The sequence below is a fragment of the Corvus cornix genome, chromosome 7 (assembly GCF_000738735.6).
Source record: "Corvus cornix cornix isolate S_Up_H32 chromosome 7, ASM73873v5, whole genome shotgun sequence".
Lineage (NCBI taxonomy): Eukaryota > Metazoa > Chordata > Aves > Passeriformes > Corvidae > Corvus > Corvus cornix.
The window spans coordinates 21,323,689-21,573,520 of record NC_046337.1 but is presented as its reverse complement, the minus strand read 5'-3'; the positions used below and the strand labels follow the sequence as shown (position 1 = coordinate 21,573,520).

Genomic DNA, 249,832 nt, shown 5'->3' with positions numbered 1-249,832 from the left:
ACCTGTTTTGTCACTACTGATTTTTCTGGCAGTGAATGATTTGTGGCTAATCTTGGTTGCCATTGCCAAACCTGCTTTGCTCTTTTTGCTTGGGTAGTACGGGGAAGCTGTTCCCACTGGTCTTGCTTGCACCCTTTGTGCCTGGTTGGAATTCTGTGGGTAGCTCACCTGCTCCAGGCCACCAGCTGCCCTGGTGAGAAGGGGACAGTGTTTTCCAGCCCCTGGGTGGTGAGCTGGAGCCATCAATTGGGGCATTTCATGTTTGGCTTCCTTAGAGAACTTAAAGGAATTTTGATACTTGTATTTCAAATGGAAGGAAACAGGACACATAGGAACCAAGTTTTCTCTAATTAATACCACAAGACCCATTTATTTTGGTGGGAGAGACTGTAGTAAATTGTAAATACCATTATAAATGTTTTTGGAAATGATGGTTTACTTTTGCAAGCCTCTCCAGATCTTTAAGCTTTCCATCTGTTATCCAAAATGAAACACTAATGGATATAATTTTACAGAGTATGTTAAAAAAAAAAAGTAATGCTAAAATCATTGACATACTTGGTTAGTGTTTTGTGACTAACATTTTGCCCCCTTTGAAATCAATAAAGCACTTTGTGGACTAAGTTACTGTGCCACTACTATCAAATAAGGTAGGAAATATTTTATAACATTTTGATTCCTGTTTTTACCCCAACTTACATTATGGCATATTAAAGATTTCCATTGTTCAAATTGGTGAACTGAGGTTTAACTTTAAATGTTTTTATACTTTTGGTTTTCATCATGTATTTGACATAACTCAAATGTAACTAATTAGTACTGGAGTACAACTTTTCTTTTATCATGTTTTTGCAGATATATATTTAAAACACTTATTCTGATTACTTGTTTATTATGATATGCTGCTTCGAATTAAAATGTTGGCTTGTTTTTATAAGAACTCCAAAATCTGTTCGTGCATCCTTCATGTGAAAGGCCTAACAAGAATTCTGTTAGTCCCATAACATAGTGGTATTGCTGTAAACATTACAAAGGGTTTATGTTTTTACCATTTTAAAAAAAGATGTTCAGTACTAATACTTATTCCTCAACTTCAGTATCTCTTTGAAACCACTATCCTGAAAAGTAGATAATGTTTGAAAGAAGGCAAATTATTAATGCACAGCAGCATAGTCATCAATAGGCTACAAAATACACTTTAAAAATCATGCTTTTACAAATATGGCACAAACTCTGCTGTAGCACTGTATGCTCTAAAAGCTGCAGATATATTTTAGAAAACACTGATGAAGCCATTACTGCTTCATGCATTTGTTCATAGTATATATCATTATTCAAGAAATTTAAGAACCATAATGATGGAAAATCACACAGAAAGAAAAGGAACATGGACTTTATCAGAAACAAGGGCTACATTTTTATTCAAGAGGCCCATAATGATGGAAAATCACAGTGAAAGGCAGAGACGAAACAGGGATCCCATAAAGGGACTGACACACCACAGCGGCACAAGTAGTAGAACCGTCATAGCAAGTGGATAAAAATAAAGAAAACAAAGTTAACTAGAGAAGAGCTGGATTCAGAAATGAAGCAGAAAACAGAAACAAATCACAGTAAATGCTGGAGATTAATTTCAAAGAATCTGCTGAGAATGAGTGCAGAGACGAGTTCCATCAATATTAATGAAACTGAAATAGAACTCCAAACGACCATGAGTACAAAATGGCACACAAAGCATTTTCTTTTAAATAGGTTGGAGATTAGATCATAAGACCTTCCCAAAAAGGAGCAGAATACACAAAAGATGTTATTGTGGGAAAAATGATAAACAATCACAACGTAATTAATATTTCTGTAGTTCTTTTTTAAGATTTATCAGCACGCGCATTTATTATAAAAGGATTCGTAGAAGAGATATTTAGGAAAATAAGCAGAGAGGAGTATTTTCTCATGTCCAATGTCCTACACATATCTTAAAGGGATCTTGTATAACTTCAAGTAGCAGTCTTTGACTCTTTTTTTAAAGCAGTCTAAAAAAGATAGACACCTCAAATCCTTAATAATATGTTCCACTTTAAATTTATATAATGCGCAAGGAAATATTACTGCCCGCCTTGAAGTGAAAAAAGAATAACTGTTATAGGTAACTTGACAGTCAAAGCTCTGTGCATTCAGGAAATAAACTTTTCTTCCTAAATTACTTAAGCTGCCCACTCGTATTGGACAGCCATGAGCACAGGCCATGGGGCTTTCAGAGATTCTCATATTCTTGACATTAAAAATTTTTGCCCCACCAGCTGACAACTGTATTCACTTCTCATCAGATAGCCTATGGTTAGAAACAAGGGGCACACTTTAAAAACCTGATTTCTAAAAAAGACCAACACAAATGTGTAATTTCTCAGATGATGTTGTCAGGAGTCCTGTAAATTGTGACTGGCATGTCAAATACTGTAAAATCTTTAGCACAAGAGCAGAGCAAGTGAGTACCTTTTCTGATAAAGATTGCTCTTCCCTATGAATGTTCATTGTGACAGGCAAAATTTCAGTGTCACAAAGAGAGAGATACAATCAATCTGTTTCACTTACGTCAAAAATTAAACTATTAAAGGTTTTTTCATCTGTCACAAGAGTTGCCACATCTTTCTTCTCAGAGCAGGTCACTGATGTTATTTCAGTGCCTTCCCACAGCTGGTCAGCAGTAGTTCTTCCCCACTTCAGGGTTCTCAATGCACTTGCCAATGCGCAAAGCTTTCTTTTACATTGTAGTACAGATATGATGATCTAAATAAAGCTATTGAGAGGAATAAAAATACTTTGTAAGGCAAAGTTTTGGTTTAAAAGAGAGACTGGGATAAAAATACTGGAATAAGTGTAAAAAAAGATGTAGATTAGGTTTGGCAGAAAAATAGTTATTTGTGGTAGGCCATGCTCTTGTGTTTCTTCAGTGGGGCAGGAATTACATAGTGGCAGCCAGCAGTTAAACTCTGGCTAAAAATCCCTCTCCGGAATTTATTTGGGTTCTGAAATCCCTAGTGAAATCTGTGTCCAAGCATTCATGCTTAATTCAACCTTTGGTTGCACCCACAAAAGTATTACAACTGTGAGGCAACAGAATTTCTATGATCATGTGTTATTTCTTAACACGGTGATAGTAATTTTACAATTTGATAAGTAATTTTGTAGTGTTTGGAGTAGGATTTCATTGTTTTTCCAGAACTCCTCTGCAGAGGTGTTCTCAAGCTTTGGCTGCTCACCAAGCACTTCTGGCATGCCCAGTCCTGTCCTGCTGTGTGCATCCTCCAGACCAGCAACTAGCAGGGCAGGAGAGTGATCTCTTCCTGATACTGATGTGAATGTAACATCATCACATCCTTTTGGACAACAGGGCGTGGGATACACTGGGAAGCTGACTGCTAAACAGGTTTATATCAGGAGCATTGGCACCTGAAGAGTTGTTGCCAGATGACGGTGGGTGACAAGGCACCTTTAGAGATGACGACTGCCAGGGTCTCTGCAATTGTTGTGGATTCTTGGTTTATGCTGGCACCACCAAGAGTGTGCATATACAAGTTGTTTCCTAAGTTAAAATATGGCAAATCCCACATTTACAGATGAGAGTACTGCACAGTTGAGAATAGAAGGGTAGGAACAACTTTGCAAGTAAATTATGGGGAAAACACTGGCATTGAGTGAAGCTTTGCTGAGCTTCTAAGTTCTTCCGAATAGAGAATTATGAAATTACAAAGTAGCTAAGAGGTCCTCTCCTGAATGCACAAGTGAGGGATAATTGCATTGTGACCTTTTTCTTATAAATAAGAACACTACCACGAAATTAAAGAAAAATAATATGTATGTGATCTGAGTTTTAAATTGATTTCTATTGGATTTTTGTAATGTAGTAGCTGAGTTATGAGGAAGAAATTACTGGATTCTTATTATAACCAGAAGAATGCCATATCAGCAGTATGCCATTAGTATTTACATGTAAACTGAAGCATTGTACAGAATAAATCTCCATTGTACTTACAGAGGTCACTGCAATCCTAATGTAGAACAGAAACTGTCACCCCACCTTCTCTGGGGGTGCAATGTTTCTGAATTGGACTGAGGTATACGCTCATCTGTTCATGCTGAACAGTGTACCTTCATGAGGAAAAACTAGCTGACTGCAGTGGTAAACTCTTGAAATTTTCCTATGCAAACCCATCTTGAAGGTGTAGTCTATATTCCTGTTACCATCTCTCTGTGTGCATAGGGGTGATGCGCTTTGGGGCTTTCATTCACAAGCCCAGAGGAACGTGTCCCACCCCCTTTCTGTGCTCCAGGCTCCACATCCAGCAATACGTGCAATTTTTGTGAGCACTTTGGGTGACCTCCTAAAGGCTGCAGATTTTCCAGAGTGTAAAGAATTCTTTGATATTTTGCAAATAGTGTCCTAACTGTTTCCCATAAGTAACTCTTTTTCTAGGCCTCTAGAAATGTAAATGACTACTATTAATCCCTTTTATCGGAACTTTTCAGGTTATAAAATACTTTACAATCTGAGTTAAGAAGTAGAATAAATATAATATGGTAAAAATTTAAAAGACTTCCAGAATTGCTGCATGATGTCCTTCAATATTTTGTTTGGTTTTCATTTTACAGTAATTTTGCAAATCTGTAGTGTATAAAATGTATCATTATCACCTAACTAACATAGTTTATTAGGTATCTCATTTTTTTCTTCCATCAAAACAGAATGTATCTTATCAGGCTAAAGTATAACTGCTCAATCTGCATTAGATCCAGGATGAGGTGTGTGGCTTTTTTCCTGAGATCATGTTTTTAACTTGAACTATCCAGATCTCTCTATACATTTTTCTACTGTGTTCAACATATGAAGTCATTTTATCTATCCTAAGAAGTTACATCACAAACATTTTTGTGCCCTAGAAGAGAAAGATGAAATGTCTTTGAAATCTAGCAAGAGTCTACTATTCCTGCATAGACATTTAACAGCACACAGTTAAAAATCTAGACTAAATGCCAAAACTTACATTATTTTATCCTTTGATGTTGTAGCTCCAAACTTGTACCTCACAAGTAGAGTTTAGAGACATTTATAGAAAAGTAATCTCGTTTTCCCTAAGGTTTCTTTCTTGCTGGTGTCTCCCAGGCTGCTGAACATAGCTCAAAGATTGCAAAAAACTGATTCAAGAATAAGTCCTACTGTGGGTTTATTCCTAGTCAGCATTCTTGCAGGGTGGGCTGGTTTGGATTTTTTGTTTGCTTTCTTTTTTTAAAGTATACAGGTATAGTCCAAATTCAGAGACAGAAGTCTCCCTACTTGTAAATTAGAGGATCTTTCATGTTCAGTAATACCCTTTAAGGCACTAGAAGTATTTAATACTTATGTTCCTCTTTCATAGTTTCCTGTTCAGCTGTCAAGCATCTTGATTAAGACACAATTCAGTGCTACCATCTACAACGCTAAATAAAGTGAAATCAACATCTTTTCTTAGACCACTACCATTCCTTTTCTTTTAACAGTTCTTTCATGTCATATGGTTTATTTGTTGAAAAAAGAAATGGTCGTGCTAGAATGGTCCTAGCCTTTGGAGGCCTAGAAAAAGCCTAGTATTGCTCACCTCATGATCAGTCCCTCTTTAATGTTTTTTCTCTGTTTTTATTAGTATAAATAATAAAAATATTTTTATTTTATAGTGATACTCTCATTTTGCTAAGGTACTGAAATGTTCAAAGTAGACCTTGAACTGAACTGAAATTGAACTGAAATTTTATTAGTTCACTGGTAATTTGTCCTACTATAGAACCTCTCTCTTCTTGGCTTTCTCTCTTCTTGTGAGCAAATCTCTTTCACTATTCTCACTATGAAGATTTCAGTATGCATTATGCCTGTTAGTGGCATTGTCCATGTGTAGTGGTTTGGTCCAAAATACTCATTACTGTTTATCTGCTGTGAGATAAGAATTAGGAGAAATGCAAAGCAGGCACCAAACTTGAAAGAATATAAAGAAGTTTATTAACAGACCTAAAAGAAGAAAAAAAAATTATACCACCTTCAGAACTCTCCTCCTCCTCCCACCTTCCTCCCTTCTCCCACTGACAATGTGAAAAGACAACCCTTCAGATGTTCAGTCTGTTTACCACTTCCATAATAACCTTGTTCAGTCCATTTAGAAAGAGAAGTCTCTTCTTGCTCATGCTATGAAAACATTATCACAACGAGACAGCCGCCCACTTCCAAATATTGTTCAGTCCATTTAGGAAGAGGAGTCTCTCTGCCTGCGTGTGAGTCCTTTCCCCCGACTTGCAGCTTTTCCCGCAACTGCTTTCGAGGGTCCACTCTTGAAGTTTTTTGGGGTACAATTTTAAGGTTGAGCCGTTCAGAAACAAAAACAGAGGCCCTTCTCCTTCCCTGGGAGCAAAGGGTCTTCATCATCTTCATCTTTAGGACTATCTCTGGGAGCATCTCTAGGAACTGAGGTTTTCTCCTTTCCCATTTGGAGCAAAAGTCCTCATCTGGTTCATCTCTCCCTGTCCAAACTTCTCATGAAATTACAGCTGTGTCAGCATCTGCCTATCTCAGTGCAGGTGCTTCTGCTCACGAGTTGAACACTCCACCCCCCATATCTTCATGAAATTACAACAGGATACTCTGATATATCATAGCTTCACAAGAGAATTTCAGCTTTAAGCATCTCCTCTCTCTCTTCCCTCAGGTTTTCAGCTCTTCACAGCAATAAAAAGGGTTAATCTCACCTCAGCCTTGCAGCTTTGCAGCTGGAATGTTGAATTTTTCTTATGGCAGTGGAGAGGGGGGAGAGCCGAGCCGCTCCGGCTGCCCACGGCAAGGCAGTGGGGGGGGTTCCATGGCTGGAACAGGTCCATGGCTTCAGGATGGCCGTGGCCTGGCCCGGCCTGGCCCAAGCAGGGCCTGGCCGGGCCCACTGGGCCCTGCTCGGGCCCCGCAGCCACCTGTGCCAGCGCCGGAAACGAGAGAGAGCTTGGAGGGGGAGTTTGTCTATTCTTAAATGTGGATCACAGAGGTGATCACAACTTTAAGTGGCTTAGAGAATTGTCCATATCCAAACTGGCCAGCTGATAGGTTCTATCAGTTCCCAGAGGAAACTGTAAGCACCCCTTAGCAAGGACGTCCCTTCCGGGACTATGCTTGCTAACCTATGACACCATGTTAAAGCTATGAAATTCAGCTGATATATCCAGAGTTATGATGTAGAAATATTAGTAATATGTGGCAGATCAGACTGTTCTGCACTAGAACTACATGCTTCTAGACTGACAAAGTCTGGGATACCACAGAAAGGGGTGAGAGAGATGCTCTATGCCACCACACCAATCCTGACCATCTTTGGAGCTGCACTGGTATACCACCATTAACAATCTGATACCATTAAAACAAGGACAGTTATCACAATACAGAAGAATGAAAATGCGTAAATATAAAATGCAAGGGGGAGTATGAATATAGGTGTATAAAGAATGGAGCAAGGTTAGATTGTCTATGAAATCAGCTGAATCCACAGCTAAAAGAACAAACACTATTGAACCCTACCAAATATGATGTTTAAAAATATTGTATTCAAGCACAGTTCAGCTGTGTGATGACTACCTTTAAACTTCACAGAACTCGATGAACACCATTTAGTTTAGACCATGCCCTTGAGTAGTGTTTCTTTTTAGTACTGAGTGTATGTATTACTAGGAGTCATCTGGCTCCCTTCAAGTGGCAGGGACCCAGGTAATTCCGAGCTGGGGTGTGCAAAAGCAGCTGTGTTCTTCTCACCCCCTGGGCTGCACTGAATATTACCTGGTCACAGCAAGGATCAGGGGCTCTGTCTTTATTCTTTCAGTTCTACAAAACCACTTATTTTTGCAGTTAACAGTGACTTTGCTGTAAATATATGTTCTGGGCAGCAGAAAGCAAAGACTATGTTGGTGGCAGAAACAACAAACTGATTGTTTTATTACTGTCCTTTAAACATTGTTTTTAATCAGGTAGAGTTGCTCCAGGGCTGTTTGGCTTCAGCACGTGATCCAGCTGTACAATAAGCTGTATTTGTGCAGTACTTCAGTGTTAGAGAGTTGACATGGAGATGATTGCTTTCTAGATGTTTGTGTTTTTTTCTGTTAAACTTATAAAACACATTTTGTATGTAATATGGTCAAGATGATTACGGTTTAAACTATGTATGCCAGTTTAAAATGAGGCTTTCACCATTATGACGGATTTGGATAGAAACATTCAGCCAAATAAGGCAAACCTTGACTTTAAAAGCAACTTGAAATCAAAAGCATATAAGATGAAGTGTTACATGGCCGTGAGTCGATTTCTAGCTGAAGGGATCAAATGCTTTGAAGTCCTGTATCTGCATTTAGTGAAGTGGCCATGCTAACAGTAAATTAGATATAGGGACTATGGAGGGGGTGGGAGGGAAGGGGAGAAGGGGGCCATTATTACAGTATGTTGAATGAAGAGCATAAATTAAAAACTTATATTCAAACTTGCACACTTTCGTACACACATCACTGACTTTGTTACCATATGTAGTCACACTGAAGTACAGCAACAAAAGTAGGCAGGGATTTTAATTTCTTTTTCTCTTCCAGTTCAGCTGTTTTCCCCAACAGCTAAAACGAAAATTACACCTACAGCAGGCTTTATTATTTGTGTATATATATATACACAAACACACTTATACACTCCTTTACTTCATGTATCAAACTGCTTATGCCTTATACATATATTGTGCTTATAACTGGTAAGTTAAATATTTTTATTTTAAGAAGACAGTCAAGAAGTTTATCTACTGAGAGCTATTGTGCCTCAGATTGGACAACAAAATCGTCTGACAAAATGTTTGGATTGTGGGAAAATTTAATAAGCAGAAAAGCTCTCCAAAAGTAGTCTTTCAGAAAGTTTGTGGCCTTATTAATAGAGCTAGGCAAATCCATCCTGTGCTGTTGCTGTGAAGTAGTCTTGCAAATCACTACTTTCAGGACAAGTAAAGTGTCTCGAGCTTTAGAAGGGTGGAAAACTATGGTGTTTTTATTTTGTTCCTGAAAAGGAAACTAAATTTGGTTACTGAAGTTTGTAATTTATGGATGTGAAGGATTGAGGGTCTGTGCTGAATTTATTTATAAATGATTTCTGTTAATTTCAATATTACTGAATGTTTGGTGTAGTAATACATTAGCTTTATTCAACAGCTAAGTAACTGTATCTTAATCTGAATTAGATATACTTTTTTCCCCTCTTAAGTGTATAGTGATAGATTTTAAGACAGTAGAAAGACCACGTAAATATATTACTATCAAGAGCTGTTATTATCACTATACTAATAGAAAAACTCTGAAATGATACAGCATTCTCTTCCTCAATATTATTGTTGCAAAAATCTCATGTCACTGAAATACAAAAGTTTTAACAGACATTTTTTATGTATAATTTCAAATTAGGCTTAATAGAAGTGTCCTTTCTTTAAAAAAAAATTAAAAATATGTTCAGTATTATATTCCTTTTACTGTGATAGAGATGATATAGATCTGATGATACTCTCACCTTGACTCCTTCACTCTGGTGTTTTTCAAGTTTTGAGAATTTTATCTTATGGACTTAAAATAGGGCATGCCATAAGAATAGTTTTTACTGCCTTCTCTCCTCCAATTTTCTTAGCAGGCAACACTTGATGGTGCCTGTCTTTAATGGTTCAGAGAAGCAGAGCCTGAGTTAAAGAAAATGTCTAATTTTTTTGAAGAGTCCTGCTCTGACTTCTGTAACATTCTGCAATTTTTTATAGATTCTAAATGTTTCATCTTTTCTTCATGACCTCACTATTTTATTCCTAGATTATTTTATTAATTTTCTATGTAAATTATTATAAATAAATCACAACATATTTGCAAGGGCCTCCTCCTGACCACACACCTCTTTATCTAGATAAGCATGAACAAAAGTCTAGTGGTGTGCCTAAGCATCAGTGCTCCTTAGAATTCAAAAAGCACATGGCACTTCTCTGGGCATTGGGTGTTTCACCTTTCCAGTGCTTCCTGCGCTGGTGCAGGATTGATGGGTGGGCAAACAGAAGACCAGGACCTTAGCCTGGAGGAGGCTCAGGGGTGATCTTATCACTCTCTACAACTCCCAGGAAGGAGGTTGTAGCTTGGTGGGAGTCAGCCTCTTCTCACAGGCGCCCAGTGACAGGATTAGAAGACATGGTCTTCTTCAGCTGTGCCAGAGGAGGTTTAGGCTGGACATTAGGAGGGATTTATTCACAGAAAGGGCGATTAGATATTGGAATGGGCTGCCCAGGAGGTGGTGGAGTCACCGTCCCCTGAGGTGTTTAAGGAAAGACTGGATGCGGCACTCAGTACCATGGTCTAGTTTACAAGGTGCTTGGTCATAGGTTGGACGCGATGATCTCAGAGGTCTTTTCCAAGCTCACTGATTCTGTGATTTGTGCGCAGCGTTCCTGCGGCTGCCCGGCCGTTCCGCCGTGGCCACCGCCGCTGCCACCCGGGGCCGTGCCGGGCTCGGGCCGCGCTGGCACTGCCGGGGGGCGGGCCGGGGGTTCCCCCGCCCTCCCGGCGCGACCTTTTCCCCGCGGCGCCCCCGCCAATGGCCGCGCCTGGCCCCGCCCCTTCCGCCGGCGCATCCGCGTGCGAGGGGCCGCTCGCGCTTGTTGCTCCGAGGCGGCTCCGCGCCGAGGTGAGCTGGGGCCTCGGCCACAGCCGGGACCGCCCGCCCCGGCCGCGGGGAGCCCCGCACCATCCCCGGCCGCCGCCGCGGCCCCGGCGGCCGCCGCCGCGCGGGTGTCTCTCCTCGGCCTTCTGGAGGCGGAGGCCCCGGCTGGGCCGCTGCGCCGTGCCGGGAGGGGACGGGCGTGGAGGGTGCGCGAGGGTGTCGCGGGGAGCTCAGTGTGCCCTCCTCTGTGCTTGCAGATGCCCCCGAAAAAGGGAGGCGACGGGGTTAAGTCGCACCCGATTATCGGAAGGTTCGGGACGTCCCTGAAGATCGGGATCGTCGGGCTGCCGAACGTGGGGTAGGTGTTCGGGGACGGGCAGGGAGGCTCCTCGCTCTCCCCGAGTTCGCCCCTGCGCCGGGCAGGGACCCGAGGCGCTGTCTGGGCGCAGAAAGGTGCGGATGCGAGCTCGGGGACACAAGTCTTACTGCTCAGTGATGGACTTCTGTCTTTAGCTGGAACTACTTGCAGGTGGAGCGACGCAAAACTGGCAGCGATAGGCAGGTGTGTGCGAGTCTGGACAAGATTATAGGGGAGGGATCAGAGAAAGGAAAAGTCTTAATAATTGCTGAGTTTCATAAAACACCATGTCCTTTGTATTTCCTTATTTCCACTGTTGTGTTTGTGTAATGCATGTTTTTATGCAAATACTTAGGCACCCGTGCACAACAAATTCCTTTAATATTTTGGGATGATGTGCACAGGAAGGGGTTAATTATTCCGTGTCATTGGCAGTGAAGAGGACTTTCTTGAAACTTCTTCAGAGTTTGTAGTGAGACAAGCCTAAGTGACAGTTTGGAAGAGATGCTGAAACGTTAATCATTGATTTCTGTCATGCTTGTCATCTGTAGTTATGGCTCCTCACAGGAGCTGTTCTTGAAAAGGAGGATGAATTGATTGCCTGGAAGATACACATGTGAAACCTTTTGGTATTAATTCGTGTATCCTGTTTACTAAGAAAAGGTCTCAGCATTCTCAAACTTTAAATCTTTAACAAATCAGAGGACAAACCTTTGTGCACGTCTTAAAGCTGGAAGCATTGCTTTCTTATATTTTCATTATAATTTATTTTATTTTTCAGGGTATAGCTAAGACGTACTCCATAAAGGAAATAATTAGCTGTAGCGTTGTATGGCATGTCAATGGGGATAAATAGCATTTTCAGATATGTTGTGATGTAACTTTCAAATAAAACTGTTAGTGACTTTTGAGCATGTTGGCTGTATGCAGAGCAGCTCTGAAAAACACAACAACCTGAATATTTATGGTAGAAGATTTGGGAGTTAATAAATCAAGAATTGCTCTTTTGGTTTAATAAATGCCAGCTACCAAAGTGATCTGCCTTTTGGTTTAAGGGAAAGTGTTCTTTTTTTTCCCTGATAGTGTACTTTTTTCCACTGATATTTAACAAGGATGAAAATAGTTTGGTAAGGTTCAACTGTATCTTCATATGAACAAAAGATTACTTTTAATTGATTAACTGATGTGGTTTGCTTTCTGTGCCGCTTTTTTTCTCTTTTTATTGTTGACTTTTATTGCTTAGATACTGAAATTGTACAATGTAAATAAATCTGAAGGAACAATACCCTTGTGGAAAGGGTGAGTCATGGCAAAACTAGTTCAAAGAAAAGTTTCAAGCATCCTTATGGGTGTCTCACTGTTCTTGAGGAAAATGAGAAATGGCCAGTAGGGCTGTGCATTGCTTTTGACTTAATTTTTTTTTGCTGACATGTGTGTGCAATATATGTACTTAGGGGAATTTTAAAGGGTAGGGGAGAGAGGTAACATCATTGGGTTTCAGTGGGGCATTACAGGTGCGTGTGTCCTCTGCTGTAATCGGGGGAATGGTCACTGCTGTTGAAGTAAAGAAAAAGCTCAGTATCACTTTGGGTTAGAATAAGATCTGGTTTTACCCAGTACTTTTAAATGCTTCTGAATTGAACTACTTTAAGAATGTGTGTATTTCGTTGATAGGAAATCAACGTTTTTCAATGTGTTAACGAAGAGTCAAGCGGCAGCGGAAAATTTTCCTTTCTGTACTATCGATCCAAATGAGAGTCGAGTACCTGTGCCAGATGACAGATTTGACTTCCTGTGCCAGTATCACAAACCTCCGAGGTAACTCAGATTCTTAATATTTTTCTTCAGTTAGGCAGCTGAAGCAGTGTTAGTGAACCAAAACTTTTCATAAAAGTTTAATGCAAATGTAATGTCTACAAGTTTGTTATTGACATCTGTTTTAGAATATGAAATTATATGTCCACCTGGATTATACCTTTCCCATACCCCCAGTATGACCTTTATTGTATGAGAATGATAAATGTAGGAGCTGTCAGTCATTGCTCAGCACCATTTGGTGACTGGCGTTCCTGTCTTTGAAGATGGTTGCTCCCAGGTGACTGGGAGGATCTTCTGAAGAGGTTTGAAAAGTGAACAGTAGTGGACATACCTAACATGTCTAAGGTTGCTAATTTGTAAGATTTCCACCCTATACTTTGTATCATTCAGAATATTGTATGCGCTGTAGGGAGCTAAACAAATATCTGTCATTATCCCTGCATCCTCAGTTATTTGGCAGTAAGTTTTATGGGCAGTCTTTTTTGTCCCCGATTTTCTCTCCTTTTAATAGGCTCTGCTACTTGTTCTGTGGTATATTCAAGGATATTCCTACACTACATCTCTCCCGATTCTTTCATTATTCTAGGAGTGTATTAATTTTGTCACATCAATTTTTTTGCTGTTGACTCTGTCTGTAATCTGCTCTGTATGTTCAATGTGGGAACTTTTTTTTGCTTGAACAGCAAAATTTAAGGTGCTTCCAGAAAACAGAAACTTATATAGGAACTTGTGACTCATTAATTTCAGTTTGCAGTTACTTGCAGAGGTATCTTGAATCAAGTGAGTGTATATAAATCCTAGGGCAAACTAGCGTGCACATGTGCTTTTTTTAGACTCTTGGGCCTGAGTTTTAGAGCCAGATCTCACCCACAGTTAAAAAAGATTTATTAGTCACTAATCAAAAAAATCCATTTTCTGACTTGATTTTCAGGTCTAAACAAGCTGTTTCCGTCTGTAACTATTGTGCAGTTTTTAAATACTGCATTATTATGAAGCTATTTGTTTAGGTGGATTGTTATAACGTTACCTTGTTTTTCCTGCTCAAGTCCGTGTTAAGTATGATGGTTATGGCATGGATCTTAAAAACTAAACTGAATTAGAGACAAAGTTTTGAGGCTGTTGACCAGAGATAATGGTGTGGCTTTGAAGTTTTGTTGGAAATTTTCTTCTAAATTGTATTATTAGTGCTGCTTTGGCCATGTCAAAAATCCCCTTTTCTTCTCACTTGGCTATGAATAGCTACTCCCAAATTAATAGTTGAAGTGACAAAGAGATTATTACCTCTCCCCTCACCCTGCCTTTGGCCATCTATCGTTACAAGGAGTGCTAAGATCGTAAATACCTCTGTGTGTTCTCTGACTAGCAAATTCTCCTTCCCTCCCTCCCCCCTTATCACTCTAAAAATATTAATGAAAATAGTATATTTTCTGAATCTGTATTCAGTAAATATACTGAGTTTGATAATAAGCTGGATAATCAGCTTTTATTTGAATGGTCTTTTGACTTTCTACAGACATTTGTTACTTAAAGTCAATGGATGTGGGCATTAGTGGATAGTTATATCTCCTGAGTTCACTTACGCTGCTTATATGATCTTTGTATTTCACTGTAATAGTAATAAAGCAGAGATAATTAATGATAATCCAGTAGGACAGTAGACGGAAGTAACTTATTGGGCTGTTTGTGCTTGTCTGCCTGAGACTAACTTAGGAAAAGAAGGCTGTAGTCACAAAGATACGCTACTGAATTGTAATTTAAATGTCTTAATTTCTCTGTATAGTCTTGATTTTGTTCTTCATCTTTATGTAATACGTTCTGTGGTAATTTTCTACTTGTTTGGTTTAGTAGACGTAATCCATCTGTGCATGCAGAATGTTTTATAAACAGTGAATTCTCTTTAAATTGGACTCTCGTCTAGCCTCAAGATTTTGTCTTTCAAAATCTAAAACATTTGGGGTTTTTTTTCCCGTATGTTACACTTAGTCTTCACATAACTGCAGTCATTCTTGGGAGATAGGGGAAAAGAAACAAGGGGTGACTTTGTCTTAACTGAAATAAAGTATGACAGTACAAAGTGATCTTGCCTTGGTGCCTGCTGTGAACCAGGGCAGGGGAGAGGGACAGGGCTGGCAGTTGCTGTCGGTCCCACTGAGCTGGGATTGCTCTGCTGCAGCTAGACTGACTATTGCCAGGGACATCGCTGGTATGAGTTTGTGGCTGCTCTGCCATTGGAGGAGGAGTTGGGATCTTCAGGTACTGTTTGTTGCTTGAAGATCCATTCCTCTCTCGAAAAGAGGAGAGCCTCAGCTTCCTTGGGACTGGTGTGCTGTTACTTGTTAGGCCGTGCTGAAAGCTGACTGGTATTAATTGGAAATGTAAATGTTTGTAAATTAAATCACATAGCCAACAATTTAGAGACTATTACCTACAGGTAAATCTGTACTTAATAGATTAAGGTACACTGGCAGAACTTGTAACCTGTGCTTTTTTTCTTTCTGCAGCAGTGGGATGTATGTGACTGTTGACAATAAATAAGTTGAGTGATATAGACTGTACACAGAAGGTGGGCTCTAAGAACTTACGGTTAAAACTGCTATGTTGTTGCCAAATGATATAGATTATTTCTTTGAGCTTTAGTGTTACTACTGCTTGCTTTTTGCTGTGAATGAAACTGAATACTAAAAAAAAAGAAGAAATCTTAATATATTAAACACAATTCTGAATGCTTGTTATTTTAAGGTATTTGTTTATATTATGTTACTAACTTCATGTATGTATTTAAATGATTTATTTGTTTGTTATAAATTTCATACAATATTCAGTGAAAACTCACTTGTTACATTGTGCCCATGTGTAGCTTCTTCAGAAAGGAGAGGGTTTATTTTTTTATTTTGTTGTCCTCCTACCCCTGTTCCCCCAGTATAGGTACTTTCAGGCAAGGTTTTACAGACTAATGATTGGATTAGTTCCAGTTTAGTTTTGGAAAGAGAGTATTTTCTGTAGACTGATTCACTTCAGCAGGAACTAAAGCAGAAAGGTGTATTTCCCCCCCACCTAATTTATGAATCCTAAGTAGGTAGCAGAGGATGAGGTTTGCTAATTTCGTAATGGAAAAGAGATGTTTTTCATCTCAACAAGTAGCTCCTGACATGACAACTACGACACGGAAGCCAGAAACAGTTGCTCTGTTAACTGAGTTAATATTTTATGGGACGTCGTGTGTTTAGGAGTGATGGGTATCTCACAAAAAAAAGAGCTGTGTATATAGTGCAACTGAAGAAATTTTAGTAACTTAATAAAAGCTTTGATGAAGCTATTTTCTTGTGTATTTTTGTTCTAAATTTAATTAAAATGCTGCTTAATCACCTTAAACTTAAAAATATTTTTTTTAGTGTAAGTATGTCAAACTCATGTAATTTGAACAGTGATTTGTGTCCTAACTCACAAATAGCTTGAAAGCCTCTGGGTGCATGTACCCACCACTCTTAGCTCATATGTCCTCCTGCCTATTGCCACAGCTGTAGTGTGCTGTGCCTGACCAGGAGATGTGCCTCAGGTGACTCTGGAGTCCAGCCTCACAATGAGTTTCACTGAGGTGGTGGAGGAAACTGCAATTTCCTCTTTATTTGATTTATTTTGTGCCCCAATAATCTCCTCACTGCAATTATTTGCATTTTTTCTACTTTACTCCAAGCTACATGAGTAAAAGAAGTGCTCAGGAAGAAGCACAGTAAGCCTAAGGTAATTAACCTACAGCCTAACTGTAAGTAATTACACCCAAAGACTGCATTGGCTGATCGAAATCAATCTGTCTGAAAATATTAATAAAAAAAGTGATGTTAAAGTGTGGTGTTTCTGGTTCCTCCCTTGCTTAAAGTCAAATGAGGTTATAAGCAGGAGTGAGTCAAGAGAGGATGAATCAAACTACTTAAAAAGTTGTCAGTATTTGTTTCATTCCTTGTTTTCACCTGTGAGTTGCCTTGCACACATGCATTCACAAACACAAAGCTTATTGCAACCACAAACATTTCTATTTCACCTAGACTATTTCTAATCTATCTTGGATGTCCTTTTCAAACTTAAAATATAAAGCAATTTTGGTTATCTCCAAGGAGGATAATATCTAAATTGCAACTACCCCTCTTCAAGTCTAGCACTGTCCATTATAGTTGAGGATCTCGATCCTTTTTGTCAGCAGATTGCTTTGATTTGTTTTTTTGCATTGCAGACAATAAAATTCATTCATTCTGATCTTTAGTGCTCAAATGATGGTTACTGTACTAAATCTGAGTTAGTCCCATTGCTGTCTAGATCATGAAAGTCTGCAATATTAAATGAAAGTTCCCTTGAACTCATTGTAGGATAGCGTACTCAGGTACGTGATAAAGTTTTAAAGTCAAAATTATGTAATCAGTTGCTGGAAAGCATTTTGTAGAATCCAGATCAGCAGTGGGACTTTCTGAGGGACATCATGTGGGACTTAATCTATGTTTAAGAGGAACATTTACATAAATGGAAACCACCTGTAGTTTCAGAGTGAGAGATCAATAACTTAGCAGGATGTAAATCTAACATATCATCATCTGTAAAAGAATTCCATTTCTTTACAGAAAATGACTGAAAATTGGTAACTATATCCTGTTGTTAATGTTATTTTTCCTTAGGTGTTACTAAGTTTGCCTGTTCTTCAGTTTGTTCTGAGCCTGCTTAAATCAGCTGGGCTGTGATGCATGTTCTAGCACTGCATATTTGCCAGCAGTGAATGAAAAACATTAAGTAATGGTGACTTGAGCCATCTTTTCTGCCTGATGGGAGAAGGCAAAATTTAATTAGTTGTATTTTGTTGGTGTGATAACTTACTGAATAGTTTGAGAATGCAGGTGTTTGGTATGTACAGGACATGGAGTATGTGTTGTAATCCACATTGAATCTCTTACCTTGTTATAATTCATATAAGGGCAATTTAATTAGCAGATATTTCACTTCTGGTTCATGTGCTGTTAGGTTCAAGTCTTGTTTGTCAGTACCGTGGATAAAATGCTATTAATGAAATCATTCTTGTATAGAAATGGCCAGGGTTCATCTGCAGTACCTAGTTCATTGGAAGCAGATTCTTTTAACTGTCCAGTGAGGGATTTTGCTTACATTGGTCAAAACTGCTTGCAAGATTGATTGCAGGAGTTGTAATAGGGAGTACAGTCTCCTGGAAGAGGGAAGGACTGAACTGTTTGGAAATGAGCCAAAAATAGCAGTGAGGACAGAGTTGAATGGCTCTTAAAGAGGTTGTCACAATATACATGTTCTCTTTCTATGTTGCTACATTTACTTCAGGTCATTTGTGAATGCTAACAGATGACTCTGACTGAAGTTGTATGAATTTTCGGGAAGGAGGAAGAATTTCTCTTTTCTAACAGACTTAACATAGCTGCTTTTAAAGGCAGAAGAGCCTGTGCGGGAAGCAGGAGATGAGTAATACATTTGGCTTTACCGAAGAGAAAGGGGAGCTGGACATTTTACCTTCATACTGAAGAATCTGGCCTTCTTGGTTGTGGGACCTAGGATCAGGTAGAGTTTGAGTTGAGAGAAATTTCTTGAACTATTGAAGAAATGAGTAAAAAGCGAGTGTGTTATGAGTATTATCATCAAGGCTTGCTGGAAAACTACTGCGTTTGAATTTAGTTGAAGCTTTAGTTGAATGAAGTTGTCATGTGGCTTTCCAGGGTTTCCTGGTGGAGGTGAAATTTAAGTAAACTGTATTAAATGCTGCAGAGAAACTAATGGGATTTTGGTTTCATTGAAGAAGAGAGACTGTGGAAACCTAGAAGAGTGAAAATCCAGGGAGAGAAACAGCATTTCAGTTATCATGTTTCAGTTGAAGTCACAGCTTCAGGTGTGTGCTGACTGTGAGTTTTTTCAACAAAGCAATTATTTGTGGAAACTCAAGAAATAAATGTATGCCTCTTCCCCTCAAATTTTGGAAAAAAAATTATGCACAACAAATTCCAGATACTGTATGTATATACATTTTAGAAGCAAGAAAGTAACTGGTTGCATTAATCCATTCACAACTGCTGTACTGGACAAAGAGATCAGGTAAAGAAACTCCTCCTGTTTAAGTAACTGGTTTGGACTGAAATTTGAAACAATGAATTTGAAACTAAGTTTGTGAAAAAACTAAGTTAGTGAAAAAAAAGCTTCACCCCCTGCACAATATGTAACCCTATGGATACATAAGCCTCTTACTCCTGAAGTGCCCTAACCACCAGACTGCAAAACTGTACTTTGTCTGGCCCAGTGAGTCTTGTGCTCTTTACTGCATGGTTGCTCATACAGTGAAGGTAGCACACTAACACAAACGCAGTGCTGCTGTTTTTCAAAGTGGGATAAAAACCCCCTGCCCAAGGATTATACCTGTGGTTAAAATATAGAGATACTTCTGGACTTGGTGTTCTGTTTCATATTATAAATCCTTGTGACGTGCTTTATGGTAGCTTGGTGTTGCACTGATTTGTACAAATGATCAGTTGATGCCACCTGTTCCTGATGATCGTTTGAGGCTCAGTGACATTATGCTAATGCTGACTAATGAATCCTAGGAAATGGAAATTAATTTGTTTAGAGGAGGAGAAAAAAGAAAAGCAAAATGCAGTTAAGTCTTCAATAAACCATATTCAAGATACACGGTGCTTTCCCCCCATTCTGTGCAGTGTTCTCTGTTTATTTCGTTTCATAATGTTTACTCTTTGTCCTTCAGAGTACAGGCAAGTGTGACTAGCTTGTGCCTTTTTCTGCTTTTCTGTGTATTCATCTTTCTATGATGAAACAAATTTAGACCTGGGAAGGTGTCTGCCAGTGGGGATTCTTTTAATTTGCTTGGAACGTGAGCTTTGTGATACCCGAAGTGAAGGTGAGAAAGCACCCTGGAAGCCCACATACTTCAAAGGACTCTTGCTTGTATTACTCAACTGTGAAAGAAATGTGCGGGGGTTTTCTTTCCATTGTGTAGCAAATGAGGTTGATTCTGGTGATAGAGTGACCATTTGCATATGAAGGTATCTGTCTTGCTCTAATGTGGCATCTTTGTAGTGAAAGTGTGAATTGTTCTGATGGCTGGCCAGGAAGTTAATCCTACCAGAAAGGTGAGAGGGGAGCATAGAACCTTCCTTACACCACCTTTGTTTTCCTTAAAACACAGTTTAAAATTACAATGGAGAAGGGCTTTACAGAGTGGCATTTTTCTGTCTTGCTTTTGAGTGAGCATCAAAAACCAAAGACTGGGAAGTTGCTGAGGTTTCTTTTGAAGTATGTTGGTTCTCTTTGTGACAGGCAAAAGGATTAATGCACTAATAGGTACTCGCTTCTGTCTTCAGACTGCGAGTTACTATTGCTAGTGCCTTAAATAAGGATTTGCTGTTTCTGAGTTTGTGTAAAAAAAAAAAAAAAAAAAAAAAAATAGTGGGACAGTCATGTTCTTTTGACTGCATTCCACGGCATTAACTTGCAGCACACAGTATCTGTCTTCCTAAGGATGAGCCCTTCTTTTCATGGGCCTAGTGAAGTTTAAAGTCAACATAACTGTGTACCTGAGTTAAAGTAACTTATTGTATCATGTTACATAATTGCTTCTTTCTAAGTACGTCACAAAGATATTAATTATATGAAACATGTCATTAAGTTCCTAATTTATTACACCTGACAGGTTTAGTGACACTTTGAACTTCCCCTTGGTAAACAAAAAGATTTTGTCCAGATCTTGTATTGTGAAATTATTTTACTTGAAAGAAATAATTTTTCTTTGGAAATGTTAGAGCAAGATTGAAAACAAAACCTTTAGGTCAACCACTTTTCCAGAAATAATTGATGTTCCATACTCAGACAGATTCTAGTGAATCATCTCTTCCCAAATTAGGGAGTTGATTTGAAGTGAGGAAGGACATCTGCTGATATGTTACTTACAGTCAAAGGGAAGTGGGGTAGCACCAAAGAAAAAAAGTTGAAATTGTGTTTTGTTCTACCTAAGTCAGTTGCTCTGAGCAGAGACAATGATCCATAGATTTCTGTAACTACTTTTTTTTCTGTCTGGACTATAGCTGCCATACCAGGCACTGGCATAAGGAGAGAAGGGTGATTTTCCTGCTGGTGGAGTTTCCTGCTGTTACAGATTTGACAGCAGTCTTGTCATATATTTCAGTATTTGAAAAAACATATTTATCAGCATGTTGTGACACTGATAAAAATAAAGCTCATTGTGGGCTGTGGACAGTAAAGATTTCAGAAGTGTAATAGTGCTCAGAGAGGGTTTCTGTAAGGGCTGGCTGGGTCATTCCTAGCCCTCATTCCCACCTTTGTGGTTGTTTCTGTCTGTGAGCAGCACTGCAGTGGTAGGTCTTTGGAAAAGGCATCTTAAGGTAGACCACAGAATTTATATCTTTGGATTTAAATCTGGTGTTGAAGAACACTCACCGCAGAACAGAACACTCCGCTTTCCAACTCAGCTCTATCCGCTCATGCCGGCTCTAGGGTGTGTCTCACCCCTCTTGGTGGGGCTGTGCAAGCCGTGGGTTTGGGTGTTTGCCGCTATACTTACTGCCAGTGAAACAAACAGTGAGCTGTTGTGGTAGTCCTAGCACAGTGCTAATGAAATGTGATGGTGATCAAGTGTTTGATGGGAATGAACTGCTGTTCCAGCTACTTATTTTGAAGCCATCAAGCTGGAGATCGTGAGGCTGTGGTTTGTGGTTTCTGGTCTTTCACAAGTGAGGGATTTGCAGCATTTCAGTGTGGTTCTCTCTGCCACTGTTCATGATGATGATATCATTTGCATAGAACATATGAAGGTGCTTTTAGTCAATGCCATATCACAAGGTTTTAGTGGTTTCTTGGGTTTTTTTCCAACTCACCTGGATTTTGAGAAGTAATTTGGTTTAGGGTGTACATGTAAAGTTTAATGCCACTAAGTTATTTGTTCATTTAAAAACAAGCTGAGGATTTCTGGAGGATAGAAGGTTTGACGTTTATAAATTTTTTTCTGTTTTTTTCTGGTTTTTTTCTGTTTTTCTCAGCTAATTTGAACTTAATGTCTATTCTGTTGCTATATAAAATGTCATATGAACATGTCTGCTTAACCATTTGCTGTTCAGTCTGGTGGAAAACATCACAGCTGTTTACATTATAATACCACCTTAACTTATCTGCCTTTTTTCCAAATTGTTTGCATAACCCTGATCACTGCTAGTTTAATCACCAGTGTATTAAAAAAACCCCTGCTCTTGTCTTCTGAGAAAGTTGCATAACTTGCTGAACTAAATGGTAACCTTAGAGGTGTGCAATAGCAGAGCACAATGGCCTTTTGTGTCTTACCCTTTGGTCCTGGGAAAGCTGTGCACTACACATGATATATCTATGCCTCAGTCTTCCAGGCCTGCTCGATTATTGTATAGTTGTCTGTATGATTCCACATTTCAAAACTAGTTTACTTAATTTTGCATAAATATTTACAGAGAACTTAGAGAATGGGTGTTTTACATACAATGGGAGGAATTTTGTCTTACACATTCCATACTGTGATGTTTAACTTGTTCCAAAAAAAAGAAGTGTTGGATTTTCATGTTCTGAATTTATTTCTGTGCCCAAAATTTTGGCTAATATGCTTTAGTAAGGAAACATTTGACTTTTATATTTCAGCAAAATTCCAGCTTTTCTGAATGTGGTGGATATTGCTGGCCTTGTGAAAGGAGCCCACACTGGACAAGGCTTAGGAAATTCCTTCTTGTCTCACATAAACGCCTGTGATGGGATCTTTCATCTGATGCGTATGTAAACTTATTTATCTGTTTTTTCTAGCTTAAGGACAGCATTGTTGTACTGTAATTAATAACTGTGGAGCAAATATCTGTTACAGTTTTAACCTTTACCATTCAATTCAAAGCCATCAGGTCTGTCTTAGGTTTTCCAGCCAAGCCTCATCCTCTGCTATCTAACAGGTACACCTTTCTTCATTAGCATTGTGCTGAAGACTTAAACTGGGAAATCTGCAGTAATGATGTGTTGTTTTCTTTTGCCAGCAGTGCATGGCAGTTTATTTAATTTCATGAAGAAAGAGGAATGGAATATGTTAGTAAAAGACAGAAATGGAAGTAGAAATCTGCTGCTTTTGTGAATCCTTAAACTTTCCAGTTCCTGAGAGAATGAAGTTTGTTGCTTTTACCAGGGTTTGGTCCAAGTTCCTGATGGACTGTGTATCTTTGGGAACCAGTGCCCTGAAACCAGCTGTCAGTTTTCAGCCTGATGGGTGGGCACTGAACACTGAATCTCTGCAGTCACAGTAGAAAGTGGCTTAAAAAGAACTCAGGCTAGCTGCTGCTATTCAAGGGCAAGAGGTAGGGTGTGGATACAAAAATGCTGCTAGCAAGGATTTTCTTGCTATTTTCTAAGTCCGTGAGAGACTTTTCTCTCTCACAGAAGAGGTAGCAGAGTTATGTAAACAACCAAACACCTGCAGCCTTGAAAAGTCTTGTTTATGGTATAGTAGAAAAATATTTTGACAATGGATGTTTTAGGATTTTAGCCAATCACCCCCAAGGGGTGGCTGGTCCTTTGTCCAATTAGACTATGAAGAAAAAAGTCTATAAAAGAGTTTGTAAAATAATTAAATAAATCAATCTTGCTGCACAATTCCTGCCTGCTGGATCTTTTCTCCTCCTCCCTATGGCTGCAGGACACGGCAAAATACCTTAGGGTATTTTTTTTTAGTAATAGTAGGGGACTGGAGGGTGAGACTTGTATGCCAGCAAGCTGGAAAGAAGGTGTTGCTGAAGATGAAGAGAAGATAATGATAAAATCTTGGTAAGAAGAGCTGTGGCAGGAACTGATCTGGGTGTGGTGATGCGATACCTTTATTGTATTTTTATATAAGTTTTCTGTACCCCAATGGTTCATCCCTACCTTCCCCACTCCTATTCCCAGTTGGTTTGCCCCAGACCCAAGCCGCTCCCCTGGTGCTCCCTACATGGTTGTTCTCCTCCCCTTGTTCTAGCTCTTTCCCTATCAATCACCCAAACCCCTCCTGTTGTTCCGGAAGGTCCAGCGTCCATCATCTGAAACCTCCCAATTTACCCTTATATGGTCCCCATCAATCCCCCGAGACCCTGCCCCTCTAGATACCTCCCCCTTTGGAAATCCCCTAAACCTCGATGTCCCATTGGGGCATGTGATCCCTTTCCCTCCTCCGCTTGGGGCTATTGGCCCAAGGAAATGTCTATCCTTGTCCATATCCCTCCCTTAGAGATTTCTATTGGTCCCCAGTTAAGCCATCCCCATTGTAACACCTCCCTTTCTAAGAGGTTCCCTGGAGCTGCTCGAGGCTTGTCCCCTGTGAGTTGCCTCCAATAAACTTGGATTATCCCGTGTGGCAAGCCTCCTTGCTACTTTTTATCCTCTCCCTCGTTGGGACTGCTGACAGCCACTGTGCCTGGAGGTTCAGCTCCCCTGGGCAGAGCTGAGCTCCTGAGGAGCAGCTTTAAAGCCAAGAGCCTCCAGCTGCTCCGCACTCCTGTCGCATACCGCAGGAGCTAGCCTGGGCAGTGGTCAGTGGCGGTCATTGCGACAGCTGGGGACTGTGCATTTTCAAAGCATGAAAAATTTAGTGTTTGTTTTCATTTTGATTTGATCTGGAATAAATTTTCACCTTTGGAACAAATCTCTGGAACAAATTTTCAACACTTTCACTGAAAGTGTTGCTCCCCATCTTTATGCTGTCATGCTGGCCATTGTCACTGCTACTGCCTGTGGTAATGGCCAGCATGGGAAGCAGAGTCCTTCAGAGAATTGGTCTTTTTCTTATTTATGGATGCCAGGCAGGAAGTCAGAAGCAGCTCGTTGTGCATTTGTGCTCTAAACTTCAAGCTCTGCATGCCTGAGTATATTGAAGAAAAGCTTGTTAGACTTTGACTTAGCTTGGCTCAGTTGGTAATTTTGCAGTAAGCAGTTTGAGAATTAACCAAGTCATATTAATTAAGGTAACAATAGGCAAGGAAGTGGCTTGACAAGAAAGGAGAGCTTTTGTTGAGTATGATGAGACAAACTTTGGGTAGCTCACCAAAGGTATTTTATAATTCTAGGCTAAAGGTTTTGATCCCGTTTTCTTTATTTGCTGAGGATGTGTTAAACTGTGTTTCCTTTAGGACAGAAGGTTTATTTGTGGGTTTTTTTAGCTTCCATAACAGAATACACTGTTGTTACCTCTTTGTGTTCTGAGATGTTTTTTGGAGAAGGATGTTGCCTATCAGTTGATCCACCACAAGGCACACAGGTGAGCTCTTACATGGCATAAAGATGAGGACAAATGCGGTCTGTTTCCACCTGGCTAATTCTCTACTTTCCTTACTTCATTTAAAAGAGACAGTCCCCCCATCTTGAAATGGCTGTGAATTTTCAGCCTTCAAGTTTCCATATCCTTGTTATACTGTTCCTTCTCCTGAGAGAAGTGGTTTTCATTAAATCAATAAAAACATTGTTTATATGTCTAAAGTATATTTTAATATGTGCGAAGAAACAGGCGACACATGGCAACCACACATGGTAGGGTAATAGGACAAGTAAAAGGAGAGGTAGGTTTGTGTTGAGCACCACTGTATTTTTATACATGATTAGTGACAGTATGAAGTAGACTCTCTTAGCTCAGCAAACAAGGCAATTATGTCTTCCTCTTGCAGAATGGAGCAATCCATTCTTGGGTTTTGATACTTTATTTGGGTTTTTTTCTGTAAAAGTGCACAAACTGAAAATGATTTAGTGGTATTTAAACTAAACCAGTTGGTCTCCATACACTTACAAAGAAAAATTAAAAAGAATTAAAGAAAAATTAAAAAGAAACTGGTTATACCAGTTTCTTAGGGGTAAGGGTGTCATTTACTTCTGGCCACATCCAGTTATGAAAACCTGAGACAGGTATACTTCCTTGCTTACTGACTGAGTGAATGGGGGATGAAATTTTGAAATGGTTGTCTGTCCTGGATAATGGTGTTTGCAGTCCCATAGTAACCTGACATGTGCTTAAGGTACTTACAGCTTTGTTAAACTTCCAAGTTTCACGGTTTAATTAGAAACATTTCTGACAGTTCTATTCTCCATGTTTCAGGTGTACTGCAGTTTTAACTGAGGCAGCAATGTTTTTTGTAGTGACAGAAGGCAGGCTGTTTGAAGGTTATGGTAGTGTTTCTTCCATAGTTTCATGGCTTTAACCACCTTTCAACTTTTATGGCAGACCTGTTGCAAGTACTTGTAGAAAATTACTTTCTTTGTATGGTGAACTATAAATGGAAACTTTGTTACAAGTGTAAATTTACAAATTACGCTTAAACAGTGCTTCAGTGAGGAAAATGGTAGATATCAGTATTTAGTCCCTGCTATAGTAGCTCTGTCAAGTTTTTGAACGTACTGGATGTTAAACATCCAGAGCCCTTCATGTTTTTGAATTTCTCTTCCCACTGATATTCTGCAGTCCTAGTTTTCTAGAAAATATGTTTCACATTTTTCTCTTATTTTTAGTTTCTTTAATGAAATCCAGTCGTTCTCTTCAAAGGTACAGAGATTGGGAGGAAGCTTGTCTGTAAAAGTACTTTGCTATCAAACTCTCCTTTTCAATTAATAAAAACCATTAAGGTGGGATGCCAAATGTTTGAAGTACGGCAGGCAACACTGGGTTTTGTGGAAGAACCTGAGAGCTCACCTGTGCCATCCCCTGGTGTGCCAGTCCTGCAGAGGATGGTGTGAGCTGCCTGTGGTGCTGGGGGAGTGTGGGCAAGGAGGGCTGGGAAGCTCCTGCTTTGCTCCTCTGGAAGTGCTCTGACTTCACAGCAGAGGAGCTCCAGCTGCCTTTTAGCAGCAGGCTTGGGAGTTTGGTAACTGATAATCCGTGAAATCTTGTTCTTTGTGATAAGAGTGAAAGAACTATGAAGCTAGGTAAACATCCCCTGCAGTCTTACAGAAGTGACTGGTGTGACCAATATGAATGGGTTCCTAGAAAGCTTTAATTGCTTTTACTCCAGTTTTATGTTTGTTAAAACTGGAAGTGTTTAGTACACCCCCTGGTTCCGCTTCCTTCAGGGTTTAGGTAACTTCTAAAGCTGTTTTGTCATTATTTAAAGCTTTGATAGCTATGAATCATGTCAGATGAGTAGTTTATTCTTACTTGAAAAAAGCACCAATCAAAACTGAGTTTGACAATATTTTTGCAGATTTTTGCTCAGAATTTGAAATCAAGTTGACTTAATTTTATTTTTTACCATCATGAGTGTTAATGGCAACTTGCAGTAATACTGCCAGTATTTTGATTTGCCTGCAAAAATCAAAGTGATGATAAAGTTATTTAACTAAGATACGTCATCCTTTTTCACTTTTTTTGACTTTCTATAAAAATGTTCTATTTTCTATATAAAGATGCTAATCATCTGTAGCTTTTATATACTTGAGGCATGATGCATTTTCCCCCCACATTCTCTAACAAGAAATCATACCTGCTGATTGCTGCTCCTGAAATCCAACTACTACTGAGAGGAGGGATGTGAGGATATCACTTAGCCACACTCCACTGCACTAGCATTTCAGTGAACAAAGCATGAGTTACATCTCATCCTTTTCAGCATGTGTGTTCTGTGCTTTGGGAATCACAGTGGCTCAGTTTAGCTTGGCTGTGTCACTTCTAATATCTGAAGCTGTTTTTTCATCTTTATAATGGGTCAAAATTCACCTTGAACTGATGTAAACATATCTGTCTTTAAAAAAATGATTGTCTTTGACATATTTTTGTTCAATTTTTTGAAGATGCTTTGGTTTTGTTTTATATTTATATTTATTACTAAGTGTAATTGACACCTGTTAAAAAAGGGTTGCCTCTTTACAGATACAAACCTTTCAGTCCTAAGCCACTGAAGTTTAAAAATAGTTCACACATATTAAACTTGTTAGTGTTACACAATCAAAATGTATCATGCATTCTATTTGAGTAGATGATAGTTCCTATTGAAATTTTCTCTTCTTATTTATTGTTAGAGTAACTGAATTAAAGTGTAATAAAATATTTGGAGTGGCTCACAGTTCAGCTAAACTTTCAGTTGGCTTTCAGTAACTTCTCCATATTAAATCCAGAAATTGTGAAAGCTTTCAAATTAAACAGGCAGTTGTGTCTGTGTATTAACCTAATGCTTAGGGTTTTTTTGTTTGTAGTTTTGTTTGTTCAGGATTTTTTTTGGTTAAATATTGTACAGTGTTTTGATTTTGAGAAAAGGCTTTGCATAGGAGATTTTTCTGTTCACAGAGTTAGGAAAATGGCATTCCTCTACTCCTTTTAGCAAAATCATCACCAAAAGTGAAATAATTTATATTTGCATGACTGTTCTTGCATTGCATGTTGCAATTTCAGGGTATCAGGTCACAGAAATAAACGAACTAGTGGTGATTGTCCTAGGCCATGTGTAACCTGTCTTTGAATTTTACCTTTCCATATTCAGATACTAAGCCTACTGCTTTGAAAAGGAAGGGAGGCTATTAACAAGTTTATGGAGATGGATACAAATTTGCTTATCATTAGCTTTTCCTCATTTAAAGAAATGCTTTTGTTGCAGGAGAGGAGGGTTTTTCAGAGGTCGCTTAGCTGTGTTTTACTTCGGAGCTTTTATTCATGTAGATCTCCTCCCTACAGCAGCAGTTTTGTACCTGCAGGCAGAAGCAGAATGCACATGTAGTGAATGATCCCTGGCTGCATCTCATCAGGCCTTTGCAACCCTCTTGGTACTGTACCACATTCTGTGGTGATGAGCGAGGCTGGGTGCAGTCCCTTCTCAAAGCAAGTGAAGTTAAGCTCTGTGGCAAGCAATGTTCTAGAGGGGAATTCCATAAGCATACGAGTCTTCATTCCCCTTTTAGATAACTGAAGCAAAAGGAAGTGTGTTGGAATAAACTTTTTTTTTTTTTTTTGTTTGAACACCGTATTCAGTTTGAGGCAAAAAGACCCCACAAAACACTTGATAAAAAAGGGATTTGAAGAGACAATGAGTCATTGAAGACTTATTCTCTAGACATACTGCATTGACACAAGATTTCTTGCAGGGAAACACATGGAGTTGTCATTGGTATTGTGTACTAGATTTAAGCCATCTTGGAGAGCTAATGCTGTCTAGTGCTGCAAGATTTTTCTCACTGGATCCAAGGATGGAAGCACAGCAGACTTTTTTTCTCAGAAATAATGTTGGTGGAGAGAAAAAACATTTGTACTGTATTGTCTGCTCAAAGAAGCTTCTTGAGAAATGACCACGTAGGATTGGAGGGTTTGTGCAGCACCCAGCAGCAGAGGCAGTGGATGTAAATGAAATGGAAGTAGATTGTGTGTCAGAGCAGGCATCACAGTGGCTGTTGTCTTTCTTATGTGCCTACTCTTCGATGCACAGGCTTAGGATGAAGGCTGATGCTTAAAAGCAGTTGTTTGTGGATGATGCTCAAAAGCAGTTGTTTGTAGAAGCATCTGAAGAGCAGAAAAGGACCTTGTGTGTGCTTTGGATACTAGTACATTATTGTCCAAAATGTTGCTAGTGGAATTAAAGGACCGGGATGGGATTCTAGTCAATCTTCTCTCACGCAGTTTCAGTTACTACTACCTTGAAACCTATACCTGCAAGAGGGAGGGAGGCATTTTGTACACCAGCATCCTGTTCAATAGATCAGTGCCAGTGCAGGATCAACTAGCTTAATTTGGCCAGCTGTGGAAAACTTTTAACTAATCAGATTTTTCACTTAGGCGAGAAGATAATTATGGGGAGGGCAATAATCTCGTATGCTGAACAATTGCAGAAGAACTTTGCAAGATCTGTTATTGTCCTTGAACATAGTGTATTTGAGATACAGGAAATCACATTGTAAAACCACTCTCATCTCCTGTTTTATTGCTGGTGTTTCTTTCCTTTTGGTGTGCATACATGAAAAAAAATTGTGGGTTGGTACCCCACAACAGTTTGCAGTATGTTGTTTGGAGCTTTGTCTCCAGCAGAGGAGTGAATTTGTTTTCCTGGGCACGTGGTTGTAGATTGTGGAACAGGTACTGGAAAATGTGAGTTAGCCTTTGTCTTTATTGAACAGTGAATTACATTGCCAGACTAAGTGAAAGTGATACCTGAGCTTTAATCCATATTCCTCTAAGGCCAGGTAGTTACAGTTTAAAGCACAAATGAACTCAGGTAAGGTTTTAAATAGGTTTCATTCTCCAATTTCTCAAAAGTAATTGTTCTGAGAGCTGAATAAGCCTCCCCAAATATATGGATATTAGGAGCAAAAGTTTATATGTATCATTTTAGTCCGTAAAAATTAAACAAATGTCTCTCAAGGATATACTTTACTTCTTCAGAAAGGATGAGAGCTATGAATGTTTAAATACTATGTTACTAATCAAACAGTCCAAAATTTGTTTTATGTTGAGGTTGCCTTTTGATGTCACAAATTGAATTTTGATTGTATAGTACCTAGGAGGTTTCTCTTCAGTCTCAAATATTGTAAAGTCTGTAATTTTATTTAATTACTTATTGAGAAGGAAAACTACTGTTCGTGCATTCTTCCCTGGCCTCTATCATAGTTTGATAATGCTAGATTTGTTAGTATCGCTAATTGAAGTGACAGTGGATTTTGGAATCCACATTGTCATTCATCTTTAGCATAATATCCTATGTCTTTTTATGTCCAGTTTCTTTTTTGTATCAGAACAGATGAAAACATAAAATTTCCTGTCTATAAGGCCACCACCCTTGCTAGAGTAGCAGCATCTAATGCAGTTCTATTTATAGATGGAACTTGTTAAGTTTCCTCAGCAGGGACTTAAAGCTATGACCTCGTAGGCCAGAAACAGGAGGGCTACCTACTGAGCTACAAGGGCAATCTCTCAATTCTAAAGAATACATAGAAAATTTCTAATATACTGTACTGTGAGTCATAAAGTACTTGACCAGTAAATCCTCCCTCCCCTGAGAATAAAGACCAGGCAGGCTATCTTTATTGAGTCATTGCTATTATTTGACCTACAACTACTTTTATTATAGTTCTGTATACGTGATTTGGCAGTGTGTAATTGCTATTTAGGCAATGCAGATGAGTTTTTCCTCTGTAATACTTTACAGAAATCATCAATGTGTGATAGAGTTGGGGTGTTCAGGTGACTGTTCCTGAAATACATGTTTACCTGTTTGAGTGGGTGTCTTTGCTGATGGTGTAGGGTGTCCTGACTTTTTAAAAACAGTGATAGTTTGATAATTTATTAGTAATTTTTTATTTGCTGTTCCATGGACTTTCTTGAAAGTTTGAAGGGAAAAGTACTGCAGATGGATTTGATTTGTTTTTCTAATGGGAAATGTGAAAGCCTGTTTTCCTTTGGTCAGAGGAAGGTTACCTCAGGAAAGGTAAAGTAACAGTTCTTTGTGAGACTGTAAGAACAGGAAAAGATAAGTGGCTGAGTATTTTCACTTTAATTAGCTGCATGATCAGAAAGGTGAGTGGTCTGTAAACTGAGAATATTATAGCATCCCTTTCATAAAGTTGCTTTTGAGAAAGTGCTTTCATTTTTTTAATGCAGAGTTTTAAGGAAAACTTTAAGTTAGATAGGTTCCTAGAAGCACTTCTGTTTCTCAGTTGAATCATAGATGGCTATGCTTCCTAACACATCTGAGGGCACGGTGTGCCCTGGGTTTGCAAACAACAGTAGGAGTTCGCTGTTGCTGCTCAGGGGCTCTTTATTGCTGTCCCTCATTGCTCTGCAGTAGAATATGCAGTTGAGTCAATACCAGATGAGCTGAGGTGACAATTTCCGAGGCTTATGTGACTTCAGTATTACAATAGACAAGGAGCAGTTTACTTATGTGATTGCTGTGTACTGAACAGTGGAGTAACTGCTGCAAATGAAGACCAGGAGGGCTTTGGGTTTCTTATTCTGGTGGTAAGTTACTTTTCCTAGACAAACTAAACAAGGCTTCTGAGTTAGTTAAGATATGCTGTTGTAAGACTTAATTAATGTATACCTCCTTTTTGTTCTGTGTCAAGCAAATTTTTCTGAGATCCTTGGGGTGTCAGTTTAGAGTTCCTTTGTCTTTGCCTATGAGAGTTTGAGACTGTTTAATAAACTGACAGAGAAACCTCTGGTTCAGTTTCCTTTCAGAATTGCTATTTATTAATGGAGCAGCCTGGTTTCTACAATGACCAGAATGCCACTTTTAGAAAAATAGGTGTCTGTCTTTGTCCGAGTCATATGTTGTGCCAGACTTGTACACTGGATGAGAAAGTCTTCAGCGAGCTGAAGCAGCTCCGTACTCCGACATCTTTCCTCATGGATAAGCTGCCACTTTCTTCTGTGCTGTTGGAAATGATTGTGAAACTGTGTAGTGAAAGGGCTTTTGGTTTTTAAAAATAACCATATTCTTCTTGCTGGGTTATTTTAAAAATAGGTCATTTCTTTAATCAGATTTAATATGTAATTCAGCAAACAGTCATGCTGTTCTAGCTGAGGGAGCATTAATCTGAGATTGGTAAAATGAAAAATGTTTGTAAAAAGGCAGCCATAGGAAATATGTGATGCCAGTTGTATCCTTCTTTTTTTTTTTCCTTTTTTTTTCTTCCAAGTTTGCAAGACAGGCATGTTTTCTTTCAAACCTTGCATGTTGTCCACTGGAGTCTGAAGAAACCTGACTTTCTTATGACTGTTATTTATGCTGAGATGTTATTGAGATGCAGGGTTTGGTTGCAGATGTGCCTTTGTGCTGTTGTAGTGCTAAAGTATTGATGTGGAAATCTGCTGGCTTCTTTTGGTGAGCCTTTTAATAAAGATAGTTGGTATGTTTTCAATATGTTTTCCAGACTTTTTCTTCTGTCCTGATGAAGTCCAGCTTCACATTGGCTGAAGATGAAGTTTTGCTTCTCTACTTGGGTTTACAAGGAATTATGTATTAACCAGTTATCAATGGCATCTCAGCAGAAATTATTATGGCCTAGTTTTTTTTTCTATTTGGTACTTGTCACTCTTGTATTTGCTCCTTTCAGTTTCTCCCAGCTATTTTTTAGTGTATTTCAAGATGAATTTTTATCCTGATATCGTCTGCAGAAAACAGAATTAGCAGTGGGATGGATTTAAGTGCTGGATGTTTGTCAGCAGTAGTTGCTAGAGCTTCTTTGGAAACTGTTGCTTTAGTTTTGATGCCAGGGTTTCTCTGGAAGCACCCTGGAGCCTCAGTGCCTGGAGACAATTAACAAAGTATCAAGCCAAACATTTATTTGTATTTGTGAAATACCTCAGAAAGGCTACTTTTGGTTCTTATTTTGGGTTTTACAGTTAAAGTGAAGCTTCATCTGTTGTTGATAAAATAGCAAGAAGATTCTTCAGAACCTCAGTGTTTATCTTTAGGTATGTAATTAAATTTCTGAGTATTCAAGTAATACATGGTTAATTTGTTTTCTATTAAAATTGGTTCAAAAGACTTTCTTTGCAAAATCAAACAACATCCCTTCTTCCTTCTCTCTACCTTCTTCGTTTTCTCCCTCCATCATACGGGTTTTTCTCTTGATAAGGATGATGGTAGAAACTTCTATACCTTAAACTCACTTTACTAGTTAAACTGTTAAAATAAGTTTGAGCATGGGCTTGCATTTCAGTACTTACCGAGATACCTGTTACTGAGATAACAGTTCCTTGATGCTTACTGAATATTTTTTGCACCCAGCTTTGGTAATTTGATGTGAAAATTGGTGTCTCAAAACTAAATAGCAATAGAAATGGGAAGTTGAGTGTGAAAGTGAAAGACTTTGAAAAGGGAGGAAATGTAGAAGTACAGGATTGTAGGCTACCTGAGAGGGATTGCTTGCTTTCAGAGAAAATACGGAAAGAAGCAGAGGGAATCCAAAAGTTGGGCAGTTTAAGACTCTGGTTGGGTTCTCTGAAGCGTCATAAAGCAGAAAAATTAATCCAATGAACATCACCATAGAAATTTTGTGTGTGTGTGCGCGGTGTACAAGATAAGAAATATTGATGTAATATTTTTTAATTGTTAGGGATGGCATGGTAAAATTGCCATGCAGAGGAAAAAGTCTAATATGTAGTATGTGAGTTTAATGTATCCAAACCAGCAAACACTAAAATGTTTTAATCATAAACAGATGATTATTTCATAGTTTAATTATAAGGCAGAATATAAAGATTGTTTTGGTATTCTTTTTGCATTGTTGTCTTCTCAATTTACTTTCCAGTTTTTTAAAAATGTAACAAAATCAGTGAATGCCGCTCTGAGTTATTTTATTTTTAATTTTTTAATCTGAATTATCTCTGTTTTTATGGTGGCTTTTATTTTGCTTTTATTTTGCACTTAAATGCAAATGTAAATGAAGTATTTTCCTCCATTGTGAGTAATGTTGGTGTTTTAAATATTTTTTTTAATAACTCTTCATGTGCTTAAAGAAAACAAAACTGTTCACTGGACTCTGCAGTATTTAGAAAAAAAACATGTCGTTTCTGTAATGCCACTCTTGGCCCAAAACTACGTTAAGCAACATCTGAAATGCATCACTTTCAGTTGGATTTAAGACTTGAAAATACACTTCCAGAAATTTCCTTCCAAGTGTACCACAATATTCAGCTAGTGTTTGGGATGGGTATAGAAAAGACAGTCAGCAAGAAAATATAAAATTTCTTGTCTTAAGCTGATTTTAATGTATATATCACAAGATACTGTTTAAATATTGAGTGCTTTGTGCAATTACAAAATGTTTTGAGTGTAGGCAGATCTCAAGTCAGTGGGATCCAGAACCTTACCTCAGTTTCTGCTTTTAGGAAAATAACAGATAATTTTCCCTGAGCCAGAGTTCATCTTTGTAGTTAGTATGTTGAGCTTTTATTTGCCGAGATTGTTTAGTCATTATGATAAAATATATTATAAAAATTTTGATAATGAAGAGTTAAAAAGCTCTTAGTGTTTTCTTTTTATAAGCCACCTGTTGCCTTAGATGCATATGAATTCGAACAAAGTGCTCATCACTTGTCAGCCATCAGTGGCAGCATAAAAATTACTTGTGGTGCTTGCTTTGCAAGAAGTTCTTTTGTGTTTGTGACATCAGCTTTGTTTTATACAATTAAAGTATTACACGCTAGAATAATCTAAATTGCAACCGCTAAATGGTGATGTAGTTCTTTTTTCATAGAGCTGAATTTGTTTACTGGTTGTATACAGCTATTGACTACTGTTTAACATGACATGTCCCTTTTGCTTAGAACAGTCTTTGGAAAAGGTGTTTTTTTGTGTCCTGTTCTTGTCTCCCACCCCCTCCATTCCTTCTTCCCTCTCCATTATGAAGAGCTTTTCTCTTACTTTTTTTAACAAGTAGATAAAAATACATGCTAGGCTTCAGGGGGTTTTTTTCCAACTAGCAAATTAATGGCACATGATGATATTGCAACAGAGAAAAAAGCCTTGCAGTGAAGTGATCTGGACTGCAGGAGATGTTTTGTTCCATATGAACACGTTTTGACATGAACAGAATAGTTTTTGTTTGCACGGTTTAAAATAAAACCGCAAGCAAACCACGTTTTTCTGATTCTGACCCTACTGTACTAATGACTGTATAGATACCTACTGAATGGCTTTCTCTGTTGGAAATACCTAATCTGTGATGTTCTGTTCCTCTGTTTTTGCTGTATTTTTCTTTTATTTACATGTCTTCCCATTTCAAGGTGAATGGGAAGAATTTGCATGTGCCTTGGTTATGATTTCTTAAAGTTGTTCTCCTTGTGTTAAAACAGATACTCAGTGCTGTAGAAATTAGTGGAAAATCTGCTGTCTCCTTCTCACATTACATTGTATTGAATAAAATGTGATTTTTGTGGAAAATTCAACCAAGTGGGTGAAATTAGTATAGTTTTTTGTATGTTGGCTGAGCATGCAGTAGGCCTGTCTTGCTCCCCATAACCTTAGGAAAGGCATAACATTCTTCAAAATTTCCATATACTTAAAGTCAGGCGAGGCATAGTTCCCATTTGAAGAAATTAGGCTATATTAAAGCTACCTTATTACTGATTTTGTATTCAGTTGCTCTGGTTTTGGAAGGAATAAGTCATGACAGTGTGATTTCGTATTAATTTGTGTGCAGGAGTTGCTGGCTCTACTGAATCTGTGATAAAATCTCTGTGGCTGCATACTAGTCCTGGAGCATTAAGGGCTCCCTTCAGCAGTCACCCCTCCTCCTTGGGCCTGAAGCACTGAGACAGGACCATATAAATTCAACTTTCCTATTCTTTCACGCTGATCTAGTAACTTGCCCTTCTGAGGAATAATCCAAGTTAGAGGTTTAGATAGAAATAAAGTTTAAAGTAGCTTACAGTCAAATAATGACTACAGCACTGTTCCAACAATAATCCCGTAGGGATGGGATATGAAAAGGATGTAAATGCAAGCTAAAGACCATGCAAAACAGTATTAAAAAATACAGCTCTCATATAGTCTCCTTCTGTACAGTGGCTTTGGTGAGAATATGATTATTTTTAAACTGATAAGCCATTAACAACATTCACTTTATTAAGATACTTTCATTTTATTATTCCAGCATAATTCTAAGCTGCTAACTGGCTGATTATTAATTCATGTTCTCATCCTTTCACATGTTTTCCTGTTGTCATTTTTCCTAAAGTGTGTATGTAAGTAAGTAGGGAGAGAGAACAAAAGTGACCTTTCAAAGTACTTCTATATTTTTTTCCAGGGGTGCAATTCTTCTATTTAGTCATACTGTGTGATTCAGATTCCATAAATTGCAGTCAAGTTCTGCTCAGTGTGAATAAAGATGGCTTGGTCTGAACCCTAACTAATCAGTGTATATTTATAGAAAACAAAAATAAACATCTTCCCCTCTTCTGTATTGATTACTTTTGCAGACTGACATTAAGGTGACTGTGCCATTTAGAGTGAATAATTTAGTGTATGAGTTAATTGATCGTTTACAAATTCACATTCTTCTCATAAGGAGATTGAATGTTTCCTTCTAGTTGATTTGTCCCACACTGAAATAAAATAACAACACTCATATGCTTGTTTAAATTTAATTTTCCCCCCCTCTCTGTATGTGTTCACTGTGAGTGGTTTTGAGTATTAATGGATGCAGTTGCATTCTGAATAAATAATTGGGGGGAGGGGGTGTCACTGTTGTGTATATTTTCCTTATAGAGAAGTATTGCAGTGTCATTGTTGACTTGCTTTAGCCACTGTTGGAGCTGGGAAGTGCAGTGTGAATAGGCCTAGCAGAGCAAAGGTACTGCCAGTTTAATTGGCTACTCAGCTTTTCAGTTGCCTTGCTCACTTAACCTCGTCAGGGTTTCAGTTACTAAGAGAAGATAAAAATATTCAGAATTATTTAATAGTTTGTTTTTAATGAAGCCGCCTATTTTTTAGAAAAGTGTTAGATGTTACTAAATTTTCATTTTCCTCCCATATAGTCAGTGTAATGTTACCATGCTAAGATATTTTGACTACCTCATTTGAGCATTGTTGTTGAATAATCTGATGGACTAGACACTTCTGTAGGTAAATACATCATAATCCTGATTTTCCTAACCACTTGTCCAAAATGGTGATTTTGGACAAGTATTTCACAGTTTTTCCTAGTGTTGCTGTACATGGAAACATGCAGCTTGCTGGTCAGTGAATTAAGGGAACCAATTGAGTCCAGGAGAAGAATGTGTTGGAGTGGTGTGTGCATGTGTACAGTGTGGTTCCCACACTGGTGCCTGGTGGATGTGTCTGGATTCCCTGAGCAGGGGGATGAGCTGATGGCTACACATTCTCCCTGTGTGCCCTGCACTCAGGCCTCGCTCTGCAGGCTGGACAACTTCCTCGTTTTCGGCTGTTCTCACGTGTTGCTAACACATGGGGCCATATTTGGGAGAGGGAACATGGGATTCTGAGGAAGAGTGGGGCTGGGAAGCCTGCAGGGCTGACAGGCACTGCCTGCCTGGAAGGTGCCCTCAGCTGCCTGTGTATGGACAGCTTGTCCAGCGTTTCCAGCTTGTGTGTTGCAGTCATGCAAGGAGTCCCTTCATCTGGTTCCCATAAGCAACATCCAAATTCCCTCCCTGCTGGAGAGAAATGCTGCTTTTGTCAGCTAAAAACCTCAAGCTTTTCTCTCATCTCTTTCTGTTTATGGATTTTTTTTTTTTTTTTCCAGAATGCCTCTGCACATGGTTTGCTGATTTGAGGTCTTTTGCCTTCCCACTATTTGTTTTCTTGCTGTGTAACAGCAGGGTGATGTTGGTTAACAGGATTTTGTGTGTTAGTGGTGCTTTTTACTAGAACGTTATTAATTTACTGTATTAGAGCAGCGAAAATATGAGAAACAATAATTTGTTTGCAGTCTCAGAGAACTAAAACTTTCTTGACTGGAAAGAGATCTCTGGGACCACTGCAGGTGTAGGAAAATTGTTTTAAATTGAAACATTAAATTTGCTGGAATTTGGTAAGTTAGTACAAAGCAATTTCAAATCTCACCCATAAAATCACTGAAGTTACTTTTATTTTCCTGTTTTAAACTTTGCCTTGGAGAACAAATAACTATTCTTTGTTTCAGAACATGTGTAATTATGTGGAAGTCCCTTAATTCTGTTACACAAGCACTGCACAGAAATACTTCCACGTAACTAGGATGAAATATTCAGCATGTTTGAGAAGAAAAAACCTTTCGGAAATCTTTGGTAAGGGAAAATACTACTTGTATTTTAAATGCAGTTTGAATTTTTGATGCAGTCTGAATACATAAATCAGTCTCATATGCATCATGTGCCAGCAGGTTTAATGTCTTTATGGAGTGAGTAGATGGGTAAGCTGGGCTTCAGGCTGGCAGTGTGGGGGAGAAGGGCAGATGGAGCTGCATCTGAGAGCAAGGCTGTGTTCCTATGGAATGCAACAGGGTCTAACTGCCTCTCTTAGGAGGAAGGGATATTGTAATATTATCAGCAATGTCGTATTTAAAATTGAAAACAAGTAACTGAAAGCACATTGTAAAGAAACAGATGATTTAAATGATTCGGAGAATGTTCCTAATGTTAGTAATCAGCAAACCACAGAGAAGTTTGCTTGTGATCAGAGTTCTGATTTTTCACCAAAATGGAAAGCCTAGTCAGGGGTAATTCATCTTCTGTTCACTTAACATGTTTTTTCTTAGCTATACTGCCTACCATTTTATTTAAAGAAAAAGATTTTATATGTGTATGTACTACTAAATAAATGTCGGAACAGAAACTTAACAGCTTCATAGCTTTTTGGAAGTTTCCTTCTTCTGCAGTAGCATTTCTTAAAATTTAGAAAATTTTCATAGACAGAAATTGTTTGAAAAATAAGCATTCAGTTAACACTGACTAGCTGAAAAATAAAATGCATCCTGTTTTCATAGCATTGCAGCAGCTATGCTTCCTTCAAACTCTTCTTTTTTTTTTTTTCATGGCAGAAGAGTCTCTTGCTGATTTGTTTTGTGTTTCTTCTAAACTTTTCAAAGTTTAAGCATGATATTTTCAGAAGATCTGGAGTAGGGTTTTCCTGTCGTATCAAAAGGAAATAGTAGCATTTTCATTCCGTGTTATGTGATATAGTTGGGTTTTTATTTTAATCCCTGATCGATTTCATGTTAGAACATGACATTATGTAAAAAGTACACACAGCATTCTGTATCAGGGTTGTTAAAAAAAGAGAAAAATTAAAGAGTGAACTTTTAATTTTATAACAAACTCATTTGGAATAGCAAGGTTGCTTAAAAATAGGATGTAACTCTTAAGGGATCTTCTTTTCTGTCAGATTCTCTTTGTTGAATTAGCAAGGGCGTGAAGTCTGCTAGAACAGTTCTGGCCTCTGGCTTGCTCCTGTCAGCTCTGTGCTGTGGGCAAAGGGTGTTCAGGCTGTGATTTGAGTCAAACTGAATGAAGAGATGGTGGTGCTTGACTTGCTGGTCTGGGGGACATCTATAGCAGTAGTGTTAGAAGCATCTATGGAAATGCTTGACTACTGCATACGCCCTTTGCATATCCTTTGAAATTTGGGGAGTTTTGTCATCTTTCATGTATTGTGATTCAGCATCTTCTGAGAGTCTGCTAGTTTTAGGAACCCTAAAATAATTGTCTTTTTTTATAACAATGATAGCCCCTGCAGGGTAGATAAGGTCCAAAACAAATGCTTACATGATAGCTTTTGTGGAAAAATTGCAAGGAACCTTCCTACAATAATTTGATGAAAGCTTTTTTTAATAGATTTAAGTGCTGATGGACAAGGACTTGCTTCAGAGACTTCAAAAATTGCCAGAAGCATGATGGCCAGTATGATTCTTTTCTTTTGAAGAGTTTCTTTGAGTGCTTTGAGATGGAGAGAATCTTCATTCTGTCTAAAAATGATTTTTAGGTTTATTTTATCAGGAAAATAAGACCAGTGTCAAACCAAGCTGTGAACAAATGGTGCTTTGTTCTGGAATTAGCAGTTAGTGTTGTCTATTTCAGTGTTTTCTGAAAGTGTCTCACTGCCCATGAGTTTGACAGCTTGTATCACAGCCTATTGAAGAAGTTGCAGTAGCAGTGATGTTTAAAAAGGCAGGGATCTAGTGAAGGATAATAACGTTAGTATTTATTTTTCTTTCTGGAATGCTTGAATTTAAAATACTTTTTTTCTAAATCAGAGAGGAAATATTTTAAAGATACATGTTTCCTCATGCTAAAAGGCAATTTGAGGTGGCCTGCTTGACTTCTTTGCTGCATGATACAAATGTTCATACTTACATTCATATATAGAGAATTTTGAGAATTTGAGTGTACCTTTATGTAAGCACATCTGTTGGATTTCAAAATGTAAAGAACCCTGCAGAGGTGTATGTAGAATTGCCAGCATATAGTGACTAGGAAACAAAGGCAATGCTGCTGAGACAGGCAGTCTGCTGTTGGTTTGGTGTTGGCCACGTTTTTGCCTGTGCACTGCCCTGTGCCCCTATGTGAGCACAAAATTAGCTGTGGTTGTGTGCTAGGCTTTATGGCACACAACCATGAAGTTGTGTGCCATATTATTTACTACTAACCAACAACTACTTTGTAGCTGTAATCCTTTTGTTTGCCTATCTAGTAATCATGAAACAGAGTGGAAAGATAATACACCTTCCTATGCACTGTGTTTGGAAAGCTTAGAAAACATGTCAGGTAGCACAAAATAATTCCTGACGTTGAAAAATTTTGTTAAGTGATAAAAATATATCAGAACAGATAAGAATATATAGAAGCTGGTAAGTAATGGTGTGATACAAACAATGGGGAAAAAATATCAGAGTATATTTTCATATGAAAGTGTTGGTCTCCACAGAGACTGCTTGCTAGAGCTGAGTGTGCACACAGTTTTACCTCATAAGCATTTTTAGGCGTTACTCTTAGTACAGACAGATATGAAATATAAAATATGATGTAATAAAAAGAAGATGGGTTTCAAAATAGCATGTAGAGGTAAAATATTGTCAGTGTTTTAAAGTGGTAATTTAATAGCACAGCAGAAAATAACTATCTAACAGTCTCCTGCTCTACTGGCGTTGCAAACCAGTGTGTTCAGAAGAACACAGGGGCTGTCTGGCAGCCATCCCCTATCTCCAGCCCAGGTTGCTTGTCATTGTCACAGCCTGAGTTCACCTTTGCTGCTTGTCCCTAGCTGCAGTTCAGGTGCTGTGGTGATGCCAAAATACTTCCCACTGCCATGAAAAGAGTGAAACTGTATTAATTCTTCGACTCTGCATGAATAAGGATAATGTAGAGGTTGGGCATGTTTGTGGATGGTGAGCTGTCCTGAGGGTTGCGACAGTTTATGTGAATGGTCCTTGCCCTACATGAACTGTGTGGTGCAAGGGTAGTCCCTAAATGGCTTACCTAATCATGCATAACCTGCACTGACATTTTGAATTCATGAATTAATGTAATTTAACTTCAAATTCCTAAGTTGAAGTTTTTAATGTTTTAAACAAAAAGGTTCATAACAGACTCTTCCTTATGCTACAGTATTTTATAACATCTTTGTCTTTTTCTAGCATTAAGAAAAGTGTTTCTGTAATGTTAATTAGCTAGTAACTGCTGTTTTCAGTGTGCTTTAATTACTGTATGTTGCTTGATTATATGTTATGAAATAAACTTAAGGTTATTCTAGATTGTTAAACGGTGAGCTAATATATAACTACTGTGCTTAGGATGAGGTTTTTTAGATAAGGTGATGGGAATATTGGGAGGAGGAAAAGCTGGAAGTGCAGTCTCATTCTTAGAGACATACGAAGGCAGCTTTAAGAACTGCCTTCTAGTTTTTAAAATTATGATTTATGAGAAATATCTAGTAAAATACCATGAAAATACTTTAAAACATGTGCATAATCTTAGAATAGACCGTAAAGATGTAACTCTAGGATTATGTGCATACGTGTTACTAGTAGGCATCCTTTGCTGACAGTCTAATTGTACAATGCAAGATACTTCTAATTTACTATTACTAAAGAATTTTTTAAAAATGCTCCTGTTCAAATTACATTTAGCAATAGCTACATTTCAAAATTACATATACGTAGTTCTGTCTACACATGTAGGTTTTGTTGCAGTGACAGTTGTACTTTTTAGTTAGCAAGATGTTTAATTAACTTAGTGGTCATGGGCAGTTTCATTTTCAATTTCAGCTAGAACATATGCTAAAGGAAAGGTTGTACATGATGGTTATGTTAGTTTGGTAAACAGACAAAAGAAAGTTAAGCTTTATAGATGACTTAAAACATCTGATAACAAAGATATTTGATTGCCTTCCATATTAAAATAAAAAAAGTTGAAAATTTTCTTGAGCAAAAATTTTGAGTATTGTAAAACGTATCCTGTAACTGCTTTGTATCTTTAAAAAAATATTTGCAGTAGTAACTGATCTAGCATTGGAAACCACTAAGAATTTTAATATTGTTCATGTGTAATTGCTGTAATCTCTGGTCTTTGCAGGAGATGGTACTTAACATACTCAAGGTTTTTTCCCATGGTGTTTCTTTCTCGGATTGCTAGAATAAAGTCCATGTTTATTTCAGTCAATTGTACATAGAAGTAAACAGTTTACATTTTTAGTTGATGCACAACTTTTTCATTTGCTTTACTCTATCTTAAATTCGAGCTTCATCCATAGTTAAATGTTGTGGGCATGTTTACATCCTTCCCCTCAGATCTTTGAGTAGTACAGTGTAAGCAGCTGTATAGCTCTGAGTACGAGACACTGCAAACGGTGCAAAATATATGAAGATAAATCCTGTATTGTGCCAATTTATTCCCCCAAAGATTTTTACAGTAATTTTTCAAAATTACTTTGCCAATATATTAACTCTAAGTAAGCCACCACTCAGTAAATCATATATTCAAGATCTTTTAGCAGTCATTTTGATGAGTTTCTAATTTTTAAAGAGTTTTTCTTTGAAGTAGAGTAAGAGTATGGCTCAGCAGTGCTGATACCTAGGAGAATAAGGTCAGCAAAGGGGGAGAGGGTTGTTGTTGTTCTTTTCCCTGTAGGCTAATAAAATGTGGCATTTTAAGTGCTGTAGAGAGGGTCTCAATTGTGGCTGCTCTTGCAGTTAAGTAACTACTGAGACACTGAATATGCATTTTTTTCATTCAAGCAAAGTAAAACAATTAAGTGTTCCTTCCTCTACGAACATTATAAAATATATGTTAATTTCCCTTATTTCACTATTCTTAGTGGATACTGGGGCTTGGGTGCAGGTGGGAGCCTTTTCTTGTTCCTTTTGAGTTTGATGCATTTTACAGCAGTTGTTAAGTATCAGCATTACACTGCCAAGTCACTAAATGGTAATTCTTTAAAATTTTTTTTTAAAGTGAATTTACTGCTCATTTTGTAAAAATCTATTAGTGGCATTTTGACATATAGAAAGTTAGAAGTCTTCTAGATTCTCTAGTCACCAGATAATGAGATTAATAACATAGTGTATAGCAGTGTATACATGAGATTTTAAAGCATTAGAGTTTAACTTGTATTTAAGGTTGATAAATATGAACTAATCAGCCTGAAGTTTTAGGTGAAAATATTTTCAAATTTAAAGCTTTTGTGCCCCAATGGGATTATTTCAGTGGTTGACTGAAACATTTAGGAGAAGGGCAATGTTTAACTCCAAACAGAGGGAATTGAGTTGGCAACTGGGAACTGAAAAAGGAAAAAATCTCCAACTTTAAACATCCCTCTGATTATGATTATCATGAAACTGAGCTTTGCCTCAAGATTTTAGCCAATGCTATGTTCATAATTTAATGGATAATTTTTTTCTGGGTAGTAAGTGATTTGTATTTCTTAGAAGATGCCTATAACGAACTGGATCTATCAATAAGTAACTCATTTGCAGCATTAGTGTACTCAATCACGAGAAGTTTAATTGCAGTTTGCTTCTATCATTTTTCTTGACAGCTGTTGAAAAAAAAATAATGTGGTAGATTTGGATTTATACTGACTTTCAAGGAGGAGATATTTGTTCAAAAGCAGTCAGAGAGTGCAAAATCCATGCCAATATTCAGAATTCGTATTTGCCTTGAATGGAAGGTTGTGATAAAATGGTACATGGTGTGTTTTCATTGCCTGTTGAAAGACTTTCATGCAGTTAAAATAAGCATTTTGATGGTGGTTGAATTAAGAGTTTTTGTCAGTCTCTTCTCATCATGGATGATTAGACTAAAACGTCTGCTTGTCTTGACTTGAGATCACCACAGCTTCAGATAACATGCTTTGTGATTGAAGGTCGAAATATTTTGAATTCTAATAGGCTGCCAGATGAATTGCTTGAAATAGACTGTAAAATTTCAAGGCTTCCTTTTCCATCTGCTGTGAAAAGAACCATTGGGAATGGTTGAGCTTGATGATCATAGAATTACGGGATGGTGATTCTAAAACCCTCAAAGGGAAGTTGCTATGGAGATCTAGTTCCAAACTGTGAAATGATTCACCTCTGAAAGGCTTCAGGGTCTGAGAAGCTGAACACATCATTGTTCAGGTGGTCATTGGTTAGGAAATTGCTGGTGCCTGTGTAATCAGCACTCCTGTGGTAGTTAACGATCTAAAAAGGTTTGTTCTGAATGATGTGGGACAACAGCAATGTGCATAAGATGGCTTCTCTCAATCATAGTTTGCTCAGCCCGGTGCTTGTAAAAATATAGTGAGCTAAATGTCAGAGAGACGAACTGCTTCATTGAGGAGGTCTTTTAAAAACAAAATTCTTTTCTGTGATGGATTTGACATCTAAAGTAAAAGAAGAACAACTGTCTCAGCTTAAAAAGCTGTGGTTAGATGTTGCAAAAGTATCATTTATATATTTATTTTGCTAGGAGCACAGCGGTGGGGCTGCATATTTCTATTTGCTCTCAAGCTAAAGGAGTAATACAGTTGGAAATAAAGATTTCTACACAGTCACACCTTGGGAATGTAATGAAGTAGCCTTGATATATTCATATTACTCCTCTTCCATCCCCCCTCCCCAATATTAGGGCCTACAAGGCACTCTGCTCTGGCAGTTGTGGAAAAAACACCCTATATATCCAGGATTTGAGTTAATCAAAGGATATGTTTTCTTTCTTAGTTTCTAATTTATGTGTTTTGAGGATAGGAAAAGGGAATAATGGGCCAATGTTTGCACACATGTATAAAACAATGCATTTTGTCAACTGTTGCTAAAATTTGCTAGCAGGTTCTTAGATTACTTGAAAATTCCAACATACACACAAGTATTTAATGTACTTTTTCAAGGAAGGCAGAAGTCATTTGCACAGTGCACAAGTAGTTAGTGACTATAGCTGCCTACCTAATTGAACATAAAACATTTTCTTGCCCATATAATGTTCAGTTAGAGAAGTCTGAGTTACTATTCCTTGCATACCTGTTCAATATCACCCTTTCACAATCCCTTAACAAAATCTCTTAATGGTTTCTAGGAAAGAAGACACCAATGGCTACTAGATGGTGCCAGATAGTTACAGAACACAATTGACATGTTCCACAGTGTAGTTGCCATTTAAGTAGAATGTTGCTAGAAAGAAAAGTGAATGTCTGGAGGGCTAGGGATTACTTTACTGAAATAATATACAAAATGAGTTCTTTGCTTCCCATGTGACAGGCCAGCCAGTCTATAGCAAGCAATTTATTAATTTTTTGTCGGGATTTTTTTTTGATCATTATAAAGGAAATGGAAGAGACTTAACATCCAAAATGAAATATTAGTGTTGAGTTTTATGTGGTCAACTGTTACATTAAGATTTGAGCATTGAACAGGAAATGTTGCAAACTCTTTATCAATTGTAACATCTTAGATAAGATGCAAATTTTGTATTATCTTGTGTTTTCAGTATTTCAGATTCTGTTCTAAAAGGATCGTTTGATATTTCTTATAATTCCAAGCCTGTACAGTTATGTGAGGTCTTAAAAACTGTGACATCTCTTAATTTGTTGAAAAGTAAACATGTGAAAATAATAATAGTAAGCTCTTAACCTTATGATATAGCTAAAGCTAATGGTATATTTTTTAAATGATTATTAATTTTATTACGAGAAACCCATAAGCATCACTGTTATAAAATTGGAATTGATTTGCAAGGGATAAATCTGGATTAATAGTACTGCTTCTTTTGCATTAAGTTTGTTTTACATTATGAATGTGGGTCAGAATGTCCAGAAGGAAGGCTTTATGATGGGGCCCATTTTTATAAGGTAAATTTACTGAGAGGCATTTTGCTTTTGTTTTTAAAGCTATTTTATTCACTTAGCAACACTGCACTTCATTACAAACTATACATAGGGCCTGTGCATACCTAATGGCACTGATAAAACCATATTTGCTGATTTAAGTCTTTATCAACTCTCATTTTTGTTGTACAATGGCAGGTCTTCCCTTAAGTATGTTTGCTCCTCCACACTTCCATTGTGCAACAAAATAGATCCTCAAAGGAGAAACACTGAGATAATGGAGAATAAGGTTATTTTTTAACATGTGATGGACTGAGTTTACAGCTCCTTATAAGTACTCTTCTTCTAAATGCTCTCTTACTCTTCTGGTAAACAATGACTGCTCTGTAAACATGGCTTTCTTCTCCCTGCTCTGTCAAATTCTAGAATCTATTTTTATAGCATTTTTGTAAGCCACTGCAACGGGTTTTGACAGTTTTGTAGGGCTGTTGTTTTATCGTAACAAAAATGCCATTTTAATTTTTGGAATATTTGGAATCTACTCTGATAACTAATTTCTTGTAGCTGAAAACTTCTGAGTTTTTTTTCTTGATATTTATATATCTTAAGTTATGGCTTTAAATGCTTTTGAAAAGAAGTTGCTGTATTGAAACAATTTTATACTCTTTGTTGTGGGTTTCAGGAGGGTTGTAGTTTTGCATTCTGTGCAGAGCTGAACCGCTCATTCTCTGTTCATTATTTTGCAAAGACCAATAACCTTCCAGGTTGTTGAAGGATGTGGGGCAGGGAGATGTGCTGTCTCTGCACAGGAGTCAGAGTGGGCTCAGCAGAGTTTAGTGGCTTGGACTTTGGTGTAGCATTAGGAGTTGAGAGTGCTTCAGTAGGAGTACAGTCATGGTAATGGCTAAGTAGTTCTATTCCAGACCCAGTAAAAACTTCAGAGCTCAACTTGGGTTTTTATATTTCTGCATCTTTGACATAATCAGTCTGAGACCCAGCTAAATAGTTAATGAATAATTAAAATATCTCCTATATATCTGGTCATTCAAAGCCAGGTAGAACTGCCCTATGGGTATCTGCTAATGGCTGCTAGTTGCTATTCATGATCTCTGTGGATATATTGTCTTAAAAACATAGTTATTGCTAGCAATTACATTTTGTTGTAGCGACCCTCAGAGATGCCAGTTAAGACTGACACCATAGAGCTTGACACTGAGTATTCCTAAAGAGAAGACCAGGATGACTGAGCTTCAGAAAAAAGGGGTAAAACGCAGCACAGAGATACGGTGTTTCTGGAAGTAGTATGAATGCACACTTACACATATAGGTGTATTTCTACTTTCCAAGTGGTTTCTGCTTAGGAGCCATGTTTTTGTACAGTGTAGGTGCCATCAGATTGCAAAGACATGAGTTTCAGTCTACTTTTAAGTAGGAAAATTGGATATATGGTACACAGAGGCATGTTAGAAGTTATCCACTGGTGTTTTTGTGACCAGACCTTCCTGTGTGCCATATCTTTTATGCAGGCAGTGCTGCTGCGGAGCACTCGCTGGGGAGGGTGGAGAATCCCCCTTGCTCCTGTTTGCTTCTCTTTTCATGACTTAAATTCACAAAGGAAGGTTTTCAGTCATTAGAACAGAAAGTAACATAAAATAGAACGTGACTGAGCTCAGGGTGACAAGAGCACTTGTCTCTGAAGCAAGCATTTGCATTCTTCAGCCTTTGAGGCTTTTGACCAGGCTAAGTTCCTAATTTACCCCTTCTTCCAATTAACGCAGTTGTAGTTTGTAAAAATCTGAACAGAGAGCTATTTTTCTTAGGGAATTTTAAAGAATTTATTTGGCATGCCAGCCATCTCAAAAAGTTTTACATCGAGTGCTGCCCTTCCCAAGGTGTCTTCTGATAGCGAATCTGTGTGAATTACTTGGGTAACATGTATTGCAGGAAAGGAAATTAAAGAGTATGTCCCAGTTGTGTCCCAACTATTTGGTGGGCAGTGCAGTGATAGTATTTAAAATACATAACTGAGGGCGGTCAGAGCAAGCTTTTGGCAAATGGAGGGACAAAAGGCTCAAAGATTTATTGCTTCAGCTGTCAAGTAATGTCCTTTACCCAGCATGACCAACTTGATAGCAAATCTCAGCAGGTAGAAGGTTCTGTCTGTGGAGTGTTGACTACAGCCCAGTGGTGCCAGGATGAAAGCAGTGGCAAGTAAACACATTTTACATCAGAAACAAATTGCTAATATTTGTCAGGCACACTCAAGAGTAAGAGCTCTGGAGCAGGATTTTACAGATAAGCTCATTGGAATTACTGTCTTGGTAACAACTTTTCTCTGATAAAACTGCTTCCATCAGGAACTGGATTGTGGTTTCTTCTGCCGACTCTCATGTCCTGAAGTGAATTGCTTTGCCTCAGTGTTTCCCGGAGAGATTATAATTCTCATCTCTGACCTTGTGCAGTACTGCTTGACGAGTACCTTTATGCAAATGTAAATTCTTTGTATGCTTAAGAAGTTGATACTACAGTCATTTAGAATCCTGTATTGCTGCTCCATGCTCTCATTGTGTGTCTGCTGGTGCAGAAATAGACGTGCCCTTTTTTGTCAAATACTCCCAATAGATTTGATATTGAAAGAGCTGCTGTTCAACTGCTATTTCAGACTTTTGGGGAGCGGTGCTTGATTTGCTCTCTCCTGACTGGTGGGGTTTTAGAGCTCAGCAGGGTAAATGTAGCTGCTTATCTTTTATATAGATAGGTAATGAATTAAGTTCTAATACTGCACTACTCAAGAAAGCCCAAAGCAGCTGCTTTTACCATCCTGTGTCTGTATAGCCATGTGGTACACATAAACTGTAACGTTGTGTTCAAAGTCATTAATGCTGCACCTAATATTCTGAGCTGGTTTTTTGTTGCTAAAAATCAGCTAAACTTGAGAATAAAAACAAGTGTTTTAAATGGAAATTAAAACCTTTTCTTATATTTTTATGATGCAGATAAAACAAAATAATTATTGCCACAGTGACTGCTTGCATTTAAAATAAATTTATACATATTATTTTTAAAAAATCTAGTTAACTTTAAAATATGTAAGTTTTCTTGTCATTTAGGGTTCTGTGAAGCTGATCATCAAGAGGGTTGCAAATCACTGGCAGTTTCTATTTTCAGAGTTCCACATCCCAGAGTAATTTGCTTTAATTTCACCCAATTTAACCTATACTTCACACCATCACCATTCAGCTTTAATAGCTATGTTCTATGCATAAGAAAAGCAGATAAATGTCCACAATTAGACTGCGAGTGATTACAACTAGTTAGGGCTTTATGAAGACAAAACTTAAGGGGCTGTAGCACAAAACAAAGCCACAAAAGATGTCTGAAAAAATTCTTTCTTCAGAAGTCAAGGTTTACTACAGTGTTTTATTTAATGTTTTTTGTACTTGATTTTGCTTATGTTGAAGATGTAGGCAGGTGCACCTTCTTCAACTGAAAATTACTTTGCTTAAAGAATATTAGGTTTGTGTTACAGGTGATTAATTTAACTTGAAATTAGCTTACCAAGGGGAAAACATGCTAAACCTACTTTATTTGTTGGTTTTTTGTTGGTACTTTGTTTAAGACGCTGTAAAATGTTGATTCTGATATTATTTTGTCCTTCTAATCATAACTATGCATAGTAAAATGTACTATCATCAAAGTTTAGTACATTCTGTAATGTTAAATATACCTGTACCTCAGTCAGAAATAGCAGTATCTTTTACTGTTTAAATCTTTGGAATACTGATGACAGCATGTCAAGCTAGTCTAAGTATAGATATTATTTACAATTTAGCTTTCTTTTGACACTTCTAGTCTTGTTTTTTCATAGCTCAAAGAAATATCCTCTTTCTAACTCCCCACCCAAGTTACTGTATTTTAGTTCATTTTGTTCTCTCCCCCATTCCCACCAGTAAGTGGCCAGGTAGATATTATTGCTCATTTATTTCAGGGCTTATAACAGGGTGTCTGTGTGTACCGTGATGTGCTCATCTGTGCCGAGCAGCTCTTTTTGATAACAGTCATTGAACGTATGTGGGAGAGGAAGTGCAAGTACCAATTATTCTCTCGGTCTGGTTTGTGGTGGTGTTATTAAACATTCCCTTGTAGTTTATTGACAAAAATGCTGGTCATTACCCTAAATATCAATGAGAGTTTCAGCTTGTGCTGCAGTTCAAATTCTGATCAAATTGTAAATATCCCTCTTAATTACAGCATAACATGTACCAATAGATTGCTTACCTTTTGTAAACGAATGCAAGATGCCAGAATGCTATTATGTCTTGGTAATAGCAAGACTTAATGATAGCAGGTATTAGCCAAATATTTGGTTACATTTTACTTTAAGGGTAAGGATAATTAGAGAAGTAAAGCAACTGGTACATCAAATATAAATTAATTAAGATATTAATTAATTTCCATAATTGCAATTAGGAGCAGAATAAGATAAGTTTAAAAGTAGCATTTTGATTTGGATTTTACCATCTCAGTGGCAGCTTGGAGCAGCTAGAAACAATAAGGTTCAGGCTATAGGCAGCTTCTTCGTTTTTATGTGGAACTAGTTTTATATGCTATATCATAAAACTTTCAGTCCAATCAGCAACTACATTTAAATACTGCAAATTGTGGCAGCAAAACAATAATTCTGCTGATTAGCCCCTTTCCATTTCTTGTAAGTGAACTGTTTATGCTGTTGAGTACCTTTTGAAAAAAGAAAAAGCCAAAACAGCCTTGATTAGTCAAGGAGTAATTGGATGACTTGATTTTAGCAAGAGAATGAATTGGTTGATGATAGCCTGTAACTAAGTGTAGTGGTTCTGTTCAGATGAATACATAACATACAGTCATCAGATGTTGACAGGTATAACATAAGCAATGCAAAAATTTCTGGAGGCTGAGAGGTAAATTTTGTCAAAGGAATTTTGAAGCTGATTTTTGAAAGAAATGGAAAGAAATGTGCATGCCATTAGATGATACCGTTTAAAAGTGACATTTGTTACGGCTGTCCTGTATACATATTTATGTGCTCTTATTTTTGCTTGTCAAGAACAGATCTAGACTGTGTGTCCTGGCTGCCATCAAGACTTTACAAAATTGACAGTTCCTGCACTTTTGTGGGAAAAAAAACAGAGTCAAGTTGTACATCTTCTCCATCCATTTGTTCTGTTTTCTGCATTTTGTTTAAATCCAGTGTCACTTGAAAGAAATGTGCAGAACCAGCTATTGCTGCATTATATCTTTAATGCCACTTTAAAAATTATTTTTGCCTTACCACACTTGGACCCAGACATCCCAGATAAAGTGCCCAGCTGAAGATAAACCCTTCCCCAAAATGGAAAAATATTTCAAGTTCAAACCTAATGGCAACAGAAGAGGGAGCTGGGTGTGGCAGTGATAATTTCTAAGCTCCTCATTTCTAATAATTTCAGTTTAAATCATTATTTTGGGGCTGTTAGATGGCAAAAGTGAATCCTGCTCCTCCTGTATTGTGCTTTACCATTTTCCTATCTAAATACTTACCTTGTTTTAATAGCAGTATCTGGATACTGCTAAAACATTATGGGAATTTAGCACAGCAGATGTTTACTTGCAGTGAGCCTGATGTTTCTAACTCTGTAATATTTGTTCTTTTGCACTAAAGGAAGTGACAAGGTTTTTTAAAGATAGAGTGCAAATCTATCAGTATGTTATGGGAGATTATTTGAAAAAAGGCTTATATTTATAGAATACTTAAAATAAAAAATATGGGTTCTGTTCAACTTCCTTTTGACATACTTCTGATAAAATTATAGTTTACCTCTGGTAGGATACATGAGTGAGACCACCAGAGAAGTTATAATAATTTTTTAAATAATGAAATTACTGATTTGGGTTTCTCAGTTGACCTTCCTGTACTGCTGTAGGATTAGCTTAGCTGTTGACAAACAGATGCTTCCTTGGGGAGATTCTTGGGTAATTCTATTTTATGTACATATTATTTGTCCACAGGGCAGATTAATTCCTTTTTCCTCTTACAGTAGTATGCCACAGTTTGCTGTAGTAGAAAGAGGGCAGTTTTGGAGCACAGGCAGTTTAACTCAAGAAAGCAGTCAAAAGGAAGGTGGTGTGGTTTGGGGTAATGTTCAAGGAATGCCGAGTCCTTATGTTTTAAAAGCAAATGCATTGATGAAGACATGGGAGGTACAATGGATTTTCATTATATTCATTGGGGAAGGTCATTGTCCATAGGTCATACTGTCTTGAGAACACAGTGGTGTGGCTAGTTTTGGAGATGTTAATTGTAAATATACTTTTTAATTAGTATTACTTCAAAATAAATAAAGTAGTTAGATCAGGTTGTTGTTTGTTGAAATTCCAAAATATCGCAACAGGTTTTTTTAAAGACAAATTTTTTAGCACAACTTTGAAAAAATTGATTTCTTAATGAAGACTTTGCATGCTAGAGCACAGAGCTCAGCTTCCAGTAGCCTGGCCGGTGTGAGTGTGCTACAGAGGATGTTGTGTGAACAAGCTGCTAACCTTGTAAACGTCCCTCCTGTTCACAGAAGTTGAGGCCTCATTATGTCAATAAGAAGACAGACATGGTGTGTTTGAGGTTCATCAAATTTAAACACTCCTCATCGCCAGAATGGGCTTTACCTCTGACATATGACAGTGTTTGCTGTCTCTGTTATTTTACAACTATCCCATTCTAGTCCTTTGCTTGCTTCCTCACCTGGATGCCCTGTTAGTATAATTTTGGGGAACCTTTGCTCTCTCGTTTTTCTACCAAGCTCTCTCTCAAGCTATAATCAGCTTGAGATCAAAACAAGACTACCAAATGTCTGTTTCTCCTTCTCCCCCTTATTGTTCTCATGGATTCTGTTGTAATGAGAGAGCAGTATCAGACAAGCCAATCTGAGGATTTCTTTGTCAACGTTTGTTTCTCATTTTTCTTCTTCAGTGTCCATAAACTGGTATTGGGTTTTTTTTCCTGATACCCAAGACAGTTTTACCTGTTCCTTTAGAAAAACAAAGTTCTCATTTGTTTGCTATCATCTTGTATCTCAAGACCCACATCCCATTTTCCCTGCTTCTTCCAATTCAGCACCTTTTAGTTCCATCAGGCTGCTTTTCTACATAGTGCACGGTATCAACTACTTAGGCTAGTGCTACTGAGCATTCATAGCCTGTGTCCGCCTTGTGCATCTTGTTCAATGTACAGCTATTGCACTATCTTTAATTGGACAGTGATGGGATTCTTAGTACCCCATTTCTTGTACTTTAAAATAAACCCTTTGGATTTTCTGTTTTGCTGCTGTGTATGCTGCAGGGAAGGTGGACCTATCATATCATCTTCCCTAACAAGAGCGATAAAGGCCTTGCTTGACAGGGGGATTTCACACAAAGGCAGAAAGACAAAGTAATAAATAGCAATATACTGTTATTGCTATTATCTATTTATAGATATTTGTAAGATTTGTAGAATAAGGTCATAGTTCTTATTTTCATCACTGAAAGTTGTAAACAATATGCACGCTTTCTTGTATGTCTTATTTATAAACTCGGTTTTATAACTCCATTTTTTCCTACTACTTTGCATTTTGATATAGGCAGTTTTTAAAATCAGGTACTGGGTAAAACATTTTTCTAGTAGTTTAACTGCTAATTTCTCACAGCTGTACTTTTTCCAAGAGATCTCATCTCTTGCCCAAAGCCTAATTCCTAAGGTTACCACCAGTTCTGACTTGCTATGTCTGCATGCAGCTCTGCAGACCAGAATTGAATTCCCTACTGTGCTCAGTGTACTATGTACCAGACCATCACTACAAAGCAGGCTGGAGGCTGACATAATAAATTGTTCAAGATACATCCCACATGGATATCGAGACAAAGTTGTAATTAAGGCTCTTTCATCATAGTAGTTTCACTCTGCCTTTTCCTTCCCTTCTTCTTAAGTATCCTCCTGCCATGTCTCTAGCTAGGCTGTTGGTCAGAGGATGGTCTAGTTTAGGTTGATGACTGAAGTTGACATTGACAAGCTCTGAACAAGATTCACAAATAAAGCTCAGTGCCTGTTGCCTTGAAGAATCTCTCATTTGTACTGAGGTGGACATTATTGCCAGTTTGGTCTTTTGTGTATAAAGCTACCACTTTATTTATGAACTGTGTCTGTCTAAATGGGAGTTCCTCTAAATGTAGAATTGGAAATTTAAACTCAAAATCCATGGCTTTAATGGAATAGATAACTAGTGTTCATTCATTCCATGAGAAGAATCAAGCAACCCAGTGAGGAGAAGGTTAGAATTGTTGCCTCTAGTGGGAAATCATCAGCTCAGTAAGAGGGGCTTTTTACCCAAGCAAGCAACCGCCTGTTGAGAGACACAGGTCTCTTGTCATTGTGTTGCCTGAATGAGCTGCAGGATGGCTGCTGACCCAGGCATGATGGAAGGAGGAGACCTGAAGAAAACTCTGGCAGAACATTGAAGAGTCCATGGGTTAAAGCCTTTAGTGAACTGAGAAGAGAGCAAAGGTGAAGTGTATAGAGTCAACTTTATAAGGGTGGAAATAACATAATTAATTGGGTTTGGATGGAAAAAGAACAATTTTGTGAAAAGGAATGGGAAGATGTGAAGAAATGAAGATAATTGCTGGAGAAGTATTTTGCTATTGTTGAAGAAAATAGAAAAGTATAACTAATATATAAGCTGTTTTGTGTTGTTAGTAATTCACCTTACACTTGCTTTTTCAGAAAAGCCTCATTCTTCCTTAAGACCAAAACCAGCTATTTACTTTACTTTTTATTTTTGTGTTCTAAATGCAAGATCTTCATAGTCATGCAGCTTTTCTCCTGACTTAACAGTGTGGGGATTTTTGTTGTTTTTTAAACCCATGGCCACCAAATGCAGAAGGCTGTGAGAATATATTATTTACATGGTAATGGAGGTTTTTTTTCTTGATACAATGAAGAAAGATAAACTTTTAGCTGCATAAATATTATGTATCTACATAATATGTTGAGAGGGCTGAGGCAAGTAGACTTTTTGTTGATCTGTGTGGTGACATCTTCCTACTTCTACCCTTTTTATTCAACATTTTCCTTGTAAATTAGAACAGAGCTGTTAAACTGTTTTCTAGTATTTGCTCATCTGAACAGCCTGTATCTCATTCAGTCAGGTGTGCAGGTAAGGATTTAAAGAAGACAAGGGCTGTGGTATCTTCCTTGACTGCCTGGCATTGGTATAGATTAGTGTGGAGTGTTTTCCATTTGACTTTCCACACCCTGCTCTAGCAGCCTGTTCTCCCATCATGGCCAGCATCAGAGTTGGATCTATTGCTTTGCTTGTACCAAGGGAGCTCACTGATCATCTTTGGAGAGAAAAAGTTAATGAGAGAGGAGGGAACTTCTGGTAACCACTGTTTGAAAGCCTATTCATAAGTTTATGTAAAAATGTTTTTGATATTTAACTATGAACAGCATTTTAAATCTGTGTTCCATGTGCATTGATAAGAGCTTTGTTGATAAAACAAATAAGAGCATAAGAGCTTTGTTGCTAAAACCAGGGGTTTCAGTTAGTTAAAGGAAAAGATGAAGTTTAAGATCTGCATGATGACAAAGAACTCCCACAACTTTCTGTATATCAGTTAAGGAATTGTTTGTTGTTCACCCTGTTTCCTATCTTTTTCAGTTCAAGAAATGTCTTGGATTTTTTTCCTGTGTAAGAAATCAGTTGATTTAAATTTTGGTAATGTTCAAATAACATTATTTTCATGGTTGATTTCTCATACGTATCTTTAGTATTTACAGGCTAGGCATGCGAATACTCTGAAAATTGATCCAGGAAGAAGTAATAAACTCTTTTTAACTGTTAATATTTTTATTTTTAAAACATGTATTGATTTGGGAGGGGGGGGGGGAGCAGGATTTTTTTTTTTAAGTAATGCTGCTTATCTGATAATTTCAATCCTAGTTGAATTATGTTGCCAGATTGTCATCAGAAGGGCATGAAGTCAGCACACATGCGTCAGTAATATCTGGTTGTTTTAACCTTATGTTGCCAGTTGGCAATTTGAAATTATGGCTTCAACTGCACTTTAAATATGTGATAATAGCATGTGTTTCTAATAAGGGCCAGCACCATTTTGTTCAGATACTGTGAATGGTTGTCACTCATATATGACAAATGCACCTTCATCTGCTTCTTTGATGGCCCCCTAAAAACCATACCCTCAAATCAGGCCGATGAAATTAGCTGCTGTGTAAATTGTGTGTCTGAGTGGTTCATTATCTAATCACCGTCAGAACCACAGTGATAAAGTAGATTGAAACAGGGACGAGGTCTGCCAGATGATTTCAGGCCTTTTTTTCTAAGCCCTGTTTCCCTTGGAAACACTAAGAGTCGTTGAGAACTTCAGAATTCTTTGTCTAGAACTTCTTCATTTCTTAATGCGTACAATTGGTCAGCCGATGAGGTCTGCCAAGGTGATTTGTAAGGTTTTCTTTCCATGATTCTTGTAATCATTACTGTGTGTATTAAAATGTTCTGTGATGTTCAGTTTAGCTACTATGTTTGCTACTTCTAGGTTAGATATTGTTAAACACACCAGCTATTTTCAGGAAACTGCTCTAGCCTATTCCTTTGTGGGAGAAACTCTTAAATGCTTTAAGTCCTGTCCTGAAATGGCACAGTGCTATGCTTTGTATCTACAGAGAGCGAGCTTTGGATTCTGGAGTTGGTATGTAAATTAATATACTAAACAAGTGTGATATAAAACATTGCACATGACACTTTTGCATGGGTGGTATGACCATGTGACTTTTCAATTTCAAACTTTTTTGACTCATTAGAATGTTCTAAGTATTTATTTCTTGTCTTTTTATCTTAATAGGTAATTTAAGTGTTCTTTTGTTTTAGGAGCATTTGAAGATGATGATATCACTCATGTTGAAGGAAGTGTAGATCCTGTTCGTGACATTGAAATAATACATGAAGAACTTAGACTTAAGGATGAGGAGCTGATCATGCAGAGCATAGATAAGCTTGAAAAAGTAGCTGTAAGAGGAGGAGACAAGAAATTAAAACCTGAATATGTAAGTACATGACCTATAAGTACTCTCGGCATTGAATTGAAATACTTGTATTGTTGGGTTTTCTTACTGATCCCACTCGTAATACAAAACACTACTACTATTTTTATATGTATTTTAAAGTAATTGTTATTAGGAGTTGAAAAAATACTAGAATGACTTGCTGTACTGTCAGTGTAAGATTTCATAGATGTAGCTAATTGTAAGTGTTGAAATTTAACTGTTATTTTCTTTCTGACACAGCTTTGTATGAGAATTGCCAATCCTTTGTCAAACTTACATCAATGTCTAGTTGTAATTCAAAGTTCAGCAGTCACTTCTGACTTATTCCCGCTGTTAAGTTCTACTGAGATGTTGATACTAGTATTCCTGTAGCCAGCAAGTGAAGGTATTTTTTAGGTGTGATTGCACTTCGTGTCTTTTAGCGCATGTTAAATAAAGACTGCTAGTTGAAATTAATTTTAGGATGTTGTTGTGGAAAGCTACTTAAATGAGCTCAATTATCACAGGGTAGCAGTGGTGTTTCTTTGTAAATTAGTGATGTATAATAATTATCAACTTCAGTCTATGTTTTTTGCTAATTTTTATTTTACTGCCACTTGTCTTTTGAGTCCCCTGCACTTTGCCAGTAGTCTAGTTATCCATTTTTCTTTGTCATTAATATTCTATAAATATTTCAGGTGGTACATAAAATGCATTCTCTAATTATTACAGCAGTGTATCAGTGTGGAAGTAGCTTATTTGTGTCTAGCAAGTAAGTATTAAAAAATACTGTTTTCTCAGATGGATTTTTCAATAGCAGGTAGTAAGAAAAACATTGTTATATTGGTGCTGGTTGGTTAATTTATCAGTACTGAAGTGCAGTGAAATTTGTTGGCCCTACCTAGTGTTTGGAAACAAATAAGAGCTGAAAGTGAACATCCCCGTCCAAAATGTTCAGCTCCATGATGCAGTGTTAAAAAGCACTTCTTTGGTAGCTTCTGTTGGTGAAGAACTAGTCCTCATCTGGCGTGAAAAGTATTTTATTCCTTGATTGGTCTAGGCCAGAAAAAACAGCTATTGTTGGATGATGTAAAGGCTTTCATGTAAGCCCAGAGAGAGAGAACCAGGCATGCTTCATTTAAGGTCTTATCTGTCGTGTGAACCCAGCCCTGGGTACACGTGGGCAGTGATTTTTATCTTATACAAAAGGTTTCACGTGCTTAGAGGAACAGTGCAGTTTATGCCTACAGTTTCAAATAGCATCCACACAGTATTTCACCTTTTAATTCATCTTAAAGAAAGGGGCAAGCAAAAATCCTGCCCGTAGGGAATTCAAAGTTCATCCTAAGGCTAAATTTTACATTGGTATGACATGATGAAAATGAGGAATGCTGTGATGCTGTTCTGCCCCAGCCTCGAGCTCTTCTCACTCACTTTGTTGTGTGGCTGTCTTTGGAAACAGCTTTGCTCAGCTCCTTGTGATGGAACGTTCCTGTCTAGTTTTTTGAGTGTACCTCTCTGGATGCTTTGAGGATTTTATATCACAATCTGTGTTCTTCCTGTGCTAAGGAAGAAGTTGGCACTTTTGTGATTACAAAGAATCATAACTGCAGTGTGTTTTAAATTGAATTTGTAATAGTGATCGTGTAACTTAATGGGTGGTAGGTACAGTTATGATTGTATGGCAAGAGTTACTCTTATTCATTTTTTAACTACAGGAAGTTGGTATGTGTTTGAAAACAGAAAATGTCAGATTATTCTCATATTAAGGGAGACAGTAAGTAAAAACCTGAACTCTAGAAATGCGATTTAGATTAATTAAAGAAAAATTTCAACTCTTTATTATTAGTCTTATCTTTACCCAGCTTCAGTTTCTCGTCCATTTCTTTGCCTCTTCCTTCAGTCTCCTTACTACTACATCATCTGTAGTTCACTGGTCAAAATGACTTTGTCACCTTGTATTTGTAACTTCCTGTCATTTGTTGGTTTTTTTTAATACTGTTTTTACAAACACATGCACAGAAAACATCAGGTTTTTGGAGTCATGTTGCTCTGCCAGGTCTGTTCCCAATAATAGCTGTTACACATGACCAGTCTCAACTGAGTTTGTCAACAACAATAGGGGTTTCAAAGGCATGAAATTCCTTTGTTTCATGGGAAGGGGTGGCTGAACAGAGTGGGGAGGCACAAATTAATGCTTCCCTTGAGACAAAGTCGGCACATAGGAGCTATAGTCACTAGGGAATTCTTCAAGGAAGTGTTGTGGGGCATAATGCCTGTGAGTCTTGCTGACCTTGGACCTTCTTGCTTGTCTTCCCCTGGGACTTATATGCTTGAATTCTAAGGTATACACTAGACTTCATAAATGGCCTTTTTTAATGGTGAAGGCTTGTGAAAGCTCTTTCCTTCTCCTGGTAAATCAATCCTTAAGGTCCAGTTATGCAACTTCTACAAATAGGTTTGTGTAGCTGTGAGACTATAGCAGCAGCTCTGCTGGGCTGGAAATGTTCATCCACTGGGTTGTGAGGCACTCCTGTACAGTTTGCCTTGCCTCTTTCCCTTTCACCTTTTGTGTTGCAGAGAAGGCCTGTGCTTGCATTCTATATAATATACTGGTATAGCATAGTGGGATTGACTGTGCAGTAAATGATTTACAGGTCTAGGAGGGAAACCATGTGGGATGGGTGAAAAAAGCAGTTAAAGATTATGCCTCTTTCCTAAAGTGGTAGTCAAATGTTAGGAGTGTATTTTGGCTGTTTGATCAGTCTGCACTTCCCAAATCCATTGCATTCTGCATTTAGCTTGTCTGTCACAGAGAGAGTTCCCTGTCCAGCACAATTAGTAACACTTCCATGCAGCTTGCAGCTAATGTTCAAGGCTTCCTCTTTGCCAGGCAAAAAAAATCATTAAGAGACAGTATGGCCTGAAATTAATACTTTTTTCCAAACAGTTTGTCTTCAAAAAAATGGAGGATGGGACAGGACTGGGAGAGAACTTCTCAGGATTTGCCTTTTTAAATTATTTGCCAGTATAATACACAGCCATGGCTAATATTCTTTTCTTAGCAATATTCTTCTTCTGTAGCAGAGATGTGGAACAAACAGCTCTTGTCTGTGCACCGAGTGTTACCAGTCATTTTTCCTTTCAGGAAAACTAGGAGGTTACAAAGGAAAAAACTTGGTATTTTTAGATTGTATTGGTTTTGTTTTTAAGCACAATGTTAAAATTTTAGTGTCTCTCATTTTTTATTGTTTTCTATCCCCCATTCTTTTGGGAACAATTCAAGGTGAAGACACTTGAGAATGACTTAAGAATTTCAACTGGTTGAGAGTTACAGAACTCATTTCTCTTGTTTCATAAATACGAATTGTCTGCTTTAGGGGATTCGCTTTATCAGTAAGCTACCACAGTTGTAACTTGATAGTCCAAAATCTCCAAAAGGTTTAGGAGGAGAAAAATAGAAAATTGACTGTGTGTATCAGTCGACAGTACTTAAATCTGAGGTTTGTACTTGACTGCCTGCCTTCTGGCATGGTGTTATAACTTGTTAATTATCATTTTTCCTCTGTCTAAGCCCACATTGCCTACAGGTGGTAAATTCACCTTAGTGCAGTGACCTGGCTTGGCAGTTGAATAGTGTTAACTGTTTGTCCTGTCTCTCAGAGAATTGATTTCTCAATCCCCTGTCAGCAGAAATAAAATAGCTGACTGTTGTTAAGGGGCTATCAATAAAATAATTTTCAAGTTCTACTTAAAAATCAATGGCACAATATGGTCCAAGATCACCAACATATAATGCTGACATAAGCTTGGAATAGCTTCCTTTACACATGTGTTGTCTGTCTTGCAAGTATTCCCTCTGCCTTCTCAGAAATGACTGTTGTTACTAGGGGTACTAGTCTTTCAGATTGGTATACCTTTATTTTGGCTATAACCCTCTGAAGACAAGTTATAGAATAAAAATTCTCCTGTTATTTGCATGTATTAAAACAGAACAAATATAATTTCAGAAAGCAATCTGAGTAATTTTGGTTTTATATTTTACATCTGTCTGGTGCTGGTATATGCAGAGACATGAGATACTGAGTTAAACTTCATTATTAGCTTATTATTAATCTGTCATTTTGGATAGCAGGGGATTTAAAAATAGAATTCAAATATGTATTACTTCATTGATCAGAATGTTCAAATTATAGAATTTTAAAAAATATTTTTTAATTAATGGGATTTCTCAGTCTTGGAGACGGAAGTCTTCAAGTTAATATCTTCTAATACAGTTAAGTGAACATTATTGTAGGATTCTCTTCCAATACCATTCCAGCCTGATTCAGTTCTAGTCCTCAGAAACTGATAGCTCTGCAACAGATAGCTATTCCTTCAGCCCTTTGTTGGTGCCCAAAATCTTGAATTCCAGCGTGCAAGAATTGTTAAGGTAACAGTATTGAGATATATAAATCTGACCACAAGGGTATTGTTTGTAGTTGAGTTGATGCAGATTATTGATGAAGACAAAATTATATTAGTGGTATGAAGACAAAATCTTCAAGTCAGAATCAATGTGCACAGTGTTTGAACTTCCAATTTTCAGTTGAAAGGTGGCTGCTACAGTAGGTCTGATCAGCGTTCACTGCATTTGAACTTCCAGTGTTTGGTTAAATGGGATGCTTTCCCAAGTCCTGCAAGATACATGAATTCCATTGTAAAGTCTGTCATTTTAAAAATAAGATTAGTTTATCAAATCAAGCACATTTTGTAAGAGGAAAAGCAGTTGCAGTTATGAAAAGAGCAGTTAGAGACTCCTTTTTAGTGTAATGGTACCAGAACCATCTAGTGCATATTCAACTTCAAAGAAAGCTTTGTTCTGTTAGAATACTCACACTCTGCCAATGGTCATTGTATTTGTCAGCATATATGTACTATGAAGCAGAGTCTTCCTAATGATGTAGCTTTAATCCCTTCCATTCTCCTGCCTTACATTTAATGTCTTGGTCCTGTCCTGAGAATATATTAACTGTTTGAAAGATGTTCTTTTGTTCATCATTTGTTGTTACAATCACCGATATGGTATGGGAGATACTTCACATACACCAAAGAACTGGTAGATTCCGTTTCTTCTTCTTACCTATATACACAAGATGAAATCTTTCCTTCCTGCAATATTCTGATGAATGGGATGGTGCCAAGCAGAATTCGCTGACCTCTTGCTGCAAGCGCTTGCCAGCATTGTCACGGATGGCTGAACTCTTATTTCCTCTAACTGATGATGTCAGTTGGGAATGTTCACCTTTCTTTCATTCTGAGTTGAAGATAGATACAGTGATGAATTGTATAATTTTTTTTTGCCAGTTTCTTTGGTCTCCTTATGCAAGGAGAGTTTGAGAGGCCAGTTTGTTCCACAAGAGGTGGAAAGAAAGGAGCAGTGTACACGTACACTGTTGACATACTCTCTGCTGATGGCTTTTACAATTGTTAACTTAAATCATAGGGAATCAAGAAAATATTTAAATTCTTAATGCATATAATTATGCCTAAAATCTTGAGTGGACCATTTACTGTGCTTAATGTGGTATTTAGAGGAAATTAAAGTTCATTCTGAAGAACATTTTGAATGTAGGATGGCAGATGTTTGTGAATTGATTGGTAGTAAAGCCTGACTTAAAAGTACATAATGTGAAAACACATGTTTGGATTTTTTTGGTATTATCAGTAGACAAAGAGAAGTCAGTTCTTAACTACTTTCTGTCAAGGCTGATCTTTCCTGTGTAGATTTGACAAGTGGCTTAAAGTAATTAATTTTGTAAATCATGTATCTCTGAGTATGTCTAGATCCAAGCCATTTTAAATTGTTTGTGCATATGCCAAAATAATACTGTATACGAATAGTTGTATTCTAAAAGACACCTTTTTCATTTGGCTTAATTCACATCTACAACAAATGCATTCACACATGGATTTATTTGGAAATTATTGTGTATAGGCTAATGCAGTAAGAAAAGTTGAGTGAAACTCCGCAAAATATGTTTCATTTTGCTTTTCAGTGCAATTTCCCTGTTCTGAATTTCTGAACTGCTGGAAATAATCACTTGTAGATAGCATGCTTTAGACTGCTCTCTGTATTCTTGCTGGCTTTTTTCTTTGAGAAGCGACAAGTGACTGAGTTGTTTTATGTATAATGCTGTAGAGCCCACAAGGATGACCCACACAAGAGAATTTGGGGATTATTGACACGAATTACACTGCCTGGAATGCCTGTAGGATGTTTTGGGTGACAGTGCATGTTGTGGTTCATAAACATTATTGGCATCTAGTTCTAAGTAAATCTTACATCATGTACAGCTTGTACTGGCTCTGTGAGAAGGTATTAAATAGCAGAAAGGATAATACACTTGTCCTAAATCCATTGCTTGTCCCATTGTATTTTTATTAAAGTCAGTGAGCAAGGGAATTGTAAGAGATTAGACATTGTTTTGTACCACACAGGAGCTCATTGTCACTCCAGTTGATGCAGTACCAGGTTTGTTCTCTTTCCTGCACCCAGCAGCTACAGCTTATTTAAGCACTTCACCACAATGAAAAAACATCATCTAGCCTTTTCTTTAAACTGCAAAATTTGTCTTAATTGTCCTTTAAAATACCATTGTTTTTAAACAGTGCTTTTAGCATAAATTCTTACAGTGTCACTTCAGCCTCAACTTTGTAAATTGCCAGAAAACCTCCAGGAAAAGCAGAGAGCTGAGGCTATGCTCAATAGAAGTGAAAAGATTTCCAAGGAAAGCCGTGAGTGGAAGGACTGTGGGCTTGGTGCACTCCATACATCTCACGTTAACAAGGAAAAAAGTGTGTACTCAGTAAATTGCTCTTGGTGCAGCACAATTAAGCTAGCTGAGTACCTCAAATAGCATTGTTTTCTATCTGTATCTGAAAAATCATGACAGAAATTTTGAAGGCCAGATGGAATAATAACTATCCAGTTTGATCTCTTGTGTATCCCAACTTAGTTCTTACAGCTGTGGTTAAAATGGAATGTATCTCTTACGGGAAGAATTAACCTTTATTGAAATATTTTCTGGCTGGAGATAAATTACTTTTAACTTCTGTAAGCTATGCCAGTAATTAATTATCTTTACTGTTTAGAAATAAAACACAGCTTTAGTCTGTATTTGTCAAGCTTCAGCAGTTGTTTGATTTCCCTATGCTAGTGTGAAAAACCCCGTATATGTGAGGTTTTTGTTATATATATATATATATATAAAATGCAGTAAGAATAAAAGCATAGAACTTAAGAACACCAAGTCTTCATGCATAAGCACTTTCTCAAAACCTCTGTTTTTTCTCAGTTTTTCATTATTTCAGCAGAGATAAGTGCAGAATTAATTCCCGTTGGACATTAGGCTATTTATATACTCCAAGATTGCATTAGTCTTCTAGTTACAGTACAGTTCATGTGCTTGTGAGCCTCCTGGCTTCTCAGTCCCTCTCGCAAGAGGGAAGTCCTCTGCTGGTAAATACTGTATCCATCTTCCCTTTGTCCCCTGCCCAGCAGTGTATGAACTTCAGTGCTTTTGTGTTGAAAGGCATTGTTTGCTTTCACTAAAGCTGTGTGGCAGTCCTGGTCCCTACATAGGCTCCCATTCTTAGTAATTTAGTATTCTCGGAATGTATGTGTCATTAATATGGCCTTTTTTGGCTGTTGAAGGGTGGTAACAGTGAAATGCAAAGAGTTTGTTTGAAGTGCCACCAGAAACATGCACACTGGGGTTTTTATTTACAGTTGTATTCTGAGACCTACTGGTTAGGTGGTGTTGACTCCATTTGGTGTATGCAATGATTTATTAAAGAAATACCTTCTGCCACTGAGCCAGATTCCTTAGGGAAGCCAGAATATGTTATTTATACACTACCACCTTCATTATTGGTATGCAATGGTGTTGGACTTCAGTATGAAATGAGAGGAACTAACTAAGAGCTACAGATAATGTTTTAGGTACTCCTTGTGGCTTTTCCAAGCAGCAGAGCAGTGTAAATGGTAGAATTTTAGACAGTTGAAACATTTTAATATAATGTATTTAACTGCTTTTGAAGTTTTAAAGGAAGATGGTAAGTTTTTAGATCTTGGAAGTTTTGAAGGGGCTGAATAAGGTGCTGAAAACACTCCATACTTCCCTTGGTGGGGGGGAAAAAAAGCCCTACTGTACTCACAGTTACTCTGTAGTAGTGGAGACTTCTGCACTGCCTGCAAGATCACAGGGAATTCGCTTGCACTTTGAAGTGTGAAGTGATAATCCTCACAACTGCTTATTTCTTTATTAAATTTGCGGAAGTTAATTACATGCCCTGCTAATTTACAACAAAAAAATCACAATTCTCTGATGCCAAGTAGGCAAGTGAGTTTTCCAAGCTTCAGTTTAGTCCCTCATGCTGTAAGAAGAATTTGGCATTGGCACACATTATTACTATCATTCATCCAGAAAGTCTGTTAATGTATGCACATTTTTCTACACAGTAGTGTCTCATGAGTAAGTCTTGGTAAATCTGCTATATGCAATTTACATGTATTTCCCTATTTTATACTGCTGGACTTACTGTTAATGTCCTGCTTAGCATTTGTGGATTGACTACTTGTGGTTATTTGGAAAATGAGAGCAGGACATAAATTAAAATCACTGTATTCATATGTACTAAATTAATATAGTTAGAAATTAACTGATTTTTAAAACAGTGTTATTTGATATTCATGAAGTTTGCTATATTTCATATGCCTTGACAAATGTAAGCAAATTGGAATTTGGAGGGATTTTTGGTGGCTTTCTGAATGGTTCCTGTAATAGTGTTGCTAACTGAAAAACAAGAGTACCCCTCTCATCAAAGAAGGTGAAGTGGATCATTCTGCTGGGGACAGATTGACCTCAAAGTGTGCAGTTGGGGAGGCCAGATCTAATGAAACAAAGTGGATCATTGCTCTGTATTCTGTTATTAAGCATTTCGAAGTTTACTTGAGTAGTAATTAAATGTGTTTAAATGACTGTTACAGTGATAGAGAAGATAAAAAGATTGGGTTATACTCTTTCACCAGTCCTAAATAGAAGAAAATAACTAAAAATGGTGCTAGATGAGAAATAACCTAAAAATGCACTATTTGTGTGGTTTTTTAGAGTATTGGGGCAGCTGAGTTAAAAAGAGATGTGGAAACACTTGCCTTTCTTCATATTGTCATTTGTGTTTAACAATTTCCTGTTTAAGGAGTTATATTAAGTCTCATTTCAGTGGAACACCACCACTGATGCAGGGGAATCTAAGTTCAGCTGACCCATTTTTAAGTTTCTGGACTGTCTACCTTACATTCTGCATGTTGTGACTGCTGCCCAGATAGTCCATCAGAGAACTTCTTTGTGTCTCACTGCTTCATCAGCTTCATACAAAAATGCTGTATTTGCTTACAGGTTTCCATCCTTTTATCTAAAGAAAGTTTTCGAATACTTTGCCAGCTTCCCTATAAAACCAAAATAAAATGGCAAGTATACGGTTGTCAGGTCCCCCCAGCATATTCAGCTGTAGGTCAGCCCTACCTGTGGGAATTGTCCCTGTAATCACTCCTTTAGAATGACAGTTGCAAACAGCATCAAGTCAGGTATGTAAACGAGAACTTTTTAAAATTAGGTCAGTGCCAAAATGGATGTAGATCTGTGTGTCACTGTAAGTAGCAAAGTGCCAAAATGGATTTAGATCTGTGTGTCACTGTAAGTAGCAAATGAATGTGAAAGAAAGGTTTTGATTGGCAGGTCTGTGCTTAGATAGGCCTTAGAAAGGCCAAACTTTATTTGCTGTGTTGATGCTTGAAATTTTCAGGGTGTTCTGTGTTATGTAGCTCTCCTTTCATTTCTGCTTAAGCCTAGAAGTTTGGCTGTTTGTGCTATAGTGGTTTTTTTCTTTGAAATTTTTATTGACTCCAATTTATATGTAACAAGGCGTTGCTATTGTGGGAGAAACTGTAATGCTGAAATCCATGTGGTAAGTGCCTACAGAACTAGTTTAAAATCTAAAATAGCCTGTAACCAGAATTCCTTCACTGCTGAACAGGAATCTTGATGGTTGTGTTGATTTTTATATATGCTATTTAAAGAGAAGCTGAGGATAAAGATCTTAAGTGAAAAGTCCTTACTGGTAGAATTGCTTCCCTTATCTTGTTTATACTGATTAATTAAAAAATAAAAAGCACATAGGGTTAAAGATAAGATGGTACCACTGTTTTCTTCTTTATGTGTAATCTTGTTGCATGTCTCTACATAAGCTGTTCTGGCCACTCATCATAGTAACCAGCTGGGCCATTTCACCTGCTGGAGCCATTAAAGAGGACTCTCTCCCCCTAGATTAATCCCCTCCGACATTAGTTTTTTGCTCTGACAACTGGAGCAGGCATTCAGAATTTGCAGGTGGCCAGTGTGACGCACATAATTGCCTACAATTTTAGGCAATGAATAAAAATGGTCTACATTACTTGTCAAAGGTTGTATATGCAGTGCCAAGTGAGATCTATGGGAAGCCTTTTAGGGTTTAAAGAACAGTTAATAGCAAAGCTGCACAGTGCTTTTTTAATCATAATGCATTTGTAATATAGCACTTTGATCTTCTCCTTGTAGGAAATGGTGTTATATTAGCCACTTTTAAACATTTATGAGTGAAATTCAGTTATAGGAGAGTAAAAGTGATTATTCTTAGGCAGAACATGTTAGATTTCATTAAAAGTTTTAGCTTGCCCCTTCCTTGTTAAAACCTGTGGGGAGTCCTGTTCCTGGAGGGTTTCAAATCAGGATCTGAAGATTTAGAAGAGCTTTTTTTTTTTTTTTCTCCACTAAAGCTACTGCAAGACTAGAAAAGACGGTAGTAAATACTGATGTTATTTGTGGTTGTTTATAAATGTACTTCAACTGCATAGCATTAGGTGCAAAAAATGTTGTGTGCTCAACAGTTCAGGGAATGTTTCCTTGTATTTTAAAGTTCTTAATGCTCAGTTGCATCAATTACAACTTAAAAAATGCATTATTTAAAGCATGATCATAAATTATCTACAACAAAAAATAGGCGACTCTAAAATGTACTACTCCTAGAAGAGCAGAGTTTGACCTTTCAGACCCAAGAGCCTTTTATTAACACCTGCCTGTAAGGAGAACCGTGCCACACGCAGCTTTCGGATTCACGACCACAAAACTGATGAGGAAAGGCTTGAAGGGTTCAGTTTGTGTCACTTGCTGTTTGCCGTTTCCATTTCACAGATGATTAATCTTTCTGTGAAGAAAGGCCAGAGAAACAAAGCACATTGGGCTCTTCCTGCAGTTACTCCTTCTGAATGCACACTAGCTTGCTAACTAAAAGGCCTTTAGATTTCCTGCCGAGAGAGATGTTCTGAAAGTGAATGCAGCTGGTTGGAGGTCACCAGTGCAAGGCTCTTGCCATTGTGTAATGGAGGCTTTGGCAGGTTTCATTTTGGGGGGGGAGGGAGAAGGTGTTGGCGAAAAATTAATGCGGAATAAAAAGGGCTTTGGCCATTTGAATTAATTTCTCGAGGGTGGATCATCAATAATAGGCTCCATTTCTTTTGCTCACAATTTAAAAAAAAAAAAAAAAAAGATATTTGCTGTGTTTTGTCCCACCCATTCCCTTTTCTTAATGGCATGTTTATATTGTACGTGGTCTCTCCCGCTGGATGCTGAAATGTTGCGTCTTACTGAGTTTGAAAAGCAATCTAAAATGTACTGATTTTTACATGTATTTTATGAGCTCTGCTGATGTTTGGGGTGACAAGAGATGATACTTGAGTATTGTGTATTTAACTTTCTAATTGTGGGATTTGGATGCCTTTAATAATCCATATTGCTCTTGAGCGACTTTTAAAGCAGCAATTTCTGTTTTTCTGGGAGAGTAAAAATTTGTTTCTAAAAGGTATTATCTAATTTTTAGTTTGTATGTATGTTTTGAATCTTAATGTATATATGCCTTGTTTATGGAAGAGAATAGTCTTGATATCCAGCTGAGTTTTTGACTTTGGTTTTTTTTTTGATCTTGCATAGGATGTAATGTGCAAAATCAAGACATGGGTAATAGATGAAAAGAAAGCTGTCCGCTTCTATCATGATTGGAATGACAAAGAGGTAGGCTATAAATATTATTCCATGAGTTGACTTCTAATTTTGCTACCTGTTACTGGTTCTTTTTAGAGTTGGTTGTTATTGTTGTTTTTTTGATTTCATATTCGTAGTGTATTAAATGTTAAATTTATTAGCTGAATCTATGCTTATCTGTGATTTATGTATTACACTCGAATTCTGTAGCTTCCTCAGACATGCCATGAGGAAAATGATCATAAAATTAATTCAAGTTGATATAAACTGTTTTAAAAATTCTCCCCCTTTATTCTCACTTCCAGATTGATGTTTTAAACAAACATTTGTTTTTTACTTCAAAACCGATGATCTACTTGGTTAATCTCTCTGAAAAAGACTACATTAGAAAGAAAAACAAGTGGTGAGTGTGTACAGGTTAAATGTCTAAATTTATATTTCTGTGTCATATTTTTCCATGGTCAGTAATTCCTTGCACATTTAGATCACCAAGGATATTAATTAAAATAGCAATATGAAGTAATCTTGCTCTTCTGTTACTTGTTATGCTCCCATTGACTGCTGCTTGAGTACAGTGCATGTGGTGAAACCTTAACTGAAACTGCAGAAAAGAGTATGCTTCCTTACGTTTTAACATGAATCCATTAACTGTGAAGAAAATAGATTTGATTTAGAACTACTAATTTAAATAAACATATGGCTTTATCATGTTCTATAATGCTGGTTGTCTGAACAGCATATTTTTCATTCCTAAGGAATTAATTGAATGCCAGAAGACTAAAGCTATGTGAGTTGCACAGAAGTCCTTCAAACAAAATTGCACATTTTAACATTACTCTTCTGTTTGCAGCCGGGTGCCTGGCTTTCTTGCTGCTGCTTGTGTGTTGCTTGTGGTTTACAGGCCTCTTTTGATGGGCTTTAATGCCATGAGCAGCTCAGGTTTTAGTCAGGTATTTCTGACATCAGTATTGTGACTCAAGTACATGATGGTTACAGAATCAATCTATCAGACATTCAGTGAACTGGATGAAGATCCAGTCCTAAGATGGTAGACATATGGTGGGAATCCGCTGTTGAGAAGTACAGCATTTAGCATGTCTCTGGAAGCTCTAGATGGCATAAATACTGCTCTGTGGAGGAGGGAACAGATTAGGTAGTTAGTATACGATGAAGGAAAATCTATAGCAGTGTGTTTAGTTTAAAATAAACCCAACCAAACATCAAATCTTTTCTTACAATTCAGAATTTTAAACACTGTACTTGTGAGATACTTTGAAGATGTATAAATGTATGTTTGTGAGCAGATATATGCATGTAACTCATCCAAACAAATCAAAAGTATCTAAAGCGGAATATCTGAATTCTCCTAAAGTACACCCTCTGTTTCTCCCTGTACTTCATTAAGTACTTAGATGCACATGGTTTCAATTTTCCATTAAAAATTCTCATTTCCATATGATATCAAAGAGTGAGAAGGCTTTAAACTGAAAAATAAACATTCATAGACTGGAAGCCAAAACAATAATTAATGTCAGATGGTTAACTCCAATAAATCATTAGAATAAATTCTGGGAAATTACTGCAACTAAAACTGTCCTTTTGATACTCCAAGACATTTTGTGTTGGTACTAAAGAACAAAATTTAATGTATTTTAATAGCAAACCCTCTCAGTCCCAAACACAGACTTCAGAATAGACTTGATAAGCAATATAATAATGTAAGCTCTTCATGTTTGGCCAAATTTTATAATTTTAAATTAATTTGTTTCTCTAAATATTTTTTGGGTATGACAATTTAAAGATAAGAAGTGGTTCTACCCAAGGAAGTATTTAAAATCAGCATAGTCACATTTGCTCTGTTTTTGTGAGGTGATGCTTTTTTCAAAGTACCGATGCTGTGGTTTCTTAAGGTTTGCTGTCACAGTGCAGACGTGGAAGTTTATGTGAAAATGGATGAGTCGGTTTTCCTGTCCAAAAAAAAAGATCCTCACACCTGTATTTGGATGATTACAGGTAGAGCTCACTGGCTCTAATTGTACAGTAAATACCATTTCCCAGACCCTAATGGCAGCCAGACTACTTAGGCGACGCCAGTCTGTGATTCAGCTGTCGCCAGTCACCCCATGTTTTTTGTGAGACTAGTTGTGATGATGACATAGTTAAACCCAATTGAAAGCAAATCTTTGGATAAATTGCAATTTTTAATTTGTAAAAAATCAGATGTTTGAGTTGAGGAGTCATATAATGAAACAGTTTAACTGTTTCTATTACAATTAATGATTTAGTTTTTAAAAAGTGTACCCAGATCGCATGGATGTGAGTGTAATTGTAGCTGAAAGATCAAAGCCTGGGTATCTGAGTGATGTTCCAGAAGAGAATTTACCACATAGCCATTTTCAGTACAGTTTCTGCCTCCTGCTGTTCCTATTTTCCCTCAAGCTAGCCATTGACTACCCCCTGTGCATCCCTGCTCGTAAAAAATGATTGAGGAAGTATTTGTCATGTATTTATGAGTGGGAAACATTGTGTGATAGGGAAAGGCATCTACTAGAACCAGAGAGATTGCCATTTCCTTTCCTTCGGCTGCTCTGCCACAGCTTTAAATCCTCTGTTTATGCAACATAGCTTTTATATTTAAGAGTAGAATAAATGTTTTCTATGAAGGATGCTAACGGTAGGCTTCTGTCATTTGTGTGCTGCAAGCAGATGTAAATTATTAGAATATATTTTACTGTTAGATTCCACTTTATGATTTTTTTTTATTATTTTGAGGGGTAGGTATTCATATTTGAAATGCAAGCCACATTTAAGTCGTAGTCATTCTTCTCAAAAAAGTTTATTTCTGAGCTTAATTTGTAATATTACTATAACAAAGGTAAGATTAATGCAGGAAATGCTCAGCCATAAAATGTTTTCATCAGACTTTTGCAACTATAAAAGTGTTTAAAACAGCAAAGGAGAGGAGAGGCTTTTTGATTTTGGGTGAAGAGGAAAACTAAAATTGTCTTTGTTTTACTGGGTAACTCTTTCAGAATTAATGAACATTTTAATTGTGAGTTAAAACACACTTATATTTAAGTGCCAATGTGTTATTTTTCAATTCAAGAAAAGAAGAAAACACTGTGAAAGATAGGACTATTGTGTGTTTGAGTAGGTGTATTGACCTTTTGAAATATGTAAAAACTGGAATGGCTCCAAGCAGTTACTTGCTGGTTTTAACAATGTTGAATTAGTCATTCAGTTGATTTATGATTAAGACCTAGCCCCTGAAGAGAAGCTGACATGGCAGCTGTGTTAGTTGCACTTGTGTTATGATCAGATGACAGTAATCTTGACATTTATGAGGGAATCCACTGAAACCGTTCTTAATACGTATTGCTGTACTCTAAATGAATATTTAAACTCTTCTTTTAATAATTCCTAATTGGTATTTTATCTGAATCTAGTACCTTAACCATGGTATACATGTATTCAAGTTTTACCATGAAAATATTCAAAATAATGATAATAATAGCAACAATAACAATAATAACGTTTATCAGTTAAAACTGCATTCTGAGTCACAGGATGTCACATAAATCCAGGATATCAGATTTATCAGCCTTTCATCTAATTAAAGCTTTACATTTTAGTCTTGCTGAAGAGGGTGCTTCTAGTGGCCTATCATAGGATGGATTCCAGTCATGGAATATACTGAGCTAATTAATGAGTGAATGTAGTGGACCATGCTTAGCATCGTGTTTGGTTTGGTATTTTGGACTGACTTGCAGCAAGCACCAGGAATACTGTATATGTTAATGCCACATAAACTGATCTTTTGACTCAACTTCTCAGGTCCAATAAAGTGAATTTCATCCTATGCCTAGACTGTAGTTCAAAAAGCCAGTTATGCTGCTAAAGATTTTCTAGTATCTCTAGCATTGTAATTAAAAGTCTGAGACTTAATTATGGATTTTTGAACATCGTTTTCTCTAATATAATTCAGACTTGTTGAATATCTAAATGTGTGTTAACATTATTTTAAGGGGTTGTTTCTCAAAATGTTATGGTAGGCATTCTGATAAAAATGTTGATCGGTGTTGATAGGCTAGGGGACTTAGTATTTTGCTCCTGGGTATTTAGAGAAGTGACATGTATGTCATAATCAATAAAATTTTGCCCATTGATTTTTGTAGCATTTTTAATGTTCTTAAGCTAGAAGAGGTATAATTAGGTCAGATGAAAGGTCTATCTTTTCTGATATCATGTTTCTGACAGGCCACTAACAGATGTTCAGGGAAGATTATTGGAACAGATTAAGCAAACAGAGTATATGCATCCAGCTTCTTGCAATCTGTTATTGTAGAACTGACTAAGCCAGATATGATATACTTGTGGTTAATACTTTTTGACTGATTTCTGTTCTATAAATTTAGCCATTGACCTTTTGAACCCAAGTATACTTTTTGGCATCCCAATATCCTGCAACAGGGACTTCCACAGCTTAACTATGTGCTATATGTAGAAGTACTTCCTTATGCTTGTTTTGGATCTGCCACATCATAATTTCATTTGATGCTCCTTAGATCTTGTATTATGAGAGTGAATAATCCTTTTCTATTCATCTTTTTCATATTGCTTCAGATGTTCTGAATATTTAAAAAAAAAAAGATGGAGGGGGTAGGGAAATCTGACATGAACAAAGAAGTATCAAGGGTCAAGTAAAAGGAACACTGAATAGGTTTGAGTATGAATTAATCTGTTTCACTGCGTCTTGCACTTTTAATCTAGTAGGAAACAAAGTTATAAATGGAGTTACTTATTACCATTTATGGTAATAAATGGGGACTTGGAGTTCTTGGTTGTATTTCTGCAGCTATGGATGTTTAGGTGGTTACTTTTTATTCCTGTAAATGTATTTGAGAAATTATTTGTAGAAATTTTAAAATCATAAGTTGTAATGCCAAGGTGGTATTGAGATGTTTTCTTGACATAGCTGCATAATGATTTTAAGGTTTTCTTCTATGCTGACAAATTCAGAAAATAGTATTTTAAAAAATATATTACAGCTCTTGTTCCTGCCTTACAACTGAAATGCTTTAAAAGAATATTAGGAGATGATTTATGTTATCTGGGCATAAGTAAAGTTTTGCACACACAAGTTGAGAAGTCAGATATTTAAAGTTAACCAGATCCAGAATTTAGGCATCCTGCTACATCTTTACTGCCTGACTGAGAGAGACTATCTTACAGCTCAGGCTGTTGAAACTAGAGAATTGCATATGTTTTTCATGGAGCGTTTACCTCGTGTAGTAGGGGATAGTGCATGTTGTTTGCTTAATAAACAGTTATTCTTTAGTGTTTCTGATACGAATGAATGAATACAAATTAATTAGTCATCCATCAATCAAATGTCCGTCAGTTTTCTTTCCAGCACTGTGTCCTGACGTTCCCAATTGACTTCTTGTAGTCTTCTGTTTTACCAATTCCAGTGACTTTTCATTTAGTTGTTCTGTTTATCCCATACTTTTTCCCTACCGTTTTCCTAGCTGATGTGTTCTCCATGGATCTTGGCCAAATTCCCTCTCCTTTGATTTCATCCCATTCTTGCTGGCTTAGTTCCAGTCCAGTCCTTTGGTCTGGATGATTTCTTTCACCAGACTGCCCGCCTTCCTTTGCTTTCTTTTGCCTACCCCTCTGGAGTCTCCTGTCTGTTTGAATGTGAGTGCATATTGTTTGGGTAATAGCAGGTGTTGGGGACATGTCTTTAAGCATGGAAAGATTGGTCCCATTCTCACCTTCAGTGTGTAAACTCGCCCCAGACACAAATGCACCTTCCCGGAGTCTAACTTCAGTGTTCACCTTTCGCCCAAGTGTGATGGTTTATCTCTGATAGCAAGTTTGCTCTGTGCCAAATGTCTTGGTTCCTACATGTTAGGACAGTAAAATTTTTCAAATAAATTGTTTCTGTATGTTTTAAAAATGGGCAGTGTTGTATGATGAAGCTTTTTCAAAAATTCTGGTCCACCTGATTACAACATGGCACTACTAAATATCTAAAGTGTAGGTTGCAAAGTCAGGAAATAAAACCTCAGTAATTTACTTAACGATACATTGAGTCTTGAACTGGTAAACAGAGGGGTAGTCATAGTAGTTGGGAACCTTCTGGGTTTTGGGAGGGCCTGTCCTGGGCAGATAAAAGTACCATCGCACTATGCTTAAAACTCATCAAAGGCTGCAGACTGTAGGGAGCAGAGTGAGCAGGGAAATGAAGGGCAGTCTCTCTGGTGTTCTGAGTGACACGTGACAGCCCAGCATCCCACAGCACCAAAACCAGCCCAGCACAGCAGCCATGACCCACCAGGCCTCTCATACTCTTGAGAGCATCCATGTGCACCCGGCTGATTGTACTGTCAGGGCAGTACAAAAGAGCTGTGTATTAACACTTCGTATCAGGAAGGCTGTGCTGAGTGAAAGCAGCTACAAGCAACTTCCCAACTTCATTGCTGTGTGTGTGATCCCTGTTTTATCAGCTGCATGTCATCCAAACCTCCCTTTGAAAAGTTCAGCATTGCTTCCCATCTTCTCTTCCTTTTCTTCTTCTCTCTGCAGATGCTCTTCTCAGTGTTTTTAATTTTTTGTTTTGGCTGTCATCACTGTAGTTTCTGATGTGTTTATACACAATTCTGTGGGTTCAGTTGTTGTGTTGATCAACTGCAGCTATGAGTTTAGATGCCCTACCACTTTTATAGTTGGCTTGTGTAGTCTTACGAATTGCTAATGATGCTTCCTTTAATCTGCCATGGCAGTTGAGGAATCAAGTAATTTGTGTGATATTTTATTTAAACACTTGGACTTCCATAGGCGCAATCTAAAGTAGCAGATCCTAACTTGCAACAAGAAAAAATGTAACTGCTTAAAAAATTATCCAAACCTGTGCAGGGTAAAAAAGGGCATCTCTATTAATATGTACTGTCTGAACACTTTAGAAGCTTTGTTTCTCCCTGGTCTTCAGTGCAACTGGGACTTCGAATAAATGTATTTGTCTCTTTAGTAAACATATACTGCTTAAGATACAAAATACTAAGGGAGAGAATAATGTTGCACTAGATTCCAGATCAGTTAATTACACAACTTGGATTTGTTCAGTGTTTAAATAGCATGAGCAGCACTGAAGGGGACCTCCACTAAAAAATGCTGTGTGGTGACATTCTCAAAGACAATGATGTAAATTTTGTTGTTTATTGCAATGCGACGTTTCTGACTCTGGGTGCATAATGGGGTACAAAATCCTTTTTTAACTTAGGTCTTGTTTAAAACCAGAGAATGTTTAAATTGCTCAGAAGCAAACCAGAGATGCAGAGATGTCTTTGGAGTATAAATCTTGTTACTACGTGTAGTGGGTAACTGTTCTTCCTTCTTCCCAGTATGCTGTAAAGAGCTTACTTCAGTTTTCTGCTGCTTACTTTCCACTGTGGAGAAACTTGTGCTTCATGGCTCAGTTTTCTTCACTATTTCTCTAAAAGTCTTGGTGCTGATGAAATTGTAGACAAAATTTTTTGGGAAATGATGTCTACTTTAAAATCAAGTTACCCATAGGTTTACTATATTAGTTTTACTGACAACTAAATGAGTTTGGGGATTTTCAGTAGCTTGATACCTTTTTTTAATACTCTTTAAGTGAGATTTTTAGCTTCGGATTGTCTCATCTTGCTTTTTATGTCCTATGTTTTTAGATTCAGACTAGCTTATATTTAGGACAATAGGCATTTCTCTTTTATAATACTCCGAGACAGTGATGTCCTGAACAATGAAATGGAAAAAGTGAAGGAGAGACTGTGCTTTACTTGCTTGTCTGTTACAGAATGGAAGAAAGCAGGAAGGTAAGCAGCTTAAGACCCCAGCTTTCATATTGAGGACCAGATTCTGTAATTTATTGTATGTTTCAGTCCAGGGTTGTTAGTCCTGAGCATTATCAACACGACCTCATCAACAGGTCCTCAGAAATGTTTGGAGGAGATTAGGGTACTGCCACAATACCAATGCTGTCATCTCATTATTGGATCATTATCTCAGATGCAGATTTCAAATCCTACTTCCAATCATTGATAGTTCAGTAGTGAATCTCACTCTTACTTATTATAGAGTAAAGCAGTTTGACTGTGCATGTAAACCTGTAGATACTCATGTCAAAATCTCTTTCACATTTTAAGATCCTGATGAGAAACATCATTAGTAATGAAGAAGTAGAACAGACTTTGTTTCAGTACTCGTTTGGGTTGTTGAGTGTTACAGCCACCTTCACTGCAGTAATTTTTGGCTATAACTGTGATGAAGAAATGGGAATAAAGTAAGGTGACATAGTTTCCTCAAATTTCTCAGGGATTAGGATTATTCTTTGTTTGCAAGTGAGTGTCTACATCTTGGAGACTGAGCTTTGTTCTGCTGTATTTTTCTGTTTATTGTTGATTTACAAAAATACTTTGTGATGCAAATTACAAAAGTCTGGTTACACTTCTCCTTGGAGTTAAAATGCTATCTCCTAATATGCACTAGTTTATCAGGTTACCTTTTTCTGCTTTTTTGGATATGAGGGAAATTTTGGCAGAGAAAGAAGTATAAAGACTGATCTGCAATGCTGCGGTTTCTCTTACGAGCTCATTAATGTCCCGTTAATGAGCAGGTCTTACATTAGAAGGTAGGATTTGGTTATTTTTAAGTTACTGAATATTAAGTTACTTGTTTCTTCTTATTATTAATTTAGTAAGCCCTGTGCCTTTCAGAATGAATGAGCATTGTTAGCCTGTCTTTGTCAACTAGACAACATAGAAGTTGTGCATAGTCCTTGAAGCAAGTAAATTTCTCTCTCAAATTGAGGAGGAAATAGATACCACGAGCATGTGTCCCTACCTATTGGATCACGGTTACTGTAGCTGACAAGCATTTACAAGCCAGCAGTTGTTTTTGTGGGGGTCTATTGAGAATCTGGAAGATGGAGAGGAGGCTGTTGAATGGCTTTTGAGGTGAGTGGCTGTGGTCTCGCCTGATACAATGGGAGTAGCTCCTCCTCTCTGTGAGGATCTGGTACCTCCTTGCTGCCTGTAACTGGGTTTTGAGAGGAAAGATAGTCCTTCACTCTCGTGTCAGGCACATTAACAGTTGCAATAACTGGCACATGAGCTTTGATTTTAGACATTTTTTAAAGCAAAAAACCCCTTTGATAATATTGTCTTATGTTAAGAAATAGCAAGAGAATACACTCGTATTGCTTTTGATTTTTTGAATTGGGCACTGCAATCAGTATTGGTCTAATACTACCTCTTAAACGATGTCCCAATTAATAAGTATCTTTCTTTTCATGATGTGTTACTCAGTATTGCAGTGTTTGCTTTGCAGACAAGTACCTGTATACCTCTCTAAAATTCTGCTTATTGAATTCATTTCTTGAAATATTTCATGCTGTCGCTTCCTACATAATTGCATTAATATCTTTAAGTTTTCACAGTTGAAACTAATTTTATTTCACCTACCATTTATTTCTCTGATGCACGATGTTTGAGATATCTGGAGGGTCTGGAAAAAATAGTCATCTTGAAATTGTTCTTTGTGAATGGTCTGCAACATCTCCTCCTCTGAGGGAATATGTTGTGTAACATTGTTCTGTTTTCTATAAATAGGAGCTACATGGAAACATCAGGCAGTCAAACATTTGTTATAAATGGAAAAATAATGTTTGATGGATGGATGATTCTTTTACATGATTGGAAATGTAGGCTCCTCTGGCTTTGGCACCCTTTTTTAAAGTTTCCTTTTTCTAAGTGACTTCTGCGTTTCACAATTGACAGACACATTTTTCATTAATGATTATTTTGGAAATCTGATGCATTTTAAAAAAAATAGTTTTCCTTTTAATTTTATGGTTTACAGCTCATTCTTTTGTATTAAGTATATGGAAATATGTTTTCATTTAACTGCTTGTTTTTCCCAAGAAACATATATCTTACCTTCTAAAGTTTTGGCATAGTATTTTATTTTCACAGCTAGAGTTTCTTCTAATGACTGATGGGATGACTAGTGTTCAGATGTTGATAGTCACTAGTCTTACAGTGGATGGAACCATGTATCCATGTCTTGAAACCAGGAATAGATGCATGTTCATGTTTAAATTGGAGAGGAAAGTTTGTACATTATATATGTTTAACTGAAGAACTGTCAGATGAGACGTTGGGTATGGGTATCTTCTTATCCTTTATTACCAATGCTTGAGCTTAATTATTAGTAATTTAGAGAGGAGTTAAATAGAACATAAATCCAAAGAATGTTTGGAATTTACTGTGCTCTGGTATTAGCTTCTAAAGCCTGAAGAGATGTTTAGAAGATAAATATTTGAAAGAGACTTCAGTGCATGTGCTGGCGTTTGTACTTCATTGGGTTTAGTCAGATTCATTGTATGTTGAGTCTTCCTCTTGTTCTCATGCATTGGCACAGTAGTGCATTCCTGAAGCGAAAATATGTTTAAATCCAAATGGCTTTTATTAAAGAGAAAAAAAAGAAAATAAAATCTTACACCTAATACATTGAAAACCTGCACAATGTTGCCGATCTAAAACATGTGATGGTACTTCCAGCTTGTGTTTTATTTCAGACGCTCATTAAATGCATACCTGTTTTTTATTTAATAAAATCTTTATGTCCCAGGATATTCAGATTAATGAAGTGTGCATGCATGTGCATGTGTGTTCAGTTTCCCATAGGATTTTCAAAAATTATTATTAGTAGCATTATTTAAAAATAACTTTATGGAGGGTAAATGTTTGTCTTTGGCTCCCTCTATCTGCCTGTCTCTACTTGTCTTTGTGAACTAATGCTTTTTCATAACTTGATCCATCATTTAGATTAGAGTCAGCAGATAAGATGTCTACAAGTATTTCATATAGGCATTTGGTAAAATGAATAAATAAGTAGAAATATGGTGAAGAGACATGGAGGACTAGTAAGAAATTTAGTTTTCAAGCTTAAAAGCAAGGTTAATGTCTTTGTGCACAGACAGTATTTTATTGAAGTACATTTCCATTCCATTCAGAGTCTAATTTTTTGTACTAGGTTTTCATAAAGACACAGCTATATGATCAAAGAACAGTAAATAGAAACATGGGTTTAGCTGCCTGTCTTGCAGTAGTGTGTGGTGTCTGATAGCCTTTTGTTTCTGGTTTCTAGTTATGTTAATACCCTATTGGCATAGAAGGTAACTAGGTTGTTCTATTAGTGATTTTTGACAAACAGAAATTATTTGATACACTAAAGCTATTTCTGGCAGAAGATAGAAAGTTTTGACAAACATGCATGGCACAGCAAGTGTCCAATTCTAAAGAGCAAAATAAATGCAAACCACCATTATGGGGAACACAAACAGCCTGAAAGCAAGTTATCAGTAAGCAAATAATTGTTGAACTGTTATGAATGGAATAGGATGTTGAAATAGGGCATGATTGGCTGATGTTACATATGTCCTTGATTACCTTCCTTGTGCTTTTATCTTAATAAGTGACATTCTTTGTATTCCCTTGGATGGCTAGACAGTCTGACACTGAAGAAGAATAAATATTGCATGTGGTACACATTAAGCTGTCATCTAGGACAGCATTTATAAAAAGTAACTAGAAAAATTCATAAGAAATTCTGCAGTGCTACAGTTTCCTGGCTCCAGTCATAATTGTCAAAGTTCTTGACACATTCAGGTCTTCTGAAGTGATTTGGGTTTACAGCTTCTTGGTGTATGAATAATTATTAAGGATTCATTTTTTCTGATAATGCAGACTGTTAATGTTCTCACAATGATGCATTTTCATTGAAGACCATGGAGTGATTTAAAAAAAAAATACCAGTGTTGTGTATATAGCTAGTTCTCTTGCAGCATCAGAACTAAAAGATGTATATGAATAAAATAAAACAAAGTGATAAAATTAAGGCGCTCTTTTTCAAATGCTGTCTTTGAATCTTGGTAGAAAATCCGTTATGATCTCATGTATTGTTACAATCATTCTAATTTGGAAATGGACCTTTTAATGTACAATATAAGCCTTCTGTTTTTCTTCATTGACTTGAAATTAAGACTCAAAACAACATAGCAGGATATTGTCATCTCTGCAAGGGCAATGGAGAAAACCCCTTTTGAACTATCTAAGCTGATGAGTTAGTGTTTGAATGGTAATTATTTTAATCTTTAACTTCAAGAAGAGGGAAGTGTAGGAATTACATTCTTCATACTCTTAAATCCCTGAATTTCTTGTGATGGCTTGTACATTGACCAAGAAGTATTCAATGGCTCGTTTGTATTTCCATGTATTTATCTGTTGCTAACATAATAGCATGATACTCTCTGCAGTTTGACACAAAACTTCATGAAAAACATTTTAAAGGCTTCTCACAGTTCTGTCACTGGCCATGTCATTGGAACTGTATACTGTATTCATGGTATAACCTGGGTTTGCTTCATATGAAAATGCAGCCTTCTTTCATTATTGTTTAGTTCATGTGCTTGGGGTTTTTTTATTTAGTTTTTGTTTGGTTGGTTGATTGGTTGGTTTTTTTTTTTACTGGGTTAAGAATATCCCATAAGGAAAAAGGAAAAAAGCCTGTTACCACCTCATCAAGTTACTTGAGGATTAACATAATTTTATAGGTGACATTGTGCTTATTCTCATTCCTCTTCCAAGTAGCCTATCACTTACAAGATGTCATTGTGAGTAGCTTGGAATGGGAAAATAGACCCATTGACTCTTTCATAAAATTTGCATTTATTGTTAAACGAAAATCTTAAAAGAGTTCTTAGAAAAGTGTTGGGAAAAAAATCTGTATTCATGTGAAGGGATAAAGCTGAAACACCTGTTTATGTTGAAAAAAGTTTTCTGCAAGTATAACACTACTCAAATGTTACAGGTAACTGTTAACTCTGTGGACCACTACAGAGCACAAAATATTTGCCCAACTGGTAAATTGAACTGTAAGCCCCACTGTGGGAAATTGCTTTGCTGTGCTCCAAACAGCAGTTATCCTAGTAATTGTACCTGAATTCTTTTGTGGCTAATACACAGCTGATGTCCTTCTTACCATGACAGAATTAGTTTATTGCAATATTTTAATTGTAAAAATTTCAGGTAAGGTATGTTCATGTAGTTTAAGATGGGCTGAGTATGATTTTTAATTGGTGCTCTGAGGGCACTGGGATTTGAGTTGAGAATGTGCATAACCCCGCATTTCACATTCTAAACTGGCACTCGCAACAAGGAGCTTATCAGAGCAAATTGTCTAGTCCATCCCCTTCCTCACTCAAAACCTAATGACCCTTTATCATCATGGTTTAGATTGCTGGACACAGATGTGAGAAAATACAAGTGATCTACAGGTAACTACAGTAGCTGCACTGATGTTCTCAGAGAACTGACTGCTGGGAAGATAAAAAGCTTCCCACAGAGCCTGTGACTTTCCAGCAGCAAAGCACATCATGAGCTCATACATGAAGTTTTATTTGCTGAAGATTCACAATAAGATGCATTAGGACATTCAGCAGGGTCCCTTCTTAGATGAGCACAAGAATTCAGGGGGTTGTTAGTTGATGCACTAGTGCATGGCTTCACACTAAAACTAGAAAGCGCAACAATACCGATAATGTTTCTTTTTGAGAACACCACAAACTACAGTTGTAATGTATCAATGTTAACATAGTTCGTTCCTTGATAGTAAGTCATCTAATGTCATTGGACTTTTTTTCATGTTATGGAAAGTATTCAGGTGTGAAGCAAATGTTTGTTAGGAAAAAAAGCAGCTGGCAGTTAGCAGTACATGCTAGATATGAAGAAGTAAAGTAGAAGTAAAGTCTTATGTGAAAAGACTTGCATATAATTAATTACCATCTTTTTTACTCAGCATTTTTTGTTGTAATCATGAAGTAAATCTAACAATTTCTGTGTTCAGACACTTTGCCAAGGAATGGAAAGGAAATAAAATATTCTTTTTCACATACCCTAAGGTTAATAAGGTAATGATCTTATTTACTATAGTTTTTAGTGATTCAGTAGGGTTGAAATGTATCTATTAAACCATATGGGAATGATCAATGTGAATCAGTCTGGCCTCTCTTTCTTTTTCTTCTAAAGTAACTTGCTTATATTTAAGTTACTTATGTAGAAAAATCTAATATGAATGCTGAAATGCTTTTTTTTCCCCACTCTTTTTTTAATAATCTCTAAGTTTGGGGGTTATGAGGAAAGAGATAACATGGCATGAAAGGTGCAGGTCATCCAGAAATGATGATTCACAGGGGATGGTATTAATTATTAAGCAGGCAGTAAACATTGCAGTGGTCATCTTTACAGAAAATGGTAATCCCTCAAAAAGCCTAAAATGCAAGCCTAAGAAAACCTGTGAACAGCCTCCTCCCACTCAGAAAAAACAAAATATAAATCCCACAAACAACATATCCCTTCCTCTGGCACTATGAACAAGACAAACTTATGTCTGTTTTTTAGCTGAAGTCCTTCTGCCCTGTTCAATCACCCTCAGAGCTTCTGTGATCTTAGGGAGTTGCTCCCTTGACAGTTGCTGCTGTCGGTGCCAAACCTTTGGGCAAGAGGGCTGGCTGTAAGGCTATACCTCTTGAGCTGAGCTCGTGACCAGAACAGCAGTCTGCTTAATTTTCTGTCCTATTCTTGATCCCTCATGAGAGTGAACTACAGGACACTCTGAAAACTATATAATCTTTGCTCTTCGTTGCTGCTACGTTCCTCTGTTCTACTTCTTTATGCCCATTTTCCAGCTTACGCCAACCTAAAATGGTAATAAGTGTTCTCCTTATTGCAGAGCCTAACAGACATGCTCTAAGAAATTTTCTGTGATTACACGTACCTTTTGGTTTAAGTGAAGACATGCAGAAATGTTTTCTCTTTTTCGCTAGCAAATAGGACCTAGAGGAAATGAAATATATATATTCCCTTGTTCTGTTTTGTCTTTTGATTGAGGAAGACAAAAGAAGTAAAGGGCTATACGTTCTGAAAGAATGATTTCCCCCCCCCTTTTTAAAATTTTAAATTAATTATGATTAAATCCATGTACAAACTGCAGAAAACATTTGATATATCCTTTTATGATACGTGCTGTGTTTCATATCCAGTAGTGGCTTTAATTCTCAACTACAGTAGACATACAGAAAAACAGAAAAAAATGTTGGCTGTTACAAAGTTTTGTTTGAGCTTTTTAAACTGAGTGATTAGCAGAAATAATGACCCTGTCAGCCTTAATCACATTAAAATGTGGTTAACATCATTTAATTTTTTCCACTTAATATGCGAAAATTTCCAGTAGATTTGCAGTGAAGGCCATTGAAATTCCATTAGAACAAGAATAAAAATTTCAGGCATCATTTATTCAGAGAGGGAATAAAGGTCTTGTCTGAAAACTGCTGAATCTTCCTATTAGAGAAACTATGAATCATTGCATTGAGCAGTACCTTTAGCTTCTATAGTACTGAATCTGGGTTGCTTCTGAATGAACGGAATGCATTTTTAGCGTGGTGCTTTTCTGAAAATTGCAACATACAAGTTTTTTTTTCAAATTCAGTAAGAGCTTTCTCTGTAAAGGATTATTATGTAATCTCTTTTAACTGCAGTAGAGCTGGGGAAATGCTTCTGGTTTAGGCATCTCATCACTGTGAAGTTCCATGCTTTGCGTTATTTTTATTAAAGCATAAAAAAACGTCCTCTTTCTGATTGATTTATAATGCTTGGTTAGGCTTTCTTTGTGGTAAAAAGCAAAATTGAGGACGTGCACAGCTACGACTAGAATACAGTCATATGAAGTCTTTTGCACTCTTGGCATTTCTTGTTGCAGGCTCCACAGGTTTGTACCAGAAGTGCAGATACAGTTACTGTGAATGTGCTGGAGAAACTCTCAACTGCATCTTTTTCTGAGAGAAATTTTTGTTTCAAGGAAAGATACAGTATTGGTTAGTGTTACCATGTTTCAGATTGCTGTATTTAGATTCCCACTTTTTTTTGTCCTTTTCCTGTGTGAAGAGAAGATTTTACCTCATAAGTGGAAGCACTGGAAGTACAACTATATGCTCGGTGCTTTTCTAGACTCTACTGAAGGACTTGTATCTAATATTTCTTTATAATATATATTACTGTATATATCTGGTATGATTCATCTTTATTGTGTCTCTGGTACTTAAACTGTACAGTGGATTGTTTGTTTTTGTTTATTAAATTGATATTTTATACCTGAGCCTTGTTTATTTTAGCGTATACATAACTACTTTGCCCTCTTTTTAGTGGGAAAAATCAATATGCATTGAATTTGTGCAGAACAAATTTCAAAATGTCAGTATTTGTATTATTTATTTTTAAACAAAATGAGAAGGTACAGTGGTAGATATTTAACATCATGCTAAATACTGTGAGATACACAGTGGTTAAGGAATTTTTCTTTGAAATAGCTGTTGCTAAATTTAAGAATTGAGCAGACCTAATAGGAATTTGGAAGTTCCTCAGATGTACTCTGTGTGTTGAAGCATGAAGGAAACTGAGCAGGAAGTGGCTCTATGACTAGGATCAGAAGTGGTAGCCCTGCAAATGAGAAAAAAGGAAGTAGGAGTGTGGGAGTGACCAAAGCAAGGGTAGGAGGGAGGTGTGAATTCAGTGAAGAAGTGTCAGTTCTGTGGGTTTCATTTGGAAGCATCTTGCTAAAGAGCCATTGGACCAGGATGGAAAGCTTTGAAGACTGGAGAGTAACACTGGGAGAGGAAAGCATAGTGAGAAACAGAATGTGAAGAGTTTTGGATGGGAGAGTGGCCATATTTTAAGGAAAAGGGTTGGAAGAGACTGTACTCACTAGATTTTTCTCCTTGGAAAGCATGGCATGAAATTCAGAGGTACTATGTCTTTTTGTTTCTTGTGCTCTTAGCAAGTACCTGTGATACCTTGCAGCAGAACAGCTTCTGGTCTTTTGAGGGGCAAATGCTCACTGTAGCTCCATTAGCTCAAAAATAGGTTTGTGTAATGGATATATAATGAGTACAGTCAGTTTGGAATTCAGCATGTTTATTGGTTGCTTTTTTATAAATTGGAAATTACGTGCTGCTGTATTAAGTGTCTTAATGGTGTAATGGGACACATCAAAGTCAGAAAATGTCACAATGAAGGTTGTCAGTGCATTTCAGAATCAGTGTCCTGCCCTGTCCTGTTGTCTGCTTAGGCGTGTACCTTTCCTTTACAGCCAACCTTGCTCCATGAAAAGGACAAGCTTGCTCTTGAAGATGCAGTTGGGTTGGTAGGAACAAGACTCATGAGGATGGGATTCCCTTTTTCTGGACCAAAACTCGATACTGATGTGGGACTGTAGAAGGAAGGCCTTATGTTAAAGGCATTTTAACACGCCTGGAGATTTGGTGATGAGGGACTGGATTTTACTTTTGTCTCTTTTAGGTCTCTGTGATACCAAGTAGGAAAATTTCATTTAAAATTTTTGCACATTTTAAAATTACACTGCTCTTAATTTTCTTTGTTTGACCAGTTAGTGTGGTGAAGTCTAGTGCTATTATTAGTGCTATTTTAAAAATTGTACCTTGTCCAAGTTACGAGATGACCTACTGCCAAGCTATGATACAAGTACTGCAGCCACCTCTTCTGCTTTACCTGTGCTGTCCTTGTGAGTGGTATTGGTAACTATGTATGGTATAATGGGCTACTTCTGACTTTATTTACATTTTATTTTGGAAGAGCGGATCTCATGAAGTCTGGTTGTCCAGGAGTTCTGAGTCTTGTTTCCTTAGGACAGTGATCCCGAATTTATACTCCTTCTTTAAAAAGCAGTGACATCAGGCATTGAACACAGGTAGCATCATACTCTGTACACTGAACACATCAGTCTGACAGTCCTGCTGCTGCTGGTCATCTGGCCAGCACTAGCCAAGTCAAGTATGTGGGGGTGGAGTTCTGTCTGCCTTCTTCCCAGTGAAGGCATTGGTTCTTACGAAAGGTGTAGGAACTTGATTTGTATGAAATTGAGACCTCTTTGTCCTCCTGTGCCTTTCTGCATAGTGTTTAAGTACTTCTGAATTCACAAAGTGTAGTGCTTCCTTGTAACTATATGGTAATCCCTAAATTACTGTAATCCCTTCTCTGCATTCAGTACAGAACCAGTTATTGTTGGTACCTACACAGTATAATGATTTCCATAAATTAATTAAGGTGGTGGTTTGTTTTTGGTTTTTTTTAACAGTAGTTGATTGTTCTGCACTTAGTATTGGGAAGCAGTTCACAGAACCTTGCTGCTGCCTTGGGTTGAAAATGTTCTGCTAATTTACAGCCTATGTTTTTCCGTGGCTGACTTATTTCATTGATGGTTCAGGCAGCTTTGTCCTGTAGACTAAATAGTATCTTATCTAATTGGTGTTTACCTCCTGTAGTTAATTAAAGCAGGCATTATCAATTTTCTGTCATTTACATGAGGTTCCCATCTCTCTGATAATCTTAGACCTCTTCTGAATTTAGCTGACCACAGCTGCACGTAGTGCTCCATATGCTTTCAGGAATACCTTGTATGCAGATGTAATGCATCCTGTTAAACAAAGGGAAGCATTTCCAGTGGGATCTGTAGAGGATATTTGCCTTTTCCCTGTTGCATTGTCCTGGTGCCTTAGAGTTGCTTTGAAGAACACTAACCCAGTGTTATCTCCCTTCTATGTCACTTTCAATTGACAATGATGATGACTTTCCTTGAAGAAAATGTCTCTTGCTCCTGTATTGAACATACTATTTGCATGCAACTTATGTTTGTGTCAAGGTCATTAATGTATTTAACAAGATCAGTCCTGAGTTTGCTCCTGGTGAAGTTTGATTTAGTACCCTAAAAGACCAAGTTGTTCTCCTGTTATCATATCCAGTGCATTGCTCAGTCCCCAGTCTCTACAAATCCACTTTCCCTTCTTCTCCAGCTGAATGAGTAGTTTCACACACAGCACACTATCAAATACTTTATAGATGTATTTCTCCTGCACAGAAAATCATATGTCATATCAATGAGAGAATAAATTTATCAGGACATGCTTTATTTTTTCCTTTAAACCAAATTACTTGTGTTTACCCAAGGTTATTTTCTGTCATCATTTCTTCTTTGATGGTGTCTAAAGACTAAAATTGCATTGTGTATGTTGATTAAGTGACTCTTTGGTGGAGAAATGTATAGACTGTCATGTCCCAGAATAACTGCCCAGTATGATTTTTGAGTATTTTTCTTTTGGCTAGGCCTACTTTTAAACATCCGTTACTTACTAGGGCAGGTCTTTTCCAAACTTAAATTCTATGCTGCTTCTAAAACAGAAGAAAACATCTGAGCATTAGAATAGGAACAGTGCTTTTCATTGAAAATGTCACTGAAATGTTCATAGTTACTGAAACATTTCTCAAAATGTATGTGCCAGAAGAATGTGGGTGGTTGCCTTAAGCAAATAAAGAGCATTTCTGATGATAAGAAAGCATCTGGACGCAAGTTGAATAATTCACAATGTCCGTAGTGCTTTGGATGTATGTATTATTTTAGTCATCATTCACTTAATTGGATGAAGTGTTTTCAACTGCTGTTTTGGATAGCAGGAATGGATATACAGAAAGTAGAAATCATTTTGTAGAGGCTGTTAGAAGTCTAGATTTTTTTTTTTTTTCCTTGGGAGATGATTAATGTTTTACATTTTTAATGACCACGCATTTTATGTCATAGTTTTTCTTTTCAGTGTAACTGTAGATCAGATCACATTCCTTATAGAATATCCCATGCATGTTTGAACTACTTTGAAAAAGTGAAATGATGTGATGTTTAGCTACAGAGAAACGTCAAAAACAATGCATTTATATGATATGAAAGATTTGCAAGCGCAAGCTAGCAATTGATAGTAATATTATAATTAGCTCTTTATAACAGCCTGTTTTTTATTCATGAACATTTTCATTTATGTTGACAACTATCATGTTTGCCACCACACATGGAGCCTTTTCTTTACTTGGAAGAGACTGAACATGAAATTAGTATGTTATTGGGCTTATGTTCTGACTTTCTATTGAAAAATGATTTCTGGGCCAAGTCACAAAAATAAAAGTAACTTGGTTTTTTGATTTGGCTTTTTGATCCTCTTGTTAGTGCTAGTGTTTGTAAGGGTAAAACATACCACAGAGCACTGTAACTTCAAGGTGGAGTTCTTTTCAGTCAAATTATTTTTTTATTGTTGAAATTGCTGAGGGTGTTGAATGCTTCCTAATCCCATAACTGATACAAAAAATGAAGATAGGTAAGCTAACAGTTTTATAATAAATCAAATTTTAGTTTTGTACTTGCAAATAAAAATGTTTTGTGCACACCCACCCACAGAATAAGATTATTTACTTCTGACAGAAATTTACTTTGTCATTCCATTTTCAGCCTTAAAAATCTGTGTCTAACAGATCCTTTAGTCTGTCAGATAAATGAAGCATGACACTGATCCAGATACTTATTCTGGCTTCTGAAAAAAATCAAAGTTGCTGCTCCCCTAGGACAAGTATGTTTTAGTACATGATTCAGACATTGTTCATTTTTTTTCATTTCACCATAGTTTAGACAGGTAAACAGACTGTGTCTGTGGAATTGAACATTTTTGTGACAGCTTTTCAAATTAGTGAAGTACATTTCATACAAGGCATCTCTGCATGCTGTGAAAATCCTGAACTCGTTTAGTGTTTTACTTGGACATGGACATGTTCATATGACAGTACAGTATATGCTGTTGTATTTATTAGACATTGTTTTGGGGAAGTTTATCAGCAGGAGGCAAGATGGAGGCACATCACATTATTTTATGTGAGTGTCTTAGGTACATAAGGTGAGGGTTAGTTTCTAAAGCAGCCTATGAAAAGAGGAGAGGGGAGATGCTTTAAGATGAAAATGAGAAAGGGAACCCTAATTTAAGTCGTCTGAATTGCTCTCAGAAGAGCCTCCTACTTCATTAACTATATAAGGAGCAGAGCAAGATTAGGTATCTAAATCAGGGGTCTGAAATAAAGCCTTGCATTGTTTGAGTTGCTCTAGGTTTAATATTAACCATTCAACTAAACACTTTTGTTGTTATACTGAGAGCTTAGGGGATGTTCTTTCTCTGGATAAATGCCAAAGTTAATTTCTCTTTTATTGAGTAGCCTATGGAATAGGCTAATAGCCTAATAGCAAGTTTGATCTTTTTTTTCATCAAAAAACCCCACAACTTAGCCCAGTGTCGCCAGCTTCTGTGATGCTTTTTACTCATCTCATTAAAATTGTTTCTTAAAACATAGAATTGTAGTATTGTGTGATCACAAAATGTTTGTAAGTAGTTGCTAATGGCCCAAGGCGGCAGGGGGAGTAAGCAGGGTTTATTACTTTAAATCAAATATTCTTATTGTAGTAACATTTGACTCTTGCAATTTTAATACTTAGGTAATTTTTAATAACTGATAGAGGAAGAGAACATTCATGTGAATTCTTTGGTCTGGAGAGGCTCTGCAATTAACATCACACAGGCTAATTCTGGAGAAGTGAGGAAGGCATTTCCCTCTATCTTTCGTGAGAAGGAGAGGATATTTCAGTAAGAGAACTAGGGGGAAATATGCCGACCCAGTTTATTTAGATTTCATTAAATTGTTGTGTGACTTCAGTGAAAGCCAAAACTAACAATGTCACAGTCTGCATTTGTATTACTCATTGCAGGATTTTTAATTAACAATAGAGAAATGCATTACCAATTAGTCTTTATAGTGTCTTATTTCAAGTATTGTTAGTATATATTTATTTCCTTACATGGGATTTTTATGTAGATCTTATTTTTTGTCTGGGAGTATGGCTTGGTATTTGCTTGCATGCACATAGTGTATAAAAGAATGAATAAAATAATTTTTAAAATAATAAATAATGAAATAACTTATAAAATGAATTTAAAATTATGTTGTCCATCGTGTATTTCATGTAAACTTTCTCTTGTTAAGGCATCACCTCTTTGGGGTTTTTGTGTCAATACGCTACTTATGAATGGCTTGCAACTTTTTTATGAGTTTATATATTTGAGACTTTACTATAGTTGCATTGATATAAGTTGTCTTACGTTGTCCAGGACTCTTAAGAATACAGTTTTCCGTGTGACATAAAGAAGTCCTGTCAAGAGACAAAACTTAAAATTATCATGCCATAGCGTAAGCCTGACTGTGGAATAGGAACTCTTTCTACTAATCTGTAGTAGTATCTCAGTCATCATCATTTTGCACGTAAGTCTTGTGACAGATCTGTTCCTTCTGCTATAGTTTATGAGTAATTGTTAAATTATTTTGTTATAGTTTTCAAGATAACCTTTCTAAACTATGCATTTTATAAATGCTAGCAGAAGGAATGACAAGATGTAACTTTAAAAGCATCTTTCTGGTCCAAAGTATATGTGCTCAAGTGGGGCTTGTTGTGCCTATAACTAGGAAATGTAATATGCACAGTTTGTTGCAGTCTCTGTTGTTATGTGGGTTCATCAGTAGTTTGGTCTTGACTGTTCTTGATCCTTGCTGACAGCAACAGCCATCTCTTTTTTGTCTTTTTAATTAAGACAGAATTAGTTTTCACAATTGGCAGACCAAGGAGAGCTAGATTGTAAGCCTTTCACATGCCAGCAGGTGCTACAGTGGCAGTGTAGTACCATTCTCCTGGTTGATTGTGTCATAATTGATTCTGGTTGTGATACCAATTTATGATTGGTTTTGATTGCTTTAGTGGGGACCATAATTTGGGTAGAGATATTACTGCCATCTTGGAAATTAGATCAGAAATGAAGGTTTTTGAAAGGATTTTAAGATATTTGTTCTTCATGAATGATACTTCTTACAAATGTTTAAAATAAGGTTACCTTGACTGACCTTTTGTTAGATTATATAAGCTGAATAATGTACTGAAAAATCTTTTCTTACTGGGAGCTCTGTATATATCAGCAGAAGAAGTCATCCTGGATTATTTTACTTTTGTCTCTGTCTTTCCATCATCTTGATATTTTTTAATTCAAAGTGGTTGTAGGCCATGAACTTGATTTTTCTGTCATGCATGCTTTATATCTTCTAGATACAGAAATATTTTGTCCATTAACTACTGTCTGTACTTGATTTACAGGTCATGTTCTGTGGTATTATTTCTTTCACCGTTACCACATCTTGCAAACCAAAAAGTTTCATGTCAGTTAAGCCAAGTCTTTATATGAAATATGTTCAAAAAGTGGTTGGTCATACGTATAGAGTTGTAAGTATTGTGTCCTGATGTGTTTTTAGCATACCATTAAACAGCTACTGTCTCTGGGTAGTTCTCTAGACCAGGTAAGCTGAGAACCCTCTGCTACTACCATATTATGTTAGTTTGTTAACAGAACTATGTCTTGAGGGCACAAAGTGCTTTGATAGGGATTTTCGGAATATTGCCTTGATTTTTTAATTCCCCTGTCAACCAGTGTTTTCTGCCTAGAAGAATCAATTTATAAGTGATCTCATATGGGATAATTTCTACTCAGGAGTCCTGCTATTTATATGAATTCTTCAATAATAAATAACAAAATTGCTGATTGAACTTGGCTCCATGGCATTGGTGTTTTTTTGGGTGGTAGGCTAACTTAAGACGCCCTTGTAGGGTGTCCTTGGTAGTCTTCACCTGTTCCTGCAGCACCCTTCTGTTATATTGGCACAGCCAGTTCTACAAATATGTGGGGAAGTGAACTGGTCCATTTTAAAAGACAACGGCTGGAGAGGGGGGCTATGAAAGAACTAAATTCTCCCTCTGAAAGCTGCTTGTTTACTGGATTATTTTTGGTGGTGAACAGCTTGAATATGCCTACAGTGAGTGCTGGTAGGGGCCCTGCTCCACATGCAGCTGATAGCAGAAAGGCAAGTGTAACATCTGGACGGGTAGGGAATGGGCTGAGAAGCTCATGTCCAGGTTCTGAAAACGTTTCTTTAAAATCTGGGATGCAACATGAATAAAATAGTAGGTGCAATACTAGTCACCCTGTCTAACAAATGATTTTGCAGAATTATTGGGGATTTAAAATAATGGCCATGATAGAGATCAAGGCTCTGGGAGAACTTGCTTTGACACACATGAGGCAGAGAACCTGGGATTACTTACATTTCAAAGGAGAATGTTAAGGAGTTATAAACCCATCTATAATAAATGTCAAATGACAGTGTTGATCAGGAACCTCTATGATTCTTTTTTGATACAGTGTAAATTGAAATTACAATGAAGTTAAAAAATGTGAAATCTGGATGTGGTAGAATGAAATATTTATATACCCATTCTGTCATAAGATTCCTTAGATCGCTGGATGTGTGGCAAGTCCCCAAAAGGCAAAGAATTTTAAGGACTGTTCCTCTTCCTGTTTCAAGGCTCAAGTCAATCTGTGTTAGGAGGTGGGAGTGGTATCTAACGTGTGAGATGGGTTCTCTACGAGGGCCTCTTGTAAGGTTCAGCTGGATGCAGTGACTAAACACTGGAGGTGGTACAGACATCGGACTGTGGGAAGTATTGAGGAGCTTAAAGCATTCAGGATGTGCAGGACAAATGGCAGTGCTGAGTTCCTGAAGCTCTTGTCCTGAGGGGCTCAGAGGAGGCTCTTGGCCGGAGAGCAGCCCAGTGTGTGGAGGCAGTGCTTTTGTTCTGAACCAGTTATAGAAAGCGTTTGCAGGTGAGGGCTGGGAAAAGGCCTTTAGAAATCGAAGGATTGCTGTTTCATCTGGCCAGCTGGGAACAGGGAATAAAAAAATAAACTCATAAGCATCACTGATGATTTAAGATGTGATTGCCAAGGTCTGTAATAGGTACTCCCAAACCTTCTGTAGATTTGTCATCTTCATAAAAAACTTACCATGGTGAGGAAGAAGGTGCCTTTTTACTCTGTAATGTTTTCCTGTTTTGTCATCCTTTCTCCTTATGTAATGCAAGAAGAAAGGGATGCTCAGAGAAAGGCAGGTAGCAATAAAGAGTTAGAGCACAGTGCTTCAATACAGCAGAGTGAGAACCACCTGTGCTTTCCACTTCCCCTTCTTTACTTTTGTCACAGACCATTTCTGTGATACAGTCATTATATACACTCGTTCTGTTATTTTTACCATTCCATCCTTTGTTAATTATAGAAATTTGAAACGAAAGCTTACTGAAGCTGTGACTCTTTCTGATCTCTATAAGCAATCGTATACATATTATCCTCATCTGTGTGTAGCACTGAGAACAGTGGGACCTGATCTCCATGGAGTCTGTGCACGCTACCAGAACGGAAGGGAAGGACATCACCTAGGCACTGTGCCATGCAGTGCTGGTGCTTAGGTAGATTAGATCTTCTCCCATCCTACGAAATCAACTAAACCTAGTGGTCCTCACAGTTTTGGGACTTGGCAAAAGAAACAATTATTGCCTAACTCATCATCATTTTAGATAATTTGTGGATAATGGATGAGGTTTCAAAAGAAAAAAGAAATCCACAAAGAAGAGAGAAGAAACAAGGTATTTTTGAGTTGATGTATTTGCTTTCAATTTCAAGAAAAATGTTGGAACAATTCAATTTCTTAATCCCCTAAAAGCAACCCAGTTGTCTTCACAAATTCATGTTGATTGTTCATTACTTGTCTAGATTGTCAGATGAGTCTAATATTTTGTTTGTGGTAAATTTAATTGCATGTAGTAAAAAAATACACTGCATATTGGGATTTTTATTAAGCCTTTAAAGGCTTCAGTGCCTTACAACATTCTCAAAAACAAGATAGGAAATATTGGCTAGATGGAAACTACTGGAAGTTGAATGTGCAAGACTGGTTGGAAGATGATACACATAGCATGGTTATCAGTGGTACACTTTCCAAACAAAGGATATCTCATTATGAGATCTGCAGAAGCAGCTACTGGTTGAATACTGTTACATATTTCCATTAATGAGCTGGATGGTGAGCGCTCTTGTTAAATCTGTAGATACCTCTCAATCTAGGAGATGTCCATATATGTGTAGAAAAAAATTAGAATTTAGGAGCATCTCAAGAAATAGAAGGAATCATTAGGGAAAAATAGCCACAGTGCAACTCCTGAGAAGGATTTTATACGGGAATAATCAACTATGCAAACATAGTATTAAGAATAGCTAGTCAAACAGGGTCATGCAATAAGTTATAACCTGAGCATGAGATAATGTTGCAGTGCTGTCACAAAAAAGCAAATGCTAGACTGGGTTTAATAAAAAGGAAAATCACCTGAAAAATGAGTTAATCCTCTAGGTGTTTTTTATGTTTATAAGACGTTATTGAAAGCTCTGAGAAGTGCATCAGATACCGTGTGCTTTCAGAAACTTTTAGACCAATTGAAGAGAGTCCAAAAAAAAAGGTTCAAAGTTAGAGGGTAATGTGTGGAAAAGCTCAAAATAAAAACTGCCTAAAATTTTTAAGATATAAATAGGGAGCATTTATTCCGGGTCCACAGCCTATAGGCTCAGTTTAACTAAAAGAAAGGTAGCTTAGGCTACACCTATGGAAAACTTCTCAACAGTAGGGAGCAAACACTAAACAAATTGAGTTTAGGTTTTAAAAATCAGGATTGCTCAGAACTGCCAACAAGAAGAGCCTGTTGGAATTTCTAAGTCCTCTTGTTCTCATTCCTATCTGTGGATTTTTTCAGTCTTTTGTGTATTTTGATCATTTAGTTTGATCTTATCTACATTTGTTTCTTTCCTTCTTGTGCTGCCTGGTGTTTTCTTTTTCCCTGCCATGCTCTTTTGTTTCTGCCATTTTCTCTTCATAGTTCAGGTGTAGAACAGAAAAACAATTGTTTCTCTTCTATGAGTTAGATGGTTTTTTTGGTCTTGGTTGTACAAAAGCATACTTTGACAAATCACCTTTCTTCTCAGGGGTCAGTTTTTCAGATCATCTTGTCTTACAAGTGTCCACTGAGCTTAAGTTTTCTCTGCAGCTTCTCTCTTCCATCACTACTTCAGATTTCCATCTGAACTCTGTCCTTGTTCCCAGCTGGATCTCTCATGTGAAACTCTCTCAAATATTGATTTGTAGGTAATGTACATTCTGCAACTTTTATACCTTTTTATTTTGGTTGGCTGCAGGTTTTGGTTTCTTCTGCCTCAGTAAGCATCACCATTTTAAAGTGAAGGCTCTCCCTTCTGCACAGCTCCCCTTTCTGGTGCTCTTTGCTTATTGGCCTTCTCAGTGAGTGCCCTCATTTTTAAACCTTTCTCCAAGGTCTTCTGCATCCTGATTTAGGATTAGGAGTTAGCTCTGGTAGTTGTCCTGATCCATCTGCACTTGAAGTCACTGGCACCTGTGGTTTATTAGATAGGCTGATAATGCTGCTGATATTCCTTGAGTCCTTATCAAACAACAGTCACAGTGTTAGGTGGAAATGAGCATCTGAATTCCTCTTCAGTGTTTTCCTGATGAGAATTTTGAGTGCTGCCTTCACTTGCAAGTTTATGAGATCTGGTTTTGCACTTGCCTTGGTTTTGTTCTTGTGTCAGGCTTTTACACAGTTGTAATATGCTTTTCTGCTTGCTGTCACAGAATGAATGGATGTCTTGCTGTCTCTTGGGTCTGTATTTTTTTCCAGAAAATATATTTTGTCTGGTTTTTGGCATCAATCAGATTTGAATTCAGGAACCATCTGTAGTTGCTGTTGGCACACTCTTCTGCATGCGGAAGGGAGGAACCAAGCCACCTCAGTCAGGAAAGTCTGTTGGATGTTGAAGAAATCCTGTGCTGTTACACTGTTTCACTTGGTTTTCAGTTTACTTTGTTAAGAAGGGTTTTCATCTTGAGCAGTTTCTTGTTTCTTAAAGTAGTTTCAGCGGTTAATCATGGTCATTGGTGCTGCCAGTTCTACTTTTTGATAGTTTTTTACTTTTCATTTTGTTACATGTTAGTGTGCAGTGGAGTTTTTTAAGTGTCAAAAGTCTTTAAGCATAAAATCCAATACTCTTCATTATTCATTTTCAAGTATAGCGTGAAGTAACGGAGAGATACTCCAGGATTTGCTTATCTTAACAAAGGCCCAAAATGAGTGTACTAATGCTGTCCTTTTACAGACATAAATAATTTTCTTTGGAAAAATTATGTGTTCAAATAAAACAGACTTTGACAATAATTGTTACTATTTGTTAAGACCATTTTGTTCTGTTTGGCACACTTGGTTATCCCTAACAGGAAAGCAAACGTCCACTATTATTTTATTGATTATTAATTAAGCATTCTGCTTTGGGGAAAATGTAATTTTGAAATATATCAATATTTATATTTGTTTACTTTTTTGTTGATTTTTCTTTATTTTGATCACATTTAGGGGAATTCCTTGGTGCTTTTTAGTAATTCCTGTGACATTGAAAGTCACAGAAGTAAAAGATTCGGGCAGAGAACCTGACTGTACAGAGTAGGATGCAGTACCTTATTCTTTTAGTGAGGCTGTAGCAGGTCTGATGTCAGTCACTTCAGAGACCTTTAGACCTCAGTGCTCATTTACTGCTAAAATGTACCAGCTCTGCTCCTGCATTATGAAGATCGTCTGTCAACACTTTGAGATTTTCTCCTTTGTTATTAAGCTTGTGATGCTCTACACTGTCAGGTTTTTTGCCAATTATAGTTAAGGTACAATGGTGTATTCACTGGATCAAAGTCTCACACTGGCGGTAGAGGAATGATTTGTAAGTCTTTATTCATCTGAATCGTACAATAGAATACCTGAGGAATGCAAATAATCCCTCTAAGGACTCAATAGAAAAGCTGTTAAAATGACAGTCTAAGACTATTATTATTCTGAATTGGTGTTTTAGCCAAAGTAATTATTTCTTATCTTGTTGTTCCACAATAGTTCTTAGTTTATTAGTTATGATGACCATATTTACCAAACAGAATTTGAATCCAATTTTTGACATTATTTTCGTGCTCATTTCACTTTTTCAAGCTTACACATTTCATTCCATCTTTCTTCACTTGTCACATTATTTAATTAGTCTAGAGACCAGCGTTAGATAATTCCTTTAAAAACCATCTATAAAGGATGTACACACAGATGTTGAAGTACACTTACAACTTGTAGATTCATTTTGAGATGTATTTTCTGTAAAATGTTGGCATTTATAAGCTCTGAACTTCCATATCCAATTTGTTAGCCAAAATAAATTAGTTAACTACAAATGTCAGTCTTAGAAGTGCTGTTAAATGTCACATGTCACATTGAGAAACACACCTTAATTGTGATTTTCAGTTCAGATGTTTCTGAAGGCAGTAGTATTTCAGTATCAGTCCTGGATACCAGACTATGTTTTCACTGGATAACTGGAGGTAAAAAAAGATTAGTATAATGAGGATTGAAAAACACTGGCCGGGTATTTACATAAGTAAATGATAGAAGACCAGCATTATATAACAAACGTGTGAAAACTGTTGAGTGAACTTCTATATTCTTTGTCCCATCTAAAACCCTACTCAGTCGGCCATGCACTTAATCTCATAATAGCTCTGATCCCCTGCTATTTTCTTTGACAAATGTGTGTTGATGAACTTGTGGTTCAGTTCATTTTTTTCTGAAGTGACATTTGCATTGGTTATTTAAAGGCTTGCAGGCCACAGTTTCAAAGCACTTTAGTATAATAGCAGTTAAAACCTTAGTCTAAATCTTGCAGATTAGCAGGACTAAGAAAAAGAACTCAGCAAGCATAAAGCCCTGTGCTGTATGGTGGGTGCTTCAGGTCTGAAACATCGCTGGCACCCAAAGTAGTATGTTTTGTAATTTGATTATTCGTGTACAGGAAGTATTCCCGTGGCACTTGTGTTTGCTGAGCATAGAGCTGTCATTCTTACCATTCATACCTGTTCAGAAAGTGTCCTATTAACAGTAGTGAACTCCTTGCAGGTGATTTATAAATGTTCCCTTAAAATAAATACTTGCAGTCATGAATATGATGCTTATGTTTAAAGATTTTTTAAACACCATCCATTGCTGTAAATTTTTCACAGAATCACAGGATATTTTGAGTTGGAAGGGACCCACAAGGACCACTGAGTCCAGCTTCTGACCCTGCACAAAACATCCGCAAGAGTCACACCATGTGCCTGAGAGCACTGTCCATCTGGGTGAAGAAACTTTCTAACACCCAACCTAAACCTCCCCTGACACAACTTCAGGCCGTTCCCTCGGGTCCTGTCACTGGTCACCACAGAGAAGAGATCAGTGCTGCTCCTCCTCTTCCCCTCACAAGGAAGCTGTAACTGCAGTGAGGTCTCCCCTCGGTCTCCTCTTCTCCAGGCTGAAAGACCAAGCGGCCTCAGCCGCTCCTCATACGGCTCCCCCTCAAGGCCCTTCACCATCTTCGTTGCGATTCTTTGGACGCTTCTCTATAGTTTATTACCTTACACTGTGGTACCCAAAAGTGCCCCCAGCACTCGAGGTGAGGCTGCCCCAGTGCAGAGCAGAGCAGGACAATCCCTCCCTTCAGGCACAGCCCGGCTGGTGATGCTGTGCCTGATGCCCCCAGGACACGCTTGGCCCTCCTGGCTGCCAGGAGGCTGCCAATTTTGTTAACTTTAGAGTAGGATAATGAACATTCAAGAACTAACATCATACATTTGTAGCTCTAAATTTGTTGTTTCATTCAACTAAAAAAAAATTATGAACAACAAACTATTGTGAATGCTGCCAGTTATTGAAGATGAAGAGGGATAGGGAATTTTTTTCTTTATTTAAAAATAATCATACTATAGTGTCCGGAAGCTTTGTCCCTATAGTGGGACAACAGTAGAAAGGTGGGAAAAACTAGTAGAAACATGGGCGTGTATTGATCAGCTATGGCATACTCCAAGATCAGTAGCCAGAAAAAGCAGGTGCAGCTTTCTGTATAGGAGTGTGGTGTTCTTCTCTTTCTCTAACATCAGCAGCCTCACCTCCTGAAATGCCTTTTTTTTTAAATTTAAAAAAAAGTCAGGAAAAACTGAAAGCCCTCAGTTTTACTGCATTTGATAAACATCATTCTTGGAAGTACATTTTTCTCGCAGAAAGTTTTATTCACTTTTTAGATTGCAAGTACTTAACCTCTACCAAACACCTAGTTATTGTCCCAAATTATGCCTATTTCTGATAGATTAAATGCCAAACAGAAACCAAGAAACAGTGAAATGTTAATGGAGTACACCTGAAGCAATTGCTGCCTGTTAATGCCTTGACCTTGGAAAGCAATACACAAAAAGATGGCATCATAAATCCGTGCAATTCTTATGAATATGTATGTGCTACTTGATAATAATGAATGTGGTACAGCCATGCATGCACTACAAGATAATGTTGTGCCCTTTGTTGTCTACAGGTTGATAAAAATTAAAGAGTGGGTGGACAAGCACGACCCGGGTGCTTTGGTCATTCCTTTTAGTGGGGCCTTGGAACTCAAGTTGCAAGATATGAGTGCTGAGGAGAAACAGAAGTATCTGGAAGAGAACATGACACAAAGGTTAATTAGCATTCATTTTCCCTACACTTTATTATCAACTATTTCCTTGCAGTAATTTAATTGCTTGCGCTGATAGAATAATAAATGACAGAGTAATTACCATTATAAAGAGAGAATCTTCTCCTTTCTTTACCATGAGACAGAGTGAAAAGATTTATTTTAAATTAAGTTTTTAACTGTCATCTGTCATCTCTGTACAGTGTTTTAATTATAACATAGGTATTAGTTATGTATATTTTTGAGAAGGAATGATCACCAAAACTGTTTCGTCATCCATGGGGAATAAGGACACTGGAGAAAATTTTGTCATAATTTTCTGAAGAACTATAATAAATTGTTTCAATATTGAATTTCAGTCAAACAGATATGCTTTCATGACCTGGAGTCCTGAAAATTGCCTGGGACCAAGAGTGCTGCCTCATAGGGTGATTTATATTTATCCCATGTTTCTGTAGCCTGCCAAATAAACAAATCAAAATACTGTCTTTACGATTCTGCAGTAAAAAAGTAGTTCTTCTGAGGAGAGTTCAAAGTAAAAGGCTACTGCAATTATAGCTCTGTTTAAAAGTAGACCTAGGATCTTCAAAATATGTGATGTCTTTCCACGTAAATTGATTACTTGGCACATTTAGCTGTTTTATGTGTATATGCTGAATGAATTGGATTCCTTCCCCCTTTTTTTTTTTCAGTGCTTTAGCAAAGATCATTAAGGCTGGATATGCAGCACTCCAACTAGAATACTTTTTCACTGCAGGCCCAGATGAAGTGCGTGCATGGACCATCAGGGTAAGATTCATACTTATTCATCAGCTATATCCAGTTCCACACTATTGAATTCAGATTGATATCACTGACTTTGAAGTTTGTCATGGTGGCGGTTAGCTAGTCATTACAGATGAGGTTTTTGTCCAGGATAACTTTAATTATTTGTGAGCTGCTGAACAGTGAAAGTGGAGCTGCATTGATTGAGGCAGGTAACAATTGATTCTGCCTATTACATAGTCTGAATTTCTTCATCCTGTAGAATCTGTCTACCCTCCTCCTGTGGTCAGAGATAAGACGTACCAGTATTGTGCTTGCTTAATCTGTGTGACTGGGTTTGTCTGCAGTGAAATTGATGTTGCTTTTCATTTTGTATTCACTAAGTTTGTTTGGGTTGCGGATGGTTCATTCCTCCTGTGCTTTGCTGGGATTACATTTTCAGCAATAAAAGCAATATAACGTCATTATATTCCTCGTGGATACACAGTTGGGCTCAAAATCCTAAAATCAGTGTGCAGTAATTCAGGTCTTTTACTGGCTTCAGTATTTAGACCTAGTTTATTTTGGTGGTTTTATATGTTTATCTGGGAACTTACGTAATGCCTAAAACGCTATTATGTATTTTAAATGTTGATGTAAAATGGTTATAGCCATAGAGATCAACTAATTTATTCCCAGAGGACAGTAAGAGCTGAGCTGTAGTGGTTTGCCCTTGAATGTAAATATGTTGTAATATAAAGATTGATACTGAAAAAATATTTTGGAATGTGTACACTTGCAAACACTTAAAAATTACAACAATGTCAACTTTTGGAGGTGCAGTTCAGTCTTTGAGCTTCTGTTTTTTGCATCAGTGTATTTAGGGCTGTGCAATGAGTTTCAGTGCTGTATTTAATTTCATTCACTGGAATTAATTTGTTTTCATTAATCAACATAATTTCCTGTAAATTTATATTTTTAATAGTACTGCTACAGATGTTTGTGTATGTTTTAGCACATTAAACTTATTTTCTTATAAGCATGCATGGGGGTTTTTTTTATAGTTTTTTCCCCTCATCTCTGTTTACATGATAACTGCTTGCTAAAGTCCCTGAAATAGCAACCAGAACAATATAAAAGCAGGAGTTTTGTTGTTCTGATTCTTGCTATAGTTTTTAAAAGCACATTGTGAAATTCCACTGTTTTCAGTAGAAGTGCTTGCTCTTTCTTTATTAGAGAATTTGAAAGCTGGTTTATCTTAAGACTGATTGTGAGTATCTTTGATTTAATGTGCAAAGATATTTAGTCAGGTAAGCATCAGTGAGTAGCCATATTAACCCAATACATCTTTTATTGTAAAAACTGTGCTTTACAGTGTCAGACTCCTTAGCACTTTAACATGCTTTATTAAGCAGCCTTTAGGTCACCATTATTGCTCAAATTTCTCTCCATGGTTGTATGTGCACAGAATGTATGTCCTTGTAATTTAAAGCATGCAGCTATAATGCATTCTCCTCTATTGCATAAACTTAAATTTTCGTATAGTTGTCTGTCATTTTTTATTTTTTAGCGATTCAGTTGTTGATGTTTGGGTAAGAATACTCAGTTTGTTCTATATCAAACTTACTAAAATTATTCTGAAATAAAAATAAGCTAATGTGTACAGCTTGACATCCATATGTCATTTCTCACTGCAAACGTTGTTTGCCATGAATGTTATCATTTAATTGAAATTATTTGGATGTAAGCGAAACTCTTGAGTAATTCAGATTTCAAAGTTATTTAAAAACCTTTATCTTCCTCACTTTCTGTGTAGAAAGCTAGGGGTCGAAGCGAATCTCACAACAAAACACAGTCATAGCTTCTAAAATCAATACTGCTGTTGATACCTATTAGGAAAAACAAAGCTGCTGTTCTTTAATGTCGGTTGGTTTATCTGTGACGAAGGCACTGTCTGTGTCCTGGTATTGAGGATTGCCCAGCTGCATGTGTGACATTTTAGCTGATATGAAACAAAGTTTCAGCGGATCCTGAAAGCATATAAAAAAGGAGAAACCTCTTCCCTGCAATCAATCTTCTTAAATGCCATTAATTTTCTTCTGGTCTTTCCTTTGACAGAAAGGGACGAAGGCTCCTCAGGCAGCAGGGAAGATTCACACAGATTTTGAAAAGGGATTCATTATGGCTGAAGTAATGAAATATGAAGATTTTAAAGAAGGAGGTTCAGAGGCTGCTGTCAAGGTGAGCTCCCCATCTTTTTCTTCTCCCTCCATATGTACCATTTTTCCATTTCAAATCTGATTTTTCGCTGGAAAGTTCTTAATGCTAAGTGTATCTTCAGTCACCTCTAGCAATAGACCAAAATCCATTTTCATCTTTTACTTAAGAAAGAGTTCAAATGCAACAACTTACTGGACAGGAATGCAATTATTTCAGTATCCAAGATATAACAGTGCATGGACTACATGTCAGCACTAAGACCAAATGTTATGCTAACGTGTTGGGGTGTTTTTCTCTCTGTTTACATATTAGTGTTCAGAATTTAATATGCTTTAAAACTAACTTGTTTTTGAAAAATCAGATTTTTAAGATGAGAGAGATTTTTTGAATTGCTTCTAAAAGGAAACAAGAAACATTGAAAATCTGTTTCTTCTAAAAATGTGTCCTCTTGTTTTGAGTTTGGAATAAAGGTATTATAAATGTCAGATGCAAATGGTTAAGAAAATACTATATTATAAAATTGTACCCTTTTTTTCAGGATTAGTGGGTTCCACTTCTAGGCTCTGATAAGCATAATTAGGACCTTAAAAATTACTGTTTCAGTGTTTCATTCAATTGCCCTTTGATCTCTTACTCAAAAATGCTATGCCTTACTTTGATCATTCGGGGTGGCTACTATGTGCTGAATAGACAGTGAAGATATTTAATGGAAAACTTTTTTCCTTGAGCCTATGTTTCTTTGTGGTGACACTTGTATTGAGAAGAGTTTCATCTGCTTTCTCAACACTAGAGGGCAGAGACTGCTCGGGTGCCCAAAGTTGTGCCCTTTTAGAACTGACAAATTATATCTGATTTGAATGTTATTAAGTATGAAATGAACTTGTACATGGCAAAAAATGTCATAAGGAAAGCTGCTCTTCTCTGCATTGCTAATGCATTATTTCCTCCTTCTTTAAGGAGAGAAACTTACCTTTATTTCGTACACATTTGATTTCTCATTTGGCATTTTTGACGTTTTCTTAAGATTTGTATTTTATTAAATTGCAATTACAAGGCACATTAGTTTGATTTACTCAATCTCAGTATTTGAAGGTTCCTACACACAATAATGTGTTAAAGAATTTAAAAGGTTCAGCTTTATTGTTTGCTATTTGATAGCTTGAAAGGTATGCAAAACTATGATTTCAAATTCAGCCTATTCTCAGTGGTATCACTAAGGAAGATCATACTGAGCAGCGGGACTTTAATAGGTTTGTTTGAACCCCAGGAAGTGAGGGGAAAAAATCCTGTATAATTGGTTCGTTGCGGCATGTGAACTGCTTTGTGAAAAGGGAAGTAGAGTTGTAGTTGTAAAGGGAAACCACAGCTATAAATAAATCTAATATTCTGCAGTCAGAAACCACTTCACATAACTGAGATTCAAATTTTGCCACCATCAGTTTTTGATGCTCAAGTATGAGTGTTTTCCTTGAGAGGCTGCATCAGTTAACACCTATTAAATTAATCAGTATTTTGCTTTATATTTTTATTTGCTTTTCACAATGTGAAATTCTAAAAATCAAGCTTCCATGCTCAAATCATATTTAATGATTAAATTTTTATTGTTTATGAAGTATCTGTAAAACAAGCAGATTTTCATTTGTTACTCAGTTTTAAAATCAAGGTTAGGAAAAAACCTTGTTCTTGGAATAAAGTGTCATATTCCTCTGGTCTTTTCTAATTTGCATTTAATACAGTGTTTCATGCTGTAGACAATGCTAATTACTTTTATATTGCTGGTAAATTTTAAAATGAAATTTAGGCACTTTTAGGAGTCATCTTAAATAAAAGTGGTAATGGTAGTTGCTTGCTTTGTATGTTATCAAGTTGATCGATTTTTAAGTTTGATTTTGTGTGTGTTTAACACCAGTACAGCATAACTAATTTAATGCCAGTGCTGTGAACTATACACTGAATAGCTCTGTGTGGGCTTTGTAGTCTACAGGGATATCACATTATTAGCAATCATATCTGCTTAGGCAAAGCTGGCTTCTACAGATGGCTGCTTTCAAGTGCAAATGAACTGGTTAGACGTGTCTTGTTTAATACATACTCAAGATTCACAAATGGGTATTGATTTTTTCAACCAGTGTTTCTGATAGCAATGGAAATGGATTAAATGGTCTCTAGAGAATTTAAAGGAACACTGTCACTTTTAATTAACTGTAAACTGGTAACAAACATACATAAACTTACATTAGTGTATCAAAATGTATTTAATTAAAGAAATCTATGCCACATTGATAGTGCACACTACTGTGCTAAAAAAATCTGTTGTGTTACTTTGTGGAGGACAGTTTTTTCTACAAATATTTGTGAGTAATAAATGTATTCAGCTGTAAAATGTTTCTGTACCTGTGCCTGCAGCTTACGTTTTCTGATGATTTTTACAGCACTGTTTTATTAGTATTTATGCCATCAATTAGTCTAATTACTCTTGACTTTAAGCATTATTAGGATCTTCAAAGGAAAGAACTTGAAAGGAAAAATTTTACAGTCTAAACAGATTTCCAGGGGAAAGAAGTAGGAAAGCATTTGCAAAGTACTATTTTTTATGTATCAATAATGTCGCATGGGGTAAGGTCAATTACTATTTCAGTATATATTTATTGTTGGGGCTATCTTAGCTGCAGTTTTCCATAGGCTAGCATCACTGGGAACAACATTTAAATAAGGAATGACAGCAACAAGGTTATCAAGCCTCTAAATTTCTAGGCAGCAATATGGGGAAATGTGTTGCTTTTCAGAGCGGGTTTTGTGAAAGAAAGGTGTCCAAGTTAACTGTGTACCATTAATCTGATCTGTTCTACAGCAACTAAGGTCATTAGTTAACAGCTTTCCTGTAATGGGATCTTAGCATGCCACCACTGTGATAGTGTCATTGAGAATAATGGCACAGTGAGGTCTTGCATGGAAGCACTTTCTCCTGCAAGAGGAAACTTCAAAACAGGAATGGTTATTGAACTAAAGCAGAAGCTCTCAACTTTTCCATATTGTAGACACTTTTCAAGATAAATGCTTCTGCAGACCACCTCCCGCCCAGCCTGTCAGGCCTGATGCCACAGCCTCTGTAATACTGTGTTTAATTATGATGAGATAACAGTAGAAAAATATAATAATAAATTCTAATGTAGAAAGTACTGATGTTTAATAGATTCCTTGCCTATTTTCTGCTCTCCTCAAGTACAGCATTTTAATAATGAATTTTCTTTTCATGTCTTTGGTCCATATGCCTTTTCCTGTATCCTCGTTTCACAGCCTATCTCCTCTTCTATCTGTCCTTCTGAAGCAAATTCCTTCTAAAGGAAATTTCTGACAGTAGAGCTGAGCCTGCATTTTGTGCTCCTCAGCCCTTCATTATGTGGGCACAAGCAGACAAGAGAGCCCCACTCGAAGCCCGAGCCCGGCGCAGCTGTGCCTCTTGCAGGGTGTCCCCATGGTCAGTGGGGACAGGACCCTCCTGCCCGGCGCTCGGGAAGCTGGGCAGCCATGGCACGGGCTGCTGCTGACTGCCCTTTCCAGCAATGCTGCTTTACATTCCTGCCACCAGTGTTTGCCATCTGCAGGGTTTTCAGATGAAGGAAAAGAAAGCCAAATTGAAAAAAGAAGAAAAAAAAGGAACTGTTTTAGTGTCCTTTGTCTTGCCAGGCTCTACCACTATATAATGCAGGTGCACTTTAAGCACTACAGATCCAGTGGAGGCTAAATTACTTTCATATATATTTTATATGTATGTCAAACCAAGTGATGTCAAACTGAGGAGTATTGTGACTGTCAAACTCTAAAGCTGAAGTATTACCATTTCTTTACAAAATGTATTTAAATAATTGCCATTTGAAAATACTATAAAATGTCTAATGAAATAACCCATTTTCCTTTTGTCTGTTCCATTTACAGGCTGCTGGAAAATACAGACAACAAGGCAGAAATTACGTAGTAGAGGATGGAGATATTATCTTCTTTAAATTTAATACACCTCAACAACCCAAGAAGAAATGAGTATCAGATGTTGTTTGCTCAGAAATGAACTGTGCTGCTTCAAAAAGCATATGAATTTTTATTTGGAATTGGAATATCTGGAAACAAAAAGCATACAGTTTCTACCTAGGGAACCTCCCTTCCCCCCAGTGAAATTATTCTTGTTTGTTTTGAATTAAAATATGGCACCTCCAGCAAACATGCAAGTTCACTAAATGTGAACAGCTTTGCATTTCAAACGATTAAGACCCTACTCCAAATTGTAGAAGCTTTTCGGGAACCATATTACTCTCATGATACTTCATTAATCTCCATCATGTATGCCAAGCCTGACACGTTTGACAGTGAGGACAATGTGGCTTGCTCCTTTTTGAATCTACAGATAATGCATGTTTTACAGTACTCCAGATGTCTACACTCAATAAAACATTTGACAAAACCAGCCTTGGTGTGTTTGGGGATGTCTGTATTGACTGACTGTGGTGTGCTGAATGCGATACGGCACCTGGTGGATGCTGATTACAGAATTTTAAGACGTGTATGATACAGTAACTGGCAGTGTGGGGCAGCTGCAATTGTATCTTGAAAGTGAGTCTTTCATGGGAATCAGAAGATTAGGATGCCAATGATTTGTCTCAAAAAAGTTAATGAATTTGTAGATGGACGTTCACTGAAAGATGATAGTAAGGATAATAATAATGGCAGCATAAATGATTTTTACTGGAGAGAGGAAATATATGTAGAAAAATGATGTTATCTGTGAGACTGAGGCTTTTTTGTTCAAATAATTTCGAAAGAGTATTTCACTCTTACCTTGAAATTAATAAATCACTGAGGATGGAGCAGTAGTACCTGTAGTTGTGTGTTGTCCTCTGAGGTCTGGCTTTGAGGCCAGGTGAGGGTGAAAGAGATAGTGCTCTGAAGGAAGAGGTCACACTGTGCTGGATAGGTGAGTTGTTCTGCTGAAATGAGGTTACAGCTGGCAGTACCTTTTTACCTCTTTACTTTTTAACCATGAAGGAGAGCTGGTCACTTTGGGTAACAGAAAAATAAGGTGTTGGCAAAAATAAAACGAAGTTTGTTCTTTTAATGTGAGGCATAGAACTGCCCTTTCTCACAGTATGTTTAGTGTGTTTAAAACAGCCTGACTTTTTCTGAGTGCCCGTGTACTGGGGGTTTCAGCTATAGGTTCAGTGGGGTCAGGGCTGGGAGAGATGCTGTTGTTACCTGTGGCTTGTTGGTGTGCCAGGCCTCTTGTGTCATGGTGATAAGTTCTCTAGCTATGAACTTTGAAAAGGCAGCTTGCCACCGGCTAAACCCGCTGTGTGTAAGGCACTGGGAGCACTGGTCACATCCTGCTCTGAGACATTCCCTCAAGACCCCACCTTTGAGCGTCATTGCTCATTTCTGAGAGAGTAAGACATGGTTCAGCCAGAGCCATGAGCCTCATTGTTGAAAAGTTGGCATCATGCCTTTAATTGCACCGAGGAGAAAGAGGGAGGGCAGATGACTTCAATATGTAGTTGTTGATTTTGTTTTAAAGAGTATCTCCTTTTTTTGTGGTGGCAGGAGTGGGGACAGTATTGTAGAGCAGAGAAATTAGGGCTTCAGATGTATTGGAACACTTGAAATTCTCCTTTGTATCGTCTCCCTGGTGTGGCTAGTATTTGTTCCTGGCGTTATTTTGATGTTACATAATTGAGAAAAGATTAGGACCATCAAATCTTGTGTTAAAAGTCAAATCCAAAAGAAAACAGAGCCTACCTGTTTCTCTTGGAAGTCAGCAAGGTGCTAGTAACAGAGAAGGGCTCATGCTGGGTTTTAGACACAATGAAAGGTGAGTGAGAAGTGGAGTATGTGTGCTGCTGAAAGAGAAGTAACCTTTTTACTGCACTAATACCCACTGAAATGTGTTCTCTTGTCCCGGCTGAAATTTGTTCTGGTTTCCGAAATACTCTGTGGCCCTGAATTGTTTCTATTTGGTTGTGTGTACTTCGTGATACCTCCCTGTTCTAAAAATAACAATAATTAAAAATCAAACTAAGTTGTTCTTGGTAGACAGGGTTTTTTGAAGTTGCTACAATGTCCTGAAAATAGAGAATGAATTTAAAATGTTTACCACATCTTAAAACATTATAGAATATATATATTTTATGTTTCAGTTTATTAATTTGCCTGAATAGTTACCTCTTCAGCTGTTTTTACTAGGTTCTTTTAACTACTGAACCTAATAAATTATTCCAGAATAATCCCAAATTTTGTTAAAGAATAATCTGAGAAGCTCTGTTATTTCTATCACCGGTGACTTGTGACAACTGCCGTGTTAAATATGTGCAGCCCATGTTTCTCCTTAGTGGGTTTATGCATTCAAGATGTACAACTCCTTAAAACTTGCAGATATATGTAGCAAATGTAAAGCACTCTTTTTGAAATAGAATTGTGATTTAGCGTAAGCTAAGCACACATTATTTATGCATTTCAACCTGCACAGGATACTCCAGGTGCAACCTATCCATCCTACTCACATTTGCTATTTAAAAAAAAAAAAAACAAACATGAAATCTGCCTGCACACTTTTTACTGCCACTAGCATGGTGGCAGTGGGTAGGAGACATGTTGTTTCTCCAGCTGGAGAAGGGTGAAAAAATATTGTAGGCACTGCTCTTCCAAAATACAGAAAGTAGGGAATTTTGCGAGGGAGGAGGAGTACTAACCCTTCCTCTTCACTTGGCGTTCCTCCGTGCCTAATAGCCATGACATTGATGTCATGTTTCTGGGATTAAGCAAACACTAGTGGAACGGGGAAAAGGCTGCTACCAGGCTCTAAGCTACCAAAGACAGTGCCCCAAAGTGATGTGGAGATGTCAGTGAACGTGGCTGTGCCTGCACTGCCCTTCGGGCTAACTCTGTAGGCATAGATCTGGAGAGTGAAGCAGTTGGCTGGGGAAGCTGCTGCTCCCAGGGCAGGTATTGGAGGGGCTGCTTGGGCTAGTGGCGGGCTGGTCCCGTGAGGAGTTCCGAGGGCAGTTTCCACTTCAGTCTCAAGAGAACCAGTTCACTGTAAGATACCTAAGGAGTAGCCAGTTTGCCTGTTGTGGGAGTCCTGTGTGGTGCAGAGCAGGCAGGGACTGTGTGTGTGAAGAGGTGTGATAAGGAGGTTTACTTTTAAAGGTATGTTCCTGGTCAACAAAAACAATGCTGTAGCCAAGGGCTTACTGCTGGTGGCTTTTGGCAGAATCAATAGCAATATCATGGTGATGTGCTTAGGGACCCCAAGATGTGACATTTCAGACCATTAAGAAGCATAAAACCCCCACAAATTTAACTTTTGAAGACTATTTGTACCCACTGATATTTCATGTATAAGAGAGAGTTTTCTGCTCTAATAGGCATTTCCCAGAGCACACGGGAAGCAGGTTTGGCCTTTCTGTGTGGATTAATGTATCAGATAAAACATAGATGTATTGTCTTAATTTCATGTCTATTTGTACTTTCATTAACTGTGTCCAGCCCTGTAGAGATTGGTAGAATTGCCACAGTTGTTTTAAAGGATTTACTTTTCCTGAAGGATCCTTTCTTCCCTGCTGCAGTTTGCCATCTACCTTTCCTCTTTCATCACCCAAGTTCACCCTGATCTCTTCCCAGCCCATAGGGCCCGTCAAGGACTCCGTATGGCAGAGTGCCTGCTTTGGGAACGCTGTGGTGTAAGCAATATTTTCCTTCCCTCCTTTCCCACAGAACAGGCTTGCAGCTGGAGTGGCAGCACTGCAGCAGGGGTCACTCACTGAACACCTCCTGGCACTTTATTGATGGCTGTGGGCAGGGACAGCTCTGCTCAGGCCATGTGTCCCCAGGCTTCCAGCCCTGTGACTGTGCTCCCCTCCCTCCTCTACTCCAGCAAATCACCCTTGTAGCTTCACAAACATCAGGGAGGTGCGTTCCTGGTGCAGTGTTTCATGTTCTTGTGGCAACCAGGCTTGTTCAAACTGCCCTTGCAGAGCTCTGGTGGTCCTTACCGAGGCAGGGATGCTGCATGCCCCATTTCAATGGGTGGTTTAAACACCATTTATTCTACCAGCTGCAGGATAGGAGCATAGAATTGCGTTTTGAAAGTTCAGTGTGTCTGGTGAAGTTTTCAGCTCGAACACTATTAGCTAAATTTTACCATTTCTCTCCACTCACAAACTCAACTCACAGAGGGTGAAGCAGGGAAAGTCATTAGAAATTTGTAATTGTTTAAAACTAATAATCACTTCTTTTAGCTTTTACTGCCCCCTACTAATTCCAAATGTTTGATTACACTATTCCACAATTTCACTTCCATTAAAACAGGAAAACCACTGGAGGCTTTAAAAAAAAAAAAAAATCGAAGTAATTCATCAAGTATCCCTGTGGATTGAAAGAGTGGTGTGCTGGTTGGGCTTAGAAAGTTTTAAAGTCTATTCTGCATTCCAAGGCTGTCTTTGGAGCAGTTATTTCTTGGCTTCTCTGCGCGGGTAGTGCCCATTCCGGATCGATGGGAATAGGCCCGTATGGCAGCGTGTTGCAGAGGGAGGAGTGTTACACGTGCGTGCTTGCTGGCAGGAGCCGGGGTGGGGCCGGTGCTGCCGTCGGAGCTCCTCGTGGCTCTGCGCAGTTAATGCCTGCAGCGTTTTATTTCCTACATGCCAAATGTGTGTGCTCAGCACAGAAACTGGTAAACCACGCAGCAAATCAAATCTGCAGCTGTTGCAAGAGTGTGTGGGATGTGTAAGTTAACAAAATATATGCACCTGAGTCTCGGAAAGTCAGTGCCTGGCAGCCCGCGGCTGGCTGAGCAGGAACATGGCGGGCTCCTGCCCTTGGCGGCTCTGCTGCTGCTGGGGGCGGGGGCAGGGCTTTGGCTTCGCTCTGCTGGGCCCTGAGGGGCAGGAACTCTGCGCAACAGGGGAATTGACAAGGCTAAGACTGGACACGGGGATTTCTCCAAACAGATAACATACCAAGGGCTGTTTTGGTAAGAGTGGGGATGGAAGAAGTACTGCTCTGTGTGGATCATGTTTTCATCCCTAGTGACCCAGGCCTACCCCAGCAGAGCTGGGAGCGGGGAGCACTGGCGGCAGAGACCCTCCACCCCTCCCAGGCGGCATCACCAGGCCTCAAGGTACTTGGGTCTGGAATCAAAAGAGCTGAAATAAACGTTTTTATAGAAGGGCATGTGGTGACAGGACAAGGGACAATGGCTTTAAACTGGAAGAGGTTGGGATTAGATATTAGGAAAAAATTCTTCACTATGAGAGTGGTGAGGCACTGGAAGCTATGGATGCCTCATCCCTGGAAGTGTTCAAGGCTAGGCTGGGTAGGGCTTTGAGCAGACTGGTGTAATGGAAGGTGTCCTTACCTAAGGCTGGGGGTTGGAATTTGATCTTTGAGGTCTTTGCCAATCCAACCCGTTCCGTGATTCTGTGAAATCCCTGCACTGCTTGTACCTCTGATACCAAGTTCACTTGCTGTATTTTGGCATAATGATCACAGCAGCATGCTAGGGGGAGGGAGGAGGGTTTAAGAGGGTGATTTGGGAAACCTGTTTGTGAGGACCTTCACCCCCCATGGCCGTGGCCACAGAGGAGCTGCCTGCCCCTGAAGCACAGCACGTGGTGAACACGTGCGGCCCCAGCTTCCGTACCTGCACCTGCCAACAGAGAGAGTTACCTTGTGCAAAGGGGTTCGTAGAGCTTGATTTATAGTAAACATGTAATAGTTTAAGGGTTAATAAAGTCCTTGCTCAGTAATGAGGAAGGCTGTTGCCCACATGAAAAGGTTCCCAGGAGCAAGCCAGGGCCGTACAGGCGCCGAGGGAAGACCCTGCAGATTGGCATGTGAACACTGCGGGGTTTGATCTCACCAGGCCGCTGCACGGCCCCAGGCGTGGGCTGGGGGCACAGAGCTGGTGCTGCTGCTCTGGCCCAGGCCCAGGACTCACTCCCCTCTCTTGTCCTGTGCTAGGAACATTCACCCATGCTGTGTAAGGACAGAACCAGCTCTAACCAGTGGTTCTCATGCCACTGAAGGGCCACCTTGCCAAATCTGTCAGCAAAAGATTCTTTGACAATTGCATGCAAACCCCTCTAGTTGCTGAAGAGTTAAACTTTTCTGTAATATGAATCATGTGTGAAGTATCCAAATTTGGTTTTAATTCCTGTTTAAGTTTCAAAGCACAAGCGTCATTGGAGGTAGCAATACTAACATCAAACAGCCTTGATAAGATCAACAAATTACTAAGTATAATTGTTTGTGCTGGGGTGTGTGCAAGGAGATAAATAACTCATAAATTAAACCAGTGCCTGAGGGTGAGTCATTCATGGATTCAGAGCTGTCCTGACACTCACAAGCAAAAAGTAATTTTCTCTTAGTTCAGTAATTATGCATTTCAAGATATAAGATCAGCAATCAATGCTAGGTGTGCTTGCAAAGGTGGAAGGATACGTCAGCTATTGGAGTTTCCCATACACCGATTAACAAGAAAAGTCTGGTGCTTTTCTCTTTAGTGGGGAGTAGTCAGACTGAGGTACACTTCTTCAAAAAGATAATGACGAATAAAGAGATTAAAAATAGATTAAAGGTCAGTTTTTGCTGTTACAAATTCGCAGCATTCTCCTGGCTTCAACAGAGCAGTACTAGTTTATGTTAGCAGAAAATCTGTCCCAAATTATTAAAGAAAATCAACAACCCCCCTGTGATGAGTGCTGTTAGTCATCCAGGCTAGTGCCTGCTCTGAGAGGCACCTGGCACCTCGCTGGCTGTGCTGCAGCTCATGCACTCTCACGTGGGGTCATTAGAGCCCCTTCCTGACTTATTCATAAGACCCCATGAGGATCTTGGTCTAATCAGGGTTTTCCTAAGGACAGGGAATAGTAATGTAATCTGTTATTGTAACAACATCATCTTGATCTGCTTTTATTTACTAATGTTTTGCCAGCCATTAAATATTTTTCTGCCCAATTCAGACAGAAATCACACTGAGAAATAATATTTTTGGAAATGTGGTGTAAATCTCACAGCTGCTCAACAATAGTTGCTGCTGGGATAAACTCCCAGCCTGTAGGAGACAATTGATGTGTAACTTACACTTCCTGACCAAATGGATCCCAAATAGCCTTGACCTCGTCAGTCTGTGGAGTGTCGTGATGAGGAAAGAGTGGTGGAAATCCTCCTGGAGAAGGACAGGAAGTCTGTGATGGTCGTTCTCTCAGTCCTCTCTCAGTCCATCAAGTGTACTAATAGTGCATCAGTTTCCATCCACAGGTTTATAGGAGAGATGGAATCACAGCTGGTTTACAGTTACCTGTGTGACACACGTCACCTTCATTAAATGATGCCACCTTCTTGTGACACCTCCATCCCTTGCACACAGCCTGGCCTCTGAAGGCTGCCTGAGGTTTTTGCAATTCCTACCAACCCAGCAGTGCAGTCACCTGGTGCTCAGGAACTTGTCACCAGGTAATGAGGACACTTCTGCTATTGTGAACCACCTTTTACATGCTGTGTTGCAGGAAACCCTTCACCTGGAGGAGGTTTGTGTCTAACACCAGGGCGTTGGTTTGAGATGCGCTTGTGGAAAGTGTTGGAGGTCATCTCTGGCTTCACTGGCAGATGCCATTCTGGGAAAGAAAGAGAAATGTTTAATTTATATTTACTATTTGGGAAAAAAGCTGTAAGCACTCCCTTTTATCCCAAAATAAAAACGAGTTAATGACTGGAGTGTTTAGCCCATTCGGGATGTCACTGTTTTCAATTACGTGCCATTCTGATGGGAGAGCACAGATTCTTAGGCTGAATGGAGATTTGTGCTCCAGCTATTTGTGCCTTTTAAAACATTTTCTTTACTACTTTAAGAGAAAACTGTAAAATGACAATAATGACATATTATTACAAGTAAATTACACTGTAAAATAGCATTAATATTGCAGTTGAAACCTAGAATTTGAAATAAGATGGAAATATTCATTTGCACACAGCTTTTGTTCTTATCAAAAGCAATTTGGATTAGGAATGAGATTTACTTAGCGCTTGCACTCTCAGGCGAGCTAATGCTCAGTCACCTGGACTGAGCAGGCTGTCAAGCTCATCTGTCACCAGTGCACAGGAGCCTCGGGCAAAGCCTGGCACTCCCCAGAGTGGCACAAAGGAGCAGAGGTGCTGCAATGCAGCTCAGAAAGGCCTCCTGTGCAGAGATGCTCTGGGCTGGCCACCTGGGGACTGGGCTGGGCAGCCAGGGCTCCCATGGGACTGGGTTGGCCTCTGGTTTGCCTCCACAGCAGAGGAGGATCTGTACCACAGAATGTGAAACCCACTTGTCCCCCACCTAATGGAGAAAGACTAATAGGAATTAGAAATTAATAAACCCAGAGTGGGTGCAGGGTAGTAATGGGGGACCTTGAGCTTTGGGAGAACGCTGAGTAATTTAACACTCCATTTCATGAAAATTGTCCCTTGAATTTGACAGCCCTGTTCTTTAAAGGTCAAGGGGTTTTGGCCTTATTTTTCCTCTCATCCATTCATAAATAGGAAACCATCAGACCCCGGAAGGGCTACTTCTGTACAGAGCAATTTTGCACTGGTGAGGACTGCAGGAGAGCCCCTTTATAGGGGTATGTAGAAGGGATGGGGTATCAAACTGCATTTAATTGCTCCTTTTAAAGCTGTGTTGGCATTAAAGTTGGTTGGCCTTTCAAGTGGGACATGCTATTGTACATTAAATTAGGACCACCAGCAAGGCCCCATAAACTCCTTGTGGCAGTGGGTCTTAAATCTTCCCCTCTCTCCATGCTTCATTCCCAAACAGAATGGACCTCCCCTTCTTCACACCTCGGGCGAGGGCAGCCAGCTCACCAGGAGATCAGCCCACTCTTTGATGGTCACAGGATGAACAGGGAAACCCTAGGAATCCAATCACTTTTTTTTTTTGGTCATAGATTTCATTAATTTTATTTTTTGCATCAGCACAAAGAAGAGAGTAATGCATCTAGAACTGATCTTTCAGGCAACTTCTGCTCAATGTTACCCTTTCAGCACTTGTTCTCTCTGCCCATCTGAATAACACAAGGGAGGCACAAAATTTCCATATGGGGAAATATGTGGAGAGCCTCCTATACTTCTGTAATCCTTTGCAGCAGTGATAAATCTCTATTATCTGTCTTTGCAGTAATTTTGCTGTGGAACAGAGGAAATGAATTGGCTGGCACTGAATCCTGTGGTGTGCTCCTCATGACCACACACAGGTGATGTTTCTGGGAAACAGAGGATGGCAATTCAGGCCAGAAGGCACTACTGGGATGCTGCTGCTATCCTGGCTGTGTAAGGTAAGCCCCAGGCAACCTTCCCTCTCCTCTGGATAAATGGGGCTGCAGGGAGGTCCAGGCTGCCCCTGGTCCTGCAAACCGCTAATTTACTCCTGCCCTGCTGACACACACAGGGCTAGCTGGGAATAAACCAGTATATCCTTGTTGGAAACATTCTTCTTCAGTAATTCCCAGACTGTATGGAAGTACATTTGGAAAAGATGGAGAAGCAACTTGACCAGCAACCTCCTGTGGCTCTGTGCCAGTCCCCAGCCTGGTGCCTGGGAGAGGAGCAGTGAGCACAGCACAGTAGTGCTCCATCCCACCACTGCCTTCCATTTCTCCAGTGAAAAGGGGTGTTCCTGCAACAAATCAGGCGTTGTTAACATGTAACATTAGTTTTAGGGTACAAGAGCTTTTTTGAAATTATGCCTGAGGCATTAAAAACAAATTAAAAATACAAGAAGTTAGGATGGTGATGGGAGTCAGAGGGTGCGATCCCAAGGCTGCCTACAGCTCCCAAGGTGGAGCCAGAGCTCAGGCAGCTTGCAGAGTGCTTCTGCTGCAGTGGCTATGCCTCCCTCCCCTGCTTCTGGCATCAGCTTTTACAAGTGTCCTGGGTGCTCCTGATGGCATGGTCCCAGTGACAGCAAACTGGCAAAGCTAAGTGGTGCTCAGCATGGCAGGAACTGCTGCTGTGCCACTATTCGTGCAGGGCTGGGAGTGTTTCTGGGGGGCAAATGACTTATTTTGGCAAACTGCAGTTTTGAAACAGTTTTCAGTTCTTCTATGAGGAATAACATGAGGTGTCATTTAAGACAGGCTTGAAAAACGTGGTTTTATCTTCTAAGTAAGCTCCTGGAATGGTTTGGAAGGGCATTGGCATTGTAGCACCTCTGAGATGAGTATGTTCACTCCGAAATCAGTACTATTTTCAAAGGCAGTGGAGGTCTATTTGCATGACTTGTATTTTAATACTATGTCAGATGGTATCTTAGAAGTATGCATGGATTATTTCTAGCAATCAGTAAGAATATGTATGTTATTTGTGTTCCACTAGATGTCCTTACTTGGGACAAAACACCTTTAAATGCATTAGAAATCAAGACATGTGCTATCCCTGACAGTCCCAGTGGGCACCTGCGAAATAAGAGAGCTGTTTTCTTTTTGGGGCTCAAAGACCAGCCCAGGAGACCAAAGGTGTTTTGGTGCCTGAGCCTTGCTGGGGGCCTGGCTGAGGACCCCAATGCCTGGCAAGCCTGTTGGTTCCCTTAGGAGTCCCCATCCAAGTGGGATGTAGGAACAAGTGTCCTTCATCTGATGGTATGAAAAAACCCAAACCCAAACCTCAACTAGTTAATCCATTTTTTTGAAAGTATCTCTAATAAGACAGATATTCAAAAGCACTTTGACAAAGCTACTTCATCATAACAATGAGCAAATAAGAAAAAATGAGCAGGAGAGGTTCTGAGATAGGAGAGAGAAAATGCTGTCTCGGTGTCCCGTGCTAATAGAAGAGATTTTATGCTTTATATCTGAAATAACCAAAAAGGAAGGCCATATCTAGGGCCAGTTCTGTTATGGTTTTCAGACAAATGCAATTTTAATCATAATGATCTCACTGTATACAGTGAAACTACTCTGTTCTTGGAGTTACTGATGTGCCTATCTTTGCCTAAAGACAAATACATTTTTATAAGCAAATTAAGGGTAGTCATGCTTTAAATCTTTGTTATCCCAGTTAGTTAAATTGGGGTCCAAGGAAACCTTTCTGGGCCAGAATCAGAATAGACTTCTGTATCCTAATTATGTAAATATTTTTAACAAATGTGATATTTACCAGTGCTCCAGCGATGAGTGGGTATGTGGGAAATGCAATGAAATATTAAAATGTTTGTGACATATTCTTGCATATTTAAAGATTTGAGGATTTTGTTCAGCAGCTGGGTGTATGAGCCTGCAATACCTACATTTATGCTTTCTCTTCTTCATAAACCCATGGAAACTTTTCAGAAAAGTTTTAACTACAATGTGTCGATGAACTATAAAAGAAAGGTTTATTTTGTGTATACCCTCTTTACCGGAGGTCCATAGTTGGACTCTGCATTACAGCTTCTGGATCTCATGTGCTCAGTTTGTGCTTTTGATCATGCCACTCTTTGCACAAAGCTGAGAGAATTTCTGCTTCATAAAGAGGAAAATACAGACACGTTTTGATGTCTATAGAAATGCATGTTTGCTCTTATTTTTGAGGCAGGGGAACTTAGGGTTTAACATCTCCACAGCTCTTCTTAAGCTTCTGTGCCATCAAAGTTTCTGAGAAGGTCTTAATGGGGAATAGAAATCATTTGGTTGTGGTGATGATGGTGTCCTTGATACGTTTTTCTTTAAAGGTTGTACACTGATAAAAATAGTAAGTAACCCAGTCTACTCATAACCACTTCATCTTTAAGTTCATGCAAGTTTAGGGAGGTGTAAGTGACTAAAAGGATGAGTGCTTAAGATTCACTGAGTGATACTGCAAATACAAGGACTGAAATACCAAAGGAGTAAAGGATATGTAGACCTTTGCCCATTACATCAAGAAAATGAAAAAGTTAGGAAGGGGGAGGGGGGGGATTCCTGTGCTACATTTTTCAAGTCCTACTCCAAAAGGGGTAACCAGCCCATTAGTATAGGTGCCAGGAAGCTGCTTTTGTGACATCTCACCAAACACACCTACTTTCACTGGACCATAGAAAGATCAATCCTGTCTGAAAACCACCCATTACCTAAGACACCTAATTTATATTAGAAGCTCACTAAAAGGCACTGTCTGGCCCCCAACCTTCACTGCCAGTGATAAAGAGGATGTTTTACACCATATGTGACACTTAATCAAAACCGATATTCTTTAACAAACCCTTAACCTCTAGCACACAGGAGTCATATGAGGCCAAGGGACAAGACACAGATCCAGCTCGGGGTGGCATATCCTTTGATTAAGATGATACAGATTTCCCATTTTTATCAGGGTTACAGATTCTGGATATATCCCTTTTTGATTTGTCAGCATTAAATTTCAGTAGAGGTTCAAGCCAAAGAGAGACCAAGACTAGTTCTGTCTTCAGCTGTGTATTAGGAGATAATTTCTCTGAATCCTCTGCAGTAATGATCCTCAGATCTTCTCATCTTTCTGTAAGCAAGTTTTCCTGGGAACCTGGATTTAAACTATGGCACAAACCTTGCTTGCATCTGGGTCCTTTCTTAAGGAGGAGTATCTAAATACTCTTATTCTTTGAGCCCTGAAATGGACCTTTTTTTCTTTCCTTAGGTCTTTTTCAAAGAGGCAAACCTTCAAGTGAGTTCTTTCACCCTCCCTTGGATTTCTGGGGCAGGAGGTTTTACTTATGGAGTATACAGTACTTTAGATGAGGATTGCAAACTTCAGGGGGTTAGACAGTTTTCACTGCCTGCAGTACATTGGAATCTCAGTTAGAGTTGACTTTACTCCTGGGTGACTTCTCTTTCCCCCCAGTTTTTTAGGTAAACCCTTATTCTAATATTTGCATGTGGCTGGTTTGGGCATGGAGATGTCTCTCAAACTCCTCATCACAGGGTTAAGTGTGGCTTGTTTCCCTCTTTGTAGTCAAATTTTTCAGCTGGAAGTTTAGATTTTGTTAGGAACATGGTTCTGCAGAAATTATTTCTAGTCACTATTCCTTGAAAATAACATGCTGCTTTATTATTAATGTGTAAAGGAGCTCTTGGAAAGGCTTTTGCTTTTCAGTTGTATGTTCTTAAACACTGAACCAGCACATCTGTTCTGCGAGACTCTGTGGCTGGCTGGAGGACATGGGCTCACTTCTGCCAAGTGCACAATATCCTTGCTCAGCACACAGAAATGTTTCTTATTTGGACTCTTTTCATTGTTATGGTCGTTACTAGTACATTTATAAGCAAAGCTCTCTCCGTGAGGAACTGTCTTTCTCCTCCTACTTTTCCACAGGAGCAAGGAAGCCCCTCTACCCTCACAGAGAAGCCAAGATAATCTATAAATTTCTCTAGCAAAAAAGGACAAGATTTTGCATGAGTTTGAGATTCCAGGAAAGAGGCAAGTAGGAAGCAATGGCTCTCAAGCCCTTCAGACCTTCTTTTTACTTTAAACTCCATGAGGGAAGAAGGGGCAATAATGTAGGCTACTTCCTTTAAGAGAGAACTCCGGTCATAGAAAGACCTGTAATCACGTTAAAGTATATTCAAAGACAGCTTCTGTTTCATAAATGCAAAGCTGGAAAACAGAAATCTGGAGGACTGGTTCTAGTTTATGGCATATCACATAGATCAAAGGTCAGCCTTTTATTCTCCTGTACCTTGGTTTTTAAAGCTTCTTTAATATACAGAAGCACAATCAAGGAGAAAGACTTGCATCTCAGCTGCCACTCCCAATTCCTTACCCATCTTGATTTCTTAATCAGAAAATTAATTGGGCCTTGGAATCTCAATTTTTCTTAAATCTCTTCAGATTTAATCAGTGTGTTCTGCTGGAAGCAATCTTTCACTTAAGATTTCATAGCAGTGTAGCTAGAGAAACCATGTCATTTCCTGCATCAAATACATCAAAGTTATGTGTGTTGGGGTTTTTTAACTTTGTCCCATGCTTCAGTTTTGGTCTCTTTGCTCTAAGGAAAGAGTGTTTTATTTCTTGTTTCTACTGGGGAGTGAATCTGCTCTACTGCAATGCAGTTTAAAATTAATACATTTCCAGGGAAGGAGGAGCAGATGCCTCCTTCTGTGCAGTGTGCTGGTACAGGAGCTGACAGCAGTGGCAGGGATGCTTTTCACAACCAATGCCTTCTCTGTTGCACGTGGTAGGAAGCACAGCCTCTTGGTATCATAATTTAATTAAAAGGCAGAAGGCAGACTGTGCTGTGACCAAGTGCTGCCACTATTATTTAACGACACTTCCCAAACATGAGTGCTCTCACAGCAGTGAGAGACATAGCCTCCCTTGTCCCTAACTTGGGCATTCAATTTACTGTTCGCTGTGTCCCAGTGAATACTTTGATTCTCTCATGAGATGGGAGGGTAGTTTGTGTTTCCAGATTTAAAGCTTGCTATTGCAGAGATTTGGCTCTGGCATTTACAGGAGGAAGTTGCCTTTGGGGGCCAGAGGGCTGCATTAAAGCATTTAACAGACTGCTCAGGTTGCCATTATATATGGGGTCAGCTAAAAGCAGTGCAGTCCCATGGCAAGGTGCCTGGTCTGTGGTTTGTCTTACATTGAAGCTTTCTAAAGAGGCTTATGAATATTTGGAGAGAGTTTTCCCTTTTGGCTTTGTTCTAAACCCAAGATTTGGCCCCAGTGTTAGACATTGCCACATGCAGAGAGGAGTCTTGCTTGGCTTTGCTGCACAGGTGCAAACCGCACTTTTCACTCCTGTGCACACTGTGACTTTGAGCTCCCTCTTTGAGCTCTTCCTCAGCTTGGGGGGCTCCTGAAGGGTGGGGGTTCCTCTGAGGTTTTGTTAAACATGATTTCAGCCCAGCTGAGGACATGAGGGTGTGCCAAGGGTGCTGGGCTGTGGCTCACCCCCACCCGCAATTGTCCACCCATCCATCTACCCCCGGCTGGCTTTCCCAGGGGCTGGCAAATCTGAGATGTGGGACACTCTGTGTTGGAGGCACCTGTTTCATCCCAACCATGCCTGAAAACACGTGCTGGGTATTGAGTGGCTGAAGTTACTTCATGCTCTGTGAATGCAGAGCTGCTGTAAGGTGGCCTCTTGGACTCCGGTGCCCTTTTTCTGCTCTACTCCCAACAACAGCAACTCCCTGTCTCTTCCCTGCTTTCCTCTCCTTGTCAGCTCTGTGAACTGCTCAGTGATGGGTATACACAAATGCCTCTACCTGCCCCCTGCTTTGCAGGATTAGGAAATAAGTAAGACACCAGCCATCTGTGTGTTCCAGCAATCACAACAGCATCCATAGAGCATGGACTTTGGTTCGTTCACAAATATTAGTAAAAAAATTCCTCTTTCATATTTGCCTGGAAAGCAAGCTGGAACTCATTATAGCTGCATACTTTATGGAAGCTTTGTAAGTGGTGATCACAAGATACCTGGCAAAACTTTAACAGCATACAATGACATCCAAGTTGTCTATTTTCTGGAAAATATATTAAAATTGCCAGTTTTGGCTCTGGGATTAGACTGTAATACAGAACATTTTGAGATAATTCAGGAGTAAAAATACAAAACAGCTTGACACAGACTAATAGAAGAAGGGAAATAAAAAGGCTATCTTAAATTCTGGTGGCAGGCCAACATGAGTATTTAGAAATTAAATCCTAAATCTGACTTGTGGACTAGCAGCAGCTTGTGATGAGTACTGCAGGGGGCAAGGGGCAGCTTCGAGGTCTGTGTGTGTCCTGGCTCTCCAGAGCATTGCAGGTGCTGTCCTCGGGCCGGCTCTGCTGGCGCCATCAGCAGTACCAGCTGGGCAGGGAGCTCGTGTGGGACTGCTCTGCCCTCTTCCCCTCAAGCCTCCCAAAGGACGGATTGGATGAGTGGCAGGAAAAATAAAAAAGCTGATGGGTGTGGAAAGATTAAGATGTCTGTTGATGCCATTTGGCCATACAGCTACAGCCCTGCTATCGAAGAAGCTGAGGCCCTGGACACTGGCTCTACCTCTCCCCAGGGCTTGCAGCCACTCAGGTCCCAGAGACTCCCCTGCATTTGAGGAGGATGAGGATTTTAGGTCTTGCAAAACCAGCCAGCAAAAGAATTTAGAGCGCCTCTAAAATGTATCATGAGCCCATCTACAGCTGGTTGTTGGATGCAAGTACGGAGAAGGAACCTACCTCATTCCATGGGAGACACAGGCCACAGCAGACACAGGGCTGTAAAGGCATGTCGCTCCTGTCCCGGAGAAGGGACGGCGCCTCTGAGGGCCTGGCACACCTGTGAGTGCCGTCAGGTCTTGGCTGCGAGGTTCCCTGAATCCCCATTACGTGCTTACTTTCACTTTCACTTTCACTGCTAATTGGCACTTTTTAGCCATTTTTGCATGTGGAGCGTGTTAACACAGGATAGGGTTATTATCAAATTAATTAGGAGCTCCCTCCAATTATTCCTGCTGTGCCTGCCGGGCTGTCCCCGCTCCCCCCGACGGGCTGATTGGCTACCATAGACCCTCTGGCTGTGAACGCCTGAGCGGTGCCACGGGCTCATTACGGCGCTGCTCCCGCCCCATCCCCGGCGCTGCCGCCGCTGCCAGGTTGGCTCCCTGGTGCCCGCCAAGCGCCGGGACCCAGCGAGCTCTGGAGCCGAGGTGCTGCTCCAAGAGGTGAGGGTAGCTGCCCCGCTCGGCCCCAGCGAGCTCAGGGATGGCTCCCTGAGCCAGTGGGCGACCCTTCTCCTTGCACAGGTAAGCACGGGGCCTTCAGGGTGGTCAGGCAGGGGAGGCTGGAGCGGAGAGGTTTATCCCAGTACCTGCCTCGCCTCCAGCGAGGGTGAAGCTGCAGTACCTGGTGTTGGAAATAGCTGAGGCTCTCAGGCGGGGGACGGGGATTTATATACTGAAACTTGCAACATACAAAACCACAAAAGCAGCTGAAGCCAACCAGCATGTGGACATTTGCTTAATTGAGAAATAAGCACATAGTTGTGGGTCAGTGACTATACAGCTGATTGGCTGAGGCCATTTTATTTTGGAATAATTTACAGTTGTTAAATGGATTTGGAAAAGCCTTAATAGTGGTTATTAAACTATTGACTTAGCCTGACGTGTTCAGTGTAGTAATCCGTGTTTGTGTTTGTGGCTGTGACGAGGCTGCTGGAGCTGGGAAAGGTGCTGGAGCGCTGTCAGCCCAGGCAGGGAGCTGCGGGGCCGTGGCAGCAGGGGCGGGCGGGCAGGGCTCCTCCTGAGCGGACATCAGCAAAGCTCTTCGGATTTTATCTGGGTCAGAAGCAATGCTTTGCTTCCCCATAGTTACAAATTCATTATGTGCATCTCCATCATCATCTATTGAAACTAATTTAATGTCAAAAAACCCTCCTGTACAAAGACTGGCTTTTTTTGCACCTGTGCAGAATCAGACTCGTTTTAAACTCGTCTGTGCAATGAATAACTTCAAGTGCAGCACTTGTCGAGTTTGCCCTTCTGGCCAGCAGTTCAAACTGTTCACATTCATTTATACCACGGTGCAGGATACATTTGCTAGGGACTACAGAGCACATGTTATACGATGCGTGGAAGAAATCCCTCCAAATGAACTAAATGTCTCTCCTACTCATCATGTCTCCTGTCCACAGGTGATTTACAGAGCAATTCTTATTTTCTTTTTATTGTTTTCTTTTGTATGATGGTTAAAAAGGCAGTGCATGGATACTTAAAAGACAAATTCCCTTTTTTTGCTTTGTTTAACCCCTAAAATGCGCACAGTACTAAATGCTGGTTTTGCCTGAAACACTGTTCTGTGGTCTGGCAGCTGTGTGTTAGTGTGGAGGCTTTGCTAGGAGGAATGGAGCTCTTAAATATTTTACAAAAAGCTTTTTTTTTTCCCCAAAATGACAGTTGATGAGCAAACTCCAGTAGACATCATCCAGGAAGAAGGAATGCTAAGCAGTCAGATTAAAAACAAAACCAAAAAGTTTCCCCTCCAGACTTTGACTCTCCCATCTCAGACAATATTATTGTTTCATTAGTTACCCAGTTAGCCAGAATCCCTTCTGGGAGAGACAGGACCTACATTTCAAAAGAAAAACAAACAAATAAACCATCTCGTAAAACCTCTTATATATCCCTGTTAGTTTTCAAAGAAAAATATAATTCAAGACTTCTTTAAAATATGATACAAGGGTGGGGGAGGTCAGAGGCTCTGAGGGCACCTTTGGAGGTCACCTTAGAGGGCTGCTGTCTGCAGCCAATGGCTGCAATGTTTTTAGTAACTCCCCATCCTCTTTTTAGTTCTCCACTTTGGAAACACACCTTCAGTGTGAATATCTCACTAGACTGAAAGGGGATTTTGAGGTTCCAGGGGAGAAGAAAAGCCCCACCTATTCAGCAGCAATTGCAGAAATGGTGTGAGGCCTGTTCCAAGGAGCCCTGGTGTGAGGTGCGACCATCTCTCCAGTTTGGGCAAACCCTGACCTACAGTGGGAAATTCCCCATTGAGGCCCCTTGCCAGCCAGGACTCCTACACCAGCCCGGCTGTCTGGCACACTGGTTGATGTGCCAGCGATTGTGTTATTGCTTTTCCATCCATTTCACAGGCCTACGGTCAGATGAAAAGGCTCCTTTTCTGGCAGCATTCCCAAGTTTTTTTTGTGTGCTTAGCTATGCAAAACCAGGTAACAGCAGTGACAAAGCTGGGCACGTCCCTGTCTGGCCATTGCACTCAAGCATCAGTGTCTTGATATGCCCTGGTGATGCAGGAGTTCACCTGCAATATGCAGCCAGGTGAGAGCTTGTTTTTTTTAAATAATGATTATAAATTTTTATTTACTAATTATTTTTTAAACATATCTGGACATACTTTCTTCCTTTTGCCTTTTTAACAATGGTCATTAGTATTTCTACTTTAGAAAGACCATGCTTTCATTTCAATTATTTTACTGTTGTTTTCTAGTCTTAGAGTTGAGAGCTATTCCTGTACTATATATGTAGTGAATGAGTACACTCAATGGATATTTATGCAGTATTTCAAAAGAGAGTTGCTGCTTTTCCCACATACTTATCTATCCAATAGGAAAGAACAACATGGGAGTTTTCTATCATGAAATGAAAAGCACACAAAAATCTGGGGGATCCATGTATTTCAGAACTGTGTAATGCCACTGTATTTACCTCCAAGTACTCTGTGAAGTATCCCGTGTGAGGGCGCTAACCTAGATAGTTTACGTAAGACCGTAGAAATTCAATTCCAGAAATGAACGTTCGTATCTCTAGGAACAGCTGGAGAGGCTCAGGTCTACTCATCCTGCTCAGAATGGACACGAGGAATTTGGATTAGATGCAGATGGAGCGGGGATTTCGTTAATGACAGAAAGAGAGGCAAACATGTTGAGACATAAGTGCCTGAATACAAACACAGAATATCTGTGTGCGTATTTCTGACTTTAAACTATGAACACCATAAATATGCTATCATGCAAGAGGAAAAGCATATGTAAACATAACAATATCCCATTACCTCTCCAGCAAAGAAGAATTTTCATCACCCATTCATATCCCATTGAATCAGCACAAAGATTCACTGCTGGCTGTTAATTATCCTCCACAAAGACCTGGCTATTGTGTTCAATTTTAGTAAAGGCACAGTTGTTTTTGTAGTGTACATAGAGAGAATGGTACCTGAGGGAGCAGGGAGGAAAGAAATACGCTTGTGTAGAATTTTAACTAGGAGAGTTCTGTTGCACAGAAGGGATTCATTGGGTGGGATTTTGATACGTGCTTCAGGAAATTAAGCTTTTTCAAGACAAAAAACCTTGCTGTGGCTCTCTGAATATGTGATACCACTCAGTGTTTGAAAGACATCAGCCACTTAAAAATAGCTTGCTGTTACTTAAAAGAATTTCTAAGACTACTTTGACTGAAGGGTAGACAGGAGGGACTGGTCTGTTTTTCTCTGAAGTCTCTGACCCTCCAGTCACATCAAGGAAGGTGTATGCAAGAGTTCACAAGGCCCATTCATCTCCCTGGGGTTTTTGAGGGGCACTTGGAGGCCGCCAGCCAAAGGCAGGAATCCACTTCCTCCATACCAGCATGGTGGACTTTACTGGGACCTTACACAGGAGCTTTCCTGGCAGGACCCAGTGCAATGTCACAGTAGGAGAGCGCCAGCTGGAACCGTGCTTGGGCTGGGTGGGATGCTGGGGTCACCAGGATTCATGGAATTCAGGAAAAGAAGAGCTGGGAACAGTGGCAAGTTATCCCAGGGAGTCATGTATTTTCTGCACTGAATGGTTGCAAACACTGCAGTCGCTTGGCATTTTAGAGGGTTCAGGAAAGATCCACTGAAGGTGTTATTTTAGAGGGTGAGTTCTGTCCCACGTGCCTTCCACTATCTGAATGTTAGGCAGGAGGAAGCAAAGCCTTGAGACACTTGGGTTGCTGAAGTCACTGCTGTTGGTATGAAGCAGGTAGGTGGCTCTAGGCTCACGTGGAAGGACTAGCCTCGCTCAGAGGCAGCACAGCAGCTGTAATGAAGTCAGCCTCGTTCCCTATTTCTCATTTCTACTCAACGCCTCTCTTCTCCTTGGTTGTGCAAGGATAAATACAGAGCTCACAGAGAGGTTGTTTGTTCCAAGTGTGCAATTTGAAAGGACAGGAGAAAGCATGTAGCTTTGGGTGGAAATACTGATAAAAATAAGAAAACAAAATAAACAAAGCTGAAGGAAGAGAATTAGAACTTCTCTAAATACTAAGAATAGCTAGGGATGCAGGGAACACAAAGATAATATCGGGTCAGGAAAGTGAAGCAAGAACTTTGGGGTGGGATGTAAGAAACTACAAGACGTGATAGGATGATCACTGTTGGTCAGTGAGACACTGGCTGTGGCACAGCCCTGTTGAGGTGCCTGTCCCTGCCATGCTGCTTGGATATGACTCTGGTAGTCCTGCTGCTCCCTGCTTGACTAGACTCCAGCAGAATGGGACAATTTCCTTTGCAGTCCCTAGTGGTTAATCCAGTATAGCAGCTAAGAAATCAGCACCAAAAGGCTGAGTTCACTTAGGAGATACTTAGATCCTTGCCTTGCATTGCAAAGGAAAGACCTGCATAGGCTACCCCCAGAATCCCACGCTTTGTCTGATTCTAGAAATGAAATAGATTGATTATATCTTCTGCTTATCTGTCAGCACTGTGTTCAGCATTAAATCCTGTCCAGCTTGGAGCAGCTACTTTTCTTTGCACCACTGAAATGGGAAGATTAGTATTGGTTCATGCTCAGAAACTTCCTACTCAGAGCAGCTAGAAACAGATCATTAATGAAGTGTGGTATGTTGTTTCCTTTGCTTCTTTTTAAGTTCTTTGAGACCAAGGTGGGAGATGCCCAGTGGCATATGGCCTACAAGAGCTGTAGAGTGTCTCTCCTATTATGAGACCTGATATTTAAACTTGATGTTTGCTGCTCAAATGATGCCTGTGAGCAAGGAGGATTCCAATACATATCTACTATTCACAGCTTGGGAAGTGTTGCAAGACCATTTTGTCTGTATGTCTTCTTGTTACCAGAATTATTTTTTGCATTTTGGTATACCCCTGGGTTAGAAGGGAAGACCAGAAATATTTTGGGGATTTTAATAGAGTTACTACAAACTGCGTAGTATCCTAATAGCTGCTTGTAAAGTTCCTGTTTATTTAGGAGAGACTTGTATCATATCTGTATAATTTTTAATGTTTAATATTAAAACATCTTGAAAGGATTTAAAAGATTTTTTTTCCTCCATTGCTTTTTTGTGATGAGTGAGAAAATAGTTTTGATGCCCCTTCTGCCTCTGATTTTCTTGACCCCCAGCTGTTGTCCTGGAGCTGGAACAGATGCACACTGTACCTCCCAACCAGCAGCACGAGGGGAAAATAGCCTTCAGCAAAATTCTGTGGGAGACATGCTGTGCTCCATGTGTAAAGCTGGAGGATCAAAGATATAAACCAGGAGTATGTGGGGTTTTCTTTCAGTTCCTTCAGGGGGGTAAGACTTGCCTTAACTAGATTTACCTTCTAGGAATGCAAAGTCAGCGTGGAAGAATGCTGGGTCTTCTGGCTTCCTCAATGTTTGGACTGCTTCTATCAGCCTTACAATAAAAGGATACCAAAATTAATGTGCAAAATGTTGCAAGAGAAATGATCAGCTGGCCAGCATCTAAGGGATGTATTTGTAGTCATGTCCCAGGAGTTCAAGTGTGATCAAGTTCAGGTGCTCAGGTGGAGCAACAGAGCGGGCAAACTGGTGTGCTCTGACCTGAGGAGTGGGGACAGTTTGCTTTGCCTCCTCCACTCCATGTTTTTCCCTTCATTCAACCAAGCAGCCTGACCACCCAGTGCTGCAGCATTTCAGTGCTATTTTGCATCAGATGCACACAACCCAAAGCATGGGCTTTTCTAGTATATCAGTTGCATTTTCTTATTATGACTATCCTAATCTATTTCTAAATGTGCTAATTCCAGTAAGTGGCTGTCATTTTCTTATGGCTCAATTTGTACCAGGGTTAAACACTATGCAACAAAGGAAGGGTCCATTTGCTTGTGTAGCCTTCAGTTGTGGCCTGAATACTGTCTTATACAGAGTTAGTCTTTATGCACAAGGTAAAGAAACACCAAGGTAAATATTGACTGAAAGTCTGAAAGCTCTTGGAGATGAGCTGGGATCTCTGAATGTTCAAGGAATTGTGTATCAAAATCCAGAATACCTTATTAGAGTGGTATTTGTGATCTTGCTGTTCACACTTCGTGTAGCAGCAGCAGAGGGAAGTCACTCAAGGTCATGGTTTCCTGGTGGATGCTGTGCCTTAATGGGATTCAGGGCAGCACTGTTGGGTGGGAGCAAATGAGTTCAGCTTGGACCACCAGCTTTGGGGGGTTTGGGCCCCCATAGCAAGGCCTCAATCAGCCCAAAACACCCATCAAGGACACACCTGAAGAGAGAGAAGTCTAAGCAGTGCTGGCACACAAGGTAGGTGACTGCAACTTTGGGTTGGTTTGTGCTACATAACAGAGCTCATTTGGGACTTCAGCATGGAAATAAATGTATGTCAACTGCACAGGTGATGGATGGAGTGAGTAATTTCACAAGGTATGTGAGAAAAACACAGAGATGAGATCAGCCACAGGGGAAGTAGACGAGAGGTTGGGTAAAAGTGAAAAATAAACAGAGAGGGAGAGTTATTCCTCCTTTTTTAGATTCATAGAATTATTAGGTTGAAAAAGTTTTTTAAGATCATCAAGTCCAGCCATTGACCCACCGCTGCCGAGTATACCACTAAACCATGTCCCTAAGCATCACATCTATATGGCTTTTAAATCCCTCCAGGGAGGGTGCCCCCACCACTTCTCTGGGCAGCCTATTTCAATGCTTGATAACCCTTTCAGTGAAGAGATTTTTCCTAATGTCCAATTTAAACCTCCCCTGGTGCAACTTCAAGCTGTTTCCTCTTGTTCTATTACTTGTTACTTGGGAGAAGAGGCTGAATCCCACTCAGCTACTCTCTCCTTTCTGGTAGTGCAGAGTCACGAGGTCCTCTTTGAGCCTCCTTTTTTCCAGGCTAAACACTCCCAGATCCCTCAAGCTGCTCCTCATAGGACATACTCTCTAGACCCTTCAGCATCTTCATTGCCTTTTTTTGGACATGCTCCAGCACCTCAATGTCTTTCTTGTAGTGAGGGGCCCAAGACTGAACACAGATTTTGAGATGTGGCCAGTGTCAAGTACAAGGGGACAACCACTGCCCTGGTCCTGTTGGGCACAGTGTTGGGGACTAAAACAACTACCCAGTGTAAGCACTGAATCAGAAACATTTTCTTCTTCTTTGTGTGAAGGAAACTAAAATGTTTTCTGGAGTAAGAACTGCCCCTAAAATGCGAGTCTGCTTCCTGGGATGGAAAAAGGAAGCATATTCAGCAAGAAAGGGGTTAAAAGGTAGTAGGAGGAACTTTATCCTTCTCCTACTTGTCCATTACCTTTTCCTAGGAACTACATTTCCTGATTAAAGGATATGTTACGTAAACCATGTAAATTGGTTTTTTTTAATATCATGATTGCACTTCAAATGTAAAAACATATGGCTCTTTCTGGGCTTCTATGAGTGAGTGTGTGCCTAAGGCATGTGCTGCTGCCTTGCCCATGGCTTGCAGGGCTGGCATTGCAGGAGCAGCCACAGAGCAACAGGACAGAACAGCCAGCGGCCAAGGGAGCACTGGGTGCCTGGGACTGGAGCCCTGGGAGAGGAGCTGACAATTTTCTGTGTGACAGAGACCAAATGTTGAGACAGACCATTTTTGTAATGGCCAGATAAGATGGCAGCGGGAGCAGCAACTGTGAAACAGCTGGTGCCTCTTGACAAGAGCATGTTACATCTTTGTTTTGGTTACTTTTAATATCTTCCTGTTATTAACAAGGATCCTGCTGAATGCCCCATCCTAGATGCGGACAGGCTGCTGGAGCGAGGCGTGCCTGCATGGTCCGTCACACAGCCGGCAGAGTGGGAATGCCTCAGCACCCCTGGGAGCCTGGGTGTATCTCATATGCCAACCAGGGAAAAGTGAAGGGAAGGTCTGTATGGCCACCAGGTCAGCCTGTGGGGGCATTTTGATTTAATCATGTCTCATATATGGCCGGGGGTATCGTATTTTTCAGCTTTGCTTTTTCCAACAGTTTTAGATACCTCATGTGGGAAAAGTAGTATCTTTTAAAGAATACATTCTATATTTGGTAGTGAGTGATTCAAGGCATGAATGTGTCTGAAGGAGAAAGGCTTTTCAAGTAGCATGTTGCTGGTCAAAGGTTTCTCCACAAATTCTGCTGGGCTGTGCCTCTGAGTCGTGCTGCCCTCTCACCAGCCTGAGCCTTGAGGAATCAATTTGGGAACTGCTTGAGACTCTGCATGATATTCTTCGATGGTCTCTTCCTACTCCAAAAAAATACAGGTAAATGTCAGAGAGAATAGGACATTCTTGTTCCTTCCTAACAGCTTAGATGGGTGAGTGGCAAGGCTTGAAAACCATACAGAAATGACTGAGAGAGGAGCACCATCCCACAAGGAAACAGCTACTAATGTTGCAGAAGTGGTGGGCTTGGAAAAATTAGTTTTGGTGTTTTATTAAGTACAGGACAACCTTAAATAAAAAGGTGGAAAACCAGATCTAATTTATCTTCAGCCAGTACCTTGACAGTAGGACTAACTGACGAAATGATGGGAACGGCCTCTATTAACATCCAGGCTGAAAATCTCAAGTTGGCTCTAATGCCATGGGGCTGTAAAGAGGCACTTCATACACGCAAGCATGTGCAAAGTGGTCCAAAGCAGAGAGCATGGTCCAGGCAACAGCAGGATCTGTGGGGGCTTTGCAGGATTTCAGGCTCAGGCTTTGAGGTACCCAAGAGGACACTGAGATGCTGCTGAATTCAGAGCCTCTCTCACCATTAATGCCTCAAGTTGTTCTCCTCCTGCATAACTACAGGTGCATGGTACAGGCAGAACCTGGGCTGGTTGAACTTGGGAGCTGTGTTTGCAGCTGGTCTGCTACATCCAGGAATGCCAAGCGATGCTGTGTGGCAGCACTTTGCAAACTGTGAAGGTATGTGGAAAATCTACAAGAGGAAGGAAAAATGTTTTCCAAAGAACAGAACTAGTCAAATTAGATTCTTAGTCAGAAGAGAGGACAAGGAAGAATGTTGAGCCATTCTTCTTTGAGATAGAAAGATGGTGAAATGGAGGATGGACTGGGATTTAAAAAAATGGGAATTTATTTCTTGGTTTTGCTGTGAGACTTCACATGTAACCTCTGGCAAGGCTCTTGATGCTCTTGCACATCTCACCCATGTCTGTGAAATGGGGATAATCTCTTCCACGATCAAAAAAGATTTTATGAGGAGAACATCCTCAATGGTTTGAGTCCTCAAGCAGAGAGGTAGAGTGGTATCAGAGGGAGTTCTCTGATTTCCTTCTATTATGGGCACCGCTGAGTTAGATTAGAAACAAGGCAGGATTTCAAACAGTTTTGGAGTTGAACAGTGTTGGTATCCAACAAAGAGCAAATGTTTTTTATTGATAGATAAGGATATTTTGTTTCTCACAGTGTAAACACAAAAATATTTGTCTTTGTAGATTAGCTGCAGCAATGAAATTACTTTGCGTAGTCACTAGTTGGGAGTTCTCAGACTTGGTTAATATACCCTAAATGGTCTGGCACAGGTTGGAATGGGGAGTTGAATTAAACACAAGATACTGGGCAGGGTGAGGCTTTTTCTCTTAGGATACAGCCACTTCTGTTCTCTGTGAAGTCTCTGTTTATAACCCTCGTACTGATGACCACGTAGCAAATGTGGATAAATGGTGGACAACCCAATGAGGAAATGGGAGAAAGGACCATCAGCTCACTGACATGTTGGTTGCCACTCATTTTTGATGAGAGAGTGGCTGCCTCTCTGCCCCGAAACCCTTAACATACTTTAATTCCTATTGATTTCTATTTGATAAAAGTGGTATCTAACTCACAGTTTACTGAAGCCAAAATTTGAGGTCCTTTATTCTGACTTTGACCAATAAGTTTCTTCTCCCCATGGAAAGTTTGGGGGCAGATTACAAAGTTTCACAGATAATTTGTAAACCCCTAAAACTTGTTGTGGGTTTTCAGTTTTGTTCTATTTTTTTTTCCTGTGGCCTTTAGATATCTGCTTCCCAGCCTGCCTCCTCCATTGCCTGAAAATCATGGGAATAAGGAAATGTTTGCTGACTTCCAGATGTGAATTACAACAGAACTGCAAGGGTCTGGGTCCCAGAATCTCAGAAATCAAGTGTGTGTTTAGCTTTGAGTTTCTGCAGAATCCTACTGCTCTGGGGCCTTAACTCTTTAGGGAACAGTAAATAAGAAAAAGGCAGCTCTCTCCCTCTGGACTAGAAATAACTTGCCGATTTAATTGACTTATTTTATTATAGATGTTTATGTTGAATTGTCCTACTATAGAAATGGTGTAATTCATCCAGGAAATAAAATGGCTCCAATGATGAACTTGAGTGTCATGTAAAAAAACAATGAGTACTGCCAACTTTCTAAGGTTTTATAACACTGTTTCCCTTAGACTGTTAAAATCGGACTCAACTTGTTAAATATTTACTTATTTAACAAACACGCTTTAACTTCTTCCCTATATCTTTAAGTAATGAATGACAAAGCACAAAAAGAAGGCTACTCACCTAGTTTATTTCAGATTAGAAAAAACAGGGAATGGCAGGTATAACGTACTGAATAGAATGGGTATTTATATTCCCATAAAATTGCAAAAGGTAGCTAGTTTAGATGACTGTAAGAGTTTAGAGTAGTTAAGAGTTTAGAAGACTTTATTGCTCCAAGCCTTGGAGATTCTTATTGCCTTGCTAGGTCATTATTATTCTCGTAGCAACAAAAGCTTAAAAAAAAAGTTCATTAAAAAATCTCAGGATAAGATCACAAACATGTAGCAGCAAGAATAACTATGCTACACACTTACCTTTTGTCACCCTGTGACAAGAATGGGCACCTCTGTTTTTCGGGAGTTAATCTTTTTGGGGAAAAGAGGGGAATAGCAGAATTTGGCTGCTGAATCCTTTAATTATCTTTCCTTCGTGTGGGGTATGAAGGACAGTGAATCAGAGCACTGCTAGGTATGGCCACAGGCATCCAAGGCAGCCTAGGTGCACTGATTACTTCAGCACCTACAAGTGAGATTGCTGAGCTGGAGAGACAAGTTTCCTTGTTACACAGTATGAAGAATAGAAAGTTCCTGGACTGTATTTTTAGAGATGTAAGCATGCTTAGCAAAGGAGGGTCTGACGTATACAGTGCAGAAGAGAGAGATAGATGAAAGCTGAGTTACTGTGACTAGAACATAAAATGTCAGGCAGTCATCTAGAGGGGATTGTGAATGTTGGGAGTGCCAGAGCTTGTCACTAGATGTGTTGCTGACAGGTGATGAACACACAACCCTGGGGTGAAGTAAACAAACCTTGTCAAACACTCCCAAGCTATGAAGAGGGAGAAATGTGACTGAGACAAGCACTGTAGTGGCTAAGGGGTATCTTGAAGATTGTGTGTCCATTGATACTGGGCTTGGACCTCTCTGAATTTCCTTTTAGGATTTAGGTGCCAGAGGGGTGTGACACTGGCAGGACACTGGCAGGAGTGTCTCTGGCAGACCAGCAGAGCCGAGGGCCCTACACTGCACTGACAAGGGTGAGCAATGCCAAGAACCCTGATTTAACTTCCTTCAGCTGTGTCTTCTGCACGGTTACCACAGCTGTATTACAGAGCAACCAGGAACATTTAGAGGCTCAAGATGTGTGCCCCTCACCAAACTTTTAAGAATGGTTAGACCCATGGACAGATGGAGAAAGTGGGATGAGAGGCTTTTCACCAGCACCCGTTCCTGCTACCTTAAGATCAAACTCCAGGCTGCCAGGGCATGAATTTTATCTCTAGTCCGCTGTGACCCAGAAGATGCTGTTTTCTCTTTTGTCTAGTGTGCTGCATATGTAGATTCTTGTGAGGGTATCCCATGGGGTCTTTAAGAACAAAATCTGGTCCTTTCTTTCATGCTGGGTTTCAGCTCATCAGGTTTGAGAAATCTGGGGGAAAAAAACCCAGTCTTTTTTCCCCCCAAAGTTAAAGGGCAAAAGTGGACTATGCAAAGCTGGATAGCGATGGATTAGAAATCCAGCACGGACCTGTGAGGGGCAGATCTGATGGGGCTTGGTTTCCCTTTGGCAAATTTTGTTTGGATTCTCCTAGGTCTGTACAGCTGGAAGCTCTGACTGCAGCTTTTCCTGTGGGTGGGTATTCATAACATCTTTCCATCTTCACAGCTTTCTTGGTGTTTAATAAGGGCTTAACTCAAGCTTTGGTGGGTCCCCTTTTACTTAGCAGCTTGTTCTTATGAAAAGTATAGAAATGTAGCATTTTCAGCCTTTTATTGTTCTGTCAGATGTGGTTAAAATTGGCTACTGTTTGTTCTTGTTCCTTCTCTCTTGCACAACATGCAAGTGTGTACCTGCACCTATGTGTGCACACGTGCGTGCGCACACACAGAGATTTATTATACATATGAAGAGATAATGGTCTCAACCCCCTTTTAATTTCTGTAGGAATCCAGGCTAGGGAAAAAAATATTGCAATACTACTTCTTTGGGAGAGGAAAAGGAGAATGAACTAATTCTGTTTTTTATGCAGCAGACAGAATACTCAATTACCACTTTGCTTAAATGTAAGGTGTGTTGCTGAAAATCTGGCACTACTATTAAAAAGTAAAATATATAGTGGGCTCTGTGTCCTGGAATTGCAGTCATGCTTGTGCACGGCATGCACGCTTTGCCTCCGGTGCCAGAGTGGTCCTGCTGAGACTGGAGGAATGCACAGGGAACGCAGGCTTGCCATGGCATCCCGTCTCCATTATGTCTTTTGGAGCTCTGCCACAGAAAAGAAGGAATTTTATCCTTCATTTGTAAGTAATTAAGATGATAGTGGAGTTTGAATTTTCCAACTTTGTGAAAACAAACTAATAGCAATGATCCACTTCAATAACTCAAATATTAATTGACACAAGAGAGAGAAACAATACATTAAAAAATAATTAACTTTTGTTAATTAATTTTTAGGAATAGGAAGGACACCTGCAGCACGTGCAGATGTTTGCAAGTGTCATTAGACTGGGAAGGTTGTGCAGTAATTTGGAAATTGAAACAGGTCAAAAGGACCAGGAATGATCTGCAGCATCGTTTGAGAAGTAAAGTATATGATTACTAGTGAGCTGCAATAAAGGTGATAAAGATGTGCATTTTTTAAGGATGTTTATAGAAGCCAGAGGTTAATTAGCAGTTAAAAAGCATCCACTGGTGTTTTAAGTCAGCACCATGAGTGTGTTAATTATAATTTTCAGCCTCAAATGTGCCTCTTTCAGACTTAAGCTGAAACAGATTGATGATTCTTTAACTGAGGCATTTCTTAGATAAATTTTAATTAGTAACTTCCCCCCTTCCCCCTAAACAATTTTCTTCTACGACCAGAACTGGAATTTCGTATCTCACTCGGCTTTCTCTTCCTTGGTATTTGTGATGAAGTTTGAGTATTACCTGTGGTAATGCAGGATGGTAAGAGCTAAGGGGAATGCATCTGTTACCAAGGTCTTGTCCAAATTTTATATTTTGACTTTGCAGAAATGTAGACACAGAAAAATGTGAAATAAACCCTAGACCTTTCCACCTCTTTCAAAGTTAGTGAGTAGAAAGGCACAAACCTAGTTTGTTCTGTGCCTCTTAATGGTTTTGTCTACTCTAATACAATGATGCTGCTAGGAAAGACCACAGAAGTTTTATATGCCACTCTGAACATGCCAGAACTCTCTTCAGAAACTGGGGTTCTTCACAGGGAGAGTAGACCAGGCACCCTGGGGGCATTTAAGCCCCCAAGTCAAGATGACACGGGCTGTGTGTAATCCCCTAGCACCAATTAAAACAAAATGCTGAGAATCCCTGAGAGGTCAGGTTATTCCTTGCATCAGACACCTCTCAGGGAAGGTTCTCATGTAATACCATCTCCTGTCCAGCCCTCTTCTGTAGGCTGCTACCCACAACTCCTTTTTCAAAGATCGTGGCAGGGATTTTTTTTTCCCCTAAGAAAAAAAACCCTCCCTCACCTGAAGATATGTAAGAATTCAAAACTGTCATACATGTTTCCAAATGACCTTACATTCATTTGATCTCTCACTGTTCAGACCACACTGTGGCCTTCTGGCTGCTGGAGCTGAGACTTGCCAGAGAAAGCACGGGATGTGGTTTGGACTATAGCCCCAGACTTCCTTTTCCTAGAGGGAGCCACGGAGTCCTGCTTGCTTTTGTTTCGGGAATGGGAATTCAGACTGAGATTCATAAAAGCAAGTCACTTCTTCCCTCCAGAAGTATTTCCTTTCAGAATGTGTAACTCCTGCTATTATGTTTTCAATTTTTCAGCAAACATATGTGCATGTATATAATTTGCTAGTCTCTTTCATTTCACTGGCCTACTTTTATATCAGTGCTATTAAAAATAAAATGCCAAATTTTGAGAAAGAATTACACAAGACAAGAAATACACAAGACTTTTTTTTCCATTCGGGTGGCTTTATACTTTTATCTATGTGTCTATTTATTTACTTCCATTCCAATTTTGTGATGGGTTATGGAGGAAGATCCTTAGATGCTGTATTACTGATTCTGCAAGTCATGGTTATGCGGCCTCTTCCTCTGAACAATTTTCCTAACCTTACCTGAAGGATCTACAATTTTTCCCCCAATTATTTCTGTAATTATATTTTATCTGTTGTGATGACCTTGAAGGGCAGGAATTAAGCATAAACAAACAGGATAATGATGGGGCCCAAAGGCAGTAACTTTTAGGAAGCTTGAAAAAAAGGACATGTATTTCTCATTTAAGAGCAATGAAATGAAAAAAGGATTAGCCTGCTACATAGTTTTCAGCTATGTACTGATCTGCTTCTTCCTGGTGCCTCTTCCCAAAGGGGCGGGAGAGTAGATGACTTTGTTCCATCTTTGTAAGAAAGAAATACTGTTAATGAAAAAAATTCTTACTTAGATGGACTTTGCTGCCAGTTGAATAAAAACCGCACATATTTTACAAGGAAGATTTAACTAAATACTCTTTATTTCTTTCTTTACACAACTAAAACCAAGATAATGAAATTAATGGGGAAAAAAATCCCTTGTGCAATAACACCAAACTTTGTTCCCTATTGTAGTGATATAGTTTAACACAAGAAAGAAAAACCAGCAGAAATAGTTTTCTCTAACATTATTAAGAACAGAACCTGTTTACCAGTCAAACATTAAATGTCTCCCGAGAATTTGAAAATTTGCAAAGTATACAAAAAATACATCACCTGGGGAGAGTTACAGCTATAACAAACAAGGAAGAATTTCTGACTAAAAAGGAACATGACTTATTTTGTCCCAATTACTCAAAAATATTCATAAATACAATGACTAGGTTGAAAACAATGTTCCAGAGGTCTGTCCTCACATACTGGTGCATGTAGAGCTTGGACAGACTTTCTGTTGCCCCCATTCCTTGAAGATCAGTCATCTGTGTCGGTGAAGAGTCACAGCCTTTAGATTTGTGCCCAGACTGGGTTGTTAGGCTACTTATTTACAGTTTCTTCCTCTTACCAGGCAGCATGTTTCAGACCTCCAGTGAAGTGCATGAAGAGCCTGGAGCTGGCATGTTCCTGCTGTGGCTGCTGTGCTGCCCATGAGTTTGCTAGGCCTGCCTTTATCCCATCAACAGCTTCTACTGAGTGGGAGCAGACCAGTGGAATCAAGTGTTTCCCCTGCTAACAGCTCGACCCAGGTACGACAGATTTCTCTTTGACCTTTCTGTAGTGGAGTTGTTTCAAGCAGAGACCAGTATTTTTAGAATTGCTTCCCCATTTAAAACAGAAAACATGCTCTCCTAAAATCCAATTTCACCACCTATTATTTGTCTTCCATACAGTTACACTTGGATACCATCACACTTATGCAGCAGACTATACAAATGCCTTGATATTTCACATGCTCTCAGGTACCATTTGTGCTCCTCTAAAGGCTTGGAATCCTGGGCTACGGACAAGACACTTTACACAAAACATAGCCAAAAGCAAACTCCTGTGTTGTCCAGCAAGCTTGACACCCTGAATTAATCTACTTGCAGCTGCTGAAGGGAGCCTTACGTCTCCTCCTCTGCTCCCACCCATGGAGCTCTGTTGCTCACAGTGTCTAGTTTGACTCAATATAGCTTGCAATATGGGAAGCAGTATTTTTGCAGGATTTGTTTTCTTATGGCGATGTCCATGAGCTATTAGGTTGGCTCAGCTTCTGGGTAGACCAAACCTACTGCTACAGCCTGCTCCCCCCCTGCAGAATTTGTGTTCTTGTAGCCACTCATGTCAGAATAGGGAGGTGCTTTCTGGAGGATGATGACACAATGCCAGCCAACAGTTTTCTCGAACCACTGCTGGTTTTATACTAGGCAAGGGCTCCTTTCTCTATTTGATGAACTCAAGTCATGCAACTATCTCAACTACTATATGCTGACTCACTAAACCTCACAGGTCAACTTCCTGTCAGTCCTGCCTGTGGCCCTATGGAAAGATGACCCAATATTCTTAAGCAAATGGACCCATACAGGATGTAGAAATTAAGAGTGTAGTATCTAGGACTGATAGCTACACTCTTGTTCTTGTCTGGTAAGACTTAAACAAATTGCAAATGAAGGCTGAAATTCAGAATGAAGTTGAATTCTACGAAGTTTAAGAAGTCTGATTCAAAACCTTGTAATTATCTTGGGTTTTGTAGTACCATGTAGATGTTTAGCACTTAGAAAACATGGCTTTCCAGATTCTACTAAAATTTTAGACAGATTACTGAAACAGAAGAAGGTACCTCAGATTCAAAAAGATATACCTCTCCTGAATGGTTAGATTTTTTCGTGTTCTAGTTATTTTCTGAGGTATGAGATTTACAGATAATCCTGCTAGTTGTCCTTCCAGTAAAGGACACATTTTAAGGTAGATTGTTGAATGGAATCCCTCCTAATTCTTCAATGGCATTTCAGACCTACCCTTTCAAACTAAAGTGACCTAAGCCTGAGTTTTCCTGGCATTACATTCTGTCACAGCAGAATGCATTCCTGTCCGTCTTGTCCCGTTGCATTCTAGGCTTCAGCATGGCAAAACCACCACTCTGCAGAGGAATGGAGTACCACAACTGTGAAAACTGAACTGGACCACATACCAACAATCCTTCAATAATGTGTTCCTTTAAAGAAGTGCAGGGTTACCAGTAGAAGGGACCACTAAAGACAGAAATAACATGCCATAGGTCCAAAGTTTCAAAGGACTATAGAGACAGAAAAGCTATTTCCAAGTATAGCAGACACTGCGCGGGATGGGAGTTGTGCTAGACAGTGCACTTCCTTCTGAATTTGTACTGTGTCACACAGAGACTGAGCTCCAAGACTTACACCAATGAGGTACAAGTTACAATGGACAAATACAGCATTGAGCTTACAACTGAAATACAGGGTAGGTATTAAGTTTTACAGTTCTTTCCAAGTTGGATCTGATTTCATCTGTCAAAACCTTCTCTCAAGTTTCATCAGAAGCTGGTAGACATTGTTTCCTCTCCCACATTATATTGCTATTTACCCCAAAGGCTGCATCTTAGTTTTGAAACTGCTGCATTTTGGTATCTGGTAGAGGTATTCTTATTATTTATAGAGCAGTATTACTTTCTCTGTATCTACACAGCTCAATTTACAACACACCATTTTCAGCAAATTGAGCGAGAATTAATTCATCCCAGGACCTGCAGTTAACCAGGAACAGCCTGGAAGCAGGAGGCAAGGGCTTAAAGAGGCAAGGCTCTTTAAGAGTAAACTGGTCATGGTTAGTTTATTCAGATCACATCTGGGTACAGTACATCTGGTGGGCAATCTCAAGAAAGAGAAAACAATGTCTCCTCCAATTGGGCATAGAGCTCAGGCTCTGGGGATACTGTCACAGTGCTAACTCTGCAAGAAAGACCAGCACCTACAGGAACTCAGGTGTCCAGTTTCGATACCAGCATCTCCCTCATGTATCCAGGATTTTTCTAGTGAGTGTCTTAATGCTACTACATCGATAAGCAGAAAACCCTACAAATGATGTCTTTTTTTTTAAACTTATTTTTCTTCTCATGTGTTCTTAATCTCCACTGGGAAGTGGTAAATAGACACACGTGATTTCTATTACCAGCCAGTTTCTATTTAACAATTCTGAGTCTCTTTACACCTCTTTTTCATAATAGCAGATCTTTTTTTACAACTTTCTTGTAATTTATCTTGAGTTTTTTGTCTACTTTTTAAATAGTCTGTTAATATTCTGGTTTAGTTCTTTATATGAATTTAGTAATACCATAAGAGTGTACCCCTTAGATACTTGACTAGAAAAAGATGGTCCTCCACTAGTGTTAAGCCTAATTACATCTGAGTTTTATTGCACTGAAAAACTTTTATATATAAAATCAATCCCATTACTGGTACTTCAAATCTTTCTGTCTTAAAGCACTGCAGTTATGTCCCAGGCCTGCAATCAGATCCATGTAGGTAAACTACTCTATTGACAATATCCCACTTAAGTCAGACAGCTCTCAACATGCACCCAGCTGTAGAAGAAAGAACAACTTTCATATTTAGATTAAGTCCTAGACAACACAATCTTCCTAAAGCAAAATGCCATTGACAGTATTTGGCAATACCCTGCTAAATAGCAGGTTTTTAACATCATTTTCCCCTTCAAAGCATATGAACAGGAATTATTTCTCTTACATATCAGTCTTTAAAGGAACACCTCAGTTACTGAAAGTCTAAAGTAACCACTAATAGTTCTGGTTCCAGGATGACAGACTCTCATACGTTTCACTAGCAACTTCTGATATTGCCAAACAAACTGCAAGTTCCATACTCGTTGTAGAAGACTTTTTTTTTTTTTCAATACTACAATGGTCAGGTAATTTTGCATTTTCATTTTTTCCTGAAGTGTCCTTATGTATGTATACTGATGCATTTTTAGATGTTGTGTATATTAGCTTTCACTGGCTAAAAATAATTTCTGACACTGTTTAAAAAAACCCTGACTTCTTTTCCAAGTTACTTTTGCTTCTTATTAAAATAAAAAATACAAATTGCAAAAAAACCTTCTTCCTTATGGCTGTGTTATCTATCTTACCAACAACTGATTCTAAAGTAGAGTTACAAGTGACTATGTAAACAAATACAGACATTTAACAAACAGAAGTATTTGGCTGGGGTTTTTTTAACTACCTTGAAAAAATAAATTGTGACAAAAAGCTTTGGGATTAATTTACAACTTACTGTTAAGTCACCTGAAGGTACTCTCAACATACCAGCAAAAGTAAATTGGTTAGAAATAAGACTAAACATCACACAGTAAGAACAATCTTCCACTGACAGCAAAATACTTCAATCTTCCTCCATCATAACTTCCAGATATTAAATTCAAATTTCTGAGTGTGTTTTTTCCTGTTCTGTAATAGTGTCCAAGCTAAGCTTGGGCAGTTACTGCAAGGTCATAGTGCTGGGACTGATTAAAAAGCACTGTTTATTCTCCGCTCAGAGAGGCTGTTGAAAATCCTGACCATACTGCTGGGTTTCCAAGTTACTAACTTTGCTATGAGTTTATCTCAGGAGCCTGGAACTTCACATACTCAGCCCACCTGTGGACATATGGACTGTGCTCACTGTATCTCCTAGGTAATCCTCAGTTCTAATTACATTAAAGATTGTAACAGGAAAGTAGGTTTGAGGGTTCTTTGGCCTCATTCAGACTCCTTGGAACACCACACTAAAGGTACCCATGAAAAATTCATCATTCGGGAGAATTTCTAAGCTAAGGGTCAAAACCAGTGCCTCAACCTACACACTCTCCTATGACCCTGCACACGCACTCAAATGGGACGGAAGGCCAAGCCCAAATTCTTCCCCTTTACAGGAACCCTTCACAAGCTACATGGTGTAACAGAGAAACAGGCCCCACTAATAATCATTCCTGTATCATCATATACTTATGTAACAATTTAAACATATTTCCTGCCTTAGTTTAACAATCAGAGAGCTCCCAGTTTCCTTTGTGTTGCATAACATGAGACACAGACCAGCCTGACGTTAAGGGAAATCTTACTAATTCTCCTTAACATGATCAAAATAAAGCCTCCTGGCACAAATGCTCGATCCGTGCCAAGGTTCGGCTGCCCAGCTCAGGGCAGGTACTCCCGCTGGAAAGTCGTGTCACGTTAAGATCTAACTCGCGGCATTATCCTGGACGGGTTTTGCTCTGCATTAGAGACAGCAGAGGTTTTAGGTTCCCCCGCCCGGGTCAGGCAGGTGCGAGCCCGCCACAGCGCTTATGCAACGGCGGCACGGCGGAGCGGCCCCGCTGAGGCGGGCGCTGCTCCCGGGCTGCGGCCGGCGCTGACCCGGACGCCCCGTCCGGCAGGGGGGCGGCCAGCGGCAGTCTCCGGGCAGGGTCCGCCCGGGCGGACCGGCTCCCCTGGGTACGGCGCGCCGACATCTTAGCGCCGGAGGGACAAAACGCGGCGGCGCTGTGTCGGCCGGGCGGTGCTCGGCCGCCGCCTCGGAGCCGCGGCTGTCGCCAGCCGTGAGTGACAACCCCGGCGGGGACACTTCGAAAGATCGCAGCCCTGGCCCGGCGCCCCCCGGGCACAAGAGCGGCGGGGGAGCGGGGACGGGGGGGGGGCGGGGGGATAGCGCCACCGCCACGCAGCTGTGTCTATGCGCTGACCCCTGCGGGCGGGCGGGCTCGGCGCTGTCAGGGGAGCGCGGCGGCAGGGCCGCCTCCCGGGGCGGCGGGTCCCGGGCCGGCGCGGGCCGCGGGCTCCCGGCGGGTCCCGCTCATTGTTCCCCGCACCAGCCCTGGCAAACAGGAAGCCGCCCCGGCATGGGGCGCCCCCCCCGCCCCCGGCGGGTGACTGGCAGCCCGGGCGGCCCGTGCGAGCGGCGGCGGCGGCGCGGCGCAGCCAATGAGGGTGCGCGCGCGCGCGGGCGTGGGCGGGAGTTCCGGGCTGGCAGGCGGGCGGGCGGGCGGCGGTGTCGGCCGGGCCCCCTCTCCCGCGGCAAGCCCCACCTTTCGGCTTTCCCGCACCGTCAATCAAAATAGGAAAAAAAACCCGGAGTAGGCTCGGGCCGCCGCCGCCGCTTCAGCCCGCCGTGAGCACAATAAGCATGTCCCCGGCGGCAGCCGCCTAGCCCCAGCCAGCAGGGCCTGTGTGCGAGCCAGCCAGCCAGCCTGCCTGCCTCCCGCCCAGCCAGCCAGCCAGCCGGCCGCTCGCACTCACACCATGACCGGTACGTACGCACCGACCGAGCCGCCCCGGGGGCTCCCCGCTCCTGCTCCGGCCCTGCGCGTCCCCGCTCCGGCCCCGGAGCGTCCGTGTGCGAGCGAGGCGAGAGCGGCACTGAGAGCAGCAGCAGGAGGAGCAGGGGGAGGAGGGAGAAGAGGGGCAGGGGCAGCAGCACGGGGAGGAGGAGGAGGAGGAGGAGGAGGGCTCCGTGCGGGAGGGCGGGGGGAGCGCTGGGGTTAGGGGGGGGAGAGGGAGGGAGGAAGGGAGGGAGGGAGAGGGAGGGGGGTGATCGCTCCCGTCAGTGACTCTCCCCTCCCCCTCCCCGCTGTGCCCGCAGCTCCCGAGAAGCCCGTGAAACAAGAGGAAATGGCTGCCTTAGACGTGGACAGCAGCAGCCACAGCGAATATCTCCAGCACGGCAACGGCGCCGCCTCGGCCTCCGCCGGGGCGGCCGCCCCCCAGGTGAGCGCAGGCCCGGCCGGGCCCCTTCCCCCCCCCCCCCCCGGGTGACACGTTGTGAGCGGGTGCGGAGCCGGTGCCGCTGCCGCCGCCGCTTCCTGTGTGCGCGTCTGCGAGGAGCCCGGTCGCTGTCCCGCACTAACCGCCACCCCCCTTCTCTCCCTGAACCCGCCCATTGTGGGTAGGACGCGCAGCCGTCACCGCTCGCTCTGCTGGCGGCCACCTGCAGCAAGATCGGCCCGCCGTCGCCGGAGGAGGATGAGGCCGCCGCCGCCGCCGCTGCCTCTCACTCTGCCGGAGCGGTGAGTGCCCGCCCCGCCGCTCTCGCACGGCCTGCCGGGGGGAGAGACAGCACAGCCAGCCCGCCCGCCCGGGGGGAGGGACGGGACACACGGCACTGCCCGCCCGGGGGGAGGGACGATAGCAGGGCCGACCTGCCAGGAGAGGGGTCCCCGGGCTCCCCTGCCTCTCCAGGAGGAGCCGGGCTCCCGGGAGGAGGAGGGAGCCAAGCTCCCCCCTCCCCCGCCATTGGGAGCGGCGCCTTCATTTACTTTCAAAAACGGGGGGAGGCGGGAAGCCTCCCTCCCCCGACCCTGGCACCGGAACGGCTCGCTCGGCACCCGGCGAGGCTGGGAGGCATCTCACCTCCACCTGAGCGCGCCCCCGGTACCCTCGCCAGGCTGTCAGCCTGGAACCGCGCAGCCAGCCAGGAACACAAAATGAAGGCTGGCTGTGGGGAAGGATGTAGTGAAGTAAAATGGCTGTTTAGAAGCGAGCGCGGTGGTGGAAAGCTGCTTCCTGTATCGACGCTGTTTTTCTAGGGAGAGTTATCATGCGGTTCCTCGTAGCATTTTCTGTCCTTATCTCTCATGCGCCGTCGCCTCTGAAAGGAGCCTTGATGACCTTGGGACCTTGTGTGATGAGATGGATCTTGCAGACTAGAAACATATTCTTGCTGAAGCTAGTTTAACAATTCCCATAACAAAAGCCTAATGAAAACTCATACTCCTTAATTGGTCTAGCTAAATCTCGTGTTGACATATGCTCATAAAATTCAAAGAGATTATGCATTTCTAAATAAATCATACCTAAGAATATTGGTATATTAAAAGAGAGTTCCAAAATATCTTCTAAAATGACATGATGTAATTTTTTGGCCTTAGCCCTTGGAAAATTACACATATTACCTCTAATTTTTTTTTTTTTACAAAAACATCTTTAAAATTAGCAAAAAAACCCCAAACCTTTTTCTTCTTTTAAAGCAAATCTTGTTTTTTAAACTTGCTGTACACAGCAACACCCTTGTGTGGTTTTAGGATTCTGTGAATAGGAAGAAAAACTGCAAAACGTATTGGTGGATGAAGTGGCTGTGGCAAGCTTTCAACAAATGTCAGCGTGTTAGTGATAGAAGTTTCTAAATGCATGCTAAACTTCAAAATACTTTTCATCTGTATGTTACAGCTTACTTTACATGAAGGGAAGCTAAAGCAAAATAGCTGTCTGAGGTCATACAGCAGGTTGTAGACTAATGACAGAGCTTGAAAATGTATTAAGATTCCGACCCCTTTCAAGCATCCTTTCTGCTAAACCTATTTATTTGCTCAAGCAGTATGTTTTTAAAAATCTTTCTAGATGTTGTAAAGTGCCCGATACCTCTAAGATTTGTTTCATAATACCGGATGCATACAGTGCTGAAAAATTTATTTATGAAAAATCAATGATGTTTAAATGATTGCTTGCTTTCCTATATCCACCTCTAAGGTTGTTCTCATTGTACAGCTGAAATTTTGCATCTTGGGGGTGGATTGATTGATTGGGATGAGCAGTAGGTCTGACAGGATACTAGAATGCTGGTGCAGGACAAATGGTTCCCAGCAGTTCAAAATGGGCAAAGCAGTTTTGCTGTGGTGCTTCTTTACTCCTGTTAAATTAATATGTTGTTGTATTTATGTATAAGAGGCTTTTCAGGAGAAAGCAAATGCAATTCAAGAGAAGCCAAAATCTTAGTTAAAACTAAATGACTATAAGCTCACTCACTACTTTCCATACATGCAGATAGGCCCTTCCTACATATCTTCTGTGAGTTAGGTTATAGCATTCTGGTAATTTTTACACTCCTACAACATAACTCTTGAATGATTCAGAATATTTTGGGTGGAAACTAAATATAAATTGAAGGAGATACCTAACAGTAGCTGAACTAGACACTGGAGTTAATTAAGATGACCTTAATAAAGAGAAGGGAGGGACTAAAGGCCCTGAAATACATTCCTTGTGAAAAACAGAAGAACAAAAGAGATTTGGTGCAATAAAGATTCTTTTTTTTTTCTGGTCCCTTGTGTTTATCTTATTGGAGGGTGGAAGAAGGAGGAAGAAGCTAAAAAGGCTTAAATTGTAGGTACCTCATAAGTCATATGGAAAATGAAGTCTATGCATAGACTTAATAATTGTCTTCCTGCAGTTTGTGATGCTCCTCCCTTTCCCAGGAATATAGATCAATCAGTTTGATACCTGTGCATGGGTGATGGTGCCTAATGTAGCAGTGGGAAAGCAGCTCTTTCCTGCTGTATTTATACCTGGACTACAGTTCTGCCAGCTGAACATCTGATAGAACTCTCAATCCATCCAAATGGGTAGTAGAAGTCAAACTAGATATTTCCTCTTAGAACCGGGTGAAGAGCCTGCATGTAAAGGGGTAGCAATGCTGTTGTTTCGGGGTTGTTTTGTTACTGTTTTACTGACATATGCTTGGTAGAAACTGGCAGGGCTGGAGCCAGCATGCTGGGCTAGCATACTGCTGTCCTGGCTGAAATGGTATACTGCAGCTGCTCCCCAAGAGACCAGCAGTGTGATTTAAAAGCAACAGCAAAACTCCCATAGGAATGCAGGGAATATTGCGTGTCTGAGATTTGGGGAAGAGCTGGAGCAAATGTAACTGTGTTTGTAACGATCTAGTTGGTCCTGCTTTGAGCCCAGGGGTTGGACCAGGTGACCTTCAGAGGTCCTTTCTAGCTGAAATTATCTTATGATTCTGTATCAGTATCTGAGTCCAGGCCTACTGTTTGAATGGACATTGCTGTTAGGCCACTGAAAGAATTAGTGAGGAAGTAAAAAGACTAATGAAAATGGCAGCTGCTTGTAATAAAAAGCAAATGAAGAAGGCAATTGGCAGAACTAAACTCAACCCTCTTCTCCTTTCCACCCTGTCAATGACCTGGCAGGGTGTCTCTAGACCACAGGTTTTCAGCTTGGCCCCGGATTCTGGTTAGAACTGTATTTACTTTTGGATGAGAGCACTAGCAGGCATTACTGCTGATCTTGTCTTTGTGCATTGATGAAGATTGCAGTCTTTCAGCTTTGACACCACGATTTACGCTGCCTAATGATCAGCCAACACCAGTGTATTGCCTGATGGTGTTTGATATTAATGTAGATGGTCTTGAGCTTGTGGCTTGCTTACCTGAGAACCTTTTCCTTGGTTGCCATACTGCTGCATCCATGGTTGGTTCAAACACTTGCCATGGGAACTTTGCCTTGAATATTGCTGCCTGCTGGTTTGTGTGAGAGTCTTGCTGGGATGCTATGTGCTACTGCCTGACCTAGAATGGCAGCTCATGTTTTGGCCCCTCAGGATGTCTTTCTCTCTCTTGGGAGTTTAAAATCTGAGAAGTTTTAGTTTGGGTCTTGCTTTTTCACTGTTCATCTTTGACTAATAATTCTGCCTCAAACTTTCATATTTAGGATTCTTTTTCATTTAGTTATAAATACTCTAGTCTCATTCCAGTTTAAACATCTGCAAAGATTTTAACTTTAGGTGAAAACAAAGGTGAAAAAATTTTAATGTTAGGAGAAGCAAAGCAGAAGGTGGTAAAGATGTGCATAAGGGAGGAAACGAAAGAGCAAACAGATTTAGGTCAGAGCCTTGATGGTCAGCTGTATGGTTGTAGCATGATCAGATGATTGTTTAAGAAGCTACAAAGCTGAGATGATAACCAGTTGTTTATGTTCTCTTACTTCATTGTAATGCAAAGCTAAAGGCTGTCTTGGAACTCTGATGCTCCCAAGGGCCATTCTTATGGTTGTACTGGGTGGGACTGGATAGGTTAGGATACAGTGCAAGACTGATGGGGGGTTGCGTGGGCAGTCTGGAAGGCGGGTGAACTGGGAAGAGTGGCAGGCTGGCTGAGAAAGCTGTTGGCTCTGACAGCCGCCAGAGAATGGGAGCTGCCAGAGATGACTGCCCCAGTTGAGGTGTGTAGTTGCATCTTGTGTGATGTGGGCTGCACTGATTCGCTAGTCAAAAAAATAAAAAAAAGGAGAAAAAGGCTGGGAGGAATGATTTATTTGATTTATTTGTGTTGTTGCTTACCAACAAGATGTGGAAAACATTTGGACAGGTTAATAGTTAGCATATGTGGGGAAGATGAGTATCATTTCTCTGCTGTAGGCAAAGCATTTCTTTGTATCTTTTACAAGTAAAGGTTGGAGTGTTTTAAGACTACTTTGGCATATCTTTAGAATTGAGTATCAGTGCTTCACAGAACTTAATGAAAGTCTAGAATTCTAGTAGGTTTATGCCTCAAAAGATCAACCATCTGAGATGCACCTAGTTTAAACTCAGTTTATAAGGAAATAGGAATAGGAAGAGTGCTCACAGGATGGAGAAAGAGGAAGACATTTCAAATTTCATGTTTTCCACTAGGCAAAAGTATGCATGAATGCCACGTGTCAGAGTTATCCATACTACTTGGTATTCTGGCCTGTATGATCATTTTGAGGAAGCTCAAAATTGATCTGACATCCATTTCCACTTTTGTGGGTGATAAGGTAGCTTCCTGATGCTGTGTTTCTGGATGTGCACAGATGCACCAGAATGTGTTCTGCCACTGTAGAAAAGTCTGCCTGGAATTGTCTTGCTTCTCTCTGTTCTATACTTTTGCAAAACAAGGAAGTTTCAGTAGAATGTGATGTCTAACAGTGTATTTGCCCTGCTGCTGTCCAGAAGCTCACCTTTTAAAATGTTCTTTGGTTTTTGTATTCCAGTTATGTCTTTCTATTACTGGATCAGAACCAAGTGTAGAAGTTCTTTTAGAAGAAGGTGCTTTAGGGATGTTCTTTAAAAATTTTGTTTTATTTCTCTTTATAGTTTTGGGAAAATTAAGGAAATGTATAGTTTAAAACATATCCATATTTAAAAATAGGACAGACAAATATTAAACACTAGTAAGAAGTCTTAGATTTCATAGAAAGTTGAGGCTGGTAAAGATGTCTGGAGAACGTCTGGTCTACCCCTCCTTGCTCAAAGTGGTCAGCAAGAGCATGTTGTTCAAGGTTGTGTCCAGTGGGTTTGAATACCTCCAAGGATAGAGACTCCACTATCCCTCTGGGCAGCATGTTCCAGTGTTTGATAACCCACATGGTATGAAAAAAAACGGCTTTTTCTTACATTATGCGGGACAGAGTCAAAAGCCTAACTAACCTAGTGATAAATATATGCCTTGCATAACCCCATCTACCAAGCTAGTCTTCTCACCGTAGAGCATTGTGAGGTTAGTTATTTCAGCATTATATCCCCTTCCTAAGTCTAGGCTGACTACTTCTGAACACTAGCTTTTTTCCCCTCAAGGTTATTTGAAGGTTAAATGTTTCCAAACATTTGATTTGGGCAAAAGTATTTCTCTAAATTGAGTGGCTTCATTGGCAGAGGGCTCAAATATGCAACAGAATTAATCTGCCTTAAGAAACAGCTTTGTGTCAGCTGAACCACAGTGACTGATTTTGAACATGTTTTTAACCTATGGCAAATACAAGATAGAATGTATTAGCTCATACTTTAATGAACGAGTTGAAGCAAGTGCATTTTATCTTGTATTTGTAACGACCTAAGAATGCACAGATAGTTTACTGTAGCTTGGTAAACACATGGTGTTATTAAACCCATGCATTAGAACCCTAACTCTTTCATACAACAACAATTTGGATGGGGCAGTGTCCAGTCTTCTTCATTAGGTGCGTGATTTTTAAATGTTTAGGAGCTCGTGACTCATTATCTGTCCACCTCTGCTTGTTTGGCTGATGCTTTTGCTCCAGGACTAAATGAGGCAAAAGTAACTTTCTGAAAAGTGCAGTAAAAAGGAGTCCACCAGCACAGATAAATGTTTGGTAGACTTCAGTAATAAAATACTGATGGCTAATGACATGTGTCCATTTGACATGTTGAGATGCAGGTGTCTACAACAGATACCATTTCTTACAGGGGTGTTTGTCCTCTTCCCTATTTTACTTTGGTGAAGCTTGTTTTAAGTTTTATAACTCAAGTCCTATCATTCAGTATGGTTTAGATCACTTCTGAAAGATATTTTATCTCCTGTCTTTCTCTTATCTCCTCCCACATTTGACTTAATGTTGCTTTAATTTTCTCTAAACGTATTGAACAAGACAATTACTAGATTTTTATTTATCATGGCTTGTGATTGTTCGGGGATGGGACTTTTGTCTCAGAGACATCTCTTTATTTTACCCACTGGAAATTGTACAAGGCCTGTTAAAGAATCAAAAGACAGGCTGAACAGTGGCTGTTGCTTCTTCTCTTTGTTGGTGCTTGACCTTTCTTCAGGTGGACATGTAATTTGATTTTAATTCGTCCTATGCGTTGTGTTAGCTCCTCTCTTTGCTCTGTTCCCATCTCTTTTTCTTGTTTCCTCATGCTGCTTCCAGTGAATTCCCTGTTGCTTCCTGTTCTCTCCTCCTTGGCTGAGTAGTGCTGAACTTTTCTTAGATCCTTGTCCCTTCCTCTTGAAACAGAGCCTTTGGATTGAAACAGTCCAGCCTTCTCTTAAAGGAGCAGCTTCCAAATAACTGCTGCTTGAGCATCAGTTGATAAGGAAACTGTTACTTTGTCTCTACCCTGTAAGTAATTTTCAGGGGTGGCTGAGACAGCAAACAAATTGGTGTATTTTGAATGTAAAGCTCAGTAAGCGAATGGGCTGCAGATGTTGCTGCTCATGTGTCAGTGGCAGAAATTTTGAGTTACTACAAAAGTGCTTAACTGCCTGTGGATGTAGAGAAAGGTTATTATTCTTCAGTTAGTAGGAAGAGAAGTCCAAGAAATGTCTTGTCTCAACAGACTTTGAGAAAGAGCATAACAGTCAATCTTGTTATGAGAGGCCAATGACCATTTGAGTATAGAGGTCATCCTCAAATAATCTTTACCATACGGGTTTTTTTCATGCTTTAATGCTAGTAATTTTGATAGCTGCCAGATAGCTTCTTGAAAGCCTCATCCTCTTTTTGCCCCTCCCTCCACATGATTCAGCCGGTGGTGTCTGATACAGCCAGCTGTAAGAGCAATATGAATAACAGGCATTTTATGTTGTATGTGTAGTATAGCTTCATATCCTTGTGCATGGCTGCCCTGAACTTCTCCATGGACTGACAAGTGCATCTACTAGAAGAGTGGCTCTATTGTGCTAAAGTCATTACAGAGCAGAATTGGAGGGAAGATTTCACTAGATCATGAAAACGTGAGATGTGTGGCTAACATGAAAATGGCAATATGGAAATCAACATATGTTTTGGGAGAAGAATAAAGTAGGTCATTTCCATATCACGAAGGAGACAGACTCCCTTTGAAGTATTTCTGTGGAGGATATTACATAGACATGTTACTGCATATTGGATCAGTCCAGTTTTAGCCTAAGCTTTCAACATTTGCTTGTACATAGTTTTCAATTAGTGAGAAATTATATCAGACTTGTAATGTTTTACATTACTTTTCCTTTCTCTTTTGTTCTAACAGCTACTATCAGCACATTGTAGTATACATTTATTTTATAATGACACACTTTAAGCATATAACAACCATATTTTTGCTTTAGGTATTTTCTGACCGATGTTTACCGATGAATTCTATGGGTGTTTTGATATTTTATGAAACCTTCAGTTAATAGGTATTTATATGCCTGTGAATTGAATAGTTATGAACTTTCTTAGCAGTGTTTCAACAGCTGGTATCTATGTGTAAACAAGACTAAACACAAGTGTATAAAGCTAATGTGGTAGCAGAGGAAAATGGAATTTTTTAGCCTTCTTTTAGGTAAGATATGTGATATGGAATATTATATTTTTTTTCTTCTAGTGTCATATGTTACAAGCTTGAAAGACTAAAAAATTTAAACATGTTTTTAAAATGAAAGGTTGATCAGTACAAGAGGAAAAGAAAATAATAAAAGAGAATTATTAGTCTCCTTTTTCTGTGTCTTTTCCTTGAAGCATTAAGGCCATAAAATTAGTTTTGTTCTGGTGATGCTAAATCTATTTACTGATATATTACCTGAAAAATTAAGAATCACACTTAAGAACCACAGAATATTTTGAGCTGGAAGGATCAGAGTCCACCTGTTAAAAAGAGTCAATGGCCCATATCTTTGAGGGCTGAAGAAGGCTAGCATTCTTTTGTTTTTTGCACAGTAATTATTTTTACAGTTCTTGAGAAGAATTTAGAACCATGCTATGCATTTCCTTATTGAAAATGAAGCTTGATAAGCACAGTAAAACTTTTCTGTAATAAGTACACAGACTTAAATATCTTTCTTATACATGTAAACATTGTAGTGTCATGGGCTATAGGAATAGGATAAGAATGTGAAACTAGAGAAGTCCCATCTAATGCTGTGGACTAAATTCACTCGGGTGCATACCTGCAGGATTCTTTCAGACTGGCTAGGTCTCACTGCTGTCTTAGGAAAGAATTAGATGTGTGCTGTATTTTGTGTGTCCTGGTTTTGTTCTGAGGAAGTCAGAATGCAGCATCAGAAAGAAGTTGCGGTATGTTCTGGTAACTTCCCTACCAGGAGTGATCACAGGATCTCTGTGGAAGGACAAACCAGAGCTTTTCTTTCTATGTCCTGTGAACTCTGCCAGAGAGACTAGATTTGTTTCACAGAGCTGAACTGATTGGAAGACAAGTTAGTTACTTATTGCTAATATTAAGGTAATCCATTGGTTTACTGTAGTATGGTAAAACAGATAAGGAGAAACTTTACTTCCTATTTTTTAGATTAATGGTTATTTACAATACCAAGGTGGTTGACTATGCAAATCTGTGCCAAGTATTGCAGGATGTTAAATCTAGCTCTTAATACTCTATTCTGAAAAAGCTTGCTTTGGTAAAGAAAGGTAAGTGCAATTTACCTTTTCTTTACTGAAAAACAAACAAACGCGTAATAGTTTCTTTAAGCATCTGGGGGTCTGCTCTGAAACATTGGCCTTTTCTATTGTTCCAACTTAATGAAGATTTTTTTTTCCCTCCTAGCTGATGCATATGACTAATCCAAACATGATTTCAGTGTAAAAGTTCTTAGTCTAGAAGTCTTCTTGCCTAGCGAAACACTTAACTCCTACAAGCTTATAAATACTAGAGCTTTGTGTTTTGTATAACAAGCTGAGGCTGTCCTATCTTTCCAACTGTGTGACTACATCACCTCTTAACATTCCCTGTACTAAGAGTCACAACATGCTCACCTGTATCAAATATAACAGAGAGTTGAAAAGCAGTGGAGCTCCAGGAGATACAGGCAACGCTGGCTTCACCGTGATTCCTTCACTTCTGTGCAATAGGCTGGGTAAAGAGTGTTTCTGAGTCCCAGGGTAAGTTGGTGATGAGAGCTCCAGCAGCCCCTGCCAGCTCCCTCCTTCCCACGGCTAGGGGTTTGGATCACCCAGCAGCCCTGCCACCAGAGTAACCCTATTGCTGGTCACCTGACCTAGCCATGACATTAGAGCTACATTTGACATGTTCACAAGCAACGTGCAGCTCATGACCCAAAGGCTGGCTACCCTGACTTAGGCATTAGATCACTTATAAAGTCTGTATTTCATAGTTTTGATCCAATTGCTGGTGGTCATATGAGCTGTACTGCATGTTTTCCAGTAGTGTATCAATATCTAGTGTTTAATTGCATGACTGATCTAACACATAGTCTGTATGACATTTGTTTTAATTTTGTGTTTTCTTTTTTCTTTTTATTCAGACAGGGGATTTGGCTTCTGTGCAATTAGCTGGAGCTCCAAACAGATGGGAGGTCTTGTCTGCAGCTCCTACCACTATAAAGGATGAAGCTGGTAACATAGTACAGATTCCAGGTGCTGCCACAGTAACTTCAAGTGCGCAGTATGTCCTTCCTATCCAGAGTTTGCAAAATCAACAAATCTTTTCTGTTGCACCAGGATCAGATTCATCGAATGGTACAGTGTCTAATGTACAATACCAAGTAATACCCCAGATCCAGACAGCGGATGGTCAGCAGGTTCAACTTGGCTTTGCAGCCTCTTCTGATAATAGCAGTATAAATCAAGAAACTGGTCAAATTCAGATCATTCCTGGCTCTAATCAAACCATCATTGCCTCTGGAACATCTTCAGCTAATATTCAGAATATCTTATCTGGTCAGTCTGGTCAAGTCCAGGTTCAGGGAGTTGCAATTGGTGGTTCATCTTACCCTGGCCAAGCACAAGTAGTTGCTAATGTCCCTCTTGGACTGCCGGGAAATATTACTTTTGTACCCATCAATAGTGTTGATCTAGATTCTCTGGGACTTGGCAGTGGTTCTCAAACCATGACAGCAGGCATTAATGCAGATGGGCACTTGATAAATACCGGACAGGCCATGGATAGTTCAGATACTTCTGAAAGGACTGGTGAGCAAGTTTCTCCTGAAATTACAGAAACTGCCACTGATAATGACTTATTTGTGCCAACGTCATCTTCATCACAATTGCCCGTTACCATAGACAGTTCAAGTATATTGGAACAAAATGCAAATGACTTGACCACAACTAGTGGTCAAGTTCATGGTTCTGATCTTCAGGGAAATTACATCCAGACGTCAGTCTCTGATGACACACAGGCTCAGAATATTCAGGTCTCCACAGCACAGCCAATTGTACAACACATACAGCTACAAGAGTCGCAGCAGCCAACCAGTCAAGCCCAGATTGTACAAGGTATTGCGCAACAGACAATCCATGGTGTTCAAGCAAGTCAAAGTATATCTCAACAGGCTCTTCAAAATCTTCAACTGCAGCTGAATCCTGGAACTTTCCTAATTCAGGCACAAACAGTGACGCCTTCTGGGCAGATAACCTGGCAGACATTTCAAGTGCAAGGAGTTCAGAACTTGCAGAACTTGCAAATTCAGAATGCACCTGGTCAACAAATAACTCTGACCCCTGTGCAGACTCTCACTCTCGGTCAAGTTGCAGCAGGTGGTGCGTTGACATCAACTCCAGTTAGTCTAAGCACTGCTCAATTGCCAAATCTACAGACAGTTACAGTAAACTCTATAGATTCTGCTGGTATTCAGCTGCATCAAGGAGAAAATGCTGGCAGTCCTGCAGGTATTTACTTTACTCTTTTTGCAGAAAATTGTTTTTTATTACTGCATGTTGTTGGTTTAAATGGTGATAATGAGAACATCATCTTGCTATTGAAGCCGACAAAACACACTGGGTTAAACACAGTGATGATAGATTTTATTTGCAACTGCTGTTCCATTAGAAACTATAATGGTAGAACGTAGTCCTACCTCACTCCTTTTAGGATAAGCTCATGTAACTCCCAAGTGGTTGTATTTGTTAACAGCACTTCAGTGTTTGTGCTTATAAGTCTTACCATGGAGAAGATCTGTATACTAAATTGAAAAGGGGGAAATCTGGCTATCAGCTGCCACTCTTGTAAGGCATCAGTATCATTAACATACCCATTCTTCCTAGTCCTGAATAGGTGAAGTTTCTATGGAAAATCCAAATACTTCTATTTATGCAGGTTTTTTTTCCCCTGAAAATTTTCAGAGCCCCTGAGGTGCTCTATCCCCCTGCTCTTTTGTTAAATTAATTTCCTACTGGCTTACTATCAGTATTACTATGATGTAGGAAACTCATGTAAGCGGCAGTGAAACAAGCATGTAAATATCAAAATGGAGGCTGTGCTTAAGAATGTGTGAATTTTCAGTACTGCTTACTTGCATTATGCTTTAAAGTAGACTCATTAATCTCAGTGTTTTATCTTGGTGGAGAAGAAATATTCTTAAAATGGGTGTTTCTTATGTGAGAAAAAGCAAACATGCCTGCTTATTTTTTGTAAATTTGATACAGTGCATTCCAAATTCCAATGCATAACTACCTAAAAAAAAGAATAAGAGATGATTGTGGTTCAGGAGATTTTGATATACCAGGAGCCATTTAAACACATTACTGGGTTGTGCCCAGGCTAATCATGAGGGGCGGAGTGAGCAGTAGAGGTCATTTGGGAGGGAACTGTTGCACAAAGTAGCTTGGGAATCACTGTTTCACTGTCATTATGAGATCCAGCCCTCTGGTTCATCAAGATACTGAAGCATAAATATTTAAGTAAAACATACATGGTTTGTATTATATGTTTGTATTGTCTATTTAAGCCTGTGAGATGAATGCAATGTTAAGTGAAACATGCCTAGAAGACCTGCTGAGTTTTGTTTCAAATGGCTAGTGATTATAATACCTATATAGTTACTTCTGTATTCTATGTCAAGAAGCCTGCTTTCCCATTTGGAATCTAAAATTTGAATTGAAAATAATATGCTGGGATGTTTTTTAGTTCATTTTGTTTTGGAATTGACTTCTGTATTGTGCACTTACCACCAAGTAAAGTTATTGAGCTCTAGATAAGCCTGCTCTTCATTGGCTTGTAGGCGACAGCACCAAACAGATGTGCACTGCTCGCAGCATTTGCTCTGCTGGCTGATCTTGGTTCTTAAATTTTTATGCTTACAGTGACCACAGAAAATCTTGGTTTATCTCCATCACACCTTGTTACCTATGAGAGTATAGACATCAGTAACCAAAACCATGTATTCTGCATGTTAATGCAGCTAAACTCAGATGTCAGAATCTAAGTCTTGGAAAAAGGACCCTTTACTAATTATTATTAGCCCTTTGGCTGATAAAAGGAGGATTATTTCTGAGATTTATATTTGGTGTAGGATCATGTAGCTAATGTTATTGCTTGTGGAGTAATGTAGCAGAAACTTGGGAAGAAAGAAAGGAAAAGGAGAAAGGAAGAAAAAAAAAAACCAGCTAGGCACATGAGAAAGAAGTTGAGTCTGGTCTGTGCTTTGTATCATTTTGTCTATTGATCATTCTCAAGAATGTTTCAATGGTGGTTTATAATAAGATGCAAGGGAGTTCCATCAAGCATTCTTTAACTGTATTCTCCTATAAGGAATTCCACATGGGGAGGCAAGAGACTTAAACAGGATATATGAAATGTGATTAAATAGGCAGAAGTACTAGATGAGTAGCCGAAACTATTGCCTGAAGTGCATAGCTATAAACACCTGGTTGTATTAAAGATAAGATGGAGATTTACAGTGACATTTTTCCTACTTGTCTAGGAATAATAAATGGATTGGAAGGTATTAAAACTGCCATTCCTTAAATTTGGGGAGAATGTAATTGGTCCCTCCTTTATGTTAGAAGAAATTCACTTTCCCACAGTAATGATTAGTGTGACACTGCTTCTAACAGAATCAGACTGAATTATCTTGATTGACTTTCAGTGTCTTTTCCATCTTTCTCGGTGGTGTTTCTCCCCTTCTTATTTATAACCCCTTGCAATATGGTATGGCACCCTTTCTTCAGGTTGGAGAATAAATATGCAATTAGAAGCAGATTGTGAAATCATAGCCTTTTTTTCAGTCAAAAGTATATTGTTCTTTTGCAAATAAGGAAAAACTGTTTAATTTTAAACTGAAACAGGAAGGTAAGTGGAAGAGATAGCAGAATGAGAGAAGTTAAAGGGTGTGAAGCTACTTGATTCTTTTTTTTTTTTTGCCAACTACCAACAAGCTTTGACGCAAGATAAGAAGGGTTTCCCTGTATTTTCTCCCCCAAGCTGGATAATGCACTCCTTTCATACCAAGTAGAGTCAGGCTGTATTTTCTGTTTTCATTTAAGAAAATTTGTCTACCTGAAGCAAAAATAAAAAGAATATATTCCTAGTCTTGAGTCAGAGATGGCTGGTAATTATCTGAAGTCCTAATAATGTACTTTGTTCTGTTAGCACTGTAGCTGTGAAAACAGTTAGGTTTTAGATTTTTGTTGTTACAGCCCATTGTATGAGAGGTGTTCTTCCAAGGCTCACTCCCCAGGTAGGCAGCAGAGGACATCTTTACTGTGCTTGTGTGTGAGAAGAAGAGAATGTCTTTGCCTAGATCCTACATTTTATTTACATAATGGAAAGCCATTGAAACACTAATACAAAGCTAATAGCTTTGTCCAGTAAGTATGCAGTTTTCTTTGAAAAATGTCCAGTAAGTATGTTTCTACCAAAATGTCTATTTTACCAGGCATACATATGCATAGACCTGCATTGCAATGAGTTTGTTCTGAAAAGTCTTGGCCAAGCTTGTTTTGTCTTAGGATGTTTATTAGAGCTCGTATTCTTCGTTGTGCTTAGTGTTGTGGTGACCAAGGGGAGGGTATTGGTCAGTCACAACTGAAACTCTTCTGCATTGCTTTTCAAGCAAAAAGCTGTATCAAATAGTATCTCTATATGAAGAACTGGCAGAGAGATACCTTTCTCACTTGTGTTTTGGCTTCAGTCTTCTGGTCTTGAGAGGAAATTAAACCTGAGAAAGCTCTCTAGTAGTGTACTTCTTTTGTTGGCAGTTTGTAATAAAATACTGCGTTGTGTGTAACAAAAAGAGCCACTACATGCTCAGTTCACATTACTCTTTAGTGATTTGCCTGATCAAGAAAGGTGCAGTTTTTTATTAGCATGTTTATATAGATTTCTTCTTCAAACATTTCATATAAAGTAGTGTTTATTTTGGAAAATTGTCAGGAACTGAAATGTACCAACTTGGCTTTCATGTTTCTGAAACTTTAAGTTTTGTCAGCTTGGAAGAATTTTTAAGTTACTGGATTTTCCCTCTGCCCCCAAGTAATTGTCCAGCTGAAGGAAATTTAATGGTGTTAATCAAAATCTAATTGTAATAGTGTCTCAGCTAATTTATTAATGTACTGAACCAGTTTGGGATTTGTTATTTCCTGGGAAAAAAAAAGGCAATTTTACTAGGTCTTATATAGGTTGCATAACTTGTTATAGGATGCTGGATAATTTTTTTTTATATACTTCTTTTGACCATTACAGTGGCATCTGAAGACACTAGCAAATCACCCAAAAGAAAGTAGCATTGGCTTGAGAATTGACTTTGCTGCTTATCAACCCAGACACACTCAGCTGAAAGATTCATTTATTTGAATAGAAAAAAAACCCCCTACAAACAGTTTTCCAGGTTGGTCTACAGCTGGAATCAAGTCAAAGGGATTCCTTTCAAGAGTTGACTGAAGTGTCACTCCAGAACTGAGGTCTTCATTTCTTCATCTTTCTTCCCAGCTCCTCTTCTGCAGGAGTGTTAACAGCTACTTAAGGACTCATCTGCCTGCTGCCATTGACCTTAGAGTCAGGCCAGTTACTAACTTAACACCAGTTGATAGTGAGTGGGAGTGGTTGGCTGTTTGTGCTGGCAACTTCATTCCATTCCTGTCGGAATCTGACATCTTTGTCATGCTGGAGTAATTTAGCTACTCTAAATTTGGCCAAAAAATTGGCTGACAATTTTCAAGGTAAATAGTTGCCCAAGTGACAGGTTATCATTCATCTGCTGGTACCTTGTAAGGCTTTGGTCTAATACCTGTTTCCTAAAACAGTGTAAATGCTGAAATGAACAAAATTAAAAGTTAAGTATTCACAGTTTTACTTGCTGGGATGGTTGTTTCAATGTTTCAGTGCTTCTGATGAAGTAGTGCAGAATGCTACTTAAAGCATGGCTTTCTTCTGGCATCTAGAAATTTTTAGAAGTTTGGGCTGGTTTTCAGTGTTGCACAACTTAGTTTTTTTCTTTAAGTTTCAGTTTTCAACCTCATTAATTTTAGTTTCAATTATGCAGTTTTTCCGTCTAAGGCATTCTTTATACCAAGACTTTGAGACAAGGCCGTGGTATCATTATGAAATAGAATCTGATTTAAAAAATAAGGAAGTCTTATGAAAAGCATGAAGTAAACTGAAGCAATGATGTTAAGTAAATATTTTCATCTGACAACATCTGTCTACGGCTATCCAATTTTCATTTGAGGCATTTAGTTTGCATGTTATAAAATTAAAACAGTAAAAACAATTCTCCCCACTGTTTTTTTAATATGAAAATTAAATTGGAAACTGATGAATTTAAGTTAGTGCAGGAATTAGAGCTATTTATGTACCAATCTTGTGTAAATAGTTTGCTGTCAGCATGCTTAAATTACATTCCTTATTTTAGCATCATTTTCAAAGGAAATTAATAAATTGTGGAAGAATTAGATGATCATGCTTGTACGTGTTTCACAGTCATGCTTATAACAGCACATAGTAAATTATCTTACTTAAAGTTTGCAGAACTTCAGTTAGTCTGGTTAATTTTTTAGTGCAATATCTACTGTTGTGGAATAGAATTACATTTTTTCTTCAAATTCTTGAAAATACTGAATTGTCACATTCTTTCTTTGCATTAGTACTTCATGTGCTTTTTTGCTCTTTGCTCCAAAACAGCTCATTAATGATTTTTCTTACAGGTGGTGGTGGTGAGGTGGAAGTTTGTTGCATGTGTGTTGTGTATGCTGAGTGTCTGGGGATGCAGCTTAGATTCTCAGAGTTCAGGAGGTGAGCCTGAGTTACCTTAGTCTCAGACATCCTCAGGATGTTCACAAAAGAATGTATTACCCAGTTTCAGGTACGCATTCCTTTTTCATTTTTCAAATACCCTTTTTACAAGCTACTCCTGACACAAAACGAAAACTCTCATACACCTCTGGGGATGTATGGCAAGTATCCATGGTGTGAAAGAGGGAAGGAGTTTTATTTCCAGTACTGCTCTAACTTAAAAAGAAGTCTGGAAACTTGTCTTCTGTCTTTTTGCCGTCTCAGCACTTTACGGCCATTGTTTCAGGCTCTGTGCAGTTTTCTTGCCTTTTGAACCTCCTGGCAGGATCATATACTTTGTATCTGATCTGTGAGATCAAAACCAAACTTGTCAGTGCATCTGGCTCATAGAAAGTATCTGAAGTTTCTACCAAGGACAACGACAGCCTTTTTATAATGCCAGGAATACTCACCAGGACCTTAGTTGTGATTGCCCTCTTGAAGATCAGGCTGGGTTGTAGGTGGGTTGTCTTTTACTGCTTGTAAAAGGCACAGTTTTTTTTCAAAAGGTAGTAATTTTCAAGAGCAAAAGGAGATAAAAATACGCATTGTCAATGATGTTGTCATAATTTATCATACAGAAATGATAGTTCTCAATCTGCATCTAAAATTCATGCCAGTATGTAATTCATGTATTCCAAGTATGTTTTGTACTTCATTTAATCGAAATGTTCTTCTGTACCCTAGTAAGACACTTGCTGTGCAGAACTCTCAAGTATATTACACCGACAACGGTGGCATTGTTGATTTAAATAAGAAAATTAGTTTTTAATCTAATTGTTCACATAATCGCATTTTGAGTGCACTAATTCTGTCCCTACTTCTTTGAGTCTTTGTTTACTCTTTTTCAGTATTATCACAGTACTAGCTTTTTTCTAACCCACTGGAGCATTCACATGGTCAAAGGCTCGCAGCATTAAAACTGCAGAGGGCTCTTCAGCCTTCTCTTAAAAAGTGTCAAATGAAAACTATCCTAATCTGTTGATTTATTAAGTGTTTGCTTTGGTAGCAGTTTTTATATCTTTCTGACTTACTGTCAGTGGGAAGCTTTTCATTGTCATGTAGTAGCAGGGCAATTATTTGGCTTTTACCTAAATACAGGACAGAAACCCTTACGGAACAGTTCTGTCTTCCCTAATTACTGCTGACAGTTGTTGTTTGACCCTAGTAGCAGTCTGATATTCTTCTATGTAGAAATACTTAGCCCTGCTGGTCAGAGAATTCTCTGTGTCCTCTTGCTTTCCTTACATATTTCTGGAGTTTCTGGCTTCTTCAGTGCTAAGCATGAGCAACTCTTCTTCCCCCTATTTAGTTAAACCCTCTTAGATTTTCAACTGTGAGAAGAACAGAAAAAGTAAGTGCATGCTGCAGCAGGCATTACTGTCTATAGGAATCCAAAATTTTGAATCTGTAGACAGCACATCTCAAGGGAGTGCAGTTACTGTAGGGTGAGTAACTGTTCCTTGATGCATAATGTGCTCCTTGTGGTAGCACTGGCTAAAGTACTTTCATGATTCAAATATTTAAATATTTGCTTTAGAATAATGAATAGGATCACTTGGAGATACAGTATGTGGTATTTCTTGCGAGGAAAAGGTCTGTTGCTGTGTTTTTAATCATTCTGCTGGTACTGCTTGAGTACTGTAAGGTCCTGCTCTTAGACTTGTACACAAGAGCTGTTTTTCCTCAGAAACTTAAAATCTGATTTAGAACTATTGAATCTAGATGACAGTCTTCCTTCTGAGTTCATCAGTATTTCAAGATGACATTTCGAAGTGTACCTTATGTTACCTTGTAATTTATTGTGTAATAAAAATGCGTAAATTCACACTTAAGATTTGGGGGCAAGTCAGAGTAAAAACCATTAATTCTGTTGAGTTTCCTATCTGAAAGACTTGCACAGCTGGTCAACTGGTAGAGAGAGTTTAATTTCAATAGTTTAGTTTAGATGGACAAGAACAAGAACAGTGTCTTAAGAAATTTAAATGTCTTTATTAAAGCTTCCTCACATCTAGAGGTTAAGGCAAGATGAGTCAAGATTCCAAGGGAATGTGGGTTGAACTGCAGAGAAAACAGAAAACAAAATTAACTAGACAAGATGGAAAGGAAGTGGGAATTAATATCTGTTTTCTTGGGAAAGGTAGGAAGGGAAGCATCTATTTGGAAAAGTAAACTATTAGAAACAATTGAAATGGCAGACAGATTGTGATTCTGTGAGGAAATAGGTGTGAAGGTATATGCCCGGCTGCTGCAAATCTGTTTTCAGTTCAAAGACCATATTTCTGCATCTCAGATCAGGAGCTTGTAAAGCTTGGCTGAGCTAAAAGGCAGGGTGGCTTTCAGCATCTAGGAAAAGCAGCTAAACTAGAAGCTCACAGTTTGCAGAGTGTTACAATGTAATACTGAGTGTGTCTTTGTGACATTCTGCAAAGGCAGATATATAAAAAAAAATCTGCATGCTCTTCCCTTCTCTGTTTATCCCTGTTTCTGTGGCTCTTATGCAAACTAATAACTTTTTTGATAGATAAAGAAAATAATGTGTTCCTAAGTCCTGGTTGAAACAGACCAAGACATAATGTGAAGCTTAATTGAGGCATTCGTCTGATACCTGATGAAGTTGGTAAATGGCCTGGGTATAGCAACAGTATTTTTCTCCACACTAGATCATAGTTCACATGTACTCAAGAATAGTTTAAACTGCATTTACATCTGCATTGTTTAATCCTGTAAATTTAGTTACTCTTCTCTGAAGCACTTTAAACAGATCTCTTAGTTATTGGTTTTATTTGCCAAATACACTCAATCTTATTCCATATTGTAGCCAGCTCTGGGCTTTCTATGACTATGAAATACTACTTTTGGAACACAATTGTACACCAAGATCCCAATTTCCATCTTGGAAAAGCCAGACCTAAACCAAATCTAGCGCACTAGACAGGAAGCAGAACTTTAACACAATATATATTTTTCAGAATCTGTTTGCAGTTTGAAACAGTATCTTTGTCTAAAATTCACCTTTATACTTACCTAGAACTAAGTTTTGTACTTTAAAGGAAGGGCATATAGAAATTTGAAAGCATGGAAATAAAAGAGTAGTGGAGAAAATGTAACCTTCATTTAGCCTATGTTTAATTGGTAGAGGACAAAAGTTGTCTCTAATTTGCTAGTGTTTGCATCAGCTTGTCATGACTTTAGGGATTATATAAATTCTTTTAGGCCCCTTTTTTTTGCAGGATATGTGTAAAGTCTCTCAGTTGAGGCTGAGTTAGAGCAGAGCACATCTAGAAGAACACCAGAGGAGAAACATAGTCTCTGGTATCAACATGAATTTTCATATTCTCAAATTCCATTGCATTGGAGAAGACTTAATCTGCAGCTGTTCTCCATGGTGTGCCCTTTCAACATCTTCACGAGTGGCACTTCTCCTCCCTCCAAAAAATACTGGTGGAATTTTAGCCTTATCTCTTGCAATAATGTGAAACCTACTTGGAGAGCAACAGATTGGTTCTAAGGACCTCATTTAAGGCAATCACATTCACTGTGGGTTTTGATGCAATCCACTCTCTGCTATACTGCATCCTGGAGAGGCTAGATAAACACTTTATCTGTTTATATTTCTTTTAATTGTGTTTTGTTTAAAGTATAGCCTACATAAATAAGTATTACGAAGTCCTGTCTGTAAATTTCCAGTTTATGTGGTACTTTTCTGTATGCCTGGAGTAGAAGATAGTCCTTCTGATGAATAACTAAAGCAATACCTACACTTTCTGCCTTACCAAGATAACCAGGAAACACAGCACAAAATTAAAAGCACCATACTACTTTGTGTTCATTTCAGTTTTGCATTTTTAAAAATAATGCTATAAACTATTGTATATCTATATCAATTGTTGTATTCTCCAGTATCCTCAACTGTTAGGAATGTTTTGTCTGTCCCTCTTTTTTTTTTTTTGTCCAAATAGGTTTCTCAGTTATGCCTCTATCATTATAAAACTGTTATAAATCTCTGTACTGCTGGTGGTGATTGGGAGAAACTGGAAATAGCAAGATACTAATGAAAAAGTGGAAGGAACTCATGACAAAAGTTTGTAAAGTGGAACAAACATTGCATAGAAGGTAGAAAGTCATGGATACTGGCAGGTAGTAATAGACTTTTTGGACATGCTTCTACTCTTAGGTATATCTCTGTTATTAGAGTGTGACTTTTGGTGGTCAGTATAATATGAGAAGTCATATGTTCCATGGAATGTTTGACTTCAGTAGTGGAGTTGGGTCTTGGCAGCACAGATCCATACACTAATTTGTTCCATTCACCTTTGCTAGAACATACGTCTTTTGAAGTATATAGATGAAGTCTTAACTGGATTCAGCTACTGAGTTTGTAGGCACACTATGTACCAGTGTCCAGTGTTAGTGAGATCATGCAGAAATGATCTTCTTAAAACACTGTGTTATGTTGTTAACAATCCTTTAATCCTTATTTTAAATAAAACCAGAGTTTATACAGTGTACATTTGTGCTACATTTGATTGGTAAAAGAATTTTGAGTATCGTGTGTAACATATGCAGTCCTAAAGAACTGCTTGGAGACTTGCATTGGCCTGTGCTGGCAGCCTTGCTGCCTTGCTATATTTAAATTCCTATTACGTACCCTTTTGTGCAAGAGTGAATCAAGCTTTTGCTTTTTTCTTAAGTTGCTCTAAGTGAATGTATTAGTATACTTATTTGAAAGATAATTCTATAAACTTTATGTTTTATAGTGGTTTAATGCTTGCTTGCATAAAATTAATTTTATATATAACATACAGATAATAAATTAGAATAATAATTATTTTTTAGGTGAGTCTCAGAAAATGGCTTAATTTGGTAGGAAAGGTAGTTTGGTGGCTTATGCAGAAGACCAGAAATCTCCACAGGTTTTCTAGGACTTCACATGAAAGATATTTATTATGGTGCTGTCTGAAATTGTGAACTTGTTAGGGTAACAGTGAAGCTGAGTGCGCTGGTGACTTTGGGCAAGCTTACCACGGTAGCACTACGCGTGTAAAAAATCACCAGAAGTGAGTGTGCTTGCTCTTGGATTCCCACAGCTCAGAGCGTCATATTCACACAAACTTAATTTCTAGCATTGGCTTTTGCAGCCAAACCAGATAATCATTCTAGACTTCCCTGGTTTTGACCTGGAATTCTCTTCCCAAGGCAGTGGTGTCCTAGAGAATTACTTAAACTGTAGTTACATCAGTGATGTAGGGTACAGGACAGTCCTGCATATGGTAATATGTGTGCAAAAGAAAGGCAAGCTGTGGTGTTGGGGATGACTGGGCTGAGACTTTATTAGCATCAAGCAAATTTTTGTGTAGCAATATCCTTTGTCTCTAAACAGATGAATGCTGGAGATGATTTTGAAGGTAGAACCAGGTAACTGTTACTCTTTACATATTTTTTCATTGGTTTCTTTCCTGATCTCTACTGGGACAAGATGCTGTTTATCATATGACCCAGCACCATTTTTCTGATGTTTTATCATGCAATCTGTGAAGCTTTGTCTTTATTATAAAGATGATGGCTGATGCACTGACTCCCAGAAAGAGCTTAGAGTGGGCACAATGCTCAATTAAGGTTTCAGTGTTTAAGGATAAAAGTCTACGTGATAATTGACTTTGTTTTGCCGAAAAAGCAATCTCTTGAATATATCCAGAAAGACACACAGATGTTAGTTCGAAGCTTCAACAAAATAAAATAAATAAATAACACTTCCCCCCCCCCCAATTACTGTTGTTTGCTTATTAGTTTGTGCTAGTGGGTAATCATTTTCACAGAAAAAATGCAAAGTAAACTATGCTGAACCAAAGAAAGCACTGGGGTTCACCTTTCTAAAATGATAGTACAAACTGTTGGGGTTTTTTGGGTTTTTTTTTTGTTTTTTTTTTTTTTTTTTTGCAATCCAGACTTTAAACCCATTGGGAATACAGAATAGTGTTTGAGGAGGAAATGTTCCTATTAAAGTGTAAATTTGTTAAAACAGTTGTTGTTGTGATGCTGTAATTAATTCTTCGATTAGATTGAATAAATGCTCTGTATGGAGAGGGTGCACATACTTACAAATGTCCATCCTATAAGGAGTAAGTAGGAGGCCTTTTTGCATTCAGGAAACTGCTAAGACCTATTTTGACTGCTGGTATATCAAAATGTTGAAGTGGCTCATGTGTTGCTTATCTCTGTCTAATGCTGAATAACACTCTTCCCTAAATGTTTTCTTTTCTGTGTAATGTGCAAAAGACATAAATTTCAGGTGAAAAGGGAAAAATTGAACAAAAACATTAATTTAATTGTTTTCCTTAGGTATCTCGGTCTTTCTCAGGTGAAAACCTTCTATTAGATTGATTTCTCACATTACTTTATATATCTCTGTGCATACTGAAAACTTCTGAAGACCATTGAGGAAAGCTGTTTTTACTGCATGTGACACTAATTCAGAAATGCTGTGGGAACAGAATGGCTACTCAGGATCATTTGAAACATATGTTTACATTTTCTTCAACCTCTGTCCAACCTTTTTCCTTAGTTTTTCCCAAGTTTCAAGCAAACAATATTCTCCTGGTGACAGCATTCCTCACCAAGAACAGTTCAAACTTAAACTATAATATTTTGTTATAGCTTATCTTCAACTTTGAAATGTATAGTAAGATAAACTTTTAAAATACATTACAGGTTACAAGGGCACAGAAGCAATGTCAGTATGCGGTTAAGGATGTTGACTTTTGACTGACAAAGTGCTCTTAAGAGTAAAAAGATTTGATCATTTTGGTTTCCTTCTGTCTATTGAATGGGCTACTTACGGATCTGTGTTTGTTCTTTTTCTCAGATATTAGGATTAAAGAAGAGGATCCTGATCCAGAAGAGTGGCAGCTCAGTGGTGATTCTACGCTGAATACTAATGATCTAACACATTTGAGAGTACAGGTTGTAGATGATGAAGGGGACCAACCACATCAGGAGGGAAAAAGACTGCGACGAGTAGCGTGTACATGTCCCAACTGCAAAGAAGGTGGTGGAAGGTATGTAAAATTCAATGTCATATCATGCATATAATGATGAAAAACAAATAATGAGCGAGAAAAAAAGGAGCTTCTGTTGCCTGCAGTGAGAGGAAAGTAGAAGCTTATGCAGAAGAGTTTATGCAATAAAGGACTACCACTTTCATTTTTGGATTTGCAGGTGAAAAAGCAGATTATTCCATCCTTTCTGAGTTACTCCATTGCTGGAGTTAGATGTCACCTAGTACAAGTGAGTGGGATAAAACATTGCCCTTAAAAATATGAAAATTAAATAGTTTGGAATATGAAGTGAGGGGGATAAAACATTGCTTTTAAAAATATGAAAATGAGATAGTTTGGAATATGCACATCTGTGATTGGCTTCCTATCATATGTCAAGAACTTGATTAAATCCTGTGTTCCTGCATTTCCTCAGTGATTGAGCATTTTTTCCATAATTTAATTGTTTTAGAGTGTTACAAAAATACAGTTTTCCTAGTTTTCTTATTCACTGGTTTCCTAGGAAAAACAAGGTTTGTATAATAACTCTAAATAACAAGTTTTGAACTGTTTTCAGTCAAAGTTGGTGAGATTTGACTAACAAAGAGGTACTAAGTTCCAATTCATTAAACTTGAGTCTTGCATTGGAACCTATGCTTTATTATTGTGCATCTCATTAAAATATTACTCATCTTTTTATAATAAAGATTTTATTCTACTTCAAAACACTTAATTTTAAATGTCTTGATTATGGATATAGAAGGGGAAGGGGGGATAATAAGCTGCCTTTTACAAATGAAAATATTTAGTTGTGTTTGTGCTTGATAGAATTGTGCAGGGGCTGCTTTCCAATGCACTAAAATTTGTCCATTTTGATAATACTTTCTTCACTAAAATGGAAATCTTTATTTATTTGGGAACTATAGTGTAAATTTGTAAAATGACTGTAAAGAACCTGTCAGTCTCCAGTGGTACTAAGAGTTCTAATAGCACTGGCTGAGTTACATCTCTTGTCAAGTCTCTTGTCAGTTCTTGCTGTATATTCTAGATACCTTCCTTGCAAGCACAGGGAGGTAATATCTTAGGCAGCCATGCCAAGTAAGTATTAAATGTTTAAGACAAAAAGACTCTGATACATTTACACCACCAGCAAAGCTAGTGATAATATTTGCGGGTTATACATCATCATCATCATCTATTGGATTCCTCTTGTTAAATTTGTATGTGTAGTTCACTGCAACATAGCACAGACATTGCTAAGTTCTTGCTGAACTCTGATTCTGCCATGAAAATCTGCCCTAAGTACACCCTGGGTTGAGATTTGTTTCATTTCAGGAGAAAACTCTGAAAATGTGATTTGCACTGCCTGTAATCTTAGGAAACAGAGACTCCACGTGTTTGGTCTTCCTTCCTCATGCTCTGTTCCAAACTACAGTGGCCTTAATTTAGAAATCTTTGCTGTAAAATCCTCTTCTTTCCAGTTTCTACAAAATGTTTAAAGTTTCAGCCCAAGAGAGAATCTTTTTGAGAAATGGTTTGGGAAGTCTGGAGAAGGGTGTAGGCTTGTAGACTGAAAACTCAGATATGCGATTTTGGGAAAGAGTTGAGATAAGAGCTAGGACAGAGTTTAGATCCACTGAAATCCACTGTAAAGGAAGGCCTGGACACATCAAACATACAAAGTAACTAGGAAAAGTAGGACAAGAAGTCAGGATGTGAGAAGAATTAGAACTGGAAGAGAAACAGGATAATGAAGGAGACAATGGTGGGGAAACAGAAAAGAGTGAAAGTGCTTACAGTTGCTAGAGCAACTTTCCCACCAGAATGTAGAATTCCTTTAAGAGTTTAGGAGAAAGGAATAAGCCCACTTGGAGGAATATTTGAGCATTGATCATGTTCCATAGCTGCTAGAGTTACCTGTTTATCCCTACTGCTGGAATTCTAAGTTTTGATTTGTCTTTCAGCTCTGCTGATGATTTGCAGAGTTTCAGATAGCATTCATAATTCTTAAAATGATGTTAAAGTTACAAAATTGAAAATTGAGCAAATGATTTAAGATATCCTGGGCAACTTTAATTTTATCCCCTGTGCCATATACATTATCAGTTGGTTTCAAGTCTTACTTGACTGCATAGTGTTTTTTCATATGTTGTCAGTGCCATTCGGTGGATGGGATGGCTGATACACAGGAGTGAATCAGGGCTGTGTAATGATTGTCACTTGCTTCACTTATTGCAGAAATTGGGAGGTGTTTAGGGAATGAGATACAGGAGTGCAGCAACAGGGCTCTGAAGTCTTGGAGGTATTTATCTATATAGCCCACCTTTTCCACTGCAGAAGTACTGAGTTAATTCCTGTGGGGCTGATTGAGCAGACTGCGAACATCTACAGTACTCGAAAAATACATGCTTCTACTACATTGAACTTGACACCTCAAGCTCTGGTGGGTGTTTGACAATTTTGGCCTTAATCTCTTTCTACCCCGTAGTTGGATGTACAAAGTGATTGTACTAGTTCAGGTTCACCATACTGAAACATTAAGATGATAAAGCCAATATGTTTGTGAATTCCTTAGACACTCTGAGTGAGTGTTGTCAGTACCCACAATGAGGAAAAAACACCCTGGAGAAATAAATAATTCTGTTCATATTCAAATAACACAGTTCATAAATAATATGTAACTAGTAAAACAAGCACTTTAAATCAATGGGAAAAAACTGAATAGTGTTTCACTCAATTAATACTGTTGCTCCTATGCTCTGAATGGAGTAGGAAAAGGAAAATAGCTTCACATATGCAGACTTCATGATAATTTAATCTATTGCATAGCCTTGGTTTTGGTATTTCTTGCATTTGCTGTTTTCTGGATTCAGGGGCGAGTTGAAAAATTCTTTCTGGGTTTTGCTGTTGGCTTTTGGAATTGAACTACGTTGCAGTCTTCAGATTTGTACCAGTTTTATGAAGTGGGAAGCCACCATTATCTTTGCCTTACTTGGTGGGAGGAAAAGTAGGAAAGGAGGATGATGTATTAGATTTGCAAATTAACACCTTTTAGCCCCAAGCTTATGTAGTACATGGGGAGTAAGCAAGTGGAGAGAGGGAGAGCCACATGCCTCAAAGGATGACTCTGGTTCCAAACAGAATGTATTAAGCTTCTAGTTAGGGTGAAGTTAAGTAGAAAGTTTAGTCTCTTCTCAGTTACATCTAGAGATTTCACCCTCCTAACAATTACATCTGCAATTACATTGAGATATAACTACTACTGTCTGATCTATAGAGGAACTGTGCTTCTGAGCACCACGTCAGGTATGTAACTCTAAAAACCACATTTTTAAAATAATTTGTGGGTGTTTCATCCTTGAAATACTTAATGTTGTTCCTGGAAATACTGTGGAATATAAAGTCCAGTTTCTCGGTGGATGAAGGTGTTTCCTGCTGAAACAGTTGCAGTCTGCCTGGCTATTGAGAAATGTAATTTCCACTGAAGTACTTTAACATTAATTGTTTTTAAGACTCCGCTCAAGGAGTAGGCTGGAGTCATACTCATTTATTCAGTGATGATGGCTATTGGCCAGTGCAGCAAGAAAGGCCTCTTAGCATGATGTGTTAGGGCATAGTGCCAGACTGTTACAGCTGCAAAGTGTCCAGATGGAATTTGGCTTATATCCTGTCAGTTTAGAGTACACATGAAGCAAACATGCAGATGCCCATATGAAGTTGTGTAGAAAAAATACACTTAGTTGCTAATTCACAGTAGTCTTGTGGGTTTCATTCTGTGGATCCCTAATTTCCCCCTCACTTTGAACTATGTAGTCTGCTAAGGAATTCTGTCACCACTTAGGTGAGGTGCTTAGGATTACGTATGCTATACCACCTATGCACGGTAATGACCATGGGTTCAGCCTTGGTTTCCTTCAGTCTAGATGAAAGGTGCAATGAAGCAATTTCAAATTATTGACTTGGGAATCTTAAAATCATTCTAGGGAAATTTTGATGTGATTTCATCCAATTTGTGTACTCTATCATGCCAAGTTACAAAATATTTGTACAGATTTCTGTGGAAGGGAAGACACTATATTTGGAGAAGGTGTGAGGATGAAGTCCTCATATGATTATCCTGCTACAAAAGCAGGATCAAAAGCCTTTTGGACTCTGCTTCTGCTGCCATTGAATTTGTTCTAAAATCAAAACTTGTATTTGTCATGACAAATAATTAGTAGGTAAAAGTGATGTTTTTTTCTTCTGAGACAAAATGACTAATGAAGCACTATAAAGATTGCTCTATATTGAGAGTTCTTAGAAACATTTTCTATGGCTTAGTGGGATTTTATCTCCTTACTTTCCTGGACTGTCTGTAATGCTTTAGGTACATATGTGATTAGGCTGGAATTCCCTTTAGATCCTGTGAGGTTTTAGAGTGAGTTCATTTCTGTGCATGTTCAGAAATGCTTGCTGCAGTTGCTAGCTCCATGAAGCGTGTATGCACTTTACCCTGAACCTTCATTAGATGTAAACCAGAAGCTAAAGCACCCAGTTTAAAGAAAAAAATTGCCCTAGGGAGGCAACTGAAAATTGTATAATCAGTCATGGAGGATGGAGCGCCCAAGACTGTGATTTCAGAATCCACTTAAGTGTTCTAAGTTAACGTTGCTGATGAATAAGGTGGCCTATGCCTGGCTGCATTTTCCAATCTCCTCCCTTGCACCAGCATTTACCGTTCATGTGGCTGTGTTGTCAGCCAGATCTATTCCCTCAAGTGCCCCTTTCAGTAGCAAACACTTAAATTGGCTAAAATCAGTCATGATGCCCTGCACTGGCCAGACTAATCTTTCTCTGGGTGTTCTCTTATCTATCTCTTGTGATTTGATTTAAAAAAAAAAAAAATTAGGCTGTTGTATCAGGTGCTTCCCCTGAATCAATCACCTGCCATTTCAGTGAGACAGCATCTTAGAATAAGCATCAAGCTTAGTCCGGATTATATGATCTGTGAATTCTGTGTTCATTGTGGATTTTTTTTTTTAAACTAAAAAAACCAAGGAATTAATTTAAATGTCAGCAAGATCAGCTTCCACCTCTTTTAGTGAAAGCATTCAGGTCAGTATGCTTGTCTTCAAACCCCAAACTGATTCTCGGGTTTCCCCAAGATGCCAAAAGTCCCATCTGTTCTCTACCCAGTTGCCAAAATCTCCAGTGTCCGTTTTGGCAGTTGCAGTAATTTGTGTTTTTCTTGGCCAAAACTATCTTTGATACGGTAAAACCTGAAACTTGGAGAAACGTAAAATATGGACACTTCAGCATCAAAGTGGTACAAACTGCTGTAATAACTGTATTTCCAACTTCATATACATGTATGCTTCTTAAAGATTATGCTTCTGTCACATATATTTCACACACAGATGAATTTATAGTTTGTTGTGGCATTGGGATAGCATTATAGAATTTATTTTCAGCTTCTTATGGAATGTACTGGAATCCAGTTGTATTTGAAACAAAAACATGAAGCTACGTGGGTTGGTTTGCAGATCCCTTCTGGTACATGTAGCCCCCTGTATATGTATGACCAGTATTTAGGAGGACTATATTAGAATGAATAACTTCCCTCTCTCTCTCTTTTTTTTTTTTTTTTTTTTTCTTAAACAGAGGCTCCAACTTGGGAAAAAAGAAGCAACACATTTGTCACATACCAGGATGTGGCAAAGTATATGGGAAAACTTCACATTTGAGAGCTCATCTCCGCTGGCATTCTGGAGAGCGTCCATTTGTTTGTAACTGGATGTTCTGTGGCAAAAGGTTCACTCGCAGCGATGAGCTCCAGCGACACCGAAGAACGCACACAGGTTTCCAGTCTTTGATTCTGCTGTATTTAACTAAAGCAGTGCTGTGGACAGGGCTTGGATAAATAACTTGTAAGAGGAGAACAGCTCTTTGAGTTGAATTGATTTTAATGCAGTGTGATTTCTCTAAAATCAGCTAATACTTACTGATATTCACTCACTTTGGAATCTTTGGCAGGTCTGACTGAGGAGATAAAACGGCCACCTCTCGATTCAGAACTGACATTTACGCTAGTGTTTAATGTAGCTTAATCAGAATACTTTGATTCAGGCTCAGCAATGCAGTTCATTTTTTGGAACCAGATTATAACTCTTTTTTTATCTTAAAACTTCAATTAGAGAAAAATAGAGGACTAGGTGGCCTGGAGATTAGATATAATTGCTAAGATCAAAGAAGAGCTTGTGATGGTGCATCATTCTACATCTTTTAGTTTCATGGTTAGACCACCCATTAGGAACTTCAGTTTCACATTTCTCCTTCTGTCTAATACGAAGAAAATAAATTAATGTAGATATTCCACCTTTTCAAGGAGCAGCTAATTTAAAATGTATTGTCTGTTTTACCTGTTTTCCTACAAACTAAATCCATATTTGCATTCTACAGGATGTTTACCTTTTAAAATCATAGTATTTGAAAAACCCATAGATAAATAATTTTTGTGCCTATCAGCATTTACATTGCCTAGAAGAATGTCTCTGGATGTCTGTGACAAATATTCCATGTTGTTGTTAATGGTGTGCTTTTGTGTAGACATTTTGGATACTTGAAGCCAAGCTGGGATGTTACAGTTTGTCTGGATGGACAGACTGATGGTTTCTAGAAAAAGGCGAGTTGAATGATCCAGTTCAGAGGGTGTGGTTAATGGCTCCTAGTGTGCTTGCCTACCAGTAAAAAGTAGAGAACTGCAGGGATCTATCCTTTGACCTCTTTTAAAATATTTATCACTGGCCTGGAGGAGTCAACAGAGTTTACTCTTCTTAGGTTTGTGGATGACCCCAGACTGGGGTGACCAGTTGATGCACTTGATGGCAAGGCTGCTGTTCAGGGGGACTGAGGCTGAAGGAATGGGTTAACAGGAATCCTAGGGAATTCAGCAAGAATAGTCACAAAATACTGCACCTGGGATGGAATTAACACTTAGAGTAATGCAGGCTAAGTGTGGAGAGGTTGGGAACAGCTCTACTGAAAAGTAGCTGGGAGTCTTGATAGACAAGTGGAACATGATCAAGAGCCAGCAGCAATGATGCCCAGAGCTGTATCAAGAGAAGCAAATACCCTAGTCCCAGGGAAGTGATTATCTCCCTCTTCTGGTTAGACTGCATCTAGAACATGGCATCTAGTTTTCAGCATCCAATATAAGAAAGACATTGATGACAGGGTTGAGTTCAGTAATGAGTGACCAAGATGATCAGGAGGCTGGAACACTTGCCTTATGAGGAAAGGCTGTAGGATTCAGATGCACAAAGAGAACAGTAATGGCGGGGGCAGCTTAGTAGTAATTTTCTAGTTAATTGCCAAGGCCACCCTTAAGAAGGCAAAGTTACTTTCCCTGATGGTGCATTCATTGACAGATGAGAGACAACAGGTGTATGTTGAAATAAGAAAGGTTTAGAACAGCTATAAATAAAAACTGTAGTTGTGGGAATAGCCAGGTGCTGGAAGAGGATGCCCATAGAGTTCCTGCAGTCTCCATCCTTAAAAGTTTTCAAGAAAACTGGGTCAATTCCTCAGCAATCAGATCTGATCTCATAGGTGGCTGCTTAGGAAGAGATCAGAACAGACTTTCAGAGGTCCTTTCAAACCTGAACTACCCAATGCGCTTGTGTGTCGGTTTTAAGTGGGATTCTGCTCTAGGTCATAGTCTTCCCTGTCCATCATTTGGTGGGTTTTGTTCTCCTCCTAGAAGTTATTTATCGGTAATAATTGCAGTGAAACTTAGCAGCCTGAGGATATGAGATGGCTATGTTCTCTAGCATGCCTGAAAGATCTCCCCAAACTTGGTGACACAGAAAATTAAATTAGTTCTTGTATAAAGGATTTGTATGGGTGTCAAGAAATGTAATACACAAGTTTATCATGTTGGATCAGTTTCTTCCTCAGTATAGTTTTTGTTAGAATTCTGATTCTAAAAAGCAGTAAGTTTAATTTAATTGTTAATGTTCTTGAATATTTTTTTTTCTTCTTTGACAGGTGAGAAGAAATTTGTCTGTCCAGAATGTTCAAAACGCTTTATGAGAAGTGACCACCTTGCCAAACACATTAAAACACATCAGAATAAAAAAGGTATTCACTCTAGCAGTACAGTGCTGGCATCAGTAGAAGCAACATCTGATGATACTTTGATTACTGCAGGAGGAACAACACTTATCCTTGCAAATATTCAACAAGGTTCTGTTTCAGGAATAGGAACTGTTAATACATCTGGCACCAGCAATCAGGATATTCTTACCAACACTGAAATACCTTTACAGCTTGTCACAGTTTCGGGAAACGAGACAATGGAGTAAATATTACACAAGATACCTATTAATTGTGGTTATTTTTATACAGTAGTGAGAAGAATATTGTTCCTAAGTTCTTAGATATCTTTTTATTGATGTGCAAAAATTTTTGGATTGACAGTAACTTGGTTATACATGACACTGAAATGCCTTACTTTGTATGATATTCCATAGTATATTAAAATGGTAAAATTGCATGGGTTTTGTAGGTACTTTTGGAATCTAGAAGAGATGAAATTTTACCAAGTTATATTAAAAAAAAAAAAAAAAAGAATTTAACGATGGAAATGGTAGTCTAACCAAATGCATCAATCCTGTGTGGTTTAGTGTAAAAAAAATGAGAACATGTTGGTATTTATCTATTGTAAGATAAAAGAAGTTGATGGGTGAAAAGAAATCACATTATGATAAAAGAAATTTTGTAATTTTCTTGATGACTGGAATTTTTATTATGCATAACTGACAAATCAAGTTTCCAAGCAAATGTTACATAGTGTAGGCTTTACTTAGCTCATCAACTTGTCATTTTGAAGCTAATTATTTTAATTAGGTTAACTATGTACAATATTTTAAGCATTACTCTTGTAAGATTTTGCAAACTACATTTTAACATGGAACTCTAGGGATAGTCACCTTTTAAATCCTGTTGAAAAGCCATGTTTAAGATTTAATTTGCCAAAATGATGTCTTGTTAATATTCTTTCAATAACCAAGGTGGGCAATATAACCAATGTTTAAAAAGCTTAAAATGTTAAGAAAAATAAATATGTATAGGTTGAAGCATTTGGGTGGTAAGGCAAATGTTATAGTGAAGTATATCCCTTCTTTTGAACATTGGAGGACCAAAAATAAGGTGTATTGCGTCTCAGCAGTGATTTTTATCAAACCTTTTTCCAAAAAAACATCTGTCTGCCAGGGCCTTAAAAGCCATCATGTAAATTACCAGTAAAATATAACATATGCAAATACAAAAGAAAAATCACTTCCATATTGACAGTACTCCCAAACATATGGATATAGTCATAGTGAACTAGGGGGGTTATGAGGTTTTTATTTGTTTGTTGTTTAGTTTTTGGTTAGTCAATCTGCATTTAAATATCAGCCATCTTTCCTTTTTTGCTTCTTCCCTTAAAAATTGTATGTATCCAGTACATTTAACTGATAAACATATATGTTTTTTATTATGCTGAATTTTCTTTTTATTTTTTAATTACTGTTTATATTTTCAATTATAGAAAATGTACAAAATGAAGTTATATAGCCAGTCTGTAAGTGCTATACCATTTTCAAAAAATGTACAACAATAATTACTGCAGTTCACCTATTTACAAACATTTGGAAATCTGTTCATTTGTTATTCTTAAAACCACCTCAAATTTAAAGGCTACCTTATTGTACGTTTAAAGTGTATTATAACAGTGTGGTAGTTAATAAAACACTATTTTTTTTTCTTTTGACTTGAGTTTACTGTGCTTCTTGTTAACTAACAAGGTGTAATTTCATAATACGTTTTGATAGCCTGAGATGTTTTATTATTGCACTAGGTGGTGGGAAGTAGAAAGTGTTTCCTTTCCCTGTGGGCACAGAGATGGTAATTTTCCACCTCCTTGCTCAAAAGCCCCCATCTGTATGTGGTGGACACGAATGTGCTGTGTTGGTGTCGGGGGGATGTTTTGGTGTTCTGATGAGCAGGGCATGAAGAATATGTAGGTCCCATCCTATAGATTGCGTTTAAGTCCTCTGACACGTGCACAATACCTGGAGATTAATAAGGAGCTGTGGCTGAGAACTGTGAGATTAAAGAGAGTAATAGTTGTATATGATGCTCTAATGAAAATGAAAAGCTTTTATTTGTGAAGTCTAATGTCTTGGGAGTATCAAATGACAGAGGACAGACTAGGATAATTTAGGATAAACCCAGCAGAGTTCAGCCTAGAAAAATGAGAACTGGAAGTCATGTAGGAAGGATTTTCTGAATTTGCAGTTTAGTGGAAAAAAAATAATTAATGCAAATCTTTTAGAGATTCAGAGCAACAGAAATTGACAGGTACAGAGAAAAGGGAGTTAATTCACCATCAGTTTAATCGTCTGTTTAATAAAATGAAAGGATGAAATTGGTTGGGATGAGAGCAGCAGCTTGAGGGAAGACAGTTCTGCTTAGACTTGCAGTGTTCCATGGATGTTGTCAATATATTAACATACTCTGAATCCACTTCCTTGAGGCAGGTGAATGAGCTTGGTTTTCAAAAGCTGTTTTAGTGTACAGAGCATATTAGTATATTTCTGATACTTAGGTTCTGTTTCTCATCTCTTAGCCATCAGTAGCTGTATTAGTGCATTATTTTAAGTGGGAGGGAAGAGGGCTACTTTCTTATTCAAACTGCTTTTCACAAGTTTTATGGAATGACATTTTCACTGATGTTCCTCTGTGGGTGAAGGTGTTTTGGTGTCAAGGGTTTTGATGCCTCATTGCTGAAGATGAGATTGCTTTATTTCTCAGAACTTTTATGCTCACTACATCAAGTGGTTACTTTAATTAGTGTTTAGGTAGCACATTTTAAAAAAAGATATGTTGTTGTTAAGAAGCCTCAGAAGGTAGATGTTTTGGAAGAAAGTAACTCTGGAAGTCTCATGGAAAGCCTGCAACCTAAGGGCTGTCTGCCTCATGGCTCACAGCCATAGTGTTTGTGTTGTGGGATAGTAATTTCTGAAAGCTTCCTGCTCACCTCCAGGGGGAGGATTTACGAGCCCAAGTGTAAGATCTTTGGTGTATCTAGGATTGTTGCTACCTCATGGCTTGCTTTCCTCTAGGCATTCATGTGATACCAAGACAAAAGAGTGCATTTTGTGGAATGCTTTCCAGTTCTTCGAGGGTTCATGACAATGGTTGCTTGGTGTGCTTCTTGCTTCTTACTGGTACAGTCTGTATCATTTTACATCTTTATTTTCATGTCAGACTTCTTGCTTGTATAGGTTCTTGGTATGGGAGCCCTTAGATCCTTGGTTGGTTTTTATCTCTTGCAGTCTTGTACAGCTACTAATTAAGAAGACCTTAAAACTGGGTCTGCAAGAGAGCGTGAGCTTGAGAGCATCGTGTTACCAATTTCAGTGGTTCACCTTTCAGTAAGTAAAAGGCCTGTCCGTACACTTGCTATAGTCTAAGTGTTCTTGGGTTCATTCCTGAATGAACTAATGGTTTGATCCTTGCAAGTTACAAACTAACAGTGATTCTTGCAGAGAACAAGAGCTTTTAATCAGTTACTTATCAGGTCAAGGAGCAATATGACTAAGGGTAATACCATCACTGAAAGGCTTGTGAGGAGCAAGATTTCTGGTCTGATGATGCAGATTTTCCTCTGGCATGGGACTCTGCAGAGCACTTTTCTGGGCTTGTCTGAACAAGAAATACCAGGCCTTGGTTTTAGCCATTTTGAGCAGCTGGAATCAGTAAGATAAGCCTTCCCAATGGCTTCAGGAAAGCTCTGATACGTTCTCTCACAAGTTTTCCTGGATATTGGGGAATGAAGGAATGGAGCTAATAGTCACCTGTCAAGAGTGGTTCTTGGCTTCTTTAAGTAAAGAACTAATGGGCAGCTGGCTGTCTTTCCTCCAGGTTTTTACCACTACCATTAACACCAGGAGTGTGGAGCATGTACTGTAGAAAAGGGCAGAAGATGACATGGCTGAGTTAACTAGACATGAATAGCAGCCATTTTCCACAACGGTGGGGAACTAGTGGTTGGCATCATGTTGTTCTGTGCTCTAGTTTCTAAAAGATGGTATCAAAAGGAAGCATTTTTTACAAGCCGTTTTACATACAATTCTTTCTTTCATCTTGGAACTAAGGAAAAAAAAACCCATTTCTGACTCAAAACAGAATCTCTGTGTAATTCCAGAGCTCGCTTTGGCATCTTGACACTGACCAAGCCTCTGTCTGGACAAGTTGGTACCCTTCTCTATTGCTGAGTTGGCAGAAGAATGCTATGAAAATTACCTGCAAGGAATAACCTTCTTTCCCCAGCTATGGTTTCTCTTTAGTCAGAAGACTCAGTTGCACAGATTTTGAGCTCAACATGAGATGGGCACCACCAGGAAAATGTTCCAAAGCAAGATTTGAAACTATTTTTGTTGCTTGAGCACTGCTTTTCTTATGGCCTCCGAAAGTTCAAATCTTGACCGTGCTCCTGGCGTGCCTACAGATACAACAAAATTTACTTCTCTATATATCTTAAACATAGCTGCATTTTTCACAAAACTAGTTGAAGAAAGTATCTTTGCAAGGATTATAGGCTGACAGATCACCATAGCAAATAATTTTCAAACAGCAAAAATCAGTTGATAAGTGGTATCACATAATCCAACACGCCTTTCTCTGGAAAGGTCTTTCAGGAAGGAATCTTGTGGCCCCTGACAAGAGAAGAACCATCAGAGAGATGGTTGAGCTGGGTTCCAGGCATGGACAAAATATCACTGAAATCTTATATCATCTAAAGGAGTCCCTGACTTTCACGTATGCTGGGCCGCTCACCTACCCACATTCTTAAGTTCTCCCTTCTGTTTCTATGGAACCTGCTCCTCTATGTAAGGTATTCACACAAGTTTATTTATAATTTATGCAGAAGCACCACAAATGGCTGCTTCATCACAGTTGCTTCCTAACTGGATTTTTTTCTTCCATCAGGATGTGTTTTGATTTGACAAACATGGGAGAATGTAACAGTCTACTCCATTATGTTGCTATCTGAAGAAATGGCATAAGGTTTGCAGGGAAAATCAATGGGATTCTGTGCATGTGATTACCCTGTGGTGGAGACATCATGATGATGTTTGATAGGACTGTTCTACATTTACTGCTGAATTGATTCCTAATTTCTGTCCTCTCTCTAGGCCACTGCATGAATCATTATCAGTAGATGGGGAAAAGAGTAGAATACAAAAAGATCCTGTTGCTTCTGCCACTGTGGTTTTGGAAACTTTTTTTTTTAATTCTGTCAGCCATTCTTCTCCATAGAAGAAGGTACGAGATGCTGATTCTAGTACTACAGGTGGTACTGCTGGAAGGTTTAGTGGTGAAAACAATGGCTCCCGAAAGGGAAGTAGCCCTGTCTTGTTAGCTAGGCTGCAACCTGCACTGGGACCTTCCACTTTTCTGAACTCCTGCTCTTTTTGGTTATACTCTTTGCCTGTTTGAGAGGGGTTGAGTACAAGCTAATCTGGCACAGCTGCATGCCTTACTACGTAAACATTGCCTCCTTGATGGGACCTCAGCTATAGCCTTGCAAAAAGAAGTGTAATGTTCAAATGTGGCTGGAGCAGACAGACACTGGGCTGTATGGCAGCCCTTTGCCATAGTTTTCAGGAGCAGCATGGGGAAATGCATAAGAAGACCTGAGGTACGTGACCTGGTAAAAGCAGCTTGTACCAAACAAGCAGGTAAGGAACGAGTGCTCTTGTGGACTGGTAGGAAGACTTGTGAACATAAGGACAAAGTGAGGATGGTGGGAAAGAGCTAGGAACAGATGGGTTGGATAAGTGACTTATGTGGAGTAGGGTTGCAGAAGGCTGTGGAGACACACAATAGTAAGAGTTAATATAATTTATGGATCCTAATCCCTGGTGCTCCACTGAAACCTTCTGGGGTCTGAGTTCTCCAGACAAGTGTGACTGAAGCTGTTTGGTGGGTGGGCTGTTGATGAGTCACACAAGATGCAATAAAGCAAGGAAAGGGGGCGCAAAAAAATAAATTGAGAGCTGCATAAAGCGTTCTAACACTCATCATGCTTTCACAGCAGTCCTTACTGCCTTTTGGTTCTTTACTGACCTGTGCCCCTCTCTGTCTTTTTGTAATTCTGCTAGGTCATAGATACCATAATCCCAGCAGAAGCCCACATGCTAGACTGAGGTTTGCCATAGTATGCGCTATTGCTTGAGGACTAATGAAATTTGTATCTGGAAATACGCACTGCTATAAATGATTTATGGTGGAGAAAAACAGATACGTGTTGAAGCTTCAACTGTGCTGCTTGAGCCACGTTTTGGCTGATTCCTTTCATGTGAAGTACAAGGATACTGTGTCTAGTTTAGGAACTAAGTATGGGAGAGTGGGTTGGTCCTGTGCCAGCATCAGGCTTGCTTGCCTCTTCACTTCTGCAGTCCTTTTGCATGTTGGTTTTATTTATTGTCTGAGGAAAAGGTTATTTCTCAGCTGCCCAGCCCCACAGGCCTTGTTTCCCTGCTGTGGTGAGGGCTGGTCTCCAGGGCTCTTGCAGCCACCCTGTGATGGTCCAGGCCCCACAGGATGCTGGTGGTGGGCCAGCCACAGACCCCTCCATCTCCACAGCCCCACAGCTGCCACAGGCCTGTGCACACTGACACGCACACAGAGCACAGTTAGAGCAATATTATTGCTTTTGGGGACCATCCCCAAGGGCTGCCCAGGTCCTGCTGAGAGGGAGAAGGGCGAGCAGGTGGTGAGGGTGGGGGGGACAGGCATTGGCAGCCTTTGTTTTTAAGTGGTGTTTGGCCAGTGTGCTGCCATGCCGGTGAGAGGTGAGGCGGCGTCATAGGCACTCATAGGTATCATAGCCTTGTGTTCCTGAATTAAATCCAGAGTTCTGTCTGGGGTTATTTGTGCCAAAGCTGCTGTCTGAGATAATGGGATTTAATCATAATTTTTCCATGTACATTTGTAGCTGTTTTTACTCCATGCAATGTGTCCTAAATACATAATTATTTAACAGCTTGAAATGCTTCCAAAGGAGCTATTCAAGTCTTTTCTGTATATAACAAACCTTTTAAAACTATATTAATTCTTAATGTCATTTTGGGACTTTTCTTACATTTCCTTAAAAAAAATCATTACCTCCCCAGTCAGTGTTTACCTGAAGAGGTAAAATAGTGCCATTTTCAGTTGTGCTAATTAGCTTTTTATGTGACAATTATGTATTTGCTCATCTGAGGTTTGGAGTGAGAGGGGTGTTTTCCAGCTTCCCTGGAAGTCTTAACAGTCCTCAGAGGAAGAAGTAGCTATAAAAAATATTTCAAATGCGGGAGGATTGAAGGATGTGGCAAATTTTACAGTTTTCCTGTTCAGTACAGGTACAATACTGAACACTAGTGAGTGGGAATAATCATGGACAAGCTCAAACTTCAGGAGCAGAGTAAGGGAGGTGAACTGTCACTTCCCAGTGTTAATCCCCTCACTGCCTCCATTTTCAGTCTCACTTAATACTTGGCTCTTCTGCAGCTCTCCAAATTTCTTAGAATCCTCTTTGTTCCTCCTGCCTCTTCAAGCAAGAGCAACAGATGTTTCCTGTTTATTTCTGGAAGGCAGAGAGCTTTGGGGTAGAAATGGTCAAAACTTTGCTCTGTCCTGCTTATGAGTGAGACAGTGTGTGAAAAAACAAACTGAGGACCCTGTTCTTGAATGTTGAACATGTAAAAAGGGGGCAGAGTTAACCGGCCTGATGTCACTTCAGGAGATCTTTATATCTCGGAATGCTGAGATTAAAAAAGCTGTTTGTTAATCTTTCTTGTCCAGTCATGCATAGATTTCAAAATTTATTCAAGACTGCATTATCCCATATATATAATTTCATGCAATAAAGCCTATACAATTAGCCTATACACTTCTATAAAAATATATCATTATCTTTACAAGTTCATAAATAATTTATTGCTTACACACAAGTTACATTATTTTGGTAAGTGTTATGACAAAAGTCATAAAGGGATTGCCATATTAAAGCTCAGTTCAGTGTTATACCACAAAAAATAAGTCAAGTGAAACACTTATTATTTTGAGTAAGGGCTCTGAATTTTCTCCCAGTGTTCGTGACTTTTGTCATACTTTTGACTAGCTTTGAAACTCAGCACCAAATACTGTAGGAAGATTGTAGATTTCAGAACAAGAGCATGTAAACAACTGTAAAAGATTACAACAAATTTCTTTAAAAATTAATAGTTATCTAAGTTATTAAAAAATTAACACCAACCCTCCCCCCCCCCTCCACTTGGCATGTCAAATATAAAGAGTTTGTAATCTGAATGTTTAAAGACTGGCGTGTGCATGCAAAATGTGATTTGTTTTTCAAGTGCACTGTTCAGTACATATTAGTGATCCCTGCAATTTAAACTGACATTTCTCTTTGAGTATATTTTAACTTGTGCTTAATCTGAGGAACACTTGATGTAGCATAACTGGAAAATGCCACAGAGGCCAAAAGTTTTCTACTCTTTTCTCGTTTAGGTTCTATGTTTGACAGCACACTTTTTGATATGTCCATTTACTGTGTGCAGATGACTTGTGCATAGCAGACAAGTGAAATTTGAATTTACAGTCCCAAGACTTCAAAACCAGGCTGAGAAACAGGTACTGTATTTGAGGATTGTCGGGTAATGTGGGGCTTTGTTGTTTATGAACGAGATCTTGTACCTGTTGACATACATCCTTTGTATCTGTAAACTTACTAAGGCAAATGTGTCATTGCTTGTTAACTCAGACCCCCATTTCTTGAAGGATGAAAGTTTTGTATGTGCTAAGGAAGAAAAATGGAGAAGTCCAAGACTAGCTACAAACAAGCACCTGAGCTAGGAGCACGTACTTTCTTGATTCTCTTCAGCCAGGTAAGCATAAATACTTGCATGAAGCTGTTAAACTCGTTACTTCTGCGCTCTTCTCTCTCATCCTTTTCATTTCAAGGACTACAGAAGGCATGCTAATGGCAGTCAAGAATTGTGTGGAATCTTCTCCCCCTGGATGTTTAGGAGATGCAGAATTCCATTCAAGGTGTTTATTAATTTGAGACAGCTGCTTTAATGGGCGCATCTGCCACATTTGGATCAGAAGCAGACTGTTTCTGTCAGTAATCTCTCTGTCTTAACATTCTATTTATCTATCTCCTCCCTATTATTTATTTCCCATAACTTTTGTCTCTCTGTAGTCTTGCCTTTTCTCTCTCCCTGTTTTAGATAATATAAAGAGTACATTGCTTTAGCCTTTCTGAGCAATTTTTAGTTCTTACACATAAAAAATATTGTACAGTGCATTACTGACTTTTGCTAGATTCCTTTTGATAAAATTTCTGCTGTTACTACCCAGAACTTCACCAAATTCTGGAGCAGTTATCTCTTCCATTTTAAAAGACTTTTGAACATCAGAATATGACATGAACATGTGACCATATTTGAGGATGTCATGGTTCGAAATTTGGGGTTTGCACTAGTGAAAAACCAAGTATCATCTGTGAAAAATCAGAATCCATCTCAGGCTAAGCTTGGCTCTCTGAGTATTCAGCTGTATGAAATGGCCATTAATTTCAAAGTTGTGCCCACTTATGAAAAGAGAGATGGCTTTGACTGCTACAAACTTTATGGTTGGAAATCTGTTAAATAAATAAAGCTGCATAGAGGAACAGAGGGCTATGGGCTACAAAGGCAGCCCAAAAACTGAGCTACTAGAGATGTGCTGATTACTGTTGCAGAATGGAACTGTTTCTGAAACTATAAAAGCACAATTAGAAGTACAGCAAGCAAATAATTGATTCAGTACTCTTTATGGAAATAGAATATTGCTGAAATGGAGGCTTCTGTATCCACACAGAAGAGAATGAAAAATCAGGAAAATACAGAAGGATAGCAAAGGTCTTAATTCAGTTTGAAGGAAATAATACGAGAATCCTAGTCTTCCCTGATAGAAAGAAGGAAAAAAAGGTTTCAAGAATATTATGTGATTATTAAGGAAGAGAAAGACAGTATTTTTCTGTATAATTTTGAATTTTTTATATAATAGGGGGTTTTTTTGTTTTCTATTTTTTTCATCCTGTCTTTATCTTGGATTCAATTATGTTCCGACTTCCTTATATTCAGTTTGGCCTTGCTGGAAAGAAGTTAAATGGCATGGTCAGCCCACACATCTATTACAGAGATTCACTTCGACTGGAGTGGAGGCAAATAGAAAAAATCTTCCAGCTAAACTTTTTTTTTGGACATAACATAGTGGACTTTGAAAGAAAAGGTGGAGCTACCTGAAAAATGGTGTTTCTTCCAAGAACACTGATGGAGGGGAATGCTTACATTATGAGAGAAAAAATGTAGCAGCTTTGGCAACAAAAATGGAGAAAAGAGGCTGATAGAAACAAATCACTAGATGAAATAAAAAAATATTTGGCAAAGAAGCAGAGGAACACAGATTCTGAAAGAGCCCTCAAGCAGCTTACTATCCTTAGAGGCCAATTAAACCTTATCAGTCAGGAAAGACAGAAAGAGCCCTCTGCAGGCTTAATGAAAATTTATATCGGGCAAAATAAAGCCCTGAGATTATTGGCATATAGGGTGTAGAATGGTAAGAGAAACAAGCTAGCTTGGCTGTTAATGATACCAGGGTGGTATTTACATTTAAAACAAAATATATTTGTAAGGTCTTTGAAGGTTTTCTGTGTCCATCTGTATGCTAACAAAAAATGAGCTCCAGCTGACAAAATAATGTATGTAATGAAGCAAATATGCCCCCAGGTTCCAGCTGCCCAAATGACCATTTGGAGCTATCTGAGTAAGAAAAAAATTAGAAAATATCTTCGGCTAGCCTGGAGATTGTGTCTTTTAAATATCTTCCAAACATCTTACTTAACAACTTGTAAAGACTGGTCAGCTTTTGCTTTTGGTAGTTGATACATTGCTTAGCAAGAGCAGGCTAAAGCTGGCTAACATTTAATCTCTGTTAAATGTCATTGTTGTATAGTATATTAGAAGGATATAATCATCAACATAGACACAGGTTAGAGTAAGGTCACCAGTTACTCAAAAAAAACAGACAAAGTTATGTCTCTTGCCCTGTGTCCCCATATCTTGGACCTCCAGCAGCCATTTAGAGGTGTGGCAATTGAAGGCTATTTTACTGGCATACCACTTTACACAAAAAGAAGTTTAAGTAGGAAATTCATGTTTTCGTTTTCCCTATAAGTCTCCCTAAAGAGTCAAATACAAAAATAAATTGGCGAGATTTGTAACTCAGACTTAAAATCAATACTTCTCAAATAACCACTCTTCAGACATATAATTTTAGCATCTTCAAATGAAGTGTATACCAAGCCCCTTGTGACTGCCATCTTAGCTGTTTTGAAAGTCAGTTTTCTTCTTTCACAGGGTGCTCATATCACAGTGAAAAGATGGACTCTGAGTGTAGAAAACCTAAGAGGCAGGATCTAAACCCCCCACATTGCAAAAGGCAAAAGGAACTAAGGAGTGATTTATATTTGATCTAGAAATAAACATCCAAATTTTGTTCCATATCTCCTTGTTTAGATTTCTTAAGGGCAGGGAATAGGCTCTGGATATAGGCTTAGTGGAGAAGATTAGTCCTCATCCACAGGATTTTTTTTGTTGTTTGCACAGGATTTCCCATATTTGCCTTCAGAATTCAGTTGCAGAATTTTGAAACATTTCTGAACCAATTCCTGCATGCTTTAGGGTAATCCATTTTCTTCCTCTTTCTCTACATCTATCTGTTGAAGTACTTCCTATGGATATACAGTGCTGTAATTGCTTTTCATGCTATACAGTTTCTGTTACCCTTACAAGTAATATATAATTTAAAAATTATTTTTAAAGATTGAGAATGTAGATATCTATCACTGCATACAAGTGAAAAAAGTTAAAATTGGAATGAATGTTGTTGCTTTATTTCTCTGTAGTAAAAACTGTTATTCCAATCCTTTTTGCTTTATTGATTGAGAAGGACTCTCAACTACATGAAAGTTCAGATGTATGCCCAGGTGCACTTCAGCCTCCTGTTAGGATGTTTGATGATGACTAAAACCTCATTGTTCCTCATAACTGAGGCTGTTTCTCAAAATGTCTTAAGTCCTTACCGAGAGCACTGAATCAGCTTTCTCCTTTTAACAGCTGGCTTGCCTCCTGTAAACACCTCCAATAAGGTGCAAGTCAATGCTATCCCTCATGGATATTTTCACCGCAGCCCCAAGCGCTTCTTTCCATATGTAAGCACTTGAGAGTACCTTGGTCCTGCAGTAAGGTACATCAGGTAATGACTTTGTAATGTGTCCTGTCACTAAACAGACACTACATACAGACTATGAATTGACTCTTCCTATGTGAACAGCTGGCGTGCAAGGTGGGTTTAAAGGCATGCTACTGTTATTCTGGTGTCTATACAGTCATTGTAGACCTCCTATTGCTGAGAGGTTTCTTTCAGAAGTGTATTTTACCCCCATCATCTCCCAGATTCACATTTTAGAACCTAAATTACGTCCCTGCATTTGACTTACTGACAGATTCTACTCAAACTGAAACAGTTAAAATGGCTGGCCACACACAGTGCCTGAGGACGTGAAAATACATTTTGAAAAGCAGCAAAGTAAAGCAACCTTCTTGAAGAATTAATGGCAGCAAGAACTTATTTAACCTTCCCCTAATAGGAGGGAACCACAGACAAAGCTCATTCTTGATACTGTATCTGGTTATGAGTATGACAAGAAGACACATATGAAATTCTAATAATACTTTTTTGTTTAGTTTAGTGAAGTCAAAATAAGGCTTTCTTTGGTCTTTATAGAGAAACTGTAGGGCTTTTTCCATGACTTTGTTCTCATGATGACCAGTAACACATGGCAACAGTACTAAGGCTGTATCTGCTTTTTACACATTTACCAAAGTAGCAATTTTCCTATAGAACTAGCATAAGGAAATTTATATCCATATATATATATGAAAAGTATGGATAGAGTATATATATAAAACTTGGGTGGCAAGGAATAATATTGTTCCTGAGACAGAAATTTGAAAGGGAAATACTTAAGGCCTGTTTATCATTTATTTTTATGTTCTCATTAGAATTAAAATACCAAGTGATTGCAAAATGTTCAGATCCAGAAGAGATCACCATTTTTATTTTATTGGCTCCTTCAGAATTCCCATGCTTGAATTCAAGGGAAGAAGATCCTAGTTTGGGGCTTATTTATTTGTCTATTTTACTCTGCAATCTAAACAGTTCACCTGTCCTCTTAGGCCTTATCACAGAGTTGTATAAAGACCATGACATGAAATTCCTTTGGAAAAACAAAGATGCAGTGGAAGACAGTGAGTATTTACTGAGGGGAAGAAAGGGTTAAGGCCTGGGACTGCAGAACAGCTGGAATATGTTAGTTTTACAGGAAGGCAGCCTGGAGAGGGAGTGTGAACTGCCAGCAGGTGGCTGGGAATGGCTGGATAACTCAGTGGTGGGACTATGAGAGCTCTGCCTCTTACTCTGATGACTCAGCCAATTTCAGCTTGTTTTCCTTTGTGACAGGGGACTTTTGTCAAAGCCCATTACAGTAAATTTAGCATTTCCTTTAAATATAATAGCTTCTGGATCTAACCCTGCTTGTTTTGACAGTTTTTGTTTGCTCTGTCTCTTAAAGCTTTACCTTACTCTTTCTCAGATGAAGAAAAAAGAGCTGGTTGATTGCTAGACAGGCTTCAAAGAGTGAGACACTGATTCGTCTCTCGGAGAAACTCCCTCCAAGTCAAGCAGACAGTGTTTTGTTAAGAGAAGCTGCAGTAGACAAGTGTGGGAAGAAAGGTCCGCTGAGGGCTCTCTCCCTTCTGCAGCAAGGAAAGTTACGCTGACAGAGCCAGCTGCTCTTACCGCAGGGATGCTTTGCTGTGGTTTGCAGTACTGGTCAACGTCCTCCGAGTCCTAGTCATAAAATGGGCTTTGCTGTGGGTGGCACTGTACAAACACAAGAAGCTGGCCCTGCTCCAAAGACCTTGCAGTGTGGGTGTAACCAGGAAGCAGAAGACCCAATGGAAGTGCAGGTCTGGGAGCATAGCACAGCAGTTTTCTCAGCATTTAACTGACATAGGGGTAAAAAAGCCCAAAAAACAAAGAAGTTTGAAGGAAGGATTTGAAGATAACATGGTCCTGCACAGTTATTTCTGAAAATCTCCTCCCAAGCATGGAAAGCAGCGTAGCTAAATATATGTGTCACTATTTGACCATCCAACAGGATGGCATTTGGCAGGATTTGAAGAAACCAAGATGGTAAGAGCTTGGAGGAGACTTTTGTCTATATGGATGGTTGGGAAAAACTTTACCTCCTGCACTAAGCAGCAAGGCTCTGTAAATATTGTATATAGCTATTAGGAGAGGACCTGTAGAGAAGTCTAAGTTGAAGATACCTGAATTACGAGTTTGAAGGATTGGCAGGATGGCAGTATTATGACAGGAGACCTTGTGCAAGGTTAACTCGGAGAGAGAGAGAAGGGTGAGGATAGTAGCAGCTCTGCTTCAGCCACAATGATCTTCAGCTAGTGATCCAGAGAGAGCTGTCAGAGATAAGATGAGAATGCATGTACTGAGAGATGCAGGTGTTAGGGAACTGAAGTACTTTGTGTTGGCATGTGTACACTATATTTGAAGTCAAAACAGCTGATTTCTGGGGGTGGGGGAAACACTAACCAGAGTCCCAAAGAAGTTGCAGTGTAAATACAGGATTAGAGAGTTCAGATGCAGACAGAGGAACACAAGGAAAGAAAACACCTGACAGAAAGCTGGCAAACTGGAGGGCATAATCACAGGAATTTATCCATGGAGTCCCTGCAAAGGCAGGCAGATATTAGAAATAATCCCAGTCAAGAAAGACCAGTGCATCAAGAAGAGTGTTGCTGACTGTTGAGGTCAACTCAGTAAGTCAGGGGATGGTGTACTGCAGAAAAAATTCAGACAGAAGAGATGGAAACAACTTTAGAAAGTACATACCAGCATCATACAAAGGGGAACATACTGAGGGTTGGTGGTGGTTAGGACAATGTTCTACAGAGAATATAGGAAGGCATTTTACAGACAAAATATTTTAACGTTTGAAGGAACAAACTGCAGCCAGAAGTCCAATTCCCTCATAAATGAAATACTCATCACTAATGTAGTCTTCTGTATATCGTTACCTGGCTATACCCTTGTTGGTACATTTTCTTGTGCCTTTGTTACTTTCCCGGAGGAGTATGTAAAATGTTCAGATTTTTGCCAAGACTCAGCATTTATTAATCTTGGTGTTTTGCTAATAATAAATCCACTTTTTCCAGCTTTATATTCTTATAAGTGGACAAAAGAGATTACTTCTGAGAATTTACAGAGGTGTTAAATAGAAAATATGGTTGAGAATTGATAGTTGTTTTCATTACAACTAGACAAAATTTTTACTCCAAGATACATTCAATTGAAGCAATAGCACTGTACTCCAATGAACTGTACTAATCCAGTAGAGGCATTGGCTATCTAATATTTTAAGAAAATACTCAGTACAGATTGCTTTCTAAGAGAAAAACTCAGTGGCCTATTACAAAATAATTTTGGCAAATATAAAATGATAAGCTACTTGGCACTTCTGATCAGGCAAACTACTGCTTTAAACTCATGTATGGATAATGAAGTGGCAGTCTGCATAGGAGCTTTCATGACAGTAAGATAATAAATACTGACATGGATAAATTGTCATGAGTTGAACAAAAAAATCCCTGTCAAATTACCATTTTGATGAGGATGGTGCATTTGATTACAATGAAAACAAATGTGCTGGTGGCTCCTTGCAGCAGTAATTTTGCTGTCCAAGATGACAGAGTTAGTTCTGAGAAACTTTTTAATTGTTTTATCCACATAATGGCATACTGATCACTTTTATGTCACTGGGCAAGGAAATAATCTTGACAACAAAAGCTAGATTTCATACCAGAGGTACCACTTTTATATTTAATTTTTTATTTGTGGCAGCACAAATGAAAATAGTTGAATAGCATGATGACTGGCACAGTGGGATCCATATTGTCCATGTATTTGTGCTGGATAGCAGCAGATACAGAGAGTATGTATAGATACACGACTTGTGGTTAATACAAAAATTTGCAGGAGCCCTAATAGTGTGGCTATCTAAAATATTTTCCTTGAACTGCTCAGAGGGTCTGCAAACGATAACTGGTTTCACTGTAGTTCACCAGGATTGCCCCCAGTCTCAGCAGGTGCTTGTTGCATGCTTCACTGCCACCTATCTCCCTGACCACTAGGGATGCAGTTGTTGTAGTTAAGAGTTTCATTCCCAAATTTATCAACCTTCCACAGTTATTCAAGTGGGAAATAAAAGTGACTGGATGATGGAACCACATCAACATTTTGTGTGTTGTTTGTAACAGAAGCAGATCTGCTCGAATCTTTGTCTAATAGATCAGATAATTAGATCTGGTTAAATCTTTTCTTTAGGGGTTGCACTGGGCATCCCTAAGCTCAGTGCATGAAACATGAAAGCAGACAGTGTCTGTCTTGAGTTTTTTGTGAGCAGCGCTACATCAAATAAAGAGCAGTGACTTGAAGGACGTAGCCTTGATTGTGCACCTGAACTAAATCTGTTGGTTTTTTATCGAAGTTATAAATTTGAAACTTGCAGGTGGTCATACAGTTCATAGAAACAGTAAGAATCAAATTACCTTAGTTTCAAAAACTAATGCTAAAAATTAAGGTAGCTAAGTGGCATTTTTTTTTATATACTGCATACTATTTGGAAAACACATGAATATATTTACATGTATAGAGAAAAATGTACTGTTTGATACCTTATTTCACTGAATATTTCAGATCATTTTCTCAAAATCTCAGACGATTATATTTACTTGGTCTTTTATTTGTTTATATTTATATTTAATTTAGAAAAATATGTTTTGCTTCTGCTATACCTTTGTTTGGTTTTAGTAATACCAGAAGATGAAGAGACTGACCAATTTCTTTGGTTTTTAGCATGTTACATTGCTACTGAAACTTTTCAACGTTGAACATTTTACTGATTCCCTTTTCTCTGCCATCTGTCTGATCTGGCCTCTTTCCAAATAATACTGCTTTCCCAGTGGATATGGTTGTCCTGGTACAAGAGTTTTCAGTCAGGGTAAGGAAAATTCACATTATGTTCAGTTGCTTCTTTGATAGTGCATATAAATATTGAATGGCCGTATATGCTTACAGCTTGTAGATTCTAAGATGCACTCTAAAAATACCTGTTTGTCATGAACTGACTTGTGCTCTATTTTATTGAAAACCTGACACTGTCTGTTAAAAATATTTGGTTTCTGTCATTATGTTCTGTGTAAGTTTGCTTATTTTGACAACTACTTTATTACAGTACCTGAAGAATGGATGTTTTGAAGTCTGGTTGTCTGGTTAAAAAAATGTAAAGTTCCAGATTATACACAGCATTGTAGAAATGTTAATTCAGCATTTTGGAAGTAGTTGTCTAATTTTAGAAGTTCAACATGAAATGTCTTAGAAAAGATAGTGTATTTTAGAAGTTGAGCACTTAGGCACGTGCCATTTAATGGACAGTCAAGTTGGGCACAAAATCACAAATCTTTTCTTGACCAATATCCTAAGAAGTCTAGATTTATTTAAATTATATATTGTGGTCATATATTCCTTTAGGTATTACATCATATCCAAGAACACCAACAGAGAAATTACATCCCACAGATCTAAGAAAATGCAATGCATCATTAAAAATGCATATGAGAAAGCATTGTATTTTTACATGCACAAGTACATTAACTGTTGAAAAGGTGGAGAGGTCTCATTTCACCTTCTTCCTTTATGCTATAATCCCTTTCATGCTAGTAATTAAATAGTGCATTTTATAGTGAGCAATTGTAACAAAAACCTACCAGATACTGAAAACTCCTTTTAGGAGGAGCATATTACATTGTATTCTGAACCATGTAGATCATCTCTGAACAGTGTTAGAATTTCTTGTTGGACGAATAACTCTGGCTATCCCAGAATATATCTCACAAGCTTCATTTTTTCATCAAGAGAGAGAACTGTCTTAGGTTACCTGTAGTCCTGGTTTCAAGAAGCGATTTTCATCCATTCAACTGAAAGAGTGAACCTTTGGCTTTCAGGATCTATCGCTGTGTCAGTCACTTGACTGGGATCTTGAAACAACTGTCTACTCAGGCAGCGAGCTCCAGGGTTAGCACTGAATCCTGTGCGTGCTGGGACAAGACGTTGGGAGTTCAGTCAATGGTTTGAGAATACACATGGAGGGTAACTGAAAGGTGTCAGCACTCTTTAAGGTGTCAGCACTTCAAGTTAGGCCATAACTTGAAGACTTGCATTTCATTTATACAAAGGCCCTTTCCCAGCGCCCTGGCAGTACAAACGTCGCATTCCCATAGCCTGTGCTGAACTGCAAGTGTGGGAGTAGTGAATGTAAGCATGTCTTCATCTTTTGACCTGTGCTGATACACTGAAAGAATGATTGGTAACTGGCAAAAGGAGAGTCAGAGCGGCTGAAATCAAGGCAGCCAAGGACAGCAATTTCACTCCAAAGGCAGAAAAAATTGATAAAACTGGCATGTTAAAAAGCTTCCTACTGAGTCTCTACCTTGATCATTTAAAAAGTCTCCCAGGAGAAATAGAAAACATTCATTTTCTGGGTTTCATCTGGCATTTCAGAATGTGTATTTTCTACCCCAGTGTAGGTTCCTATAACGAGAAAGCTCTTTCCCATCTTTTGGGGGTAAATGACTTCAGTGCATAAAGCAATTGTTTTTCAGTTTATTTGTAAGTTTATATTTTTTCTAGTGTTGCTGTGAGTTTTTGTTTGAAAGATCTAAATTTTTCCCCAGTGATCAGCATTCAATGTAACTGTCTGGAATTGTATCTGGATTCCATTTTGTGCAATTATGATATTGGTTTACCATATTTTCTTTACTAAACAGACACTCAGCACCTAACTCATAGTGCAGGCTGTAGCTTTACAGCCAGATGATAGTTATTACTCTGGTAAACTATTTGAAAAAAAAACCTACCAGACTCTAACTTGCATGAAAATGAACATATTTGCGTGTAAATTCCTGAGGAGGAAACTGGCAGATTAACAAGTATGAAAAGAGGGAGTCTGCTCTCTTCACCAAAGTTTGCCCAAAGGCTGGGAAGCAGCTGAATTACTGGATAATATTAATAGCTCGTTTTTACTGTGAAATAGATGTATGCTGCCAGATCTTTTTCCTATGGGGGGAAAAAAGAACAGAAAACAACAACAAACACACAGACCCTCTCCCCACCCCAAACATAGCATGTTATGTATGTTAGATATAAATAGAGTGTGATTGTTTTCAAACTTCAGCTAGCAACTTTGCCATCAATTCTTGTGAGATGAGAATAAGGCCTTGTATTTAATGAAAGATTCACTGCTATTTAATTATGTGAATGTGGTCAGAAAACTGTCTTTCTGACAAGAACATGGAAATAGGGTTGTGATGTTAAGTATATTGTTTTGTAGCAAGTAGTGTTTTTTGGATTAATGCCGTTGACCCTGAGCCCTGTTTTTGTAGACTCAGTTGCTTAAAATAGGCTGATGCATGGAATTTATTTTAAAATGTTTTGGTCTTTTTTTTTTTTTTTTTTTTAAGAGATAAGGATGTTTGGAGAGGGCAAAATCTGTATCATGGTACTTGTAACAAATGAAAAATATTTACTGATGCTTGTTGCTTTTGTAGACTCTTAATTTCCAAATTAATCTGAGAACTGATTAGTCTGTAGCATTGGGTTTATCTTATTGTTCTGTTGTTCCTGGCAGTGTTTAGACCATCATCACTCCAAATGCTAATTGGAAGGAGAACAATTACTGCCAGTGATTGCTATCTTACTGCGTCTGCAAACCTGGGTGAGTATGCTTGCTCCATGAAGAGTCTATATATGAGGAACTACCCTTTGCATTAGAGTGTTCTTCTAGTAGACATGCAGCACATGTCTACTAGAAGAACACTCTAATGCAAAGGGTAGTTCCTCACACTCTAATAATAACTCAAAACTGTTGTCTGCATGGTCTTGTCTTCCTGTTCTTTTTCTTCCCATGCCAGCATCACCAGTGCTGGAGCTCTCTAGAGCACAGCTGCAGCATGACCCACAGTGTCTCTGCCTCCTGTGTTTGTTGTTGCCCCTCCATGGCAGAGCTGTTAATCAGTTTGAGGTGCCTCAGCAAAGCTGGCATACATCCTAAAATCTGGCCATACAACTAAGCCCGTGCTAAATAATGTAATTTTCCGTATGAATGGCCCCTTCAAAGCCAGCAGGACCACTCAGAGAGGCTAAAGCTTGGCATGTGGGTCAGCGTTTTTAGTATATGTCTTCCTCTTTTGGAAACAGCTATGTGGATACGTATTTTCAAATGCTGTGAAATGGAAGCCCCTCCCACATCTAGAGCCATCCACAAAAATATTCTGGATAGCAAAGACAGCGGAACATGTCAGTCATGCTATCCTTGCACTACTCAGACATCTGTGAAAATTTCATGCTTCTGTGACCAGATTCTCCAAAGGGCTAAATTTGGCTGTATGTCTTTGAGAGCATACTTCCATTTCTCCTGCTGTGCCTGTCTGTTGTATGTTTTTAATTGTCCTTGGTATTTGGGGAAAAAAACCAAAACAACCACAAATTAAATAAAATGTATAAATAACAGGAGAGGGTTTAAACTGGCAAAAAGCAAGAAAAACAGACTAGCTATAAATCTGGAAATCCTGTTCCCAGCTCCTAGAGTGTGCAGGAAATGTAGCACATATGGCACATGGAATCACCTGGAGCTAGGCCTCTCTGTTGCACCTTGGCATAGGAGAGCAGGAACAAAGCAGAGATGCAGATTGTAACCCTTCGTGGCCTGGTGTCTGGTAAGGATCAGCTTAAGCCTGTTCTTGTACTTGGCTTCCAGTTCACAAATATGGGATATTAAAAATAGAGTCATTACTGAATGATCCTTTTTGTACTTAAACATGGATATCAGTGCATTTTTGTTGATTAGAAACTTTCAATATCATTCCTTCTAGTGTGTAGGAAATATATATGAATGTAATTGTACCCTTTCTTATAGAAAAGTTGAATTTTATTATAATGACACTTCATTTATGATGCTCCTTGCAAAAGCTGTTTCTGATATTATGCTTTTAAGTGAGCTTCTCAGTGTTCCTTACAATCATTAATGAATCAGACGTTAGATAAAGACAGTGTAGGTATGGCAGCATATCATTATACAGGGGAGTAGAGTGAAGCATGAGGATGTAAATATTTACTACATCTTGCACAATGTTGAGGAAAAGATAGCTCGAAGGGTAGGATGATGTTTTTTACTGCTGTTCATAGTGTACTCATCATAAAAAGAGCCCTTAAAACCTCAAACCTTTCCTAACTTTTGCTCAACGTTGGCAAAGGATTTTGTCTGAGAAGAAATAAAAGAAAATTAAAAGAAAAAACTCAGACCATCTGATATTGAGTATTTGTTCTAGTTTTTTTAAATTTTATTTTCTTAAAAAGGTTTCTTTTTTTGTTAGTTTGATTTTTGTTTGGTTAGTTTGGGTTTGGGGTAATTTATTTGGTGTTTTTTGTTTATTTGGAAAAAGAAGGATAACAATCTTCAGAATGATAGAAAATACTTGCAGATTGATGCCAATCCATAGGATTTTATTCATACAAGAGATTCTCCTCAAAACCTGAAAAGCTGCTACTTCTGCGTTCCTTTCTGCTCTAGATATTTGTTTCCTTTGTTCAGTTTACCCTACCACAGATCATCTTGATACCACTAAGTATGTGCCCTGTTATACTAATGCACATGCATCTCTGCTCAGTTTGTCTGTCAAAACTTACATGTTTTTCTGTGTTTCATGCATTTCTAGAACAAAATGGGTATTAATTTTTATGCACCAAACACTGAAAAGCAAAACAATTTTTACTTTTTTTTTTTTTTACAGGAGCATCATCACTATCACAGGCTGATACTGTACAGTTATGTGATTAACTAGAATCTTATGTTTAGAAATAGAGAGGTGCCAAGATTTCAAACTTGTGAGTATAATTATATGTATTCTTAGAAATTGAAATGAGCTTAGGCAGAGATTCTCAAAATAGACCTAGAAGGAACAGAAAAGGACCAGCAAAGTGCATGCATTCAGAAGTTTTAAGAACATTTTTTGTATTTAAAAGACAACAAATGCTTGGAACCCTAGAAAAGGGGGCAGCTGTTACCCAGTGGAACTTTTCTTCTGCAGTAGTATTTTCTGTTTAATAAAATTTCTGAAATGCTGCTGTGTACTGGGGTAACCACTTTACTATTTAAGCTCTATACACAATTAAGTACAATTTTATGTCCTATATTTTTTAAAAAGTAGTGGACTTAGGAACATAGTGTAGTCCATGATGTATTAATTGTCAGAAAAACAATGTGTATGTTCACTTGAGACAAGGAAAGCCAGAATGTTCTGGTTGGAATTAGCAGTTATTGGGGAGAAGGACTCTGCTTTTCAAAATGGCTTGTTTGCAATGGTTGAAATTTGATTAATCAAAACTATCCCATTATCGTATTGGGGCTGTTTCAAAAAAGTGGCTTTAGTAAAGTGGATTTGGTTTCCAAGTTACTTGGAAAGAGTATTTAACTATAAACTTGTGAATCAAGCTGTCTCTCCCTGTGCAGACTGATTTTAACAGCCACAGGTTCTAAGCTCTGGACAGAATGCTTCCGACCAAAAGCTCTACAGCTGTTTTAGTCCTTTTTTACCTCAGCTTATATGTGCTGTGACAATATAAGGTTTTTCGATCAAAGCTGAATTGCATTTGACTGCCCTGAAGCAGAGAGCAGAAGAACTTGTATCTTAAAATTAAACACAGTTGGATTTTCAGTGAAGGTGTTTCAGTGAAGACTTAAATTCTTGAGTCTAACCCTAACTGTTTTAGTCTCACTTTCGTGTCTGCACTGAGTTTGTGACCTGGTGCCAAGTAAACCTCTCTTCAGGATAAAGCCACTACCCTGTCAGGTTTTCATTCTGTAGTGTTCACCTTTTTTGCTTTTTGTATTTATTACAGTTAGATTTACATTTTGTAAATGTGTTGGGGGTTGCCTGAATTAGGAAAATGAGTTTTGATAACTTAATGGAAGAAAAGGAAGTGGAGAAAAACTGATTTCTTGAAATTTCCCACCTGAAATCCCAGGGATGGGGAGGGGGGGAAATTCTCAGAGATGGCACTCTGAGGAGGGCAAACGGGACAAATGTGTGACTTCAAATACCCTCAAATTCCTGATGGAGTGCTCTAGTTTTCATATGATAAAAGATACAAGGAGTAGGTTGCCAACACTAATGCTGTTTTAGAAACAGAATTTATGGAAGCATAAATGTTTTAGCTAGCCAAAACTGTTTTCTAGGTGGGCAGTTACTTTTTGGTTGTCTCAATCTGCATTTTTTAGCACACTTGTTTCTTGGGTAAAAAGCCCAGAAACATTTTTCAGTGTTAGTGACACTAACACTGAATGAAGCCACTGATAGTCACTGAAGGCACTTTTGCTGAAATAGCCCAAATTAAACATTTTATTGGTGAAAGAGGATAGAAGCAGCTTTGATGTCTCAAACTGTTTTGCTGTTCCCTGAAGTTTTTCACACCAGCTACTCATCTCAGCTGGAGAAAAAAGCGCTTGGGAGTCAGAGAGCAAAAGTGTACAGTGAAGAAGTTTATTCATGAGGAAGGAGTTTCATTGGTGTTGGAAGGCAAACACAGAAAAGTAAACACGGCCCACTGGATTACAACAGGTTAGTAAATACAAATGCTGTAACATTCCCATAGAGCTCTTTCTGTAACTGTTATATGCAATGTGTTGTGTTGTTTTACTATTATCACATTTTTCTAAGTAATATTCCTTTTTTCATTTTTAGTGTGCTTTACTTACAAAAGTTGTTTGAAGTTAGTGGATAATAACACTGAGAGACATCAAAGTTTCAGAAAAATGTGGAAAAGAGGTGTTAAAATTTAGATGAATCAGTCATTATTAAGGTGTTTTGGGATCTGCTGGTTTGGCTTCTAATGTGCATTCAGAACACCATCTTGTGGCCTAAGTTTCCTGTAATGTTTTGCAGTTGTGAACCATTTTCATACCTCTCACAACAGTGCTGAGAATTGAGACACCTCCAACTCCCATGAACGTTGTCACAGAGCTCCCACTGAGCTTTATAGAAGGGAGAGGAAGGGTCATTAGTAGCTTTTGTGAAGTGCAGTGAGGTACTGATGAAGTGATCTGTATCAATCTGAATTGCTTTTGTTCATTATACACAGAGCAATCTCTTAGCAGAGGAGAGAGAATATAAATTATTTATTTAACATGTAGGTGCTAAATTTTAGGTAGCATATTGTAAGTAAAAAACTGGCCTTCTGCTAGAGCATTGACATACTTACTACCTTTTGTTCCTTTCAGTTTGTCTTTTTAAACTTTCTGTTGTTTCTTTTTGTTCATGCAAAATTGTTAAATTGTAAACACCTCCCTATTGACAAGATACACTTATGTCGTAGTAAAAGAAGTCTTGGCATGAAAGGCTAAACTAACGTGGATAAGCATTTCTGAACTATTCTAAATTATCTCCTTTCTGACTACTCACAGCTATGGGCTAGCAGATAAATTCTAATCGTTCATGGACAGTAACTTCTTAGTTCTTTTGCAGAGAAGTTGAGATGAGAGGGCTGCATTTTGCCATATGCTCTCACTGTCTTTGAAGCATTTCATTGTGAGTCTCTTGTTTGAGAGTTCCATAAGATGGAGAAAATCAGAATTGTTCCTCAAAGAAAAGGACAGTGCAGTTTTCTAGCACTGCCCTACTTGTCAAATTTCTTGTGACTATCTCTGTATAAGATGATATACAAGGACAAATGAAGGAGGTGAGGTAAAAGATTTATGACTGAAATAATGCCAGGATACTTACTTCACCTATACCAGACTCTGTCATGCATTAATAACTTGGCCTTACCTTCTTGTAAGAAATAGATCCAGATTTTTCTGTTCTTACACTTTACTCATAGGACTGATAGGTTGATTGGGAGGCCAGTCAAGCTAAGATATATAGGTATAGGTATAGATATATATGTATAATGTTTTTATATATGATGAGGAATACAATGCTTATTTTTGCTTTTACTGAAACATGAAAAGAAATATTTTGCATTTATTGATATTTTCTTTTAGCAACAACATCCTTATTTGATTTTCTCAGTATAGTTAGCTCATATGTGACACTTCAGGCACTCCTGTACTCTCCCTGCGTCTTTTTATTCTAGTGAGGAAAATACTTATTTTAGCAAGGCTGCTTTCAATGCTTGATCATATGTGAATTGACAGAACAACCTACATCCTATTTCTATTCCTTTTATTCTGTAGATTTTTGCCTATGCAACTTGCAGTAATTCCTATGAAGCTGTCACAATCTGTTCTATCAAAATTACTTACAGATCCTGTTGTTCAGTGATCGTTGAGATGATAGATGGCTATGGTCTCTCTTGTTAATGTGTGCTTAGGGAGTCCTTCATTTACACAATAGACTTATTCAATTTTTGGTGAAATGTGACTATTACTCTTGCACAGAAGACACATGCTCAATCTAGATATGGCTTGCTTAATTTTTAAAGAAACTGTATAAAAATAGGATGTCCCTCCACAAAACTCTGCTTTTAACCTTATGAACTAATTGGCTTTACCTTACCATTTGAAGGACTGACACTTTCATATAGTACTGGACTGTCAGTAACAGCTGGCAAGAAGTCCAGCTGCAATAGAGGCAGATTGAATCGTGCCTGATGGCTCACGGTGACTAGAAATCATGGAAAATTCACTGAGAAAAGTATTCCTGTCTCCATCAGCTCAGCTATGTGGCAGAAGTATGGTTAGAATAGTCCAATACTGGTTGTGGAGCTGTGCATGGCAAGATTTTAATATTTGAAGATACCAGGTAGCTTGAACAACTGTAGTCTAAATCTAAGTGATTTTATCCACAGCATTTTTATTCAGCCCTTTTTAATGAGAATGATGTTGACTTTTAAAACTTTTTCTTACTGAAATGCTCCTTTGATGTTATTATCTTGGTTATAATGCCGTTTCTTGGTAAGTCATCTGTGCTGTAACTGAGTAGTGGTGGGCTGAGGATCTAAAACTGAGGCAGGAAAATAGAGAAAAAAGTTCTAAGTATAATCCTGTCAGTGTTTGTTTCTGTCTCATTTCCTCTAATGGGACTGTCATGGAAGTAGGCTGTGCCTGCTTATGTAGTAGTTCATAAGTTTGAGCCCTCTGCTTGAGTCAAGAGCCTCCTGGACTATAAGCATGCGGGAGATCATGAACTGAGGAATGCAGGGAGATCCCGGGAGCTGCTTTTTTCATAAGATCAACAGCTGTATCAGCTCTGCTTGTGCAGTATCTGTTATTTAAGCTTTTGTAGTCTCAGTTGTACTTTCAACTCCAACTGGGCATGTGAAACCACATACCTTAGAGAAAGAAACTAAATAAATGGATTGTATCATTTAATTTCAGGGGATTTATCCACTCTATCTTGTACTTTTTACTTACATGAATAATTTTTGTTTACACATTCTTAATTTGAATGGGATTACTTGCATTAGTGATAATGTGAGTAGCAGGTACAGGATTAGTTCCTGTATTTGTCAGTGGTGTCAAAAGCAATAGAATATACAATAATTTGGTTACATTTTCAATTATAATCTGAAATTAAAGAGCTTTATTTTGGAGCTGTTGCTCTGAATAGCAACTATTGATATTTGTAATTGAATTTTGAGATAGAACTTTCCATACATTTGTAATGCAGAAAGCTCTCTCATCATGTGAGATTCACTTGGCAGATGAATGGTCACCACTTAGTAACAATATTAAATCCTGCATTTCAAGAGTCAAAAGGACTGGAATCTGCTTCTAAGGTAAAATATTTAATCTATTTCATATCTCAAAATTCTATAGAGTGAAATTACTAGGTTGAGAAACATTTTGATAAATATTTGAGTACGTGCTGTGATTAATTTGTAGGAGAACTGTACTTTGAACTAGTGTAATTCATGTTGGTAGGACACCTGATGAGGCAGGCCTTGATCCTGAAAAAGGCTCCAGGCAAACCTCCAATGAAAATTTAGCTGCCTTGAACAATTTTCAGGACTCAGAGGTAAAATTTAATATAGTGTGAATGGGTGGCAGAATGAAAATACATCATGCTGCAGCTAGCCTGTTTATCACAGCTACAGGTTTGGGGGGTTTGCTCTCTCTTTTTTTTTTTTCTTTATTTTCTTTTTCTTTTTCTTTTTTTTTTTATTTTTAAATTTTGTACTTGCACAGCTTGATTTTTAAAAATTTATTTAAATTTGGTTCATGTGCAGCTTTTAGTCTTCATGCAATTAAACAGCAAATGTTGGGAAATGAATAATTTTGTCAAATATTCTTTTTTCAATGTTCAAGACTTTTATTGCTGGATAAATGCTATCAACTTTTATGTAAGACTTTCACATGGAATGAAATTCTCCTCAGTAAGAAAAAAAGTGAGAAAAGAAAATATGGACAAAGGAGATATATCTCCTTAGCCTCAACTAAAATCAATGCTAACGTGTTTACAACACAAGCTTGCAACAGTTTGAAGACCAGATAGATGTAGACCAGGCCAGTTATTTTGGCTGCAAGTCACTTGGTATGCAGGGAAATATGGTGACCCTGACTCCAATCACAGCTTATTTGACAAAGGAGCAACAGTAGACAGTGAATGTAATCCTGTTGTTTACTCACCACAAGTGATACTGCAGGTACTACCTCTCTGAAACCCAGGATGCAAAAAGGTTTTTGCTTTAAGGTCCTCTGGCCATTTTGGAATCTGAAGTATCTTTTTCATGGCCAGCTTCCTTACTCGTCTGAGAAGGTGACTCAGGACTCTGCCAACACCTTGATCACTGGAAGTATTCAGGACCACAGCAGTAGCTGGCTGCCAGTATATATTTGATATAAAGCACTTGTATTATTTTTACCCTTGAAATTACAAAAAGGATAATCACAGTTTGGCCTTGAATAAGAACTTAATGTTCTGATTTACAGTAGGTATTTCTAATGTTCAGGTTTATGTTTTGTAAACTGCTGGATTTACTTTAAAAGCAAATATAACAAACAGCGAAAACCCGCTGTCTTCAATTGCACTAGAGATTGTAGCTATGTGAGAACTGGCTTGATGTCTGGAATGGAAAATGGGTGCACAAATATCCAGGTTTGGAGAAACTGCCTTTAGAGATACATGAAGAAAGAGGAAAAAAGGGACATATTTTTTAGATGACCAAAGAGTAACAGCAGATTTTAGTCCTGTTGAAAAGAACACAAGATTAAGATACAGATGAAGGGATTGTGAGTCTAAAAGCTCACCTTTTTTTCTTAGTTATATCAGATGGTCTATAAGAATGTGTTACTTTTTCAGATAAAGCTTCCTTATCTTGTAGCTGTGAACACCCTGGCTACTACTTAAGACACAGAAAGACTGTGAAAGAAAAATGAAATAATATATGAAATATTACAGAAATAGTTTGACATTCTTTTAAAAATAGGTTTCTGCTGAATGAACAATAGGCAGTCTGGTAGAGCTAGATAATTGTCTTAGCATCATTAATAGCTTGAGTTAGAAGAGAGGATTTAGGAAATTGAAGTTGATATGTCCAAATTCTGAAATGAAGAACAAGATTTGCATATTTTTGATCATAGACTCATTCATTATTCAAGTCGTGTTTTTTCATCTGCAGTAGACAAGAGAAGACCACCATAGACTGCAATGATAAAAGCAAGGGCAAAATCTGATGGTGACTCAGGGGAAAATGACTAATCTTTCCTAATTTGTTCTAAATCTTGACATGTAGACCTCAAATACTCTAATTTATGTGAAAATGTCTTCTTTGGTCCCTCAGCTATTAAAAGTTGTAATAATGCAAGACCACAAAACCAGAAAAAAAACTTTTAAAAGCTTATTCTTCTAAATAAGTGATTCTAAACTCAGATTATACCCACTAGACCCTGTATTTTCTGAGTTGCCAGGGAGTTAGCCACAAAACTCACATTAAAGTCAGTGGGAGTTACTAAAATCAGTGGGAGCTGTGTGCCGTGATCCTATGTAAACTCTGTAAATTTCTAAGAAAATAGCAATCAATATAGTGGTGGAAAATATAAAGTATCAGAATAGATAATGTATGAGTAAATGAGCCAAATATCTAACAAAATGAAAAACATAATGAAAAAGAGAAGATGGATGAAAAAGGGATGGCTGAATACATAGAGTTATGTAAGATTCTAAAGGAGAATTTGTAGGGTTGCAGGAAATACAATTTCTTGAGAAGCTGATGGAAAATGGAAAGAGAGCCATCAGGCATAATTGCTTTGAGGAACAGCTTCCTGCTGAGATAGAAGAGGTTTACTTTCAGTGCTGTACAAATGCATCCCAACATGTACAACAAACAAAAATAGATGCATCATAAAATCAGGAATAAGGAGAAGGAGTTTATATAAGCATACAAACATACCACACGTAATGGAGAACAGACAGAACAAAGGGAGAACTGGGGGGGGGGGAGGGGGGGAAGGAAAATATGGGAGAAAATGGACATTGTGCTGTGGTGGAGGAAGAAAGCAGAGAGTTGATAGGATATGGCTGCCTGAGAAACATGGGAAGCATGTACTCTCTCTGTTGAAGAAGGGTGATGCTGATCAAAGTAATTCTTGTAGGGACAAACTAACTCTTCACAGCATGGATTTTTTTATCCAGCAGTTATATTCAGCAAAATAACTCACTAGTTCCATAAAAAGTATTACAATAAAAAATAGAACTTTCTCTGATATAAATGTTGTAGATTCTCTAGTTCATTAAGATTTCAAACCTGTTAGAATGTTTCAAAAGAAAGAGAGGGCCATTACTATCTATGTTCCTTTCACTTTTACAAGATGCAGGTGCTTAAGACCCTTGTAAAACCTCACCCAAATGAAAATGGAGAAAAGCTCTCTCCTCAAAAGCTATTATTTAGAAATGGTCTTCCAGAGAGACAAGGAAATACATAAAAAGAAAAAGTTGTTGATAAAAACCGTCTTTGGAACTTTAGGGAGAAGGCAAGGTTTTGCAATGGGTATGGAAGAATGATAAAGTTAAATGTCACCAAACAAAGCTCACTGACTGTTCATATCCATGCAACTGTTGAATAGAAGAATATTATTTTATGCCTATATTGAGATTAGGCCATAATTTCAGACTTTAGAGGAAAACCAAAGTTAATAGAAGACAAAGTACTTACTCTGTAGAGCTACACAATGAATTGTCTTGCCAAATCAAGGCATTGTTAGAACTTTTTAGATCTAAGAAAATATCTTCTTTCAAAGAAATTCAGGAAAAATGAAGTCAATGTAGCTGTTGCAGCAGGGATTAAACTTAGATGCCCCATGAAAAATTCCAGTTTTTATGGATGCTCTGTTAGCAGAACCTATGAAGACACATAAAAAAATCAAGACATGAATTTTAACAAACAGTAAACGGGCAGTATGCAAACCAGTTGAATTGCGAATTGCTTATAGGGAACATACATGCTTCCTGTGACATTTCATTTAAAAATTTAACTGCTACATTAAGCTGGCTTTGTGCCTTGAAGAGCATATTTACAAGCAGTGTTTTACAGGTGGTTACAACTGGTGATTTAATACATAGGCTATCTTTGCAGCTGTGTGGCAAATCAGATGAACAAACGGGATTTGGTGTCATTGAGAGATTGCATAAGCTCTCCAAACTAATGAACTTTGTACAGTGTGAAAGTAAAAGAAAATGCTCTGAGTACAAATCAAAAGAAGCTACAAAACCCCCCAGAACAGCAGGAGAACACAGGTAAAGATTTTGAATAGATGCCAAATACTAAAGGGTACAACAGAGATAAATAAAATACACAGTAAAGATGCAATATAATAAAATACTGTAATTTGGGCTGTCAGCATGAGTGTAGCGAGTTCAAAATAGAACAAGTGAGTTAGCTTTTATGGAGTATTTAACCATGAACTGTCATAAACTGAGACTGCTGCTGGTAATACATATTCAAATGCAGCAAACATGTTATTGGTAAAAATTATATAAAATCACACTATAAACTTTTTGGTTGTATTTCTTGAATTTGTCCTCTAGGCACCTGCAATTTGCCTTTTGAAGACTTGACATCTGCAGAAGTGATAGCTTCAGTGCCATTTCCCACAGTGTCAAGGAAATAATTATAACTACATTTACATAGGGTATCCCTGCCCACAGCAGGGGTTGGATGTAGATGATCTGTAAGGTCCCTTTCAACCCAGGCCATTCTATGATTCTGTGATAGTAAAAATACTTATTTTGGACAGACTGGATTATCACAGATTCAACAGGAGGTTCACAATAGGTCTAGAAATGGCTTCTATAGCACAGGCTTTTTTTCCAAGTGATGTTAATTCAAAATACAACCAGATCAGAGGAAAAATAATTTTTCTTATCCCAGTCCATTATTTGGGTATGTGGAGAAACTATGACAGATGTGTGTCCAGTGCTTTAGGACAGCTGTTTTCATGCATTCTGCCAGAATGGTTTCCTTAGAGCTTTGTACTGCTGGCTTTTTCACCCACTGTTGTAGCTTAAGGGCTAAAAAAGCCCTTATGCTTTTCCTGGCCAGTGCCACTTGCCAGGCTGCAGTACTGTCTCACAATGCTGCATCAGAGTGTTTCTTCACATTTTATGACTGCTACTTCTGTGTCCTGTGTTGTTTTGGAAATGGGTAATGCAAGTACTTCATTTCTTCTTAAGAGGTATTTTTTGGGCATATTGTCTGGTCTGATTTCCAGTAGCACAAGATATGTGTCTTTCACCAGCTGTTCCAGTCACCATTCTTAACTGCCTCTCAGAACCACTCCTACAAACTGAGCAAAGATAAAGTTTATTCTAATAATTAGTTATAGAAATAAGGCATATATTATTTTCTTATCTATTTATATATTTATATATAGTTATATTTCTTTTGTGAGAATGTCTTCGATTCATTCTAAAAGTACCTATATTTTTCCACTATTTTTGTTTTTCTATATTTAATTTTTCATAACTTTATTAAATTAGTTCCCATCATTCAGTTCTTAATAATCTCTTCCTCAACACCATTACCATTCACACAAAATGTTAATCTTGCATTTGAAGAGGCAAGAAAGGTAACTTTAAACCAGGATTCTATGTATATTTCCCATATGCAATTCCTAATTTACTTTCCAAGCAAAAAAACTCTAAATCAAACCACCACCAACAAAAAAACCCTACAAACAAACACCCAAAACAAAACAAACAAACACCCAAAACAAAACAAACCCTCCTCCCAAAAACAAAACAAAAAACTCCCACTAAAAAACAAAAAAAGCCCCCTATAATTAATCAGCAAATTATTCTGTCATTTTAACAGAATAACTTCTGGGAAATATGCAGGTTTTAGGGTAAAATGTTTTAGAATAAAATTGCAATTCTTTATTTATTGTTCAGGGAATTTTCTGCAAATTTGCTGATATTTAGTAATCTGCTGGAAAGGCTTGCCACCAGTTCTAGCTTTTATCCCAATTTTCCTGTTGTTCTGTCAATGTTTGATGAGGAAATTACCTGATACAAAGAGATGTTTGAGAGTAAAAGACAGTAAGTAGGAAAAATCTCCCACCTCTTCTTAATTTAATTATTATTTTTAAAATTACTAATTTGCTTACATTTTGGTATTTATTAAATTAATTGATATACCTTAATTGGTATAGTTCAATTTTTTTTTTTTTCTCAAAGAGATATGTTATATTTCAGCTGGGGTTTGAAATAAGTTTTAAGTAATTAGCTAGGTATTTTCAATTGTTTTCTATATTCTTTGCAGTTTTATGTGCAGTCTCAGGAACACAGTACTTTTCTTTGCCTGTTTTCTGGATTATACCTACTGTTTTCTCTCTTCCCATTAGACACACGCTGTATTTTCATAGGTCCTGCTGTGCAGTGTTTTTGGTAGTCTGACTGTTCTACAAGTACATACTTATGTACCTGTTAAATAATAACTAGAAGAGCAAAATTTTTTTCTGTTCATTTTCACACCTCAGTGATAGAAATTAAAAATCTTTTCTCCTTCAAAGAAACAGGAAGTTGATTGGAGCAGTGTCTTCATTTTTAAGCCTGCAATTACCATAAGAGATGAAATTCTCTGTGTTCTCTGTTTTTAAGGTAATAACTGTTTCTAAAGTAATCACAAAGTAAGGAAACATATTTCCACACATACTGAAATTAGTCAAATGACTTAGGAGAAAGCTGAACTGAAATCAAAATAAACCTGCAGTCGGTTTTTGCTGATCTTCTCAAAATGCTGCCGTGGCTTTTGGAACATTTCCATACATTTTCAGGTTAGGCACTTCTGACTTTCAAACAAAACCAAAATTAGAATTATTGAAGAAACCATGAGACACGCAGTTTTCCCACAGTATTTTTAGCCTGATTACAAGCAGATTTCATGGGAATTTAACAATTTAGTTCATTCTGATATTTACTGTACCATTCAGAGGATTTGTTGTATTTTGCCAATCCTTCCGGCCAAAATGTAGGCCATGGAAATTTTTAAATTCTCTCTTTACTGATCAAGTTTGTAATGATATATATTGCTTGTGTGGAAATGAGACACTCAGGAGTATGGAAGATCACTTCCCCCGAATTAGGATTTTGAAAAGGCGATACTATAAAAAGGAACTTGACTGTGCAGTAATAGTAGCAGGAAACTGGGGGATTTTGAAAAAGCAGATGCTCTTGTGAACCAAAAAACAAGTTCTGGAGGCTCTGAAACGTTCATGAGAAATTTAAAAATACTTGAAATCTGAACACTTTCTCATCTTATTTCATTGAAATTCAAATTATATTAAACTTCCACTTTAAAATGAACATGCAGATGCTTAGAATGTCTTTTTTTTTTTTTTTTCCTTCACAACCAAATTACCTTCTGATGAAATTCAGTGAAAGCAAAACACTTAAACTTTAGACAAAAAGTTGACAGGCTTTATCCAGTTCTTTAGAATCCCAATAGAAAATAATTACAGCAGAGATTGCATAGATGTACAAGAAAGCTGACGTAGCCCGTGACATTTTGGTTCTATTTCCTGTCTTTAAAAGCTCAGATCTGCACATCTTTATATAAGCAATTAAAGGTATACTTTGACGTGTGTGAAAAATATGGAAATGTGCTCATAAAGTTCTCATAGGATGCTTTTTGATTTTTAAAATCTGTTCAATGAGCATTGAATCATACTTGTAAGTATACTCCTCATTGAATTTTTTTCCTCCTCCTCTAATTTCTGCAGGGATCATGTGGAAGAGGAGGAAAAATTCTGCACAAAGTTTGAAGCAACTTGTTCTCTTTAACAAAAATATTAAAAAAGAGCAGTTGGCTATCTTGGCAGCTACAGCAGAAATTAGATTTCACGCTGCTATTAAAGTAAGTGTCCATATCTGCAGGGACATGGACAAGGCAGAGGTATTTAATGCATTTTTTGCTTCTGTCTTCAACATGGATGATGGACCAAGGGGGTATCAGTGTCCTGAGCTTGAGGATCATGACTGTGAGAATGATCAACTAACTCCCAGTCAACCCTGAAATTATGTGGGATCTGATGCTCCAGATCCCTACAAATCTATGAGGCCTGATGGGATTCATCCAAGAATCCTCAAGGAGCTAGCTGATGTCATTGCATAATCTCTCAAAAATTTTTGAGCAATCTTGGGAATCTGGAGAAGTCCCAGCTGACTGGAAGCTGGCAAACATCATCCCAGTTTTCAAGAAGGGCAAGAAATAGGACCCTGGAAACTACAGTCCTATCAGTGTCACTTCAGTGCCCAGTAAGGTTATTGAGGAGATTATTCTGGGATGTATTGAAAAACACCTGAAAGACAATGCAGTCATTGGTCACAGCCAGCACAGCTTCATGAGAGGAAAGTCCTGCTTATCAAACCTGATTTCCTTTTATAACAAAGTAACCCACCTAGCTGACCAAGGGAAGCCAGTTGATGTAATCTTTTTGGATTTCAGTGAAGTTGTTGATACTGTCTCTCCCAGTATCCTTCAGGACAAAATGTCCAGCACACAGCTGGATAAACATGTCATGCAGTGGGTGAGTAACTGGTTCACAATTTGGGCACAAAAGGTTATAATGAATGGGGTGACCTCAGACTGGTGTCCAGTCACTAATAGGGTTCCACAGGGTTCCGTCCTCAGCCCTGTGCTCCTCAACGTCCTCATAAATGGCTTGGATGCAGGCTGGAAGTGATACTAAGCAAGTTCACAGATGATGCAAAACTGGGAGGAGCTGTTGACTCCCTCAAAGGCAGGGAGACCCTGCAGAGAGACCTCAGCAGATTAGAGGGCTGGGCAGCCACCAACCGTGTAAAGTTCAGCAAGGGAAGTGCCAGGTTCTGCACCTGGGATTGGGCACCCCTGCATGTACAGACAGAATGTATGGGGAATGCTGGAGAGCAGTGCCACAGAGAGGGACCTGGGGGTCCTGGTCAATGGTGAGTTGGACATGAGTCAGCAGTGCCCTGGCAGCCAGGAGGGTCAGCCGTGTCCTGGGGGCACCAGGCACAGCATCGCCAAGCCAGGCAAGGGAGGGGTTGTCCCGCTCTGCTCTGCACTGGGGCGGCCTCACCTTGAGTGCTGGGGGCACTTTTGGGTACCACAGTGTAAGGTAATAAACTATAGAGAAGCGTCCAAAGAATCACAACGAAGATGGTGAAGGGCCTTGAGGGGGAGCCGTATGAGGAGCGGCTGAGGCCGCTTGGTCTTTCAGCCTGGAGAAGAGGAGACCCGAGGGGAGACCTCACTGCAGTTACAGCTTCCTTGTGAGGGGAAGAGGAGGAGCAGCACTGATCTCTTCTCTGTGGTGACCAGTGACAGGACCCGAGGGAACGGCCTGAAGTTGTGCCAGGGGAAGCTGAAGTTGGGTATCAGGAAAAGGTTCTTTACCCAGAGGGTGGTTGGGAACTGAAACAGGCTCCCCAGGGAAGTGGTTACTGCACCAAGCCTGACAGAGCTCAAGAAGCATTTGGACAGCACTCTCAGGCACATGGTAAGACTCTTGGGGATGTCCTGTGCAAGACCAGGAGTTGGACTCAATGATCCAGATTGGTCCCTTCCAACTTAACATAGTCTATGATTCTGTGAAACGTACCTCTGCATTTGGATGGTATGAAGTAATTTTAGTTAGAAAGTTACCCAGTAGTAAATTCACTGCATGACATTAAGGATTTCTTTGAATTGTTTTAGCAATTATTTTGTTTTGTGGTAAAAGTTCTCTTTCATTCTAGACATAAGCACAAGATACAAGTTATGTATCAGATGTCATGAATTTTTACTTCAGGGTCCAAAAGAATATAACAGGATTGTGTGTTCATACTACAGGTGTTCCCTGAGAAGCATTAGTGGCTTAGAATGAGAGAAATGCCATTCAGATTTCATTTTTTAAAAAGGATATTGTATGTGAAATCTAAATGAAGAGACCAACACTGCAGGATACAGATGGCAAAGACTTGTAGCTCTTGCTCTCAGGACGCTGATACAGATTTTGCTTCAGTAAATTCTGTAGTTACAATGAGGTAACTTGAGAAAGGGGGTTTTTTTGGTGTCTGATCGCCTTTTTTTGAATAACAAAATCTTTTGTGATTCTGTAGCTTTCTGCTATTTCTCCAATGGGTGTAATATGTTGAGATTTTACAACATCCTTCTAACACCAAGAGGTTGCAGTGCTTTCACATTGCAAGAGATACACTTTGCAAGGTAAATAAAAAAGATTCTTTTCGACAGATGTATGGGAATATAAAAACAGAGTAGAAAATTGACAAAACCATAGTAATCTCAAATTTTCATCTATACTAAACCAAAACCAAACTATGATCAACTATGTTTTGGAATTATCTTTTCTGTGAGACGGTTGTTACTCTGTAGTTTGTAGTTAATCATACATTGTAGTTTTACTGAGTGTAGGTATACTTTTCTTTCAATACAAAAGGCTGACCTCCAATGCATTCATTTATTAAATGAATGGATAAAACTAGTTCCTTCAGCCAGGAAATTTGTGAAATCAAGCCGAAGTGGTTTATGAGCCTAATAAAGGATGATGAGAGTTCCGCTATTAGGCTGAGCAAAATGCTTTTCAGGGGCTGAAATAAAATCCATTGTTGATTTTAGTCCAGTTCTCAGATATGTATTTTTACAAAACTACTGCCATAACTGGGGTGAATAATGGGAGTTTCCTTCATAGAAACAAAGAAAAAAATTATCTAATGGCACTTCTTCCTGCTGATGGAAATGACATCTCATGTACCAGGCAGATACATATTGTGTTTCTCTGTAAAAGTTAGCTTGAACCTTTTTAATCAAAGTTGCCATGTTGGATTGATTTTAGTTAAAATGGTTCTAGTTTGCATATGGACAACCAGTAAAATAGACTTTCGTAGGGTCAAACCACATTGTTATATAATACAAACAAGCTGATATCATCCAGTTTCAAAACAGGGTCATGTTCACCTTCATGTTTCTACCAGTCTGCTGCATTATCAGTGAACTAAAATCTGAGTATGTCACACAGAAGCTATGATAGAAAGACAAAGGAGGAGCTGCAGTAAGAGAAACTTGTCCTGCTTTTGTCCAGTCATCCATCTTAGGGAGAGTGAGAAATACTCAGGTTTATAGGCTATCCTGGAACTTTTTGTTTACATTAAAAGCCAGCTTGTCTACTAATGTATAAATAGGATGCAGACTCAGCTGATATATCATAATAAGAAGGTTGAATCCACCGAGAACCTGGCATAAGGTGTTTTTAAAACTAGAAGACTGAGCACATTTGATTGTCAATCTTTCCTCCCAAGTGAAAAGATGAATGGTTTATTGCAGCATAACAGGTAAATTTGGGTTTGGTACAGAATGGATTGAACAAAGAAGGAAGGAATCTGTTTAAAGATATTTTTGATAACCTTAGAAAGAAAAGAGTTTTTCTTACTCTTCTTATACTGCAAATTTAATTGTATTTAAAATCTGTGCCAGAGGCTGTGAAAGACTGTGCTGCAAAGCCAAGTAGAATACATGATTTGGAGAGTTTTGACAAACAACTGATGTCTGCTTCTGACTTGGCAGAATGCAGATCTCTGTGATCATAATGAACAGGAAGGGAGAACTTGCTTAAAATGTGAATGAGAGAATCAGAATATTCAAGCATAATGTGAAACTCGATGTTGTACAGAGTGAGTCAAACACTTTTTTTGTCAAGAAAAAAAATGACAGAAAACCTTTCTTCTATCCATTGATTTAAAAAAAAACTCTACGAAGTACAATTCAAGAAACAGTGGAAAAGATTTGCCAGACAGTCTGCATGATAGTAGATGCAGTACATATTTTGTTCTGGGAGTAGCTATTGTCACTAAATAGGTCTAAATACTTTTAGGAAAGCCAGGACTAAGTAAAAGCTAGAACAAGAATTTGCACTTGCTGATGCAAATCTAACTCCAAAGGGAAATAGTTTTCAGTAACTAGTTCCAGATGTACTTGTAAAAGTTACAATGAAAAGGTAATTATGTTGTAAATAGTGGGAATGCTTTTCTTCATCAAAGTGAGAGTTTCTTTATTCCTGGACTCAGTTAACTGGAATAAGAAATACACACTGAGAAGAGCAATTCTAAACCCCTGTTACTGATTCTCTAAATTACTCTTTCCAGGACAATCAGTATTTGCTTCAGACAGATCCTCTTTCTGATGAATGGAAACTCTACCCTGAATACATAGAACACATGATTGTAGATGGGCTGTTCAAAGCTATCAAGTGTTTTCTTCAGTATCTGAATGAAAACACTGAGGCAACATTTAAATCCACTCCTTTATTTGAAGTGCAGCTTCTTCTTAATAGCAGTAAAATAACTTTTAAACCTTCTTCGGACTTAATATCAATGGCAATTTCTGTGATATTATGGGGGGACTAATCAAAAACAGCTATGATGCTGCATCATCTGAAGACAGATTGTCAAATATTTTGGAAAAGACTCTTTCCAGTTATTCTTACTTTTGTTACCTTTCTTTATTTTTTTTTTCCTTTTTTTTCAAGTGTCACAATTGACCTTTCCTCTAGGCATTTGAATGTAACTGTTTTCCCATCTGACTCACCCCTATCCAATGGCTTATGCCAAGAAGGCTAATATCTCAAGAGAGGCTGTGAGGACTTCTCCCATCTGTTCCCCATGATCTATCATAGTCTGCTCTCCTTAACCTCTGCTTCTCTTGTTTTATGAATGTATCCCGTCATTTCCATCAGCACATATTCTTTGAATTATACTAGCTAACTTCTTTTTAACAACTTCTGGTTCACTTGCCCAGTTGAGAGTGCCTTTCTAACACACACTGAAATCTGCACCTGGATGGACTCTCTGCAAAGCTGGTTCATGAATTTGCCTTCTACTTTCACTTGTGCATTGTGCACAGGCAGTCTTTGGCTTTACAGTGCCTGTTTTACTGAGCATTTGGTGTCAAATGACTTCTACATATTCCAGGCTGGGCATTTCTCAAGAACTGCTGGTTTCTTTGTGATTATTGGTTGGATATTTGCTTTCTTGGTGACTACTTTTCATCAGGACACCTGATACGGTTTCTGCTCCTAGATCTGCGAGTACAGCTGAGCTATGTATCCACAATAATTTCCTTCTCTATAAGCTGTGAGGTTATGTCCACAGATAGCGGACAAAAGTGTTTTGTGAACTACAGTGAAAAAATTTTGCTAGAAATTTAATGTTAATGCAAGTTTTTGTGCAAGAGTATTTTTGCCAGACTAGCAGGACATGCAAAAATTTATGCAATTGCTTCCTTTTGCAGGTTTTTTTAATATGAGATGGAAACAAATATCGATAAATAAAAATATCAAAATCACAGTTTACACAGGCAAAAATAAATTAAACGTAAGTTGATTACACTGTACAATAGTGAAAAGGAAACAAAGGACAAAGTTGGGCACAATACTGCATTTTTTTGAAGCTCTACTGGAAAGTGACGCTGATGGTCATAAGGATCTGAATCACAGTCCACCTCACTAGCAAGTGCTGTAAGTTAAATGAACATGTTGGAGGATGTGAGTAATAACAAGTACAGTGTTTTGTGTCTAGCTGATGACAGTAGGTACTTTAAATTTTTGATGTTAGTGTGATGCATGAAACAGAAATTATAATACTTGAGAAACATGTATCGAAGCAGTCATTTCCTATTAAGTTGTTTCAGGGAGCAGACAGGAAACCTGCTGCTAACTGACAAGTTATAATTGTCATTGCCATCGGTGCAATATCTTGGGTCTTGGCATGTGACTTAGCTTTAAGGATGTCTTTTCTTTCTTGAATTTAATCTTTGCCTCTACTGCTTTTTCACTTTTGGATGTTCATTTAGCATTATGTAGATCAGATGTGGAAGAAATAAGTTGAAGTAGCTATGAGGAAGAGGGACTTGGTCACTGTCTGTTCTGGAACACTTTAACAAAGAGTGGTACTTAATGGATTGATGATAAAATTGCATGTGTGAAGAAGTTTCTGCTCTGTGGAAAATTTCTTAGTAGAGGGAAGCTGGAATTTTATTAGAATTCTGAGGTTCTAGAATGTTCATGAGACTTACTGTATTCTAAAGAACAGGTATTTCCATTTTTGCAGAGGTTTCTTTGCTTTCATTTCTTGTGTCTATTAATGAAATGTAAATCATTGTACTATTTTGTTGTCTTGTTTGAAATCTCTTGTTCATCATGTTTCTTTTTTTTTTTTTTAGGACCAATATTCTACATAAGCTAATAAATCTTCAAATCAGAACAATTTTTTAGTAGTTGTTTCAGATCAAGTTGACCATTAGCTTTTTTAATTTAATTGGTGAATTTAATTTATAAAGGAACCTGAAATTTTAAGGAAAACAGCTCAGGTTTATTCAAGCTTCTCTAGTTTCTGTTTAATAAAGATTTTTATCTATACATACCTAAGCACAAATATACATATATATGTATATATACGTAATCCTCCTCTTTACATGTGTGTATAATATATATATATTTATATTGAGAAGGATGGATTGAATGATCTTTTTAAGTCCCTTTCATCCCTTTAAGCCATGAGACAATAGAGATATTTTGCAGACTTTTGATCGATTCTTTGGGAGAGGAACTCTGAAATTAATAGCAATCCTGGACTCTTCTAAAAGATGGATGTGGATCATAGGGCTGTATCCATCCCCTCAAATGCCCATCCAAACTATTTCTTGCTATCAGACAGGAAGTCCCTGCCCCTGGTTCTGCAGCACTGAGAACCTGAATAGGGTTATTGACCATTTGCAATAGATGCAGAAAAGGAAGAGATGGTCAAGTGTAAATGAGTCCGTGATATTTCTCAGGAATAACTTGTCACTCATGTGAAATGCATTTCCCTCTTTCTTAAAAAGAGAGGAAAAAGGAGCCCACCAACTACGCCTTAACACCATGCTTCTGTGTTTTGATTGAATTTATTTGTTCATTACTATTTTTTATGTGTTTGGTTTGCTTTAAGTTTTCAGGTGTTCTGTGCTAATTACCTCAATGTTTTCTTACATTACATGTTGCTGAATGTAGAGGCTCACTCATGAAACCAGAGATAGGTCGACTAAGAAAGTGTGAGGAGGAGAGTACACAGCTCTGGGTGAAATAATGGGACATCCATAGACTCATAAAGGTTGGAAAAGACCTTCAAGATCATTAAGTCCAACCTTCGACCCAATACCACTATGTCCATTAAGCCTTATGGTGAAGTGCCATGTCTACTTGGTTTTTGAACATTTGCAGGGATGGGGACTCCACTACTTCCCTGGGGAGTCTGGTTCAATGATTAGCCACTCCTTCAGTGATCCAATGTCTATGTAGAAACAGTAATCCATAGATTACATTTTCAAAGTCTTGAAACTGACCTCTTGAGAACTTGCAGACAGCAGCTGGGAGAACTGGGGGTGAGGTTCCCATGAAGAACTGGAGGTAAGGGTGCAACATAACAGCTCTAAATTTTGGTACACACTTATATAGGTGAAATAAAAATAACACTAAATGCATTTGGTTTGGGGTTTTTTTTAAAGCTCTTTTCCTTGGACATTTCTTTTACTGAATATATATTTAAAAATATAATGATATTTGCTGTCTGTTTCCAGTTCTAAGGTAAATATTCAGTTGACTTAATTGTGTCCAAAATATGACATTTTTCTTAGTGTCCTCAAGTTGCATTCAAGAGACTTAATGAGAAGTGTTTATCAGTGTTGTACCAGAATTTTCCTCCTAAGAATCAATTAAAATGATAAGAAGAAAAACTTATTTGTCAGTGGAAGGTAGTGTTTTCAACTAAATAGTCATATACTAAAGGCATTTTTGATGTCAGGTTTTAACTATGGATCTCCTTTATTAATCAAACGTAGATTTCAAGGCCAGACAGGACCATTAGTTTATGTGGTCTGCCTTTCACAAAATAGGATTTCCACATTGCACAAATATGTCCTAGAAGGCCCACCTAAAAGATTTTGCTTTTATTTTTGTGTTTGTTCTTGCATTTCAGTTAATCCTGAAATGAAGTAAAAAATGTAACATTTTCTCCTCTCCAATGCCTCTTCTTGGCACTAAGAGCAGAGCTGAAGGATACATAGGGATCACATGGCTCAAATAGCTAAAGATTCTTGGTCAGGGGGTTCAGCACAGCATGTGAGATATAGTGCACTTAATCCACTGTCTGATTACAGCAGAACCTTGGTCTTGGTGCTCTCTCATATTCCAGATGAATGCATCAAACATGGGGGAATCCACCGCTGCATTTTGATATATACAAGTTTTATATAAAACCTGTTGAAAGATTTTCCCTTTTTTCAGATGGTTCTGTCTACTGCCCTGCTGGGACAAAAATAGTTTTTGAAACATGAACATTTCTGGGTAAATGAAAATTCCTTTTCCAGATGATCTCAGCTAAGAAACTCACAGGTAGCACATGATTTTAATTTGGCAAACAAATACTGAAAATGTCTCAATTCACCTCTGCCCCAAAATTAACAGGTTTTTCTGTGCATAACCTGAGGCAGGTTAAATTCTGTCACTGTAAAAATCTACAGAGTAATCTTAACCTTGCAGGATTAGGACATCCCTTTTTTTGTGCAGGTAGATCAGGTATTTAGCAGCTTAATCACTTTGCAGGTGTGCAAGCTATCAGTGTCCTGAGTGCAGTAATAATGGCCCTGACCAGCTTCTCTAGGCACTCTACTCCACACCCAGGGGACACCACAGAAGCTCAGCCCCGGGGTCTCACTTTCTCTGAGCTACAGGGTGTTCCTGTCTTGCAGCCTCTCCTCAGCCCTGCCCCCTGGGGGTGCTTGGACCTGGCTCTGGACCTGTGCTCCAGGCGTACTCTCCTGGATGGACACCAGAGTCTGTATGCTCTTGCTTGCCCTTATCTCTCTGTGTCTTACTGCTCCTGGCTGTACTTGCTGGTGGGACCCAGGATTTGTTTCACTGCTGACTGTGTCTGGGGCTATTGATGCACCCAGTTACAAACACCTGGCACTGCTGCCATGCTTAAGGCCCACCGGGACAGGTTGATGAGGATGTTGTCTGCTGGGGTAACTTTGGCTTCTGGCTCACCTTCTCTTGGGAAGCAGCCAGCTCTTGCTGCTCCATGGTGTGTTTGCACACAGAGCTGCAGAAATGGTGCAGAGATGGTACATGCAGATTGAAGGCAATCCTCTTGAAAATTTGAGCCATGCTCTTTAATGTAACTTTAATTAGGGAAGTGTTGGCAGACCAAAAATTGAAGCAGTAAAAATAGCACCATTATAATGTTTGACTCTTTTAGTCTGCAAAACACTGGTTCTTTATGAATCAGAGCTCTGCTATCAACCTGATTTTTCCAAGTGACTAAATGTGTTTCTGTAGTTATTTTTTCCCTAGCATCATTTGCAGGAAATGTAAAGACTTACACTGCATATGAAAACGGGGAATCTTTCCAAATAATTTCTTTACTATTCATTTCTAATCTGTCATGCCTCTTAATGCAGCTGAAAAATAAACTTCACCTGCATGGAAATATCCATTTAAAAGTACAATTTATAGACAGGTATTTCACAGTGTTCTTATTTACATACTGTCAAAGGGTTGCTAGTGTTTATTAAACTTCTAGCCACTTTCTTCAAACAGTGATAGGAAACTTTTCTGAGCAATATAACTTGCAAGGAGGTAATGAGGTTCAGCTGTGTCACAGAATTGTGGAATTAAGTTGAATGAGATTCAGACTAAACACAAATGTTTGCAAAAACCCCATGTAAATTTTTCAAAACAACAATAAAAAAAAACCATTTATCTTTGTGTATCTTTGCCTTTGAACTACTATGTCTAATTATATTTTGTGAGCAAGTCCATGTCCATATTCAACTACACTTGTGGCTGACTTTTTTGTCAGCAACAGGTATAGGTCATAAAGCAGATGAACCTTTGGGATGTCTAACAGCAATGTAAGGAATATGGCTTTATTTTTTTGGACCAGAGTGGGTTCAAGCACACCCTTGTTAAGAGCTAAGCAGGTTAAGCAGAAGAACTTAACATGTTTGGGATTTACTAATACATTCAGTTGTTACTATGTGCATTTTTGCACCCTTCTTATGGGTGGGTCAAAATAATATATTTATCAAACTATTTTATCATGAGTTGCATCACTGAGGTGTTTTTTGTGCTGCTGAGGATTATTTCCAAATTTAATATATGTAAACATGTTCTAACTAGAAAATGCAGGATGTTGTAAAGAAACTTTAATCTTTTCCATAAATCGAATTTAGCAAATTACTCTGAGCAAAGAGTCCGTCTTTGTCACTGCGTAAGAACAATAGGGAAGGAATTACACAAAGTCAACTAATATTTTTCAAAAAAAGGAAAAAAGCAGGGAAAGTTGGGGAGAATGAAAGTATGTGTGTTTGTGGGGGGGGATTGTTGGCTCTGCAAACTGACAAACAATATCTACTTGAAATGTGGTTAGGAATTACCTGAAACGTGGAAGAATCTTAAAAAGATTGACTTCACTGTAAAGCATGAAGCGGTACCTCTACAGTCCAAAGAAGTGTTGGTTATCAGAAGAAAACGTGTACTTTTGGAGGTGAGATCAGTTCTGTGCTCTGAACCAAATGATTTTTCATTTTTTGTTCTGATAACAAGCTGGTGGCAAGCTTCACTGAACTGAGAAATTGTAAACTCTTAGAAAAGGCTGTCTAAAGCTAACAATTCAATGTTTCTGCGTAATGTATTCTGAATGAATCTGATAATTTAAAGCCCACTCCACCAAAATGGGAGTGATGCTTGTGTCCTCTTTATCTTCAATTATGTCTAATCTGTTTCTAATTTAAACATGATAATGCTGTTGTCAGATCAAATATAGATTTTAAATGTTTTATTCTTCTCCATTGGGAATGTTTTAAATGTATGCAGGCTGTCTTTCAGGGCAGTACTGACTGGGTCTAATAAAGTTTTAGGTAAATTTAAAGGAAATAAGAGTGCTTAAAAGTGAAATGACTCATAGTTCCTGAGATGGAACATATTTAAGGAATGGCAGCTAAGGAAAAGTAAGGGAACAGTCTCCATGGATTACCTGCTTAACCTCTAAGGAACCCTAATTCAGTAAGAAGGTTGTGTCTTTCGGGTTAAACAGTATGGGTTTAGAAACAGATGTTTTAAAAACAAAAGTGACCTTTAGGCTTGTTACTCAAGTATTTTCCAGGATATGGGTAAGTTAAGAATAACCATGATTTTATGAACCGTTATGACATATCTGTCACTGTCAATATGTTGGAGTACTAATCAGAGTTTACAATCAAAATAAAAACTGCATCAAAACTAATTATCAAGGTGTATTCTCAAGTGTTCCACATTGTGACAACAAAAAACGTAACAAAAAAGCTTTCCCAGCTAGACATAAATTTTGGAGAAAGTGTGGCTTACCTGATTACATTGAATTTTGACTGACCATTCTTGTGATGTCTACATTGAGGAATAGAAGTCCCACATAAAAGCAGCTGATAAATTATTTAAAAGAGGATTTGTTTCTCTTCCGTGATCAAGAACTAAATGAAGAATCCACTGGTATTCTTTGAAAATTCAGTTGATGAAACATTGAAATGATTCTAAAATATATTCTGATTGCAGGCTGATTACGAACTTTGGTCTCAAGTTAGAAGTCAATTTTTTATTTGTGCTTTCTCCTTGTCCTTTGATTTGTCAATGGAGTGTTGCTTGGGCTTGTGGAGCTCAGTGACTGCTGAATTGATAAAAATAAGGGGAGAGATGGTGATGTGTGTGGTATGGTCCCTTTTTTTGTTTACTTATTTTGGGTTTTTAGGGGGGTCAGGGTTGGTACAGAACAATCGTTCAGCTTTGTGTAATCTGCTAACTTGCTGTGGCTGCCCTTGATCTCACTGTTTGTGCCATTGATAAAGATATTAAAAAGCACCAGTCCCAAGACAGAGCCCTGAGGGACGCCACTCATCACCAGCCTCCACCTGAATGTAGAGCCACTGACCATAACCCTCTGGCTGTGCCAAATCAGCCTATTCCTTATCTGCTGAATAGCCCACCCTTCACTTTCATGTCCATTTCCAGTCTGGAGATAAGGATGTTCTGTGAGACTGTCGTGGGCTTTACAGAAAGTTAGGTAGATGACACCATTTTGTCTTCCCTCATAGAAGGCCACCATATTGGTCAGGCACAGTTTGTCATTAATGATGCCGTGCTGGCTGTCTCAGATCACCGGCTTGTCTTGTATGCGTTGTTTTATTGTAATTTTCACCTTGCTTAGGTTTGCAAGAGCTGTAATGGAAACATACATGGAAAGAAACTCTTTATAAAAATAATCTGAGTTTGCAGCATCATTCTTGTGATTTCCAAAAAATAATCCTAAATCCTACTTGAAGAAGACTTTACTACCACTTAGCCTTGAAAAGCAATGCTATGAGAGAGTGTCAAATTATTCTGAATGACTTTACACTTTCATATGGAAAACAGCAATGCTGAATAAGAAAAATAAATGCCATAGGGATACAAGCAGTTGATAATCCAGAAGCCTGAATCCTTAGCTGTCAGATGTTTCCTCTGAATTCAGAGGGAACTGCTCATGGCCTGTTGCTGCAGAGCAGAACCCAGGTCACCATGTTATATCGTGATAGGTCTAGATAGAAAAGAACTGGGGTAGATAGAAAAGGGCTGGGGTATGTCAAGCCTACATGGCTATGCTGCTGCAACTTTTTTCACAGATAGAGCACCCAGATTTCAGAAACTTTAGCTAGAGTAGGACTGCTGTTGTAGTATATTGTTTGGTGTGAGAGCCAGGAAATCCTCGTGCAGAAAACAAGTATCTTCTTGAGGTTTGTTAGTTCTTTGTCTCTTGGACAGCCTTAGTCCTCTTTTGAGCACACTAGCAGAGAGAGTTGATAAAAGGGCCGCACACTAGCTCAGTGTGATTAGGGCTAGTCCTCCGGGTAGCAGAGAGCCCCATGTTGAACTGACCTGAGTTGTCATCTTTTGTGAACTCATTCTGTTACAGTGTAATTCCTTGCTCATCCAAGCAGGCCTTGTCTTATCCTAAACAGCAAAACCATTGAGAGAAGTTTGAATTGGGAACTTTTCCAAATTAAGGGAAAGTTCAGATCCATACTTGAATATCTATGTTGGCACTCTCTTGGACTTTATTTCATCTCTGCTTCTCCATGAAGGAGTCTCTGGAATGAACACGTTTCCTTATAGAATAGACCATCCAAGTATTAAATGACAGCAAGAGGGTTTTTAACCTTCCTATAAACTGGCAGGGTTGAATTAAAGACAGTTATGACACCTGAACTAGTCAGTGTAGGCTGTGTTTGGAGTCAATGGAGAGAAATGAGGACTTTCTGGGTGCAGTTCTTCTGACCTATTTGGATATGCCCGTTAGGACAGGATGGGTTACACACTATCCACTGCTAACTCTTAACTAGATATCCTCTGACTGTAAAACTGTTTCTAACTAGATTTTACATCAACTTAGCTAACTAGCTTTGTGTAAAACAGTAGGATTTTCTGTTGAATATTAGCTTAAACATTCATTTCCAGATTTTGACTATATTTATTAACATTCATATAATAGACTCTAATTGCTGTAAACTTACTTTTATCCCTTTTCTTATGCAAAAGATTAATGCATTTGTGTGACTTATGAGGATCCAATCATGAACAAAATCATGAACAAAAATAACTGAGAACGAGAGTTGCTTGTTCAAATTTGTGCATAGATAACTTTTGCAGCCTAATCTGAGTGCTTTTGAATGGCAGACTCGGGATATAAAATTACATATATACACTTGGAGAACAAAGGTGGTGTTTAGCATTTTATTTATAATAAAACAACATAAAATTATATTAATTTGTATTTTTGGCTATAGCTCTCTTTTGTCTCTCTGCCTTACATCTGTTCTCCAGTGCTAAATATACAAATTGGTTTGCTCTGTTATTTACCTGGGAAAAGCTCATTTGACTGGTTTGCTCATTCATTGCACTGTTAAGTAGCAAAGTGGATGTCTAAGTGTGTGGCATACTGAGGATATCAATTGGCTATATGAATAGGAATGAAAAAAAATTATTCAAAAGAGGAAGAACTTTCTCAAATTTTGCCCTAATACCTTGGTAATTCAAATAGGTCCTAGCAGTTCCATTCCACAGAGCTAAATGCAGCTATTAACCTCTAATTAAACAAATGAACAAATGAAATGCTCACTTGGGACTCCCAAATGCAGAATTGTTTCAAACAAGCTACTTAATATTTATAATTCTGTAAACCTGTCCTCCTCTTATCCCTTACTGTATTTGAAATATTCCCACTTGTCTGCCACTTCTGTTGTTAGACTAGATAGTAAGCTGTCCAGATGAGAAATTATTTGCCTTGCCTTGCTTTTATATTAATTTGCAGTCTTCATGATTTTAGAAGTGTGTGTGTGTACAGGTATATGTCTAAATACATGTATGCTTATACATTTGTTTATAGTGGCGTAATTGACGAGTCCAGCAATTTTCTGTGAAGTGTTGACAGTGAGCAGACCTTTGTTTGTTTGCAGAGAAAAAATTCCATCATCAGTACATTGCAGGGGCCTGGCACTCACAGTCCCCTATTAGCTTTATGCATTACTGACCTCCACAGGCATTTTAGGGGAAGACACAGCAGGAAGAGATGAAGGTCAGTACAGAAAGTGTTATTGCTTTTACAGGCAAGTATTGTGTATTTAATCATTGTCTTACACCATTTTTGCATATATGGCTTGCTTGTTCCTTCTGGTAAGATTATTGGTCCACAAGAATTTTTTCTTATTTCAGTCTAAGGGTCAGTGAAAAGGAGCACTGTCAAGTCATGTCACACTATACTTCAAAACCCCAGTGAAGCTGTGATCATGTCAAAGTTCTCTGGGTGCCACTGCATCCAGATCAAGACACAATTGTGTGCATTACTCTTCCTCATTGGTTCATGCAAAGTTTTTCTGTGTATATGAAACCCAGATTTGGAGATGTGATGAAATGTGAGTTGAACCCCTTCCTGTCCTATTCCAACAGCTGGATTTCATATGTTTATTTCCTGTTTGCATAGAATTTATTAATAATTAAGCAAAGTTGCGTGATACTCATTAACATGTGTTTACATTTTGAATACAAAAAGGCTCTTCCTTATCTATTAACACCGCTGAAAGTAAAGTGAAGGGAGTCAATATTTCCTTCAGCATCCAGATGTAGATTATTGGAGTTGCAGGAAATCCTTGAAGCTATATTTGAGTTTGAATAGACATCCAGGGAATGTTTTAATGTGTAAAATTCTTTGACTATCTGAAAATGTAAATCTATTGGCTAGGTAATGGAAAAAAATGAACAGGTCTACAATCTTAGTGAATTTCCTGATACTTCTCTAACAGCAAATACACTGCTTTCTAAATTTTAATAGTTTTCATATGTTAAGGGTGATTTTGTGATGAATGGGGGCTACCATGTGTAGAATCCAGCTTACCATGATGATGGGCACTGGGCAGCAATTCTGTCGGGTCGCAGACAGTAGCACTGACCAGAGGCACCTTGTTACATGCAGTGGAACCCTGAAGACACGGCCTGATTGTTGAAGGATTCCCACAAGTTTGTTAATGTATTATTGGAACTGTAGCTCATTTACACTAATACTGATTTAGCACATAAAAATCTTGGTCGGGGAACACACAGACAAATCTTTAAAATTCAGTTTTCAGGGCAGAATTGCTATCTTTTATTGGACAAAATGAGGAAATCAAGTTAATGGTCTGACTCTATGCTCTTCATCTTCTATTTCAAAGAAATAAATACAATTCGTGCCTGTATGATAGCAAGCTTTAGATGAGCTCTTAGCGGTTTGTGGCACTAAAGCCACAGAAACATGGCTTATCAGCAACAAAGTAATGCAGACATAAACTGTGATTAAAAAAAAAAAGAAGAAAGTGTAGATGGAGCATTGTCTAGTAGGCTTTAAGTGACTGCAGAGTACTCAGTTTTCCAGGGGCATGCTACTGTCGTGTTGCTACAAATGTCTGGCTCGACTCCCAGGCCTGCGGCTCAGTTCTTGAATGGCCAGGATCAGGAAACACCACAGAGTTATGGGGATATGTCATAAACAAAACAGGCTCTGGGTATGCCTCATGCTTAGCACATATGCAGACTGGATATTTGAGGAAGGAACTTTGAAATAAAGCTGTTTGGGTTTTTGCTCAAGTTTTCTGAACCTATAAACTCTCCTCAAGTGGTCTAAGAAACAATCTGAAATTATTCTGTCTGTGAACTGTACAATATTACAAACTTAGACTTCAGACTTAGTTTAACTCACCTTGCAAAAAAAGCACTACTAGTTCATTATCATAACCCTCCTTTGGATGGAAATGCATTAGTGGTATCTGCCCGAATAAGCAATGAAGAGTAGTGAGAAGAAAAAGCCTCACCTAGTAGCATGTGAACCCACAGTGTCTGCCTCAATTTGTACGTTTTCAGTATCTGACAGTGAATGATAACATTATTGCAATGGTATTTACAGGCACTGCTAGAGTATGGGGTCTGTCATTTTTTTCTATTCTGAATTGTTGTGCATGGCTTTAAAAAGTGCCCGAGGCTGAAATGTGTTTCAGAGGTCGTCAAGGAGGAAACAAAGTGGTTTTTTCACTACTTTTTATGAAATTCGGCAAATCAATTTGAAGTTGGAGGAGTTCCAAACCTAAATGCACGTTATTATGGATTCAGATGGATAAGACGGTTCCTGGTGGGGATAAGTTTGTCATAGTGTCTTTCAGGAAATTATACAACTGTCTTTCATTTTCTTCTATATTGCTTTAGTGTAAAGAAAGGAGGTTTCAAAATGGCCATTTAATAATCCCCTAGAAGCATAACCTTTGCAGCAATCCTATTTTATAACATAAGAACCATGAAAACCTGGCCTTGGATGGATTATAACAGAATCCTGTCTATTGACTTATATTTTATGATTAAGTCACTAATCTGGCATCCAGCTTTACTTGCATTTGTTCAGAATGACAGGAGTCCCTTTCAGTGGTCATCACAGATTTCGCTTTTCATCAGCTTTTCCTCAGAGGTAATTGCAGCTGTACACAAGCCATTCAGTCTCCAAAAGACGACAAAATTTATTTTAATGTCCATGAGTGCACAGTTACCTCAGAGATGAAGTTATTGTTGTGGAAGAATAGGAGAAGCTCCTTCTGCTCTGATGAAACAGAGTGCCTGACAAGATTAGGAAGCAAAAGATCTTCCTGATTTTTATTTTTTTATTTATTTTTACATGGGCATAACATTGTTCAGTTTTTTAAATATAAGTTGATTTAAGCTTGAACTCATTTTACAGAACCCAAATCTTTTGTAAAGCTTATTTCTAAATACATTCTATTGGTTTTAGTATCTTGTACTATAATGATTTTGCCACTGCAATTGCAGTCACTGTAAATGGGAGTGTTGCAGCTAACCGGTTTTTGTTAATCAGAATTTTTGATACTAGTGATTTACTTGAAGTTTTGAATTCAATGAATCATTAGTCCCAAAGCAAAACCATATGTTTCTGCAAGTTAGGTGGACTTTTTTTACATTTTAGTCCACTGATTTACATGTGGGAGATACTTACAATTGTGGTTATTCATCATCTTCAAATGTCTCCTAGAGCTGTTTGAATAGTAGAGTAATTTCTCAGGAATAGTCACTTCATACTGGTGCAGAGCACCCAGACAATGAGTTACTTAGAGCAGCTGCAATGCAACATTGTTTACTGAATACATATTCCAGGTGATTTTTTCCAGAGAAGAAGTTCAAGAGAACTTTTGGAATTTTTTTTTTCATTAATTCCATTAAAAGATCCAGTTTTATTTGGAGTCATTGCGTATACTAAAGAAGGTAAATAATGTATATTTCTCCTTTCAGTTTCCTTGAGTGTCAAACATTTACCTTAATTGATTTTTCTTTGAGAATCTCGAGAAAAATTCAGTCAATACATTTTATGACTGTAAGAGAGATATACCTGCTTATCTCAAGTTTGAAATTTAGTTTTTTCTTTTTTGTTACTTGCACACCTTTCATCAATTAATGCTACTGAAAATACATTGAATAAGAAGTGAATTGATTCCTAGTTGTGGAATTTTAATACCTTAGAAATGTGTTTTAACTTTGAAAACAAGCAAAAAATCAAACCATAAAGTTAAGGATTCCTTTCCTATAACAAAGGACAAAAATCTCTTAGGTTACTTTTCAGCATCAGTAGGTTTTAAATGTTGAAACTTATATTGTTGCATTAGTATACCATACATATTCATAAATATTCACCTGCTGATGAGCTGGAAACCATGGGCTTTGCTTAGAATGTAGTAGGAGCTGTTTGTTTATTTTTTTAATTTTATAGACAAGTATTAAAGATTGGATGAAAACTCCATGGAAACAAATAAATGATGAGCACATGGAGATGGAGCTCAGAAGATTTGCAAATGTGATCATTTCCCTAATGAACAGTGTTTCACTACTTGAAATAATCTCTCATGTTCTGAGTACTCTGCATTATGTAGGAGCCTGTAGCTTGTTAAATTCCCTTCATTAGAGGGTTTTTGAACTCAAAGGATTAAAAAAATTGGGGAAACAAGTATTACAGGATTGAACTCCCAAATCTCAAAGTACTTCTGAAAATATCCTTCTGAGTTTATTTTTTCTTCCATAACCAGCAAATTACCCAGCTGGCTTTCACGTAAGATTCAGAAGTCAAATTCCAAGATGCAGTCACTACCCTGCTTGCTTCTTTATTGCTTCTGTCTTTTTGTTCACAACTGTCTGCTGTGTAAGACACAAAGACCTGTCAAAGCACTAGGACATAGGATATGCGCTTTTGAATCAATGATTAAGCATCTGAAAAGAGCTGAAGTTTAAGAAGTTAAACCTTCTTGTAATTCAGAACCCAGAAATTATGGGCACAATAGTCTTTATGCTCTGGATTTGCAGAATTTTGGATAACTTTATTCCTGAAATATTTGTGCTTTATTTCTAAGGCAAAGTTTATCAGGTGAATAACACATGGAGACTTTTTCTTTGTTCACCTGCACAGAGGAGCTGTGAGATAAACAGATATGTGCAGCTAAAGCAGTAGGAGAAATGGCAGTAGAATGAAATAGATGCACACACACAATGGTGAATGTAAACTAACATCCTAAGAATGACTTACAGGAATTAAATACCAGCTGGACGCATAATAATCCAGAATCTGTTAGATGTCTCTCTATTCTACCCCACTTTAAAAACTGAACTATGAAATAAACCCCCAATGTTTTGGGGATATGAATGATCAGGAGGTGAAGGAACTGCTAACTTAGAAGAAACAAGTGTAGAAGGTAACAATTCTCATTCTTTCCTATCTTAAAAATTTTTACATATATTGGGGACTTATATGAACTTAAACATACCATTGGTCAGTCCTCCAAATGTTGCAAAGCAGTCTATATAGACAAAAATTTCACTTTGATTTGGGGCAGAAGGATGAGGTCACCGCGTATTTAAAGATTTGGTACAATGTGGGGTAACATCAAAGTGAAATTGAAGAATGCCTCAGTAGTTGGGGCACTTTCTAAAGGCTGGTGAGACAATGGCTGAGGTCTCTTGGGGGAGAAACCTGAATGGGAGCCTATCATATGCTTTTGTTTGAATGTAACTCTTTGAGTACCAACTGTTTGAACAAGAACTGTCTACTGAATTTTATACAAATTTTTTATAGGTTTTGTTTTCCACAGGGAAAACTTCCTTACTGTATGTCTTGCTATCTCCTCATCTTTCTAAATATAAGAAATATATTTACTTGCCCCTATATAGGCTCCTGTGGATAGGAAAATGCTATTAGCCCTATTTTACAGCTGAGAACTTGAAAGTTCTGTGATTCTTTAAATGACACCTTCAGAACTTTTGTGAAAGCAAATCTCCTAAGCTCTTAATGTTGAACTTGCCCTTCTTGGAAACAAACACTCCATTTCTAATTACAAGTCTGATGTCACCAGTGCAGTAAGTTAATTTCAAATCCTGTAGATGACCTTAATATCTTATCAAGACAATGTAATGTTTAAGGAACTTCTTATTTAGAAATCGGCAGACCAAAAATATTTTGCATAAATGAGTTGGAAAACATCATGATTAAAATAATATGAATCCGTCTGGAGAAACGATGTCCTTACTGGTGAATCATTTATCAACCAAGTGATTTTCTTATGTGCATGCTTCAGATGTGCACGTAACAGACAGAAACAACTGTTCCTTATTTTGAGGGGTGACCAGCTGTGTCTATGTGCTCAAATGGTTTAACCTGTATTTCAGCAGAACAGGAAGTGTTCTGGTACACAGAGCTGCTTTGCAGATTAGACTTCAGGTTTATGATGCTTTAGAAACACCGATGACCTTAAAGCAATGGAAATACTTTCATTTTCACAGCATATTTCCTCTGATGATGTCAAACACCTGTTTAGAGAGTAAGATTATATAGAAAGATTGCAGTACAGAAAAGAGAAGAAGTACTTGGCTCTGTTCAGCCCCATTCATTTTGTTCTGCTTTGGTTTCATTTCCTTCAATAATAACTAATATTTCTAACAAACCTGTTATAGTAATTCTAAAAACAGTTCTAAAAAGACCAATAACCAGAAGGATTCTATGATCCCTGTGGAAGATGTGAGTCCCACTTTTTCTCTATGATGCCACTTCCTCTCTGCAATTGTTTTACTGAAAATCATTTCTGAGGGTAACCATTCAAAGCAGAGAAACTTTTCATCCTAGATAGTTGTGTTCTTTAATCACTCTTCTTAGCCCAATGAATATTATTCTAAATATAGGTTTCTTCAACATCTATCAACAGATTGCAAAGCACTAAAGTTATTTGACAATGTTACCTAAAATTTGGTGACAATAAGAATCTGGCAGTATAAACAGTGGTTATATGTACTTTTCAATGCCCTGTGTTTTGTGAAGAACATGTCAGATTATTGAGTGGTGTATTTTCTTGCCTGGTTTTCTGCTGAATTGAAAGATATGAACCAAATAATTCTACAGACCTTAGCATCCCTGTGCAGACAACATTTCCTGTTACATCTAATAGGAGAAGCTCAGTCGATCCTGAGGTCAGAGCCAATTAGACAGCATTGAGGAGAACTCAAGGGAAAATGGGTATCTTTGTTGTCCATTCTGTTACCCTAGAACCATTTGCTAATTGTACAAAGCATGACTATTGTCTGTATTCTTTTTTCTCTGCCCTTGAGGCTCACTGAAGTGTAATTTTATGCAAAGATGATGGAAAGATTGTTGTTGAAGCTGAATTAGAAATCTCAGAATGTAAAGACTCATCTTCCTAAATAAAAGTATCCTCACACACTGGAAATGAAATACCTTAGTGGATTTGAGGAGGCAGTGTAACCAAAGCCACCTAGGTTTAGGGGCCAGAACAAGTGTGTACTGAGGTTTAGACAGAATTGCCTGACATGCAGCCTCGGCTCCTGAGAGGAGCAGGAAGTTTGGATAATCAAAAATAATTAGTCAATTTCTTTTCCCCACCAAAAAAACCCCCAAACACACAAAAAACCCCTGAAACACATTAACATTTTCTGTGGGAAAATGATGCTTTGGGTAAATTTCCTGTCAAGAAAAGTAAATGAAACCATATATGGTCCATCAAAAATAGAATTTTGACTGAGTCATTACTGTAGTGTGGCATAAAGCAGAGGTCCCAGTGACCAAGTAGCTCCACAGTTCATGCTGTTGGTTCCCTCGGGCCTCTACTGGAAACTGCAGTTAGTTATTTTTATTTCCCGCTCCTCCCCTGTGGAACCTGAGTCTCTGCTGGACTGTGTAACCCATGACACACCATGCTGTCTTCCTGTAGTTCAGCCACTGCCACCAATAATGGGATGTAATGCAGTCACACAACAATGTGCAATATGAAATACAGGCTGCCTGGAGAATGTGAGCCATGGGGGATGAGAACTTAACCCAGGACTGTGCAGATGAATGCAGAGATTAATATTGACTCAAAAGGTGGAGATTAATATTGACTGAAAAGTTGAAAGATTTTGTCTTTTTGGGCAACTACTTAAAAAAACCAACCTTTTGTTCTGAAAGAAGTTTTTTATTATAACTATTAATTGCCATTCAGAAAAAACAGTATCAGACTATTCTATGACATGGAGATTTCATATTTGATCTGCTCAAATTGCGGATTGAGAAGGAACTTAAAATGAATAAAAAGAAAACCATTTTTCCTCCAGAAAAAGAAAATTTTATTCCCCGGGAGACTCTAGTTTCCCTTTATCACCTGTTAACCTCTCTTCTTCTCTGTTCTCTTGTCTTGCTCATGCACTCAAGTACCTGATCTACAGGCTAGTTTAAGAATTTTCAAGAGGAAACCAAAAGTCTCACCTCATTTTCCTCCTGAACTTTCATTCCTGCCTCAGCAACTTCAGTCACTCACTCATAGCACTCATATTTTTGTCTGAACCCAAGGTGCAAAGCGAACAGGGGAAAGACAGGTTGGATTTTACTTTTCCCACAGAGATATTAATTTTTTTCTACAGTAAGTAACTAATTTAATATTTTCAGTAATATTCAGGTTGTCTGAGAGAATAATAAAGTCTTATCCATATGCAACTGCAGGTCACTCAGCTTTAGTGTCATCTTGCTTGTGCTGCTCAACTAGTGATTTTGACCTTGGTGTGAATGGATCATTCACTCAAGTGATGAGAGTTAATTTAGCCTTCATAATAGCCCAGAGCTCAACATTTTCAGAGCTGCAATTGTTTCAGTGATGCCAAATTATATGCAATCACTGAGTAATATGAACAGTGACACTGCTGTGTCTTTGGATGTAGGCCACCAAAATCATTCTTTTCATACTGGTAGGAAACAGGCTAAAAATTCATTCAGTGCTGCACGTTGCAGAGTGTATGAGCTGTGTTACTGCATAAACAGTATACTGAGAGAAAATGAAGTTTGGTGATTTTTACCCCATTTTTTTGTTCTATAGCTCTTTTCTCCTTTGAGGAACTCTATGGGTTCCATTTCAGGGAAATCTCCATTAAATTCTCTCTCTTGGATCCACAAGCTTTTATATCCTATTATTAGAGCTTGGGGAGAGAGGCACAATTCAAGACAAGCATACAAAAAGTGAGTTATTTTCATCTGTCTCTGCAAATTCACATAAGGTGTGAAGTAGGACTTTTTAGTCAAAGGAGACTGGGTGAAAAGAGCAGAACACCAAAGGTTTTATTCATAACAAACCTGTGTTCTGAGCAGGCAGATCACAGTGTGTTTTACAGGACTGAGGTCTTTCACAGTGTAACTTGTGTAGCTCAGAGCCCGGGGTTAGGACAGAGGTTGTTCTGTCCTCCAGGGTGCTGAGCTCCAGTCACCTGGTCTGCCCAGGTTCCAGGTCTGTATGTTTTGCTTTTTTCCAGGAAACAGGTTTAACAAGAAGATCTTCAGAAGCAACATGACAAAGTCTGCGATGTTATTAACACTTAGTAATGATATTTATATGAATTTCTTCCATAAGATGTTAGAGGAAATAGTATTTACATTAGGTAGAATAACAGTGAATTTAGAAGGAACTCCGCAACTTTTTTGCAGAAAAAATCATTGAAGCTGCAGCATGTGAAAATAAGCTACAAAATCAGCTGAAACAATTGATTTGTTAGATATTGAGAGTCTGTGCTAAGGATGGTGAAATCTTCAAGGATATAAAAGAATAGTTGGAAATAATCTGAAAGTCTGCAATCACAAGTAGGTATGAGAACCTGTTATGCACAAAATGTATAAAAATGGTAATTTTAAAGACATGAGTCTTATGGTGTAAGTCAAATCTTTGAAACCTTAGTGGTTTATAAAATTTAAATGCCAAAATCAAGTGATCGCTAGAAAATATTACACTACTTTCCACTGCATCAATCTCGTAAGGATGTGTGTGTTTAAAATCTTGTTTCTTTCATCAGTGCGAACACTCCCCTATTGCAAAGGTGGGATTCTGCATCAATCAGCTTTTTAAAATCAGTGCCTTAATATCTTTGGCAGGCTTTGTCAAAGATTTGTCTTGAAACCATTTAAAAAGCAGATTTGCTTATTTGCTTATTGTTATTTCATAGCAAGTGTAATTTAGGACTGTTCTGGGCTCCCCATCCCCTTCCCTCCCTCCCCTCTCACCTCCCCCAAAAAAATAATTCCAAAAATACTTTATTGTTTTTGTTCAGAAGCATCCTTTTTTAAATAAAGATGTCCAGATGCCTGGGAATAAGTCTAATTCATAGTGCCTGCCAGTGGCTTCTAGGGCCACCTCTTCAGTGTCACCATTCCCATCAGGATGGGGAATTACTTAGCAGTCTGATGTAGGAAGCTGTTCAGGGATCCTGCTTTGCATGTTCCTCTGGCACAAAGAAGTCATCATGATCAAGGCACTCAGGCCCCAAAGAGTTGTTGTTTCCCTCCCGTCCCCAGCTCCTGCATTTCCTGTAGTAATCATGAAGTGTATTGTGACTGTTTCGATAGCAGAGTTTTAAAGCATACGTGAGATACTTTAAACATCTATTAGCTTTATCACTTGTGCAGTTACAGACTAGGATTCCAAGTGCAGTATCAGACTAGTATTTATCTCTTCTGAAATTAAGTTCTGGGAGCCAGCAGAAAAGTGTATTTTTGTTATTAAGGAGTAAAATTAAAATTGTAAGAAAACAACACCATTATTAGTTTGCGAAAGTTATTTGCTTTGATTAAAAGCACCAATAAATGTGTCTTGGTTCTATAACTGCTCCATTTAGCACTTGACATATAATAGGTTTTTTTCCCCACAGTGTAATATCTCCATTGAAATATAATTATTTTGCAGATTGCTCAACTGAATGCCCTTATAAACATGCTGTTAGGGGAACTCACCCCTGGTGATCATCAGAACATCATGACAATATGCACAATTGATGTACATGCGAGGGATGTTGTAGCCACGCTTATAGCACAGAAGGTAATTTGTTGCAGAGCAATTACACTAATGCATTTTTAAAAGCATAAAATAAAGAATAATTTCATTTGTTGAAAAGATATTCTGGTGGCTTATGTATGGCAATGACAGAATATTTTGATTAAATCCATTTTTGTCCTTTTATATTTTTTGCTTTAGAGTTAGATAATTACATTTACCAGTTAAAGAATTAACATATAAAAATATATAGATATTTTGTCCAAATATTTAAAGACTTCCGTTAAAAATGCATGCTGTAATATGACAGCAAGTTTCTCATTAATTTGCCTCCAATTACTGATCTTTTCACAACTAACATAAATCTCACACTTATGGAGACAGCCAGAAAGTTTAATATATACAAAATTTAAGATAGCAATTGTGTTATGTTTCCAGATAGTTTTTGGTTTTTTTCTATAAATAGGTTTTATTTCCATATCAGTTTCTGAGGTGGAGTCTGTACTGCTAACTCTTTCCATGCCTGACTTCTGCACTGCCAGTGCCTACTTGCAGTAATGTTCTACTCCATCTCCAGACTGTGAGTACTCAAACAGGAAGGAGGTGGTGAGAGACACCATGCAATATCTGCTCCCTTATGCATGGTTAGGCAGGTGAGAGATAGCTGTTCTGTCTTCCATTCCTCCTACCTGCAACCAGCTGACCTCCAAAAGGGGCACAGAGCCCCCAGTTTGAATGAGCAGCTTCATTCCAGAGTCAGACACCTAGAATTTTTCTGTTTATTCATGAGCAGTAACAAAGGAGAAGAGAAAAACTGTGTAGGTATGAAGTGTGTGTGTGTGTAGTGCTTATCTGTTCACCCATCCTCTATAGCCTGTCATCTTTCCATGCATCTGTTGCATTTTAACATTTACTCACTGTAAAATCCAACTTTTGGCAACATATAGCTGCCAAGATCAAGCATTATGCTGTTTCTCTGCATTTCCAAACACTCTCCCATCTCCACAATGCTTTATTATAAGTCTTAATTTTGCTGCAGACCAGACACAGTATTGAGGTTTCTCAGGAATCCAGTCTTTACATAAATGGCCTAAATAAATAGTTCAAGATGAAGACCATAGTGAACTTGTGAAGGTAAAATTGTTTTACTTGAAAGAATGAAATAGAAAAAATTCACAGTACATTACTGCAGTGTGCCATGAAACCTTGTCCATGACAAAATGGTCTCTTAACCTTTTTAACTGGTTTTCTGTAAAACTGAGGAAAAAAAGCGAAACCAAAAGCAACACAAACAACAAAAAGATCCCTTAACAGTCTTACAGTTGCTGAACAAAATCCATTCTACTGAGCATAATCACTTTGTTGTGGTGTGATGCATAATAGCAGTTGCATCGAAAATTTGCGGCAATTTAAAATATTCTTTTCACTGAAATTGTTTATCCACATTGCCAAAGCCTTTAAGGAAGTACTGATGTTTTTCACATTGTCAGGAGCAGCTGTTCCTATCTGCTGTGTCTGTCTAACTGCTAACTAGGCAGATGGCACACTGTGGCTGAGGTGTGTCTGTTGTGTACAGGACCAACTTTTCTGGCTTATAGGAAGCACAGCTGCCATGCTATTATGATGATGATGATGATCCTTATGTATTTCAGACATTGGAGGCCTTACAGGGAGCTGCATGCTTTGAAGGGGTGGTTAAGGTCTTCAGTACACCAAATAAGAACTTAAATAATCAAACTGACAAGCTGTGTGGAAATATGGAATCCCTATTAATGATAATTTTGGGTAGGGGTCAGGGGACTCTGTAAAAACCAAGTAAAATTATTTGCCACAGATACAAACATCTCAATATGATACAGCATGTAAATATCAGTATAAAGTACTTCAATATCTACTAGAGACAAATACGTTTATGAATTAATAAGTATGTTTTACATCATTAACTCTGGTTAGTTATTCAAAGAACATGCTGTAGAATATACTGGACAGTGAAAACTAGAGAAGGCCTAAGATTTTTGTCTCAGTTGGAAGAAACTTGATGCATAGTATATTAGAACCAGCAACACTTCTTTTCCTGTGTCTCACTTGTAGTAATTAATATATTAATATCTACTTCTTTTTCTTCTAAAGAACTACTTCCTTAATATTTTTGTGCACTGGGGTAGCATAAGAGAGCTGGAGGCAATACTAAGATGTGTCTGGGGCTTAAGGAAGCAATGAAGTGCTGACCAGATGCTGCATTTCCTGTTGATTTAAGGCATTAGTTCATTAGGCCTCTAATCAAAACCATGTGGTCTGCTAACAAACCATTTCATCACCTGAGTGCTGGAGCATGCACATACTGTTTCCAGCTAATTGGGACCTGATCCAAGTCAATGAAAAGTCTCTTGTTGGCATCAATTGGTGGTAGAAGAGGTTGTCTGAGCATGGTTGTCCTTGTTATTGTTTGTGTCTTCACATAGCTCAGCTGAAAATATTTTAGCCAGAAATATGGAATTATTGTATCTTTTCTGTGTCTTGTTAGCAGAGTTTATGTTCCAAATCTCGGCCTTGTTACAAAATTTAAAAAAAAAAAAAAAATTAGGGGCCCATCAGGTTGATGGGCATAATTGTTTGTTTTTTAGAAATCCCACTGCTAGCCTTTATTTTCTAAAGAAAGAGGTCGAGGTATTGAGCAGACATGGAGATTGGTTCACTATTTTAGTCCTGAGTCAAGAGCTGAAACTACTTGAGATACAGACTCAGCAATGTCACCTTAATAGTGCTTATGTTGACCACTACTGTGTGTACAGCAAAAATGTCCAACTTCAAAGCTTACAGCAAGGCTTGCTCTTGATGGCAGTAGAAATGACCTAATAAAATCATAATCTGCAGTACTTTCTAAATAGCTGCAGCCTTAAAATCATGAACAAATACAATAAGAAATTAGAATTGCAATTGTGTAACGTTTGTTTCTTCAGCCTAATGCAATACTATCACTCTCCAAATATAATTTTATAGGTTTGGAAATAGTTATAAGAACAATAGCTTCCTTTCACATGGTAAAAACAGCTGATGAGAAAAGCAGGAAAGTTGATCATTTAGATTTCACCAAATGGGAAGAGGGAGATATCAATTATCTCTTAGGTAAAGCTGTGGGATCAATGTGTCGGAGAGGTGTACAAGAACAAAAAAAAGGAGGATGACTCATGGAGTGGAAGGTGGAAAGACAGAGCATCTTGATCAGGAAAGGACAAAAGAAATAGTCTGATTCCTCAGAAGCCGATGGAGGCAGACCTGCAAGCAAAGTACAAGGTGAGCAGTTTACAGCAATAACAAGAAATACTGCAGGGTTAGAGGATCATGCAGAGATAGTCACAGAAGAAAGCAGAAGTACTGCAGTGCTAAGGGAAAAGGTTTTCAGAAAGTCACAGATATCAGAAAGCACATGGAAGACAATCACAAAGGTGAAGAAGATGAAGATCAAGGGCGGAGAAGAGGACTAATGAGCCTGGGAGATTTAGCACAAGCAAGGAGAAGCACTGGTGCCTGCTGCACAGGAGATGAAAGAAGAGAGATTGATAAATAGGAGAAGGGATTTCTTCAAGCAGGTGAAAAATATCACTGGGTAGGAAGTGAAGAAATCTGCCTTGATTGAGGCAGAAAAATTTGATGAGGCAAAATCGAAAGAGAAGAATCGGTGAGAGTTCTTCAAGAGCATTTACATATGCTAAGAGAACAGAAGAAATTCCGGCTTTATTTTTTGAAGGAATGCTGGCATTTGCTGTTTCAGGGTAAGATGGCTTTGGGGTTGGAGAGTTGAGGAAACAGCACTATGGAAACATCAAATGAAAGATGCATGCATGATGGAATTTACTCATGGGGCATCACAATCAAAATACACTGTTCTGTTTGCCTATGTTCAGTTTTACAAACCTGACTCTGGGAAATAACAGCTTAGGGAAAAAAACCTGAGCAACCAACCAAACCAACAAAAACCTTGCAAATTAAACCAGAGCAATTCATTTCTTTCTTGAGGAAATGTTGTATTTTGGAATGAAACATGCTCTGTGAGTAGCTGCCCTGCTTTCTTTGGGTTAAAACTACCAGAGTGTGTCAGGCATTCCTCAGGTAGCCTTCGTGTTTCCTGCTGCAGCAGAAAGAAGATCAAAGGTGTCAGCTGCTCACCCTTCCCCAGTGTTACTTTGTCTTTCAGTAGTAATTTCTGGTTTGGCTTTTTTTTTCCCCAATGGGTAGAACTTGCAGGTATGTTAGGCACAGAGAGTCCCAGACTTCACAAAGGGTATGTATTATGCTATTTTGACTGATGTAATATTTTTCAGTTGATCAAAATATTTTTCTGCAGAAATCTCAGGAATGGTGACTGTACTTGTGTGAAGTCAATCTTATGAGAGTAATTTCATAGAAAATTTGGCCCTGAACACTCAGATTAAAAATGTGGCACAAAGCTTGAACCAAGTATAGCCTGCTAGGATTGAACACTGCATTTCACTGAGACCAGAAGAATTTTTGTACAGAAGGAAAAAACTGAGAAGAATCTTCCCACTGTCCACAGCCTGTTATGAACTGCCTGTTATTTTACTGCTTACTACTGGTACTGTGTCAGTCATAATTATTACTCCAAATTTATCATCTAAAATAACAAACCATAGGAAAGAGTAGGCTGTGACAGAAAAAAAATTGTTTTGAGTCACGGAGGTTGACACATCTCAATAGCCTTTATACTTTTTTGCTGTTTCTCAAGCTAAGCAACCAGAAAAGTGAGACAGAGGCACACAGAATCCATGTGCTATAGATGTATGACTGTTTAAAATGTTCTGTTTTCTCTTGATTTTATTTATTCAATGTAACAAGAAACATGAAGCCAATGACAGCAGTGCTCAGGAAATACATGATTGGTTTTAAATCCATTCTGATTTTAATTTTGATGATTTTTTAAAACAAAGAAAGTGTTCTCTCTAGGGCAGGGTTAGTGATTAATTTTACCAGTATTTTTGGAACCTGAATTATTGTAGTTTGAACAAGACATTGCTCTTGTGCCCTTTTGTCTCTCCTATTGTGTGCTCTCCTGTGATCAGGTCCTCTTGTCTAGTGTATTTCAATATATTATATGTAACAGCCAGTAAGGGTCTTTTCCAACCAAAATGTTTCTATGAGTCTATGCTTGTGTGGATCTCTGGGGGTTAGCCTCATAAAGACAGGCTACTTTCCAATCTCTCTAGAATAGCCTGTTTCCAAAGTAAGTAAGTCCCTTAAACGACACAGTGGAGCCCTCTTTGGAAAGGTAAACTTCTCACTTTTCACCTCAGTGAATGCAAAAGTATCCCTTTGTCTATCACCAATCAGAAAAGATGAGGTGTGCCATTGGAGTTTTTCTGCTGACAGGGTTATCCTTCTAACACAGGTACCAACAAAAGTGCCTATAGGACCTCCTGAAATCTTTGTGAATCAAATGGACTATGTTTAAAACACTCCACAGAAAGGTCTATCTTGTTGTTCTGGGCCCTCACCACTGCAACAGGCTCTTTTTCTCTTTTACTATTGCTAGTTTGAAGTATCTATAAAGGTTTATGGCAAACCAGAGCATTGGAATGCTTTTATGAACTCAGCTGCATTTCTGTAGATTTGCTTTCTGTTATGGTACTTTGAGTTAAGACACTGCAGGGTGGGGTTTGGCAAAAGAATAAAGCTAAATTAGAAATAAAGTGATTTTTCAGGCTTAGTTTTGTGTTATCCTATGGCACAGTAACCTTTTTTGGTTTTTAAGGGAGACTGCTGAATTGGAAATGGCAGGTTTTCATAGTAGAAATCCAGGAAAGAAAAGGGGGGGAGAAAAAGAAAAAGAAAAAGTCTCCCAGAAAATATTAAAACTCTTTTTAGGTGGATACAAAAACTCCTCTCCTCCCTTTTTTTTTTTTTTCTGAGTTATAGCACTGGGTCTTAAGGTATTCCCAATAAGAAATGGGCAAAGGATAGAGCTGAAGGTCAAGAAACTGACATGAAGACAGATTGGTAGATAGATCTGAGATAATTAAAAATTTAAGATGTACTGGGATATTCCATTGCAAAACAGGCTACAGAAGACTGTAAGAGAGCTAAAATAATTAAGAATTTAAGCTATATGAGACTGTGTGGCAGAGACAAATTTTTTAACTTAAGAAAAACCTGGATATTTTCTTCCCCTGAAAGTACCTGAAATACATCGGTAAAAGATGGTATAAAATAGTAAAGCATTGCTGGTTTATTAGAGCTTTTTTTCTGACCATCCCAAGAGAGATTTACCACAAATTTTCCTGTGTGTATATGCTAAATTCAGGTTTCAATACCTTTCTCATTTTATTGGATCATCATTCTAGGAAAGCATATAGGCCGCCTTTTTTGAAAATTCCTTGGTATAAAATCAGTCTTTTGTGCTTATCAAATTCTGAAATATTTATGTCTTTTTAATCTCAGACAAGAAAATGTTTATTGATCTGTGAACTACTAATGGGGTTTTCTTAATCTTATCTTGTTTCTTGCTAATATTAACAATTTGTTTCCTGTGCATTTTTAGGTCTGAAGTTGTCCAAGTCCAAAGGCTGCTATAAAACATTCTTATTGCTTATAGATACCTTATGAATTTGTCGCTGACATTAAGCCATTGATGCTTTTGACTGATCTATGGATTAGGCACAAATTCTCCTAATCAACAACACAGTAAGAGGATGATGGCAGTACAGCTCTGTCTCACATGTTCATGTTTTCTTTTCCCCCTGCAGGGCTTATACAATGATGATTTCAGACTTTGTGTGAAACAGTGTTGACATCAGAAGAGCCGCCAGTTCAAGGAGACTCATGAGAAAGTTAATCTATCTCTGCACATTGTATTCTGTCTACATGGGTGCTGGAGGAAAAAAATTAAACTTTTTGGTAATGCTGCTGCTAGGCAAGCATACTAAAGAATTTGGGGGGCAGGGCAGTATTCATTAGAAATGGACTATAGAGAGTTCCCAGCATATTCAGGAGCAAGAATGTGAGAAATACTCTTGGCATTGTACTTGAATTCTGGCAGCACTAAGAGAGAAAGCAGACAAGTCATTAGTGTACACTCCTGTATCAGCTCAGGTCTTGATTATCTCTTTCCAGTATCTTCAGAGAGTAGAGGAAAGGCTGCTAAAAGACCTGTCCTTTCTGAGAAAGCTTGGGTGCATAATTATATAGATTTACCTGGCCTTTTCCAAAGGCAGAAATGGCACCACTTCTCCAGTCCCTCTCCTTACCGGTCTTTCTGCTCTTCCCTTTTTTCTTAACTCTCAGTTTGTGTAAGTGCAATACTTTAAGTCCTTCCTGGTGCAGAGAGTCAAGCATGTCTCTCATGTGTGAGGGGACTGGGCCCCTCTCGCTTCCTGACACTGATAACATTCTGAAGTAGATCTGGACTGGGAGAAGATTCTTCTCAGTTTCTTCCTTCTGTACAAAAATTCTTCTGGTCTCAGTGAAATGCAGTGTTCAATCCTAGCAGGCTGTACCTGGTTCAAGCTTTGTGCCACATTTTTAATCTGAGTGTTCAGGGCCAAATTCAGAACAAATCTAATCAGATGCATCCCCTTGCTAAATAAAGCTGTCCTGTTCTCTGTAAGTTTGATTTTGATATGAAGCCATTGGCTTTACGACTGCATGAGTGCAGGTTTCCTATGCATGTGGCATTGCCTGATGCTCAGATGAAAACATCATGTCAGACATGTTTAATCATAACAGTGTTTATTCCTTTTACTCAGAATGTACCCCCTTCATGACAAATGTATGTAAATGCTGAGATAAAAATAGCATTTGACAAGATAGTTGGGTATGTTTCATTTTATTAACACATTAGTCAACTTATTCTGCTGAAAGTAATATGTGAATAGTAGATATGTATAAGATTAGCATAATTTTTTCCGTCAACATTTGTTCTGTGAGCTTTTTGATTACATTATTTTAATTAAGCAAGAAGTCATGACAAGCACAGGATTTCATGGTGAATATAGTGCTCCTAAAAAGGTATTATAAAGCATGTGGCTGAAAGCTGAATGATTGTAACCACTCAAAATGTGCATCAATAATTCCACAAGACTGACTAGAGTGCCCTTTGGTTCCTTTAATTAAGTGTATATTATTGAACAAGAAAAGCATTTACTGGTCATAGTCATCAGGACCAAGACTCTGCTCTTGCACATTTGTGTTCTAAAGCCTTCTGTGCTGTCTCTGGGATTAGTTTGCTTACGAAACCACACTGCAACTTTTAAATAGGTTTGGAGCACATCAAATTACTATGAAGGAAGCCAAATTATCTGCCTGGAATTGCACAATGTAGTAGGTGCCCCATGTCAGAAATAACAAAGATAAATGACATTATGGACCCAAAGAAAGTACGTATTTTCTAAATAAGGCCTGCCAGTCAGAGATTGGGAAATTGAAAATGTTTCATTTCTTTGTACCTGTCCCCTGGAAAACAAAGAAGAACCCTGAACCAGAATTCCTTTGTATGCAAAAAAGTCGTAGGTTAACAAACATCTGCTTATTTCAAACAGTCATAACATTTTTTTTGCACTTTCACTCAAAGATGCAAAGTAATTTGGATTTCTATGGCCAGGGTCTCAAAGTAATTTAATGTCTTTGTTGTGATTGTTGTTCTTGAAACAAAATGACTGAAGTAAACCTGGAGCTTATAGACCTGTGTTGGGTTTTGATATTACTTTGTGGATACTTAAATAGGAAAGTGCAAATGATAATTTCTGGACCTATGACAATTTAAATCCTCACAATTCCATAAAATGTTTCATTTTTGTTGTTGTTCACTAGTCCCACCTATTTTTAATAACCATTTAATGAGCTAAGTGAAAGATGATGTCTTCTCCCTCCAAAACCAGTCCTCTGGTAGGCATAAGATTCTGTTATACAAGAATACAGTCTTTCCTCCTTCTAGCAGCCTGATCTGAATAACTGAATGGAATAAATCTTGAGATAGTTCTGAGGTATCTACTGTTCTTTTTCCATGTAACAACTCCCTTTTTTTAACATGTCTGTCATTAATTAAAATGTTCATATTTTTTAAATTCAAGTTTGTTCAGAGAACAAGTAAAGTGGTGAAGTTTATTGCCCAACTAATTTGCTTATGCTGGATATAAACTGTTTTCTTCCAGATGTTGTAGAAGAACAAGTTGGGCTCCAGAACTTGGTAGGAGAAAGGAGCAAGCATTAGCCTGAAATTCCTTACAGAGTCTACAAAGGACTAAAATATTAGAGTTGGCTTGGTCTGGTGTTTTGTTGGTTTGGTTTTGTTTTTTTGGTTTTTTGAGGAGTTGCAACTTCCCACATCTTCAAATTGTATAATATCACCGGACGTGACATGCTATATAAGACAAAAGAGGAAAGTGAACCAGAATCTCAATGCCAAGTCCTCTGAGAGACTGAAATCTCCTGTCTGAATATAAGTGGAACAGTAAGGAAAAAGTGGTTGCTCTCGGAATCCAAATGTGTGTGCTTCAAGTGATAAAAATCCTCAAGAACTACTGCTTGATTCAATCTTATGCCATTTGTTGTAATCTAAATCCTAGGAATCCTGTTTGCAGAAAATTAGACTTTGAACACAGTTTGTTTCTTGTATTAACCTTAGTAGTGAGTGTGAAGGTGATTCACTGTTCTTACATCCCTAAAGGTAATATGAGTGTGATGAAATAGGGTTAAAAAGTGTCACGAGATTTCATAAGCATTCATGCATTTTATCTGACTTGGGGCATTGAATCCATGGAAACATTGGCTTTTACACATCATTTTCTCATTCACAAAATTAAGTAATTACATCCTGGGAGAAATGCACTGGCATTGAATATACAGTATCCAGACTATGCCACTACATGTAGCAGATTGAGTTTAACTAGCCATATGGATTGTAATTGTCTAAGTATGATTAATTCATAATGTTTGTTAATTTTATGCCTTATATTATGGTTTGTTACTATAATGTCAGTCTTTTCTCTTTTTTTTTGGTTTCTTTTTAATCTGGGTTTTGATGAGATCCCTCAAGGGATTTTAATCTTATTATGATACTCCCTAATGATGTCCTTATATTCCGGGGTCTCATCAATAGCTTGTTCCCCTTGCTGGAAGTTTCATGGAAAAGGGTTCTGAAGTTAGAACAGATGGTGCATCAGTCCATTGCAGAGCTCAGTTTTCAGCCAGAGGAAAACTTTATACTGAAGGTGGAAATAATGGTTTTCTGCTTAGCTTGTTGTAAATTCTAAATGGGGTGATTGAAGACTATAATGATCACTGTTGTTTGATGCCTATGAGTTTCAACATCTGGCTAATGCCCTTACTAGCCATAACAGTAAGAAAAGGCACTGTTGACTTTTCTGCTTCTTTCTCTTATATAGATTATAGCATGTGTATATATATGTTTGTACGTACACACAAATATGTAAGCTTGCATATGACATTGTGTGTATATATACTTCATATATGTAAATCACAGTCTATATTAATAACTGATTTGCACAATAATGAAATGGAATATTACATAATAACATTTCGATGCCAACACCAGGCTTTCTATTTTTATTACCCAAATTTGATTTCTACTTTAACAATCAGAATTATTTTAAATCACCTCTTTATCTACACTTGCCTACAGATCCAAGCCATTAACCCAAAGTATATTAACAAATATATCTTTGCTTCTTGTGTAGGTTCCAAGAAGAAAGCATTAGTGGGACTGACAGAGATGGTCTTTGTAAAGGAGGCTGAAGATCACTTTCTTCAAAGTGATGGACATCATTGCTCCAACATTTGTCATACTTGACTTTTCAGCAATTCACTAAATCACCGAAGTCACTAGTCTGTTCTGTGGTTACACTATAATTGACTTGATGGACTATTGCTAACAAGCACTGTGATTGAAAAACAACGTTTTCATAGAGAAATTAAAAAGTTATTTCTCTACTTACGTTTCTTTGCTTGGTTGTACTTCAGTCTAGATAATGAAAACAGTTTAGGAAGTTTCATGCTAGAAATGCAGACGGTATTGTCTTAGCTTATTCAGCAACTTGGTCTGGTATTCTTGAAACAAATTGCCAAAATCTCTAACAGTATTGTACTTTTGTTGTCATGGGTTTTTTGGGTTTTTTGGGTATTTTGTAACAGTCTGGCTATATTAAAAAAAAAAAAAATGGAAACACTGAACTTTAGGCATGTGCTGTGAATGCTTTGAATTCAATGGAACCTTAATCACAGGCTTAAGATGTTATTCTGAATTTGGACTGAAACACCTAACAAAAACACTTAAACAAAATACAGTAGTCTGGTCACTATTTAACATTGTTACTGGTTTTTGCCCCTGAGGATGTGATACTTTGTAGATTTTTGCCACAGTTGTCTAGCCAATGAATTATTCAGGCCAGGCTTATAAAGTGCCTGTTGATAAAAAGAGTGGTCAAATCATTAAGCTTTTGAAGTAACTATGTGGGAAGTTAAAATTATTTTTCTATATTTCTTCAT

The 249,832-nt window shown here is 38.5% G+C and overlaps 2 protein-coding genes and 1 long non-coding RNA gene across 9 annotated transcripts; all 3 read left to right on the top strand.

Annotated features, from left to right (window-relative positions):
* The first annotated feature begins 10,654 nt into the window (after positions 1 to 10,654).
* Positions 10,655 to 108,795, top strand: OLA1 (Obg like ATPase 1). The gene is made up of 11 exons (XM_039555086.1): positions 10,655 to 10,732; positions 10,966 to 11,066; positions 12,741 to 12,884; positions 22,569 to 22,696; positions 57,568 to 57,743; positions 69,788 to 69,868; positions 70,144 to 70,241; positions 101,235 to 101,375; positions 102,065 to 102,161; positions 104,235 to 104,357; positions 108,273 to 108,795. The coding sequence occupies exons 2-11, from the start codon at positions 10,966 to 10,968 to the stop codon at positions 108,372 to 108,374; spliced, it is 1,191 nt and encodes a 396-aa protein (XP_039411020.1). The 5' UTR covers positions 10,655 to 10,732; the 3' UTR covers positions 108,375 to 108,795.
* Positions 108,796 to 124,789: 15,994 nt separating this feature from the next.
* Positions 124,790 to 143,903, top strand: LOC104693863. 7 transcript variants are annotated; one of them, XR_005602340.1, is made up of 4 exons: positions 124,790 to 125,080; positions 132,796 to 133,298; positions 133,833 to 133,949; positions 140,567 to 143,903. It is a non-coding gene; the product is annotated as an uncharacterized LOC104693863 (long non-coding RNA). The 7 variants fall into 7 exon arrangements; XR_005602344.1 differs by having other exon boundaries at positions 124,807 to 125,080; positions 132,796 to 132,924; XR_005602342.1 differs by having other exon boundaries at positions 124,852 to 125,080; positions 132,796 to 132,924; positions 133,156 to 133,949.
* A 2,109-nt stretch (positions 143,904 to 146,012) lies between these two features.
* Positions 146,013 to 180,359, top strand: SP3 (Sp3 transcription factor). The gene is made up of 7 exons (XM_039555085.1): positions 146,013 to 146,297; positions 146,631 to 146,755; positions 146,938 to 147,054; positions 156,784 to 158,149; positions 170,395 to 170,587; positions 176,207 to 176,403; positions 178,592 to 180,359. Exons 1-7 carry the CDS (start codon positions 146,291 to 146,293, stop codon positions 178,906 to 178,908), a joined length of 2,322 nt encoding a protein of 773 aa, XP_039411019.1. The 5' UTR covers positions 146,013 to 146,290; the 3' UTR covers positions 178,909 to 180,359.
* The last annotated feature ends 69,473 nt before the right edge of the window (positions 180,360 to 249,832 follow it).

Bases quoted from the DNA above. Each gene is read 5' to 3' on its own strand.
- OLA1 (XM_039555086.1), top strand. From the start codon at position 10,966: ATGCCCCCGAAAAAGGGAGGCGACGGGGTTAAGTCGCACCCGATTATC. The intron at 57,744-69,787 runs GTAAGTACATGA...GATCTTGCATAG, and splicing joins AGAAATTAAAACCTGAATAT to GATGTAATGTGCAAAATCAA. The intron at 69,869-70,143 runs GTAGGCTATAAA...TCTCACTTCCAG, and splicing joins ATGATTGGAATGACAAAGAG to ATTGATGTTTTAAACAAACA.
- SP3 (XM_039555085.1), top strand. The intron at 147,055-156,783 runs GTGAGTGCCCGC...CTTTTTATTCAG, and splicing joins CCTCTCACTCTGCCGGAGCG to ACAGGGGATTTGGCTTCTGT. The intron at 158,150-170,394 runs GTATTTACTTTA...TCTTTTTCTCAG, and splicing joins AAATGCTGGCAGTCCTGCAG to ATATTAGGATTAAAGAAGAG.